This window comes from Carica papaya, chromosome 9 (genome assembly GCF_054855325.1).
Source record: "Carica papaya isolate Zhongbai chromosome 9, ASM5485532v1, whole genome shotgun sequence".
In the NCBI taxonomy this organism is placed as follows: domain Eukaryota; kingdom Viridiplantae; phylum Streptophyta; class Magnoliopsida; order Brassicales; family Caricaceae; genus Carica; species Carica papaya.
Genome location: NC_142317.1, coordinates 4,891,606 through 5,135,181, shown reverse-complemented (window position 1 = coordinate 5,135,181; position 243,576 = coordinate 4,891,606). Strand labels below are relative to the sequence as shown.

The window sequence follows — 243,576 nt, the reverse complement described above, 5'->3', positions numbered from 1 at the left end:
CACCGATGTTGGTGACGAAAAAAAACAGTAATGGTGTGTGTGTGGGTGGCCAGCTAGGGGTCGAGTGGTGGAAAGGTAAAGAATGGTCGCCGATACTGGTGACAAATGGGGGTAACAGTGTGGGTGAGTGGTCGACTCAGGGCCACACATAGTATTATTGCTAATTTATTACTGAGGAGACGTGGTAGTACAGTAGAGTTAGAAGAGTAGTAGTGGGGGTGGTGGGTGGGAAGAAAGCATGACCAAGGTAGCGAGAAGGGAAAACATATAAGAATGGGTTTTAATTGGGTTTCTATGCTATACTAGTGATTTAAATGTACTCATTCTCTATTATTTACAGATGAAGTAGGACTGGAGTCGGGATCGGAGTTGTCAATTTTCGAACCTAGCATATAGAGGAAACAGAGCAAGGTTTACTATTGGTAGAATTGGATACTTACATAGTTGGTAGTAATATAAATCGCATGTAAAACAAGGATTTATGAGATTCGTACTCTACTGTATTGATGCGTTTACGATTAAAAATTTCTATTAAAAATTGAGCAATTGGTTGCGGTATTTTTCTTTATGTGTGTGATTGATTTGAAATGAGATACGAGTATTCTGTATACTAATCTATTTGAGACTACGTTGTTGAAAAAAAAAATGGGACCTTACAAAAAAAAACAGGCGTTACACCTGGAGTGTGAGTCTCTTACTCATGTATATATTCATTCCAGAGTACTCTGTACATTATCTTAAAGTAAAGTTTATTTATTTATTGATTTTTCCCATATAGTAAAAGATTTTTCGTTAGGGATTCTACATACCACTCTCTTGTGGAAACAGTCTACATGAGCATGTTGTGCAGTAAACCAATCCATTCTCAGTATTACATCAAAGTCTTTAATGTCCAACAAAATTAAATCTACCTTTAATCTTCTCCCCTCTATTTCTATTCCACATGAATTAAACATTATATCAGTACATAAAGCGTCATTAGTTGGCATGAATATTACAAGTACACGATCTAGTACTCGGGATTCCACTCTTATTCTAGATGCAAACATAAGTGATATAAATGAATGTGTGGCACCAGGGTCAATTAATACTCTAGCAGAAATATCTTAAATGTAAAGTATACCTTGTATTACTTCTGAAATAGCAGCTGCCTTTGAAGCTATTATGGCAAATACTCATCCCTGAACTATCAGTCTACTAGGCTCTCTGGGCAGAGGGTAATCACGTATGAAGTGCTGAGTACTCTTGCACCGGTAGCAGTCCCGACTGCCACCCATACACGGCTGATCTCCATGGTTCTTACCACACTTCATGCAGCCTGTATTATTCGGAGGCATCTGGTGACTTTGTGTTAGATCTTGTACCATTCTCTGCCTCTTCTCTGTTTTGCCGGATGAGGGTGGTGGTCATTTATAACTGAAAAATCCCCTACTATTCTCAGGATATTCCTTATACAGTGTCTCTACCAGTTGCGCCTTCTCTAATACCATCTGATAAGTAGGTAGCGCAAACATAGCTACCTAGTGATATAGCTCTGGCCGCAATCCCTTTTCAAACCTTCTGGCTTTCCTCGCCTCATTCATCATAATTTCCGGCGCAAACCAACCCAAATCTATGTATCTTTTGGCATATTCAGCTACTGACAATCTTCTCTGTCTAAGTTATGTGAATTTCACTTCTTTTCGTTGTCCTAGAAAATCTGAAAAGTACTCCACATTAAAAGCTTCCAGGAACACCTCCCAAGGGATTGGGGGGATCAGAGCTCCTTTTTTCAATTTCTGCCAACGCTTTGTTGATCCTCTTAGCATGAATGTGGCCAGTTGCACCTTCTGTTCAATGGTCACGGTTATCACTTCAAATAATTTTTTCGTTTCTTTTATCCAATCTTCTACTACCAATGGATCAGATTGAAAGCTGAAGGGTTTAGTCTTTTGTATTTCTCAATGTTGCTTGTATCCACTATACCTTGGTGAACCCTGTTGTGGCACAAATGTTATCTCAGATTGTAGTTTCAACTACTCTGCATAGCCGGTTAAAGTCCTCCTGATGTGCCCAGGATTGTCCCGCATGGGTTGCAGGTGGAACAGTAGAGGGTCTTATTGGGGTTGGGGGGGAGGGGGGGGGGGGGCGCTGTTTGGTACGGGGGCGAGCCTCGAAATGCAGCGAGGGGCAGTTGGTGAAATGCAGGTGCTTGTCGTGGAACTTTCGGTGAGCCTTGCGCCCCCGGGGCGGATTCCTGACGAGGTCGGCCCCGTCCCTTCTTCATCATTTCCCTTAATCTACCTGCAGGATAAGACACACGTTAGTATTACTCTTAGTTTGCTCTGATACCAACTGTAACGCCCCGTTTTTTTTCTTTAGCATCATTATTTCAAATAGATTAGTATATAGAACACCTGTATCTTATTTCAAATCAATCATACACATAAAGAAAAGTACCGCAACCAATTACACAGTTTCTAATAAAAATTTTCAACTGTAAGCGCATCAATATAGTAGATTACGAATTTCATAAATCCTTGTTTTTACATATGATTTACATTACTACCAAATACATAATTATCCCATTCTACCAGTAGTAAATCCTGCTCCATTTCCTCTATATGCTAGGTTCGGAAACCTGCAACTCTGATCCTATCTCCAGTCCTACTTCATCTGTAAATAATAGAAAATGAGTACGTATAACTCAGTACAGTAAATTTAAATCACAAGTATAGCATAGAAACCCAATTAAAAGCCTATTCTTATACGTTTTCCCTTCATGTTACCTTGGTCATGCTTTCTTCTTACCCACCACCTCCACTACTACTCCTCTAACTCTATGGTACTACCACGTCTCCTCAGTGATCAATTGTCAATAATACTAGGTGTAGTCACCCCCTGACATCATCCCCTCGGCCCTGACTCGACCACTCATCCACACTGTTACCCCCATCCATCACCAATATTGGCGACCACTCTTTACTTTTCCACCACTCGATCCCTAACTAGTCACCCACACACACACCATTACTGTTTTTTTCCATCACTAATATCGGCGACTCAACCCGTTACCAATCTGGCAACCCCCAGGCATCACCACTATCGGCGATCAACTTATCCCTTCTAGGTGACGACAACTAATATTGGTGTCACTAACTCAACCACCACTAATGCTACCTCACCCCGTTCCTACTCAATATGTCCCGCATACACGCATAACTAACCCACACGCCAGTTATTCCAACATCAGTTATTTCCAAACAATCAACATTGCCATGCAATTCTCAAATTTACAAACATATTTACATAATATACACCAATACACACTCACACAAACACCCATCCGCACAAAACACAGTTGCACAAATACACATCTACACCAAATACTCACACACACAACCCCTACATGCATACACTCACTGTTCCCTAACCTTTATCCCAATTCCTTTTCTGTTCCACTCACTTCATCCCCCATTTCACCTACCTTCGCCTCTCTCTCTCTCTCTCTCCCTCTTAGCATTTCGCCTCTCATTCTCCCGTACTCGTTCTACTTTTCCCGACTCACCCTTCTTAAACCAATTCACCTCCCCTCCCCACAAATTCTCTTACACCTATTCACTCACCATCCTCCTTCCTCTAATCGTAACCAAAACCTTACCTTCAATCTCCCATTCCTCACTTCCTCTACTTCCTTTTCTAATTCCTCACACTGTCTAGATGACACCTCACCATACCTATCGATCTCTCCTCCCGCGGCTTCCTCCACTTCTCTTCACTCACAACTCCAACCGAACTGTTCCACCACTCACGATCTCTCTCTGCTTTTCTATTCCATCAATCACTATTTCCTAATTCCATTTCTTTAGCTGCTTAGATATTCCTTCAATATTTGCATAAACAAATCCACATTTCATCATCATCCTATACTCGGTATTTAAATTTATCATACCTCCAGTCCCCATCTTTTTTTCCGCACCTCCGTAGCTCGCACCGTCACCTTCCTCCTTCTCTCGCTCTGTCTTCTCGTTCCTTCCCTCTCTGACTTCCCTCTCTCTCGAATCTTCTATCACCCGTTTCCTCCTTCCCTTTCCTGCTCTCCCTTTTTCTTTCTTCTGTTTTTCTTTCCTTTCCTTTTTTCTTTTTTTTTTTCTTTTTCTTCCTCCTATTTATACTCTACTTACCACGCATCCTGGCCGTCCATCCCATCTCCCCATCTACACGCATCCTAGCCATTCATCCCATCTCACCATCTACACTCCTCCTAAACAACGTCGTTCACTCCTCTCCCTCTCATCTATATTTATATATATTATTACCATATATATATACATACAAACAAACAAATTTTTTTTTTTCACCAAAATCTAAGTTACTACAAAATTATTAATTTATTTTTTTAAAAAAATTATTAGATATTTTATAAAATTATAATTTTTTAAGGTCTTATACTTTCTGTTTCTTTACTTAGTTATAATATAATTTATTTAACATTAAACTATAATGATAAATATTTATAAGACCATAATTAAAATTAAAAAGAAAATGATAATATAAAATGTTTATTTACAAGTTGAACGTTGGATTTGAAATAATTAAAATTGCGATGGTGGTGGCTTTCAGTTGGTCGATTAGCCGAACCAAAAGCTGCGGAATACCCTTTTTTCCAGCCATTATTCATGATTTAATTTATTGGCAATTAAAAATACTCTATTTATTATTTATTTATGGTCACGTGTAAGACTATCCAAAACAAAAAAACACATGGTAATTAAAATAAGAAATATATGAAGAATATTTTTTCTTTAAAGCGCAGCTGGCGAGTTTCATACGATAAACCGGGGTCGCCAGCCACTCGCTCGAGCTGAGTTGGTTTTCCACTCACCACCTGAGTCCTCCTCTTTCACTCGCTCCGAGTTGAGTGAGTCCTTATAAAAACAAGCAAATTGCTAAAGCCGTCCAAACTGGGTTTCAGCCTAAGCAATCGCGGCGGCTTCACAAAGCGAAAGCTACTCTCTCTCTCTCTCTCGATCGACTCTAGCTTGTCTGTTTTTTTTTTTTTTTCCTTAAAAAAAATATATTAATTTTACCTCTCTTCCACTCGCTCGGCTCAGATCTGGCTCAGATCCAGCGCCGATTCCTCTTCGTCTTTCCCTCCATTTTTCTTTCCAGCCAAACAAAATTTCGCTCTATCTGTAATTTACTCTTTCTTCGCATACAAATTCGTACCGGCTCCGGCGTCGTACCCGATGCACCTCCGTTTGCGATGCGGAGGTCGGAAGCAGAGAGCAAGAGGAGCTTCATTTCACTAATCCATGGTCAGTCACTGTAACTACCTTTTTGTACCATAAATTAACATCATAATCTTGTCTGATTTAATTGATTTTCTTTTTCTTCTTCTTTTTTTTTTTTGTTTTGCTTTCTTTGTTACAGTTTAAGTTTATGTGGACTAAACATTGAAGGGAAGATTCACGTTCTCCCTGTTGCACTGTTGTTTTTATGAATTTTGGGGTAAGTTGGTTGGAGGACGAGGTTTTTCTGTAATGATTCTGACTCTTGTTTGGTTGGAGAGGAAATACGTCATAATTTGTTAATGCGATTGCGTATATAGCTATGAAAATCAGCCGATATTGTAATTTTGGAAGTTGGAACTGCCAATTCCTCTCCTGGTGGTCTGTCTTGTTATTTGATTACTGATATACTAATTAATAAGTATAAAACAAAAGTGAGCTTAACTAATTGTTGAACAGTTACATGCCTACACTATAGGATACGGGGTAATTCTCTTTCAAAGAAATATAGAGATGAACCTCTGAAACTTTTCTGTTTAATGGGGATATTTTGTTGAAACAATTAGAGATATTGATATACTAGACTAGAAACTATTCTTTTGTCTGTAAGTTCGTGTGCATATTTGTATTTATCTTGTGTAGGTGATGTTCGTGGATACATGTTTGTTGAAGTTAAACATGTCGTCTTTGATTAATTTCTGTAGTCTTTCTTGCTCACAGTCATTCTTTCAGACTGTCAGACAGGAACTTTGAGTGGAAAAGCTGGGAACTAAATGGACTGGACTGTAAACAATGCCTTCAAAACTTATAAAGGTTCCAGAGCTCTCTAATCAAACTTACTTTGTTTGCTATCCATGTGTTTGTTACGTGAATTTTTATTTTGCTTCTCTAACCTGTGCCTAGCTTCAAGGCATGCACTTTACGTCTTTGCATTTTGACGGGGCTTGAATCTTATTAGTGATGCATGCAACATTCTTTGTTTCTGCACTTGCTTCCTTTCAATTTGCATTACATCTGCACATTTATGTCTTTTTGCAATCTTTTTTCTATCAAATTCAATAATCTTGATCAAAATTCCAATGCCTCCTTCAACAAGCCTAGGATCATGCAACAATCTTCAATGTACCTAGTGGTGCTTAATTGCTGGAAATCATCAGGCTATTATTTCACTCTAACCTTATAAATTTTGGTTAGTAGCTTAGTAGGTTCCACTGCACTCGATTGAAGTTGTTTATATGGAATGATTATTTCTGTAGGTGATAATGTCGATAATGTTTTTACATAATCTATGAGGTTTGATTATGTAATCTTAACTTATCAATCAGAATGTTTTCTTAGACAGCTTAGGTAAGATCTTTTGTGTGCTCATAACGAAAAATAATTCGCTCTTACTTCCCCTATTCTGATCAAGGACTAGGATAAATGAAGCTAAGATCTTTTCAAAGCATATGCTCTATTGCTAAAGAAATTCTCCACAATAGAGTGGGCTTGGACTTGGGAGTAAAAGTTGATCGCATTGATATTAGTGGATGGTAGCAAAAAATAAACTAGATATGCATATATCATTGGGACTACACACAGATCAGACTACCGGGATGGATAGTACCATGGCCTTTTTAATATTAGCATTGCTGCATTTTGAGCTGAAATCAGACAAGAATCTGAAGATATGTGGAGTTAAACTTTGTTTTAAATAATAACAGTAATAAAGAGGTACTCATGGAGTTCAAACTGGTTCTTAGTTTTACTCTCTGATGGTGAAGATGCTATTTTTAACTGGGGTTTAGTGTGTCCTATGTCAGTACATTGAGCAGCAGACGAAATTGCCGGGTTCCAGAATTAACAGATAAGGGAGGAAAAGAACAAAGAAGAAGATAGGTCTGTGCTATGAAAAAATAATCTTCAATCTGTTCCCCGATCTTTCCAACTATTTGTCATGTTTATTCAGGCTTTGTTTCTAGCACCGTGGGAATACTAATCATTGGGAGACTAAGTTTTGAGGGCACTTGCTCTCCTTTTGCCAGAATTGAAGATTATTAGTTTCAATCCCTTAGTATTTTGTTGACATGCTTTACATCCTTGATGATGTAGATATGTGGAACCATAGAGACTTTTGAATGCTGATTGCTAAATATATATATATGGGCAATACCCCTTAATGATATTTCCCTTTTTATCTTTAAAAAATATCATTTAGAAACTATGAATCCTCATGTATTAAACAACTTTTCTAGTATTACATACTCAAATCTTTTCATATGAATCTTAAGTTACCTTTTTTGTGGCTGCATCCTGAAACAGATATGGAACCAAAATCAGTGATGGATATGGCGCTTATTCCATGCATTGATCCAGTAGATATTGGACTTGGTTCTTCAGATAAGGGAAATGTCATTCCTCCTCCAAAAAGGAAAAAGACCATGACATCAGTTTATCTGAAATATTTTGAAACAGCTCCTGATGGGAAAAGTCGGAGGTGCAAGTTTTGTGGACAAAGCTATTCTATAGCAACTGCCACAGGTAATCATATGCACTTGATTCTCGTTCCTTTTTTTTACTTTTTCCAAGGATCTGTTAGTTTGAAGCAAATTTACTTGGACAATATGGAGCCTGTTATGTCATGACTGCTAATTTGTCAATTAACATCCATCTTCCCCCTTTATCCATGAAGGCAATTTGGGAAGGCACCTTAGTAATCGACACCCAGGATATGAAAAGGCTGGGGAGGCTATCACAAGCTCAGCACCACAGGCAACAGTGGCAGTGAAGAAACCACAACCTCAAGGAAAAAACCAGCAGTTGGATTATGATCACCTGAACTGGTTACTTATAAAATGGCTGATTTTAGCGTCTCTCCCTCCTTCCACCTTAGAAGAAAAATGGTTAGCAAACTCCTTCAAATTTCTGAATCCATCAATACAACTCTGGCCCGGCGAGAAGTACAAAGCAGTATTTCGTGAAGTTTTCAGGAGCATGCAGGAAGATGTAAAAGCATCTTTGGAACAGGTCTCTTCTAAGGTCTCAATCACCCTCAATTTTTGGACTTCTTATGACAATATTTTCTATATGAGTGTAACAAGTCAATGGATTGATGAGAACTGGTCCTTCCAAAGAATGCTTCTGGATATATGCCGCGTCCCATACCCTTGTGGAGGTTCAGAGATCTATAATTCTCTGGTGAGGGTTCTTAAAATGTACAATATTGAAAATAAGATTCTATCCTGCACCCATGATAACAGCCAGGGTGCCATCCATGCGTGTCATACTCTAAAAGAGGAATTGGATGCTCAGAAAGTGGGGCCTTTCTGTTATATTCCTTGTGCTGCTCGGACTTTGAACTTAATTATCGATGATGGACTAAGAACCATAAAACCTATAATTTCTAAGACAAGAGAGTTTGTACAGGAGTTAAACACATCCTCAGAAATGTCAGAGGACTTTGTTAATCTAACAACAACGTTCCAAGAAGGCAGTTGGAAAATTCCACTTGATGGTTCAACTCGGTGGAGTGGCAACTACCAGATGCTTGATATTATATGCAAGGTATGCATTTTTTTTTTCTGTCTGAACTGTGCCTCTCTATATGTGGCGTAATGATGAATTGCATTTTTTTTTCATGAGACAGGCTGGTAAATCTGTAGATGCTGTTATCAGAAAGTACGAGGACACACTGGGCAGTAGGCTGCTGCTGAGTCCTGCAGAAAAGAACGCAGTGAGTATCACGCATGCGTACTTAGAACCTTTCTACAAAACCACGAATGACATATGTACAAACAAAGTTCCTACTGTTGGATTGGTTCTCTTCTTCATGGAACATGTATCGGATATGATTTGCTCTTGCAGAGAATCCCGTGTCAACCCAGATTGGCTCAAGAGTGCTGCTGAAGACATGGCCAAAAAGGCTAGAAATTACAACAGCCAGGTCTGCAACATATTCACCTACATGATGGCCATTCTCGATCCCCGAATCAAAAGTGAGCTTATACCTGAGAGTCTCAATTTAGAAAACTATTTGGAAGAAGCAAGGAGCCATTTCATGAGAAACTATTCCTCTGGCCATTTTCCATCCATGACAAGCGGATATGGTGCTCAAGAGATTGAAGATGGAGGGGGTGTCTCTTTTGCAGAAGAAATTGCACGAAAGAAACGAAGAGCAAGTATGAACAATGCCACTGACGAGCTTACTCAATATCTATCCGAGCCTTCTCCTCCAATACCAACAGACGTTTTGGAGTGGTGGAAACTCAACAGCACTCGCTACCCTCGGCTCTCTGCGATGGCTCGGGACTTCCTGGCTGTGCAGGCAACTTGCATGGCACCCCAAGAATTGTTTTGTATTATAGGCGATGAGATAGACAAGCAACGGGTCTGCATGCCACAGGACAGTACACAGGCTATCCTTTGCATCAGATCATGGACACAGGGTGGAATCAAGTTAAAATACAAGTCAACTGAGATAGACTATGACAGGTTGATGGAATTAGCAGCAGCTGCTGCAGCAGACAATAGTACTACCAGTGTCGATAAGAAACAGAATGATTTGCCAAGAGACGTGAAAAAATAGATCAAAGAAATGGTGCCTTGGCTGCGATAAATGATTTTAACAGATAACTTATCCCAACCAGTCCCCGGCGAGGGAATCCATTGTTCGGTAGTCCTTGTATGTAGGAAATGAAACTTATTCGTCGATATATAGCAACAAATTTGTAGGATGCTAACCATAAAACAGGACAAATGTGGTTAGTTTATATAGTAATTTAAGAACATTTTTCGTGTTACAAAGTTTTTTTCAAGTCAATTTGATGTTTCATTTCTCAAAACACGTCTTTGCAAAGTTGCTATCTGAAGATTGTAACTCGGCCTACATTGGGAAAATGGCAAGATCTCAGAAGCAATCACCAAGCATGAAGTGACGTATATACTAAGGGTAAAAAGTAATTTACTTAGAAAATATGAAAAAAAATATTTTCATTATTTTAACCCTGTAACAACATTTTTTTTTTTTATAATATTTTTATTATCATCTTGGGAGTACCATTTTTTCCAGCTAAAATTTGGATCACATTTGAGAAGGATAGAAATGACTTTTGGAATAACTTCGATCAAAATTAACATAAGAAATATAATGCACGTCACCTCTGCTTAGATCAACAAATGGGATTAGTGATCTTAGTTTGCAACGGATTAATTACTCCAAAAACTATTAATTGCAGTAAATTTTTTCTCCCACAAAAAAATTAACCCGGTTACCAGCCTTCAACCCCTTACCATGATAATAACATGAACGACCAGAATTATTTGGACTGCTCTGTCCTTACTCCAGTCATAATCATGAAGAAGAATATCGAATTCAAGCAAATTTGACAAATCAGAAAATCGTCAATTTGAAATTAAATGATGCCTAACAACCGTACATGCTCAAATTTTAAAAACTTTTTTTAAGAAAAAAGGCTTCTATCTTTTGCTATTCTAAGTTTTGCTTTCATCAGAGGATGACTTTCACCTCAGAAACTGAAGCACGAAAAAGCTTCCTTGATCTAGCCACCGCCAAACATTTCTATATTAACAAGTGTTCCTTCCGGTATTCACGCACAATGACAGGCACACTTGTTGTAGGGATCTATGAAACGAACAAAACAAGATACATGAAGCTTCAAGTTTGAGAAGTTTCAAGTTTGAGAAGGTTCTTTATTAGAAAAGAACTTACCATGCCATAATCGGTGATTATCATAGACACGTATTCCGATGGAGTAGCATCATACCTGTGACATTATGACATTTATAAGACATAAATTAGGCACTTCATCGGACTTATTTCTTCAGTTGCAAGGTTATACGAGTTCAATTTCTTCAGTTGCGAGGTTATAAGTTCATGAAGCTTAAAAATATGTTCTCCCATGAAGGTTTGATAAAAGAATACTTATATGCTGAAAGATATTAGAATATTAAAAAAAAAACATGAAAGACAAAATAGACTTTATACCCAAAAAGAGCCACTAAGCTGCTTCGACCAAAAAAATGCAAACCAAAGATCCTCAACTAACTCAGTTTAGAAAGGACTGAACACTTCCTTCTTTTCAAAGAGATAGAAAGCAAACAAAATGTTAAGAAGCTTACATTAAACTCAGGAGCTGGAAATTATCCTTTTCGGTCCATTTATCAAGATAATTTACATCCCTTCTGCCAGGGACCTTTCTTATGGAATCCGGATCACCTGCAAACAATTCAAGGATGCCCTCAACGTAAAGACATCCACAAACCAAACAATGGAGAATTGCAGTAAAGAAGACCAACATAAAAATCGATTTAGGTAGGCACCGACAAACCTAGTTCATTAGAGCAGATTGAGTCCAACTGAACCCTTTCGTGAAATTTATAGGCTTCACAGCAGATTATAACTGGAACCCTGAATGCATGAGCAACCATAGCAACACATGCAGTCCCAACTCTTGAATATACAGTTCCATTAGACAAGACTGCGGAGGCCCCAAGAAAAACTCGCGTTACTTCATGCATAATATAAGAAACTGCATTTATGTGAGTATATGTACAATTCAGACCCTTGGCCACCAGCCTATGAAGAAGCTTTTGGCCCTCAAGCCTCGGACGTGAGTCCACTACCACAGTACGAAACTGTTTCCCCTGCTCGTGAGCATATAACAACATCATCTCCACAACACAGGATGTTCCATACGTGAGAAGGACATCTCCATCTCTTATCTTTGAAGCAGCATGTCTAACAATCACCTTGTCTGCAACTATTATTTTCTCATTTATAAAACGATCGATATCTGAACAGAGGGAAGCTTTAGCTTCTGATTCAGAAAGAGTTAAAGGTAACTTGACAATACGGCTTTTCAGAAACCTGATTGCATTTCCCATGCTCATAGAAAGCGGTCGGCATTCGATCAAAAATGAGATATAGCTACTAATTTTGGCAGCCAAATCTCTAGCTAAAGTTTTTTCTGGCGGTGCAGAGTAGTCTTTGATGGCTTCCTGAAATGCCTGAAGCATTGCAATACAACGAGCATTGCCCCCAAATATATCTCCCGCCAAGAACTGCAATCCTACCTAATGATTTCATATAAACAACATCAAGCAACTTGTAAAACATGTTCGAAAAAAAAAGGAACTTGTAAATGATGTAGAAATACTAACACCCAAAGACAGACCATTAATTAACACATCATCAGAGCAGCAGGCAAGTGAATTTTGTCGATTTCCTTTTTTGGAAAAGGTGATTTTGTAGGAAAAGATATGCTGTTGATCAGAATAATGAAAAGGGTGCATGCCTACTTCAGATTATTAAAGCAATCCACGCTGCCAAGATATGAAGTTCACTGCCAATAGACTCCAAGAGTATTCATTAGTTAAGATGATGGCAAAATAACAAACTGAATAATGACAAAATTTTGAGAAATATTTAGAAGTAAGAAAATTGTTTTCCCACTGTGCTGATCTGATTTGGAGAATAATGGTCTAAAGAGGTCTTAGTTACCATGAAACAAGATCATTGTACAAACACATCTATGCGTCAGTTCAAAATAGTGGCACAGAGGAGGTGCATTCTAGATGCTATACATCTGATTAGGAATTCATAACATGTAACAAGAGACTTCTCGGACACTTCTTGAATGCCAAAAAATAATAATAATAACAAGAGCGCCATAGCATAGAAAGAACATAAAATGGATTCTTTTAAGTCCTTTTGATGTTAATTTTAAGTCTGTTGGCTGCTAAACTTTATGACCTAGATGCTGTACCCGGTACCCCTGTCAGCATACATGACCATGTTTATTACACAACCAAGAGACAAGGATGAAAGTCCTACGACACAAGCTCAAACAAAGAATAGCTCCTAGGTAGCTGAAGAAATAAACACCTTGTAAACAGCAGGATGCATAGGATCAAGTTGAAAAAACTTAGACTCCAGATCAGGAAGTTGAGTCCCGTGTTCATACTGAGGAAGATGGCGAAACAATTCAACTCTGTTCTTAGCCTCAGTTTGCTTGACTACAGCACGCTTTTTTGCCTTCTCAACTCGACTCTTGTCATCAAATTGCATGCGTGGGGGAAGAACATCTTTCTTCTTCTCTTTTTCTGGAGGACGTTCAACTCCCTTCTTTTCAGAAGCTGCAGCTGAAGAGGCCACAGACGGACTATCTTTCTTTTGTGGAGGCTGCTTCACAGGTTTGCCAAAAGTTGCCCCCTCAGATAAAGCTGGGGCTTTCTTTCCCTCAGCTACAAAGATGACATAAATGAGGAGCATGCAAAAATATAAAACTTTAAGTGATGCAAAATGAAGATATCATTTTGGAATAAATTTTTTATTTGAAAAGTTCTTATCATAATCATTATTATTATTTTGTATTTTTTAACTTTCTTTAGGTTTATTTAGATATTATTATCTTTTAGTTTCCTATTAACATGGACTTTAAGTATTATAGGTACTAGAATCTTTTAGATATTATTATCTTTTAGTTTCCTATTAACATGAACTTCAAGTATTATAGGTACTAGAATCTTTTAGATTTTCTGTTTTATATTTTTCCTTATTGGTTGTAACTAATGCTTATACGAAGGCTATTAGTTATCCAATGTTATCCAATGAAGACACATACATAATAACGAGGTAAGCATTCTTTTGCTAAGTTTCTATTCCTTGTTATCTCTTTATTTTGTTCTTCTAGTCATTGTTCTTTCTAACTTATCCAATTCAGTCTACTTCTTCCTATATTTCACCTTGACCTACAATTTCCTCTTACCCATCTACATATTTTTTTTCCTCACCTAAATTTCCTCAAGCTAGTACACATTAGTTTTCCCGCTACTCGCTTTACATTATTATGTTCCTTATTGCTGCAACATAGTTTAATGTTTTATCAAACAAAATAAAGGAAGAAGAAAAAGAGCAACACAAAAACACAATTAGACAAATAAAAATTCAGATGAAGCTCAGACCTTCTTTCCCTCATTTTCAAAGATACCATAAATGAGCAGCAAGCAAAAAGATAATGTTTATGTTCCTAACTGCTGAAAACATAATAAATGAAATCAGGCAAGAAAGAAAAATCATACACAAAAACACAATTTGCAAAGTAAAATATAGACCTAAGCAAAGAGCCAAGAAACATAAAGCACATACAAATGGACCACAACAGAAAAGCAACCCTACGGATTATTGTCCATTTAAATCCTAGGCAAAATTGTCATTGTTGCTAAAAAGGGACATCAGTTTCCATGAGAAAACAGCTAGTGCAACTTATACCAAGGAACTACATAATGAAACATCATAAGATTTACAACTCTAGGTGCAAGTAGAAGAATACTCTAACCTTTTGCAGCTCGTTGAGACTCTTGCAAGGCACGCCGTTCAGCTTTTGTGGTTTTAGCTTTCAGAGTTTTGGAACTTGATGGTGGCTCTTTTGCTGGTTCAGCAGGGCCCACATTTTTTTCTGCAAGTTATTTGCACATAGCATTTCAAAATACCAGTATATTCCAATTGACTAGAATGGTTCCAACATAGACACAGAAAACAATTTAACTTCCAGACAAAAAACATATGTACAGATTTTTTTTTTAAATAGGAAATAATATGGTAAAAAAAAATTGAACCACAAGTTGACAAAAATCGAGTCAGATAATAGGTAACTATTGAGCAGCACGGATAAGTTGTAAACCTTGAAAAGTATTCCAAAGCACAATGCCAAGATAGTTACGAAAAAGCAATTCCAAAGCATAATGCTAAGATAGTTACGACCAAGATCATGCAGACCCTCTTTTCTTTTCAAAAGCATAATGCTAACATAGTTACCAAGATCAAACACAACCCCTTCTTTCAAAAAAAAAAAAGTCCAAAACCCCGGCAGTCTATGTACCAAAATTTTTCGAACTGGTTCGTAGTATGGGTTTATTTTGGCTTATTTTGGTTGTAAATCTCTATCTCTAAAAATCAGCAACCTAGAATTAAACCTAGAATTAATAAGAATCACATGCAAGTTGTAGAGTGGCATTCCACAGATAGCGAGAGAAGAAAGGTACAGAAACAGACAGTGAAGTTTTTACATTCTAACTTTCTCTCTTTCAAAATTGAGATTAGTTATGGATTAAATGGAGGATTCAAGTGTCCAGGCAAAAAGAAAGAGGCCACCAAGGAATGATCTATTTCTTGAACTTAAAATATATGATTATCTTCTTTAAAAACTCATAATAAACTAAAATTCTTCGATAAATTCTATAAATGAGTCTTGATATTCTTTTCAGAAAAACTAACGAGTCTTGAAATTCTTGTCATAGTTATCGGAAAAGATAATCCTAAACCACTTTTCCTAGAAAAAAGAACACAAACAAATAAAATAAAATGTACCACTCAACTATTACTTATGATCCAAATAATGAACTCAATGAGACTGCAAATTAAAATAACATACCAACTAAGCCTAACCCCCTCAGAACCTAAATTTAGACTCTACCATATTTCATACCAATACCACGATCAGGATGTACTGTGTTTTAGGTTGCTATGGGTTATAACTGGTAAAGAAGTCTCTGTGCATGACTTTAAATAAGCAATTTCCCTTTTGGAGGAACTAAGCAATACTCTTACCATTAATTAATTCAAATCTATATACAAACTGATTGATTTATACTTAAATCCAATTCAATCAACAGGTAACCAAAATCAACATCCCATCAACGTCCGTTCCAAATTATAACAGCATTGATACACATGTACAACAAAGAAAAGGACAGAAACACAAGTCACATATACATACTCCACAAACACATGAATAAGTATAATATTAATTGACAATACCAGTCAATCCAATGCTCCTCGTCATTTCCGAATTCATTGGAACGGCATTTTCCGCCGGTAATTTCTCGGGAGCTTTAACCACTTGCGGTGTCAGATTGAAACCGCCGCTCGGAAAGCTCGAAGCGAACTTAGCGGAATTGCTTCTGCGGAACCACCCCAAGGAGCTCGAATCCTCCGAGAACTCTCCATCCACAAGCCTGCCACTGCTCGATGGCGGCGAGGCCCCCAGAAGCGATTCTGATGGGTTATAACTGCCTACCGGCAGCGCGTGCTCTCCAGAGCCATGCCGACGGAAGGCATGGTCAGGAACCGGAAGCGGCGCAGCGCGGGAGGCGAGGTTGTCAGAGAGGTGGCGCGGAGGCGGGATCATGACAGGGGAGAGCGAATTGCTGGCAGGAGAATCTGAGAGCGGCGGAGAGTTAGATTCTGGGGGACAGGATTGAGTCCTACTCGGCTGTGTCTGCGATGGCGCATTGGGCGTGAAGAAGCCCACTTGGCGGACCTTAGGCACCGTGACGGAGCCCCGACGCGCGTCCATGGAGCCGAATTTACCAGCCGCCTGAGCTGCTTGAAAGATACGAAGCAAATATGTATAGGTCTCTGAGACTCGTTTTTGTCTGATTGAATTGCAGATAAAGCTGAATAATAAGCATGAAATGTAGGGTTTGCAAGGGAGGGTTTACAGAGAAAACAGAGAGAAGAAACAACGGTTACCAAGAAGAGAAGATGGGAGACTACTTTTCCCCCAAGAAAAATTCTAGCTTTGGAGTCACGAGATTTCTCCACGTGGCTTATGGAATAAACTTTGTTTTTTGGTTTTTAAGTATAAAAATTTTGGATGTTTAATTACTTAATTATCAAATGATAAAAATAATAAAAATAATTTCTTAAAAAATATAAAATAATTTTTTATTTAATTTATATATTATTAAATGCATAAATAGAGCATTTTCAATTCTAAATCAATTAATTCAACATAATATATATATATATATATATAGTTTAAGTAAATTAATTTGATTATCTTTATTAAAATCAATTAAGTAATTATTATAACGTTAAAACAAAATATTCAAAACACCTATATCAAAATATTCATAATTTTATGAATAATTAAATACATTTTGAATTCATTATTAATTTTGAAAATCTAACTATGACCCGAAAAATTCAATTATAGGATATTGACTTTTATATATCTATATATGTATACATAATATCTTTTGTAACGCTCCGCTTTAAGTTTCAGCAGCGTTACGACTATCCTGTTATCATACGTGGCATAACATATATCATTCTGTAATAACTGAGTTAAATATATATAAATAAATAAAATAGATGATGGAATTGATAGTTGTGATGTTTAGCAGGGGAGTATAAATAGGAGGGAGAAAAGGGAAAAAAAAAAAAGAAAAAGGAAAAGAAGAGAAAAGGGACAGAAAAGGGGAGACGGTCGATAGAAATTGGAGAGGGTGCCCGAGAAGAGAGGGAAAGAGGCAGGCGGTCGAGGATTGAAAGAGAACGGAAGAAGGAGGAGACGATCAATGTGAGGGAGCAAGCCGTGGCTGTGGAGAACGATGGAGACAGGAGGTATCATAACTTAAATTTCAAATATTAAAACTGGCAGAGTACGGTTGAATGTCTATTTAGAAATACCTATGGATGAACTGGACTCTAGTCGATAAAAAGTGGATTTATGGAGAGGCTAGGGTGCGGTAACCGTAAGAACAAATCATAGGGAGTCGGGAGAGGAAGGAATAGGGAAGGAGAAATCTGGTAGGCGAGAAAATGATGGAACTATGAAGGAACTGAGAACGGGAGTGCGAAGCAAGACTGTCTAACTCTATGTTAGTAACTACATTTATCGTTACTTCCAGAAGTCGTGTGAATAGAGTTTGGGCTAGGGAAGGGCGGTTTAAGAGGAATCATTGGGGGAAATCGTGAGAGGGAGCTATCTGTGATAAGGAATAGTAAGAGATGAATATCAGGAAGAAAGAGAGAGATGACAGTGTGAGGAAGCAGGAAATACACTAGTATTAGGGAGTAGTTCGGGAGGGAACACTGGAAGGTATGGAAAGAAAGAGATGACAATGAGAGTGAGAGGGAATTCTATCAAGGTGAGGAGTAGTCGGGATGGACGTTTTGAGAGGGAAAAGAGGGAGAGATACAGTGAGATGAGATGAGTAGGTAGTTAAGTGAATGGTTTGAGATAATGAATGTCTATGTGAATACTGCAGAAATGAGTATGTGTGTGTGTGTTGGTATGAGTTAGCTTATGTTCTTTCTGGAACTTATATATATATATGAACTGTACTTTGTGTTTGCTGGTTATGCGTGCATGTGTGTTGTTGAACTATTATTATGGATATTATATAACTCTATTGGTGGTATTGTTGGTGACTGGATAGATTGATGTTGGTCATTGCTAGCTGGTTAGTGCTGGGGGGGAGGGGTGAGTGGGGTCGTCGATATTGATGACGGATGTAGGGGCTACTGGGATGGTAACGGTGTGAGTGTGTGGTCATCCCATGGTCGTGGGATTTATGAGTATGGAGATGAGTTGGGTCGCCAATATTGGTGACACATGTAGGGACTGTCGGGATGGTAATAGTATGAGTGTGTGGTCATTTCATGGTCGCAGGATTAATGAGTATGGGGATAAGTTGGGTCGTCGATATTGGTGGCAGATTTAGGGGCTGCCGGGAAGGTAACAATGTGAATGTGTGGTCATTTCATGGTCGCAGATTGATGAGTATTGAGATGAGTTGGGTCGCTGATATTGGTGACAGATTTAAGGGCTACCGGATAATAAGTGGGAAGGTTGATAATTCTTTCTCATTGAGGAGATGATATGTTTACCGTAGGGATAGGTGGACAAAGGGGGAAGGGTATGGGTAGAAAGTATGGCTTGACAAATAGAAATAGAGACCTAAGGGGAGGAAAGGAATTTAATTGGTTTGCCAGACTTTGTATTTGATTTAAGTTTACTTTACTGAGTTTCTGTATGCTCATTACCTACTATTTACAGATGATGTAACACTAGAAGTTGGACCAAAACTACATGCTTCCGAACTAAGTGTGTAGAGACGACGGAGTAAGGAGTATGGATAAGGAAATGAAATACTTGGATAATTAATAGCAAGTAGCTAATTTGGAATAAAAAATTGTAAAATTGTAGGCTACCATATTGATTGATGTACAATGGATTCAGTAACTTGAATGATTTACGTTGAACCTTTGTCTATATGGATAGTTAACATTGTTGATGAGACAATATATATTATGCCACGCATGTTGACAGAATCATCGTAATGCCGAGAAAAAAAAAATGAGGTGTTATACATCTTATAATTAATTTCGGTCATACACATAGAAAATGTTTAAATCAAATAATTTAAATTACTAAAATTGAATATTGATTGATGAATTGATGTATAAAATTGAATACCAAATTGTGTTGTTCATTTCATTATATATTCACACGTAGTAATGTTTTTTTTTTTCCTAAGGAAAGATTCGTATATTGCAATAATTACATTAATAATAGTAATATAGTTTCATAGTACGAAATACACAATTTAACTTGAATTTAATATTATAAAAAATGATAAATATATTTATTTATTAATCAAAATATAGTAATATAAATAAATAACATTCTTTTATATATATATATATATATACATAAAAACATTTTTAAAAAAATATTAGGAACGATGTATACTTAAATTCATGAAAATATTAATATGTGTTTATAAATTTTGATATTTCAAATTAGTACATATAGGATCTTCAATAAGAAACAATAAATAATTTATATCTCTATAATTAATGAAATTTTCCCAAGAGCACATGTTCATATATAACTTGGGATCATAATCATTATTAATTTCTCAAGTAATATATTATAAAATTAAAAATTAAACTTTTAATATTTACATATAATTAAAAGTTCATACTTTATTAGAGGTCATTAAGTTTACTTCATCATTTAATTAGGCTTAATCTTAATTATAGCATATAACATACAGTTTTATTAAATATATATGTATATAGGTCACTAATTTAATTGTAGATTATATCCAACACTGAATTTTATCAAGTTAAAATAAATTACTTTTATATATAAAAAAAATATATTGTATTACAAAAAACTTATTTTCCAGAATATAAATCTCTCTTATTACATAAGAATTATAAATATTTTATGAGTTTTTATCTTTTAAAAATTTATATACAGTTTAATATATATCATGTACTAATTGAAGACTAAACTTTTATTAAGCTGAAATAGTATATTGTCTCCTTTTTAACACATATACAACTAGTGTATGTGTGTGTGTGTATATATGGACCACCGGAAATAACATATCTAAATTCCCCATTAACGTCGCTATACATAATCAAATATCTTTCTTCCCTCATTGACATTTCTTAGTTAACCATTTCAGTATATGGTGATACTGAGCTATAAATTAGTTTAGCTACTTATAATATCTTATAAAGATTTTCTCTCCATTGTCTCCTTCCTTTTTATATCCCCTCCCGTCTGCTATTCCTAACAGGTTCGTCCAAAAAAGCGTTAAATGCCATTGTCTCTCTGGTTGAAGATCAGCCACTTCTTGATGATGAGACAGATAAATAGACCTTCTTCATCAGGGAAAGCATACTGACTGACTGATAAGAAGAATATTGTGATGGTGAAAACACATTCCACCATTATCATGCTTCTGACCTCTGATAACTGAGCTACATGATATTCAGAGTAAGCATTTTGGTTGTGGCTTCTGTGATAACCCTCTCTGTTTCTCATAAGAGAAAACATTTCATCAAACATCTTTCAGGTACTAATTTTACCGCTTAAATCCTCTTTGGTATATCTTTTCTTGACTGATTTTGCTGATGCTGTTCTTGGGTCTGGTAAAAAATGGTGTTACAGTTTTGATTTGCCAAGTTTTTGTGATACTTTTTGGTTTTTTTCACATGGGTAGAAAAGGATCATGGTAATGGCTGTCAGCAGATTCAAGAAGAGGCTGTTAAATTCTCTCTGATTTAACCTTTCCGTGATTGATTTTGTGCTACAGTTCTTGGGCCCGATTAAAATGGTTTTATCATTTTGATTTGGCACTTGTTATGGTAATTATTTGGTGTTTCTTTACATGGGTAGAAAAATATCATGGCCGTGGCTCTCAGCAGATTAGAGAAGATGAATCTAAATTCTCTCTGCTGTGGATTCTCTTGATTTTGTTAGATAAAGTTATTGGGTCTGGTTGAAAATGGTTTTATCGTTTTGATATGATATATTTTTATGGTTTTTTTGGTGTTATGCTACATGAGTAGAAAAGGATCATGGCCATGGCTGTCAGCAGATTGGAGAAGATGAGAAGAAGGTTGAAGATGACTTTACAGAGGAAGCTGAAGGTGTTGAGAGGAAAACGAAAAGAAATTTGATGAGAAAAACAGATTGTGATAACATAAAAGCATGCAGAAGCTTTGACAGATTAGTATATATGCAAGATTTTCAGAGACTTGAGAAGGAATTGAAACAGAGAAAAATGGCCATTGAAGGAAAAATGCTTCAGCTCTACAACCTAAAAGAGCAGCAGTCACAGATTTCCCATCTACAAAAACACTTGAAGGACAAGATGGAAGAGATCCAAACACTCACCATCACTATAAATTCGTTGAAATCTGAAACAAAGTGTCTTCAAGAAGAGATTAGACAAGGTACCATGACAGAGAAACAGTTAAGGATGGCTAAGCAGGTGATTGAAGAAATGCAGACAGAAAATGAAACAAAAGCTATTGAAGTGAAGATGCCTCTAATGATGCTTGAGAAACAAGTATCTGAATTTCAAAGAAATGATTCCTCTTCCATGGATGCCATAGTCAAGAAAAGGCTGAAAGCTGGCCAAGATATGGAGTTGCTGGTGTTGGAGATGAAAAGGAAGAAAAGAGAACTTGAATTTGAAAAGAGAGCATTGGCTATGAAGTTAGCCTCCGCTCATGCCAAAATTGCTGCTTTGGCAGAGGTAAATAGATTAGTCTTTTCTACTTTTTATTATGATTTATGTTGACGTGGCTTGATTATTAAAATATTTTGCAAATTTTTTGAGAATATTTTAAATAAAATTCTAATATTTTACGTATACAAGAATTTACCGTTTAATTGATTATATACTCACATTTTTTATTATAGTAAAAAAAAAAAATTTCAGTCTTATTGTGGATGAAGATATTTTTATTGAATCACGTAATTTTTGTATTTTTTTCTTTACTCCTTATATAATTGTGTGCTTATTTGAAATTAATTTTCACAACAATTTACTTATTAAGTTTTCGAATCATCCACTGATAAAATTGTTGCAAACCCAGAAAAGAAAAATGTTGAATTGCCCTGAATCCTCAACAAAATTTTATGGTACAATTTCTCAGTTTTGGTTATTGGGTGCAGAGCAAGCTCAATCATGCTAAGGTTGAGGAAGAAGCAAATAGACTGAGGCATGCCAATGAGGAACGCAGCGGAGAAGTTGAGAAGCTGCAGAAGAACAGATTTAACATGGTAGAAGAACTAGTATACCAACGCTGGCTTAATGCCTGCATGAGATTTGAGTCCAAGAATTACAAGTTACAATTAAGAACATTGGAATGTGATCATCCAAGACCAAAATCTCATAAAAGACCTTGTAAGCAACCTGTTTTAGATCCAATTTTTGACAATTCTTCTCGAACATCTCGAAGCTCCGAGAGCGAAGAAATTGACAGCTCCACCGTTTGGAGTTCTTCAAGTAGCCAAAGAAGTATAGAAAAGATATCTAGTGTCATTCATCGCATTAAAAGCTGGGGAAGAACAAGAATAAGAAGACGAAGTAAGGATTTGTCACATGATAACAAGTCTTCAACCCAAACTAGTCTAATTCGCCGGTTTTCGGATTCAATGGTACCATCAAAGCCATCAATATTGATCAGAAAACACAAAGAAGATTTGGAGAAACACAATCAGGTAAGAAGAGTTTCTTTCAAAGATGAAACTAAGACAGTCCCGAAAAAAGATCATCCACAGAGTATTGTCACAATGATGATGCGGGGACAGTCCAAAATTACACTTGAAAGATTGGGTGAAAGAGTAATTGGGTGTGAAGCAAATGGGTTTTTTGAAGAGCGTAAATTACAGGAATCCTCCATTGATTGACGCTTGGGAAAGAGTAGTAATGTGGATCATGGTGAGGATGGGAAAGTAGCCATTGAAGATACAGGCAAAAAGTAAGGTTCATATGGGAAGACTAGTTGCCGCTTTCTTCCTTTTGCTCCTTATATTTATTATTTATATAGTAAGTAATAAATTTAAATAATAAATAGTAAAAAAATATGAACGACCAATAATTACTGTAATTTTCTGTTTTTGACCCATCTGCTGTAAATATTCATGCAATGAAAGACAGCACTTGCCCATCACAGAATCTCTAACAAAACATCCCAACAAGAAAATTTATATATATATATATATATATTGTCTGAAATAATAATTAAACTTCATACAAAAAATATTTATTTTAGCAAAATTTTGTCTTTTTATTTTTTTCCTACTTTTATGAAGAGAGAAAAAGTCAGTATGAGCACCCATATCCAGGATTAGAATTTCACCATCTCCAACTCCACGTGTTCCCCTGCATGTCTCCACACCCTAACCCTCCTCCCTTCTCACACCTGTCCTTCCCCAACCCCTCCAACTTCTTAAGACACCATTCTCTTCTCCCATCTCACTTTCTTCCCTCAAGCTCTCAACAATGTCCGACCGAGGCACTCCTCCTCCTCCGCCGCAGCCCAGAACCGCACGAACACCACATTCCTCCACACAAACTACCACTGTCTTTCTCCACAGACTCCAATCTCACGCACCCACCTCGTCCCAGCTCCTCGGATTCCTCACCCTCGTCATCTCCGGCTCCATTCTTCTCTTCCTCGTCGGCCTCACCGTGACCGCCACCGTCCTCGGCCTCATCTTCTTCACGCCTCTTATTATTATCTCCAGCCCCATTTGGGTCCCCGTCGCCATTGTTATATTTCTTGTCAGTGTCGGATTCTTGTTCGTTTGCGGATTCGGCGTCGTTTCAGTCGCCGCTTTGTCGTGGATGTACCGGTACTTCCGGGGAATGAACCCGCCCGGATCGGACCAGGTTGATTATGCGAGGACTCGGATCTACGACACGGCTAGTCATGTGAAGGATTATGCAAGAGGGTATGGCGGGTACTTGCAGAGCAAGGTGAAGGATGCGGCTCCAGGTGCGTAAGGAGGTAATAGTGGTCGATCCGGTCCGGTTCGAGTAGTGAACCGGTGGAAAATGAGAACCGGGTTAATATTTTTTTTACTTGTTTGCTCTAGATAGTTTCTTTATAATCTTTTCTTGGGAAACCTTTTTTTCATGTCCTTCATGTTAGTTGAGTTGTTTGGAATTTTGTTGTTCCTTTTTTTTTTTTTTTAATTCGGTTGAATTTTTACTGTTTTTATGACATAATTAAGGGTTTCTTGAGTATAATTAATTAGATTTGCAGTTGATTAGATTTTTTATTAGTGTATTGTTAATTCACTTTAAACAATTAGGGTATGGAGAATTTATGTAGAAATTAAATTATTTATTTATACCCAAATTGAAATTTTTAAATTTTAGGGGTAAGATCATAAAGCTTCACAATTTTTTTATTTGAGAAAATTTATAATTGCATTTGGTTCAAACATTTTGACACGACAATAAAATAAAATAATTCAATGAAAATAGAAAGGCCCATAGTAATATAATGGGGCTCCAATCATGTTCTAAAAAGTATCAAGTCCATTTTGCTTCCCCAAAAAAATTAGTAGACTTGTATAGATTAGGTGGGTCGGTCCAAATGTCTTGTTATTTTTGAAAAATTATCAAAATATAATTTTTTTTCTTTCAATTTAATATAGTAAAAAACCATTTTCGAAGCTTACCAAAAATTTTAACGATTTAAATTAATTTATCCAATGAAAAGAAGGATAACCCATGAATGAAATGGGTTTGAATTAATTGGACCATAGTTGTTTTTGAACAATTATCATAGTAGTAATTAATAGACCCTCCACTTTATGGATTGGTGAAAAAAGGATGGTAAATTGTTTTATAGTTTTACCATTTTAGTTCTTGTTGTAATTTAATTTATGTTTTTGTAAAATTTGGGTATATGTCATATATATTTTGTCTTTTATATAAAATTATTACTTTTTAGGTTATAATTTCCCAAAATAAATGCATGATTTTGAACCAATTTAGGAAAATACATGAATATAAGTACATGATAATCAAAAGTCAAAACTCAAAAGGGCGAAAGACGACTCAAAGCAGTTAGCTCTTAGTTGATTAGACGGGCATTCATTGCTTGCTGGTCAACTCACAGGAAAGGAAACATAAAATTGGCCGTTTAGAAGTATTGACAAGGCCATTTTGACCTCACGTATTCTCTATTTTCCCAAAATCGCAAACCTAAAAATTAAGAAATTAAATTTGATTAATCTGATATTATTAGTATAATTAATTTGATGTTCCGCTGGCATGAATCTATCCCTCCTGAAACTAACATTTATTATCCTTATTTAAATGTGTTTAAATAAATTTCGTACTAAATTATTAGTGCTTCTTTTGTTATATAATAAATTAAAAATTATGAAATGATTAATACGTACATCGCAAATAATTAATAAAAAGATATGTATTTTATAAATATTTATTTTATAATTATATGCATAAGTGGTTTTTAAGATAATTGAAAAAAATAAATAAGATATGATTAGTTATAAACCGATCACACAAATATATGGAGGAATTTTTTAGTTAATTAAAAAAATTATTAATAAAAAACATTATGTTATACTTTGAAATTCCTCGTCCAAGACCATTTCCAATGGAATGTTCTCTTTCTTCATTATATATTATCATCTACAGCGCTTATTGCGGATATGTAACTAATTTTATTTTCTTATGGTCTGTTTGGATCAAGAGAAAATTAAATGAAAATCATAATTTTGTTATACACTGGGTGCTAACATATGCATTAAAAAAAATTATATTATATGTATCCAAGTATATCCCACTTTGAAAATACAAACATCTACAAGATTAAAAGTAAAAAATTCAAAATAAAGAGATTATTATAAACTAATAAAAATTAATCATATTCTAATTTGATAAATTGAAAGAAAATCCTGATTTACTTAGCCTGCACTTCTCATTAGAAAATTTGTATATATACAATAATTTTTGTTTTCCCAAGGAGAGTACCATATCCCATATTCTATATTCTATATTCTATATTCTATATTCAAAACAAGAAACTGACCAATACTTTTTAAACCCAGTTTTCCTATTCCATCACCCAAAAAAAAAAAAAAAAAAAAAAAAAAAAAACACTTTTTCCTAACTTTGTTCTGGGTTTTCCCGTTGACCCAGCTACCCGAAACTCACCTACTGTGACAGACCAATCATATCACAACACGTCATACAAAAACCCCACATCATAAACGAAAGCAAAATCACATACGTCGGTGACACAACCAACGGTCACCGTCAGGGTAGGCGACAATCCGCCATCAGCCCATTACTAGTTGGCACGTGCGACATACCCACGCATGGGACTGGCACGTGGAGACCGGAAAGGAAGCTCTTCAAGCTGCTTCCCGCGACTATCATAATAAATCACGCCGGAGAAATCCAGCGGCTGACATTTATCCCCCATCAAGATTGCCTTCTGCCATACTCCGCCATCACCGAATTCCTCGGACGCGGAATCGCTATCTGCGCCCGATTTTTTATTCCTACTCACCAAACTCATCGCCTTGTTGCTGATGTTCGTGAACAGCTGCTTCGGCCGCGCCCTCAGCGGCGACTTCGCCGTCCACGGTGACCTCGACGCGAACGCAGGACTTCTGCAAGGACTAAATCCTTCGTTCCAAGTACTTTCATCGCCGGAGTTTTTACTCGGCTCCAGCGCCTTGGCTCTGAGCTTTCTCGAAACTCGGCTGGCGTGTTTGGCACATATAGCCATGAGGGACGAAATAGACAAGAGAAAGCCGGTCCTGAGCCGGCTTGATGAGCTCAAGCTACGGTCCGGTGTTTTAACGTCCATGGCTCTGTTCCCCCTCTGTTGTTCTTCTTCTCCGAATCCAGAAATCGGCGGGGAGATTTTGTGCAAATAGGCTTCATTCAGTTGGGTGGGATTCTAAGGTGCATGCATTTATAGGTGAGGTTGGAGGATTTGGGTAACCGGCGATAGCCGGTGACTCTTTTTTCTTAATGCAGATGCGTTTTCCTCTTTTGGAAATATAAAAATATATGGAAAGAAATTAGTACCTTATCATAATAGGTTTTGAAAGTCATTATTTTGGTAATAAGTTATTGAATCCAATATTATTTTGGAAATTATTATCATATGATATGAAATTTATGTGCAAAATAATCTAAACTGATATGCAACTTCAATGTATTTTCACTTTGAATGAGATTATAATTAAATTTAATAAAAAAAAATTAGATTTTGACTTTGACTGTTTGAAAATTTAAGAAGATGAGTTATGTAGATTTGATTTCATATTTATTAGACTACTACTTTAAATTAAAATAAATTTTTTAAAAAATCTCAATATAACTCGATAACGAATCAAATTTGCAAAATTAAATCTCTGATTCTTGATATTTTTATTTATTAAAAAAAAATCAAGTTTATTTGGTGATAATATGAAACCGGATTCTTTTAAAATTATATTTTATTTTTATTAACAAATTTGCTAAATTCATGACCAACGAAGTAATTTTTTATAATTAAATTAAGTAATATAATTTATATTTTCAATCTAAATTCTTAAAATTATTTCATTTCTTCTAATTATATACTCAAACTAATCAGACATAAATACTTTGAAAGTTTTAAGTATTAAATAATTAAAAATTAAACCAATTTTTATACTTTAATTAAAAATAACCAACTACCAAAAAAAATTACAGCCTTAGTGTAAAAATATTAAATTATAAATTTAATTAAATCAGGTTGAATGATTATATTAATTTATTAAGAAATAAATTGGACGATTCATAAAATTATTAATCACTACCGAAACGCATAATTGTATTGTGAATGACAATCGTACACGTGTGAGGATTTTATTGGTGGGAAACAATTTGAGGAATCTACGTTGGCGCAGCAGGAGATCATGATTTACACGTGTCACGCAAAGGGATGAGGTATGCGTGCACGCTGGTTTGGAACTAGAATAATAACAAGCAAGGAAGGTTGGTGTTGAGTCAACGCAGGTAACCGACGAGAAACATGACAAGTCCAACTTCCAGATTGGAGAAATAAATAAATAAACAAGTGGGATAATTGTGGGTGTGTGGGTCCCACATGTAAGAATCAGACCTAAGAACTCACGACTGCTGGGATTTGTATATTTATGCGGCGCTCACTTCCCCCGGGCCCACCAACCTGTGTGGTAATGCCGACTCGGTCTCACCATTTATTTATTTATTTTAATTGCATAATAATAATATACTTTTGAATAAATGCGTATAAAATTATTATGTCTAAGTTTATTATTATTATTTTTTTCTAATAAAATTATACACCATGCAATAATTGAAATTTCTTTTAAAATCAATGCACTATTTTTATAAAATTCAATTGGAGATTCAACTTATTTTGACGTCATATAAAATAAATATAATTTTCCTAAAGAAAATTTTGAATAAGCATGCTTGATTGATATTGTACAATTAATTAATGTGATCTATAATATATATATATATATATATGTTATTGGGTTGGGCAATTATTAGTTAAATTTTCACTTGACATGCACGCATTGTGATATGGGTTATGACTTAAATCATGTCCATGGAATTAATTGATATTCATAGAATAATATTATACCTATCTATTACCAGTAGCACTTTTATTTCTTAACATATATATATATATATGTATATTAAAAAAAACATCCGGGCCTAGTCTTCTGATATTCCCCCATATATGTGTGTGTGTATATATATATATATATATATAGTGCATACACTATATCTATGCACACGGCACATAGGGTGATTTATGCCTTCTTCAAAGTTTTTAAAATGATTAAAAAAATTAAGCTAATTAGTACATGCAACTGACTTATTAACATGATAATTAAAATATTATTAGACAATTAATTAATTAATTAATTTGATTATAATTATTAATCTACCTCAAATGAATAAGAAGACACCCAGCAACTTTTACCGTCAAATCTGGCTTTATATTATTATTATTTAATATCATTATTAGTTTATGATTAACTTTCATTATATATACATTCTAATATAATTTTTTTTATTAATTACCTTTCGCCACATATATATGATTTTAAAACATAACCAGTAAGATAAAAAAATAGATAATAATTAACCATTTTTATATGTATATTTTTATTAGCATAAATTATCCGTATTTAAAAGATAACTATTGTTGCAGTTTATTAGAAAATATATTTTTTAATACAATATAATATATGTATATGTAACGGTTTCAGAAATTTAAAAAAAATGTATATATTAAAAATTGTAAGTGCGGAAGCGAAATAATTTTTTTTATTAATATCCCTTACACAATAACCAAAATATATTAAACATATGAAAGAATAAACTAATTGAAGTAAATACTAGTAATGAATGCTATAAATAAATCTATCAAATCTTTAGTCATATACTCGCCGTCTTCCTACGGGACGGTCTCGGGAATCAAGTCCTCCTGATCTGAAATGGTTAAGTAAGGAATGAGCTACACTACCCCAATAAAAACATCACATTATCTCACTGCCACTGGAGTAAAGGTTGATAGAAAACAAAAACGACCAATTGAGCATAATTTATAGCAAACTCATTTATCAATAATAAAAACCTTTATTGTCTACTTACCTTGGTGAAATTTATGAAAGACAACTTGTGAAACACAATAACATCATAAACATCATAAAATCATACACACTTTGTAACATAACACATATCAAACTCTCGTTTTTCAATCATCAGACAAAAATTTTCCTCTTTTATCAGCCTACTAGTATCCATAGAGATCCATAAGGGTCCCCGCTACACGTGAACCATTCACATTAATAACTTGATTCTAGGGCCGTTCCCATACCCTGTCTGGTATGGACGTCAAAACCATAAAGCTCAATACCCCGTCCGGTATGAAGATAAAACGGGCCGTTCCCATACCTCGTTCGGTATGGGCGCCAAAACACATAAGGTCTCTATACCCTGTCTGTTATGAGAGACCACGTTTCCGGTAGGATTTCCTATGGACCCGGTCCGTCTACCATATCCCAGGATATCTAGTGAGGCTGTAAACATTATCCATTATCAATTATCAATTCACATACCTTTTTATCATTTTTCTTAATCTCAATTATCCAATCAAATACAAACACCTAAACCAGTAATAGACACCAAATAAGATAACACAACATCGGGTTCACAATAATTCAAAGTATAATAAATAAAACCGTGATTCATGCATACGAAACCATAGAATAAACACATCAGGCATCATACTGCATTCAAAACTGCAAAATAAATCAAACAACACATGACCAAAAATATATCAGATTCGGCTGCATTGACAATCAATTATACATATTTATTAAGTCATAAAATACTGTTTTATCATTTATTAGGCTTTAATGTCATGATAGGAAATAGGATGAGAGATCATTACTTGTTTCGGGGTCTGAAATCGTGTTCTCACTGCGCCTATGGGCTGTCTCTAAATTTCCTAAATTTTTTTATGGGAAACTGAAACACACTTCCGGTACCTGCACGTGTCCCCAAAAAACCCCAAATCAGACTCAGGGCTCTTTCGACCAATATCAGAATTCCAGCACGGCGGCTCCGCCGCCCACAGCGGCGATCCGCCTCGGGTTGACCGTTTTCGGCCAGTTTCGACTGAATTCGGCCAAACTCGCATCGATTCCTACGATAAAACACCCCTAAGACCTTCGGTGGGCCAAAAAATCAAGAAAAATTAAGACATACTGGCGGCGGAGCTCTCGGGTACGGCGGCTTCTTTGGCACGAGTCGCAATTTGATGTTTTGCTCTAGTCAACCTGTAGAGAAAGGGACGATGATCACAGTGGTGTAAAAATTACATCAAATGGGAATCAGGAAGGGCCTAATCGGAGGAAAAAATCGAGGGAAGCCGCCGCGGCACCGCTGGAGTTCGGCTGTATTTTTCGGCCGATTGGCCGGTTGTTTGGCTCTGATTTAGCCACAGGTGGATTCAGCATCGAAAAACAAGCCCATAGGAGAAATTTTACCTCGTTTGGCGGTAGAAAAATCCTCCGGTGCGGCGACGGGTGGCGGTGATCGGCTCCTCCGGTGACTGGGTCGTCTTCTCCGGCGAGGGTACTGGCGGCTAGGGTTTGGGGTTGGGTGTGGGTGAGATTATTTATAACCTTCTCCTTTTAATTTCAGCCGTCCATCACGATTTAATCTGAACCGTCTGATCGCGATTAAAATGAGAATAAATCTGGGTCGTCCATCACGATGCGATCTGGGCTGTCCGTGCGTGATTCAATCTGGATCATCCGCACGCGTGAGATTTGGGCCGTCCGTGTGCGCGGGAACGGATCTGGGTCGTTCGATTGCGCGCACGCGGATTGCTCACGTGGCCCCATCCCGCGTGGCTTCCCGCATTAGCGTTCCTGCCACGCGGCGTGTCTTAGTTGGCTGGGGCTGCTGACGTGGCGGATCTTTTTTAAATTGCGTTTTGACCCTCCAGTTTTCGATTTTCTTTTCAAAAATACCTACATAATCTAAATTTTCACCCATTTTTTTCAAAATCGTTTTCAATTAATTCACAAAAATAATTTTACTCATTTTTATCTCCATAAAATAAAATAAAATTAAATTACAACCTTATAAATTAATTAATTAATAAAATAAAAATAAAATAAAAGTTTTTGGGTTGTTACAGTATATATATATATATATATATATATATATATATTATTACGTTAAGTAAGACAAAATTAAAATGTTAAATTTGAACGGAAGTGAGCCAATATTTTTTTTTTCTTGTTTATTCTGCTAAAAATTCCAAGATTCTAAGAAAGAGGTGGTGGCAGGTTACCGAATATTTATGGTGAATAAAACATATTATCCACACAAACCCATATATATATATATAGCATAAGAATTCATATTAATATATATATATATATATTTATAAGAAGAAAATGTGGTAGGTTAGCTTCCATTAGCTAATTAGCTAGATTGTTCAATCGTACTTGGCAGATTTTGATTAGGTCACTTACACACATACCCACACAGATGTATATATATATATTTATATATATGATATATTGATATACGTATCTGCTATATATAGATCATGACCCATCTGATAATCCTAATAATCAATATCATGTATTATTATGCACTCTAAGAATGAGATTTTTTTTTTTTAGAATAATTGATTTCATGTATTAAAGTCAATGTCGACTGAAAGTAACTCACAAACACATACCCTGCATGCAGTTGACCCTTGACTCTAGCTAATTACGAGAAGCCAGAAGGCCCCAATTTTACACACACAAACATATATATATATATATATATGTACACGTATATACATACACACACACGCACGCACACACACTCGAGAGAGAGAGAGAGAGAGAATAAGTCATAAAATACCATTTTTTATTAATTTAATTTATTGGGCAAATCAATATATATAAACCCAATATGTATAATTTGTTTATGACCCAAAGCCCAAAGCCTAAGGCCCAAATTGATGTAAAATATAAATCAGTCAGCAGCCCACATGGGATCATACAGACATATTGCACAATAATTTTTTTTTTAAATATATATATATATATATATATATATAGAGGGTCTACATATATGGTTAATTAAATAAAAAATATTAATTTTTAAGAAAAAAAATTATATGGGCTTGTGATAGCTTATAATATTTAATTTAATAGGATCAACTATCAGTGAGATAACTATTTTCTTTTAATTATGTAGTCAGGAGAAACAATTTCCCAATAAACCATAATATATATATATATATAATAGTCTGTATGTACTGATTTGTTTGAGAACTTTGAAGCTCTATGATATATACATGGGTGTGTGTATATATATATATATAAGGCCCACCAGTCTTTTACTTTTTTTTTTGGGTGGACAAGGCCCACCACTTGAAAAGCTTTTTGGAGTTGGGCTGATACTCATTGCAACAAGCCAGTTAGTTGCCATGCCTATCATGTCATATCTGACTCTATATTTTAATTTCTAAAAAATATATAATACCCTTTTTTTGTAGGTTCATTAATTGAAAAATTATACTTTTAGTAGATAGTAATATTGGTAAAAATTTATTTAATTAATTAATATGGTAAAAAATTATAAATTCAGTTTATGGGTTGCTCATAGTTATTAGTCTAATTAATAAGGAAAATAGTGCCTTTTTCTAATACTTATTGAAAAAAAAAAGAAATTTGATTTTTGTAATTAGTAATGCCAATCTAAACCCAATATGTTATGACCCAAAGCCCAAAGCCTAAGGCCCAAATTGATGTAAAATATAAATCAGTCAGCAGCCCACATGGGATCATACAGACATATTGCACAATAATTTTTTTTTTAAATATATATATATATATATATATATATAGAGGGTCTACATATATGGTTAATTAAATAAAAAATATTAATTTTTAAGAAAAAAAATTATATGGGCTTGTGATAGCTTATAATATTTAATTTAATAGGATCAACTATCAGTGAGATAACTATTTTCTTTTAATTATGTAGTCAGGAGAAACAATTTCCCAATAAACCATAATATATATATATATATATAATAGTCTGTATGTACTGATTTGTTTGAGAACTTTGAAGCTCTATGATATATACATGGGTGTGTGTATATATATATATATAAGGCCCACCAGTCTTTTACTTTTTTTTTTGGGTGGACAAGGCCCACCACTTGAAAAGCTTTTTGGAGTTGGGCTGATACTCATTGCAACAAGCCAGTTAGTTGCCATGCCTATCATGTCATATCTGACTCTATATTTTAATTTCTAAAAAATATATAATACCCTTTTTTTGTAGGTTCATTAATTGAAAAATTATACTTTTAGTAGATAGTAATATTGGTAAAAATTTATTTAATTAATTAATATGGTAAAAAATTATAAATTCAGTTTATGGGTTGCTCATAGTTATTAGTCTAATTAATAAGGAAAATAGTGCCTTTTTCTAATACTTATTGAAAAAAAAAAGAAATTTGATTTTTGTAATTAGTAATGCCAATCTAATACACGGTTCCTAAATTTGGCCCGGCATTAATTTTAAAATTAAAAAAATATATAAAAATACAAATTTTATTTAATGTAAAATTAAGAAAAAAAATAAGTGAATGATGAAATTAAAAATAATTTTAAAAAAATTAGATGAAAATTTAGGTTCGGATGGTATTTTTGAAAGAAAAATTAGAAACTGTGAGTCAAAATATAATTAAAGAAAGTTTTGCCACGTAGGACCACCCAGTCAGTAGTCCTGACGAACCTGAGCGCGCCGCGTGGTAAAGTACACTGACTCGGTGCCACGCGGGAGGCTACACTGGCAATCCGCGTGCTCGCAATCGAATGGTCCGGATATGTTCGCGCGCGCGTGGACAGTCCGGATCCGTTCATTCATTAGGCACGATCGGACAGTTGCGATTAAACGCGATGAATGATTCAGATTCGTTCTCTTTTTAAATGCGATCGTACGGTCGATATCAAATTATAATGAACGGTTCAGATTCATTTCCTTTTTAAACACGATCGGTCAGTCAAGATCAAATGTGATAAATAATTTAGATTTAAGAGAGACGGGTATAAATATTCTGCATCACACCGAACCTAAACCATAGCCGCCAGCCCCCCGCCGAAGAAGAAGAACCAGTCGCCAGAAAAGTGAGCCAATAGCCGTCGGTCGCCGTCCCGAAGCCACCTCCGACTGCCAAAAAAAGTAAGAATTCTCTTATATGCTCGGAATTTAATTTATCCATGGCCAAATCGGAGTAAAAGTAACAGTGGATGAACCGAAAATCGCAGGTAAAGCTTGGCAGCACCGCTGCGGGCAAAACTAAAAATTACCTCCGATGAGCCCCTTCTCATTTCCTTTTTTGTACAATTTTTCTACCATTGTGTTCAATATCTTGTTTTCTACAGGTTGACCGAAGAAAAATATTTAGTCGCAAAGATGAGTCGGCAGAGCCACTGAATCAAAAAATTTCGCCGCCGATAAATTTTTATTTTTTGACTTTTTTCGGCCAACTGAGACCCCATAACATATTTTTTTCTTAGAGATAAGTATAAAATAGGACAAAAAGGGCCAGGTCGAGGCAACCTGCCGTCGCAAGTGGCGATGCCGTCGTGCCGGAATTTTAAAATTGGTCGAAAAAAGTTTTTAACTCTGATTTTGAGTTTTTTTAGAGTATTTTTATGTATGTGAAGCGTGTCTTAACCTCCACAAGAAAATCAAGAAACCTGAGGATCACTTGTAGGTGCAGTTGAAAGTTCGGTATTTTGGATACCGATTCGGATAAGAATCCCTCATCTTATTTCATGTTATGGAATTGAAGTTTAATTATCAATAATACGGTATTTTACGTAATTTAAAAAATTTCAATAATCAATTATAGATTACTAATGGAGACATAATCGATTATTTATTATTGTTGTTCTGTTTAACCAATTGTTTGATTTTACAGCTTTAAATGTATGATAATTTACTGAAATTGGTAAAATGATTTAGTTATGTTTCCTCAATGCATGTGTTATTTGTCTTGCGTTGATTTATGATTAAATTGTAAAACTAAAAAAAATAAATATAAACGAAAAAAATTGATTGGTTAAGTGAATGAATGAATGAATGGTAGCCTTACTGGATATCATGGGAAATTGTAGACGTACCTGATACATAAGGAACCTTACCGTGAACGTCGTCTCATACCGGACAGATTGAAAATTGGTATTTTTGGCGCTCATACCGGACGAGGTATGAAAATGACCCGTTTCACTCTCATACCAGATGGGATATCGAGAATTGGTATTTTTGACGCTTATACTGGACAGGGTATTAAAGATGATATTTTTGGCGCTCATACCGGACGGGATATGGGGACGGCTGGTTAATTGACAAGGTTGGATGTTGGTTCACATATAGTGGAATATCCCTATGTACCCCCACGAATACCAGTAGACAAATAAAAAGAAAAAATTATTATTTTTGCTTACTTGAATATGAGATTATGATGTTATTGAACTATTGTCTCTATAGGTCGGTTTTGAAAATCTCGCAACGGAAAGTATGCAATAAATGATTTTACTTATGATAAATGAATTTACTTAAATTAAGAGCTCAATTGATTGTTTTATGATTTTCACCAACCTTCAGTTTCTATATCGGTGAGTAGTGTGATATTTTTACTGGGTAGTGTAGTTCACTCATTCATTAACTATTTCATATCAAAATGACCAATATCCAGATCTCGATCAATAAGGAGGTTGTGAATGGTTCACCACCCGAACTCTTTTAAAAGCTAGTGAATGTCGTTTTAGGATACTCAGTTATCTACTTTTCATTTATTTCTTTGATTTTCGTTTGTTTTTTTAGAATTGACATTCTCGTAATTCTATTGAGTATTTAAAATTATTGTATAAGGAATGCAAATCTTAACTCTATTATTCTACTTCCGCTTCTGCATTCAGTTTATGATTTTATTTCCTTTTAAGTTTCGAATTTTTACAGATAAAGCATAATATCATCTACACTTATACACTATATAGTTTATCATATACGGATGTTTGTACACAAATAAATATAAGGATACATGAGCACGGGCTTGTGTTTATTTGTGTAAGTACATATGTAAATAAGTTAAATAAATAAAATAATGATCACAAAAATTAAATGATTTAATTGGCCCATTTAACCAAAAAAGCTAGTTTAGTCAAGTTTAAATATGTTAAACAAAATTAACTTATTTAACTATTATATATCATTGTATAAATTTTTAAAGTTAATACGAGTTTTTTTTAGTATTGTAATCATTTAAATTAAAAAAATTTAGTTGTCGAATAATTTTTTTTAATTGAATAAATTATTATTCTAATTTAATTATTACAGTTTTATCAACATATTAATAAATTAACTTTTAAATTTTGTTGTATTAAATATTATAAACAATCTATCAAATTATAAACTTAAATCAAAATGCAAAATATTAGTGGTAAATCATTGCATAACTCTTTACATGTTGCATAAATATATTTCACATAACAGACATTAATATTGTGGTAGGTAATGCAGACACAAAAGATACCACAAATTACATAATGCTGAAATATATACATACATATATATATATATATATATATATATATATTATAGTAGTCTAAATGGGAGAAGGCCTGATAATGCTCACATCATCTCTTTCCAATCTTACTTCAAATAATAATAATAATATTATTTTTCTCTTAAGGTAGTCGTAACTCTTATTTATTTTTGCAAAATATTTCTACAATACACTTATGTATTTAAAAATATTGATAATTTCTTAGTTTTTATATCATGTATATATATATATATAATTTTTTAACAATCATTTATTAGTATCTCAAATATATAAAATTAATAACTATAAATCATAGTTGGAATAGTTAAAGAAGTACATGAAAATAATAATAATAATAATAATTGATTATTGGGAAGAAATAAACAGCCCACCGAGGTAACCTAAAGAGAAGAGAATCCTCTCCCATGAACCAAAGTGGTGGTGCCACTAAACCTCATAGAAAGTCAAAACCCAATGTGCCAAGTTACAGTTTCCCACACCAACATGATTGACACCATCCATTTTACACTCCTCCACAATAAGTATAAAGTTTTAAGATCCAATATCTTTCTTTATTCATCACACAAGACCAAACCCATCAAAAAATTAAAGTGGGAATTACTTATATATACGTATATATATGGATACATTAATTTCACTTGTTAACTATATTTATGTAGTAAAAATTACCCATTTTTTTAAAAAAGTAAATTTAAACGATGGATTTCGTACAAAATATATATATATATATATATATATATATATATAAGTTCGCTATATGAATTCCCCTTTTCAAACCTTTTAATTTATTAGAAAAAAAAAAAAAGGTTGTACCAACTCTATGTTGAAATAATTAGAAAAAAATGTAATACGTGTACATAAATCATTTGGGATGTGACCAAATTTTGAAGTTAATATTTAAATAATCAAAATTAATTTTCTTCCTTTGTTGAATAAAATTACCCATCTTGAGAATTCAAACACCCATGAAGTACTTCACGTAAGATTTGATTTATTTGTCATAATCTTACTTAATCCATACTTTTATAAACTAATATAAATAATAATATTAATGTTTTATCACTTTAAAAAAGTCAACCCAATTTGTATTGTACTACTTGCCTGGCTTTACATATTGTTTATTTATTTATTTATAAATATATATATATATATATATTTGGAAGGTCATATCATTAACTAACTAATTAATTAATTAATTGAAAATTCATATCATAACTAATCAAATTTTTAATTATTTCTTTGTTAATTTAATATTACTTTAATTTCTTCAAGCAGCATTGCAAGAATTCCGCTCTTCTTGTTGACGTGCCGTGCTACCACAGCTACTCACGTTCACGTCAAATTACTAAATAAAATAATCCGTATTTAATACTAATTAACTAGCAAATTAATTATGTACTAATCTACATACGTCATTTAATAAGTTATTAATTAATTTGCAATATATACATCTTACTTGATACAACTATGAATTTCCCTACGAAGAAATAGGCTAAATTCATACACATATGATTAATTAGTCAATTAATTTGCAATATATAATATAAATATATCTTAATTAGATGATACGATTATGAATGACCCAATTAAAAAAGGATATGTTTTATTAATTTTGAGTTGGCATATATATATATATATATATGTATATACACACACACACACACACACTATTTACACTAAGAAATAAATTTATTTTTCAAAAAAATTATTTTCTATTATTTTACATAACGAAAATTAAAGGTATATATGATCCAAATGGCTTCATTACGATTATATAATTACCTTTCTATGGATTCTGAATCCTAAAAAGTATATATATGATGGCATATAATCTCATACAGAATATATATTTTCTTTTTCACTACACAAATTTCTTCTCTTTTTTTTTTTTTTTGTTTCTGAAAATTTGAATAAAATAAATAAATTATAACAAATAAACGAGAACACAGAAGAGAGAGAAAGCATACAAGGTGGCTGTAATGGCGATCATCAAGAAAAAGATCTTCATATACGTATATCATTATCAATGGTGTAAAGGGTTTGGTCCGGTGGGGACGAGCCGTTTCTCCATGCCGTACCGCGGGTCGATCTCGTCCGGAACAGGTCTCCGGTGACGGCGGTGGCCGTGGCGGCGGTGGCCGTGGGGTAGAAATGGAGTGAAGTCAAACTTACTCGAAGACAGTGCTCGTCTGTGGCTGATCATGAGCGTTTGAAACCCAGAAGAAGGAGTGCTGCTGGAGAAGCTTAATAGAGAATTGTAACAATGGCGGCCATGGAAAAATATCAGAAGAGGGAGAGAGAAGAATAACAAGATCAGTAAACAGAGATTAATACGACTTAAAAGAAACTTGATTTTGGTGAGCATGGCGATGGAGACGATGAAGGAGAGAATGGAAGAGAAGAGAGTTTAACTGCATGGGAGAGAGAGAGAGAGAAGAGAGATCAGAAAGTGGGGTTTGATCAGGGGATCAAATTAATGAGATAGAGAGAGAGAGAGAGAGAGAGAAGATTAGCAGAAAAAAATGTTGACAGCTTGAAGAAGATGAACAGGGCTTGTGTTTGTGTGAAACTTGCTTGCTTCCATGAGAGACTTTTTGCTGCAGCTGGCTGGCTAAATTCTATGCTACTCTATACATATATTATGTAATATACGTATATTTATGTGTGTTTGTGTATATCTATATATATGTGTGTGTGTATTTGTTTAAGAGATTGTTGTTTCCCAATAAAAGTTCCTTTGCGTTCAAGGAAGATGGAAGCATTAAAAGCACAGATCGTCAAACCTTCAATATTTATATATTGGGATTGGCCGATCACCAAGAAGTAAGCGATACGTTTGTTAAAGTCAGATAATTCGGGTCGGTTTGATCGGATCGGGTCAAGTCAATTTGGGCGTCGTGTGCTTATGGATAGCTTGGCTAAACTCAAATAAAAAATTAATATTTTAATAGATATTTTATTAACTAAGTGATATATATATATATATATATTAATTATAATACAAAATCACATAATTTAATTTAAATTTAGAAAAAAAATAAAATATTAATTATACAGTGAAAAAATAATTTACAAAAAATTATTTAATTTATTTTATTCGTAACATGTGGTAATCAACTATTTATTCACAATTTAATTATTTTTAAATTAATTATTATTTTTTTTGGGGAAATGTAAGTTCAAATGTAACGTGTTCATCGATATGAAACCGGACTGAATTGGAGTAGTTACGAGAAGATAATTGGACAATTAATTACAGCATATAATTTGGACTGGTAATGAACCGGGTTCGGGTCATACCCATTTGTATAAATGGATCGGATTCGGGGTATGCCGGTGGGTTGATAATTTTCAAAGTATTATATATAGTTGGTTATTCTCGTAACCCATTCACATACAATTTTGGTTGAAAAAGAGAGTGAGCTTAAGCAATTAATTATAAAATAATATGTATGCTATTTTCTTTATTTTTTTTCATTGAAATATATATATTATATATATGATTATGATGGAGATTAGATGGGTCAAAAATCAAGAGCCATCCAAGTCCTGCTGTTTTTTTCATCAATTTCATCATCAGGGTATGCAATTAATCAAATATTAATTGACTACTAATTAATACAAATTAGCTACTCAATCAAATTATCTAACTGGTTTTGAAATGACTTATGAATTGACAATTAAATATATTTAAAAAAGATTAATAAAAATATATTGAACCAAAATTTTTACCTATAAATTTGAACATGATTTTTTCATTAGAGTTGAAAACAATTTGTAAATGGGTTTGTCTTTACAATGATAATATCATGATATATGAATTTTTAATATTACGTACGTGTGTGTGTGTGTGTGTATATATGTATATATATGCTTAAATCTTTTAAATTTAATTTAATTTAAATGATTCCTTATCGGATTATTTTTTAAAAAATGGGTTATTTGGTATTATTATTTTATCAAACAAATTAAAATTACGTCCTATGCTAAATTTCATCTTTAGATTCATGTTGATGGTTACAATTATATGTAAACCTCTTTATATTATTGTGGTGGTTCTCTCCTTGTGTTTTCCTTCATATCGTTTAGAAAGAAGAAGATCACGAAGACACAGCAAGAAGAAGAAGAAGAAGAAGAAGAAGATATCAACCACAGAAAGGAGAGAATAGATCTGAGGTAAGAATTGGTGAGCCAGAAAATTGCGAGTATGGTTGCCTGCGGAGCGTTAACGGAATCTGAAAGAGACGGAGCTGTGTTTGGGATTGCCGGGAGGTGGTGGTGGTGAAGTGAAAGCACCAAAGTTACAGAGTACGTATATATGTGTGTGTGTGTATGTATATCTATATATTATGTTTTTAATTATCTAAGTACATATAATTAGTAAAATTTTCTGAAAGTTTATATATATACATGGACCAAAAAGTTTAAACTGGGTCAAACACCATATCCTATTTTTTTGCTTTTGGGTTTAAATATGTAGATATCTGTATATAACATCTAATGTCGTATTTAATTAATACTTTAATAAATAAAAAATTATTAAATATCAAGAAATTTAATTGATAACACTTTAGATTAAAATATTTGAATAAATAAAAAAAAGTATTAAATGTCAAAAAATTTAATCCAAAACGCTTTAAAACAAGGATGTTAATTTGCATTAGCAGTAATGACTAACTAAATTTTTTTTGATAAATCGAGAGATTAATTTAACTTAAAACTGGATTAACAAGTAAATATCACAAACACTGAATGTACATACATACATACATATATATCATCCAACACGTCATACCGTGTTTTGCTTACGGTTCATCTTTTTCGGGGCTCATGGGTAGTCTGGTTTAACTTCAGAAATACACTAAAATTTCACAACTCATCACACGCATAAAATAAACTAAATTATTTATTGCCGACATACAAAAATAAAATATTTAGAAACATGCACTTGATATTAATTTGCATGCAGCATGCCCTTATTGTCCACACACACACACACATATATATATATCTATACACACGGCATGCATGTATGGTGTGAGTTGACCTTAATATTACATATATATACATACATACATATACTATAGAAACTCAAGAATATTCCAAATAGAAAACTAAGAGCCGACTCGTATAATTAGTAATTAATGCAGGAAAGTTTCAAAATTAATTAAAATGTGAAAAAATAAAACGTGTTTCGGAGCTACTTTACAGGCCTAGAAATTTGTTGAAACACGCCGAGCTGCATGGGAGGAAACAGTGCCTTTACTTACACTCTTCTTGAACAGTTTTTTAAACAATTCATATTTATTATTTTATGGGTTCTTTAGAGAAATTCATTCCAAATTCAAAACCAATATTAAAATTTAAAGACTAATTTATAGGTTGACCAAATTAAGACTCTGTACAAGATGGAATATTCTGAAATTTGTGTTATAAAAAATCATAATAACAGAAGGGTAGACTATGAAAATTAATTCAGAACTCGTACGCGAAAGAAATGAATGGATGAGAAGACAAAGATCCATCGTGGGTGTGTGCGTGCTTTCTCTCTCTCTCTCTTTTGAATTTGGTTTGTAAATAGTCTTTGTTCCTTTTTTTTTTTTTTTTTTTTTCTTCCATATCTTCCGCAAGAGGGAATGGGTTTTGAAAGTTGAAGAAGAGAGAGTTTTTGTTGCAAAAGGAGAGGGTTTTGTCGGGGAGACTTCATCTTTTCAATTCCTTATTTTAAACATTTCATTTCCATCCCACCTGCATGTGTGCCTACTTTATTGGGTTGACATTCACAATTTGTATACATATATATATATATATATATATATAGTTTTGGAATAGTTTTTAAACAAAAATTATATTTAATTCCGTTAGAAAATGGTCAAAGTTTTTTAGGGTTACTCTTACATAAATTTAAAAATTTTGTAAAATTTATATTTACGATAAATTAATGTAAAATCCTCCTTAGTTCGAATTAAATTAAGTATGAATTAATCAATGAATAATTTTTACATCTTTTTAGTAGAATTAAATGCAACCTAGCAAATAAATTCTATAAAAATATTGATTTTTTTTTTATAAAAAAATATACTTAACTATTTTCTGAAATTTTTTCATAAAGAACAAAAAAAAAAAAAAAAAAAAAAAAAAACTTTCATATTACCATGATATCTCTGATTACTTTGGGGTATTTGGTCTAAAATGTGAAGTCTCTTAAACTAATTACTCCACTATTATACTCAAAACTTTTTATTTTCACAGTTATATTTTTTGAGTAAAATATGAAAGAAAATTAAACTGGTCTTAATACGCTGTGGTTACATCAATTATGAGAATTTAGTTAATACAGAATGTTTCATTCGTCATATCTTGCTAAATTGACAGTTAAATTAATTACTACAATCTACCAACATACTAATAATTTAAAATTATAGATCATCATAAAATATATTTATAAAATAGTAAACTTTATAGTATTAATAGAATTTAAATTTATAATTTTTAAGTTAAATGTTAATAATTTTAATTACGAGATGACAGATAAAGATGATGTTTTAATATTACGTAATATGCATAATTTGATCATTACTTTATTAATAAAAAAATTAATAATTTTGGTCATTGTTATTACTACCAAAATAATAATAATAATAAAAAAGAACACAAAATGTCAAAGGAGTTGTTGGCCATCACAAAGAGGGGAAAAAAAAAAAAAAGAGCTCGTTAAGTCAAGCCACCCAACAAATGGAGTTACATTGGAACCACTGACACTTCCCCCACCAAACCCATATGTGTTGTTTTACGCCGGTGTATACCATTCAATGTAACTACACATTTTCAAACTTTAATAATAATAAAATAATACTAATAATAATAATGATTAGTAATTCTCAAATTAACTTGGGTAATCTTATAATAAATAAAGAAATTTCACTAAACTTATTTGGAAACCTATATTTAATTGATCTAAAAAACATTTAAGAAAGAACAAACTCAATTAAGTCCATAAATTAATTTAGCTAAATTGAAATAATGCTTATTTTCAAAATTTAGTAAAAGTAATTACATGTAAATCTATCCACTTTAAATTTTTGGCTTAAACTCAATTACAATAATAACCACTATGTTAATCCAAACTCATTGGTATCTCCATCAAAAATTACAAAACAAAAAAAAAAAAAAATGAAAATTTATAAAATATTCTAAAAAATTATTGCCATTAATTTATTCCTAATATAACCTTAAAGCCTTCCACGAAGATAAAAATGCAACGAACATCTTTACAAAAAGAAGCTTGGTGACTCTCAGCACCACCAATTAAAAGCACAATAAACTCTTCCAATTTCACGTACATTTAGTTCTTGACTATTTTAAGAGACATTGTTAAAATGAACCAGTCTGCCCAACTTACTCTAACAAGAAAGGTCACCATAATTTCTCCCATAATATTTTGGGGCATGCTTGCAACAAACACTTTTTTTTTTTTTGTTTTGTTATAATACATTTCAAAATGAATAGTTAGTTCACTCACAAGAAGATTGAAAATTCAAATTCAATAACTCTTTGAGTGAATGAAATAACATTTCAAATTGTAGTAATTTGATTAAATTTAAAACAAATTATTTTAGTTCTTGCTGAAATTCATTTGAAATTAAATTTTCATCCTGTCATAATTGAACTAACTAAATATTTCCAAATGAATTCCACAAAAAAACAGTTAATTTGTTCCAAACATACCCTTACTATTTTAGATGTTACTGAAGTCCCGGTCTGAGAATAAATGCCATCAATACAGGCATATTAGTTCCAGATGTACATTTAATATCTTCTTCTTAAGTCTATCAACATATCACACACACTGAGTTCAGCAGCCTAAAGATGACGTTGATAGATTCAAACCTAGTTTTAATCGAAATGTAATGGCAGACCCATAATACATTTTCAACATAGTCAGCTAAAATGGTAGCTCATCAAGAAGACCATCTTCCATCAAACAAATTTCAGTCACTCACATCACAGTTTGCGTGATTTAAAAAGTATATATGCATGGTCTATATGAGGAACCCTGAAAAAGATCAACCATATATAAGAAGTAAAACTGAAAGAAGAATCCCCAAAAAAAGCAGTAGAATTATAGAACTGACCCTGAATTTTCTCGAGCCTTGAAGGGTTAGATTCTTATCAGGCCTCCTCAACATTGTCTTCTTTCAACTTATGACTCACTTTCTTGATGTTAATCAAATGCCGGTGAATCTGTCACTTTTGCCATGTAAGAAAACAGTGTCAACCTTCCTCCCAGTCCACATCATCATCATCCTCTCCAGAAGCCTCTGCTTCAACATTCAAGTCGCCAACTTTGTAACCTTCATTTGTGTGGCCTGCAATTGTATATTAGAGATAACCAATGATCACTGTCCCAAACAAAATGGTTACGAAATATTAACAATAATTTTACTAATCCAATTATGCAATCATAGTGTAGTTTCCTGCCATTTAATAAGGTGTGTTTGTCTTGGCCTTTCAGTGACTGGCTAGGTTGCATTAGCTTAACTTAACCACTAAGTTAACCAAACATTTGCGCAGAATTAGTGAAACCGTACTCTCTTATCTTTCAAGTTTCCAGCCACCCTCAAACACCATCGCACTCAAGCACAACTATCACCAGGGACTACTGTTTCCAGACAATTAAAGTCATTTCAAGCAACCATCGAAGATGCAATTGCAACCACACAGATAAAATCTGGTTGGCAACTATACCACTGCACAAACAGGACCATCACTAGCTTCAATGGTAAGTGAAAAAAAATAATTCTTATACCCTTTAGCACATGGGTGGTGCCCCCTTGGTGTCTTCTAATGAACAGTCTTTTCTCTCCAAACAAAAGATAAATGGTACCTAAAAATTCAATTTTACATTCACAGAGTCACGTCTCGAAGACTTGAAACTCTAGGCAAGTCATTCAATTAAAGATCCAAAGCAACACTAGTATTTGTCGCATGGGTGAGAGGTCAGACACAACCTTGTTGAGACATGAAGACATTCAACAGCAGGTACTCAGACTTCTAATCCATGAAGACATTCCCAATATTAAGGGAAGTAGGCCAAAAAATTGATAACTAAGAGTATAAATACTTGATCAGTGTATGGGAATGATGTAAAATGGGTTAAATCTAGATTGTGCAAATAGATTAGAACTTGTAATTCTTTCAAATATAAAACTATAGTATTTAGGAGTCTGTTATTATAGTTTTAGAAATTTCAACATTTTATTCTTTTTACTATTTAGTTTTCCTATTTGTATTAGGAGTATAATTTCCTAATCCTATTAGAATTGGTATTAATAAGTTTAACCGGATTTAGAAAAGGTTATTAAGAAACATTTTTAATATTTTTGCAATCTCACTTTTAAGACCAAGTTTAGTTATTCAATAAAATATTTTAAATATTTCTTGATTTTCTGGTTATGCAATAAAGTCAAACTCTTAAATGTGATGCCTAAGACTTACTAAATGTGATGATGTCTTAAAAAGAGTGGGTGCAATCTCAAGGTTCTATCCCCAAATACCTAATGAAGGCAAATTAAACTTATCAGGAAATTACAATACCAACCTGCAATAGGAGCATCTTCCCAATCAACATCATCATCTGGTTCATCTCCATCACGTTTAGACTTCATACCAACTTGACGATTAGAAGATGTGCCAGAACCATCAGAGGTTATCATGCTTGATGACTCCGGCTGTTTGTTAGCAGCTTCAGCCATTTCTTGCTGCTTCTTAAGCAGAGCCGCATAATAAGCTTTCACATACTCATCCTGTTAAAACAATGAAGCCCGAGAAAAACTTTCCGTCAGTCAATGAAAATTGAGTAAAACAAAGTTGCACTCTCACATATGACAAACATCAAAATCAGGGAAAAAAAGGTTATCTTAGAACAAGCCTGTAAGTTCTTCTGATCATCACTTTCAACAGTTTTCTTGTCATCAGAAAATGGAACTGCTGCTGAACTGCCATCCACCTTTGTCTCTTGCTTGACCTCTCCACGTTGCTCCTTTGTAAGATTCATTCCTTGCTTGATCATCCATGGTGGCAAAACTTTCAGAGATGCGCTTGCATTTTCAGATTTGACATCTTCTTCCTTTCCTTCACCAGCAAATGCAACCTCAACCTACGATGTCCAGTAATAAACTTGTTGACTATAGTCCAGCAGGATGATAAATAGATTCTACATTTGATGACATGGAAGACTGTTAACCAAACACAAAAAGATGCTATATGTATCATTTGATAATAACCAACTGCTTGATAATGTCATTCACACCCTTTTTTCAGAACAAAAAGAGGCGGGACCAAGTCCAAATGAAAGGGGAATAGTAATAAAGTACAGCTAAATAACATTTTGCAGAACCATTTCAGGAGTTCAAAAATAAACCAATAAAAGGAAAAAGGAGAAAGCCCCAGAAGCCAGTTTAGACTACCATCTGAAAAGATAACTAATGAGAAAGACTATTCTCCACCTGAAACAATTTAACCATAACCAAATCTAAATCATACTGCACAGCACAACTGTTTCCACTGGGGTAAGCACATGACTGGATCATTAAAATGACATTGACCAACTAAAGAATCTTACTACCACCTCTTAAGGATATAACTGACCGCCATTCTTCAAATAATTTTCGTTCTTAAGAGTTAAAAGAGATCCCTAATGTCAAATGTTTGTTTACCGCATTTAAAAAGAAGTTAGTGAGAACTCCTTTAGGAAAGAAGTCTGTTTTGGAGAACAAATTTTGATGTTTTTATCACTTACATGTCACAACTAATTCTAAAGAATATAAAGAAGACATGTTTAAACATGAAGAACAAACATTTGCTTGCTGAAACATGATGATGTGGATATTTTTAGAACAAGGTTTATGATTTATACCAACCAAACATATGACCAAAGAATACCACTTTTTTTACTTTTTCTTAAGGGAAAAAGAATATCATAGAGTATAAAGGGGGTTCCACCTATATACTATTCTTGTTGTTCAGATAATTGTTCTCAGTCCTTTTCAAGCTGAAAACACAAAACAGATCCAAACATGACTAAGAATGTTTCAAGAAATTCTTTTGGAGAACAAGTCCGTTCTGGAGAACATACTTTGATGTTCTTATTACAAGCTATAAAATGTTTTAATATGAAGAATAACATTGGCTTGCTGAATATATCACAACATGGAAGACATTATACCAAAGTTTATGATTTACATCTACCTAACATAGAAAATAAATTCAGCTCTTGTTTGCTTTTTTTCTCCAGGAAAAAAGAAATCATAAAACATAAAGGGGGTGCCACCTGTGTCTATTCTTGTTTCTTAAGTTGTTGCTTTCATTCCTTTTCGAGCTGAAAACACACAACAAATCTAAACAGGACTAAGTAACTCCAATACATTATGTTTAAACATGTGCTCCAAAGAGTAGCTAATATTCCCACATCAAACCGAAAATTCAGGTGCTTAAGACAAATGTGAAATCCACACCCTAAAATTAATAAGCTTCAAAATCCTTCAAATGGACCTTAGACAAAGCTGCCCTTGATCCAAATTACAGTAGTTCAGTTCTTGAAAAGGAGCTCTTCTCAATACAACATCAAGCCTGCTGAACCAAGCCTGATACTGTGCCTACATTCAATATTATATTCAACAACCATAACTAAGGTTGAAGACAGAGGTGAGCAAATGTATGTATAAGATCAGTCAAAATTACCATATCAAAGAAAGATTATTATTTATCGGAACACATTATTTGACACTATTACACAACCAAGACAATGAATTTAGAGCCAAACTCAAGCCAAAAATAAAATGCAGCAGTAAATGCAGAACTCCTCCAACCTAAGGGCAGAAAAGGCTAGAAAGAAGATTGTGCCGAGTCTGATCCATCTCCTTGATATCAACCACAATAACCTATTAGTTGCTTAGTATTCCTAAATTGACAAAATTATACAGTACTAAGTTTCTAGAGATTAAACCAAAAAGAGTCTCCAAAGAACGAGAAATGAGGAGCATGCAAAAGTTTTAAGAAAAAGAGTTCAGTATGCAAAATATGGAAAATGCCACTGAGATGCATGGTATGCATAGAGCCTACAAAAAAAAGATGATAATTGGCACCCAATAGAACCACTGATCACTGCTATATTACAAATGATTAAAAAATTCCATGGCTCCCAACTAAGCATCTTAATGTAAAGAAAGAGGAAGAAGAAAAGGTGAGTGAACATTACTTTAGTCTCTCCAAGGAAAGGCAGTGGTGTTCCACCGTAGCCCAGGCCATGGGAAGATTTGCTGGGGTCATTGGAACCAGAATCACCATTTGCTGCACGCCCAGCGGCACTTGCTTGAGCCTCCCATGCTTGCAGGCTCCCAAATTCAGGAACCTTCAAATCTTTCACTCTGTTGAGTTGTTCCATCAATGGCTTCAGTTGTACCTGCAGCCATTTAGTTTCTCCACTTGTAACTACTTGATACATGAAGAGTAGATGGAGAACATAACTGTGATGGGGGCAGCACCATTTCCAAAAAGAAATATTTGAAAAGCTTAAACTGGTGACTTTAACTTAATTCATTATGAATGTAAGTACATAAAACAGCCAACAGTAGAAACCAAACAAATGAGAAAATAAAATAAGATAGAAGATCTAGGATATCTTATAAAATGCAATAATCATCTTCTTGACAAATACAAAAAAAGTCCTTTTGATAGGAAAAGAAAAATTATTTTTTTTGAAATACAGGAAAAGAAAAATTATAATTAGGAGCCAAATGAAATGAAAACATTTTAAGGACATCCTCCTCAAAATGTTAAATAGAGAAAATCGAACACAACAAAATGAAATAGATATAACAAGAAAAGAATTAACCCATAGGAACAATATAAGTGCCTCCAAATTCTGATGAAGCATGTAGATAGCTAGATTGGAATAATTCCATGAACTTTGGCCAACTTTCCTAAGCTATTCAAATGATGGCCATAAAAAATCCTACAATTCCACTCAAGCCAGAAAATCCATAATCCTGCAAAAGGAGACCCTTGCAGAGGGGTTTCGCCACCCCCAGGACCCCTCCCCATGAATACTAGAGCTCAACAGACATTCAATCATAGGAGTGACCCAATATAAACTAAACAGATCAAACAGTATGGTTCACATTTTCCAGGTCATCCCACAATGTATGAATAATAAGGAATGTGTCACCCCTTCTTTGTAGCATATGACACAAATATCTGGAGACAGAGCCCAGGTGGACTAACGGACTTGTAACATCCCATTAGTGTTCCATGCAAACGCTGTTATATCTGATGAAGCTGGAAAACCTTCTGAAATTCTTCTACCACAGGGAGCTGGTAACGGGTTGGTTATTGAGTGATGTGATTAAAAAAAAACTTGCAAATGTACAAACCAAAGTTCTAATTCTGGTGTCAAACGAAAAGGATTAGTAAATTGAGTATATCATGAGTCCACCTATTGGATAGGTTACATAGGAAATGAAAATTCCAAGCTACACTTCCCTCGGTATGGAATATTAAAACATGGAAAGGAACATTGTGTCTAAATGATAGATTAAACCACCAAGGGAAATGATTGGCCAAGCAACAACTGGTTTTATTGCGGGACAGCTCACGATGTTCATATCAATCTATTATGCGCCTCCGCATTTAGCATTGGGTAGACCTCATACAATAACTGTCCTAACTCTACCGTATCTGTTTTATTTCTTCTGAAACAATCACAAACACTTTTTTGATTATGGATCTACCACCAGAAATTCAATGCATAATCTTCGCATTCAATGTGTATTCCTGAATAATCTCATTTTTCAATTATTCAACCATTTCATTTTACAAAGTTCAATGCTAGCCAGATTAGTCAACATTTATATATTTCGATGCAACAACAAGATGTTATTTGTAACAAATAATTTTGTTGGTTGGTTATTTGGACTACAAGATTAAATCTACTATACGGGTATCCAGAGTACGAACGAGATGGATGTTCGTTGGCCCAACCATTTTTCTTAGTCCCGATCCCTATGAAGGAAAAGCAGTAACTTAGAACAAAGTTTTTGTGTTGTTGATTTCTAGGCATAGTGTTTCTTCCCTTATGTCGCCTATTAGTATTAGTGTAGTAGGGATTTTTGACTTGTAATCCAAAACCATACGTGTAACATTTCGCTCAATACTAGAATCAACAATTGAAGCATCTAAGGCTACATTAATCGTGGATACACGACAAAAGGGATTGTTTTATTTATATTATAAACTTCACATTCAAGAAGCATAGATTTATTTCAATAATCTTTTTTCTTTATACCCCGAATCATATGTCTTTTTCCTATTCCTAAGACGGGAAGTGGTAAATAAAGAAAAAAATAATAATGACAATCAAAATCAAATTGCACCATCTCTGTAATAGGTAAATGCCTCTTTTTCTCCTTACTCCACATATCTTCCCAAAACAACATTTGTGAACCATCTTCCACTCTTACTCGGGTTATAGGAATGAACAATGGTCAAACTCGAAGATGGCTTTCCAAGGACTTCTGTGAAATATGGATCATCTTGCTACACATTCGGTTCGTCCCAGTTGTCCCCATGAATACTGTTGATAAGCCTGTGCCACAGAGAGTCAAATTTTTGTGGGAAATGACAAAGTCATTTATCCAATAACAGTCATTGATTTTTAATCTAAGATTCCCAAATAACCAAACGCTCTAAAACTTGGACAGACAACACATACCTCCTAACTCAATAAATAACCTTGATTCACCTTTCCCATCACTGCCAACAAAATCTTTGCATATACCTCCCTATTCTATTAGCTATCCTGATGGGTATCCTAACAATGACAAAAGGTAGAAGAGTGGTATACTACAAACACAGTCTTGAATTAAAGTAATAAGAGAAAACGGCCAAAGGAATTAGATTGGCCAAGGGTCGATCCTCAATCCAAGTATCTTTCCAAAACAACATTTGTGAACCATCTTCCCACTTTCAGTCAAGTTAAAGGAATGAACAATAGTTGAACTTGGAGATGGCTTTCCAAGGACTTCTGTGAAATATGGACCATCCTGCTAAACATTCCATCCATCCCTGCTGTCCCCATGAATACTGTTGATAAGCCTATGCCACAGAGAGTCAAATCTTTAGGGGGAAATGAGAAAATCATTTATCTAATAATGGTCAATTGGTTTTTTATCTAAGATTCTCAAAAAACCCTACTTCTAGGGTTACGCCCCAATGAAACTACTAAATATGTGATGGGCCAAACTAATCAAGTACATCTTATCCGCTCTGCTATCTGCTCAGCAATTCCTTTCTCCACATAAATCCTAATAAGCTCACTCTTTGACAAATTGTTCTTAACCTCGATCTACCTTATCCACCACCAAGATAAAAAGAAAAGTGAGGGTCAATCCTTGTCTGCATCCACTCGATACCCAAAAGTATTCCTGCAATCTTCCATTAACGATCACTATAAATTGGAAAGATGATAAACATTCCTTAATCCACCTTCTCCACCATGACCCAAATTCCATACGCTCCACTACCCATATTGTATGCTTTTTAAAATCGAACTTGATTACCAACACTGACCCATAGATTTTTGGATGCCTACCTCATTGGCTACAAGAAGAGTATCCAGGATTTATCTACCTCCCATAAAGGCGCTTTGATTGAGTGAAAATTATATCATCTACAACCTTATTAAGTCCTTTCTAATAGAAACAACCTTATTAGTCTTTAAGAATATTCCTCACTAATTATCTATACACACTTGTATTAAAGTAATTGGTGATGGTCTGAGACCTTCATAAATCTGTTCTTTTTTTTTCATTTTTTTTAAAAAAATACGGCAATGAATGTTGAATCCATGCTTTTACATGTGATTTTCCCAACACTTTGACTAAGTCTATTTTTTGATAATGGCCCAACAACTTTGAGAAAACGCTTTGGAAAAGCTATCTGCTCTAGGATCATTGTCATACCTGATTCCTGCACATAGGCAGCTTTATTTCCTCCTCCTGAAATGGTCATTCCATCTTCTCTGCCTTATCTCTACTGATGGAAGCTCAACCAATCCTCTCTTAGAAACGACCTATATGCCTCTTCTTTTATATAAAATTTCCTACAATAATGGGTAAACTCCCTCCCTACAACATCGCCTCTCCTTTCGACTACCTCATTTTCAAGCTCTAGCTCCTTCATTGCACTCTTCTTCTACACTCATACACTCACCTAGAACTTTATGATATAATGTTATGGATGCAAATATGGAAGGCACAATAAGAATAGGAAATTGGCGTTCAATTAAATAGTTAAAATTTTAATCAGTATTAGATTTCTAAATAATATATATATTTTCCATTAGTACTTGATTTCTAAATAGTTTTAAGATTTTCAATATTTTAATAAAATATTTCAAATTAAATTTAGATTTCAAATTAAATTAACATTTTTAAATAAAAATTGTAACCTCTATATAAAGGTGTATGTTTGATATTAATAAAAATAAGTCAAAATATTATTTTAAACTATAAGATTGGAGCTCTCTTTAACAAGATCCAATATACTAGCTCTTTTTAATGAACTGTAATTTATTTTTACAAAATAGGTCGCTCTCGTAATAAAAACAAGGGTGTTAACCCTTTATTAAAAGATGACTTTGTTGTTAACCGCATGATGACTCAGTCATTAATCAGGAAATATAACAATTTGGTATCAAAACAAGGCATCATGGACAACCAAAGTTTATGCGAAGAGTTGCGGAATCTGGAATCTTGGATGACGGCTTCTGAAACTGCAACAAAAGAGAGTTTGTGCCAAATCATGCAGTAACTAGAACTTCTTCTCAGTCGAACTGCCCAAGTCCAAGAAAAAGAGGAAATTGATAGTGTGGAAACTGACAATGGTGGTTTAAATAAGAATCAGGGAGAGGAAAGGCGACACACTAGACCAAGGCGCGAAGAATCCAACATCAGTTCTCATAACAACGGATGGATTCCTCGTTATACAAAGCTTGATTTTCTCGCCTGCGATTGATTGAACGACCTATTGACTTAGCTCCATCATTGCGAACAATTTTTTATTAATCAACAAATGGCCAACAACGACAAGGTCGAATTGGCAATCTTTCACTCGTTAGGTGATGCTCAACTTTGTTACTACAAGCTGCAATAGGAGGATACAGGGATGTCATGGGGTCAGTTTGTTGGACTCTAAACATTGCGGTTTGGTCCGCCCCTGTAGAACAATTCATTAGAAGAACTAATCAACTTGAAATAAACAAACACAGTGGAGGACTATATATGATAATTTCAAATACTCTTGGCCCATGCCCATAAAGTGCGGCAAGACCAGCAAGTTGACATGTTTATTGTCGATCTAGTAGATTCAATCAGGCTAGAAGTCGAGATGCAACCACCCACCGCTCTTATGCACGCAATGAGTATGACTAGAACTTTTGAAAGAAAACAACAGTTGTGGAATATGAGCGAACACAATAATAGTGACAATTTTCAGTCCGTGACCAAGTTTAACAATTTAATTCAGAAAACACCACAGGACAGCAATGTCATGACACAATATGGTAACGCTTCCTCTCCATTTACAAAGAAACTAATAAGGGCAGAGATGCCAGAAAAGAGATTGAAGGGGTTGTGTTATAACTGCGATGCCTCATTTATTCTGAGTCACCAATGTAAGCGATTGTTTTTGCTCGAATTGAAAGCGACACTAGTCCTGAGTAATAAGAAAAAACCAATAAGCCAACTATATATACAATTCAAGCTTGAGGACAGGCTTAAAAACCAGGAGAAAGTAATATTATAGATGCAAATATAGAAGGCGCAGCAAGAATAGAAAATTGGTATTCAATTAAATATGAAATCCTAATTAATATTAAATTTCTAAATAATTAGAACCCCTAATTAGTATTATATTACTAAATAATATATATATTTTTCATTAATACTTGATTATTAAATAGTATAAAATTTTCAATATTTTAATATAGTATTTCTAACTAAATTTCGATTCCAAATTAGATTAACATTTATAAATAAAAAATATAATTTTTGTATAAAAAGTATACTTGATATTAATAAAGAGAAGTTCGAATATTATTTTAAACTACGAAATTGGAACTCCCTCTAAGAGATCCAAAGTAACAGCTCTTTTTGATGAACTGTAATTTATTTTTATAAAATAACTCGATCTCGTAATAAAAACAAGGGTGTTAATCCTTTACTAGAAGACGACTTTGTTGTTAACCGGCTGATGACTCGATCCTTAATCAGGGAACATAACATATAGATGTGTATTAGCATCCACTTCTTTCACCCATTTGATTCTCACCTTTCTCAACTTCTCTTTTCCAACAACATCACTTCATCGAGCTCATTCTTTAATCCTATTAATTGACTTCTCTAACTCATAGATATTGCTCTTTGATGTTATTCTATCTAACTATTTCATCTCATTAGGGATCGACATTTTGCTTAATATTTTCCAAACACCTCTTTGTTCGAATTTTTTATCTGTCTTTCAAATAGTTCATTTTTTTCATAAATTTATGTCCCCTCCACCCAACTGTTTTACCTTCCTGCCACCACTCCACACGTTTTTTTTTAAAAGAAAAAGTATAGAAATTATATTAATATGGTACCAAACAAAAGGGGATACCACCTATATACAAGAGATTTACAAATTTGTTAGTGTATTAAGGACCTCCTCAAAATCCTCATCCCTGATGATATCATGACCAAGTACAAGAAAGTCAAAATAATTGAACCATCTCTCTCTTAACTTATTTATATTATTCACAACTCTCTCAAAACCTCTCAAGTTCCTCTCTTTCCATAAAACCCAAAAAATGAATAAAGGTATAAGTTTCGCAATTTCTGTTTTTAATCCAACACCCTCCCAAGCCCGAATTTCATCCTCAATCAACCCAGCAGGAACAAATGTGAAGCAGACCATAAGCCAAACTCCATAATTCAGAAGCAAAATGACACCTAAGCAAAAGGTGGCAGCAGTTTTCCTCATCCCTAAGGCACATGAAACATCCATTTGCAAGAGTAATACCACTCGACTTTAGTTTATCCAAGGTTAATATGTTTTCCCTGCAAGCCTCCCAAGCGAAAAATGCCATTCTAGGTGGTGTAGATTTTTTCCAAATTGCTTTACTCGGAAAACATGAAGAGTTATTCCGCTTATACCCCATTAACATGCAGTAGTAAGAGCCAACAGAGAACTTGCCATTTTTACTCTCCCTCCACTGCACTTAATCTGGGTCATTACCCATTTTAACTTCAGAAATTTTCTTCAATAAATTCTCATGCTCCACTTTTCAATCATTCAAATTTCTGTTCACATTAATAGTCCAAACACATCTATTACACTCCCACAAATAAGCCTCTTCCACCATCATTTCTTTGTCTTGTGCAATCGCATAAATTCTAAGGTAACTCTGCTTTAAACAACCACCATCTAACCAAGAGTCATGCCAAAATCTAGTGTCATTCCCTCTTCCCACTTTCCAAAACATATTCTTTTCAAAACCAGGCCAACCCATCTTGATTTTCTTCCATAGACCCAGTCCATATCCTCTCCTATCCACCTTGCCCTCACCCGTGAGAGCACAGTTCTTCCATCTAGCCATTATCACCCTCCTCCACATTCTACCATCTTCTCTCAAGAAGCTCCACAACAATTTTCCTTGTAGAGCTTTATTGAAACCAATCAGTGATCGAATTCCCAATCCGCCCGCCTGTATGGGTTTCTTCACTTCTTCCCACTTAACATGATGAAACTTCTTACTTCCCTCGCCATCGCCCCACAAGAATCGACATTGGATGGATTCCAGCCCTTTTGCAATATTAACCAGGATAGTCAAAGTTGTGAGAAAGTAAACGGGTAAATTTGTCAAGGTGCTCCTTATTAAAGTGAGTTTGCCCCCTTTAGACAAGAAATTCCTCTTCCATCTTGCCAGTCTAGATTCAAACAACTCTATCACAGGTTCCCAAGTTTTCTTCACTTTATACTTAGCACCCAACGGGACCCCAAGGTATTTGATAGGAAGGTTTGCAGTTTTACACCCCAACACCCTTGCAAGAGAGCCAACATCACCCTTGTCTCCAAGATTGACAAGTTCAGATTTATCAAGGTTGATGTTCAACCTCGAGACACCCTGGAAGCATAGGAGAATGCACTTCAGATGCAGGAGGAATCTTTTTTCTGGATGGCAAAACAGCAAGGTGTCATCAACAAAGAATAAGTAAGAAACTTCCATCGCCCCTTCACCACTGCCAATCTCCACACCTCTCAGGAGCTGAAGTTGTTTCGCCCCAACTAACAATTCATTCAAAGCCTCCATAACAACAATGAATAACAACAGGGAGAATGGGTCCCCTTGTCTCAAACCTCTGGACCCCGAAAAAAATTTGGAAGGTCCTCCGTTTATTAAAACAGCAAATGAAGTAGTTCTCATGCAAGTGCTCATCCATCCTCTCCATTTGTCTCCAAACCCCATCCTACGCAACAAGTCATCCACAAAGTTCCAGCTCACGTGATTATACACCTTCTCCATGTCCAACTTACAGACCAATCCTTCTTTTTTGTTCGTTGAAATATCATCAACAATTTCATTGGCCATGAGGACAGCATCTTGTATTTGCCTTCCGGCTACAAAGGTGTGTTGGCATTCATCAATAATCTCACTCATAACTTTGGAAAGTCTATGAGCCAACACCTTTGCAATGATCTTATATATACACCCCACCAAACTTATAGGTCTGAATTCCCGCATATTGTTCGCCTCTTTCTTCTTAGCAATTAGCACCGAAAAGTTAGAATTCAACGTTCTAACAAACTTCCCCATTGCATGGAACTCGTAAAAAACATCCATGATATCCCCTTTTACAGCATACCAAAAGGTTTTAATGAAGTTTAGATTAAAATCATCCAGTCCCGGAGCTTTATCCCCGTCACACGATTTTAAAGCTGCATAAACCTCATCCTCTGAAAATCTGTCCTCCAAAAACTGCCTACTACTTTCCCCAATTTTCTTAAAATGCAATCCATCCAACTGCGGTCTGTCAGGTAACTCTTTCTCATACAGCCCCTTGAAATGTGTTTTAGCAGCCTCTCTCATACTATCATTGTCTCTGTGTTTAACCCCATCCACCCACATCTCCTCAACATAATTACATCTTCTGTGATGGCTTGCCAAGGAGTGGAAGTATCTAGAGTTTCTGTCTCCCTCTCTCAACCACCACTCCACATGTTCTAACCATAAAGAGTGAAACACTAGGATTGAAGAAGAATGGAGAAGTGATTTGATACAAGACATGAGAGATGTAATTTTTATATAAGTGTACTTACTTAAGTGTTACGTATGTATTACTGTACGGAATAAATCTATTATAAGACAAGGGCAGTTTAGATAATTATGGAAATTCGAAAATTACAGAATTACCTACCCTCTGTCTATATATCCTCTGCTGTGGGAGAAAACAGCATTATGTCTGAAATTATTCTTGAATCGAAAGTACTTTTTTACTCAAGAGATCATAGGGTTTTTTATCCAATGAGCCCAAAGTATTTTCTTAATTTCTAAAGATAGGTAAAAGGCCAAAAATCAAAGAAAAATGTCATTCGACCTACTGATTCCGTTATGAACGGTTCCATAACACGATCTACAAGTGGGGACTGCAACATTCCAGTTCATGATTGGGATCAACGGCTATACTAGTAGGCTTCAATGGTAATTTACCAGTTTCTTCAAAAGGTATATAACATATTTTTGCTGTGAGGTGAATATTCCGAACTTTTTTTTTGTAGAAAAGAAGATGAATATTCCAAACTTTGAGTAAGCTACCTTTGTCCAAGAAAATATTTTTATTTCACCAATTCTTTAATCTCGAACTCTCTAGCCAGACATTGCTTGACAACCACCTTTTCCCCTTCACCATTCCTATAACAATTACATCATTTATATATACCAGAAGAGTTATGAGTCCCCTTGACTCTGAGTGCTTAATGAACAAGGTGTGATCTTCCTAACTTTACTTGTACTCCATAGATAGCATCGCCTTTGTAAATATCTCAAACCACGTCCAAGAGGATTCTTTTAGCCCATACAATGTTTTTTCGGTCGGCATTCCTTGTCTGTTCCTATTCTCTCAGCAAAATTTCCATATAAATTTTTTCTTCCAATTTCTTATGCACGAAGACATTCTTTACATCAAACCGTAGCAATTGCCAATTATAGTTAGTTGCTTAAGACAGTAGAATACATGTTGTATTCATATTTGCTATAGATACAAATATCTCTTGATATTCAATCTCGTAGATCTATGTATACTTTTTTGCCACCAATCTTCCCTTGCATCTCTCCATGGTTCCTCGGGCTCGTACCTAATAGTGAACATCCATGTGAACCCAACAAGTCTCTTTCCCTTAAGTAAGTCTACCACTTCCCATGTTTGATTTTTTCAACTGTCTACATCTCAACACTTATAGCATTTGTCCATTCCTCACAGTTTAAAGTCTCAGATAATGTTTTAAGGATGGACACTGCATTTTTTTTTAATGTGTATTAGTATCGGTATCAATGGGGTACTACCCATTTACAAGTTATTTACAATTCAATTAGATCATCTAATATGTTCTCTAACTCCCCAAAAGATTGCATGGAGTAACTCAACAATAAAAAACAAAGGGTTTGGAACCATCTATTCTTAAGTAAGTCATATCCCTTTGTATTCCCTACCCCCTCAAAAGCCCTTCAATGATGGACATTGCATTTAAACTCATGAAATTCTTGTGCAATGAGGAACGTTTTTCAAAGAAGACAAAATTTGAGATTGCGGCATAATGGATGCTTAGTGCATTCCCTCATCGATTTTTTGAGAGTACCAAACATATCAATACCAAAAGGAAGGTGATCCTCAATGTTTACCTCATTTCTAGCCCCCAGTTCGGATCCTTAAACTTGCTTTGGATCAGAGTTCAAGTTTTTTCTTCTCGAATGCACTTAGAAGAAACAAGGGTCTCGTATAGGTTGAGGTTTAGGGTCATTTATAGGGCTTGAGGTTTAGGCTCATTTTGTGGGCTCTAGTTGTCTGGTGGGATGGTAGCTTTAGAGCATTTAGTATTCAAGGGTAAGGGGGGAATGTAAAAGAATGAGTCTTTTTTATACTCTAGTATAGTCTGTCCTCGAAAATAAAGAAGATGAAAAAAAACTAGGTCTCAAGTAAAGGTAACATCAGCGGATACATGAAACTTTTGGTAGATGGATAATAGTATTTGTATCCCTTCTATTTTGGCTAATATCCCACAAAAACACACTTGATTGCCCTAGGTCAAGTTTTTCTCTTTGAGACCTGTGTATATGAACATAGGCAACATACCAAAGTCACGAGGGACGAAGTTAACACAGAAGTCCAGTACTCTAGATGGTAATCAGTTGATAAATAGCGGTCAACACAGTCTTCCCCAATAGTGTTTGGATAGATGGTTTTGGAATAAGAAGACGTGTAACTGTGACCAAGTTGCTATTTTTCCTTTTTGCTACTCCGCCCTATCCTAGAGTATAAACACATAAAGACTCATGAACAATTCCTTGCTTTTGAAAAAATGGAGATAATATGTGGTTAAAGTAGTAACTAGCATTATCTGTTCGAAAACATTTTATTTTTACTCCAAATAGGATTTTGATTACGTTGCGAAATTGAGCAATAATGTGACTAATCTCATATTTTGAATTTTAGCGCAGTTGTTACTAAAAAAAACAAACTATGGATCCCATAAATATTAAGAATATTTGAGGTCACCAAATATCACTGTGAATTAAATATATTGCTTCTTTTATTATTAAGGAGAAAGATGACATGTTTGTGTTTTTCCAATTTACATACATCACAATGAAAAATTCTATTATTGGAATCCAAAAACAAAGAAGGAAGATAACCTTAAAGGTGGAGAATGAAGGGTGAACTAATCTTTATGACCTAACCTTCTATGATAAAGCCATATTTTATCAAGAGTGTTGGTGGAAAGGGCAGTTCATGGGGTCTTAGGTGCATTCAGCAAGTATAACCCGCTTCGAGCCTCAACATATTCAATTGTCCTTCCCGAGTTATGGTCCTCAAATTCACAAAGAGAAGAAAAAAATCACTTTGAATTTGAGATCCTCGAACAACATTAGTTATTGTTATTGGATTGATGCACAATTTAGGGACATGTAACAGATTAATAAGGATAAAGTGAGGGCCAAGTCTTATGGTCCCAACTCCTCCTACTATGTTTAGTGGACCATCAACAGTAACAATTTTCCTATTGCTGAGGCATGATCTGTAGGTGTTAAAAAATTGTGCTGAGTTGGATGTAGTCCACGACTCCTGAGTTTACAATCCATGATAATATAAAATATTTATCTAAGGTATTTAAACCATGGGAGATAAAGAAAACAGACCCGAATGGGCAGCTAGAGCTGGTTAGCAAACTGTTTGTTGGGCACAACAGAGGAGACCAATGGTTGGGGTAGACTGGAGCGGCTAGCTTCCAGCTAGTTGACCAAATGATTGGGGCAAACTGCAGAGCCGCTGCTTGCGGCTTGCAATTGGATGGCTAGGAGCGGCTAGGCACAGCTACTTGCAGCAAGGGAGCTGCAACTTGCTGCTTTGTTGTTGTTACTGCAACAAAGGTCGGTCTGGGTTAGATTAGTGGTTGGCAGCTGAGAGGTAGTGGCCAGTGACTAAGAGGTTGTGGCCAGCTATGAAAGTTGGTCCATCTCTTTTAGGATTTTTCTTATTTCAGCAATGAAAGTTTAATAGAGTTTATAAAAAAGTTTAAGGTTTTTTAACCTATCGCACTGATACCATGTAAAAGAATGAATTGTTATGTATTTCCTTACATATAGGGCTCTATATATACAAGTGAATAGTAACAATGTAAGAAAACAATATTAATTACCAATATACACTTTACCCTAATGTACCCTTACGTACACTTCTTGACAATATCCTGGCAACTAAACATCAGCATTTGGTGTAAGATATAAAAACAATTACTTAATGAAATTCAAACAAGAAACAACTCAATAAGAGAAGTAGGCATTATGTCACCCATTTATGCACACAAGTGGAATTCAAATTTAGATTAAAAGTTTAGACAAAGTAGATCCCGACCACCTCTATGGTTTAGGGATTCTCAAATATAGTATAATCAAAGAATGTAAAGGCTAGATGTAAGGAATTGTATCCCACTCAATAGATAAAGTACATTCGCACAAACAAGTAAAAGAATAACATCATTAATTTAAAACATCAGTTTATTTATTGATCAAAACATTTATTGGATACTGAGAATACTTTATGAGAGAGATGGACACTAAAGTCAATATAAGGAACTAATCCAGTCAACAAATATAATAGCCATAGTAAAAAAAGACCTCCATATTTTGAAGCATATCCTTCAATTTCTCACGCCGCCGCCTTCTTGCATTGTCATCTCCATCCCCTACTTCTTGTGAAGCTATCTTATCACTCTCTGCAACAAGTTCTCCATTGCAGTTTTCACAGTGAAAATATTCATCCTCCAAAGACACCAATCTCAAGGCATCCAAAGCATTATATCTGAACATAAGACAAAGGAAACTACTTACATTTCCAGGATAGCAGACCCAAAGGATAAAAACAAGGAGATATATGTTTGACCTCAAAGTTTTTAAAATAAAAAGGGGATTAGGTGATAGAAACCTTCTTCCACAGTTCGGACACACATATTCCTGAACTGTATTCTTGTCTTCCAGTTCGTCCTTCAGTTTTTTCTTCATTCTGTGCAGTCTGTATCGAACTACATCATATATCTGCAACAAATTTTCACTCACTGAGCTTCATATGACTGATAAAGGAAAATAAAGCTAACCTTAGGTCTATTCTACCTTCTGAAGCTCAAACTTATACAAGCCATTATTAGAAAGTTGGAAAAAAATTCAAAAGAAACAATATATTAAGGAGGAAATTGTAACAACCTGTGCATAATCCAAACAACAATAAGAATGGGTGTGCAGCTTAACTTTTTCATCCCCCTTCCCAGTATGTTGACCATCAGCTGTGGCAGCCACAGCAGCACTATACATCTTTGCACCCCTTGCAGTCTGTGATAACATCCAACATCACTAATCAGCAAATGAAGGCCACAAGAGATCAATGATTTTAATGATTACATAATTCCGTCATTAGTCAGAAAGTGAGAATGAAGAAGGACCAGTAAGGGGGCGGATGGGGAAGAGAAGATAGTGAGGTGATGGGGTGTGTACAATAAAGAACATGCAGATGTCACCTTTCCATAACCATCTGAAATTAAGCTACAAGGACAACTTAGAATATGGAAGAACTAAACGTGAAGAAAAGAATTTAATGGGGGTGTAATATGAATGGATTTTCATGTAATTGGCTGCACATGGCAGGTTTCATGCACATGTAGACAGTTGCTATAGTGCAAAAGTTTCACTCGGTGCTGACCTCTCTCCTATGATCGCGGGTTACAAGCTTTTCTTCTTCAAAAAATCTTAGAGTTCGACGGAGTTGTTTCGAGTGCAATTTCAAATCTTTGGCCAAATCTTCTTCTCTAACCCATTGTCGTCTGGATGTAAAACAAGAAATTGTATTAGATGCAACAACAGCTTCCCTAGCCCCATAGCTGAGAAAGTAAGAGAAAGCAATATCTCCCCATACCCATCAAATCAGATTACTTAGCACTGCCTTCATAAGTTATTAGCTTAACACAAGCCAATTATTATAATTTAAATCACAAATGCAAGATTACTTTCTTCTTGCTGAGTTACAAGCAAGATGCTGCCTGTTCAACTGAAAAAGGTTCTAAAACTTCACCCTTACAGCAATTAACTCTTTTAGCCATTGCATTACGCACCTCCTACAAAACCATGCAGCTTAGTTAAGACTGAATATGAAACTAGACAAAAATATTTTCCCAAATATGAACGGAAAAGAAAGATGATTGCATCCAATAGACACCATACCCGTTCTCAGTACAGGACAATCGATTCTGACCATTAATCAGATATCATGTAGCATACTTCTCTAAGATTCTACTTACTGTAGAGTATGATAGAGATAATACTCAAGTCCAATGCATCAGATGTGCAGATAATTCTCCAGATTACTCTCACTTATTTACAAAGCTCCAGTTAACAGAAAGCTATAATAAAAAACACAAAGTGGTTTGAGCTTGTTTTATAAATATTTCCGGGGCCAATCGGTCAGCCGCACCAAAGATTAGAATTAACCATCTAAATTCAAGATACAAGAAAGCAGCAATACGTTACACATGAACTTTGAAAGTAAATTATTAAATCCAAACACAAGCAAAACAGGGAGTTGTACAGAAAATGAGGATAAAAACAAACACCTTCTCTTTACGCCAATTTTATTGAATGTAGCAACCAGTACCTGGTAAGCGCATCAAGCACAACTACAGCAATCCCTCTGTTGTCACTCCTCCCAGTTTTGGGCTGATTGTCGCCCTTGGTTGTGATATCATCATAAAATGCCCTTGCAGCAAGCTTCACCAACCTGCTTTGCGAAAACACACCAAAATGAAATCAAATGCTTGATCTCGCCTTCAACTTTGCTTGAGATTGAAGATACTTATAAGGTGCAGATCGTGTCCTCTACCTGTTAAAAGGCTCAAGGCTTATGCTTCTATGCGGAGTATCGTTGAATGACATTTAGGGATCTGTTCGACTTCTCTTTATTATTAGGTTACGGTTCCCAGCTTTTTTAATACGTCCAAAGCCTACGAGCAACTTCTAGTCTAGCAGTCTATTAGCTGTAACTAAAACCAGAGAAGCTTTTTATCCTCTTTTGTTTTCTAATTGCCCTCAATCTTTCCCCAAAAGAAGAACCGATAATAATAATCAGCTCTTTGCAAAATCACCGAAAGTTTTCATCAAAACCCTCTATTTTCCCCCTAAATCACACATCATTCTCCTTTTTTCTCCCCTCCCAATCACTTTCCTTATAATCTCTTGGTTTGCTCCCTAAAAACCCTTTGATTTCACTTTTCTTTCACTCTCTTCCTTTCTCTCAGACGCTCCCCCCAATATTCCCCGTTAGTCTCGTGTCCAACCCCTTTTCTCCTCAACCTCCTCCCAGAGACCAAAGCTTTATCCTCTATATTTCTTAGTTATAGCTCCATCCATTGACTTACGCAGAACAGTCGCTGAATCCTCTATCCATAGTTGTGCTTCACTCCTCTAATTAATTGGAGCTTAGAAAACAAACAGAAGAAGTTTTATGATGTGGTAAATGAATGTTTTTTTCAGAATGGGCTATAATTTAAAAAGGGTTGGGTATAGCCTAACTAAACAATAAGAATAATAAAATTAATTATAAATTTATTCAAATTTAAATTAAAATTAGTTCAAACAAAATTAAAATATCATAAAAATAATTTTTGAGGCTCATTCTTATGAGGAATTTATGACGAAATTTAATTTAAGCAAAATATAAATTACTTGATGATAATTAGATGTCAAATATGTATTAAGCAGCTCACAATTCGAGTTTATTAAGTGATATTAAGGGTAATTTGGCATAACTAAATTAGCCACATCCATTTTAATATTAGTAATGAGTGGATGGTGAATTTTTAGGGAAATATATAGTGTAACACCTATATTTTTATTTTTATTTTTATTATTATTGAAATTATTTTAATTTTATTTTATCTTAATAATTAATTTATTAGGTAATAATTATATAGTTTTAATTTAATTTAATAGAAATAAAAATAATAATAATGATAAAAATGGATAAATTTATTTTTTTGATTTAATTGAAAATGATTTTGGAAAAAATGGGTGAAAATTTAGAATCTTAGGGTATTTTTGAAAAGAAAATCGAAAATCGGTGGTCAAAACGTAATTTAAAAAAATTGCGTCACGTTAGCAGCCGGTCAGCAGCCCCGGCCAACCAGGACACGCAACGTGGCAGGGACGCTGACGCGGGACGGAGCAACGTGGGCGATTCGCGTGCACACGATCGGACAGCCCAGATCCATTCCCGCGGGCACAGACGGCCCAGATCAAAAGCACGTGTGGATGGCCCAGATTAAATCACACACGGATAGCCCATATTGCATCGTGATGGACGGTCCATATTCATTTCTAATTTAATCGCGATCGGACGGCCCAGATAAAATCGTGATAAACGGCTCAAATTAAAAGGGAAAGGTTATAAATAATCTCATCCACACCCAACCACAAACCCTAGCCGCTAGAGTCCTCACCGGAGAAGACAACCCAGCCACCGAAGGAACCGACCGCCTCACCCGCCGCCGCATCGGAGCACCTTCTGGCCGCCAAACGAGGTAAAATTTCTCCCCTTGGCTCGGTTTTTGATGCTAAACCCACTTGTGGTCAAATAGGAGCCAAACCACAGGCCAATTGGCCGAAAAACACCGCCGAAGCCCAGCGGTGCCGCCGCGTGATTTCTCGATTTTTGCATATGATGAAGCCCTTCCCGATTCTCGTTCGATATAATTTTTACACCACTGTGACCATCGTCCTTTCCTCTACAGGTTGACCGGAACAAAACACCAAACCGCGACTCGCGCCGGAGAAGCCGCCGCACCTAAGAGCTCCGCCGCCGGTAAGTCTCGATTTTTTGGATTTTTTTTTGCCCACTAAGGGCCCTAGGGGTGTTTTATCATATGAACCAATGAGAGTTTGGCAGAATTCGGTCGAAAATGGCCAGAAACGGCCAACCCGAGGCGGATCGCCGTCGCCGAAGCACGGTGGAGCCGCTGTGCCAAAATTCTGAAATTGGCTGAATAGGCCCTGGGTCTGATTTGGGGTTTTTCGGGACATGTTCAGGCACCGGAAGTGTGTTTCAGTTTCTGAAAAAAAATTCAGGGAATCTAGAGACTGCTCGTAGGCGCAGTGAGAACCTGATTTCAGACTCCGAAACAAGTAAGGATCCCTCACCCTGATGTATTTGTCGATCTATTCTTCTTTGATGTATTTTACAGTTTAAATGCAGTATAGTATTTGATTGTCTATTCTGTAGTTTCGTATGAATGAATCACTGTTTAATCTATTATGGTTTGAATTATTGTGAACCTGATGTTGTGTTGCCTTGTTTGGTGTGCGTTACTGGTTTACATATTCATATTGATTGGGTAATTGAGATTAAGAAAAATAAAAATAGTATGTGAATTTATAAATGGATAAGTCGACAGCCTCACTAAATATCCTGAGAGATGGTGGACGGACCGGATCCATAGGAAACCCTACCGAGAACGTGGTCTCTCATATCGGACGGGGTATGGAGACTTTAAATGTTTTGGCGCCCATACCGGACGAGGTATGGGGACGACCCACTTCACCCTCATACCAGACGGGGTATTGAGATTTATGGTTTTATCGCTCATATCAGACGGGGTATGGGGACGGCCCTATAATTAAGGTCAATGGTTCACGTATAGCGGGGACCCCTATGGATCCCCATGGATACTAGTAGACTGATAAATAAGAAAATTTGTTGTCTGATGATTGAAATACAAAAGTATGATATGTGTTATGTTACAGAGTGTGCATAATCTTATGATGTTTATAATGTTATTATTTTCATAAGTTGTTTTCATGAATCTCACTGAGGTAAGTGGACAGTAAAGGATTTTATTATTGATAAATAATTTGTTATAAATTATGCTCCATTGGTCGTTTTTGTCTTCTATCAACCTTTACTTCTGTGATGGTGAGATAGTGTGATATCTTTACTGGGTTAGTATGGCTCATTCCTTACTTAACCATTTCAGATCAGGAGGACTTGGTTTCCGAGCCCGTTCCGCAGGAAGAAGGCGAGTAGAAGCCTAAAGATTTATTAGTTTTCCTTATAGTATTCATTCATAGTATTTCATTTAGTTAGTTTATTCTTTCATAACTTTAATACGTTTTGATTATTGTGTAAGGGATGATAATAATAATCTATTTTATTTCGCTTCCGCACTTAGAATAAATATATAAATTTCCTTTTAATTTTTGAGGCCGTTGTAGTTGGTATCAGAGTCGCGTTCCTCGGACTCGTCCCTTACACAATAATATTTAGAGAAATACCAACCAATTAATTGTTACTCAACCCTTCTTTGTGAAATGCAAGTGTAGAGAGATGAGGAGAAGAAGACCCCCACTAAACCGAATAACCCGTGATGATTCACTTCGGAAAGATGTGGACAGAATATTTGAGATGTTAGAAAGGATCATTGCTGCCCAGCAAGGCCGAGAGGAGAGAAGGGAGTTACCCGACCCTCCCCCATTACCACAGGTTGAGCCACCGCTACAACGAGCGGATCCCGAGCCACCCCGGTACGCGCCTGCTCCTCCACAGTACCCCCCAGCACCATCGCCGTAGTATAATCCAGTGTCTCAGCCACAGTACTACCCGACGCCGCCACAGTACAATCCAGTACCCTCATTATATCAGCAGGTGCCACCACAGGGGCCCCCAGTCTATCCTCAGCTCAGACCAGTCCCTCTTCCACGAGACCCAACTCCTTCCCTGATTGACCCGGGCTACGTAGAGAGGTACAGGAGACTGAACCCTTCCACTTTTGCAGGGGAATCCTCTTTCAAAGATTTCCAGTACTGGTTGGCGGAGACAGAGAAGGCCTTCAAGACATTAGTAGTGGTTCCTGAGCAGAGGGTTACCCTTGTTTCCTACATGCATTGTGGGGGAAGCAAGTCGTTGGTGGGAGCTCAAACAGACAACCCTGCCTATACCAGTCACTTGGGAGCAGTTCTTAGCAGCCTTTCATGCGGAGTACCTCCCCGAGCACATCCGACATCTAAAGAAAATGGAGTTCGTCCAGCTGGTCCAGGGAAACATGACGGTATCGAAATATGCTCGTAAGTTCCTAGAGCTGGGCTGATACTCCCCTGAGACATTGATAGATGAGGGCAGAAAGTGTAGGAGGTTCCAGTGGGGCCTCTGCCCAAAGATCAAGCAGCACTTATTTGTACTAGAGCTCAAGACATATTCAGCCGTTCTAGCAAAGGCGCAGATCGTGGAGAGGAGTTTCAACACCCTTTCTCAGTCAGTAGGAAGTCACAGACCCTCAGCTCCACCTCGCAGACCAGCACCCACTGCGCCTGTCAAACAAAATAAGAGGCCCAGACCGGTAATCCAGGCTCCCCCTCAGGCTCTAGGGGCAGCACGTGGCAAGAACTGTCAGCATTGCGGCAGGGATCACGGGGACCGACTATGCTATTGCCTCAACAACACCTATCGCATATATGGTAGTGCCCAGCACTATGCGAGAGAGTGCCCGAGGAACCAGAACCAGGGAAGACCTCCTTTTCAGGGCAGGATTTACAACCTCACACAGCAGGATGCCTATACTGACCCGGACGTGGTACAGGGTATGTACACTATCTGTAACCATATTATCCATGTTTTATTTGACACTGGTGCATCGCATTCATTTGTTTAACATGTTTTTACATTCAAACTTAATGTATCACCTGATAAACTTGATTCAATATTATTTGTGTCTACTATTGGGGGTGAAACACTATTAGGGGAAGTTGTCTACAGGGCTTGTGTCGTGGAGATAGCAAATAAGAAACTGAGTGTAGACTTAATAGGGTTAGACACGGGAGATTTTGATGTAATTTTAGGGATGAATTGGCTAGCGGCGTATCACGCCATCATAGATTGTTTTAACAAGAAGGTTGTATTTAATCCTCCTAATGAGGAGCAATTTACAAATTAATAAAATCATTTGGTACTTATTCCTTGATGGCAAGTTTCCTTAATTTTCATGTACTTTAACCCTGTTATTTTCTCTAACTAGGCAAACCCAAGAAGGAAATTTGTATCCAAGAGATTCCGGTAGTATGAGACTTTTCAGATGTGTTTCTGGACGAACTACCCAGACTGCCAGTGCACAGGGAAGTTGAGTTCACTATAGACCTACAACCAGACACCCAGCCCATTTCGGTTGCTCCTTATCGCATGAGCTGCGTTGAGATGGAAGAGCTAAGGAAACAGATCACTGAATTGCAAAACAGTGGTTTTATTAGACACAGTGTGTCTCCTTGGGGTGTCGGAGTCACTTTTGCCAAAAAGGGAGATGGAACGTTGAGATTGTGTATTGATTACAGAGGATTGAATAAGGTCACAATCAAGAACAAATATCCCATTCCCAGAATTGACGACCTCTTCGATCAGTTGTAGGGTGTGCAAGTCTTTTCCAAAATAAACCTGCGATCAGGTTACCATCAGGTGAAAATAAGAACAGAAGACATCCCCAAGACGGCCTTTCGAACCAGGTACGGACACTATGAGTTCTTGGTCATGCCATTTGGGCTAACCAACATCCCGGCCGTCTTTATGGATCTGATGAACAGGGTCTTCAGAGAATTCTTAGATCAATTTGTTATTGTGTTCATCGATGACATCTTGGTCTACTCAAAAAGCAGAAAAGAGGATGTTCACCATCTAGCCCAAGTTTTGCAGGTGCTCAGAAAAAAGAAGCTATATGCAAAGTTAAGTAAGTGTGGATTCTGGCTTGAGCAGACCGTCTTCCTATGACACATCATATCGAAGGAAGGAGTATCAGTGAATCTCGAAAAGGTCAAAGCTGTACTTGGCTGGGAGAAGTTGACATCAGTTAAGGAAATCCGTAACTTCCTGGGAATGACATGTTATTACCGCAGGTTCGTCGAATGATTCTCTAGTCTATTGGCTTCCCTAACCCGACTCACAAAAAAGAATGCCAAATTTGAGTGGAATGAGAACTGTGAGAGAAGTTTTTCAGAATTAAAGGAGCGGCTGACTACTGCACCTGTACTGGCTTTACCGAGTGAATTGGGGAGATATACAGTTTATAGTGATGCCTCCTATCTAGGCCTGGGTTGTGTCCTGATGCAGCATGGGAAGGTCATAGCTTATGAGTCCAGACAGTTAAATAATCGTAAGAAGAATTACCCCACCCATGACTTGGAACTTGCCGCAATCATACACGCCTTAAAAACCTGGTGCCATTATTTATACGGAGAGACCTTTCAGATATATACCGATCATAAGAGTTTGAAACACATATTCACTCAAAAGGATCTCAACATGAGTCAGAGAAGGTGGATAGAACTCCTTAAAGATTATGATTGTGATATCTTGTATCATCCAGGAAAGGGCAACGTGGTGGCAAATGCTTTCAGCAGGAAAAATGCAGGTATCTTAGCCCATTTGATGGTTTCAGAACGCAGGCAAATTGGGGCCACACAACAGATTCGGCTTCAGGACTTGAAGAGAGTCGCATGTTTGGGCCGTCTGACCGTCCAGCCCGAGTTAATACAGAGAATAAGGGAAGCCCAGTTAGTCGACCCCGCCCTAGTAGCCTACAAGAATGATGCAGAACATGGAGTGAGCTCAGAATTCCGAATCTCTGCCGATGGGTTACTCCGGTTACAGGATAGGGTGTGTGTCCCAGATGACAGTGAGTTAAAGAGAGACATCATAATAGAGTCTCATACCTCGAAGTTTGCCATGCATCTCGGAAGCACCAAAATATACCAAAGCATGCGACCCCAGTTTTAATGGAATGGGATGAAGAGGGACATAGCTGACTTTGTATCTAAATGCTTGGTATGTCAGCAGGTCAAAGCAGAGCATCAACGCCTAGGCAGGTTACTTCACCCTTTACCGATCCCGAAGTAAAAGTGGGAACATATCACCATGGACTTAGCAACGGAATTACCCAAGGCACGTTCAGGATATAACGCCATCTGGGTAATTGTTGACCGGCTTACCAAGTCTTCCCACTTCCTAGCCATCAGGATGACTGATCCCTTGGACAAGTTGGCAAGAATGTATATCCAGGAAATAGTCAGATTGCATGGAGTTTCAGTTATAGTGGTATCCGACAGGGACCTCAGGTTCACTTCTCGGTTTTAGAGTAGCTTTCAGCAGGCCATGGGAACAAAGCTGTTTCTCAGTACTGCCTTCCATCCTCAGACTGATGGACAATCAGAAAGGATAATCCGTACACTTGAGGATATGTTCCGAGCTTGTGTCCTTGACTCTGGGAGCCATTGGGACGACCATCTACCCCTGATAGAATTTTCCTACAACAACAACTATCAAACGAGCATTGGCATGGCTCCGTATGAGGCGTTATATGGGCGCCCATGCAGATCGTCGATTTATTGGAAAGAAGTGGGCGACAGAAAATTGTTCGGCCTGGAGTTGGTGGATGAGACCACGTCTAAAATAGTTAAAATTAGAAAGAATATTCAGACAGCTTAGAGCAGGCAGAAGAGTTATGCGGACACCCGGAGGAGAGATTTAACATTTGAGAAAGGCGACCGGGTGTTCTTTAAGGTCACTCATTTCAAGAGAATTAGTAGATTTGGCAAGAGAGAAAAACTTAACCCCTGATTTATTGGATTTTTTGAAGTCTTAGACAGAATTGGTACCGCCGCCTACAGAGTGGCATTGCCTCCAGAGCTCTCCAAGGTCCACAATGTGTTCCATGTATCCATGTTACGCAAGTATAACCCAGACCCCTCTTATGTCTTGACTCATGAACCGCTTCCACTCCAAGATGACTTGTCTTATGAGGAAGTACCAGTCGATATCACGGACCGAAAGAGCAGAATACTCCGCAACCGAAAAATATCATTTATAAAGGTCGTGTGCAGAACCACACGCCAAGGGAGGTTACCTAGGAGCTAGAATCAGACTTTAGAGCCTAGTATCTCTATTTGTTCGACCAAGAGTAAGAGGCAAATTTGGGGGACCAAATTTCTTTAAGGGGGGAGAGTTGTAACACCCAAATTTTTATTTTTATTATTATTGGAATTATTTTGATTTTATTTTATTTTAATAATTAATTTATTAGGTAATAATTATATAGTTTTAATTTAATAAAAATAAAAATAATAATAATGATAAAAGGGGTAAAATTATTTTTTGGATTTAATTGAAAATGATTTTGGGAAAAATAGGTAAAAATTTAGATTCTGGTGGTGTTTTTGAAAAAAAAAGTCAGAAACCGGATGTCAAAACGTAATTTAAAAAAATTGAGCCATGTCAGCAGCCGGTCAGCAATCTCGGCCAACCAGGACATGCTGCGTGGCAGGAACGCTGACACGGCAGGCCACGCGGGACGGAGCCGCGTTGGCGATCCGCGTGCACGCGGTCAGACGGCCCAGATCCGTTCCCACGCGAATGGACGGCCCAGATCAAAAGCGCGTGCGGACGACCATTATTGCACGCATGCGGACAACCTAGATTAAATCACGCACGGACGGTCCAGATTGAATCACGCACGGACGGCCCAGATCGCATCGCGATGGACGGTCCAGATTCATTTCTAATTTAATCATGATCGGATGGCTTAGATTAAATCGTGATGGACGACTCAGATTAAAAGGAGAATGTTATAAATAATCTCATCCACATCCAACCCCAAACCCTAGCCACCAGAGTCCTCGTCGGAGAAGACAACCCAACCACCGGAGGAACCGACCATCGCCACCCGCCGCCGCACCGAAACACCTTCCAGCTGCCAAACGAAGTAAAATTTCTTCTCTTGGCTCGGTTTTTGATGTTGAACCCACCTGTGGCCAAATCGGAGCCATACCATTGGCCAATTGGCCGAAAAACACCGCTGAAGTCCAGCGGCGGCGCCACAGGTTTCTTCGATTTTTGTCTCCGATGAGGCCCTTTCCGATTCTCGTTCGATGTAATTTTTACACCACTGTGACCACCATCCTTTCCTCTACTGGTTGACTGGAGCAAAACACCAAACCGCGACTCGCGCCGGAGAACCACCACACCCGAGAGCTCCGCTGCTGGTAAGTCTCGATTTTTTGGATTTTTTTGGCCCACTGAGGGCCCTATAAGTGTTTTATCACAGGAACCAATGCAAGTTTGACCGAATTTGGCCGAAAACGGCCAACTCAAGGCGAATCGACATCGTCATCAGAGCACGGCGGAGCCGCCGTGCCGAAATTTTAAAATTGGTCGAATAGGCCCTGGGTTTGATTTGGGGTTTTTGGGGACATGTGCAGGTACCGGAAGTGTGTTTCAGTTTCTAATAAAAAATTCAGGGAATCTAGAGACTGCTTGTAGACGCAGTGAGAACCTGATTTCAGACTCTGAAACAAGTAAGGATCCCTCACCCTAATATATTTGTCGATCTGTTCCTCTTTGATATATTTTACAGTCTAAATGCAGTATAGTATTTGATTGTTTATTCTGTAGTTTCGTATGCATGAATCATTGTTTAATCTATTATGGTTTGAATTATTGTGAACTCGATGTTGTGTTGCCTTGTTTGGTGTGCGTTACTGGTTTATGTATTCATGTTGATTGGGTAATTGAGACAAAAAAAAAATAAAAAGAGTATGTCAATTTATAAATGGATAAGTCGACATTCTCACTATATATCATGGGAGATGGTGGACGGACTGAGTCCATAGGGAACCCTATCGGAAACGTGGTCTCTCATATCGGACGGGATATGGAAACTTTAAATGTTTTGGCACCCATACCAGACGTGGTATAGGGACGACCCGCTTCACCCTCATACCGGACATGGTATTAAGGTTTATGGTTTTGTCGCTCATACTTGACGGGGTATGGGGACTGTCCTTAAATTATGGTGAATGATTCACGTATAGCGGATACCCCTATAGATCCCCATGGATACTAGTAGACTGATAAATGATGAAATTTATTGCCTGATGATTGAAATAAAAAAGTATGATTTGTGTTATGTTACAGAGTGTACATGATCTTATGATGTTTATAATATTATTGTTTTCATAAGTTGTTTTCATGAATCTCACCGAGGTAAGTGGACAGTAAAGGGTTTATTATTGATAAATGAATTTGTTATAAATTATTCTCTATTGGTCGTTTTTGTTTTCTACCAACCTTTACTTCTGTGATGGTGAAATAGTGTGACATCTTTACTGGGTTAGTGTAACTCATTCCTTACTTAACCATTTTAGATCAGTAGGACTTAGTTCCCGAGCCCGTTTTGTAGGAAGACGGCGAGTAGAAGCCTAAAGATTTATTAGTTTTTCTTATAGTTTTCATTAATAGTATTTCCTTTAGTTAGTTTATTCTTTCATTTCTTTAATATGTTTTGATTATTTGTAAAGGATATCAATCATAATCTATTTTATTTTGCTTCCGCATTTAGAATAAATATATACATTTCCTTTTAATTTTTAGGGTCGTTACATATAGTGTGATGAATTACTATAGAGGTGAATTTTTAAGAAAATATATAGTGGATAAATTACTATAGAAATTTTGTTAAACTGTTATTTATTGTATTGCCTCTTATTAAAATACAAATATTCGAAATTTTTTCACAAGCTTGTATAAAAGTCCCTCATAACATCAAGTGCTTTATAATGTTATTGATTGAATATTTATTTGCTCGCTTCTTGTAATTTAGACACTCATCTTTCTTCTTCAAACAATGATGACTAGCCACTACAAGAGTTCTTTGATAATGGTTATTTTTGCTATTTTGCTCTTACAAATCTTAACATAATTTTGATAATTTTCCTTAAAATGCCATGTGAAAATGTAACGCTTTCCTTGATGTGGTTTTTGTTTTTGTTTTGTTGGAAAACCTAGTTCCGTATTTACTTTTGATAGCAAAAAAAAATTGTATAATCACTATCAGAGATCTCTTGCTTATCATATAACAAATTTATTTAATTATATTATCTTATAGTGTATTGAGTGAATAAGGTTATACAATTACGTTTTCAGCTTGTTATGGATTTAACATGTGGTGATATTTATGTGAAAAATATTTTCCTCTATATGAAGGTTAGATTTATAAGACCAATGGAAAGGTTATTACACTTATTCTCTATCATAACAAGGGTTATGTGAAGTAAAAAACTACACACAAATAAAAATTTATTTAATATGTTGAAATTTTAGTATGTCACAATTTGTCTATTGGATGATGGTCATATGTTAATACGTATTGAACATAATTAAATATCTATATCTAAAATAATATATAATAGGAAGATGTGAGACACTATGATGTAGTATACTAATTAAATATAATTTGTTATATGTGCATTTTGTTTAATTTTTAAGTGTGCATTTAATATTGACAACCATTAGTTGTAAAATCTACTAGACTCTTAAACTAGTATATTTACAAGTCAACAAAAATAAATACAAAAGAAAAATAAAAAGGATCTTAATAAAGCTAAAAAAGGAGAAAATAACTTAATAAACGTTATGCAATTATCACTAGCTTTTTAATAATAATTAAAACGAGCTAATTAAAATGCCTACTTAGTGAAACATTATACCAATCTCACTATGCAAGAAAAACCATGAAACCAATAATCTTGCGCCACTTCAACATCATGAATTATACAAAAATCATCTATCAATTTTATTCATAAGTTTGAACCATTAACTAAATAAATAAAATAAAAAAATATTTCGTGCACTAGTTTGTTATTGTTGGGTTCCGAACATGAATATAATTAATTTATATAAATTAAAGTAACCCTAAATTAATTCGTAGAAACTAATAATAGTAATCTTAAGCTAAACTGATGCATAACCGAATAAAAATAATAAGTAGATAATAAGTGCAAAATTAAATAAACACATAATTTTATGTGAAAAATCCTTTAGTGTGAAGAAAAAAATCACGGGTCAAACTTTAAATTAAATCTACTATTAATATAAATAAATATAAGATAATCCACAATGAATTAAATCAAAAACAAAAAGAAACAACATTTCTTTGTGCATAATTATAAGATAAATATAAACAAAAATCAAATTTAAACTTTTCTAAAAAATGACGAAATTGCTTATAGAGAATGGCAACCCCTTTCTTTCTTTTTTTTTTCTCTTAGTTGCCACTCTACCACATATATATATATATACAATTTCTTTCTCTTTTCTCTTCATTCTCTCTTTTTTTTCTTCTTTCTCTCTTTCTTCCGCATAACCACTTTTTTTTTTTTTTAATTTTTATTCTTCTTTGCTTCATCTATTTTTTCAGCTCTACTTCTCTCATTTTATAAATAAGAGTTGTAGTTTAAACTAACTTCTCCACTCATAAAGATTTTTGGAATTTTATTTTTTCTTTATTTGTATATTTTTTTTAATTGATTGGATCTTAACAGTTATACCTTATATAATGCTCGTGTTACATTTGATAATCAAATAATTTAATGAGAAAATAATATATGAGTATGAAATCGGTCCGTAACACATGTTATGGACTCTTAACTAATAAAGTTTTATGCAATTAATGAAAATATTTAATTATATTGATATTTGATGATGATAAGAAGCTATTAAGCGTATTATAAGAATTTATTAATTGTTATAAGTAAAACCAAACTTTCTTATTTCGTTTGTTCAAATATATAATATTTAAATTGCAAAATAAGATTTCAACTCATCTTGAATTGCAATTAAAAAAACATGATTTGATTAGATATTATTATTTTTTTATTAATTCAAATTACTATAGGCGAATTATCTCTCAATATCATAAAATGAATGACAATATATGTGAGAATGTAGCATGTCATTAACATAAAAGATCATAATGGTTAAAAATGATTTATCTATTAAGCTTTATAATCAAAGTTTGTGTGTTCTAAAAATTTACATACTCCAGCATCATTCATTCAATAAAAATCAAACCCATAATTTAATAAACCAAAGAAAAAAAGTAATAAGTTTATGAAACATACACAAATTGTCATACATTTAAGATGAAGAATAATACATAACTAGATACAATATCTTATATGTTATAAATTTTTGTTTACTTTAATTCTTTTGCAGTTATTTTTTTTTATTTTCCACAAAAAACCTTTCATCTTTTCAAACTCTCATGACTCTCTGTCTCTCATGATTGATTTTTCGCGTCCTCTCTTAGGAAATTCAAAACTTTCAAATTTGTTATTTTTTTTTCTCTTCCTATGCTTTGAAATTCAAAAGCTTTAAATTCATTATTTTTTTCTCTTAATATATTTTTAAATCAAATGTCTTTTTTATACTTGTTTTTCGCATTTCAAAATAAAAAAAAGTATTCGATTCACTTTCTTTTTCCTTTTTAAAGCTTATTATCTCTGTACTGTTCACAATTTCCTTTTTTTTTTAAAATTTTTTATCTATTCTTATTTTTAAGAAGCCCCTACCACTCAAGTCAATTCATCTTTTCTCAATTTTTTTAAGTATTTATTTTTATTTATTTATTTATTTTGATTAAAAATTATGACAAACTTAAATAAATAGGTTCAAATATCTCAAATTGCGTATTTTTCTATCATTCATAACATATGAAGAGTAAATATATATTTAGAAATATGAAAAAAGTGCAATATAGATAAAACCAAGGGTGAAATTTGCAATTTACTATCTTAAAAACTAATTGTGAATTTTGTATATTTTCTTGAGTAGTGAATTTTGTAATTTAATAATTTAATAAGAAGTAAGATTACTCATCAACCGTCGGATCTCCATTACCCTGTGCGTACGGTGGAGAATTAAAACGGCGAACTTAGGGCACAAACGACATCTCAGGGTGACGCAAAAGGACCATGAGTCCCCGCCAGAGCTCGTGAGCTCGCTATAAATAAGATCCCTGGTCGACCCACTGCGCTGATAATACAGAGATAGAGATGCCATGGCGAAGCCTCGTAAGCCGAAGAACGAGGACGCGAAGCCTGAGAATTCAGGAGCCGTTGTACGTCATCAGAAGCTCTGTCTCTCCATTGACTTAAACGCCCGCCAAATCTATGGGTTCGCTCTCTCTTCTCTTCTCTCCTCTCAATCTGTCTCCATTTCTCTGCGGTTATTCGAAAATCGAGTCTGTTCAGTTAATGTTGCTTTTTTCATGTATTTCACTGATACTATAATGGCGTCAAGATTTACATATGCCGGCGACTAAATCGTAGTACTCTTGCTCTCTGCCTCTCTCTCTCTCTCTCTCTCTCTCTCTCTCTCTCTCTCTCCCGCTCTCTCCATCTTTTGGTTTTCCATGCTCTACTTCCTTCTCTGCAGTGGAATCTTTCGGATTCAATTTACTGGTGCAAACTTTGTTTTGTTAATTGAATTTCGAGCTAGACAGTGAAGTTTAGCATTATCCATTGACATCCTATCTGTAATTGCTTGAAACCTAATCATAAGATGAAGTGTGTATAATTCGCGGTAGGCTACTGTTGGTTCATTCATATATTTTATGCCATATTGGTCTGAGACGCAATTTTGGTCGATACCACTACTAAAATGGTTTCTCTTTTGGTCCTCTCTTACTCTTTAGGGAGACTATTTCTTGACCATAAGGTGAAATGTTTTATATTTGACTGTGAACTACTAGTGGTTCATTTCGTGTGAATCTATGCATGTTGGATTTCGACACGTTAGTTGCCTCAAGTACGAAATGGTTTCTTGGTTTGGAATTTCTTGGAGCGGGTGGAAATTATTTAAATACGAAATACTTCAAAGTAATTTTGCTCGTCCAACTAGGTCTCTGCATTCAAGTCAATCTAATAAATTTTTTTGTTTCTTTGTTTAGTTACACCGAGTTAGAGATTGCTGTACCAGATATCGGGTTTGTTGGGCTTCATGCCGAGAACTTGGGAATTGAGAGTGTTTTGGTTGATGGAGAACCTACAGAGTTCGAATACTATCCACACCATCAAAATCCTGAGAACGAGAACAGATGGAGCTCTGTCTCATCCCCTAGTGATGCTGCTGATGCTGCAGGCGTGGCTTATATATCATCTCTGGAGAGAGAGTTGGTGCCCAACTTACTTATCAATTGCTGCAAGCCTTTCAAGGGCTTGACTGAACAGCTGGACCAAATAACCCTAGAGGACGGCTTGCAATCATCCAGCGAAATCAAGCAGGTTACAGATAGCTATTCAAAAATTAATAATTAGTAGGAATTTATCTTCATTCTTTGTTTTCTAATTTTATCACGATGGCTTCTCCTTCCTAGCTATTGTAAATATGTAGCTAGATATATATCTAGCTATCTAGTGTCTTGTGGATTAAAATGGAACTGGATGACTAGATTAGATGTATGTTGATAATCAAGGTCTTTTTTTCTTCTAAGATATTGCACTTTCACTTTTTTTATTTCTTGATTTGATAAATTCTATGGTTGATGATGTATTTCAAAAAAGAATCTATGACAGATGTAAATACAGAAGAAAATTTATTTGTATTTACTAGCTAAAATTCTAAGAAATTTTAAGTGGTTTTCCTGGCACATGTGATGTCTCTATCTTTGGAATGTGAATATTATTTGTGATTCAGAATGTTCCGACAAATTCCATTTCTCCCTCTTTATTTGGTAGGATATGGTGGAAGTGCTCCAATTTACTAGTTATTTGGCCTAGTAGGGTATAATGATATGGTGACTCTTTGTAGAAATTCGTTAAAAAGAAGGGAATAAAGTATGAGGTGGAGGACGAGAAATCCCTCTAAAGAGAATAAGAGAAAGAGAAAAAGAAGTACATCAAAATGCAAAATATTTCAGTCTCTATGCAAAATAGCCAAAGAGAAGTCGATGAAGATGTGAATTTGCCCACATGATGTAGGATAAATTTAGACATCACATTTAGGATTTCTTAAACATTAAATCTAAGAAGTTCTAAGCATCATACTCGATTATTTGGTTGTTTCACATAACTAAAAAATTGAAAAATTATCTCAAAAGTATTTTACTGAATAAATGAAGTCTATCTTGAAAAGTGAAATGCTTCCTAAGTAACCTCTATTGATAAAATTGTGAGAATATACTACTATTATAAATAGGAAAATTGAATACTAATAAGTATAAAATCCTGAAGTTACTACAACTATAATAACAGACTCCTATCTAGTATAATAAATTTATATTTAGTAAAATTATTATTTTTGATATATTTAGGCAATTTGTACTTGGTCTATTCTTTATCATTTTTCCTTGGTTGGAGAAAACTTGTCCACAAGTTGTAAAATTGCAAGTAATGTAAACCATTGAACTTTGAGCTTCCCCATTAAAATTTTACAAACTCTGTGGTCAATCATTCTTTTTAGAAGCAAAGTAAACATTATGGAAAAAAAATTGTTTAGCAGTATAAAATCCTAGTTGTAGGAGAATCAACATATCGACTAATTGGTGCATCAAGTTTCTCCTTATATGAACTGTCTTTAGGGGAAAAATCTCGAGCAAATAGGAACATATGGGGGTTTCTTCTTGGTCCTCCACTTTCTATGCACCTTACTATAGGCAAAAGAGGTATCTGTTCACTAGGAGCTATATTGTTGTCCTCATAGGTCATTCTGTTTCATCCCAGCATGTAATTTATTCTTCATGGACAAATTTGTAACTGGCATTTCCACTTTGTCCAGACCTAAAGCAAATAATTTCTTTATCTTCAAGATGAGTTTTTGGAGATTGGTGTTGATCCATTAGCTCACCTTTTGATTCAAAATAGGAGTGAATTTCGTGATTAGAAACTGAATGTCTTGGAATTGGATGCTTCAAATATTCTTCCACTTCAACTTTTGGCTATGGTTTTAGGAGGTTGCCAAATGCCTCTCAAATATCAGCTTTTAGTCCTTTCTTGAATTGAGATGCTGCTTGATTATCATCTTCTACCAACTGACTCTAAATTTTTAATTCTTCAAATCTTCTTCTACTTCAACTTTTGGCTATGGTTTTAGGAGTTTACCAAATTGCTTCTCAAATATCAGCTTTTAATCCTTTCTTGGATTGAGATGTTGCTTGACTATCATCTTCCACCTACTGGCTCTGAATTTTTAATTCTTCAAACTTTTGTGTATACTTGATTGCGTATATGTTGCTTTCGTTTAAAGCATAAACTCAATCACAAAGTTTATCAAAGTACTTGGAATGTAAATATTTGCAAAGAGTAGTTTTCATCCTATTCTATGTGTCAAATGCCGCTTGTCTCCTTGTTATATGTGCATTAATGCTATATTATTCTATTTTTGCAAGTCCAACTAATTTCATTTTTTGCAGATCTAACTCTTCATGCATCTAACACATCATAGCAATTAAGTATTCTTCCATTGAGTTAAATTTATTGAGGAAGAAATTGAGATCTCTTTTTCAATCAAAATTAGGAGCTTCGGTCTCTATCTTCTTGCTACCTTTCCCATTCTCTTTAATATGTCTTATTAGTCGTTGGGACAATCTGTAAATTTCGAAGTTGTGGAGCTAATTCTTTCAAATTTGCGTTGGCTGTGTCTTGCATTGTTCTACTTGTATAATGGGCAAATGTCTTAATTCTCCCAAAATTGCATTTAATTGTGTTTTTCATTGTCTCGAATTTAGTATTAATGTCTATCTAATACCGGTTTTGCTTGATATATAATTAAGCATTAGTCACCATTTAAGAGCTTTCTTGAACGAGTGTTGGACTGATCTGTTGGGGCAGGAACCAATTTGGTCACGCTCAGAGCTTAGGAAAGTAAAAAAAGATTAGATTGAGTGAATCCTATTTGTGGTTGGGCACACATGTGGTTCACTTGCTGATTTCCAGTCATTGAACGGTGGCAAGCTTTGTCTCGACTTGACTAGAGGTGGGGGTTGCAGATTATATGTAATGTTAGATGTGATTGTGCGAAAAACGAGATTGCAAAAACAATGACTAGCGAGTAGTGGCGGTGGGTGGCGCCTTTTTTGACAGGTTTTTCGATGGGCCTTATATGGGTCGCCAAATCAGGCCCTTCTAAGGCTGGTGATGGTGACTGTTTAGATCACCTCTTAATTGTTAACCATGATTTAGGATGGCAGCAGGTAGATTGAGTTTGTTTTTGCAGTTTTTTGTTATTTTTTTCTTAATGTCTTTCTATGTTTTTTCCTTTTTTTTTAAGATAAAAAGTGTGAATATATATATAAACAGACCCACTTATGGGGTACTATTCGTATACAAATTTACAAAGTTTTTAGGGTGTCAATAACATCCTCAAAATTCTCATCTCTAATGATGTCATGACTCAATACAATGTTAACAAAATAATTAAACCATCAATCTCTTAGTCTATTAATCTCCCTCTCCATACTATCAAATGCTCTCTTATTCCTTTCTTTATAGATGACCCAAAAAAAGATTAAAAGGATAATTTTAACAATGTTCTTTTTCAGATCAATCATACTCCAAGCCCAAATCTCATCAAAAACCGAACTAGAGATAACCCAATTGATTCCCATCAGTCTATAAATCTGGCACCATAACTCGTGGACTACCTCGCAATGAAGAAGTAAGTGACAGCAGGATTCCTCAACCTTCTTGCACATGAAGCACCCATTAACCACAATCTAGCCTCTAGTCTTAAGCTTATCAAGTGTCAGTATACTTCCTTTACAAGCCTCCCACGCAAAAAAGAGATGACCTAATTCCAGATGGTTTTAGGGCTATTTTGGTGTAAGTTTTGAGATTTTAGTTGTATGATTCTTTTAGCTCTAATACAAACTGTTTTTGGACAAAGTAAGTTTAATTTGTTCTAATTTGGGATTTTAGAATAAAAATCTAAACATCACGCCTAAGATTCCTTAGACATTACGTATAAGAAGTCTTAAAAATCAAACTTAAGGGTTTGATTTGCATCACAAGACTATAAAATTGAGAAACTTATAAAGTATCTTATTGAACAAGTGAAATCTATCCAAAAAAATGAAATTAAAAAGATATATATATATATATATATATATATATATAAGACTTATAAGTAACATTTACTGAATGAAAATTTTCACATTTTTATTTTAAAAAAACATTTACAATGAAATTTAATTAGGAAATACTAATAGGATTAGGAAATAATACAATTAATACAAATAAGAAAACTAACTATTAATAAATGATGTAAACATTTATATGTCTGCAAGGAAATTTGGGCTCGGGATGAGTTATATGTAAAAAGAAATATTGTAAACATTATTCCATTAATTGTTTTTTGGGTTATCTGGAAAGAACGGAATTTGAGAGTTTTTGAGTACAAAGTTAGTTGTTCATATAACATTAGGGATAAATGGATGCATTCTTTTGGGATCATGTTGTTAGGTCATGACATTATCAGTGATGTGGATTTTGGAAATGTCATTGATATTTTAACTCTTTTGTTTTTATACATGTGTGGTACTCCTGTTTTGGTACACTGTTAATACAATATTTCACACTTTTTATTTAAAAAAAAAACTATTAATAAATGATAAATTCTACTGTTTTTTTTAAAAAAAGAAAAGTGTAACTGTTCTTTAATCGATAAAGACAATTTCAAAGAAAAATGTAAAACTCATTTAATCAATAAAGACAAGTTTCTAGATAAAAGGTTCACATGTCTAACTTGCCATCTTTTTGAGGAAGGCAACACGTATCCCACCATATCAAATTATCACTCAAAGGCTCTTGCAATCCAGAGCATAAGAAATCCCTCATAATCCTTTCTGTCTTGGCAACCATCCTTTTAGGGATCATAAATGAGAGATAATATAAGGAAATAATAGATCAATATTTTGAGCAAATGGTACCATATTTTTAGTTCCATTGTACTAGAACATAGCATCACCCATTATAATGATTTAGGGTCAATTGTAAATATGTTAATTGACTTGTAAATTTTTTGTACATGAGTTGGAACCCTCTTGGTGTCCCATTTCAATGTATTTCTACACTTTTACTCAAAAAAATATAAGGAGATACTAGATAGTGAAATCTTGGTAAGGATTACCCTATCACTAAGAGAGGTCAAACCACTCTTCCAACACTCAAATTTCGTTGACTGCTATGCACGACTGGATCACAAAAGGAGTTAGGCCAAGGTTACCACCTAGTAGGATGCCAAGGTAGGTAAAAGGCCAAGATAAGACATCACAACCATTGAGCTCACAAGCCATGAGTGTTGCCCTCTTGGCATAAGGGAATGCTATATGTGCCTTGTGCGCCACCTTTCAATAGATTAATACTAAGCCACGATATAGCCTTAAATATCTAAAGAAGGGTGAGAACTTTATCGATCACTTTGTCAGTTGTCATCTTCCAAGAAAAAGAGGACACTGCATCTTCTGTAAATTGTAAAGGAGAGATCTTAATGTTATCTTGTCCGCTTCCCAAGCTTTTCACGAAAGTTATATTACTTCCACAGGCAAGGATACGACTAAGTAAACCCACTAGGATGGTGAAATGAAACGGGGAAAGAGGGTAACCCAGCCTCACCTCCCTTTGATCTTGGAATCAAGATTAGGCTCCATTAATAATCCCAAGACTCCTTATAAATGTAAGGAAATTGTTTGCTTTTGGTTTGGAGAAAGTGGACATGAGTCACAGGTGCCTAAAAAAAAAATAACTTGCATACTGGAATAAAACAAAAGGTGTAGGAGCAAGAAGCCACCTTGTGTTCCTATTACTCTACATTTTTCCCAAAAGACCACTCTATAGAACTTCTGTGCAAGGAGAAACTGGACGCACGAATCGGTCCTACGACCCGAATTTTATGATCCTAAATAAATATTCATGTGTTTCCATTATGTTAGCTATTGAAGAGAATGGCCGAGCATAGATTTTATTAAGAGGGAGCTAATACATCATGCATCTGTTGCCTTCAAGATCACAAATCATGGAGGAATTCAAAATCACAAATCATCCCCCATTTTCCTGTATCAATTAGACAACAATGAGTTGGTGCAGATACATAGACTTAATCAATGTCTCTCTCCCAACATCTGTATACTCTGCTGAAGAGGAGGGAAAACACATAATCACTAGTTTCTTTAGTATGCTGTGGCTGGGAAGTTGTGGATACAACTATTTGACACATTTGGTCTAAACTGGATAGCTCCTCCTTCTTTGGACTGCTTTTTGAGCTCTAATATGCATGGGTTTGGGTTGAGGAAAAAAAGCCATCTCTATAAATGGGAGCTATACTTGCAGGTTTATGGACAATGTGGTTGGAAAGAATTCACAGGATCTTTGAAGATGATGACATTTTTGGAATTTTATGGGAGAAGATGACATTTTTGGTTTTCTTATAGACAAATGATGGCGTGTTCAACGGTCCAAAAGCGTACTGGTCCAGTTCTAGACCGAAACTAATATGAGAAAATTCCTAACCGATCTGGTTTTGGACCAAAACTGACATGGAGAAGATTCTGTACCAGAACAGACAGTTCTCCATTCGGTTCGGTTCAGTCCAGAAAAATTCTGGTTTGGTCTAGACTTAAATGGACCATTTTTTTTGAATACTTATATAAATTATTTTCAAACAAAATATCAATAAATTAAAAAATTAATTATGTTGTACTAACTAGAAATCAGATTGCAAAAAACTTTCTGGTTAACCACAAATTAAAAAAATAAAAGAATTCATTTAACAGTCTGTAATAGGACTGGACGGAAACATACCAGTTTCCTCGATTCTTAATTTCCTGTATGAGGACTGGGATGTATATCTATCAGTTAGGTTATCTAAAAAAAGTATCTCTTTCAGTTAGGTACTGAACTTGCCGGTTTGGTTTGGATAATGACAGCCCTATGCAAATGCTCATGGAATACTATCAGATGTATCTTTTTCTGTGCTTCATAGGAATTAGGAAGTGACAATCTTTTGATTGAGTTTGGGTTTTTTGCTTCGTTGTAATTAGTTTGTAATAGATCCTTTTTAGAATCCCTTGATGTAAAGGATTCAAGAGGGTATCTTATCCTCACATATTGTAATTCTTCTTCTCTTAATAATTTTTATTTTATAAGAAGTTTATTTTTTTACTTTTTGTAGCTTTAAGATTTTATTTTTTCATGATTTAGTTTTTCTATTTGTATTAAAAATTTTATATTCTAATTCTACTTTATTAATATTTCTTAGTTTAATCATATTGATGCAGAATAGGAAGATCCTAAAAGTGAACATATTTTGATAATAAAATTTGTTTATGTAATTATAATGTTTATGTATTAAGGTATCTAGCTCACTTAAGAACAAGTATTTATAGGTTTATTGATTTTATAAGTTCATTATTTCCTACTTAGGTAGGATGGAAGGGGTAAAGAATATTAAAAATTTCTGGCCTATTAACTTAGTGGGGTGCATCTACAAACTTATTTCAAAAGTGTTGGCCAGAAGTCTGTCTATGGTACTTGAGAAGGTGATTGGTGAGTTTCAACATACTTTTATTGAGGGTAGGCAAATCCTTGATGCAGTAATGGTGACTAGTAAAATTGCTGATGAGGTGGTGGGGAGTAGAAAGAAAAGTGTCTTATGTAAACTTGATATGGAGAAGGCTTATGACCATGTTAATTGGAAGTTTGTTGATTATATGTTAGGCTGGATGGGATTCGGATGAAAACGGAGAGAGTGGATGAAGGTGTGCATAATGACAACTTCTTTTGCTATAATGGTTAATGATACCCTTCTTCTTTCTTCAGGGTTTCTAGAGTGGTGATCAGCAGGTGGAGATTTCGCATCTTTTCTCTTCAGATGATACTTTGATCTTCTGTCAACCTGACGAGGAGATGATCTTGAATCTTAGATGTGTTCTTTTGTGTTTTCAAGCGGTATTAGGATCGAATATTAATTTGAACAAGTCTGAATTGGTTAAGTTGGGAAATAGGGGTGATGGGGATAGTCTTGTTGCAGTCCTGGGTTGCAAAGCTGCACAATTGCCGATTAAGTCTTTGGACTTCCTTTGGGAGGTAGATATAAAGATGTGAAAACTTGGGAACTGGTGATTGAGTTGTTCGAGAAGAGACTTGCGGGATGGAAGAAAAATTTCTTATCTAAGGGAGATAAGGGGGGAGGTTAACGCTAATAAAAAGTAACCTTACTAATCTTCCTATTTGTTTTTTATTTGCAGTGACCATTCTTGTGAAGGTGACAAAGAAGCTGGTGAATATTTAGTGCCGTTTTCTATAAGAGATGACCAGAAGAGTAGGAAATATAATTTGATGAAATGGGAAGACGAGAAAAATTATGCGAATAAGGAGGGATTGGGGATTAAATTGCTGGTTGAGGTGAATAAGACTTTGCAAGGGAAGTGGTTGTGGAGATATCGTATGAAGGAGAGGAGGTTATGGAGCATGGTCATTGAGGCTAGATGGGGGACTGAGATGGAGAGAAGGGACTTTAGGAAGGTGGTGAGGCCGTATGGAATGGGTCGATGGAGAAAAATAGGATCAGGGAGATAACAGTTCTTAGAGTGTGGTAAATGGGAGATTGGTAGGGCCAATAGAATTCACTTTTCGGATGATGTGTGGATTGAAAGGGGAGGCTCAATAACCTTTTATCAAGAATATATGCCATTGCACAAAGGAAGAATATGACGGTGGAGTGTTTTAAAGGGGAGGAAGGTAGGGGTGGATGGGATTTGTTCCTGACTGGAAATCTTAATGATTAGGAGATTGATGAGTTTGTGGCGCTTCATCAACTATTGTCTAAGGTGCAGTTGAATGATGCACGAGATAAATTGGTTTGGAAGCTGAAGAACAATGGAATGTTCACCGTCAACTCCTACTTAAGCTACTTAGCCAGAAGCAGTGGAGAAAATGTTAGTTTTCCGGCCCAACATATACGGAAAACAAGAGCTCCTCGAAGAATTGCGTTTTTTGCTTGGGAAGCGAGTTGGGAATGTATTTTAACTATTGATATACTGATGAGAAGGGGCAATATCATAGCTAACATTTGCTATATATGCATGAATACTGCAGAATTGTGCAACCATCTACTACCATGGTGTCTGGTGGCGTATAATATTTGGACTTTAGTCTATAGTTTGCTGGGCATCAACTGGGTAACTGTGGGGGACGGTTAGGGAGGAACTTGAGGCTTGGGGCGGGGTATGTAAGAAATCAAAAATTGTAAAGTTTATACCTCTAATCATTTTTGGGTTGTTTAGAAAGAAATGAACAATAGAGCGTTTGATGGCTGTATAGGAGATTTGTCTAGAATTTTAGATAGGAGGATACATACTCTATGAGTTCTAATGCTGGGTCATAATCTCTATTGGTGGGTTATTTACAAAAAAAAAATTCTCTATGGATGGGATGATTTTGGGAATGTTATTAATGTACTAACTGATCTGTAAATATTTTTGTACATGAACAGTACCCCCTTGATGTCATATACATAATATACACATTTGTTTATAAAATTTTTTTTTCCTACTCAATTAGGATCTTATTTACTTATTCTCTATTATAAAGTATTCCGATTAATGAACTTATTTTTTTACGTTGTACAATTACTTGATAAACTTAATAATTGTTATTTTGATTGCGTTCATGATTATCATACAAATGTTAAGTTATTGATTTGATGCTTGGGATTTAGGATGTCCCTCTATCTCTTGTTCTTCATACCTGCCCAATATTCTTCTAATTTTCCTCTAAGATCTCAACCTTTATTCCCTTATTTGCCTCTATCTAGTCTTCTATTTTTCCCTCCATATTTTCTTTCGATTTCTCTACATTGTAGGATAATTTTGGTTTTACCATCACTTGTCCTACATCACATATTTATTGAAGTTCAATTAGGAAGCATTATGACTATCTTTTTGAACAGATATTTAATAAAATACTTTCGGAGTTTCTTATTTTTTGATCATGTATTGCCATTACATCTTTAAGCATGATGCTTAAAGACATATTGAGAAGATCTTCTATTCTCTTCAGCTCCATATGAGTCTTTTTTCACTCCTAATGTATGTTCTCGGGGACAACATATATTTCCTTCCTTGAAGGATCCACCAATCAAAAATCTAGTTTCTCAAGAACTACTTTGGATTTTAAAATCTTTACTTGTTAAGATTGGTGGAGAAATGATAATTTCCATATTTACCTGGTTGATAGTATTACTTCTGGCTTTTAAGGAAGCTGGACCGCTTGGGGAGGAGGTAGGATCCTTTTGCTAGGAGTAGCTTTCTCATGAATCCCACCTGTAACATTGATATGAGTTAGTAGCTACTGTTATAAGCAGCTAGTTGTTTTGATGGAGTTTACTCGTCTGGTGGTTTACTAATGAATGTTAATGTTGGGTTGCAGAACGTCAAATTGGTTCGAATTAACTATTGGGTGGAGAAAGCTGAGACAGGTATTCATTTCGAGGACAATGTACTACATACTGATAATCAGATAAGGCGTGCACGGTGCTGGTTTCCTTGCATAGACGATGAATATCAGTGTTGCTGGTAACATGTTTCATCATGGTGTTTATATTTATTTAGAGTTGTTGCTTATACTAATTTGGTAATTTCTCCAGAGTCTCATTTAATGGTCAATTGTCTGTTCAGTTATGATTTGGAGTTCACAGTTGCCCAGAATCTTGTGGCTGTTAGTGCTGGAAACTTACTGTACCAGGTGAGCAAGTTGAAAATAATCTGTGGGGTCTCTACATGTTTATCGTTAAGAATGAATGAACGCATTGCATGTTTCCCTGGATATAAATGTTAGTAATAAGTAATGAAAAAATTCAAGTGTATGTAGAGACATATTTTGGGCTAATAAATTTGGTGAACTTAAAATTATGGGTGTGTTTGTGATTTTGAATATGAGGAATTTTTTTTTTAAATATTTTAATTTTCAGGAAGAAGAATATAGAATCTTGTTTTTTTTTTCCGAATAGGAATTCTGAGTAAAACTTGTTGCTATTATTTTTTTTTGAAATAAAAACTTGTTGCTATTAATATGGAAAGAGAAATCTAATTCATTGAGAAGCAGTTTCTTTTCGCACTTTTGAAAGAGAGTAATTCTATGACGAAGTACAAAAATTCTTGGATATTTATTTCTGGAAGCAGAAAAATTGAGATTTATCCGTTGCTGGTAAGGATTTTCATGAGAACTGAGTTTTGGGCTTGGTCTGGGATATTTTCTGAAACAAACACCAAGACAACTTTTAGCTTGGTCTCGTATCTTCCTCGTTTGGGACTATGAGGAGTAAAAAAATTAAGTGGGTTTATTCCTCTTTTGGGACAATGAGGGGTAAAAGAATTAAGAGGGTTTCTGATAGAGAAGTTTATTCTGTCTTGAAGATTGTTCGTTGCATGGTTTTTTGATTCAAGGACCATCATCTTTGAAGGCTGAGAAGAACCTCTACTTTTCACATAAACTTGTCATGTAAACAGCTTTAATGATTGAATGTGGAAGTGATGTTTGTATATTTTTTAAAATTAAATGATTTTAATTTCTTGAGAACAAAGTTACAGTAAGTTAGTTTTTCATGATTATCTTTGCTCAATATATGTTGAAGCTTAGACCTGTAGCTCGCTGCTTGTGATAATTTAAAGGGTTAGATTTTCATTTATGTTATGTAAAGGAGTAAACCTTATTGCCAAGCTCCTAACTCTTTCTAATTGTTTTGGTTCTAGCCTTACATGTTTAAGACCTAGGTTCCATTCCAATTGGTGCATGCATGATTTACGGGGATAACTCAGTTGGGAGAGTATCAGAATGAAGATCTGAAGGTCGGGTGTTTAATTCACACTCACAGTATGCATCTTTAAAATCAAGGCTTTGTCAATTGAGCTGTGGCATAGGAAGAGTTTTTCCCTTTCTGGTACGAGAAGAAGAAACTTTCAAGCTTCCCAATTTGCCAATGCAATTCTAAAACTTGCCCCTCCACTTCATTAGATTTAGTGTTGTTTAGCTCTCTTGATGTTTACCTTGTCTAATAGTTCATAGGTAAATCATTAGCAAATAGTGGTTGTCGAGATTGGGAGGGATCTTTGTTGGCTGGATAGGTGGTAGAAGATCCTTTGTGAAGGCTATGGTGGTTTTAGATGTAGAATTTGCCTTCTAGGAGGGAGATGGTATTACTAGTGTTGAGCCAATCTAGAATATGCAAAGGAGATGAGATGAAACAAACATAGAAATCTGAACTTTGTTATCAGGTCTCCTAGAAAAGTTTGTAATTTGGAGGATAAGCTAGCTGTTCTATCAAGGGAGTTGACTTTAATAAGATTGATGATGTTGAGTAGGATATCTTTTTTGAGAAGAAAAGTAGATCATGTGTAAAAAGATGTACCAAGGGGATGCAATCCGAGCACTAAAAGTGGATATCCTCCTCAACAAGCTAAATGCCCCATAAGAGAATATGGTTCACGCTCACAAAAAAGTCCGCTACACATTGGATTGGGAAGGTGCTTTATGATCAAGATTGCAATTTTTGCAAACTTCATCTTCAAGGATTTGATCTCACCAAAATTTTATTGGTTTTGATTTCTTGATGATTTCATGACATAAACTTACACATTATTTTGCAGGTTCTTAGCAAGGATGACCCTCCTCGCAAAACATATGTCTACAGGTTAAATTTTCCTGTTGCTGCACGATGGATATCTTTGGCAGTTGCACCATTTGAAATCCTTCCCGACCGCTATAATGCTATCATATCACATATGTGTTTGCCTACTAATTTGCCGAAGCTTTGTAATACTGTGGAATTTTTCCATGAAGCATTCAGGTTTGTCAAATTTAAATTCTTTTTAGTGCCAGTTGTATATCTATTTCAGCAATTGAGATTGTTAATTTTGTTTGTTGGACATCTTACGTCAACAGTTATTACGAGGACTATCTTAATGCAAAGTTCCCTTTTGGGTCATATAAGCAAGTATTTTTACCCCCTGAGATGGCTGTATCCTCGTCGACATTGGGAGCTTCTATAAGCATTTTCAGTTCTCAAGTTTTATTTGATGAGAGAGTTATTGATCAGGTTTGCCAACCTTACATAAAGACATGGTTCTTACAATGTATAGCAACATTTTGAGTTTGGTAATTATGCTATGTAAATAACTTGGAGAAATTTAGGGATCTCAATCATAAAACAGTTCTCTTGGATAACCACCCCAGCAGGCCCTCTCCATTTTTAAAGTAATTATAATTGTTTATCGCACATCTTTTTTCTTTATTTGAAGAAAATCAATCAAAGAGAAATTAGCTTTTGAAAGTTTAACTTGAAAGTAGTTCCAGAATTTACTGAAATAACCCAGCTAAATGAATAATTACTTCCTGGTGAAATATTGCATGTGAATATGAGCTAATTGTGTAGTCTGGATGCCCCCTTACTAGGTTAGATGTTTGTTGACTCTTGCTTAGTTGGCTTTGTGGAGATTGAGTATGTGTTTAGGAATTCCAAAATGCCAATTTCAACTGCAAAAAAGGAATTATGTCTGAGACTTGGATTCTAAAACTGCAATATATTTCTGTTGCTCAACAGTAATTCGAACTGCATGACATGTGTGCATACTACAAATTCTGTTCCAGCATTTTGCTGAAAGTTCCGTGTTTCTCTTAACAGATCATAGACACCCGCATTAAACTTGCTTTTGCTCTTGCAAGACAATGGTTTGGAGTCTATGTCACTCCTGAGTCACCAAATGATGGTAGGCTGGTGGCATATTGTCTTTTGTGCAATGTAAACCAAGACAGTGGTTATTCCTACTTTTTCGTTTCTCCTGCTTAAGTTCATAACAAAATATATTGTTTTGTTCCTCATGATTGCTTAATGCTTGGTATCAGAGTGGCTGCTCGATGGTCTTGCTGGTTTTTTGACAGATATGTTTATCAAGAAATTTTTAGGAAACAATGAGGCACGCTACCGCAGATACAAGGTTTGCTTCTTACTGGGGGCTTCATAAACAACATACTAATTTCTGGTGTAAAATTTTCAAGATCTTCCGTTACCTTGATAAATTGTTAGCACTGAGTTGACTTGTAAGCTAGGAGGGGCCACTTCTTTGAGAAGTCTTTGTTATGTTAGGATTTGTGTTGGTACTTCCATTAATTTTGACTTTTTGGTTACTCACTTTGTGCTTACATGGATTTCAGAATTTCATCTCCTTTTGTTTTTTCTGTTATATGGGGATTCTTGCAACTATTCCTTTTCCTTTATTCAAAGAGTATAAACTGGCGAAGCTCCAAAAAAAGGGAAAAAATGGGACATAAACTTGAGTAGGAAAAATTAGGGCTAATTTACCTACTTAAAGATTTGGGGATAAAGATCTAGACATTACATATAGAGTGTCTTAACATGATACTTAGGAGTTTGATTTCATTACATTAACTGTAAGTTGAGAGAATTCTAATATATTTTGTTGAAATAGCTGAATCTGTCTCAAAAGGTAAATTTCAAAAGCTTCCTACGTAACCTTTTACGAATATGATTAGATTAAGAAGACTAAGAAGACTCATTTTTTTTTCCTTGAAATAATATTAAGAAGACAAATATTTTTTTTAAAAATAAAATTAAGAAGACTAATATTTTTTTTTGAAATAAGATTAAGAAAACTAATATTAATAGGAGGAAATAATACTATTGATACAAATATAAAAATTAAATACTAAAAAGAATAAAATTGTAGTGTTACTTAAATTATAATCATACTCTTAAATGATATAGTAGTTTTATATTTAGAAAGAATTATAATTTTTGAACTATTTAGGCAATTTAAACTTGGCCCATTCTGTATCAGAATGGGCTTGTCTCACTGCAATCAAGGTGCCTCTTATCAGAGGCAAATTGGTTAACCAGGATTGCAAAATATGCTTTCGAGCAGATTGGCTAATTCAACTAACATGGTTTTTATCTTTTAGCATGAGTTGAAAGGTGCATTGTGCATTTTTTTCAGAAGTTGTCTTCTTGTTGGAATATTTATGGGTGTATCTAGAACTTTGCATCCAGAGTTTGATATTTTGCTCTCTTAATTAGTTAAATATTTTAAGGTGGGAAGATGTCCTCTCATTTGGCTTGCTGTTTTATTTATTTTTTCTTTTTGAACTTCAAAGATTGTTTTTTTATACGTTAAAGAAGATAAAATCTAGATGTCATTTGCATATGTTTCTATGTCCAGATTATCACTGTCTTGTCCATGGAACAGGCAAATTGTGCTGTGTGTAAAGCAGATGAGAGTGCTGCAACTACTTTGAGCTCCTCTACTTCTTGTAAGGATTTGTATGGGACCAATTGTATTGGTATATATGGAAAAATACGATCATGGAAGGCTGTAAGTTCACTCTAAACTTCTATATATTTCTTTTACTTAATTGTGTCTTTATGCATGTATATAGAATTTTCTTGTTTCTGTGTAATTGATTGCTTTGATTTTACTTAAGGTTGCTGTCATCCAGATGTTGGAAAAGCAAATGGGGCCTGAGTCCTTCTGTAAAGTAAGAGTTCTAGCTTGTTGAGACATTATTTCTTTTATATAGAATTGCTTGGGTAGGACATTATTTTTTATATAGAATTGCTTTGTTTCGTTTAGGTTTCCACATCAATGTTGTTTTATTTATTATAGGCTAGTTTCTAAAAATTTAGCCATTATAAGTACATGTTCCTACTTGTTTTATGCTATTTCCTTCTAGAGTAATTATGCTTTCTTTAGTTGGTCTTCTTTTCCCAAGGGGCTTAGTATTTGTGTATATGTCTGTGAGGCACATTATTGTTCACTACTCGAATCGATACGATCCTAATAAACTTTAATAGATGAATGAACTGGCACCGAGTGAAACACTGGAATGATGAACAATCCTTTCTTGGGCATTTCAGATTTAGGCTCTGGTACAGAGATTTAGGTATGACATATTTGATCAATGTGGTAATTTTAGGGTAAGTTATAAGCTGAAAGTTAGGGATTTTGTACTTGAGGATTGGAGCAAAAGAGTTTGGGGGTTTTTTATTTTAATTAAGGGAAAAGTTTGAAGCTGATTAAGGAAATAGGTACAAAGAATTTTTTGGATTCAAAAGATGACTAGAATGTGCTGTTAGAGAGTGAAAGAGAGAGAAGCAAAGAAAGACTGCTTGAATTTGCTGTTTGCATTTACTCACATTTCAAACATTGGATTACTGATGAGAAGATTGAGGAACCTGTTTAACAGTTGTTTTATGTCTAAACGAGTGTGAATTTCTGGGCCATCATTTGCTTTGGTTTTGGAAACTAGGAAGCTTAGGAATTTGGCTCTAAGTTTGCTCTCTTGAGTTGTGGCTCAAGAACAAAGAATTTGTTATTGACAATTTTTTGGGCCTCATGCGATGTTTAAGTCCTATTCTTCTAAAATGGTTTTCCTTTTTTTTGCTACATATAAGAAAAATATTAGTTGTAAGAGGTGGTTTTTCATATAGTGAAAAATTTTGCAATTGACTCCATGAAGTAGGCACATTATCGCCAGCCACCAAGTGATCTCTAGAGGAATCAGCCTCTCAATTCTCTCTGCAACATGTCTAGGTATTTTAAAGAGGGAAGCATAACAGAGTAGAATGGTAGACGAGCAAAACTGAACCAGAGTAGCTTGACTTACCATGAAAAAAGAGCATCATTCCAATGATCTAAGCACTTAGAGGTTTGTTCACATTAGGGTCCTAAAAAGAGAGAGCCCTGGGATTACCCCCTCCATTTGACTAGCTCTAAGATAAAGAAAAGGCCACTGTAAGACATGGTGAGATGAGTTTGCTAGATTTCTCAGATTCTGCATATCAATATTAAGACTTGGTAGAGCATGCAAATAACGCACTGCAAGGAAATGGGGCAAGATGATTTGGGAGGGTGATAACTTCAAACTAGTAAATTGCGTGCTTTGAAGATAGAGTGTAGCGGGTGTTTCTTCGTGGACTGTCGCCAGGTCTGGCAACAGTCGCTTCATATTACTATGGTGGTGGGCTTGAGGTGTTTTTTAGTGGTTGAACAAAAGTCTTTTGACGTGGTTGAAGAGGGTAGTGGAGTTAGGATTTTCGAAAACGGGAGGGGCTTTTGGAAATCAATTTTCTTCCAGAGGGGTGATATTGAATGGCTCATCCAGTATTTCAGAGAGTTCAAATGGAAGGAGGAAGGGGCGTGGGGGGAGGAGTAGAAGAAGCAATTGGAGAAACCTTTAGATGGCTTTGAGTGGTAACAAAAGAGGGAAGTTTCTGGTACTGTCGGAAGGCAGTGATGGATCCAAGGGGAGAATCAACAGGATCTTCCTTTCGGAGGGGGACAGAGTTGAGGGGTGGTGGCAGATGATGGAAGCAATCCATGAAGCGGTGGGAGTGAAGTTAATCCCCCTTGACTGGGTTACGAAGAGAGGAGCAAAAAGTGTACTGGTTATGAAGAATAAGAAGGATTAGGTGATTTTTATGTTCAGATGTTCGGGGTGTTGCTTGGAATCAGGCCTTCAAGAGGGGAAATGGTTCGGATAAACGTTTGCTGAGATCTTGCTGAAACCGACGACTGATTCTATTCGGGTAGGGCAGGAGGGTCTGTCGGATCAGAATGTGGTGATCTTGCTGAAAAGGGGGGCACGTGGGGGAGATTGAGTGAGAACTATATTGTGAAAGCGTAAAAAATTGGGCCGAGAAGGAAATTACTATGGGTTGAGAAAGGGAAGTGGGTTGATTAACCTGGACCTAGTAGGAGTTCGGGTAGGAAACGGGTCAAAGTCTGGAGACCGAAGCGGGTGAAATCCGGTTCTCCAAAAATTAGGTTTCCCGAGAGCCAACATTCGGCTCCCAATGGCTTAGAAAAGAAAGAGGAGGAAATAGTGAGGGTTTCCCAGGGTGTAGAGGCAGAAATGTCAAAAAGCGAAAGGTTGAATGGGGAGGTGTTTGTGAAGGGGAGGAAAAAAGTAAAGTTCGTCGATTCTTCGATTGGTGCCCATTCTGACGTTGAAGGAAAGCCAGATAATGATATTCTAGCCGAGACAAGAGGAGAGCTGTACTCTGATGAAGAGTGCCTAAAGCTGTACGAGATAATGGTCCGGAACAAGGAATGTGAAGAAGGCTTGAATGTGACACCCATCACTCGAGAGAATCAGTGGTTTCATGCACCGATGGATCAGACGGAAGGGAAGCTTGGAGAAACATTATTCTGACTGGGTCCAAAAGAATTTCTTAAAGGTTAGTAAAATGTTTGGTGTGTCTTTTCATGGTATGGAAAATAGAATACTCTATTTCCTTGAGGAAATTGAAACCAGATTCATGGAGGAAGGGAAGGGGAGGAAATCAGGGAAGAAAAGCAAAAAGAAGTAGGAGGAGGGAGGAAGCCGTGAATTAAAAAGATTGCAGTGGTCTGTTAATTATGAAAGAAAGAAGAAATGTGGGAAGGAGGAGGGGGTTCGTTTGTTGACATTGTCTCCATGATAGGAAAAACAATTTCTTGGAATATGAGGGGTTTAAATGATAGAAAAAAAAAGAGGGGTTATCAAAGGGTGTATTAGAAGATGAAAGCCTGATGTTATGTGCCTGCAAGAAACTAAGATGGAGGAAGTCAACTAGCAAGTGATTAACAACCTTTGGAAGGAAGGTAGAGTTGATTGGGTTCATCGTCCGGTAGTGGGGACCGCTGGGGGCATTCTGTTGATGTGGGGATGGTGATAAAATGAAATGCAAAGAGGTTGTGAGGGGTAGGGTCTCCATTTTGTGCCTTTTTGAATGGAGTGGCAGGGGGAATGATTGGGATTTTTCTGGAATATATTGTAGAGGTTCCAAGGAGGAGAGAAATTGTTTATGAGATGAGCTCATGAATTGCAAACTGAAGTGGGGTGACCGTTGGATGATTGGTGAGGATTTTAACATGATATTAAATAGGGGTGAGAGACTTGGGGAGAATGTTAATCAAAGGGAAATTGAGGAGTTTGAAGAGTGGGGTGATAAGCTTGAGTTAGTGGATATCCCATTGATGGGGGAAAATGGACGTGGTCTAGCAGTTCAGATAAGCTCTCTTGGTCGAGAATCGACCGGTTTTTGATTTCTAACAATTTGCTTGCGTAGCTTGCATGGTTAAGCCAAAAGGTTTTACAAAAACCTATTTCTGACCACTTTCCTATTTGCATTATCCCGGATGGTATCATATGGGGCTCGGGACCATTTAGGTTAGATAACAAATGGCTGAAATTAGAGGGTTTCAGGAAGCTGGTGGAGGATGTGTGGAGACGGGAAAATGAAAGAGGCATGACCAACTTCATGCTTGCTTCCAAATTGAAGAGGTTGAAGATAGAGATTAAAAAATAGGCTAAGGAGGAAGAGGACAGATCTGACAGAATACTCAATGACAATTTAGAGGAGCTGGACTAGTTTGACCGTTTGAAGATGGATGGGCTGTTGGGGGAAGGGGGTAGGCAGAGGAGAGGGGAATTAAAATTGGATATTGCTACCAAGATGAATCTGGAGGCAATTTCATAGAGGCAAAAGGCTAAAGAGAGGTGGATTAAGAAGAGTGATAGAAATACAACATATTTCCATAGTTTGACAAACTATATGAGGAAGAACAACTATGTTGAGGAGCTGGAGTTTGGTGGGAATACTGTTAGGGGTAATGCTGTCTTGAGGGAGAAAGCTAAAGATTACTTTACTAAACTTTATACAAAAGAGGAGGAGAGGAGACCGAGATTGGATGAGCTTCCTTTTAGGCAACTATCGGCTAGCAGTAAGTAGGAACTGGAGGTGCTGTTTACGGAGGAGGAAATTTTGGACTGTTTGAGGCAATGCAATGGCGACAAAGCCCCTGGACCAGATGGATTCTATATGAAGTTTTTCCAAGATTTTTAGGTTATCATTAAAGATGATATCATGACTGTTTTTCATGATTTTTACAGAATTAGGGCTTTTGTCAAATCTATTAACACAACTTTCTTGGTTATTATCCCAAAGATTGTTGGAGCTCGTAATATATAAGATTTCAGACCGATTAGCTTGATGGGTAGTATTTATAAATTGATCTCTAAAGTTCTGGCTAAAAGAATGTTCAAGGTTTTGGGCGAGATTATTGGGGAGAACCAAAATGCATTTGTGGAAGGAAGACAAATCCTTGATGCTGTTATGGTGGCTAATAAGGTAGTTGATGATATGATGGGGCAGAAAAAGGTATCATTTATAAAATTGATATGGAGAAGGCTTATGATCATGTTTGTTGAGATTTTGTTATTTATGTGCTTGAGAGGATGGATTTTGGGTGTAAATGGAGGAAATGGATAAAGAATTGTATATCTATGACCTCTTTTGCTGTGATGGTGAACAATGGTCCTTCTTCTTTCTTCAGGGCGTCGAGGGGCCTTCGCCAAGGGGACCCTATGTCACCTCTTCTTTTTGTTACTGTTATGGAAGCTTTTAGCAGGCTGATGGAGAGAGCTGGAGAGCTTGATCTGGTGAGAGACATTTCGGTGGGGAATGGCGATTTTAGGGTGAAAGTTTCTCATTTATTTTTTGTCGACGATGCACTTATCTTTTGTGAACCAGACTTGTTCTCTTTACTTCATTTGAGATGTATTTTAATTTATTTTTAAATGGTGTCCGGGCTGAGAATCAATATGAGAAAGACAGAAATGGTTAGGATGGGAGACAGGAGGGATGAGTTGGAGATGGCTAGGGTGTTGGGTTGTAAAACCACTTGGCTGCCCATTAAATATCTTGGGATTCTTCTTGGAGTGAAATTTAAAGATGCTAGAACTTGGGACCTGATTGTGGAGTTGGTTGCGAGGAGGCTTGCGGGTTGGAAGAGGAGTTTTTTATCTAAAGGGGGGAGGCTTACCTTAATCAAGAATACGTTAGCTAACCTCCCAATCTACTATCTTTCTATATTAATTATTCCGGTTAGTATTGCTTCAAAACTTGAAAAGATCCAATGCAAATTCCTTTGGAGTGATGATGATTGCTGTAGAAAATATCATTTGGTAAGGTGGGAGAAGGTGAAGAAACCTATGGATAGGGGCGGGCTTGGACTTAGATCCATTGTGGATTTGAATGTTGCACTTCATGGGAAATGGCTATGGAGGTATTGTAATGAGAATGACAAACTTTGGAGGAAGGTGGTGGAGGTGAGATGGTGGGGGACTGAGAGCGGGATGACGGGAGAAGAGGGAAATACAAACCGCATGGGATGAGTTTATGGAAGAAAATCAGTGGGGAAGAGTAGTTTTCGGGATTGCATAGGATGGAAGGTGGGGAATGGAGAAAGAGTGAGGTTCTGGCAGGATGAAAGGGCTGGGACTTTCAAAATGAAAGACAAATTCCCTAATATCTACAATATTGCTAGTGAGAGGGGCATTACAGTGGATAAAGTGTATGCGAATATTGATGGGGGAAGGGGGTGGAGTGTACAGGCTAGAAGGAACTTGCAGGATTGGGAAATTGATGAATATTGTAATTTACTTAATGTGCTGGCAGAAATTAACATGGATAATCAGAAGGATAGGAGGATATAAAAGTTGGATGAGAAGAATGGATTTTCGGCGAAGTCCTATTACAATTTTATAACTAAAAAGGACAACGAGAGTAATATGACAGCCCCATTTAGACAAATCTGGAAAATTGCTAACCCCCTCCCAAGATGACTTTTTTTGCTTGGGAAACCTTAGGAGGAAGTATTTTGACTATTGACATGTTAAAGAGGCGGGACAACATCCATATTAATCGATGTTTCTTATGCAAGGTTGATGAGGAAACAGGTGACCACATCTTATTATTTTGCCCGGTACTCATAGCTTATGGATGTCGATGTTCGGGTTGATGGGAATGAGGTGGATTATGGCAGGTAATATAAGTAAAGAATTATGGGCTTGGACAGGTATTTGGAAAAAGAAAAAATATTTATTTTTGATTCCATTTACATTTTTTTGGGTTGTGGAAGGGAATGAATGTTAGAGTTTTTGAGAAAATAGAAACGGACTTTGTAAACATTAAGGATAAATGGTTTCACGCTTTTGTATCCACTTTATTGGGTCATGACATATTATATTGGGATGATTTGGGGTGCGTCATTGATTATCTAATTGATATGTAACTATTATTAATTGGGTGGTACTTGCTTAATACCTTTTGTGAATAATAACACTTTATCTTTTATTTTTTAAAAAAATATTAAGACTTGGTAGACCACTTTCCCTAAGGTTAATTTTCAGGCTTGAGACTTTATGAAAGACGTAAAATAGTAGGGGCATTATAAAACTTCTAAATGATCATATGGAGGAAGAGGATAATATCTTCCCCAAGTTGGAGATGAGAAACTTTCCCCTATCCTAACTCACCCTAGTGCCCTCAATCAGGGCTCTGTCAGTACTTCTATGAAGCATACAACTCAAAACATCCGCAAAAATCGTGAAGGGAAAAGGAGATAAGTCATTCCTTTGTCTCAAACCACAATGCTTTAAATTTGCTTTTGACCACAACAGCACACGCAGTAGAAGAGAAAACCTTTAGATCCAGCCCTGCCATCATGCACCAAACCTTATCCTCTCTAAGATCTTATCTATGGTGCATATGACTCAAAACATCAAGAACAGTCGTAAAGAGAAAGGGAGATAAAGGGTCCCATTGACTCAAACACATTGCTCACAGAACCACTCTCTAGATTTGCCATTAATGAAAACAATAAAAAGCAATAAGAGAAACACCCCAAGGTCCAAGTCTTCCATGTCGCAATAAACCCTTTCCTCTCTAAGACCTTATGTAAAAAGCCTCAATTCACATGATAATAGGCTTTCGCAAAATCTAGTTTGAGCACCAAAGCATTATTTCTTAATCTTCTGAACTTCTTTACCATCTGGTTAACAATGAGAGTGGCATCCAAATTTGTCTTCCACCAACAAAAGCACTTTAGTTTGTAGAGATCATATCATCAAGTACCTCACTCAACCTCTAAGGAAGCACTTAATTTTTTTAATTTTTTTTATTTTGGGTAAAAGAAACTGTATTAAGATAAGAGGGAAACTGAATACAAAGGATGAAAGGTAGGACGTTCTCCTAGTCGTAACAAGCTATAATGAGCAAAAAAGTAAAAGGAAAATTTAATACACAGAAATATGAAATCCTAAGTGCCTAAAATCATGATCTCCTAATACTAATGGAGGTATGAAATAACTATATCTGATAATTTTCCATGTGCCTTAACCTATGATGTTGCCAAAGAAGTCATTCTCTCCTATAGCTTATGGAAAGGTGTATATAGATTGTCAAAGATTTTCTAGATTCTTGCAAGTCAAAGAGTCCATAGGCATGAAAAACTTGCCCCTTGTCACCATGACTTACCTTAGAAATAATCTTATAGATGCTCATGCTCAAACATATTGGGTGAATGTTAGAATCGCTCTCTTAATTTTGATCAAACCAAAAGCTCTCTGAATCCCCCTAACCTGATCTCATTGATCGGGCACCATTCCAAGTCCTCCAGATTGTAGAGATTTTTAAAGAAATTAATAATGAAGGTGCCAATCGTCTTTGGATCTTCTTTTATCTTTAAGACAAATCGTATAGTAGCTGAAAAGAAAGATCTTATCTTTTTGTTGGTGGTGTTAGTAAGAGCTACCTTAGTATCCCCCATTGACCTTCTTTTGTTGCTATAATCTTCAATGAGTGGAAACAATCAACCATACTAATAAAGGTGCTTGTTGAGTAAAGTTGGCTATAGAGTCCAATCCCTTTGTATAGGATTGGCCTTCAGTGCATCTTTGTCATATTAGGGAGGTTTTCCTTTATTTTTCATTAAAGGGCATGTTAGGTCAACCTTTTTTTTGGAGGAGTGCTAAAGCGCATTCTTATGTTCTTTTTGCTTGCTCTGCCTTATGGAGAATCTCATTGCTATTACTCAAACAAGTATACCAAGCCCCTTTTGTATGATGAGAAGAAAAAGGGCCACCTTTGTTTCTTTTCCTCACCAACCCTTGTTTATTAGTAAATCTTTTCTTTTCCTAAATATACAAGGAAGGAAACAACCTATTAAAGGTAATCAAAAAAGAAAGAAGATGAGTCCTTCTTTACTTCTATCACTTAGGAGCCGTGCGAGATGAAAATCTCATGCACGGTTTTGAATGAGAGAAAGAAGTGAGGAATCATCTTTTTGACTCTGACTCTCCCACTTTAGTTGTTGCTTTTCTTTCTGTTACTTCGAAAGTAACTGCTTCAGCTTCAACCACTCGAATTTTTGATATTCCTTTTTATTTCTCATCAAACGAATGACATATTCTTCTAGAAATTTTACCTATTCTTAGCATGATATTGGAGAATCTCATTGCTATTACTCAAACAAGTATGAAACGTATGCTTACATATTCGTCCATAGATCAAATCAGATATGTAATTATTGGAATAATTGTTGGAGACTCAAATGGTGGATATGCGAGCATGATAACTTATACAAATATGACGATCAAGTAGGACTAAAAGAACTCTTTTGGATGAAAAAGAAATATTGTTGGGAAGAGAATGAAGAAAAGTACAAGGGAAGATAAGAGATCCTCTTAAACAAAGAAAAAGAAAAGAAAAAAGAAAGAGAATCAGAGAACATAAAATCAGCATATAACCACTGTCTAGTCCCTTATTTTTACCTTTTATAAACAATTAACATAAACAAAAGCCTTGGATACGCACTTGAATCAACTAATTTTACTGGGATATCCTACTGTACAATCAGGGGTATTTTTCCCCAGTATAAAATGTGACCCCTAGTTGTTGAATTATTAATCTTAATTTAAATTGATTGAGAATAAATTGTGAACGGTTCGTGTACATTGAAAACAAGAGGCCAAGATGTCTTGGATGGTAAACATTGAAAAACAAGTAGGTTTGCTCTTGGATACGTTAATCTGCAAATATTGTGGTGGTTAAAGCTAAACTTTGCTATTGGTAGTTGTTCATCATAAACTTGCACAATTATTTTTGCTTTTTTAATAAAATATTGAGATATTATTAACGAGGTAACAAGGGTTGCCACCCTTCAAGAGTGTTGGTGGGGTTTTGACACTAAAGTGCAACGAGAAAAGGGAGGTCACAACCAACTTTTCATCTGTAACATGACCAGCCTTTTGATAGAATGCAAAAGTTTTACTTCGACCCATCTGGGCTGGTCTCGTGGTTCTTATGATTGATTTTGTTTGCTATTGCCAGTGGGGCTAATCTTGATCTAGCCAATTTTGAAACAATATTTAATTTTTACTTCTGTCATTGATTATTTTCAACTGCAATCTAGGATGTCCATATCAAGTTCCTGTTAGTTTCCTGAGCTTATTTTCTTTTTGATTTTTTTTTTTTAAACTTTGAGATACACAGATTTTGCAGAAAATAGTTTCTCGAGTCCAAGATTCATCCTGTCCTGTGAGATCTCTTAGTACCAAGGAGGTAATATTGTTTTCTAGCATACACTTGCACTTCATATGATTCATTTGTTTATCTCATAATTCCATTTTTGTGCCTGGTGGCGTTTGCTATGCGAGTTTTACTTTCCTACGTATGTGCCTTTCTTTGGTTTATTATAAGGTCTTCCTTGCAAACCTATGTTCTAGCTACATAGGCACAATTGAAATGTATTGGTTATTGTCTCAACGGTGCAAGACATGATGACTTATCCAGTTTCGTTTCACTAGGTCGGAAATATAGGATTATCAAATTCCAGCTTTATTTTTTTAAAAAAGGATTTATCAATTCCAACAAATTATGTCTCTAGTAACTGAAAAAAAAGTTATTTCATGATGCAATTAAAAAAATTATGCGCTTCAAATACTCTTTTATTTTTCAAAATACCAAACAAAATGTATTGCTTAAGAAACTGGCTTTAGTAGAACCAGACCTTGTGTGTAGTCTCCTGCCTGGAGTACTGTCTTTGGATGTAGGTTTGACTTAGCTCAGGGTCAGGTATCACCTAGCCTAGGGAGAAAGCTAGAGATGATCCAGCTTGAGGCACTGTTTGGCTTCCTATATGACTTTAACTTGGGGAGTAGTATTGGACCCAACCATGACATGGCTAGGGGTGCCGTCTTGAACTCTGTTACAACCTGGCTCGAGGCACAGCACTTCTTTTATGCATGATGTATTCTAGGAAATGGTCTCGAGTAAATGTCACTTAGTCCAAGAGACGGCCTTGGACAAAGTCCTGGCATAGCTTGACTTGGCATGCAGTAAGACATAGACTAGTTCAAATTGGGGTATCGCCTGGCTCATCCCATTTTTTCCTCCTCTCTCATGTTGTCCATTGTGTTTGTAGTCAAGTAAATCAAATGATTAACTCAGTAAATTGTCTTGTTCAATTCAGTCTCTGGCAAATAATATGTCGAGCAGTATTGTCCTTTTTGAAGTTGTCTTTGTATTGTCCCATAAAATCTAGTATATTTGTCCAATTATCTTGCCAAGTATTATACAAATGCAGGTGGACAGAGGTCTTGAATAAAATAACATGTAAATTTAGTATCCCAGGCAAAAAGTAACAAAGACTGATTAACAAAGATCTGATTTTATTATCCCAGCCATTTGAAGAAATATAAAGAAGGAAATGCTTTTTGAAAAAGATCACGCCTAAATTCAAGAAAAAGAAAAAGAGCCTTGGCCCACTAAAATAACTTTAGGTTAACCTGTAAATTTCTTTGACTTGCATCTTTAAGAAAGTTAATATGCAATATAAACAAAATATAAACTGTTTTCACATTTGGCATTTTGTTTCATAATGTGAAAGTAATGGATCTTATGAATTTATGTCCTGTTTGATTGACTGAATATGGCATGAACATAGACATAATGTAATAAATATTACATGTGTTACAATTACTTCACTGTTTGATAGGTAGATATCAAATAGCAATTTTATTGAATGGCTATTACTTGAGAAGTTGACTAATGGCTTTTCAAGGCTAGACTAAATTTACATGGACAAATTTATCCCCAGCATTCATATTAAAGAACCTTAACCATTTTACATTTTGTTTTTTACCAAACAATCTAAAATTGTTGCATCCAAAAGCTAAGCAAACTCACCACACCACTGCTGGTCACCTATTGTCCACTGTTAAAGATCACTTTGCATTGTCCAAAAGATAAAAACTAGTCCTCAGAGACAGTTTTGGACATATCTGACCTTGTTTTAACCATAAGGGAGATGTGAATGAAGCAAGATGTCTGGAGGAACTGGCAGCATGTCTATCCTCATGAGGTGATGTATGACCTCATAGCAAAAATGTTCTGCCTGATTGTCCTGGTACCATTTGGGGAAATTTTAAAATTTTTGCTATGAGATCATAGATCACCCATAACGATATTTATTCTAATGTTACAAAACAAATAGTGTAATATGATCACAATTTTACTAAAACCTTGTTCCATTAAAACCTTATACTAAGTGCAGAAGGGTATTTATCCTTTATTTTTGAAGTTTTTGAGAAGTGGTACCCATGGTTTCTTTTTTGTTATAGGAATGTAATTTTTATTTGTTCCAGAATGTGTTATTTTGTTTGACTGATTTAAAATGTGTGCTTTTTGAGGCTTTGTTTAGGTCACTTGAAAAGATAGGAGTTGTAGATCTTTTGGAAATTACTCTTCTATTTTGCTTAAAGCGAGGATAATTGGCTTATAACCATTTCTATTTTGTTTAAGGGCCAATCTATTTAGGATGGGGTTGATTTTGTTGATCTTATTAATCTATTCTTTTTGTGAGAATTGTATCTAGCTTGTAAATTGGTGGCACTCCTTGGCGTCTTTCAACGTCATTCTCTTTTTTCTAAAAAAAGGGTATGCCTTGTGAACTAATGATGCTTGCAAACTAAGTACTTGGAAATGACAGACGAGTGATGACCACGTAGTCCCCTTGTTCTTGATTATTATTGCAGGATTTAACTATGCTTCCCATAGATTTGTTGATTTATAATTTCATAACCATATATTAAACTTTGAGATGCAGTTCCGACATTTTGCTAATAAGATTGGAAATCTTGAGCGTCCATTTCTCAAGGAATTTTTTCATCGGTGGGTCGGGTCTTTTGGGTGTCCAGTTCTAAGGTATTATATGTTAACTAAACATTGTTCTTCTGTATTCCTGGAATATTCTATTGTTTAAGCTTAACTGTTTGCTTTTATCTTTTCCTGGCCCTTAAAATTTCAAGGATGGGGTTCTCATACAACAAACGGAAGAATATTGTTGAAATGGCAGTATTAAGGGGATGCACTGCTACACCTGATTCAAGTACATTGATTCTTAGTGCTAATCCTGATTCTGAAAATCGAGATGGTGATGTTGGATGGCCTGGGATTATGAGTATTAGGTTTTTTGAGATAGATGGGATGTCTGATCATCCAAAGCTGCCGATGTCTGGAGATACATGGCAACTACTGGAAATACAATGTCATTCTAAACTTGTTGCTAGGCGCTACCAGAAACCAAAAAAAGGTGCTAAACCTGATGGGTCTGATGATAATGGCGAGGTTGACACGCGTTCCAGGTATATTTCCTTCATAGCATTTTTGTGGTGATACGTTCCTCAATCAAAATCTAATAAATTATTGTTTGCAGCATGGACTCCCCCTTGTCATGGATTAGGGCGGACCCAGAAATGGAATATCTTGCTGAAATTCATCTTCATCAACCTGTACAGATGTGGGTAAGGAAAATATTGGCTAATTTACTTTTAAGCATATATTCGCTACTTAGTCAAGACCTTACTCATCATCATGTGGGGAGGTGCCTATAATTTTCTAAGATTGTTTCTGTCAGTCCTTCAGGAGAATCCCTAATTATCTACAGAGTCAGACTTAAGTTTTTTCTCTTTTGGGTGCTTGCAGGCTTGCATCTCTTCTTGCTATATCTTGGGTACTTGAGAACTTTCAAGAGGGAAATATGTTTTATGTGCAAAAGCTTCCGTGTATAGAGATATAGACTATTGCAATATAATACAAAACAATAAGTTGTGCTCTTTCTTATGAATTTAAATTTTCAGAAATTGGTCACTGCAACTTTATTTTTTCATAAAAAGTATCGTAGGATCTTCGAGTCTCACTCCTCTTCCTTTTGGCATATTAGGGTTTTGCCTTCAAGCTGCACAAAGTCCATTAATTTCCTTGGACTTGCACTCTTTTTCTTTTTTTGAGATAAAAGAGTAATAAATATATCGAGTGTAAGTACCAAGAGGGTGCTGCCCATGTACAAAAGATTTACAAATCTAAGAGCATATTTACAATAAAACTAAAATCATCAAGGTTACAAAGGTAACGTCTGAGTGAGGTGGACCCAAAAAAGTGAAACAATGTCCTTGATGTTTCCAAACTTATCCTCTTTGCCTTCAAAAGCACGGTTGTTTTTTTTCTTTCCATAAGATCCAAAATATTGTAAGAGGAATAAGTTGATAATTCTTGTTTCGTTTGCATAGAAATTCCCAAGCTTTTAATTCGCCTTGTATAGTGCCTGCAGTACTCCAGCTGGTGCCAAGTAACCCAAATACCACGAACCATAGTTTATGGGTGAAAGGACAATGAAGTAAGAGATGGTTACGAGACTCAGCATATTCTTTGCTGAGAAAGCATCTGTTAGCCAGAATAATACCTTTTTTTCATGAGGTTATCTAGGGTGAGAATCCTTTCTTTGGTTGCTTCCCATGTGAAAAAAGAAACCCGTGGAAGGGCAGTACTGTTTCAGTTCATTTTTGTTGGGAAATCTGGTCTACTTGTTCTGTCGTATGGGGCCAGATAATGGTAGAAAGTCTTGGTCGAGAATGTACCATTATTACCAATTGTCCAGTGAAGTTTATCATTGTTATCTGTGAGCTTAATTGCTGATAAGAGGGTTAATAAGCTTTCATATTCGTCGATTTCCCAATCATTCAAATTCCTAGAAACCACGATGTTCCAGCCACTACCATTAACAATGTCAAAATCATTCTCAACCAGCATATTCTTGTCCTTGGCTTTTGCAAAAATGAGAGGGAATTGATGTTGAAGCTTGGAAGAACTGTACCATTTATCGGTCCAGAATTTACTTTTATTTCCTCTGCCAACAGCACAAGATGAGCAATCAAAGACCAAGTTGTTAATGCTAGACTTGCCTCTCCATAGGCTTTTACCATAAGTATTAGAGCCGCCTCTGTAGTGTAAACATTTGCCACTGATATTCTACTTGCATTCAACAATTCTTTTCTACAAATTATCACCCTCATTCCAGAATCTCCAAATCCATTTGTCATGTAGGGCTTTATTCATAGTGGTTAGAGACCTAAGATCAAGTCCCCCTTGATTTTTGGGCAATTTTACATCCTCCCAATTTACAAGATGGAATTTGCTTCTATTGTCCTTGCTGCCCCACAGAAAATTGCATTGAATGTTTTCTAATCTGTTAGCGACACTGACCGGAATGGTGAGGACAGAAAGGTAGTATGTTGGGAGGTTGGCATGTGTACTTTTTATGAGGGTTAGTCTCCCTCCTTTGGAGAGGAAATTCCTCTTCCAATTTGCAAGCCTTTTTTCAGAAATATTGATGACCGTTTCCCAAGTAGCACCATCTTTATAGTTAGCACCAAGCAGGACTCCAAAATATTTGATAGGGAGCTGTGACACTTTGCAATTTAACACCTGGGCCAATAATTCAGTGTTAATATTTGAGCCCAAACTGACCAGCTCAGATTTTGCCAAATTGATGCGCGGTCCGGATACCGCTTGAAAGCAGAGGAGAATACACCTTAAGTGAAGAAGAGTGCTGATATCTGGTTGGCAGAAAAGTAAGGTATCATCGACAAAAAATAGGTGTGTGATCTCCATTTTCTCTGCATACTCGACAGTGATACATTTGATAAGATTGAGGGTTCTGGCCTGTAGTAGCATTTTATTCAAAGCTTCCATTATAAAAATAAAAACCAAAGGAGAAAGAGGATCACCCTGTCTTAAACTTTTAGAGGCAGTGAAAAACGTTGAAGGACCACCATTAACCATGGCTGCAAAGCGAGTAGAGAAAATGCAGGTTCTTATCCACCTCCTCCATTTGATTCCATATCCAGTTTGCTCGAGCATGTAGTCAATGAATTCCTAGTTGACATTATCAAAAGCTTGCTCCATATCTAGTTTACATAAGAGTCCACTATTCTTGTTGCGAGATAGATCATCAACCACTTCATTTGCAATCATAATGTGTCGGTGATTAGCCTCCCTTCAATAAAAGCATACTAGCATTCGCCGATAATGAACTTAAGTGATTTGGAGAACCTTCTGGCCAATACCTTTGATAGAAGTTTGTAAACAGATCTGATTAAACTGATCGGCCTGAAGTCAGTGATGCAGTTGGCCCCCTTTTTCTTGGGGATCGAAACAATGAAAGTGAAATTTATTGGTTTTACAAAGGAGCTATGCCTGTGGAAGTCATTGAAGAAATTAAGCACATCCAATTTTACGTCATGCCAAAATTTTCCTTGAGGAACACACAAGCCTTGGACTTGTGCATTGGTTTCACAAAGAGAGTCTCTTTGGACTTGTACTCTGTCTCTTTGAGTGAGGTCAACTTACTGTTTGTTAGGCAACATATTTAAGGAGTCTTAAGTATCAAATAGCTGAAGTTTGTCTCAAAAAGTAAAGCTACAAAAATGTTTGCAATGCTTCCTAAGTAATCTTTACTACATAGGATTAAAAAAAGCTAATAAATACTAGTAGTAATGGAATTAGGAAATAATACTACAAATACAAATAGGGAAAGTAAACATTAATGAGAATAAAATCATGAAGTTACTAAAATTATAATAATAGACTCTAAAGCAATATCATTTATATTTAGAATTCTGATTTACTTAGGCAATCTAGAACTACTCTATTTTGTATCTCGTTTATTCAGATGTTTGTACTTAAGTTGGTACTCTTTTAATGCCTTGTGAATAAGTTCCTTACTCTCAAGACGAAAAGAACAAAAAGGGAATTATATGCCCAAATGGGGATTGTGTATCTATTGACTCTTCCATGGATTTTTCAGTCCATAATGAACTTAGCATGTAAAAAAAATATAAATTAAGGAACAGTATGGTGATAATCATAGAAATTCTAATCCCAAAAGAAAGCTAAGCTGTTGATGTTAAGTCATAATCCTCTCAGGGGCTCTCTGGGGGGTCCTGGCATTAGATGACTAGGCCTTTCTTGGAAGATGGGCTTGCCATCAGTCCTTATTTTAGATGGGTAAGTACTAGGTTGACAAGTGGTTGTGCAGATCCATGACTTGCAGGGACTAGATGTGGTGGGATCCAGGCCAAGTTTGGTGCTAAAGGGTGGTTGTAGAACTAAAAGAATGGACAACCCTGTGGCACCAACTTATAAGTAGAGAAATGGAATATCATAACTGACGTGGGAGTAAACTACCATGATAGAAGATTAGACAAACATGTGGCAGTCACACAAATCTGCTATAACTGATATGTTATAGAAAACTATTCTGATAGAATACTAAACAAACATTTGGTAGTACATTAGACATTGCACCAAACTAACACTTAGCTTCTTTAATTGTTCTTTCTTCTTCCTTAACAAGTAGATTTTATGATCAACTAGGGTCATAACACAGGCTTCTCCCTAAAATTTATTTTTATGCTCGAAAGATGATGATCACAACACCAAATATTTTCTAGCTTTGGCGAGTCATAGAAGAAAATGCAACTTCATGGATGAGTTGTGGATTGGGGGATAAGAAAGTGGAGGGTAACATTGACATGAGAGAAGTGGCTAAGGAATTTTTTGCTGAGTTGTACTCAAACGAGTGTGCTGATTTTGTCCGAGATTGGATGAGTTATAGTTCAGAAACATTTCTAAGACTAGTAGACAGTTCCTTGAAGCAGAGTTCACTGAAAGTGAGGTGTTGAACAACCTTAAAATGTGCAATGGTGACAAGGCACGGGGCTCGGATGGGTTTAACTTGAAGTTCTTACAAGACTTTTGACTTTTAATCAAGGAGGAGGTTACGGTTTGGTTTAGGGACCTGGATGACGCTGGTAAACTTGTGAGGTCCCTCAATTCTACATTTCTAGTGCTAATTGCTAAAAAGAGAGGTGCAAAGGATATTAAAGATTTCATATCCATTAGTCTTGTGGGATGCATATACAAGTTAATTGCAAAAGTTTTGACTAATAGATTGTCAAAGATTTTAAGAAAAATTATTGGGGAATGTGAACATGCATTTGTGGGTGGAAGACATATTTTGGATGCGGTTATGGCTGCAAATGAAGTGGTTGATGAATTAATATCAAACAAAAAAGAAGGGGTCTTATGTAAAAGTTAGATATTGAGAAGGCCTATGATCATGTCAGCTGGGAATTTTTTGCATATATGATGAGAAGAATGGGTTTTGGACAAAAATGGATTAATTAGATGAACAGTTGTGTCACTACCACCTCTTTTGTGGTATTAGTTAATGGCGGACCATCCACTTTGTTTTCTACTTCTCGCGGACTGTGCCAGGGTGACCCCCTTTCTCCATTATTGTTTTTAGTTGTAATGGAGGCACTGAATGCTTTGATTGGCAGGGCTATTGATCTAAATTTGTTGAAAGGTATAACTGTTGGGAAATGTTCTAGAGCTGTTCAGGTGTCACATTTTTTCTTTGTCGATGATACCTTGATTTTTTGTTAGCCTGAGGTTAGAAGTCTCTTACACTTGAGATGTGTTTTGATGTGCTTTCAATTAGTTTCTGGTCTTAAAATCAACTTAAGGAAGACAAAATTGGTAAGGTTCGGCAACACAAGTAACGAGAACCACCTTGCTGGCATTATAGGGTGCAAAGCAGCTAAGCTACCTATCATTTATCTGGGTATCCCATTGGGCTCCAAATATAAAGATTCTTGTACGTGGGAACCGATGATAAACTCCATTGAGAGCCGACTTGCTGGATGGAAGAGAAAATTTCTATTGGAAGGGGGTAGGCTCAATCTTATTAAGAGCACACTCATCAACCTACCAATTTATTATCTATCCGCTCTTATTATGCCAGTGAAGGTTGCAAAGAGAATAAAATCAATTCAACGGCGCTTTCTTTGGGGGGATGATAATGAGAAGAGAAGATTTCACTTAGTCAAATGGGAAGAGGTGAAGAAACCGATATATAATGGTGGGCTGGGTATTAAGTCTCTTGTTGAGATGAATGTGACTCTTCAAGGGAAATAGGTGTGCCGGTATCTTAAAGAAGATGATGGGGGGATGCTAATGCTGTGCTCATTTTTGGTAAAACACTTCGACCACATGGATATGGTTTATGGAAAAAAAATTATGATGGGTTGGGCTAAGATTCAAAGAGTGTATTTAGTGGCGAGTTGGCAATGGTGACTGCATTAAATTTTGGGAGGATGTGTGTGTGGAGAATTTCTTTTTGAATAAAAAGTATGAATATATATTATCAGGATAGCAATGGGGGTACCACTCATTTACAAATTTACAAAGTTAGGATGTGTGGGTGGAGAATACCATCCTTACGAGCAATTTTTCCAGCATTTATGTGATTGCCGTTCCAAAAAATATCAAGATAGAAGAGCCCTACAAGATAATTAATGGGAAAGTGACTTGGATGGTCAATGTTAGTAGAAATTTAAATGATTGGGAGGTGACTGAATATGAATGTCCACTGAAAACCTTGGAGTCAAGAGAATTGTGTGGAAACTGGGCAAGAGGCAAGAGTTTTCTGTCAATATATATTATTTTCACATTTTGGGGGCTGACCAATGCAGGGGTGATTTCTTCCCGGCTTCCTAAATCTGGAAAAATATTGCTCCTCCTAGAGTGGCTTTCTTTCTGTGGGAAGCTTGCAGAGAAAGCATATTGACTATTGACAGTTTGATGAAGACGGAACTGATTATGGTTAACAGGTGCTACTTATGCACAGATGATGCGGAATCATGTAATCACATTTTGCTTTGGTGTCCTATAGCTCATAGCCTTTGGTGTATGATCTACAGATTATTGGGCATTAGTTGGGTCATGGCTGGTTCGGTAAGGGATGAGGTTTGTGCTTGGAATGGTTTTATGTAAAAAAAAGGGATTTTGTAAAGATTATTCGTTTAACTGTTTTTTGGGTTTTATAGAAGGAAATAAAGAGTAGAGCCTTTGGTAGTAAAGAAGTAGAAAATAGTAAGCTTAAAGATAGATGGTTGCATTATTTTGGATTTATCTTGTTAGAATATGATATTATTAGAATGAAAGATTTTGGGCATGTCATTTACACCCTAATACAACTGTAAATGTTTTGTATATGGGTGGTGCCCCCTTTGGCACTTTGTGAATAATAATTTTCTTAGCTTTTTATTTTAAAAAAAAAAAGTTCGAGAAGCTGTTTAGACGAGAATCCTTACCATGGACAACTTAAGTAGGAGATGGGAGATTTTTAGTTAATGGGTACATGAATTCCTCAATCATCTTCTCTTGTGGCGCTTAAAGGATAGAAGATTTTAGTAAGTGCTTTTTATGCCTTCTTTATTTGACTTGGGTAAAAGTTGGGTCGATCGAATAGGAGATTTGGGCTTGGTTGGGTGTTAAAGTGTGGTAAACACAGGATAAACCTTTGACTATTTTTATGGTGCCTTGTGGTTTATAATCTATGGTCAATGGTGTATGGTTTGTTAGGGATTAACTTGGTTATTGCAGGCTCAGTGAAGGAGGAGATTTGGACTTGAGAGGGAGTTTGTAAAAAGAAAATATATGTAAATATTATTTATTTGACTATTTTTTGGGTGGTGTAGAAAGAGAAAAATAGAAGAACTTTTTAGGGGTTCAGAGTGATATATCAAAAATTAAGGATAAATGATTACATTATTTTGTTTTTTTGCTTTTAGTTCATGACATTTATAGGGTGGAGTATTTTGGGCATGTCATTGATAGTCTAATAGAATTGTAAATATTTTGTAAATGAGTTGCACCCCTTGGTGCTGTAGATACAATGTACTAGTTATACTTTTTATTAAAAAAATAAAACTTCTCAATATCATTCATATCTTCATGTTATGGGTTATTTGGGAAAAAAAAAGAAAAGAACATATTTTTTAGTGGACTTGCTCCACCATCTAATAGATTTAGTTAGCATTTGACTTGAAAATTGTAGAGCTGAATATAATGACTTAGTCTAGTCCTTTGTTTAGTGGCAAAATATGTGAACTAAACAGTACAAAAGTCTCTAAAAATTAGAACCAATTTGTCAGAAGCTTACAGTTCATGATTCAAATCTTATGATTCAGTTTAGTTAACAAAATGGTTAGAATTGTGTGGGTAATAGAATTGAATCACAATATTTCCTGAGTTTTAGGTTAATAAATTTGATTTAACTTTTGCGATTTAGTCGATTTTTTTAAAAACTAAATCTAGTAAAAATATCTAAGTTACGTATTATATCTACTTACAAGCTATAATACTTCCAAAATTTGCTCTAAGAATGAATATATTTTTTGATTGTCTAAAATATTAATATAATTTCTTTAAAGTATTTTATTTTTCTATGTTTTGTCTTAAAAAAGAATATGTGCATGACAATATATTTCGATAAATGAATTATGTTTTGAATGTTACAACTTTGATTCTTGACTTGAAAGAAAAATGAACTTTTTAATTCATGGTCTGAATCTTGATTCGAAAACTATAATTAAAACAACTTTGTTTGTATAAAATGGTGGTATAAAGTTGTTCTCACCCAAATAGCTGTTACTTCCGAAAATACCCCTTTCTTTCCACTATTCCTATTTGACTTCAAATTCTTTTGTTTTCCCCCTTTTAATCCTAACTAACTCTTGTACTAGTTGGAGTTTTATTTTTCTAATTGAGCATACACATTTTTATGAAAATATTTGGAATCATTATAAAGAAGCAGATAACACTATTAATTTAAATCTCTTTATGTTGCGAAACACCAAGTTTGGAATGTTTTCTTTATAAACATAATGAAAATATGTTACGTTGGATATCAGATAAATCAATTAGAGAGGGATGAAGATGTTGTTGCTCAGGCACAAGCTATCATGGCACTGGAGTCTTTACCACAGCTTTCGTTTTCTACTGTCAATGCACTGAATAATTTCCTCAGTGATTCCAAGGTTAGTATCCTTTCGAGAGGTATACCTCATAGTGGTTCTTAAATGTTAGAGATAATTTGATTTTCTGAACTTTTTGTATGGAATAAAGGCCTTTTGGAGAGTCCGAATAGATGCAGCATTTGCATTGGCAAAAACAGCATCAGAGGTACTATAATACTATTTTATCTTATTACTGAGATTTCGTGAATTTATTTGTCTTACCCATTTCATTCACTTAGTACTTTTATATTTTATTAAAAAATTTCCCTGACCAATAGCAGTGAAAGCTATTTAGATAAAGTAATCTGATGGCAAATACCTTCTGACATCTTGTGAATGTTTGGACTAACTGAAACGTAAGTATTTTTGTATACGGGTTGCACCCCCTTTTTGGTGCTGATTTAATATATTTTTCTTGTTATTTAAAAAAAAAAACATGTTATGAATGTTTGGCTACTACACCAATGCTTGCTTTTGTAAGAATAATGTACTATATATCAGAATTGGGTAATTTGTCACAATTGCTCAATTCCATTGTAGTAGGTTAAGGTTTGCAAAGTTGGAATTTTAGCATTTGAAATTGCAGTTAAGAGTGCAAAGGAAGGTTTGAAAATGAGAAAGTACAGTTCCTGAAAAAAGAAAAGAAAGAAGAAAATTTTAGGACAGGAGTATGTCCATGTAAGTTTTCAGATTACCTGAGAATATTTTTACTTTTGAAGGGATTAGTGAACTGAGAATTGATATTATGTCTAGGTTTCCAAACTAACAATCTTATGCTAAGCCATTAAACTTTGTTGGGTTGTGAAATACATTTCATATTTGATTTATTTTATCTGTTTGCATTTCTAAATGAGAACACTCTGCTTCCCTACCTCACCTCCCTTTTTCTCATTTGCCATGAAAAAGTGAATGTTGATGTTTGGGATTTCTTATTTTGTTGGCTAGCAGGAAACTGATTGGGCTGGATTACTCCATTTGGTAAAATTTTATAAAGGTCGAAGATTTGATACAAACATTGGACTCCCCAAGTAAGGTTCTTGGCTTGAGGAGTATGATTTATGACCATCCTGTTTAAACACCCTTTAACCAAATGTATTTTTTCTTCTCTCTTGTTATATAGGCCAAATGACTTCCGTGATTTTCCAGAGTACTTTGTACTTGAGGTAATGCAAAGAGGTAGGATATGTGTTAATTTGTTATGTGTATGCTGTGTGGATTTAATGATATGGCATTTATATTCAGTGAAGTTGGTTCAACTAGTTATTGAGTAACTTATGTCAAATAAAGGCATTAATTCTCTTCAGAACCCCATTTTTTGACTGATCTGTTTTGAAATTGCCTTGATCATCAAGAGTTTCCATCTGATTCAGATAAATTATCTTTTTAACCTGCTTACTTTACTGAATAATTTAAAATTTTTTGGTATTATTTCTTGAAATTATTTTATTTCATATGCCACAGGTGTATTATTGAGCATGTTTTGCTGCTGGAAGAAGAAAAAGAGACATCTGAGGATTTTTATCCAAAAAAATAAACCAAGAAAATGCAAAGATCGTTAATAAATTTTTGGCACTAGAAGAATGAAGTACAAAGAAGAATTTTTCTGTACATCATGTAGTTGTATAACAACATGTACCAGCCTTACATTAATCCTTACTAAGATTTAAAGAAATGTGCTCGTGTTAGGGTCCTGTATTGGGATCTAGTTATGGATTGAGAGAGTAGGATTGGATTGGGTGAAAGCAGGTTTAGGGAATCTTTGGCTTTTGTGATCAATGATTAGGAGTAGGCTGGGCCTGTCTGAGAGAACTAAAACTCACAATTTTTAGGACAATTTTCTGTTTGATTATTTTTTCTTTCCAACAACTGCCTAAATACTAGAAATTAGATGATGACCATGGTAACTCTCCCCTAACTAGGAAAGAAACTAAGGCAAGTAGGCAGTAAGTTCCTAAAGAAAACCCAGCAGGTACAGCAATACCACCTATCTGCCTAATAGTCTGGAAGAAATCTGAAACAGAAAAACAGCAAGTAACTAGAGATCCTAGTTGAGATAACCATAAAGTTTCTATCTTCAAATCTTGAATTTTCCATGTGTGAAACATTGGTAGATCTTATGCTGACTTGGCACAGGCTTCTGACTTGGCAGGTGATTAGGTATGGAGACTGATATGTGCATAATATATCCTCCCCTTCTTTTGCACAATTGTCCATTATCGCAAGCACATATGAGGAAAGTGTTGGCAGATAACTTCTGCATCTTCCCAGGGGGTGTCAGTGGGGGGTGGTTCAGAATATTACAAAGATTTCAATCTTTGGACCATAGGGAGTGTGACTAGAAATTTGAATGACTAGAAAGTGGAGGAATATGAAGAATTATTCCAACTCTTAGCCAATGTTCATCTGAATCCGAGTGGTGATCAGCTCATATGGAAATTGAATAAGAATGGCTCCTTCTTGGTGAGATCGTTGTATAATTATCTGACTACTAGAGGGGAAATGGAAGGGCAGGTTTTCCCTGCCAAGCATGTTTGGAAATTGAAAGTAATACCTAGAATTGTGTTCTTTGCTTTGGAAGCTGGTAGAGAATGTATTTTAGCCATTGGTAAGTTAATGAGGAGAGGCAGAGTAAAGAGGGGTAAACAGATGTTATTTATGCAAGAAGGCAGCGGAAACATGCAACTATTTACTTCTTTTGTGCCCGGTGACTTTTATCTTGTGGTCTGTGGTCTATGGTCTATGGTTTGTTCGGGATTTTTCAGGTCATTGCGGGGCCAGTCAAGGATGGGTAATGGGCTTGGGGAAGCTTATGTAGAAAGGAAAAATGTACTAAAATAATTCATTTGACTATGTTTTGGGTCATTTGGAAAGAGAGAAATAGTAGGATTTTTGAGGGGGTGGAAAATAGTATTCATAAACTAAGGGATAAGTGGTTTCATTGTTTGGGTATAGTTTAATGGGTCATGATATAAATAGGATGGAGGATTTTGGATATATAGTTGATACATTGTGACACTACCTGGAAATTGGGGACAAATATTTTTAATTTATTCGGTGGTTATTGGGTGTCACCTCAATTGGTGGAAACTTTCCTCACTGTTACTATTAATGAGAGAGGAGTGACAAAAGAGGCTCTAACACTGTGGCAAGGAGTGCTCTTTGCTAATCATTGGTGCTTTTGGCTCGCTAGGAACTCTAAAATCTTTATCAGCAGGCACTTACCTTTGGGCCAAAGCGCATGGTCATTTCTGTTACATTAGCATCTCCATTCTCCATAGAAGTTGGGATGTTTTTATTAAAAGCACATAGCCTTGTTGTTTGTTTGTCTTTCTTTCTCCTTCCTTCTCTCTCTTCGGGTTTGGGTTCTCATTGTATCTTTTGGAGGATGTCTTATTCTCCGTTGTTGGAATTTTCTTTTTCTTTTTCTCTTTCTCAATAAAGTCTTCTTTGTTTATCTAAAACAAACTAGAGACTAAATAATGGGCGTGGTTACTGCCTCAGAAATTGGGAAGCCACTAGAGCAAGTGAACAGTAATACCCTGCAAAAATCTCCACTCAGTATAGTATGACCTGCTCGTCTGAAAATCTGGAAAAAAAAAATCTGAAGCAGAAAATTGGCAAGTAACTAGAGACCTAGGAATAGATAACCATTTGATTCACTGTTCGATTCTTGATTTTTCCATGCGTGAAATGTTGGTAGATGTGTCCAAATCAGCTTGTTATATAGACACAAAGAAAAAGATGATAACATTAAGTACGAAAAGTTTGGGAATGCAATGATCTGAGGAAGTGCTGAGTTTTCTAGCATGTCATCAGTGAGTCAGTGACAAATAGCTTTTATAATATAATTTGTTTGGTCTCTACTTCCCAATAGAAGCAGAATATTTTTTAGGAATGGGATGGTTTAAGAAAGTCTCTGAAGAAAAAGGAATTAATGGAAACAGAAAAATGGTCATATCTCTACCTTAAAGACAGCTATTGTGATGTTATGGAGCTGGGAATGGAATAATTGTTGCCCTGTGAGGGAACTTTGCGGTGCTTCATGACCTGTTTTTTCATGGGAAACAATCCTGTCTCTGGTGAATATGAGTTGGGCAATAGAGTGTTTTGTGGCAGCCAGCTGAAGTATGGGCTTGGATGGTATGCATATCTTGAAGAAACTAGGGGAAAATAGCCCTCTTCTTCAGCAATTTTTTCAGGTGATCTGGTGGGAAAGAAACAATAGGTCCTTTAAAGGGGTCCTTTTTGTCATAATTAGGGATAAAAGGAGATTTGTTGACTTTATATCATAACACTGCATTTAGGTGATGCTTCTGTACTCATTAATTAAAGCAATAAAATGGCTCCTAACCTGAAAACTTAAACTTTTTGGTCCAGAGCAGAGAAGTTGCTTTTGTATTTTATTTTATGAGAATAGTTCTTCACAGATTTTATTATAATTGATTTGTTTTTGTAGTAATTAATAATGTAATCATTAATAATGCTATAGACATACTCATTGATTTGTAAATAATTTTGTACATAGGTGGTATCTCCTTGGTGCTTGTGAATTAATGCATAGACCATATTTCTTTATTTTTTTTTATAAATATTTTGAGCTGAGTTTTTTATATTATAAAATAATAGTATTTATTAGTTACACAAAATAGTAAATAGAGGATAATGTTGTCTTTTGGTAACCTAGATCCAGAGTATGCTTCCATTTTTTCTGTGGTTATTTTCTCTTGAAGTGCACATACGGGTGTTTTACTTTTCACTCAACCTACTTATAGTATCATATCTTACAATCATGCTTTTCTTTTTGGGGTTATTTCAGGCGATTCCACATGCTGTTGCAATGGTAAGAGCTGCTGACAAGAAAAGCCCAAGGGAAGCTGTTGAATTTGTGTTACAACTTTTGAAGGTAGGCTTCCCCTTTCCACGGGGTGCTCCATATAATGTTAGTGACATATTTATCCATGTTATCGAGGGATTGGGATGCCATCTTGTGCTAATACAGCGTTTGCTTCTTTTCTGTTCCTTTTGGAGAATAGTTTGTCCTTTAATTGCATCTCTTTTCTTTCTTTAGTAATGTTTCTTCTTTTGTTTAAAAAGTTGAATTGAGTGACTTTATTCTAATCTTTACTATGATATGTCTTATTCATTTTTAATTACTTGCTTTTGTAAGTACTATAATATTCACCTTCTCTTGGTGACATCAAGGACTATAAGGAGTTATTGTGAAAGTACGAGACTTGGCATGTTTTAGTTGCATTTTTTAACTATGAATCATAGTTTCTTCCAGAGAAGTCCTCTAATGATAATTTAAATCTTGTGGATATGTATTATAGATCTTGCAGCATACTTAGGGGGGTAGTTTATTCCCAATAGTTTACTTCTTAAATTTGTAGGGATGGAAGTGAATTGTCCAGTGAGAGATGGGGGCATGGTAATGTAGGCCTGCTAGTACTGCTCTTTCCTGCAACCTTTAAAGGATATCTTCTCATGGACAAAAAGTGGTTTTTGTATGATAGCCATTGTTGAACTTCTGCTTTTAGTAATAACTCTGATTTTGTTATTGGTTTTGAATTTCCAAGTTTTCCTTCCTGTTTTTTCTTTTGTTCAGTATTTCATGCGGTTAAGCAAAGCATCTGCTGGAGATATATGTCACCTTATTTTGAATCAAACATTGACTCTTTTCTAGTGGGATTGATAGTAAGCTGGACTTTTCAAATCATTGTCTTTCTTATTGATTTTTTGTTTTTTTTTATAAAAGAGGAATTTATAGAACATAAGGAGAATATACAAGAGTGGATAAGATATCCTCTAGCCAGAATCCCTTTTTTTCAAGAAAAAAAAAGAAATAAGATTGGAGGTCACCAAGAAGTCGAAATGATATACGTAGTTACAAAGAGAAAATGTCCAAAAGATTGATGATCTGTACATAATCTTGCGAAGGGAGATCCTTATACAAGAGATTAAGAGTTACCAGTGATCCTTGATGGATGCGAAGGGGATGCCACCCATATACAAAAATATAAGTAAGTCAGTATGTTAATTAAATCCCCAAACTCCTCAAAAGGATGAATATGATGCCCCATAATAAAAAAACCCAATATCTGGAGCCATCTGTTTTTAATTCTAGCAAAATCCTCTTCCAACCCCTCAAAAACTTCATTTTATCTCTCCTTATACACCACCATGAAATGGTAAGAGGAATGAGTCCCATGTGTTTCCTCCCATTACTAATGTCCTTTTATCTCAGATCTCATCTCTTACCAAGTCAGTAATAGCCTAGCTAATCTCCAGTAATCAATAAATCATTGTCCGTAATTTGTGCACGAAGGGGCACCAAAGCATAAATGATTACCAGATCTTATAAAGAATACGATCATTCACTATAATATTTTCCCTCATCAATTTGTCAATTGTCAAAATACACAAGGTCCTGCCTCCCATGCAAAAAAAGGTAATTCTAGGAGGAGTATCCACCTTTAATATTTGCTGAAACGGAAACCTGGTTTTGCTACTTCATTCTTAACTAAGTGATTATAATATGACTTGATCGTGAAGAAACCATTGCTCATGAGGTTCGGTAATGGTTGATCATTGTTCTCGTTTTTAGACTAACAAGGGAAATTATATTTAATAGAAACTCATATTCATTTACTTCCCAATCATTTAGATTCCTCACAATGTACACAATCCATTGTGTATTCTCTCCATTATCTTTGTACAACTCATAAACTGTGATATCCTTATACCATGCTATAACATAAATCTAAGAGATTGGGAGCTGTCTGAGTATGATAATTTGATGAGGGTACTGTCCGGGTTCTGTTGGGTCATCATGATGATAAGCCTTGGTAGAATATCACAAAAAAGGCTTGTTTACTGTAAAATCTTGATGCAGAAAGACGGTACATCACAATAGCATGAGTGCATAAGGAAAGCATTCCCGTTTAAACAGATCTGGAAAGTTAAGGTGCCTCCATGAGTTTCTCTTTTTGCTTGGGAAGCTAACGCGGAGTGCATCTTGGCAATTGATAAACCAAATAGACGGGAATTAATTTTGGTTAATGCTTGCTACCTCTGTAAACAGGCTGAACAGAGTTGCAGCCACCTTTTGCTACACCGTCCTGCTGTTTATCTGCTGTGGTGGGAAGTGTACAGATGTCTAGGGATCAGCTGGGTTGTTTCGGGCTCGGTAAAGGTTGAGATTGGGGCATGGGAAAATCTTAAAGGTTGCTGTATTTTGGCAGTCATAATTCCTCTTAGTATAATGTTGATTGTATGGAAAGAAAGAAATAGTAGAGTTTTCGAGGGGATTGATGACACGAAGGAATATGATGTACTGAAAAATAGATGGCTTCGGACCCTAAATTTTTTGCTTTTGGGTCATCCTCCGGTTATTGTTGAGTCGCTTAGAAACGGATTTTGTATAGAGGATTAAGTTATAAATAACTGTACATGATTTGCACAATTTCGTGCACATTGCAATACAACTATATACTTTTATTTAAAAAAAAAGCATAAATCTAAGAGTCCTGCCAAAAATTAATTCTGTTCCCCTTGCCTACACTCTACCTGATGCATTTCTAGAATTTATGCTTACATCTTCTAATTTTCCTGTATATCCCCTTCTGTGCGGCCTTGTCGCAACCCTAGAAAACCAGCTCCTATTCATAGTGTCGAACTTTGCCTCAATCACTCTCCACCAAAGAGTACCATTCTCTTTCATGAATCCCCATAATCATTTTCCATGTAGAGTCATATTCATCTCCACAAAGGATCTCAACCTCAAGCCACCATGGGACATAGGTTTTTTTACTTTCTCCCAGTTCACCAAATAGTATTTCCTCCTATTCTCTAAATCATCCTAAAAGAATCTACATTGAATATATTCCAATTTCTTGGCCACTTTTATTGAGTTTGTCAAAAGGGACATGTAATAGGTAGATAGATTACCCAACGTGCATTTAACAAGTGTCAATCTCTCCTCCTTTGATAAAGATTTCTCTTCCACCTTGCCGACCTTCTTTCAAATTTCTCCATCATTGGATCCCATATCCTCTTACCTTTGTAGTTTAACCCCAAAGGTAATCCCAGATACTTGATCGTAAGTCCATTGTTTTACATCCCAGAACTCTTGCTGACCTTGTACCATCTTTTCCATCACACAATCTTACCAAGTCAGACTTGGTGAAGTTGATATTAAGTCTTGAAACTCTTTGGAAATAAAAAAATCAAAAATCTTTTTAAACATTGCTCTTTCTTCCGGTTCACAGAAGAATAAAGTATTGTCGACGGAAAATAGATGTGCTACCTCCTAGGTATTATCATCCCTACTTATTTTCAAACCTTAAACAACTCCAACTCCCTCACTCTCAACAATAATTTGTTCAATGCTTCCATCACAATAAAGAAAAGTAGAGAGAGTGGATCACCCGTCTGAGATCTCTAGAAGTCTTGAAAAAAGATGGACCCCCATACAATAATGACTGCAAAAGATAGGGTAGTAATACAAGATTTGATCCACTTTCACTACTTATCCCCAAAACCCATCGTCTTTAACATGTGATCGATAAAACTCTAATTAACATGATCATAAATGTTATCCATATCCAGTTTGCACAGAACAACCTCCTTTTTTCGGTGTAACAAGTCATCTACCACCTCAGTCACAAGCACTGCGTCCAGAATTTATCTGCCCTCAACAAAAGCATGTTGACATTTGCGAGTCACTTTATCTATCTTCTTGGACATTCTTTTGGCTAATACTTCTGAAATTGAGCTTGTAGCCGCTTCCAACCAAACATATAGATCTAAAGTCTTTCATGTTTGTTGCCCCTTCCACCTTGGCTATGAGAAACAGGAATGAGGAGTTTAAAGATTTGATAAAGGACCCCAAATCATGCAATTCCTTCAATCAGCTCTAGAATATCTTTCTTCGTTACATGGCAAAACTTTTGAATGAAGCCCGTATTGAAATTATCGGGACCTGGGGCTTTGTCTTGCTACAGTATATAAGTCCCTTAAAGATCTCCTCTTTAGTGAACTAACTTTCCAGTGATAGACGGCTCATTTGATCTAACATCCTGAATTGTAGACCATCCAATTTAGGCTTCCAACAAATTCCTCACTGTAAAAGCTTGTAGAAGAACTCTTTAGCCTCTTGTCTAATTTGTTTGTTTCTCTTAACTAGTCGATTATCAATCTCGATCTCCTCCACATGGTTAATCCTTCTATGGTAAGTGGCTATATTATGGAAATATTTTGTATTCTTGTCCCCCTCCTTAGTCCTTCTGGCTCTCAATCTAATTTTAATTCCATTTTCATAAGAAATCTAAAATTCTTTTCTGGTTTTAGATCCCTCAACAACAAACCCTTACCCCATAGACCTATTACAAACACCCTGCACATCTATTGGAAATTCATAAATCATTTCAGAGATTTTTTTTTATTATTTTCAAAATTTTTATTTATGCGAAATTTCCTCCATTTGTGTATTGTTTGCCAGTTCAAACTTGAGGGATTCCCTACAAACTAAGTCTTCAACAGACACATCACCTTCCGTCTCCCTCCTGTCAATTATCTCAATATTCTGAAGTAAAGATTGAATATGATATCTTCATTTCTTCCCTCCTCCTTGTGCCACTTTTTGACTTTAAGTTTTTACAGCCTTCATCTTTTGAGCAACCCTATAACTTGCCTTACCTCTCACTGCAGTCTCTCTTCACCAATCGTTAACTTTTTCACTGAATCCATCCACTTTTAATCACTTTTCCTCAAATATGAGTGGAATTGGTCCGCGTTTATCTCATCGGAAATAAGGGAAATAAGAAAATGATCAAATATGGGCCTCTATAATAGCTTTTGGCAAAGGCTCATTGTTTGTAAATGGCACGTCATTGACACAGGAATCTGTCTATCCTTAAACACGTCGGATTGAGTCTTTGGTTAGATTAGGTTCATTTACCTCCCATAAGAGGTAAGTCCATTAAATCAACTCCATCTGATGTCTTTTTGAACTCTTCGACACAAGACCTCGAAAAATGCTCCCTTCATATCTCTTTAAAACTATATTGAAATTCTCTTCCACTATTCATGGCTAGTGCAACTTTTGGTTGCAAGTCTCCATGTCCTTCCACAGCAAAACTCTCTCATTGCTTTTCCCTCTGTTATAAACTTCAGCCCAGTTTCATTCATTTATACAATCTTCAAAAAAGCACAAAGGAACATTTATCCAACATAACCCCCTTGCATCTAAGGGATCCCTCCTCCTATAGCACCATTATTCCTCCTGAAGCACCTCTAGCTGCAGATCTCTCCTCCCAAATCTTCTTAGTCTTCTAAAGACTCTGGATAACTCCATCAAAGTGTCTCCATCTTGGATTCCTGCAGGCAAATTACATCAGGTTTCCACCTGGTTATGCACCCTCTAATAACTTGCCTTTTCTTATAGTTGTTTATTCTCCTTATATTCCATGAAATAATTCAGCCAAACATAATCCAAGCCGCTTCCTGAGTTCCACTACTTTTCTTGTCTCCTTTCTTTGGTTGTCATAGTTAATACTAGATTATAATCTTCCTAGTTATCTAGATCCCTCCACCCCCCGCTTACTTTTAGCTTTAATCTGTGAATTTTCACATCTCATCTTCTCCATCATTCTTTTCTCTATTTCATTAAATAGCCCTAACGCCTGTTTCTCTGACCCGGCAAAGGTAATGCCAAGCATGATGCTGATCCTCTGACTGTTTTGTATGACCCATGTAGAATTCTTTTCTTTGCTCAAATACCTTGTCTTCTCTCCCTGATTCTCCCCCATCATCATTTCATGCCTCTACACCACATCATCAGTAACCACTACATCGGAAACCATTGCACCAGTATCTCTCGTTAGGATAGCACTGACCTCATCATCCTCCACCAGGACCATCGTCAGACTTTGATTAGGCCCTTCTGCAGCCTCCTAATTCATGACACACACCATTCGTGCAGCCTCTCATTCTCTTTCATACTCATTTATGTCAGCCCCTCACCTCTGCCACGCTCCCTGGCCTCAGCTTCCTTTTTTGACTTCCTTTTTCAGTGACACTTGCACCCTTCCCCCACCTCCACAGGGTGCAGATTGCAGTTTTTGTTTTTGGGACATTGGTCGCCAAGCCCATTTTAGACCCAGAACCTTTTTTTAACCCACTTACCCTGCTCAACCCCTTCTAGCCATTTCTCCTTTACAACCTACAAATATTTCGTACCTAGCCCACATTCTTCTTTGAGTTGGGTTCTCTTTGTTGTACCCGAGCCTATTTCTCCTTGACCCCAAAAAGATGCATGACTCGTGCGTTTTGATTGTTAGTAAAGCGACTCCCTTTGCTTGTGTTTTGATCCTTCTGTTTTTTAAGTTTAAAAACCATTCGACCTATTTCGTCGCGAAACCTCATCTGCCCTACACGACCCTCTGTGGCTTCCACGTGACTCATCTCCCTCTTAACTTCTAGACTCACCCCCAGTGTTGTCCTATAGATCGGGCAACAAAGCGATTTTTCTGGTGTTTGTCGGTCTCCTGGAACCTTCTTCATTTGTCTCTATATTGTTATTTCAGCGTTCCCACTGTCACCCCGCCAGATCAAACACCGTCACTATCATCCTCCACTATCTGCCAGCTTTCTTACCCTTTGATATGAAAATGCGTCTCACTGCCTCACCATTCTCCTCCACTATTTCCTATTTTTTCCCTTTGCCACCGACAAGTTATGATTTGTTCTTTTTGTTCTGGTACCATACACTCCCTTGCCTGGTCCAATAGAATTCCTATAATGCTTCCAAATGAGCAGTCCACTTCATCCTTCCTGAACGAGATTGAAATTCAAAATCTCCTCTCTTTCTCACTTATTCTTATTCCTTCCATTTTCTTTCCCTCACAAATCACATTAGAAGTCTCACTCTCACTGGCTAGAAGTATTCTAGCTTGATTAGCCATTTCCATCGCCCCACCGGGCGGCTAGGCTTGTCATTCAGCAACTAGTGGCCCAATCCTATTAGTTGTTAGTTCACATCTTCTTCAACAGCGTTTCTCAATTGCAGAAATTGGAAACTTCATAATCACCATCAAAGACTCTAGGCAACTCTAACCAGCAGCTCCCTGATCATAGTGGCAAAACTTCGTCGAAGAACACGATGCTCATTGCTGCAAGAATGCCAAGTAGTTCTTCCACCAAATTGCCACTGTCAAGGCAATAATGCCTCGCACCAAAAGCTAGAGACTCTCTCTCTAAGAATTAGTATTCCTCATTCTTTTTAGTAACTAGAGTGATCAAAGGCTATTAAAGAAAGAGGAATAGCATAAAAAGATTTTTTCACTTCTTGAAGGTGGGCATGCTGCTTCTTAAGATGCGCTAAGTTGATTCCCACAAATTTCCAACTCCTGGACACCAAAGAAGGAGGTGGAGAGGGGATTTTCACATGTTTAAGGCATAGGAAGAACTGGTCCTCCATGACTTTCACCCCTAAGTTTTGAAAAATGTTCAAATCTTACTTCTAATATTTTTTTGGGGTTTAAATCAACTCTTAATTTTTAAAAGTATTTCAATCGTCCCTTACGGTTACCACTCGATGACGTCGTTAGAAGTCAACAAATGTCATCAGTGACGTGTACAATTTTGATCCACGTAGACGTCACATTTGACCCACTTAAAATGATGGACTCCTTTCTCCATCTGTGCTCTAGAGGCACATTTGAGAGACAACACCTATTCCCTTTGCCATTGGAGCTTTACGATCCTCCATCATCTTCCCCGTTCCTCCACCATCAGCTTCATCGAGAAAGAGCGCTGCCACTGGCTTCATCAACGAAGTCTGAGGATATCCCACCCCCTTTATTGACGAACTCGTCGACTAGCTTCTTTTTTAATAAAAATTGTCTTCTTCCTCCTCCTACATCATTAATTCCTGTTTTGTTGATCAACTTACTGAGTTGACTCAATATTCATCAGTGGGTTCTCTACCTCCTTCTCCACCTCCTCAGGGTCTCATGGAGGAAGAATACAAGAAGCTCAAGTCACTAATCAAAACCTACCTCAAGTTGGAGCCTACACCAACCACATGAACATTGTTAATAACCCAACGACTTGATGTGCTGGTCGATGCAAAGTGGCTGCTACTTTGGAACTTCGACAACCCACAGAAGTACAAACACTTTGTGAAGAGCTGCAACATGCGAGGAGACAACGGCGTTGGAAGCATACAAGATATCACCATTGTTTTGGGTCTCCCAGCTTCAATCAACACCAAGTGATTGGAGATTCTGGACAATTACAAGGGCACATGCAAATTTTGGGCGGTTGGTGGGTGGAGGATCATGGAGTTTCATTTGCAAAGGGGAACGATGCTGTTTCTCAAATGTGCCTCTAGGACACAGATGGGAAAGTAGCCCATCAATTTTAAGTGGTTCTACAGACACTTAGTGTCGACGGGGATTAACATTGCATGTGTCATCAATGATGTGTGTTGACTTCTAATGATGTCATTGGGTGGTAATAGAAAGAAGGCGATTTGAAGAGTAGATTTGAACAAAAAAAATTTCAAGATGCAATGTGAACATTTTTCGAAACTTGAGGGTGGAAATAGTGTTTTAGCCCAAAAGAAAATGTTGGAATGAAAAACTGAATGGTTTAACTTGGGAGAATATCATTTCTGTTAATCCTATTTAGATAAAGAGAATTTTTTTAGCTTTGGCCCAAGAGTTTCATATTGCCCTTTATATGAAGAGAGTGTAAGTTAATGAAAGATATGGAGCTTTCTTGTAATTTGTTTACTAGGTTCAAGATTTATTTGAGTATTTTCACATTGTATGTAGTAGTTTTAGGTTGATGGTTATATTTCTATAGAGGTAGGCTGAAGAAACAAATGTTACTTTCCTATAGGTTCTTACTCGTTATATTTATATGATCTCTAATAAATTGAGCAATATCATATTAATATAATTCTATCATTCTATTTGGCATTGAAGTTAGAGATTAAAATCGGAATTTTAGATGCAACCAGTTTTGCTAACATTAATTTAAAATGTATTTTGTATTTTGTTAATGCATTTAGCCTAATAAACTTGCACAAGACTCCTGAAAGTATAAATAATAAGCTTAATCATATAACCATCCACATTTGCTACGACGGTTAGTGACAGTCACCTCTAGAGAGGTGATTGATCCAGATTCAAGCCCTATCTACAACAAGTTACATTAATTTTTTTTAGAAAAAAGCTCAATCATATTCTGTAACACTAAGCTTTTGGGATAATCGGTTTTCGAAACTTATCATTTTGCAATAATGTATTTGTAAATCCTGCAGTTCAAATTTTACAGGTTAGACAGAGAATTGTATTTAGTTCTGTCTGTATGATTTGTGTGCTTTTGTACTCATGTGCACACGTGAAATTTCAAGCAACATTTAATTTTTTTGTTCAAATTTTCTTTTACATCTTTGCGAGTAATAATTGTTTACCATTCTGTTTGTTTTATTGGTTTGCAGTATAATGATAACACTGGAAATCCTTACTCTGATGTATTCTGGCTTGCTGCATTTGTCGATTCAGTTGGTAATCTTGAATTTGGTCAGCAGGTTTGTTAACAATCTTTCTCTTTGGTATTACTGTGTGGAAACTTCAGCTACCATGATCATCTTAACCACACTTATGAGGGTGTTTAACCTAATATATGTTTGGGTCAAAGAGAACTTAGAAGTTTTTTCTTTTTTTTCTTTTTTTCTTCAACTTGTTTAGGATAAGATAAGATGAAGAGTTTACAAGTTAGCTAGCTTAGAAGCTCTTGTGACAGCTTCTTTCGTAAGCTAGTAAGCGGGAAACATCTTTCTTTCTTTGAAAAAATCTTGTAAGCTTTCTAAAATGACTTAGTACTAACCTAGTGAAAGACTATGATCTTAAGTTTGACCACAATATTTTTCTCTCTTTCAATTAACAGGCAAGACACTATGTTGCCTTCAAACTTAAATATCTTAAACTAAAACATTTTGACCACGATTTTTTTAGGTGCATTGAATTAAATGACAATTGAAGAAGGCAAAGTTAATAAAAAAAGAACCTAAATGCTCTCAAATCATATTCATTTATTATACAGGTCTACTAAAACTAAAAATATGATCTTGAAGTGAAATGCATGTAACATTGGAGCTGAATGAATCAAAGAAAGTATTCTGTTACAAGCATATTTCTATGATGTGATGTCTGTAAAATTCTTATTCAGTCCAGAGTTTAGCATTTCAATTTCTTTTCTGGATAAAAGAAGCATTATAAAAAAGCGAAAAGCAGCACATGGTGTCCCCCTACTAAAAACCTAAAAAGAGAAATAAATAAGAAAGAAGCTTAAAAAAAAAATCAACCCAGTGCTTCTGCAAAATGGACAAAGTGAATTAATCATCACAAATTCTAGCCTTTTATGGTATGTGGATTTCTTTTTTGTTTCCTGTGAGCTTTTTGTACAGACTGAACTTAGTTGAGTGAAATATATTAGGAAACTGAATTATGTAAAGAATTACATACAATAAGAAAAAATAGCAGCTTCAGCGTGGTTAATTGAAACTACAACCACGAGTGTGGACCTAGGGTGCATTTATAACTTGAGCCTCATAATGTGAAGGACGTGTTGGAAGATATTTGCTTCAATTTGAACATCTTCTATACCATTCTGTGCATATCCTCTTTTTCTTCTCTATTAATCCTCCTCTCTCCAATATATCTCTTCTTATATTCTTTTTTTTAAATGAAATTTATGCCATTCTGTTGGGGGGTTTAACAGTCAGTGTTGAGAAGTTGAAATTTTGTCTTTTTCTACCTAGTTATTTGTGTTCCTTTTGTTTCCTTAAACAGGTCAGTTTGTCTGTCATGGTCAACATGTAGCTAAAAAATTGGATTTGTCAAGGTTATTTATCTCAGAATCTTTTCAATTTTTAATTTTTCATTGTTTAGTCTTGTTAGAGCGTCTTCCTCGGCTGGTGTTATTAGATAAGTATTTATATGGAGGTGTTTTGAATTTTGGTTTTAGCATGCAGCTCCTTTTGACCAGAAAATATCCTGCAGGCCATTTTTGCACAACTGAACACGGGGTTGAACTAAATACAATTATCTTTTTATTCAGAATGCTTAACTATTTTTGGTGTTTCTTTGGACCTGTGGCAGAATATTTTCTTCTTGTCGTCTCTTCTCAAGCGCATTGATCGACTTTTGCAATTTGACAGGTTGCTTTGTTGTTAATGTTTAGGATAACTGGTTTATCAAATAATAGCTGTAATGAGTAATTAATCGAAAATGGATTTACCAGGCTGATGCCTAGCTACAATGGGATCTTGACAATCAGCTGCATTCGAACCTTGACGCAAATTGCACATAAGCTTTCTGCCCTGATCAATCTTGTGAGTATTTTTCTTCAGAAAAAAAAGAACAAGAAATCTTGAATATTTTGATTCTCTCTTTTCTTTCTTCTATACGGTAAATCTGGCGATAGATCATTTGGGATTTATTATTAAATACAGGATCATGTCTTTGAGCTTATTAAACCTTTTCGGGATTCGAAGGCATTATGGCTTGTTCGAGTAGAAGCAAACAGAGCACTTCTTGATATAGAATTTTATTGCAAAGGCCTTAATTCAGCATTGTTATTGTTTATAAAGTTTATAATGGAAGAGCCAACTCTGAGAGGTTTGCTGCTGATCCCCTTTTGCAAAACTGTCATTGTCTGGTCCCTTTCACTTTTGCCCCATTTTCGTGGTAACATTTTGTATATTTTACTTTCTTAAATTTTTCCTTAATGCAGGGCAGATTAAAATGGGTGTGCATGCTATGCGGTTGTGTCAGACAAGTGTTGGATCTGGTTCTAATGATGAGGTTGATAGTGTTACTCTTGTGGCTCTACTTCATTTGCTTGAGAGCCGTATAGCATTCAACAATGTGTTTCTTCGCCATTACTTATTCTGTATTTTACGGATACTTGGAGGAAGGTGGGTGTGCCTGGTTTTCTCCTCCTTTTGGGTTTAGAAAACCTTTGTGGTAGTGTTTTTTTTTTCCCAGTAGCTTCTGTTTTTAGAAAAGGATGAAATCATAACATTTGTTTCTTGTCACAAAGGATCTTTCCTTGACTTTATGGATTACATCTTTGATTGCAATTGATGTGGGCCAATGTGTTTGAATGGAGATGGTTTTAGATTATCAACTCAAATAGAGGCATATAGGGATCAGCTAAGACCTCTGTTGTTCCACTTTTATCCTGTTCCTTATTGTCTTATCATTTGCAATATTCTGGCCAATGATAGCAGTTGGGAATACTTCGTCTTCAATAGCAAGGACCAGATAGAATAGAGTACTATTCCTCCTATCTGAATTCCTTGCACCTCATTAATATTTCCAAACTGAATATTTAATCATATGGTACAAGAGTTCTTTTGGTTTAATGTCCAATTCAATGTCTTGTCAATTTTTAGTTCTTGATTCTCGTATCATCATATTATGCATAATTAGAGCATAACTTTTAGTATTTAGGTTATTATTATGTTCACATGGATTATTTAACGTGGGAATTCACCTCCTACCTTGGAAAGTAAGAATTGAATTTCCATTATTAAAGAATTCAAGGTGAAATACTAGTAACTTAAATATAATAAAATTATGTCCTAATTATACAATAATAGGACCAATATGAAAATTTAGAATTAGGGGTTGAATGAGAATTGAGCCAGACAAGGGATCGGCATTCTTCCTTTTGTTGTCCTACCATCCATTGCAACTTATACTATGTTTTCTTCTAGTGGAGGTTTATCGTCATGATGAACTTGGAATTTTCTTTTTTATTGTCTTTCATTTTGTTCAAAATAACAGTAATTATCGCATGGATAGTCTGATAAGAGGATGGACATTTGTTTTTGTTTAGCATTTCTATGCGGAAAATCTTTGTAGTTCTTTTTCTTTTCAACTCAATGTAATACTGAAACTGAAGTTGCTTCTCAATATCAGATCGCCAACACTTCTTGGAGTACCTAGGGATAAATCATTGCGTATGGGTGATATGGAGACCTGCAGTAAGCAGAAGAACATTTTTGCAGCTCTCATTGCAGAAACAAAGCCTCCAGAACCTTCTGCTCCTCTTTCCGTAGAAGGCCAGCCGGCAGAACCTTCCATGCCTCTTGTTATTGAAGACCAGCCTGCAGCTGTTCTTGATTCTGGAATAAGGCCTCCAGAACCTTCTTCTGCTATTGGTCCTGAGATAAAGATGTCAGACCCCATTAGTGATATTCATACGGAGAAACAGCTTCCAGAACGTCCTGCAGACATCCTAAACCAGAAGCATGATAATTCAGTCACTCGAGAAGCTTCCAAGGAAGTAGATGCTGTTTCCATTAGTCATGAGAAGAAGAAGCCGGTAGTTAAGATCAGGGTCAGACAATCTGCTGCAACCAGCAGAGCAGAGACTGATAATCGAACTGTTGAAAGATCACAGGGAGTTAATCATGATATTGACCGTGGCGCGACCAGTTCAGTCTCAGTTGATGCACCACAAAGACATTCAGTTGAGGCTGTAAGCATTAGTAATCAAAATCTTGAGGAAGTAAATTCATGTCATGATCGTGGGTCCCGGATGACTGCGAGCATAGGCAGTGCAAAAATTGCAAGTGAGGGAGATAATTTTGGAAAGGAACTCCAGTGCACTGCTGATTCTGGCAAGATATCTGCACATCCCCGGCTAGATGATCCATCATCACCTAGCATTGTGCAGGATAACAATGTTGACACTGACGTACAAAAATACACAAGTCTCAACACCCTGTCTGAATGCGGACGCAGCCATGATGGTGGTTCCCTGTCAGTCTCTCTCTTTCCCAGTAAAGAGAAGGAGAGAAAAAAAGATAAAGAAAAGAAAAGGAAGCGAGAGGGCCACCGCGAGGGTCATAGAGATGATCCGGAGAATTTGGAGAGAAAGCGTCTGAAGAAGGAGAAAAAACGAAAGGAGAAGGAAATGGCAAAGCTGCTTAGTGAAGATGCAAAGAAGGCTTCTTCCGTCGATTTGGTGCATAGGAAAGAGGAAGCAAATGTCAAGATGGCAGCCGTGCAATTAAAACAGAATGAACCTAGTGGATCTAAAGTCGTGGTCACGAAGGTTGAAACCAAGGCTGAGCCTTCGGAAAATGTATCGGTTCCCAAACTGAGAATCAAGATAAAAACTAGGACGCTTAACTAATCATAATGTAGGCATTGTACTTGCATATATTTTCTTTGAAGAAGTGAAATAGCAGACCTGAAAATTACCCGTGTGACTAGTTTGTTGACGGCGATAGGCGGAATCAGTGTGTTAAATATGAGGAAGCTCTTGTAAAACAAATTGGGATTTTAACTAATGGAATGCATAGTACTTTTTTGCCATATAAAACTACTTTGACTGTTAACCTTGCTTTTATTTTTCTTTCTATAAGTTTGGGATTTGTACCAAAACTTTTCCATCTTAATTGTTAGATACAATGAGAAGTTATTTAGAAATTGAAGGGTGTGGTAATTTTGAGGAATTATATGGTTGTACAATTAGATTAGTGAAGCACTAAAATCTTGCTGCTTACTTCTGTAATTTTAAATTTTTTTTTTTAAGTTTTTAAGTAAATTGAAATTTAGAAGAAACATTTAAAAAATAATATATTGTAATTAAAATAATAATTTCATGTACAATGATTTTAAAAAATTAAACATAATCTGTAGAAATAAATCATATTGGACGGTACTAATTATGTACCCTAAAACTTAATTAAAGAAATTTAGTTACCCACGTGCTCCATTTATACCTTATATAATCAAATATATACCACTTTTGCAAACAATAAACACACAGCTCAAAATTAAATATAGAATTTTCAAAACCCAAAAAGAAAGAAAAAAAGAGCTGCATAGGCTTTAGCTGTAATATTCGAGGATGAATCCTGAAATGGTACCAATCTATCTATCACTCAAATTAAATGTGATATGTTGACACTGTATATACACATACTGGTAGGTGTGTGTGGATGTACTTCGTATATTCTTGAAGATATTATTTATTTTATTATTTACTTAAATGTTTGTGTATAGAATTTATATTTGCCAAAAAGGGAAGGGGGGGAAACAGTTTCCATAAATTTACGGAGAGAATGGTGGCAACTGCTAAATATAGCAAGATCTCAGTACTGCAAAGTTAGATTTGGCCATGGTAGATACAAAGAAATAGAGCAGGCCCTACTCCATAAACAGTGCCCTATTTTCCCTATCTCCTCTTCACATGCACTTCTATATTATTTTTTATCAAAAATAAATCAATTAGAGTTCTTTAACCTACTATTATTATTATTCTAATTTAAAAAATTTTTCCACCTAAATATCTTCTTTTTTTTTTTTTTTGGGTACAGAAATATCATAATTTGTGAGAATGAAATTTAATATAGTTATAGTAATTTTATTAATATATTAATAAATTAAATACTAAACAAATTATCAGTCGGTATTATATATGCAATCCGTCGATAATAAATTAATAATTTTTAAATACGATATAAAATATCTTAATCATTAAATTACTATACGAATAATTTTTATAATATTTTTTTATGTTAAAGTTTGAGAGTAATTACATATTAATTTTTTAGGAATTCTTAAAATTATATATTTACATTTAAAATTTTTCTCCTTAAAATTTTACTTATATCAATCCAACTTAAATAATCAAAATAGTGAGAATAATAACTCATTGTTAATTAGGATTAACTCTTATAACAATTAAATGGAGATTTGGATTATAAGGCTAACAAAAGTTGCTTTGTCAAAGCAATTAACAGCATAATTATTAAATATTTAAATTTTAAAATATCTCAAGTTATTATAATTTTTTTTTTTTTTTTTTTTGTGATGGTTTGAGCTATTTAGATGTATCCACCTTTATATTTATAATTTTAACTATTACTACTCGCATGGTGTAATGTATGAGATATAACGCTGTAACATTTTGTAGTTTCATTTTTTTTTTTTTGCCAATTTATAAAATTAATTGGTTGAGTTTTGTAAGATGTTTGAATTTTTTAAAACAATTTTTAAATAATAAACATGTAATTATTATCGTGTATATATATATATATATATATATGTTTGTCTTATCGTATTTAAAATATGTATATGTATATATGTATGTATATGCAAACAGACGCACGCACAAAAAACCTAGCGTGTATGGAAAATATAGATTAGAGGGGACCCCCACATGCAGGAGCAACTCTCTTCCATAAACCTAACAAATCAACTCCTTCACGCAATTCCTCAAAAGAAAAAAAAAAAACAAAACAAAACAAAAACAAAAAAAATTCTGCCGCCGTTTTTATCTGTCAGTTTTCACATTTCTTTACGGTTTTACCTTTCGCGTTTTCACCTAATCTTAAATTTTTACAGCTCCGTAAAAAAAATATAAATTACATATATTTCGAAATTCAATTTAAACATAAAGATTTATAAATCAATTCATATTTAATAATTATTTTGTACTTTATTAGAATTTAGATTTTATAAAATAAAAAAAAAAATTTATTTTACGCTAAAATTAGATAGAAAGATAATATAAAAAAATAAAATTTTATTTTTATTTTTGTTTTTTTGATTGTAATTAATATATATATATGTTATTTAATTAATTAAATAGACGTATTTTCTCAACAACAAAAAAAAAAATTAAAAACTTCAAATCATGGGGGTAAAAGTGTAATTTAATCCAAGGAAGAAAAAGAAAAAAACAACCTGTTATTCTTTTTCATTTTTTTGGTAAATCAATGCAACGACTAGTATAGTACTACTGTTTTATATTTTGCTCTTTACACCCTTCCCTCACCCCCCCCCCCCCCCCGTTTCTTCCAGATTTGTCAGCCTTCTGGTTCGGCTTAAGTTTTTGCTTTTTGTCCTGTCCCTCTTCTTTTTCCCTTTTCCTTTTTGTAATTTGCAGTATTCATTGTGTTGTCCTCTTATCTTGTGATCCTTTGTTTTGTCTTCTTCCTATTTCTAAAATCGCCTTCTTCCATCCTCGATCAATTTCCATTTTCTAGGTCTGTTTTCAGCTTTCTTGTACGCGGAAATGGCGCCAAGCTATGTCAAGTGACAACAACAAGTCACAGAATAGTATACCAGGTTATAAGGTTTATTCTCTCTTCGATTCTCTCGTTTCTGAGATTTGGTGTTTGGTTTCAGAGTTATTCGTGCTTTTGTGTTTGCGTGCGTGTGTGTTAGAAAGAAACAGAACTGCGTAGTATGTGTTGAGTGTCTCCACGATCACGAAGATCATGAGTTCCAGCTTTTTTATATTTCCTCTCAGGATTTTGGAGCCGAATGAAAATAAGCGAGTGCAATGAAGGATTATTTGATCTGTCTACAGCTAGCTCGAAGGTCTTGATATCCAAATCATCAAGGTGAGAAGTTTTGTTTTAACTTTCTTTTAGAGGCTTGCGTTGTTGTTCTTCTTTTCTTGTGTGGCTGGTCTATGTGATTGCCATTCTTTTAGTCCTGCTTGAATAGACGCCCGAGAAGTTTATGGTGCTTCGGAGCCACTGTGATAATTTTTGTAATATTTGGTCGTATTCAGTAGCTTTATATGATAAACACATGAAGTTATATGATAAGGAAGGTTAAAATGATTATGTACAAAACTGCTAAATTATCATGAAATATTAAAATTTACTAAGAGGCATTCCCAAAGAAGTACTTAAGTAGCATTCATTCATTTTGGATTCTTTGGATCTAGCTAGCTCATTGTGTATTATGTGTGTGTGTGTATCTACACACTCAGACAAACACGCATATATACATATATATATATTTATATATCGGTAAATGGAACACACTCTTGACTCTTGAAGATAGAATTTGCCTTTTGATCATGGGATATTTTTTCCTCTCTTTCAAGTTGGTTAAATTATTCATGAGGAACAAGACAAGGGAAGAATTTTTCTACCGAGGATTTGAGTCAGTGGATGAAAGGCTGAGACGGAGGAGCAGTGTTTCTTCCAACTGTTGTTTTGATGGAAGCAGCATAATTTTTTGGCTTCCAATTAACCCCCAACCCCACAAAAACTATGGCTGACAGATAATGATTTTATGAATGAACTAATAGGGTTTTTAAAGACCTTTAGTCGGCCCAACCGTGAATCCCACTTGGGCCTTTGTTGTGTCACTGTATAAAGCTTTATCTTCTCTATATGGCTTATTCCTCCTTCTCGTGCCTTGGATACAAACTTTTCTGTATCTCTTTCCTTATATGTATACCCACTCAAAATTAAGTTTTCAAAGTGGAATAATATTCTATATACTCCATTACCAAAGTAAATCCAGTACTTTAAAAAGACAGAAAAATTATGTTGGTAGTTTACTCCAATAATTGTGTAGAATTTCTGTCATCTCTTTTTAAAGAAATTTACAATGCTTCGGAAATATGGTTCTTTCTTGATAATTTTCTCTAACATTTTATTATATTATTTAACATTATATAGTAACAAGTTACTATATAAAATTATTGGATTACTATAAAATGAGTTAAGAATGGTTGAATATGTATTTTATTCAATAGCACACAATTATATACATACAAATTTTTTAAAATAAAAAAATAGATAATTAATTATATAAAACATGATTTATCCTAAAGTACTCTAACCTAATTACATGTAGTGTACTCTTTCTCAAGTTGGAAAATAAATATTGTCTATTCCCAACTTGCTAATGATAGTTTCGAATGTTGAACTACTTAAGCATTTGGTTAACACATCTGCAAGTTGTGAACTAGTCGATATATATAGAGTACATGTTAAGCCACTATAGTTTTTCAAAGTATTTGTCAACGTGAATATGTTTGGTCCTATCATGTTGCACTGATTTATGAATAATATTTATAACTAATTTATTATCACATTATAAGTGCATGGAGTCATCCCACATAACTTTAGATCTAAAATTCTCTTTTTTAAAAAATAAAAGTAAGTTGTATTGAAGTAAAGGTGCCAAGGGGGCACTGCCCATTTATAAAAAAATTACAAATCGATTAAACAATCGACTATAGAGCCGATATCATCAAAATATTCGATATTATGTCCTAAAAAAATTCTCATTAATCATATAGCCCATATACCCCTTGAGTCATTACTTAGAACTCTAACTTTATAATCGACTTTGCAACTACATTTTTGTCCTTACTCATCCAAGTGACCAAGTTACTTCGAAGGAAGGTACAATAACATCTGATAAATCTTTTGTCAACCATTGATCGTGCATCTACATCTATATAATTTTTAAGAGCAACTTGTCATTCTTTCTAAACATGATTCATTTCTCAAGTGCCTTTTTTAGGCAATGTAACATTCTGTAGGGTTATTGTACATGCACTTCTTTAATGCGATGCATAAACTAACTTATAACAATCATTATATAGGTAATGTTCAGTCTTGTGTGTAACAGATATATTAATCTTTCAATTAATCTCTAGTATATTTCTTTATCTATTAATGTTTACTCTTTTCATAAGTCTCAATTTATATATGAAATCAGTAAGTACTAGCTGGTTTATACTAATCTGACAGTATCTCTTAATAGGTCATGAATATATTTCTACTGTAGGATGAAGATCCTGAACTTTGAGCAGACGACTTCAATTCTAAAAAAGTACTTCAACTTACCTTACTCGTTGACTTTAAACTCTTTTATCAAGCATTATTTGAGTATCAATTTTGTTTTCATGGTCTTCTGTTGCAATAATATCATCAACATATAACATAAGAGTTGTAACTCCCCTTAACTTTAAGTGCTTGACAAGCAGAGCGTTGTCTCCTTGACTCTGCTTAGATCCCAAGTCTATCATCATCCTTGTCAATCTGCTAGATAAAGCTCTAAGTGAGCTTGAGTCCGTAGAGCGTCTTCTTCAATTATATACTTTATTTGGTATTGCTCATTTGGCAAATTCTAATGAAATCTTTATATATATTTCTTCTTGCAAAATTTTATACAAAAAAATACCTTTCACATCGAATTACTACAGTTGTCTATCAAAATGAGCGGTTAAGAATAACAACATTCGTATTATGTTTATCTTGGTTACTAGTAAGAATGTTTCTTAAAAATCTATTCCACAGATCTAGGTATAACTTTTTACCACCAATTTGCTTTATACCTCTCAATTTCCCATTTTCCTCGTATTTTATTATGAACATCCAATTGCTATTGATACGTTTCTTCCCTTTGGGCAAGTCCATCATTTTCCTCGCCTAATTTTTCTCAAGTGCATGCATTTTGACATCCATGACATATTTCTATTTCTCACAGGATATCACCTCAAATACAGTGTTGGAGATAAACTCAATATCTAAACTTGTAATAAAATTTTTATGAATTTATCAAATAACACAAATTGTGATATAGGATAACTTTAGTGTATTCCCTAATCCGTTCACAAATTATAATGAGTATATCATTCAGGCTGTATTAGATTGTGGACTTACCTTAATCCCAAAACTTACATCTAATGTTTGGACCTACTTCAACTCAAAACTCAGATTCCCCACTTGATGTCTATAATAATACACGTTACACTTTATATTTTAGAAAACATTCTTCCTCCTTGTGTACAACTGAGTGAACCTGGGATCAAGTATAATTTCTTGAGTGGGTGGATTCTTTAGTGGTCTTTGAGGGTCTTTTTATGGTGTCGGTGTTTGAATATGTGGTAAGAGTGATAAGATAAGTTCAGTCAAGAAATTAGTATCCTTATATTCTAATATAAGTTCTCCCTAAAAACAAAGTTAGAAAAAATATGAGTCGTGTACAACAAAGGTGACATTTGCAAATATAGAATTTCCGTATAGGCAGATGGTAACATATTTACCTTGTTTGAGAAGACGAATATTCCATTAGAGCTTTGGGATCAAGTTTCCCTTGCTGATGTCAATGGATATGAACAAGGGTTGCACACTTAAATATTTACAAGACTAAATGGTTTGTGGCACATACTTCTTAACAGATGATTTGAGGCATTATTTTATGAAAAATGAAAAAATATTATGAATGCAGAAATGTCGGCACTAGAAACAAATCAAACATGGAAAGTGGTAAAATTGTCTAAAGGGAAGAAGTATGGGAGTTAAATATAGGTATTTACAATAAAATACAAAGTAGATAGGACAATTAAGAGTTATAAAATAAGACGACAAAAGGTTATAATCATATGTATAGGATAGATTATCAAAAGATATTCACACAAGTAATTAAGATGAATATAGTATTAATCTTGTTATCTATAAATGCTCATTTTGATTAGCAATTGCAATAATTTGATGCGAAGAATGATTTCCTGCATTGGGATTTACAAAAAAAAATTTATATAGAGACTTCATTAAGATTTGCCAAAGAGACAAAAACAAATAAAGTTTGTAAACTAAAGAATGCACTCCATAGACTAAAGTAATTGCCTAAAGCATAGTTTGACAAATTTATAAGGGTAATGATAAGCTTGGGATATAAGGAAACTTAGAGAGATCACACTCTATTTGCCGAACACTCACAGTCAAGGGATTTATAACCCTTTTAATATATGATGACATGATTATAAAAAGGGGCGATAAAAAAAAACAACTTGATACTCAACTAATGCTTGATAGAAGAGTTCAAACTTAAGAAGTTAGATAAGTTAAAGTACTTTTTTAGATTGAAGTCACATACTCAAAATTGAGAATCTTCATCTTACAACAAAAATACATTTATGACATGTTAAAAGGTACGGGCAAGCTAACATGTAAATTTGCTAGTCCTCTTATTGATCCTAGTCATAAATTAGGACTAGTTAAAGAGGAAACATCAGTAGATATAGAGATATATTAGAGATTGATTGAAAGACAAATATACATGTCACACCGAAAGATATTGTTTATATAGTTAGTGGTATAAGTCAGTTCATGTATAAACTCAAAAAAGTGCACTTACAGGCAGCTTACAGAGTGCTACATTACCTAAAAGAATCACCTGATAAAGGGATCATGTTAAGAGAGAAATATAGGTTGCTCCTAAAAACTTATATTAATGCAAATTATGCTGGATCAATAGTGAACAAAAGATCTACTACATGTTATTACACCTTTCTTAGAGGTAGCATGGTTATATTGAGGAATGAAAAGCAAAATGTAGTTGCAAGAATGAAAGCATAATCAGAATTCTAAGCAATGATGCAAGATGTATATGAACTATTATGACTAAATAAAATTTTAAAAGATCTAAAAATCAAATGGGATAGTCCCATGTACTTGTATTGTGATAATAAATCGATCATTAGTGTTACTTATAACCTGGTACAATATAACAGAACCAAACATATTGAGGTTGATCGGTATTTAATCAAAGAAAAGTTAGACATTGGTTTAATATATATCTATATATGTCAATCAGTTTACAGCTTGCAGATGTATTGACTAAAAAACTAAGCAATCCAATATTCTAGAGTGTTATTGGCAAACTGAAGTCGAACAATATCTAATTCCCTATCTTGAGGGTGAGTCTTAAAGAAAGTATTTTATATATAATTAGGTTAAAAGGCATTGGGATAAAATACACTCTATGTAATTAATGCAATTAATGATCTATTTTATTTTCTATTTTATAAAACTGATATATATAGTTTGATATTCAATAAAATATATACTCGGTCATTCTTAACAATTTTCCAACTTGACATTACAAGTTTGAATACAAAATGGGACATACTCGTGACATGCTACTTCAGTATACATTTGAAATTTCTACTATGTCAAATGCACACACACGTACTTGCAGAGAGATGATGATTGCTAAATCAAAAAGGTATATGATAATAGGCCCTATTATCGTAATTAGATTTTTCTTGATTTTCTTTTCTGAACTTTTATCACAATAACTTGTATATATTCTAAATTTGTACAGAACAGATGATTGGAAGAAAAGCACCAGTTTTATGATATTCTTTTTGCAAAGCTGATGATTCTAACACAAGAATGCCCCTTTTGTACTACTTTGATATTCTTTTAATTTTATTTTGTTCAAAATAGTGGTAGGTGCGCCATATATGGATAAACAATTATAATTGGAGATGACAAGACCAAATTTACAGCGTGGACCGCTTCTAGGTACTTCATTTCTTTTCTCTTTTAGTTGTTCTATAAGTTTTTATTTGCAACTAATCTTAAACATCTCATCTCATGGGGATTTCCAAGCTTGAATTGTTATAAGCAAGCTTGGTCCTGGATTTGGTTCACCATGTGTTAATTTTATAGTCGATAGTTTGCTTGATTTTTCTTTTCTTGTCTATTAATATTCTTTAAATCTCTTTGCTAGTTAAGATCACATATCTGGACATTGCAAAAGTATAGAATTGCACCTCTTTTGAACTTTCACTTTGTCTGTTATTCAGCAGGTACATATATAAATTAACTAACTAGCTCACCAGGTGATAATTTTATATGATTCTTAGCTATTTATTTTATGGAAAAATTGCCTGAGATAGGTATATATATATATATCCATTAATTGCTCATTTTGTATGTTTGCTATTGTGCGTGATTCTAGTCTATTGTCATATGATCTTAAGTACTTAAAATATAATCAAACTACAAATTAGCACAAAATGCCACCTAGAAAAGTGAAAAGCACTCGATGGACTCTATTTGCATACCCAAAAGCTTCTTTTACCAATGTTCTGCTTTATAATAGGAATATATTAGTGATTTAAAAAGATGTGCAAAGTCAATAACCAATTTACATGGAATATTCTATTTTTTACTAAAGATGTTATCAGATCTACATCTTTGTTGTAACTAGTATAGGAATATATTAGTCATATTTTAAAAAGTATTTTGGTCTTACATGCTATTATAAGTTTTTTCTACTAACTGAAAAACTCTGGACCTGATCATACAGTGAACAATGAATAGTACTTCATGATCAGAAATAATGTTTTCAACATCTTGTTCTCTGTCTTTTCTATCAAAATTAATGTGTATCACTCAAAAATCTATTGGCTCAGCTATTATTTGGTTTGAAGAATAGAATAGACTTCAATTGAGGTTCATGGATGCATTCTGTATAGAAAGTCAAATCCTTCAATTTGAATAACTTAGATTTGATTTTTTTTCTTAGCCTTATGTGGCCTAATAGGATTTTTAAACAAATCCACTGTATTCAACTTTTAAGTTCTCAGGGTTTAACAATACTCCAAACAAACCTCTAACTTTATTTTTATTGATTAGTATCTACTTTGTTAGTCTCTTTAGTTCATTATTGATAACCAAATCATAGACTACATTTCACTTATTTGGCTGTGCAAAAATTTTAAGATTCTTAATCTGTAAAGTAAAATGGAGGATAAATGGGATGCTAAAGTTTTTTTTAACCTATGTCTTTCAACAATCAAGTAAATCATGGGAAGGAGGAAAAGGGGAAAACAAAAGGACAACAATTATAGGAACAATAAGGATAATAAAGAAAAGGTCATCTTTGTTAGAGCATTTATTGGGACCAATAATGAGGGACATAATAGTGAACCTCAATTGGAGAATTTTTGTTTTGGGGGAAGGGGGGAGTTAATATAGAAATAAATGGGAGTAGTGATACAACAATGAACCCTTCCAATATGGAAACCATTTTGAAAGTGGTGGATTCCTTTGGTTGCAATATTTTGCTTGACCTTTTATGTATTGGGAGTTCCTTTTTTTTTCTAAAATAAACAAATCAAAAATATTATTAACAACGACACCAAAAGAGTATCAACCCATATATAGAATATTTGCAAATCTATTAATAAGTCAATAAAATTCCCTAAATCTTCGATAGAGTATAAGCATGACCCAATAACAAAAACTCAAGTGTTCAGAATTATCTATTCCTAACCAAATTAAAACCATTATTCTCTTCTATTCCTTCAAAAGCTCTTACATTCTTCTCCTTCCAAATCACCCAAAAAATTGTGATTGAAATGAGGTCCACATATCCTCTTCTACTCATTCAAAAGCTCTTACATTCTTCTTCTTTCATATCACCTAAAAAATTATGATTGAAATGAGGTCTGCGTATTTACTCCTCTCACTAATACCTTTGCATGCCCATAACTCATCTCTAATCGATTCTGTCATCACCTACTTAATAAAAACTCAAGGCTTCAAAACTGTCTATTCTTAACTAAATCAAAACCATTATCCTTTTCCATCCCTTCAAAAGCTCTTACATTCTTCTTCTAAATCACCCAAAAAATTGTGATTGAAATAAGGTCCGCATATGTCCTCTCACGAATACCTTTCCACAACCATAACTCATCTCTAACCGATTCTGCCATCACCACTTAAAACTTGTAAACTTCCGTATATTAAATGAGTAAATGATTGCATGTTTTTACAACCTTTTCACATAAATTACATTCATTCATCAAAAACTTGTCTCGTCTCATCAATTTATTAATAGTTAGAATATATACCCTGCTGGTCTCCCAAATAAAAAAAGATACTCTATGGGGGACTTGGACCTTTTAAATTTATCTAACCAAGAATTCAATGCCATTATCTTCACGTTTATCAAAAACTTATAATAAGATTTCACCGAAAAAACCTCATTCTTAGTCAAAAACCACGCTAGACAATTGTTACTAACATCCAAGCACATAAGAGATGTTATGAAGTTTCCCAATCATCGAGATTTCCCATCATAGTAATTTGCCACACCTTCTCTCCTCCCCCAAAGTCTCTAAAAGCATCACTAACTAGGATGTCTTTTTGTTGTGCATTGACAAAGATTTGAGGATATTAGTCTCTCAGGGATCTACCTTGTCTTGCCACAATCTAACTATATCCCCCTTACCAACTAATCATTTAATGCATTCCTAAAATTTGTCGTGATCCATGCAAATTTTTTCCACAAACTTTTACTATTTGGTCTCGTCATAACACCCGCATACCAACCTCTCATGGTTGTACCAAATTTTGCTTATATCACCTTTCTTTGTAACATTCATTATTCCTTTATAAATCTTCAAAGCCACTTTCCCTGTAGTGTACCATTCATCTCTACTAGAGATTATAATCTCAGGCCTCAATTGGAAAATGGCTTCTTAATCTCTTTTTAGACAATTAAATAAAATTTATTTCTGTCCTTCGAATTACCCCAAAGGAATCTATATTGTATATTCTTTAATTTCTTGGCCACACTAACCGACATAGTCAGAAGAGACATAATAAATGGGTAAATTACCCAGTGTGCTTTTGATTATATGTTTCTGAACCTTTGATAAGAGAGTTCTTGTCCATCCAATCAACTTATTTTTAAATTTTATTGCCACAAGATCCCATGTCTCTACCTTTTTAAAGTTGGCACTCAATAGTAGCCTAAGTACTTGATTTGAAATTTGACTACCTTACAACCCATTACTCTTATCAAGCTATCTCTATCTCTCTCGTCTCTGAATCTAACCATCTATGATTAAGTGAGATTAATGGTAAGACCCAACACCGTATGAAAACTCATCAATATATACCTGAGATTGAACATGGTTTTCTTGTCTTTTTCATAAAATATTGTGGCATAATCTGGTAAAAATAAATGAATTACTTCCTTAGTATTATCACCTCCTCCCACTTTAAGTCCTCTTGAAAGATATATCTCTCAGGCTCTAATCAATATTTTATTCAATGCTTCCATGGTCACAATGAAAAGAATGAGAGATAAAGGGTCTCCTTGTCTAAGTCCTCTAGATACTTAATAAAATGATGATGAACCACCATTAACCATAACTATAAAAGATGCAATGGTGACACAAGCTTCTACCTATTTACATCATCTCTCATCAAAATCCATATTTATACGCATGTTATCCAAGGGCGCTGCAAAAAGTTCCTTAATTTGGGGGGGTTGATCCCCAGGTGGTTTCTTTTTGAAATTTGATGATTTATTTGTCATAAGATCTCTAAGTTGGAGAGTTAAAAAGATTTTTGTTCTCTATGCATGGTAGAGTTACTTTTGTCCAAGTGTGTTTCTCTAGTACTTCGCTTTATTGTTTTTCTTTGTTTATCCTAAGGGTGTTGTAAAAAATTTAGAGAGGGTGACGGAGAATTTCTTTTGGTTGAGTTCAAATAAAAATTATGGAGATTACTTAGTTAATTAGAAGGTGCATTGTTTACCCAAAGTGGAAGGAGGCTTCAGATATTAGGAATTAATATTGTAAAAACTTGTTATTATTAACTAAGTAGTTATTGTGGTTTTCTCTAAATCTAACTCTTTGTATCACATGGTGGTTAAAAATAAGTTCAATCTGCAATAAAATGGTTGGCATGCGAAAGTTAGTATTTTAACTTATTGCTAGAGCCCTCTAGAAGGCCATTTCTAGTATGTAGGAGATATTTACTCACTCTCCTTCTCAATTTAAGAGTGGGAGATAATTCTCAATCTCTTTTAGGAAGATCGTTGGATAAAAAGATGTTATCTTAGTTAATTATTTATCTTATTTATATAATTTGTCTTAAAATCATTTAGCTTTCATTTCTTCTTTTTTTTTTAAATAAAAGCTTTTATTTCGTATTTTATGATATCTCAAATTATTTTCATTCTTGAAACATATATTTTTTCATAATTTAAGACTGTAAAGCCATTTAAATTATCTCTTAGCTATAACTTTTGAGTTTTGTCACCCTTTCTTAATTTTTAAGTTTGGGCTTTGAAGTCACCCAACTCCCTCTAAAGAAAAGTGTTTTTTGGACTTTTGTCTTAAATAGGCTAAATACTAAAACATTTAGATCACGTCTCGCTGTCTTCATGGGTATATCTCATGTGTTATCAAGCTACAAAAATATCAATGCCATATCTATTTGCACTGTAATATACCTTGGAAGTTGTAATCTCCACTTTTTAATATTTCTAAAATGGCTTGGGCTATTTTTAGCAATCTTGAGTGTTTTATTTCATCTACCTTTGGGGGATTTAGTAGGAGGAAAGAAAGTCTAATCCACATACAATTTCTATTGGTTTGTGAGTGATCTAGTTATAAAGAATTTCTAGAATATTAGAGATTAATCTTCCCTACTCTTGTATATTTGGGCAAAATTTCCTTTTTAGCTTTTTTTTGGGAAATGCATGAACATTTTAAAGATAACTCTTTATCTTCGTCATTATTGAAATTGAACAACATTCCTTATTCAAGAAGTATCTACCTCTTTTTTTTCGTTTATTGTTTTTTATATTTGATAAAAACTTTGAACTATCTCATTTTTTAAAAATAAAAGTATAGAATATAGTATGAACTTTGAACTATCTCATAATTGCTTTGTCCATTCATTCTACCTCGCATTCAACCATAAATCTGAAACTCTTTCTGATCCCAACCTTGTTGAGTAATAGTTAGGTATTATAAATAGTATAAAGTAATCCACGGTAATTGTACTCTATCCATTACAGAAAACTAACAAGAAGCCTCATTCACTCGTGGTGGTATAAGAAATCAAATACTCCTATAAAATATAGTGACATTAAAACCAATCTTTACAAATATTATGCAAAAAATCCTAATGTCTTTTTCAAGAAGTTTGGATTTTAGACTTATGGAAGAGCTGAGAAAGGAAATGAGAGTAGCAATTTCACAAAAGACATAAGTGCAAAGAAAGAAGAAATAACTTACAAAAATAGGAACATAGTGATAAGAATAAACTATTATTAGTTGGAACATAAATGGGTTAGGCTATGGGATGAAAATGAAGAAAACTAAAAAGGTCATTTCTAAGTTAAGCCTTGAAAGTCTTAATCCAATACAAGCGTGTTTAACTAGCATCCTACTTTATTATTTGTCAATGTTTAGGATACCAATAAGAGTAGAGGGAGCTATAAGGAAGTTTCTATGGATAAAAATAGAGAAGGAACATAGAGATCTAGTTAATTAGAAGTTGTGTTGTCAATCTAATATTTTTGGTGGTTTGGATATTGAAAACCTATGATTAAAAAAAAAATTGTCATTATTAGTTAAACGATTATGACACACAAAAACTTAATTCATTATGGCAAAAAGTGATTATAAGTGTTCATAGAAGTTAAACGAATAGATAAGATGTGATTGTTAGTAACTCTCTCTAACAAACAAGTCTACAGAAGACTATCTCTAGTTTGCTACAACTTTTTAACCTTTACTCGTTTTGGAGTGAGAGATAGCTCCAAAGTTTTATCATCTGAGGATCAATTAGGAACGATTGTTCACTCACTAATCAATTCTTCCATCTATTCCATGAAAACTCAAGTTAAAGTAAATGAGTTCAATGTACACTTCCATCAGTATGAGATAGAAATTAGAAACTATGTGAATTATGTTTGCACAAGAGCAAATGAATAAATGTGATAAAGAATAGGGAGAGGGTGATAAAGAATTTCCTGGTTGAGCTCAAGTTTAACTCCTAGGGATTATTTAGTTTAAGGAAGGTATATTGGTTTTTGAATTTTGAGGGGAATGATCTAGGTATTGAGAATCTTCATCGCAAGAACCTATCTTAGTGGCTAAATGATGATGGTGGTTTACTATGGAAGTCAATTCTTTATTGTATAGTATGATTAAAAGTCACATAACTTATATCGAGAATGACTTTTGAATATTAAATTAGTATTATTGATTTTGCACATTACATTAAAAGCTATTTTTAGTGTAATTTTTATCTGTTTGTATCTTGTGTACTTTGTTTAATTGTCATCCGTTTTTTAATTATGTGTACAAATGGATTAATAGGTGCATAGTTTTTCAAAAGTAATTCTCAGTATAATGTACACACATGTCTATCTCGTGTATTTCATCCAAAGGTCATCTGTTTTACAATATACATGTGGGATGAGATAATAATTAATTTTTTTTGTCTAATAATATTTTCTCTTCCATGAAAAAAGAAAGTAACTAAATTTATTAGCGAGTGAGCATAATATATATTAAATCACAAAATTCAGGAGATAATGATATAAGTTCCTGTAGTTTTGATTAGAAATACAAGAATTACTTGGTCTGAATTTTTTTTCAATTAGGTATATTTAGAATGGAATACTTTCTCCTATTTGATTTGCATGTGCCTGCACTGCACGAGATCTAGATCATACTGACATCGATTTGGACTATATATTACTAATTTATTGTATATTACTATTTAGTATTTAGATAGTTATGACTAATAAGAAATACTAACCATTAAAATTATTGTTATTCTAAAATCTGTCAAATATTTGCTCAAACGTAGAGGGATGTGCCTTTGTATACCAACAAAACTATGCAAAATATCTTCTATTTAGTTAGTAGTAGTCTGTCCCACTTAATTTACAAGTGAAACTTGAGTCGGTACTTAAATTTATTCATCAAGTTTTACCCATATTTTTTACGTCCCATCTGATGTTAATTTTTGTATGCTAATTGTTAGTAGAAAGACAAACTTTTCTTGAAACTATATATATTTCACTTGTTTTAGTGACACACTTATGAACATTACTAATCAGAACTACGACAACAAACAGTTTTTTATGAGAGTTTCAGATAATTTCTTTATCGAAAGGAGAAAATGTTAACCAGCCGCACAAGATCTAAAACTAAGAATCTTTAAATCTGAAATGATATTAGACTGCCAAGTACTATCCTATGCTTTTGTCTATCTATGGTCCAAAAATAGAAGACCTAAATTGAGATAGGAATATGATATGCATGGTTAGTTGGGGATAGATAACTAGATTATACCTAATGAGAGGATGCTCCTTCGGTAAAATACAAAAACTCTAAAATTAAAAATCAGTTAGTTTAGGAGTTTAGATACAAAATTCTCATAAACCTTCTTATTTCTTTCTCCGCCATATGATCAAAAAGAAAAAAATAAAAAAAATAAAAGGAATGCTTTCCTGATGCAAATAATACGGAACAAAAAAAAAGCTAGGGCCAAACAAAACCAAGAGAATTTGAAAGAGAAGAAGCAATAAATTTTCTATAATAGAAAATGAAAGTACGAGAAGAGGAAAAAATGAAAGAGGTAGAGAGTATAAGACTGGACTGATTAATAAAGAAAGAAACGAAAGTGCTGGGAACAATAATTTCTTTACACCAGTAATGGGTTGGTTAAGACTAGCTAGATACAGCCCCCCCAAAAGCAAAAGGTCACTGTCTTCTTTCTTTCCCTGTCTTGTGCAGAAAAAAAAAATGGTACAAAAAAAATTGCAGTAGCCTTGTAGTGCTCTCTTTAGTCATTCATCCTCTAGTTAGGTGTTTTCCACTTTTACAATATTAGTCCAACCACTCAAAGACAAACCAATTCACTTTGCCGGCCAGAAACTTCACCATCCGCCATTACTGCTGCCTTTTCAAGCTCTGTAATCTGCCCCACTTTACACTGTTTCCCTCTCTAGGGTTTTTCAGCCAGTAGTTTTGTGAAGACCCACCTTGATCCCCTTCTCTAGGGTTAATTCTTTTCTTCACCAAATATCTCAGTATGGTTTAACAGGTGGATATATCATGAAAAGAACTATCAGAAATCCAGAGTCTCAACCACTCTGCAGGTTATTTTTTTTCTTGGATCTCCCTCTTAGGGCACACAGTGGAGTAATGACATGTCAAGATCTCATTGCTATCTCATCATATAAACTTTTGAGGTGGGTAAACATTTTTCTGCATCTTTATAGGGTCAGGTTAACTTCACTTCTTCTCAAATATTTTTCACTTTTTTGCCCCTTCATTAGCCCTTTGGATGAAGAAAGAAAACCACCAATAATGTCCAATAGCTTTCAGGTTAAAAATAATACTGAGAGTGCTCACTATTCGTATATCCCAGTTTCTTGTTTTCTGGTGAGCTAGGGTTTCTTGTTCTTGTTCTTCTTATTTTTCTTTTTTAGTTTGGCCTTTTTACCCTCCACTTTCTCTCTCTTTATTCTTTCACTACTTAGCAGAAAACTCCTTGATTGCTTCTCTGAGCTTTAAAGATCACTCTTTCAGAAGAACCTAGATGATATCTGGGAGTTTAGAAGCCAAAATATGCCCTTAAGACATCCATTTTTCCTCTTCTTTTCCTCGTTTTCTTTAGCTTTCTGCTTGGATTTTCTTACAGATGGATAGAGAGGGAAAACAACAGCGAAACGGAGAAAAGCAAAGAATACCAGGATTTCACTGTTAAAAAATCCAGAAATCGAAAGAAGAGAATAATTAGAGGAGTGGCAAGAGAGCAGGTTCGCCCTTACGTCTCCCTTCCTGCCAGCCTCCCTGAATTTGTTTCTCATCCCAACTTGAAAAATGGGGAATCTCCATTTTCCCACGGGAATTCTTATTTGTCTATTTTATTCTAGAAGAAACAATTTAATTAAAAGTATGTTTTTTCTATACAAACAAAAAAAAAAAAAAAAACTATTTCAAAAAAATGAAAGAATCACACTTACCAAGTTATCCAACATGTTAAATATAAATTGTTAAAATGCTGAATCTTTTCATGCATCCATCTAAATTATTTAATTCAAAAACATTGCAACAGAAATAAAGTAGTCACACCAATATATCAGATTTGAACTTAATATATAAATTTTTACCATATAGTAACTCTATTTAATAAAAAAAAATGTCTTTGTCTCCGTCCTCCATGGGAATATTTTCGGTTCCCATATAATTTGGTAGTAAACAGTTCGTCTTCGTCGTGAATTTCCCACTTGAGGATAAAATTATCATGTCTCTCTTACATACATGAGAAAAAGAGGAGAGACATAAAACGACAAATTAGTTTTAGGCTTTTAGCTGGTTGGTGCATTGACTGTTTGGTAACAGTATTCTCTTATCCTTTCAGAATCATTTTATATAATTTTTATCATAATAATATAATTTGTGGTAAAAATAGTTTTTCGATTTGAACTTATTCATTTTTTGTGTTTATAATACTGTTATAATTTCTACTTGTGGTAACAATGTTGTTTCATATGAATCTGTAAAATCTTTTTTTTGTCTGAAGTTGAATTTCTTGTCTCAAAAATGTTTAAGTATTTATTTAGTTTAATGAAAAAACTAGAGTTTATTTGAATTAGTGCCTAACTCAGACAGAAAAAATTAGTAGAAAAATTCAACTTATATTATGTCAAAATTACATGTTCCACAGAGTTATATAACTTATAATGCATTTTTTTTATAAATATTATACCATGAAATTAAAATTCTCTATAAAGTGGTTAAATGTATTTTCAATACGTATCAAAAGTTGTCTTTGATACTAACTATTCTGGGAGTTAATTATATATAATAATTATTTGTATTTTTTAAATCTTTCATTAATTATTGATACACGTCATATATTATTTTAATCTATTTAATCTATGCAACTTTTAGTTTGGCAATATGCACAACTTTGTTTTTTTTTTTTTTTTTGCTAAATTTTTTCTCTACTTAACTTTTCCATCAAATAGAATTTCTCAAACATTACATAATAACAAATTTAACAAAATTTAAGGTAAATTTATAATTTAATATTTTGTAGTTTGTCCGTTTTTTCACTTTTAATTTTTGTGTCCTTTTTTAACAATTCTGTAAGTTAATAATTTTACATAATAGATATTCTTCATTTTTCAGAGAGCATTCACATGTCCTACCTTATGAAAACATTAAATGTAAATGTTAAATAAACCAAACTAAAATTAAGAACAAAAAAAAAAACTAAATTATTATTCTTTAAAAAGTTTAGAAAATAATAAATGAAAAATAATGAAAAACTAAACACAGAAGTACAGAATTGACAAAACAAACCAAGTATGAAGCTGAAAAAGAAGAAAAGCAGAATATATAAACTACACATACTTTGCCCCTTGTTATAAACCCTAAAATTTCAATAGTTGCAGGCAACATCAAATAAAAAAAATAAATAAATAAATAAAAGCAATAATGGTCCTACTTTTAGTTCATCTTAGATTCTTCTTTCTTTTTTTTTTTTTTTACCAATTTTCTTTTATTCAAATGAAAATGAAAACAGATTCATTACTAAGTATTCTTCTTTTTTTTTTTAATATTTCTTAATAAATATTAAACAAAAAAAGAAAGCTCTCCTCTATTTTTTTTTTTTTTTTTTTAAAAAAATCATCTTTTAGCAAAAATATTTTCTAATCTTTTTATTGAAAAAATTGTAAATAATCTTCTAAAACTAGATAAATCCATAATTCCTCAAACCTGAGGACAGCATAAGAACTCTGCTTTCATCATTTTGTCTACTAGTCACGTGCTAGTCAGTTGCTTTAAAAACAAAAAAAACAAGCTTTAGGAAACTAAATATAAAAATATTTAAACTTTTATATTATTTTATACATTTTAAAAAAGACCTGCTCCTACATTTAACACAATACACGTATCTCTCAAATTCCAAAATAGGTCATATATATATATATATCCAACAAAAACATAAATTTTTCTCCAAGACAGTTGGAAGCTCATGTGTTCTTTAGTTCATTAATCATTGAAAATCTTCTTTTAAAAAAAAAAAAAAACTAAACCAATTAATTAAATAACTTGAGCAGGAAACGACTGTATTCTGAGGAATATTGTCCCAGATATGAAAGTGTGGAAAATCCAAAGCATTTTTGGCCAGATTATGTGCCAACCTATTACGTTCCCTACCCACCCAATTCACTGCAATAACTGGTCTGCTATTTAATATTTCAATACAATCAGCAACATTGAAAATATTCTCTTAGTCTCTATATACTCGAGGACGACTGAAATTTTATTTTCTTCTACTAATATAGTATACCTAAATAGTAGAGTTATTTATTAATTTGCATGCTATACGGGATTATGTAAAGCAGAAAGAAGCATATAGGTTTTTTTTTCTTAAAAAAAGAAAAAAACCCTGGATATTTATTGAAGAAAAAAAATGTGGATATGCATATACATGTATATAATTTTACTTTCACTCGAAAGCACTTTTCATTGTAATTTATTTTTTGACACCACTGTTGAGTTTTGTGTTTATATACGAATTGGTTTATTCTAAGCAGTCTTAGATCTTCAAATTGAATTCTCTAAATTATCTTATTTCTATTTCTCAATCAACTTGGTAGTAAGAGTAGAAAAGTAAAAATCTTTGATATAATTACTATGGAACTTATAAGAGAGAAAGTTATTAGGTTTGAGATCCAGCCTAAAAGATGGTTGATATGCCAGAATTGATTGACCAATTTTGGTATTCAATGACCTAATAGATGATAATTATAAGGAACTACCCATTGAACCTATTGAAAGAAATTGTTGAAGAATATGGTGGTCCTGTCGAAGTTTTGCATATCCAATCAACTCATTACCAATCTGTGATAGTATCGTAAGATAGATTAGCTTGTAAGTGCAAATTATGATTACTACATAATTGAGAAGGCCAGTAGGGTATTTTATGACCTAACATTAACCATATATTATGGCACTTAATTTATCTATTGAAATTAGCAAAGCGTATTCCTGTATATATTTTTAAGTATATATATGCATAATTCTTGCTGAGACTTTTCCCCACTCCTTTTTAAAGCTGAAGCTTTCTAACCAGCACTTTATCATGATGGAAATAATATGCTTCATTACTTGTGCTATATGCATATTACAAGGCTTAGAAACATCTGAAAATGCAGATGTTTGGAAAGAAATTAAAACATTGAATTTGTTGCCATAATGTGGAGTTAATTAAAAGGGAATTAAGGAAACGGATAATGGAAATCTCTATCATCCATTATCAAACATAAAGCATGACAATGTCCTGCCAGTACAATAACTTGGAGCAGAATGCTGCATATCCCAAACTTTTCATATCATTAATTGGCATCAATCAAGCTGGAAAGAAAGGAAACATTGTTATCCCTTTTGTTTTTCTTTCTTGTAATTTGCTGCCTTTTCACTGCCCGGCTTCATCATCTAGACAATGACTATGTAACTGTAATAATTTATCGCAGATTCCGCCATTTGTGCACTTGTAGCCATTTGCAACTAACTCTTTAACTTTAAGGACAGCCTGCTCCCAATTCAAACTTGCATGATCAAGATGCTACACTCTATCTCTGACAAGTGATGATTGCAGCTCCATTAATAGTAAGTTAAGTTCCTTGCTCATTTTCTTAGACTTAATATATAAATGTATACATAGGTTAATACATTTCCTAAGACTTCAGACACATACATTTCCTAAGACAAATATTTTTGAGGTCGGCCTGTTTAGCACGCAAAAAGTATGAAAGATGGGGTAATATGTATTTATATATAACTGACGATAAGTAAGCTCATTAAAGGATTGGGTAGAATTTGGGAGGGTTGCTACAAAGTGTGATCTAGGTATTATCGAGCTTAATTAGGAGGAATTGTACTAGGCGCTAACTGGCATATATACACCTGTACATAACGCAACATGAAAGGACCAGAAAGCTAAATGGAGTCTTTGCAAACAGGTAGAACATGGCCATATGTTATCATGACAAGTATCACCTTCCATGTCTGACATGGGAGGCAACAAGCAATTTATGGTGGACCTCACGCTTTTTAACCTTGATCTTTGTTTGCCACAATGATTGGAGGATATATATATATATATATATATATTTTTTAATTCAGGCCACAATCTTGAGTAGCTCTAGCATTATATTATATATATGTATATATCTAAAAATATAATTCAAATTTTATGGAAGTGCAGCAAAGCCGACCTGGACTTCACATATATACATACGTACATAAATGCACATATGTCTATATCTATACTAGTACGGAACATCTTCAGCATATCTAAAGCAAAAATATCTATACTTGTGGTGGTTTTTAATTTCAGATTAAGAATAGATTATTAGTAGTAGCTTAACTTCAAACCATATTTAGATTTTATCCTCAAGTTCCTCTTGAATATTAGGTTTTTGCTTTGCATTTTTATTGTGGGCTAAAATTAGACATGACAAACTAAATTAGATGGCATCAAGTTGATCTTTGACTAACATATACCTTAGCATACTAGAAGAAATCTAACTTGATTCACAGATCGATGAAATGATTTAATTAGGCTCATCAAATTGTTTGATGATCTAGTGGCCTGCATTGTCTGTCAAGGTAGTTAAAATCACTTTTTGGCTGCCATATGCTGCACTGCATCTTGTTTTCATTGCTTATTGATGTAACCCCACGGAATATCGCCCCTTGGAGCTTAACTGCTTAGGCTGAAAATTTCTAGGTAAGAGCACAATAATCATTGCCAGTCACACCCAGCAACAAGCAAATTAACAAGATCAATAAACAAGTAGGTTTGCCACCAAGAATAGATGACTAGCCGGCAACTGAAAATGATGAATATTTATTTTTACTTTTATGATTTATTTTCGAATAAAAATACATACATTTCATAAATTAGATAATATTTACAAATTTATCATTATAACATAAATTTCTACGGAGAACATGTGGGTTCTAAATATCAGTTATAAGCTTAATTCAGAAAAGTAATTAATAAACTTATAACTGAATTGTTGGTACACTTTTTACTGTATAAGAAATTGTGGGTTCAATTTATTTTATATGTTTTTATATGTTATCGATAGAAATTTACTAACCAATATAACTAAAATTAAAAAGTAGCTTTTGTTCATGCATGCAACTCCAAATTAGTCTGCAGAGTTTTGTTAATATTAATTTTAGAGTAGAGCACTTAGGAAATAAAGCTCTATGAGCTTGTTACCGTGCAGATTACATTCTCTTTTGTCCTCAAATTAGATAACGTTGTAATGGTTCTTTATAATGTGTTTAATACCAACTCGCTTCTTATCTTATAGATAGACTCTAATGGCAATTAGAGCTTGATATGTAAGAGTTGGAATCTGGAAAGAAAAGGCAACGCAGAGAAAGGAAAAGATAGACATTAAAGAAAAGTAAATGAGGAGGAGATGAGGTCTGCAGTTAACTTTCTCCTTGTTTATGATGGTTTTAGAAAGGAATAATACACACACACACACACACACACACACACACGTGTGGCAAAAACATGGAAAATTTATTTTTCAAAAATGAATTTATCTAGTTATCTTGTTTTGTTAAAAAGAGAAAAAACATAAAAAAAAAATATTGGGATCAATTATTTTTTTTTTTTTCTGCTAAAAGGGACAATATTTTACAATAATATGTATCACATTCACAATTTTGAGAGAGAGAGAGAGAGATATATATATACACAGTTTTTTTAGCAATCTTCATTAAGATGCTCTAAAAATAGATATAAGCTAGAGAAACCCTTTGGAAAAGTATGAAGGATGTTACAAGCATATACAAGCAGGAAGCACTTAAGTATAATACACATAAAACATGTTCTATTAAAAAATACACATAAAATATACAATTAATATTCCTAGAACCAAACACTATTAATTTAATAAATTTAAAATTTAAATAATTTATTATTAATATAATTTAAATTTTTATATAAAACTCAACAATCATATATATTTTAATACAAGAGTAAATTATAAAATCTCATCCTCTCAAATTACTGATATTTTTATTCAAACTAGACAAATAACAATATTTTACAAATTATAATTATAAGTGTAAAATATGATCCATTATGGAGGCACCATGATAAAACTAACTCTATATCATTTATAATATCACAACTCTAATACCACTAATTTAATAATTTTCCAAACATAAATTACTAACTTTCAAAGATTAAAATTCAAATTATTTATAAAAAAAAAAAATCAACACTTGTTGAAGGAAGAACCCTCAAGGTATTATTAATATATGTGTGCTTGTCTCTTTAGGTCTTTGTTAGAGGATAATAATCATACGGTCTTCTTATCTTTATCAATGTCACATATTATTATTAAATTTTCACAAGTTCTAAGAATGAATTGGTGAAGTTTAGGAATGCATTAGTAGAGGATTATTGAATTAGCTTATACTCAATCATCAATTGCAATGCACTTGATCTAAGCACTACTGATCTTGAAACTTTTGATTTAAACAATTAATTCTCACAAATCCAAACTCAAGTAATTAGTAATTCAAAAATATAAGTTCAAATTTTTTTAATATATATGTATATATGGCAGTTAGGAACTTAAACTTTTATCTTTGGTTTTTAAATGTAACCATTTTATTTTATTTTTCATATGGAATTAGGTTATCACAAATTAAGAGGAGATTAACAAATGATCATTGTGCAATTCAAAGTTATGTTTGTTCTATATGAATTGTAGAATTTAAAATATATTTTCTTAAGCTTATTTAAAATTATCTTAAAATATATATTTTTTTAACACACAGCGTAAATATTTTGCTAGAAAGGTATATTTATGGAAGAAATATGTTCATTTTTCATCTAAATCAAAGAAGTGCTAAAGATGGCTAATTTTCAACTTTCAATATGCTATGTTACTTGATTTATAAGAAAATTAAGATCAACCCATTTCCAAGTTCTAACTGTAAATTCAATTCAAAGACTCAGAATTTCATGAACTCCCACTATAACAAAAGTTTCTAGTGAACTTTATGGCCTCAGAAGTTGCTAGTGAATTGTAGAGGACATGCTTGTGCTATAAGTAGATTTTGCATATATATACATAATTATAAAAGACAGAAATTAAAATTAAAATTGATATGTTGAAAACACTCATCTTGGGTTTCAATGCATGAACTTTGAAAACTTTATTTTGAAGGTGGAAAAACAAGACTTAAAAGAGGATAGTGGATCACTCAAGGGTCTATTCAATCACTTCTTAAAAGTTTTTTACGATGAATTTATCCACTCCAATGCACTTACTTGCGAAATCACCAAAACCCACTTTCAAGAATGATTAAACGTAATTAAGGTTATAATTCATTAAATTGAGTAAAATTAAGTAACCATAATTAGTCGCCAACTAAAAGAAAATTACATGAATTCACACCAAAAATGATATGTATGTGTGTGTTTTTTTTTTTTTTGTGTGTGTCAAACTGTTCGTATGCATACGTATGTTGAGTCAAGAAGAAATGAGATTATTGATAGAATTTGAATAATTAATATATATATATACTGTGGAAATCCATTGTACAGACAACTTTGGATTGTTCTAGCTATATAATGTGTTACCATAAATTAACATATTCTTATGACAGAAAATTAGACGAAATAATATAGAGTAATATTATCAATCTAATTGATGATAATTAATAACACACAATTAATTATTGAGAAAAAGAGCAAGAAGAATCTTCCACAATTGACATATACATACGTTACACTCCAAGAGTACTAAGAAAACATTCTCCTATATATATAGCCATAAATGTTTATATATATCCACTTGGCATATACAAGGAGTACATATATTTATGTTATAAGAGAATAATTACCATATATATATGTACTAATTAACATACAGATTTTGACTGTCATAGTTCTCCCATGATTTGCCAAAGAATTGAAAATCTCCAATTTGATGCTGCAGAAAACGATTATTTTGGGTGGTCAGAAATCTGTCTTTTATACTTAATTAAGTAATTGTCTTGCATATTGATTCTTGAAAAGTACTGTATACATATATTATATATACACACAGATATATACTTGTCTAGAACAACTACTGTATATGAACTAATTAGTAAATCTAAGCATGACAGCATTAATTTGAGCTTACCTCTTGGGAAATTCCATTGTGGTGCAGATAATTGAGATCGATGGAAGATGGACTCCAGTATTTGTCCATGATCACCAAAGATTCATCAACCATGGCAGCTTCTTGAATCCCTAAATGACCCTTTTGAGGGTTAATAATTTCTTCTTCAACTTCAGGCACTATCATCTTCGGAGAAAGATTCACATTGCTATGTCTTTGAGTACCAGATTCTTGATCACCTGCAACCTCAAAATGGTCACTCAAAGAACCTGCTGCTGCTAACTGGTTATTCATATAATTCTCTTTGGCCTGATCTTCACCACGAAGCTTCGATTCTTCGTCCAATTTTCGATTCCAAAACTTCTCCCTTGTCCTTGCCCTTGCTCTTTCCCTCGCCTTCGCCCTCAGATCCTTCGCAAGAGGGCAAAAGGCACGTTTCCGCAATTGTTTAATCTTCTTCTCTTTCGCCAAGAGACTAATATCAGTCTCTTTCGCCTTGTTTCTTTTGTGGGTGCCTGAGTTTAGGATCCCGGAGATTACTTCACACTCAGAAGTGGAAGATGCACCAGTACTGCAGCTGTAATTAGTCCTTCCAGGAAAGCTTTTCACTAGTTTCTTGATCTCGGTTCTTGCCTGAATTAGCAGCCATTCAACTGTTTTACTTGCTTTTTCGTAGCCCAACATGTCTTGGAGGCCAAAGAACTCTTTAGCAACTTCAAGGGAAAGTCTCATTCTTCGATCTCTAGGCCCTTTAGCTGTGTTGATCTTGCTGTGCCGGTCTCGCTTGCACGATCTCTTCCTGTCTGGAGTACTGATCACCTGCTTCGTGCTCTCGGTTCTGCAATCCTTGGAAGCTGAGAAGCTTCCATTGTTGAAGGAGTGATGAGTATTTTTGCTGGAATCAGCCATGTTTGAGACAGTTTCTGATGCAGTATGATCAGCCATCATTATTAAGCCGGATTGCCCATGTTGTTGCTGCTGGTTAAGTAAAATCTCATCATGGTTAGAATGACTTGGTTGAAGAAAATTGGGTTCTGGGTCTTGGAGTTCAAAATCAAAGTAGTGAATAAAAGGGGAAGGGAGCTGGAAGAAAGAAAGAAGAGGGTCATCTAATTGCTTGGAATTGGGGATGCTGATTTCACTGAGAAAAGGCTTTAAGAGAATTGACTGGTCAATTTCATAAGAGAATAGGTCAGTATTGTTAATGTCATTGTTAATGGAGATTGAGGGAAACATGATTATTTTTAAGGTAAATTGCACCAGAATTATAACCTAGAGAGCAAAGAGAGCTCTGAGAATGACACATGTAAATTTAGGCTAGCTAAAGCTCCATCTCCTGCAAGCAAAAAGATCATATATATCAACTGTTAGTGAGAAAGACATCCATGGACGGTATTTCTTTCCTCTTTACTACCAAAAACTACATACACAAACACATGGACAAGTCTATATATCTTTATAAGTCCTCGTGTGTACTACACTTGCTCAGTTATAATTAACAATATGTGCATATATATAGACGTCTGTACACTTGTTTACCTCTCTCAAAAGACTAGAGCTTGAGAAAGACAGCAGAGAGGCAACGTGTAGTGGTACTATGAGGTTTGATTAATGAACATGCATGAGAGAGGAAAAGGGAGAGAGATGATGAATATATACATATATAGATATATAAAGATATCTGAGAGGTGATCAGAAGGGTAAAGGGAAAATTTTGAGATGGAGGGGAGAGAAAGAAGGAGAATTTATTGGGAGACAAAGAGCCATCTTTGTCTTAATCTTTTGCAAGGAGCAAAAGTTGGCTCTTGTATTGATAAAAGGGAAAGACTATATAGAAGGGCATGAAATATATACGAGAGATATAGTTTGTGGGTAGTGATGAGTGGACAGGAAACACTCACTATTGTGCCACTTCACGTGATTGCAGGTGGAGAGAACATATATAGCTTTTCCCTGTCAACCTTATATCTCTTGCATGGACTCCACATATTTTATATATATATATATATATCTAAAAAAATATTCTAAATATATTCAGGAAAGGAGATTAAGAAATAGAGAATGCAGGGAAGTGGATTATATTCTGGTTTTGGGTTAGGGTTGGTTCTTGGTCCGACTTATTTTGGGAAGATTCTTACATTACCTATTTGAATATTGTGATATTTCTATTATATAAAAGATATATATTATAAATAATATATTCAACCGATCATCTCAAAAATTTAAATTAATAAATATAATTTAATAATTATTTATATTTTAACACCGCCTCACATATAAATTAATTAAATAAAAAATATGAATTATACATAAATTTATCAAATTTTGTGTGAAATTAATTTTACTAGAAACTATCAACTTTAGATTTCTAGTTCTAATACTTATTTCAAATATTAGATTTAACTGATTAAATCAAAAAGTTAAACTAATAGAAAAGGGATTAGTAATTATTTTAATATTAGTATAGTTAATTAAGTGATCTTATAGTAATTTATAAGATGTTCGCTATAAATATATGATTGTTTTATTTTAAACGTGAAAAAAAAAAAAAAAGTTACCCACTTATTAAGAAGTTCAATTTACATTTTGAAATCTAATGATTTGGATGAAAATTATTTCTAAGCTAGTAATATTAATTTGATTTTGAACTAAAGTTATCAATAATATCAAACTAGTTTGTTAGTGAGATAACTCTATATTCATTTGTTTAATTCATAATATGGAACAGCACAGTTTTATCTCTTGTGATTTAATTTTATTATCACACTCCAAAACTAAAGCACAACACTAAACTGTCAAAAATGAACTGCAAAGAACTCAAGTGATAAGGGTGAAATTGCAATTTGCACTTTAAAATAAATTATGAGCTATCTAATGAATAGAACTTCATACATGTATATGTATATATAAATACATGGGTATTTGGGTTTATATATGTAGATATATATGTATAATACATGTTATGTAGAGTTTAGAAACCTACAGGTGGCAGTGTCAAACCCTAGCAGAAAGTACAATAATTATTTCCTTCAAGGAGTGGGTGGGGGTGAGGCCTGTCATGAGAAGCAATGGCTTCTTTGACTGAAGGTGCATAATAAGGTCGCTTTCTCCAAAAAGAAAAAACCCATCACTCCCTCTCTCTCCTCCCTATCTTTATATCTATCAAAGTCTATTTCAGAAGAATGTTGTTGTTGTTGCCTTCCCATGCGTGCTTATCGGTTTAGCTTTTCTCTTAAAGCTCAAAAGAGAAAAAGCTATTTCTCTCTCTTTCTCTCTCTCTCTCTCTCTATATATATCTATCTCTCTACATATGTATGTGGGTATCTATGTAGAGAGAAAGTTGTATATATTGACACTCAAGAACACAGCATAATTGTCAAGAAAGGTTTTCTTTGCTGTTCCTATCTATATACATATAATATATATTTGTGTATGTATATATATGTACCAATAAGAGACCTATAATACCTGAAAGAACCCTACCCAATCACACCTTGTTATAACTCATAAAACCCATCTCCCTCACTTGCTATTACCAAGTAGCAAATAGTCCTTTCCACTACTTAAAAACCTACCCTTTACCCCTGCCATTTTTAGCCTCCCTTGTGCCATTTCCATTTATACATGCCGCCCCTTCTGACCCTCTCTCTTTCTCTCTCTCTCTCTTACTATCTCCAGACTTTTGTATGTATTTATGTATGTATATATTGTCTGTAGCCTGACCTCTTTAGACTGGCATAAGAAAAAGAGGACCACAAGATGATAAGGAGAGCTATGGCTAGGTTTTTCTTGGGTTGCTTTCAAGGAATAAGATAAGAGGCAATTATTTCAAAAAATAAAAAATAAAAAGAAGAAGATGATAAAATATGGATTGTTGATCAAGTGGCTTATAATTAGAGGAGCATAAACCCTAAGGCACCCACACAAAAAAAAAAAAAAAAAAAAAAAAAGGTATGGTTGTATTTAGTCTCTTCCTATAAGTGCTTTCATGTCCTTGTTAAATAACTTATTATGCTTTGTCCTAAAAAGTCCATTTGTGCTTGACGATGACCAGAATTCCTTCATTTCTCACATATATACTTTATTCTCTTTTGCTTAATTTTCTAATTTTTAGTAACCGATCATTTTTGGACCGACTTTTATGTGCTGATAAATAAATTTCTTCTCGAACAATCTTAAGAATGTATCCTCCTCCACTGTTACAACATATTCAGAATTTTATTCTTATATGGGTACTACTTTATTCTCTCTTATTTAACTTTAGTGTTGCTTTTCTTCATCAGCTTCAATATATATTGCATGTATATTTCAGTATTACTTCTTTACTGTATAAATTCCATTTTGGTCTCTTTCTTTCTTTTTCTCATATTCAGATTCAATATATTTTGGATAGAACCGTCTCTTAAGGTTAAGGGGAATGAACCATTTCCATATCAAGCAAAGAGTTTTTGTGGCTTCGTGTAAGTACCAAATTCTTTTGTTGTGGTTGGATTTGGTTATTTTTTGCTTTCTTCGTATGTACCACATTGAGATTTTTTGAGGCATTATTTCCCAGCTTGGATTGTCCTTATCTGTTTTATTTCTTTCAATTTTTTGTCCTAAATATTATCAACCTAATAGTGATAAGAAAGAAAGTCCATCTTGCAGCTTGCTTTTCATCTTTTTGCCATGGTATTATCTCTTAGGCTTATGTTTTCCAACTGTTTTTAGGGCCTACGCCAACGATACTAAGCAAATTAAGCTTAATTAATTAGGATTGTAGTTATTATGATATATAAATCACAATGAATCATGATTGAACTTCCAAGCGTCAAAGACGAAATAATATGTTGTAGTTTCACATGCTTCGTTGAGACCTATGGCCTTGTCGTTGAGGGTGTGATTCCAACATTTGAATCTCATGGGTCACAAGTGACAGATAAGTGCCCATGGAAACAACAAGTATGCTTCAACTCAATTTGCTAAGGGGATTCTAGCAATATTGTTTTCAACTCAATTCATAAATTGACTAAGAAGTTAAACATCCATATCTTTTAATAATATAAATAAAGAAAAAAAAATATTATTATAATCGCTCTAATAAAGATGGGAGAAAAAGAGTTATAACACATTAAAAAAGTTAATATTTGTTTTGTTATTCATTAGCATCTACTAATCAATGTCTTGTATTTTCTCACCCTGGTTTTGTTTTTCTTTGTGTTTTCTTGCCATTTAGACCATCTTTTTGTGTGTAAGGCTTGGGCTATGTTACGGGATCTCGATATTTTTCTTTTGCATGAATAATTATGTAATTTTTTTTATAATTAGTCTTCTTTGTTGTTCTTAACTTTTTATAGCATGCAATTCATTAATACAAACCTTGAATGTGTTTGTCTAAGGTGTGGTTATGGCACTTTGGACTGCAAATTCACACGAAATCTAGGTTGAGCTTATATGCAGGCTTACTCATCTTAGATTGAGGTCTATGTTTACAATAAGTTTTCTTGAATGATCGAAGATTCATATCAACAATCAACTTTCATCAGTCTAACCGATGACTATTTTAAGGGTAAGGCAAGTTAATGTGAGTTACTATGGTATTGACAAAAAAAAATATTTAGATATAGTCGAACTAATAGATTGTGATTTTTGATTGGGTGAAGAGTATCCTTTATAGATTTAATTTGCGTTTATGGACATCTTTAGAGGGCTTACTTTAGGGAGATCTTTTGAGCGCCTGAGGTTTGCTATGGTCTCCAGTGTTATTAAGTGGTACAATGTGTTGCTTTTGAATGGCCTACAACGGTTCTAAGTGCATGAAATATCTAGTTTGTTTAAAATCTGGTATAAAGTTCAATGGTATAGAGTATGTTTGAGGTGTTTGATTATTATTTATGTCGTTTCAAATATGATTCATGTGAGTGAAAAGAGTTCATAAAATAATTAAGAAGTTTTAATGGTTATATGTGTTTCCTTCATGTTGAATGGATATTATATACTTATTATTCTCAAGTGTCTTTCCAAAATTATGTTTAAATAAATCTTTGCATTAGTTCTATTAGTTTTTACTTTCCACTTTATGATTTTTGCCTAGCCTATGTACTACTAGAATTATTGTTTTATAATCTTTAATTTTTTATGCATATCGCTCTCAAATATTTTCATTAACTATCTTGCATATTTCTACCATTACATTGGGAAAAAAATTCATAAACATGCTATTATTTCTTTTAGCGATAGTGTCAGCTCTTCATGTGTTTTTATACTCCCACTTTGAGAGTTCCATACTTTAATTGAGTTTTAGCTTTAGGTATCTAGCATGATGTGCACTCAGTAACCTTATCATGAGTTTATTATTGCTCTTTTTTAAGTGAATGGTTCCTATATCTCCCATTGCAAATACAACACTTCTTTGTCATTAACAAGTAACTGGCAACCTAAGATAAGTAGTATGTTTTTTAAAAAAAAAATTCTAACAGAACAAGATAGTTAGTAGATCAACTACGAAAACTAGAAGTTAGTAATACCTTATATTTTATATTGGTGTTGAATATTATTGTTTTGACTTTCTTAAAATCCTTGGTGTCTTTTATCTTCATAAAGGTAAGACACTCTTATTATTCAAATGAGTCTCTCTTTTATATATATATATATTCATATTTGTTTAGCTTTTCATTAGTTCCTCTTATGTCTAAATATTTTACTTACATAAGTTTTTGTCTTATAATTTGTATGTCATTGATTAGTTTTTTTCTTTTAACTCAAATTAGTATGGTCTATTTGAGGTTCATTGTTTTTTTTTTTTGTTATTGTTAATATCCTCGATAAAATGTTATATAATATTAATTTTGAAAAGAATATTGTTGTCAACCAAATTTTCTTTTTCGATCATTAAGTTGATAATTTCGAGTCTCTTATCTATTCTTAAATGTAGCCTTTAAGTTGTGTAATATTCTCTCATTTGCAATTCGTTGATGACATTATAATTTTCTAAAAATTTATACTTGAATAAATTATGAATACTAAAAAAAAATTTAAATGTTTTGCTTATATGTCATAGTTGAACATAAACTTTCTAGAAATTGTATAATTGGGTAAAAGATCTCGGACGAGAAAGATAACGGGTAAGGATTGGCACTCAAAACCTAAATCTCTTCTTGTTTGTTGTTTGGATTGCATATCTAGCTAATTGGGAAAAGATTGATTCCATAGACAAGTTTATAAGTTTATTCTATTTATTCCGTTATATAATTTATATACATATATATTAATTTACTTTCAGTTATTCAATTATTAACCGAACCAATCAAATTTATTTGACAAATTTAATTTTGATTGGCCTATAGATTCGATGAGTTTATATTAATTTTCAAAATCTTTTAATCAAATTGAGCGAATATTTTTCTCTCTAACGTTGTATACTTTTCTTACTTATGCTCTCTTACATTTTTTCTTCAATTTTCTCAATTAAAATATTCTTTTCACTTGATTCCTATTTTATTTTATATACATTATGAGTGAAACTATATTTTTTTGTCATATTTAATTTCTATTTACTACATCTACACAATATATATATATATATATATATATTCTTATTTGTTTCCTTTTGACTGATATTATAATTCTTTTTGTTAATTATTGAAGTAGTTTTTTATAGAATTCAAATGCCTGCCTTGGCCATATTGAGAAAAGATGCATGTCTCCTTCTTATCTCGAATGAAAGGAATCCAAGAGGCTTGTCAATTCCACAAGTATACCCATTTTTAATTAGATTTCCCATCAAGCTTTTTTCTTTTTTTAAATATATATATATATATATATATTTAATTTTAACCATATTTTTATTTTTCAAAGTAAATTATAACCATATATTTATTTATTTTTTCTTTTTCTTTTTTGAGGTGACACCATATACATATACATACATTTATATATATACACACACACACACTAATTTTTTGTAATTGCTAAATTTGGGAGGGACCCAAGGCCATTATTCCATGCTCCATCTAATTAAAAGTCCCTAGCAATGGATGCCAATAGAACATCCACATAAATTAACAAACATGTACTAGAAAGACTCTCCGGGGTCGTCGTTTTGTGTTTGCAATACATTCAAAACGACAGCAACTTTTTTGCATCATCATTTCATTATGTCCCAGATATTTAACCACATACATATCTTCAACAGTACGTCACATGCCCCTTTGCTAAAGTACCCAATGATAACATACATATTATATATTACTTTTTTTTTTTTCAATAAAATATATGCATATCAATTATAATATAACTTTTTATATGTATATATAAATTTAAAAACATATAAATAACATTTAAGAAATGGGAAAATAATATGTAATTCTCTTGAACGCGAATTACATATATATATGTATATATATATATACATATATTAAAAGGTATCATTTCTGCCTAACAAATTGGCGGCTAATGGGAGCGCTCAAGAAAGACATATGGTCCATTTCCTTGCATTGTCTTTTCCTTTGTTCTTTCCTTGTGATGCAGTGATACTCATGGAATATACACATATATATATATATGTATGTTAATGTAACATATATGTTTTATATATACATATATGTTTATATACGCATATATATATATATATCTGTATATGTAGGACAAGTAATTCTAAGATAGGAACAACACTGTCAATAAGCATACTACTTGAAGAAGGTGTTCATTAAAGATTCAATGTCGTCTAGTGTGTGCATTTTTGTGTGTGTGTGTGTGTGTGTGTATATATATATATACATTCACTGATTCCATGGAACAAACCTACACCACCCAAAAACAAATTATGCATATTTTTTTGCTTAGGAGATTTAAACATCATTCTTGGAAGTATGTAAATAAAAATATAGTACAGTTTTGGTTTCTATATGTAATGTATGCTAATATTATAATATCGTACACGAGTGTCCAACAAGGCTTCAGAATAGTACAATACAAACAGACATATATGTATACATAAATAATATTTTTACAGGAGTAAATAAAATTAGAAGAGCTACCTTTTTAGCATGTACACATCTTGTAAGAAAATTATTTATTTATTTATTTATTTAAAAAAAAAACTTACATTTATAAAATGGGTAATTTTTATAATTATAATAAATATTATCTTATTATTTTAATTTAGATAATTATAATCTTATTTGAATAATTAAATTTTAATGGAAAAAACGTGAGTGTAATTAATAATCATAATTGGAAGAACATTTAAAGCTTTAATCTCATATTATATAAAAATTAGCCGTTGACCAAGTCTTGATAGATTTTTACAGTGGCTTGGTGTTATTTTGTTATTAAAAAATAAATAAATAAATGCTCCTTCCACAAGTTGTGATGATCACGGGGTAAAAAGTCTTCGAGTAGGGTACACTATTTTGTAAGGTACTTGAGCACATACATACATAGGGGGAGGGGTACCTTTCAATGGTTTTCACTTCAAAGTACAATTTTTTTTTTTATTTTTTTTGCTAAAATCATAATTTACTTTTTCTACTATTTATTTTAATTTTATATTAAATTAATTTTTATATTTAAAAAAATAATAATTTAATCATTCATTGTTATTAACTGTTAACACTATAGATTAAAGTTAATGATACATTACAATTTATAATTAGTGTAATTAAAAATTAAATGTCATGTCGGATATCACATAATATATAATATGATAAAAAAATTGTACATGTATTGTTTCAAATTGATAAAAAAATAAATCAATTATATATACACATACATATATCATATACCATTCGACCGTAATCTGCACCAAAACTAGGTACTCATCAATTGTAATTTGTGTTAGACCATAAATGCTCGAGGTTTATGTGTTGAATTTTTTCAACGTGTGGTCTTAATGTGGACTTTAGTATGTGTATCGAACTGTCAATTTAATGGACTCATTTAAAAAGTGATCAAATATAGTTAAACAATATTGAATCTTTATACATCGGGTTTAAGTATGGGCTTATAATGTGCAAATACTATTTTTATAATATTCTCATTTTATGATGGGTGAAATGGAAATTGCAAAAGTTAGTCGATATAAAATACGGTTATGATCTCCAAGTTAAAAGAGTGTCATTTTATTTTTCTGAAATTTCGTCACTAGAAAAAAGTAGTTTCAAGGCGTCATATTGATTTGGAATATCTTACCATCGGACGTGAACGAATCTTCTGCGATGGATTCAGTTTCGATTCCGATTATATTTTTTTTTAATTCAATATGAGAATGCATGTTTAATTTTTACAGATTTACGGATTGGAAAATAAATATTGTTCTAATAATTGGTATCAGAGCTATTTTTCATATTGAATTTTTTGATAAAGTTTTTTTATTTTTTGTTATATAATTTTGGATTTTAGATTCAAAACTTTAGATTTTGGATTCAAAATTTTAGAGTTTGGATTCGTTTTTTGTTTAGTTAAGCAAATATATATATAAGCAGAAAATTAAGAAATATATATTAAGAAATTAAGTATTGTACATGTATATATATATATATATAGATATGACTTTTTATAACCATTCGGCCAAATTTAGTATGTAAGCAAAAACGAGTGGATGATTAGGAACACCAAAATACACAAAGGATAATTAATTGAATGATGAGGCAGTACTCCCCATGATTTCGATCCAGAGTATGCTCCTATGCACCGATTAAAGCAATGACTATCAGAAACGAAATAATCCTTTATTATTTTAGGCCACCAACTTTTTCACTTTTCTCAGAAAGAAGAATAGGAACGAAAAAAAGAGATTTTTTTTTTTTATTTTAGTCTTTCTTACATATATTTCGAGAAATCAAATTTGTGTCATAAGCCATGAACTAATAGAATGTTTAATTCTTTTTCGTAATCAAAAACAATGAGCTGAAATACTTATCGATATTTCTACAATGAGTATTTTATTAAAGGATTAAGTTATTAATTAACAAATCAAAATGAAACTTTTAAAAGGATGAGATGAATTCAAAAGCACTTTTTTATTATAATTATAGTAGACAGAATTTCATTGGTATAATTAGGGATCTTTCTATAAATTTTAATTCCATATATTCTACAACCGTATCAAGATAAATAATACTAATCCGGTCCTTAGATTTATTTGTGGCCCTCGAGGAGCCGTATGAGGCTAAAACCCCATGTACGATTTTGTAATAGCGATGGTAATAATGATGTTATCACCGACTATGATTATCTAACAGTTCAAGTACAGTTGATATAATTGAGGCGAAGTCAAAATATGGTTTTTGGAGGTGGAATTTATGGCGACAACCCATATGATTTATCATTTTTCTAATTTCCTCCCTAGTAGAATGTGAGAGGTTACCTTTTAATTTACCATAAGCAGAAGAAGAATTAGTAGCATGTTATCAAACCGAATATTCAGGTATCAAATTTGGTTTATTTTACGTTGCATCCTATTTAAATCTATTAGTTTCTTCGTTATTTGTAACAATTCTATACTTGGGTGGTTGGAATATTTCTATTCCATACATATTTGTTCCTAAGTTATTTGAAATGGATGGAATCCTTGGAACAACAATCGGTATCTTTATTACATTAGCGAAAACTTTTTTATTCTTGTTCATTTCTATCGCAACAAGATGGACTTTACCTAGGCTAAGAATGGACCAACTATAAAATCTTGGATGGAAATTTATTTTACCTATTTCTCTGGGCAAATCTATTATTAACAACTTCGTCCCAACTCCTTTCACTCTAAAGCAAAAAGTAATATGACATTGATAACTTGGTTCAAACAAGAGAAAGAAACAAAGATAAAATTATTTTATTTATAGATATTTACGATATGTTCCCTATGGTAACTGGGTTCATGAATTATGGTCAACAAACAATACGAGCCACAAGGTACATTGGGCAGGGTTTCATAATTACCTTATCCCACACAAATCGTTTACATGTAAGTTTACCTGTAACTATTCAATATCCTTATGAAAATTTAATAACATCGGAGCGTTTCCGTGGTCGAATCCATTTTGAATTCGGTAAATGCATTGCTTATGAAGTATTTGTTCGGATATGCCCTATAAATCTGCCTGTTGTTGATTGGAAATTTGAAACTGATATTTGAAATAAACGATTGCTTAATTACAGTATTAATTTCAGAATTTGTATATTTTGTGGTAACTATGTTGAGTATTGTCCAACAAATTGTTTATCAATAATTGAAAAATATGAACTTTCCACTTATGATCGTCACAAATTGAATTATAATCAAATTGCTTTAGGTCGTTTACCAATGTCAGTAATTGACGATTATACAATTCGAACTATTTTGAATTCGCCTCAAAGAAAAAATGGGTTAATCTCTTAATTTCATTAAGGAGTCATTTTAAATTACTAAGGTTCGTTTTTGGTTTAAAAGAAAATAATGAGGTCTTTCTCTTTGCTTGGTCAATAACTAAAAATTCCAACTATAAATTGGTTGAGGAGACTTATGATTTAATTTTTATTGAAAAGTTATTCTATTAATATAATATATCTGTAATGTAATTATTTTGAAATAAATATGTTGAAAATACCCTTTTGAATAAAAAAAAGTGAATAAAAAAAAAAGGAAATAACGGCTAAATTAAATTTAGTTTTATAACATTTAAAAGACAGCAATTACAGATTGCATGAATTTAATTTACTACTTAATTTTCTGTTTAAAATTAAAAGGGTAAGGGTTTTCGGTTTGATGGGTTGTTTATATTTAAGTTTTAAAAATTATAATTATGTGGGCTTGGTCCACAAGAAGAGAAAATGTCCAATCGGCTGGCCCAAAACCCATACTCGTTTAGGACGGGCCAACCCAGTCCAGATTCAACCCAGCCCGAACCCGACGGGTGTTGACCCAACTCGATCAAGGTCAACAGCCAACGTTTGACCGGTCAACGGTCAATGCTTTGAATGATCAACGACCAACGTTTTGATTGATCAACGATCAAACTGACTTTGACCGGTCAACGGTCAACCTAAAAATATATATATATTAAAGGGTTTTTTTTTGTCATTTTATGGTTATTTTTTTTTTAATTCAGTTTAAATTTAGTTTTAATTTTGAATTTTAATATTGGTATGTGCATATACATATTAAAATAACTTAATTTACATATGTCACCAAAGTGACATCTCTTTTAGATAATTTATTTATTTTATAATATAACAGTTGTATGAATATAATTTATGTTAATGTTAATCGACCCAATGAATGTTAATATTTAACATTATTACATTCTATTTTTGTGATAATGAATATGTGACAGTTATTCAATATGATATTTGAACTTTAAATTAGCTCAAATGAATGTTTATTGTTTGATGTGTTTCTACTGTTTGTATTTAATTACTGTTACAGAGTAGCACTTACAAGTTAATATTTTGTCCAAAGATATAGTGTTAATAGAGTGTTTGGTATCTTGATATGGGAATATATCTTTATTTAAAATTTACTATTAAATTTTATAATTTATAATTTTATGTGAGTATTAATTAATTTATTTTTGTATGTTCTCTGTTCAGCTTCCTTTTTTACTGGAAGTATCACTGCAAATGTTATTCCGTCCCGATGTTGAACGACATAAATTTCAAGCAATGAAAGAATAGTGTTCGACTTGTGCTTGGAGTTATGAATCTGGATTGGGCTTTACGGGTTGAACAACCTGATTCGATTACTCTTGACATCACCCTTGAGAAAAAAAAAAGAGTTTGAAAGATGAGATCGGTCAAACTGTATGAGTATGTTGGTTGTGAAATATGTCATTCCAGAGATTTTTTGGGGCATTATGTTCGATGAAATCGCAACAACTATAGATTTCTTTCATTATCTAGAACAACATTTCGCCAAAAGTGATAAGGCCAAAGTATGTACACTTCTATCGACTCTTGTTTCCATAAGGTATAAGGAAAATAGAAACATTAGAGAGCACATAATAGAGATGTCACATGTGCATGCAAAGCTCAAATCATGTAGAGTGGAATTGTTAGAAGAAGTACTTATGTACTTTGTTTTGATTTCTCTTCCACCACAATTTAATCATTTCAATGTGACATACAACTGTCATAAAGAATTCTGGAATCTAAATGAATTCATTTCACATTGTGTTCAAGATGAGAAAATGCTCAAATTTAAGAGGACAGAGAGTGCTCATTTAGCAGTGATCTCAAAGAATAAAAAGAACAAGAAAAATCAAACATGTAAATCTGTTATGGTTCCATTACAACAGAAGAAGCAACAAAAAACTCAAACGAAAAATGTTTGTTTTTTCTGTAAAACTCTGGGACACCAGAAGAAGTAATGCGTTAACTATCATGTGTGGCGCGTAAAGAAATGTATGTTTTTTAGTTTTGTTTGTTCTGAGATTAATTTAACCTTTATACCCACACACACCTGGTGGATAGATTCTAGTGTCACAACTAACATCAGTAAGTCTATGCAAGATTGCCTCCATTGCCGCAAGCCAAGTGGTGGTGTCAGATTCGTTTATGTGGGCGATGGCAAGCCAGTCAAGGTGGAAGCAATTGTCAAATTTATATTGTTATTAAGGACTGGATTTTATTTAGATTTAGAAGAAACTTTTATTGTACTGTCATTTAGACGAAATGGTATTTCTGTTTCTATATTTGACAAATTTAGTTATATTGTTCATTTGAAAATGAAAAATTTAGTATTTTTCTTAATTCAAATTTGGTTGGTTCTAGTTTTTTATCAGTGCATGATAATTTTTATTTGCTTGATACAATTGTTTCTTATAATGAATCCTTACATTTTGGTACCAAAGTTATAAAGAGAAAATTAACCAAGGATGATTGTGCTTCTATATAGCACAAGAGATTAGGTCACATCTCCCAAATGAGAATTGAAAGACTTGTGTCAAACGGAATTCTAGCTCCCCTTGATTTTTCATATTTTGATAGATGAGTTCATTGTATCATGCAAAAATAAACAAATATTAAGAGATTATGTACCAACAGAGTTATGGATGTATTAAAACTTATTTATACATATATTTGTGGATTGTTTTCTACGGTTTCTTGGAATGGTCAGCAATATTTCATAACGTTCTTAAATGATTATTTAAGATATGGCTAGCTATATATCATTCATGAAAAGTCCCAATCTCTAGATGTGTTCAAAAGTTTCAAAGTAGAAGTTGAAAATCAACTCAATAAAAGGATTAAGGCTGCTAGATCTAACCATGTGGTGAATACTATGGTAGATCTTACAGATTAAATGAACAATGTCTATGGCTATTTGCTCGATTCCTAGAGGAATATGGTATCGTCCCATAGTACACCATACCAGGTTTTCCTAGCATGAATGGTATTGCTGAACGGTGAAACAAAATACTTAAGGATATGGTAAAGAGTATGATTAATCATTCTACCTTACCTGAATTACTTTGAGGAGAAGCATTAAAGACTGCAACATATTTACTCAAAAGATTTTCAACTAAAACAACTACAAAGACATCTTATGAGATTTGGATGGGCAAGAAACCTAGTTTGAGACATTTGCACATTTGAAGATGTCCAACTGAGGCCACAGAAAAAGAAACTAGATTTCAAGACTGTTAGTTGTTATTTTGTTGGTTATTCTGAGCGATTCAAGGGTTACAAATTTTATAATTCCACTATTAAGATAATTTTTTAGACGGAAAATGCCCAGTTCTTTGAGGATGTTGAGTTTGCAGGGGGAGAAAGAGTTTGCGATCTTATTTTTAAAGAGAAATAGGTCAATATTCCTATTCTTTCAAGTGCTCTTAACAATAATCAAAATCATGTTCTTATACCAACAATGTCAAAATATCTCTCGTTTCTGTTCACGAAACTATTCCTGAAGCACAAACTTCACACCCTCAAGAACTTATGTCATTAAAAAGATCTACAAGAGAGAGGAGAAGTGCAATACCAAATAATTATATTGTATATATCCAAGAACATGAATTTGACATTGGCACGATGGAAGATGATCTTATCAACTTCCGTAAAGCCATAGAAAGTTCTAACTCTCGCAGGTGGATTAATGTCATGAATGAAGAGATAAAATCGATGAAAGATAATAACGTTTGGGATCTTGTCCCATTGCTTAGGGATGTAAAACTTATTGGTTGCAAATAGATTTAAGACCAAGAGGGATTCGAAAGGAAATGTGGAGAGGTACAAGACTCATCTTGTCACTAAGGGCTTTACACAAAAAGAATAATAAATTAATTATAAAGAGACTTTCTCTACAATTTCGTCAAAAGACTCTTTCAGGACTAATAGTTTTAGTGGCACATTTTGATCTTGAGTTACATCAGATGGATATCAAGACAGCATTTCTCAATTGTGATATTGATGAGCCAATTTATATGGTGCAACCAGAAAATTTTATATCCAGATATGCACAGCAAATGGTTTGTAAACTAAAAAAATTTATCTATGAACTTAAATAGATTTTCCGTCAATAGTACTACAAATTTCATCAAGTTGTCATCTCGTTTAGTTTTGAGATGAATTTAGTGAAAGATTGTGTATACTATAAGTTTAGTGAAAGTAAATATATTTTTTTGATTTTATTTGTCGATGACATACTACTTGCTAGTAGTGATATAGGTTTATTGTACAAAACCGAGAGATTTTTTACAACGAAATTTGATATGAAAGATCTTGGGGATACATTTTTTGTATTAGGGATCTATATATAACTGGATCACTCTCGGGGTATTCTTTGATTATCACATAAGAGCAGTATTGAAAAGGTTCTTAAAATGTTTGGCATGTAGGATTGTAAACTAAGAAATATCCTTGTGTCTAAAGGAGATAAGTTTACTCTAAGTCAATGCCCCAAGAATAATTTAGAGATTACAGAGATGCAAAAAATTTCTTATGCTTCTGTTATAGGGAGTCTTATGTATGCACAGGTTTGTACGTGTCTAGATATTGCGTATATTATTGAGATGTTAAGTAGATATTTAAGCAATCCAAGTATGAATCATTAGAAAACAGTCAAACGTGTCATGTGGTATCTATAGAGAACAAATGATCATATGCTCATATACAAGAGGTTATATTAGTTGGAGATCATTGGTTATTCTGATTCTAATTTTTTCGGATGTCAAGATAACAAAAAATCTATATCATGCTATATTTACTTACTTGCTAGAGGAGCTAATTCCTGAAAGAATGCTAAACAAACACTTATAGCATCTTCTATTATGGCAACAAAGTTTGTAACTTGTTATGAAGCATCCAATTATAAAATATGGCTGCGAAATTTTGTCACTAGGTTGCGTATTATAAATGATATAGAAAGACCATTAAAATTATTTTGTGATAATAAATCTGCAGTTATATATTCCAATAACAACAAAAGTTTGACAAATTCAAAACATTTAGATATTAAGTTTCTTATTGTTAAAGAAAGAGTTCAGAGCAAGCAGATATCGATAGAGTATATTGAAACAAACTCCATGATTGTGGATTTACTCATTAAGGGATTACCACCTAAGGTCTTTCATGAGTACACTGCTCATATGAGTGTTGTATCCCTAAATGATGTGTAGTTTTAGTGGGAATCTTGTACTATAGTTACATTTATTTTATAAGACACGTCATAAAGTATGTACTTTGGTTTAGTTTATAAATATATGGTTTCATTTAAGTTTTTATTTTTTGCATTTATGTTTATATATATTATTATCTCTAAATTTTCATATAATTAATCTCACTAAGGTTAAGGCATAACCAATTAGAAATAGGTATGTTTAGATCACATAACATGTAATTTTCATGCTGCACATTCAAGCTTGATCCATATTGTTCGATTATACTGATATACATGACCATTGATGGATTTAGCTTCATTAACTACAGTAAAGGCTGTTTTGATCCTATGTCTTTATGATTAATGGACGGAATTGTTTGGTGATGCATTCAAGTGTTGATAGCACAATTCTGAGTACTACTACAGTTATTAATGCATAGTTAATGTGTTGCATTAAACTTAAGTGGGAGATTGTTGGATTTTTCTAGCGTGTGGGCTTAATGTAGACCTTAGTATACGTATTAGGTTATCAATTCAATGAACGCGTTTAAAAGTGATCAAATATGGTTAAACAATATTGAGCTTTAATGCATCAGGTTTAAGTATGAATTTTTAATGTGTAAATACTATTTTTTTTTAATATTCTCATTTTATGATGGACTAAATAGAAATTGTAAAAGTTAATCGATATAAAAGATGATTATGGTCCCCGAGTCAAAAGGTTATCATTTTATTTTTCTAAAATTCCGTCACCAGAAAAAACTAGTTTCAATGCGTCATATTGATTCAGAAGATCCTACCATTGGACATGAATAATTTTCTGCAATGAATTCAGGTACGCTTTTGATTATATTTTTCTTTAATTCTGTACGATGATGTATGTTTAATTTTCACAGATTTACGGATTTGAAAAGAAATATTGTTCTAACATTATAAAGAAAAGCTTCTTCAATTACAATGTCAAAAAATTAGGCTCAATTAATTCTTTTTTTTTTGCTTCCGCTTTTCTTAAATTTCTATTTATAGCAAATTGAGTTTGCTAATGCTCACGAAAAAACATAGAGACGTTAGATAAAGGCAAATTAAAAATGAATAAGGAAAGTTTCCAATATCACATAAATCACTTGAAAATCTTGTGTTTGGTTAGTTGGAAACATTTTGAAATTAATGATGTGAAGCAAAACAAGGGAAAGCTTGAAAAATGGTGGAGGGAATTCAAGGGAAAGTTTGAGAAGTGATGTTAGATGATCAACTTGAGGCAGGGCAAAACAAGAACACCGGGGAAGGAGGTACTTGAGAGTAGAGGAAGATTAGCAGTAAATGGTGAGGGGGGTTGTAGAAGGAAATGTGAACTTAAGATAAAAGGAAAAAAAATTAAAAGATCAGAGGAGGGAGATGAGAGTATATAGTAGCCCCCAAGGAAAATAACAAAGGGAAATAACTAAGAATAAAAAAGAGGTCATGTGTGTTTCCCTACAACATGAAATAATGGTCCAAATGCGTATATTTGTAGTCATCTTTTTTATAAACCGATTTGAATGGATTTATATACAATTTATTTGATATCATATTAGATGTCATATAACATATTATATAATATTTAATTTTTAATTAGACTAATAAAATTTTTTTACATATCAATAAATTTAATAAGTAACGTTTAAATTAATAATATTAATAATTAATAATTATGAAAAAGTAAATAAAAAATTTTTAAAGTATAAGGACTCGAGTTAAGTAAAATTGAAGAGACAACTAAATTGAACAAAAGCTTTGACTAAGCTATCCAATAAAAATATAATGATAAGGGTTGTGTTTGTATGTAAGCATGTATATGTTTAGGGATAAACTATGGTACTCCAAGAGTATAATATTATGTCCCCCTACATATTAAAACTTTTAAAATTTATTGTCCAATCTTTATAAATTTTAAGTAAAATATTGAGCAGCCGAAATTTCGAATTACAAAAATTATTTTATTTTGATGTAGAGTTATCTATTTTAATTTTTTAAATATAAAAATAAATTTTAATTTTTTAGTTAATTACAAACTATATACTAAATAATTTATAAATATAAAAATAAAAATAATATATTGATATTAATATGTGATTAATTTTTAATTGATTATAAATTATAATTTATACACTATATAAACTACTAAGCGCCTATTTTTTCTAACACCTTCCATATTCATTTTTAAATTAGTCTAAAAAATTGAAAGTATACTAATTCTTTTATATTTTTATTATAAGTATTTTTAATTCTATATAATTCTTATTCACATACAATTATATATTTTTTATATAATTAAAAAAATTGAATTATATTTTCTACCTAATACATTGTACAAGTCTTAATAAAACTCTCTCTAAAAAGAAGACCCAAAACTTTAGGCCCATTTGATTTGTACAGAAACTTGCTATTTACAAACTGTGCTGTTATGGATATGTCGGCCCAAATCGAGGAAACCCATAAGTCCGTACCCGACCCGAGCTATTTGGATCAACCCGAATTTCACCTTAATTCTTAAATAAATGCAGTCGCGTGGTTCACGCTCCCCCATCTCCAAAACCCGCCAATTTCTTTCCCGCCATTTATCGAACACTGTCTCATGACTTCACTTTATACAATAAAAACTTTATCATCTTCCCTAGTAAGCTGAAAATCTCCTGTGTTTATTTTGTTTTATTTTTCTGTACATTAATGGAGGACAATTTTGAGGAGCAAAACAAGCTCCCCGAGCTCAAGCTAGGTAACAGAACGAAAACCCTAGTTTTGTGTTCTTTTTTTTTGGGTCATTGATATTTTGATGGTTGAAAGTAAGAAGGTATAGTCTTGATTCTATATAATCATTGCAGATGCTAAGCAGGCTCAAGGGTTCATTTCATTCTTTAAAACCCTACCGAATGTACGACTCTCATCTCTGTTTTTCTGGCTGTGCTATTTAATTTATTGAAAAGTGATTGTTTGAAACCCTAATTGATTGCTGGTTCATTGGAATATTAAGGGGAAAGGAAGAAAAATATTGAGTTTTGCTTGTCTTCTAACTTTTTGTTTGGACGAGGAGAGAAGGGATTGTGTGTGATAATGGAACAAAATTATACTCAACTGAGCATAGTAAGTATTTGAAACATGTTTAAAGGAGCTTTGCTGAATATCTGAATTTGAAACGAAAAAATGTTATGCTTATATTTTGAGTGAGGACAGAAAGAACTAGAAGTTTGATAATAAGAACTTTGTCTTTTTGTGGCCACTGGTTGGTTGATGATTTAGACCCCAAAAAAAAAAATATATATATTTTGAAGGCCAATGGGAATGGATTAATATTTTGACTTTCACTTGTTATTTAGAAACTTTTTTTATCTGATTTTTCCTTTTTGCTTCTCTGTGTTGCAGGACCCTAGGGCTGTTCGCTTCTTTGATCGGCGGGTAAGTTCTTTCTTTTTCCGTAGTTTGTTAATTGCTTCATATCTTAAGTCTCTAACGATATATTTGTCTTCTGAATTGAGAAAGGATTATTTATTGATGTGGTGAAATAATCTTCTTGAATTGGTTCTTAAAAAAAACACATTTTTAATATAACTTTTTAAAACTGACTGCTACTTTTGTTCTGATGGGTGCTTATTCATGTGGATAAATGTGAACTGCTTTTTTTGAAGTTGCGCTGCAATGGATGGGTTATCTGCTAATCTTCATATGTGAACAAACTTGTCATTTGTGCACCAACTGCAATTTCCTTGAATATTTTACCCTCTTGTTATAATGAGTATCAATCTGAGATTTATGGTACTAGTAATTCAGCATTCATTTTTTTGAAAAACTTCTCGCTTAAACTATGCAGGATTATTATACTGCTCACGGTGAAAATGCCACTTTTATTGCAAAAACATACTATCATACAACCACTGCTTTGAGGCAACTTGGTGGCAGATCTGATGGCCTCTCCAGCGTAAGTGTTAGTAGAAACATGTTTGAAACTATTGCCCGTGATCTTCTTCTAGAGAGAATGGACCATACTCTTGAACTCTATGAAGGTAGTGGCTCCAATTGGAGATTAGTGAAAAGTGGAACTCCTGGAAATCTTAGCGGTTTTGAAGATGTCTTATTTGCCAACAATGAGATGGAGGATACACCTGTGGTTGTGGCCTTACTTCCAAACTTCCGTGACAATGGCTGCACAGTTGGCTTGGGGTATCTTGATTTAACTAAGAAAATACTTGGATTAACTGAATTTCTTGATGATAGCCACTTTACAAATGTTGAATCAGCTTTGGTCGCTCTTGGTTGTAAGGAATGTCTTTTGCCTACTGAGAGTGGAAAATCAAATGAATTTAGAACTCTGAATGATGCTTTCTCCAGATGTGGTGTGATGGTAACAGAAAGAAAAAAAAGTGAGTTTAAAGCGAGAGATTTGGTGCAGGATCTGGGTCGGCTTGTTAAGGGCTCAATTGAGCCAGTTAAAGATTTAGTTTCTGGATTTGAAATTGCACCTGCTGCTTTAGGTGCACTACTAAACTATGCAGAATTACTCTCAAATGAGAGCAATTATGGAAATTATACCATCCGAAGGTACAGTCTTAACAGCTATATGAGATTAGATTCGGCTGCTATGAGGGCGCTTAATATCATGGAAAGCAAAACTGACGCAAATAAAAATTTTAGTTTGTTTGGTCTCATGAATAGAACCTGCACTGCTGGTATGGGGAAACGATTACTTCATATGTGGCTAAAACAGCCTTTATTAGATTGTACTGAAATCAACTGCAGGCTAGATATGGTGCAAGCATTTGTTGAAGATACTGCTCTTCGCCAAAATCTGAGGCAGCATCTCAAAAGAATCTCTGATATAGAAAGACTGATCCACAATCTTCAGAAGAAAAGAGCTGGTTTGCAGCATATTGTAAAACTTTATCAGGTCATCCCTTTAACTTTATCTTTACTAATTAATCCTTGCATCAACAGACTTATGTTTGCTAGAGAATCAGCAAAAAGAATCAATTGTTTCGTGTCTACCAAACTGATTGATCTACTACTCATTTACCAATTTTGTTTCCTTTCTTTCTTTAGTTGGAAACTTGATAGAGGCATTATTATAGGGGAATGTCCTTTTATAATGTAATTATAATGTTATCTGATATTTCAGAGATGTAACTTTTAGTGTTATAACATTCTTTGGTAACAGTTTTTCTGATAAAAGAAAAAATCTTCTGCCCTGACCTTCTTTTTAAATGCCTTACCTCTATTCTTTTCTGAAGTCACTGGAACTAAGGTCAGGCTACTTGCATACTTTTCCATTAGCATGTATCACAAGCTTATCTAGTAAACTGCAGATTATTTGTCTTTTCAGACATTATTTTTTTATTACTAAATTTTTCATTGTTTCAAATTTGATATTCATCTTTATGCAGTCAAGTATAAGGCTTCCCTACATTCGGAGTGCTATAGAACAGTATGATGGAGAATTTTCAGCATTGATCAAGGAGAGATATTTGGACCCCCTTGAGTTGTTGACTGATGATGATCACTTGAATAAGTTCATTGCTCTTGTAGAAACATCTGTTGATCTTGATCAACTTGATAATGGGGAGTATATGATTTCATCTAGTTATGACTCTGCACTATCTGCACTGAAAGAGGAGCAAGAGTCACTCGAGCAGCAAATACACAATTTGCATAAGCAAACTGCTCTTGAGCTTGATCTACCGTTGGATAAGGCACTAAAGTTGGATAAGGGCACACAGTTTGGGCATGTATTTAGAATTACAAAGAAGGAAGAGCCAAAAATAAGAAAAAAGCTCACAACCCAATTTATTGTCCTCGAAACACGGAAAGATGGTGTAAAATTTACAAATACGAAACTTAAAAAATTAGGTGATCGGTACCAAAAGATTCTTGATGATTACAAGAATTGTCAAAAAGAGCTGGTTAACCAGGTGGTCCAAACTGCAGGAACTTTTTCTGAGGTATAAATGCTTTGTAATATCTTGTTTCTCTATGTCTCTTGTTCTTCTCAAAAGAAACAAAATACTGCAGGTTTTCGAATCATTGGCTGGATTGCTCTCCGAATTGGATGTCTTGCTTAGTTTTGCTGAGTTGGCATCCAGTTGTCCTACTCCATACACTAGACCCAACATCACCTCATCAGTAACTACTTTCTTTTTTTTTTTTTACTACATTTTGTTTCTTGTCTTCATGCTTTTCGCTTTGTTTTTTAAATATCTTCATCCTATGGTAACAGTTTCTTCTTTTTTTTTTTCTTTGTAGGATGTGGGTGATATTATATTAGAAGGAAGTCGACATCCATGTGTAGAGGCTCAAGACTGGGTGAATTTTATACCAAATGATTGTAAACTCGTGAGTACTAGAATGTCAAGGTCAACATGTGTATTCTGACCCTCTTGAATTGAACTCAAATTTCTTTTCGCTCTTTCTTACAAATCAGGTGCAGGGAAAGAGTTGGTTCCAAATCATAACAGGGCCTAACATGGGTGGAAAATCTACTTTCATTCGTCAGGTATGGATTCTGTTATATTTTCATATTTATCATCATTTAGCAGGAGTACATAACTTAAATTCCTTTGTGAGAGACTTTAGCATTATCCTAATATGCTCTTCTATCGCACATGATAACAATTTAAGGGTGATCTTCTTGATGCAGTTGATGCTATTTAATTTTCATGCTTTCACCTCATGTCAGTAATTTATATCTATTTTGTTTGCATTGTCCCGTTTCCTTATTGACTTAACAGTTTTGCTTGATTGCGCCTTTTCTCTTGGTATATTTGCAGGTTGGTGTGAACATTCTGATGGCTCAAGTTGGTTCCTTTGTTCCTTGTGATAAAGCTAGTATTTCTGTAAGGGACTGTATCTTTGCTCGTGTTGGTGCTGGCGACTGCCAAGTGAGTTACATGGCATATTCTCTTAAGTCTTCGAAATGCTGAAAATAACCGTTGATCTGCAATGAAGAGTTGTTGTGCTGCTACAGGCTTTCTTTATTTATACTGCTAAACTCCTGTTTGAGTTAAATGCTATACTGCAAAGTAGTTCAGACATGTGCTTAGTCATACTGCACACACATGCTATAGGACCTTCTAATTTTTCGTTTTCACTTTTGGTTTGTACAAGTTACTTGTCTAGCTTGATCTTATCACGAGTTTATTATAAAATCAACATCAAATGTCCATCCAGAGTGATTGAACTTGAATCGTACATGACTTTATGGATCACGCATCATGTATCATGGCTACTGTTATAGAAATAGGAGACAAGTACCCCCGCTATTTTTCCGTTTTCTTCACTATTTCACCAAGAATAGCATAAGTTGCACAGTTGTTAAAATGAAAGGGACTGCTCAATTTGTGCTCTTCCTTGCTACAAAAATTTATTTGTGGGTTGTTTTTGTCTTTTTCTTATAGTTGCGTGGAGTTTCTACCTTTATGCAAGAAATGCTTGAAACTGCATCAATATTGAAAGGAGCTACCAATAAGTCATTGATAATCATTGATGAGCTGGGAAGAGGGACGTCAACATATGATGGATTTGGTTAGTTTAACACCTTCAAGTTCATAAAACAATATTATACTTTCTCATACTCCCCCAATTTGGAAGTATATTTGTGAAATTAAGTGCTTCATATATGTGCTTGTACCTTCTCCTCATTCTTGCCAGAGATGATAATTATGTGGTATGTGTTGCATCTAATGCATGACTTGATTTAATATCATTCAAACCTTTCCTAAAGCCCAGCTGACTTTTTCCTTGGCATGTTCTGTCTGCAGAGACAAAAGCATTTTGTTGTTATTTTAGCCTTTTTCAGTCAATATTTTCTACAGGCAGCTACCGGACTCAGTTTCAGATTGATTCTTTTAACAAAACAATTTTATAACTAATACAAAGTAATACACGTTAAGGCACTTGTATTTTTAGAATGAAAAAAGTAATCATTTATGAAGAAAGACATTCTCATATTTCCTTCAACTAAAATGCAAATTTGTTAATAGAGAAGTAGGAAATCAAATTTAGAGTTGCAGTGGGTGCAATGGAAACCGATGAGATGGATGGACAATGATTTCACTTTCTTTAATATCTTTGAAATTCCATCTTGTTTTCTCCTTTCAGCCACCTGTCACGTGCAGGTGTGGTTGTGAATTTGTTTACCTTTTAGTACATAACCTCACTGCATGTTGTGTTGCAGATAATGACCTCTATATTCTGTTCAATCTCCGGATTAACTGTGTGTTCTGAATTCTGTGTTTAGTTTACTATGTTATTGACATGTTATGAGGTGTTCCTGTGGTTATCAGGTTTAGCTTGGGCTATATGTGAGCACCTGGTTCAAGTGATTAAAGCACCCACTTTATTTGCAACCCACTTCCACGAGTTGACTGCCTTAGCCCATGAAAATGCTGATCCTGAGTCCAATGAGCAGCAAATTGTTGGTGTTGCAAACTATCATGTCAGTGCTCATATTGACTCATCAAGTCGCAAGCTGACCATGCTTTATAAGGTTGGTGCACGCATTGATTCATCATATTATGCCTTTCAGGCTCATAAAAAGAACCAGTAGAGTGGGAAAAGTTTCGTTCTTGTGAAATAGTCTTTGAGGCTCATGTTTTTCCCCCCCGCCAGTTTATGATGCTTCCCAATTTATTATTATTTTGCATCAACACTTACAGATTTTCAAAAGTAAAGGTGGTTAACTTTAGCAACTATTTGAGTATACTGACACTTCTGATAAATTAGGAAAAGCCAGGTGGAATATCACATAAAATTACTGACCACCAACTATAGAAAACTAATCCTGTTCTGTTGTAGTTAAGTCGAGTCCATGATAAGTTGACTTAATTACTGAAATTAAAATGTCTGTCACAGTTGTGTACCAAACTAACCCATTCGTATTAGCTTTTCTCTCTCTTTCTGTACTTTTAACACTTTGTTTCCTTCTACATTCTGAAGCAACAAACCTTGTCCATGATTTCACTGGCAGTATTATCCTTTTTCTCTAATCTTCCATTTTTTGGAGAGTGAGAAGGATAGGTATCCTATTAACTTCCTGTATAGGAGGGGAGCGAGAGAGAAGGATGAGCTGGCTAGTTGACCAAGCCAGCAAAGACATTCACTTGAGAAGAGTATTTTTGTAATTTGCATATAGAAAACAGGGAAGAAAGAGAAACAAAAGTTAGTTAGGCTAGAGGGAAATATATGAGGAAAATAAGAAAAAGAAAAGGAAGAAAACAGGGAGTAGAGGAGCAACAGTAGCACTCTCAAATTTGCTTCCACCATCAGCTTCCTTTATTGTAACCTGCAGTAACTTTAATAGAAAATCTCCCAAAATTTATTTCTTTAAATTTGAAACTTGTCAGAAAGATGGTGGAGGAGGAGTTGAGCAAGCTAAAGTATACACCACAGATATTTCCCACTTTTTGACACGTACTCTATTGTTCTATCTCTGAGCATATTGCACACCGCATTGGTTTAGATTGGATTTCCAATGCAAATCTGTCCTTGTTATTGAAAAAGAAATGAACCAAATCAGCCCACACAGAGGATAGGCATGAATACTAAAGTGAAGAGGTTGTATGTAGAAGGAACCCTTTTTAGAGGAAAAAGGAAATTATATAAATAGAGGCACCAAGGAAGTTCCACCCCTATACACATAAGTGATCTGGTACTGCTTTGGAGGCCTGGATATAACAAATACTGAAAATGTTTTGGAATAGGCCTTGGTAATAGGTGTTATTTAGCATAGCCCTTAGTTCAGATGTCACATGTAAAATAAAATCAGCCTTGAATTGGTCATTCTAACTTCTAGGCCTGAGTGAGTCAGGTGAGGTGCAACAATTGAAGGCAAATGATAACAGTGTCCAGCTAAGCTATTCTATAATTTATTTTGTCTCATGTATATAGTGAAACCTACATACTTTGGGAAATTTTGCATTTGCTTATCCCTCCACAATGTGATGAATTTTTCAGGTTCTGCCAGGGTCTTGTGATCAAAGTTTTGGTATTCATGTTGCAGAATTTGCCAACTTTCCTGAAAGTGTTGTGGCCCTTGCTCGGGAAAAAGCTGCTGAATTGGAAGATTTTTCACCATCTTCAATCATTTCGAACGATACCAGAGACGAGGTCTGTTGTTATCTTAAGATGTCCATGAGTAGCAAATTGTGTTGATAGTTGGTTCTACTTTAGGTTCATTTAAATCTATAAATTTTAATTACCTATTGTTTGTTCTTAGTAGACATGACTTTCGACCAATCACGATTTTACTATTGTTATTCCTTAGTTACTTTTCTTTCTGGACATCAGTAATTTTTGTGAAGTCAACTATGCTTTGCGAAAATGCCATGGAAAAAGCAACTAGTTATTTTCGTTGTTGGAAAATGCCATAGAAAAAGCAAAAAGAAAAGGAAAAGAAAATGAAAAAGAAAAATTATGAAAGTCCTATGAAATTGTTGTACAATGTGGCTAGTTTTCTTTTTCTGTTTTGTGAAATTTGGTCAATTGGTCAGAACAGTTAGTGTGTTTCAGTATGAAATCTTGGAACAAAGCTTGCTACTAGAGAAGAAAATTTCACTACTGGCAAAGGCTATTAGTCCTAAAAAGCGTATTTTATTGGGATGCATGTTTGATTTATTTGATAATATTACTTGCAGGTTGGATCCAAAAGAAAGAGAGAGTGCAATGATGATGATGATATGTCTAGAGGTGCTGCCCGGGCTCACCAGTTTCTAAAGGCATTTGCAGATTTGCCATTGGAGAATATGGACTTGAGGCAGGCTTTAAAGCAAGTAAGCAAGCTAAAGGATGACTTGGAGAAGGATGCGGTGAACAATAGCTGGCTTCAGAAATTCCTCTAGGTGCACAAGAAGTCAGGTAGAAATTCATTTGTGGAATCTTTGTATAGTCTCTTCATGTGAATAGGGCGTGTTCAATCTAATATCATTTCTGAGTAATCTTAATCCTCTCTGTTTTTGTTTCTTTCTGGAGTCCTAAATGGAACTGTAGCCAGTTAACCTCAATCCCACTGTCAATAGTTTTCCTTTTATTCAAGTGGGTATAATTAAGCTTGGCCTTTGGAACTGTCTGTCATTTTCCGTTTTTAGGCCTGACGACTAGAGAAGTTATTGTGTATCGGGTATATGGTAGAGTAGTAACTCTTCTGTTGTTACTAGGAAAAAGAGCTAGCAAATAGAAATTTTAATTTGAGTTTATTAACCATAGCGGGGGGGACTATAACATAACATGTATCTATTGAACAAAGTAATTCCTGATATGACTCGGAGAACCACTGTCATCTTTTGTTAGCTGATTTATTTCGTAGAGGGAACATGTAGTTTTCAGTACTCGACATAAGTCGTTTCTTAGATAAAAATAGGGTACAGTTTGTGAGTAGCCTGCGGAATTATTATATGTTCTTTCATCTCCCTTTAGGAAAACATGTTCTTTTTTATATGACTCAAATTATATGCTCGTTTTGCTCTTTTTGCATGTCCTCTTGTACCTTCTGCTTCTCTTTGAAGTAAACATTATTATTGGTTTAGATGTTGGGGTAAAAAAGCTCTTTGTGCCCAAACGCAATGTGCATGCAGGATATAACGAGTCGAATCCAACCCAACTTTAAATACATAAAATTCAAACTGTTTTGAATCTGGGTGGATATACTGAATTTATCTTGTTCGAGTTCTAGTAGGGTTTTCAATGGAACATGGATCACTACGACCTGATTTATTATGAACATATATGTTTGTGTATATTAAATTAAAAAATTATGTTATATATATTTGGATCAAGTTTTTGGTTTCTAAACCCGAATCAGTTCAAATTTAGTTAGTTAAAATTTTATCCAATCAGACACAATTTGATTGTTCATTTTTAGTAATAAAAAAAAAAGGGGGGTGGGGAGGGGAAGTGAAATTATGTCTATAAAGTAAATATTAAGAGAAAAGAAGAGAAAAATTAACTATAATTTAAAGTTAATTAGTTGCAGTTTTATTAATATATTAATAAAATGAATTTTTTTTTTAATAAAATTAATCATTATTAATTTATAATACAGTCGTAATTTTATATTTTACTCAATATTTTGTAAAATGGGTTACTTTTTAACTTAAATAATTCAGTACAACTTTACAGATAATGAAGTGAAATATCTACTTTTTTTACGGTACAATATTTAAAAAATTAAAAAGGTGGTTCATTTTTTAATCAATTAATTGTCTTACGTGTAATTTTGATGTCATTCATGCACGGTAAATTATTTGTTACCATTCATGACGATGCAAATCAAAATAAATTTTAATTTCATTAAATATGATTAGTAATTTAATATAAACATGATGAAGAATGAAATTCTAAATTAACTTTACAAAATCCATTGATTATGATGTGAAATTAGAGAGAAGGATTTTAATTGATTTACTTCTCTTCCCCTTTATATCAAGAAGACCGTCCAGATAACAAGTAAAAAATTAAATACGCATATAATATTCAATAATTAAGTCAAAGATAATCACCCATTATATTAGTTTATTTTAATTTATTATTATTTTTTTAAATCATGTGATGTGGATGTGGTGGGCTCCACCACCATGACGATTTCGAAAAGGATAAAATTTTGTGCCTCGGGTGTAAAATCCATTCCTACTCTACACATTGACGTGTTCTTCAACTCACCGCTCCTCCTCCCTATAAACACACACACCCACACACACGTATATATATATATATATATATATGTATATATATCTTTGGCACGGAAGTAGAATATTTATTATTCTATATTTGTTAATTTTGGATGAGTTGAAATCGTTACACGTGGCATCACGTAAACCTTTTAGATTATGTTCAGTAATCTTGATCGGGTAGTGTAACGGGTTAGGATGAAAATTTAATTTGTCTTTTCCTATATATATTTTTTAATATAAATTCATGTATTTATACATATAATAAAAAATACATAGAAATACATATCTCATAACTCAAATATCTAATTTAATAAAAAATAGTGAAATTACTTACCATCAAAATATAAAACAATAATAATAATAATAATTGTATATCCAACGTAAATATATCAAATATCACAACACCTCGTATTTATTTAATTGGTATTCCTCCACATTTAATAAATTTTAAATTAAATATTAAAGATTTGACTCTTACTAATAGAAATAAATATATACGTTATATTTTATGTTAAAAAAAAAACCCATAATTCTATCAACACTAATATAAATATTTATTGAATAGATACTAAAAATTAAATATTGAAAATGTTAATGGAAATAATAAAAAAAATAACAATACAAGAAATTTGTTGAATAACTCAAAAAATATTTAAATTTAAATGGTTGAAAATAAAGTATATGGGTAATTGAAATTGTGCACTAACACACCATGTATGTAAATAATTTTTTTTTTTAAAAAAAAAAACAAATAAACTTATATAAAATTACTCTATAGTTTAATGTTATTTCATTCTACCAATTAAACTAGAAGAAGGAAACAAATTCATTTGCGACTACAATAAATAAATAATATTAGAGAATTTTATTGGTTAACATATCTTATTCGTATTTGTCCCACCATTTGCAATAATTTCATCTCATAATTTAAATTAATAATTTAAAATTCATTACACTAATTATTTTTTGTTTTCTTCAACACATCATGTTACATTTGTTTATTATTTGTATCTTTTTCTAATCATTGCGAGAGGTTTGTGGAGAAGTTACCTATAAAAATATTTTCAATCCTTAGAGTTTTATTCAATTCTTATTAGTTTAACTTATCATGATTGAGACTATATATTAAAATTTTTTATATAATTTTAATTGAATTTAAATTAATAAATAAAATATATTATAATTTCTATATTAATATTCAATAGTATTAATAGATCTATATTAATTAAATTATTAATTTAAATAAATTTATTACATTAATATAATTAGTAAATATTTTTAAATAATTAAATTTCTTTAGTTTGAAAATACATCCTAATATTTTTCTCTTAATATATATATATATATATATATGAACAAGTGGGTTGAGAAGATTTCAGCCAACCGACTCAATTTGACATACTCTGTGTCCTTTGAAAAATAGCTACATAGATGTTGTCAATTATACAATCAATTACATAAACATGCATTATAAAGTTAATTACATTACACTGCGTTACAATATTATTAATAAAAATGCTTATTTCAATTATTTTTTTTAACAATCTTAAGCACCTCTTAAATTCAACCCAACCCATTCAAACTTAAAAAAAAAAAAAAAAAAAAAAACTAAATAATTAATAAATTATTTATAATATTTTATAAATATAATCATTTAATTATACTTTTTTTTTTTAAATTAAAAGTTAAAGATAAATTATTAAATAGTGGTGCAAATTTGAGGTGTATTGAATGGTTGCCCCACTTCCTTTCTTTTTGCTACCCGTTCTGAAAACATAAACAAAACTCCTAAACTACACTAACCCATTAATAAATCTCCTTGTCCCATCATTACCCACTTACTCTTTAACTTATACTTTTAAAAACTATTCCACTATTGTTCTAAATTAATTTGTAAAAAGTCAACTGAATTAAAATTATTACGTTATATGAAACCTATGCATGTACAAAAACATGTAAAAGTACAAATGTTATTTCAAGCAATTTTGTTTTTGCCTAAAAGTTTTGAAATTTATGTTCATATTATGTTGGGGTTTAATAGGATTTTTAGATGCATTTATTGAATTTCAAAATGAGAATTTTATTTCGAGGTAAGCATACAAAAATTATTAATAATTTTTATTTTTATTAAGTTTATAGTTTAAAACTCTAGTTTTGCTAAATACTTTGTAATTTTAATTGAATATATTTTCTAAACTTCTTATATCTTTTTATAAAAAAAATTAATTCATTTTTTCGTTAAAAAAAGAATATTGTGATTTGGCCAACCAACTTTTTATATTTGCACTATAATCCTTTTCACTCCGTCGGTGGCAACTGCCGTTACCTTCCGTTTTTTTGTTTTTTTTTGTTTGAATAGTCGTTACCTTCCGTTTAAATGCCATTACCTCGCTTCGGAGTCACACTTTCCGTGCTTCGCCATTATTAACTGTTTATTATAGTTGTGTATATTAATAATTATTAATTGATCCGAATCTTTTAAAAAATAGGATAATAAATTTTCGTACTTTAATTAAAAATAATTACTTCACTCTATTATATATTAAAAATGTACTATAAAAATAAAATATATTTAAACTATACGTATGAGAATAAATATGTATACGTTTAAATTGATTAAAAAACTGTGTTATTAAATTTATAACAATAAATACTATCTTTATCTTAGCTAATAAAGTGGAGAAAGGTTAATAAAAATTAAATAATAATTAATTATTTATATTTTAAAATTATTGTTAAATGAATAAAAAACAATTAAAAAAAATGAAATAAACTTTTGCTATATATTATTTGTCGCACTAAGTTTATTCAATTATTCATGTGATACTATAATCATAAAGAGTAATAGGGTGTATAATCCTTGATTGTAATATATATTATACGTACATACATATATATACATAAAATTGTTTGTTGTTGTATTCTAGTTCAGAGTTCTTACAAGTGTTTTAGTTATACGAATAAAATAATTTAATTTTTAAATATCGAGTTAGTCTATTATTAAAGTAATATCATGCATGTCAAGTTACAATTTAATGCTACGTGTATTAGATTATCTTATATGACATAATTGTATGTTTATAATATTTAATTAATTGTGATTTAATTGCTAATTTATTATTTAATTATTAAATTATCAAAATTTAATATAATATTTTACATAACATTTAATGTAATACATACAAATTTTTCATTCTAAAATTGACAACGTTATTTTGAATTTTATTTTTATGTATTAAAAAAAGACTTATAATAATATATTTGATTTGATTGTAAAATTATTGTAATCTAAACGAAAAATATATTTTGTTTATATATAAAATATTTTATTAATTGTTTTATTTTTTTATTTATTTAATTTACGTATATATTTGTTTAATAGTTATATTATCACTTTCATTTATATATATTTTTATCATTATTAATTTATATAATTTTATAATGATATAAATTTATTATTGTTAATGTTTTTAAGTATAAAATTTTATTTTAGTAAGTTAATAGCATGCTTTAAGAAAACAATATTTTTTAAGTGAAAAAGAGTAATTAAATAGTAAAAAAAGGAAAATTTAATTCCAATAAATTAAATAGTAAATAAAAATCAGAGCCATTGATTACAGCATCAGAAGAACTCATTATAAAAAAAAAATCAAGATTTCGTCGATCTAAGGTGGAAGAAAGATTTAATGCAGATATATTTACAATTTTTTTGATTTTTTATTTTTAAAATTAATAACAAAGGAATGGCCGAATGAGGCGTGCCCGAATCAATAAATACAGAGAACAGAGTGCCGCAATCAATTACACAGACGGGGGGAGAGTGCCCGAATCAATAAAGGACGAGCAATGGCGTTACTTTGACGTGAAAGCAAAGTTAGAGAGAGAGAGAAAAGAATGACTTTTTGGTGTATAGAGGGAGAAAGGCGTGTAATATGTGTTTTGTTTTTATATTCATAAAACCGGTGGGAAAAAACACAGTCAAGAGAGAGAGAGGGATAGAAAGGCGAGAAGGGGGTTTATTATCTTCAATGGCGCCCACTGAAAGCTTCCTGTAAATTGTAATCCCTTGACTGGTATTCTATTTATACATATATTGGTATAATATATATTGTAGAGAGAGAGACTGATAGTATCTGTATTTACGAGGTTCACACTATATATATTGTAGAGAGAGAGAGAGAGAGAGAGAGAGAGAGAGAGAGAGACAGTTTTGTTTCGTCTTCTTTGTGTGGTATTATTATATACATATTCTCTCTATGCGTTTCTTTGTCTAAAAGGAGAGAGGGAAAGAGGGAGAAGACACATAGAGAAGGGAAGAGATGATGAGCTGGAGAAGAGTATTGAAGTCTGTACAGGCACTAGCAGCGCATAGCCTTCTCTTCTCATTCACGCTCTTGCTCGTTCTCAAGCTCGACCATATCGTGTCCTATTCTTGGTGGTAAGCCTCTATTCTCTGCGTGTAGATTAGATTGGTACACTCACGCATGGGATAAAGGATTATAAGGACATCTTTTCCTTTTATTTTGGGGGTTGAGATCGCTTCGATGTTGATTATTTTTGCCTTTAAATTGTTAGGTTTTTGTTACATGTAGTTTTACCTGGGAATTCATATTGTTTCCTTGTCGATGTTTGTTTTTAGGTCTTATTGATTCAATTGGAAGGATGAGGTTGAGTTAGGTTTGGTTTGCTCTAAATTGTTTTAGGTTAGTTTGTGTCAGTTTCTCAAAACTATCAGTTCCTTAGCGATTGTTCGTAGACTTCGGGAAATTTGCGTCCATGTATACCTAAATGCATGTGTTAGAAGTATTGTTTGCTATTGAATTATGAAACGTTTAGGGTCTACAGTGTTGAAAAATAATTTCTGAAGTTAGCCATATGGTAAAGCATGTGGTTTCTGTCATGAATTAATTAGGGTTTTTCTTTTATTATCAGAATAAAATGTATCAACTTTATTCCTAAGCAGATACTTGGGGAGTGCGATATTGTGGGACTGAGCCAGTTGGTTTCCAAATTGAAGATTTGTTTTTATAAGGAGTTCAGAGACAACTTGTCCAAGAAAATGACGAATCTTGAGACGTAGTTTTAACACCTGAAACAGCATGCATTTTTGTTTTGGTTTTGAATTTGTAATGTCTGATTATACCGTTAAAAATGGTTCATTCATATCTTTGATTAAGTATAATTTCCACAATTGCAATATGTTGAATTAATCGGAGTCATTTTGTGACTTGGGATAGCGCTTGTAGACTTGGATTGTTCTTTAACTGTGGTTAGATGGTTGAAAGAAGCCTGAAATTTTGAGGGAATGAAATTGAGGTTCTCAGCTTTGTTTAAAGAGATTGGCAGGATTATTATAATGGATAGAATTAGTTGATGATATCAGAGTAGTTCAGCTATTAGACTTAGCGCAATGTAGCAATTTTAGCAGTGACCGAATTAAGATAGCGGATATTGGTGTGTTAAGAGAATCCAAAGGGAGGGTGTAGATGGCGGTTGCCTTTTTGAATTGAAAGAAGATCAGAATTCATACAATAAGTGCCAACTGGGTACAGGGATCCACAGGCAGTTTTTCTTATATGTATGCTATGGAGATTCATTGGCACGATGTATTCTTCTCCCAATCATGACTACTAGAGGTTTTGTATCCTTATTGTCACTCCAAAAGGTACTTGACTTTGAAGGTCATGAATTAGCCTCATAAAAGGAGCAAAAGACACACATTGAACTGATACGGGCTAATTACTGTAAATATGGAAAATGTAGTGTGCTATCACTAAGATGTATGTAGTATAATATTCTGGTTGTTTCCTAGTGTTTTTTTTGTATGTATTTTTCAGTTCATAAGAAATGTCAGTTTTAGATAACACCTAGTGTTGGGCATTCCTCTTCTTTTTCTTCAATAAGATACTGAAACTTTATTGATTGATTACCACATTACTTAAATGCTGAAAGAATGTGAAATTCGTTTGCTTAAAAATCCTCTAATGTCTTCCCTCTGTCCTTGAGATAATTAAGTTTAATTTTTGCTTATTGATGTTGCAGGCTAATATTTTTCCCACTTTGGATGTTTCACGCTGTTGTTGCCCGCGGGAGATTCTCTTTGCCTGCTCCATCTGTTCCTCATAATCGTCATGTAAAAGATGTTTTTCTTCTCCTATACTTCTGGATAACATCAAAAGGACTTAGCTTCTTTCTGTTTTTGTTGAACTTTACCTTTTCATAAATAGACACCTATATTGTGAAATTAGACATATAAAGTCATATTTTGTTGATTGCACTATCGATGTCTCTGTTTCTTGTACAGTGGGCACCTTGCCATGCCGTTGTGGCGACACCACTGCTTATTGCATTTGAACTGCTACTTTGTATATATCTTGAGAGCATATACGGTATATAGTCACCTCACTACTTTCCTTTTCGTATTTCAGGTGTTTGGCAATATTTTTTCATGCCTATGATTTAATTTATTTAAACAAAACGTCAAGATGGATGGATTAGCTTGTATAAGGGTGCATGGTTAGATCCTGCTTTATTAATGCTTTCCTACCATTACTTTGTTACAGTTTATGATTTTGCTGCTGTGACCTTGAAGATTGTCTTTCTTCCCCTCTTGGCACTTGAAATCATTATTCTGATTGATAATTTCAGGTACGTTATATAGGGTTATTGATTTTTATCCAAGGGAATGTCATAATAGTATTAATTTTAGGTTTTAACTCTTGCTTCTTGCATCCCAAAAATAGGCTGCAAAGCTTATTAGTTAATTTAAGACAAATGTTTCTGAGCTAAAGAGGAATGTTTTTTCTACTGAATACTTGAAACTAAATTACATAAACTTTTATAGCTTCACTCCATTAAGAAGGCGAGACTATGGGAAGGATGGGAACACTGAGAACTGTATATCATGATGAATAGACAAGTCCTTAACTTTTCTGTTAAAAGAAATATTTGGAAGAAACACAGATTCTGCTTTGAATATGTTTGCTTTAAGGTGTAATTCTATATTGGGGGATTTGGATACCTTTGGTGGCCTTGTAATAGTGGTGTTGTTTCTACAAAAATTTTGCACATTCTGGTCCTTTTCTGTTTATATTAGCAAGATTAATAAGAGAAGAAAGTGGGTGTAGTTTTGTCAAATGTGGGAATTGGGATTGAGACTTTTGTTTTATGTATGTGATTTAAAAGGCAGGCCAAATGATATTTTCTTTAATAGGATGAAAAAAGAGCAATCTTTGTTTCTTGAACTTAAAGTTTTTAATCTTCAGTTTTAATATTATGAAACAAATACTTAAGTACCGTCGGATGTAGGTCCTAGAGTAAACATGTGATAGATCATTAGATAGTCCCTCTTCCTCTCCCTTTTGCTCTCTCCAAAATTGGTAAATTGGTTTGCTTATCCATAAACAGAAGCCCATTCTTTCTAACCTCTTTGGACCTAGTAACTGATGTTCACCTGTTCTACAGAATGTGCCGGGCTTTAATGCCTGGTGATGAAGAAAGCATGAGTGATGAAGCAATATGGGAGACACTGCCTGTAAGTATGCATGTCTTTTACTTCATTGTTGGCTTTATGCACATGTAATCTGATATTTATGGCATTTTTCCTAGTTATTGTTTAAGGGTTTCTAATAAATGGAAATGTAAATGTTGACAGAGGAATATAACACTGTTGTGAACTGCCCCAGAGACAATTAGCTCTGGTTTGTTCTCTTTAATGTATGGCTTTAATGAACTTGATACTATTGATAATAGTCAATGAGGGTTTGCTAATTGATAATAGTTGGTGAGAAATGAGCTTTTAGCTTGGGAGGGGATTTGTAAGGATAAGGGCATGCCTTGTGTCATATCCTTGTCTATCATGTGGGTCACTTAGAAAGAAAGAAATAATAGGGTTTTTGAGGGTAAGGAAGAACTTCTTTTTAAGGTTAGAGACAAATGGCTACATTATTTTGGTTCCATGGTTTTGGAACATGACATTTACAGCTTAGATTTTGCGGTCATTGTAGATATTTTCACTAATTAGTAAATTTTTTGTATATGAGTGGCACCCTTTAGTGTCTTCACTTAATACACTTCTCACATTTTTTTATCTAAAAAAAAAAAGTAAATGACTTGAGCAAGTGAAAGATAATTTTCTTAAGTTTCAAAATTTGCTGATAATATCACTACCTAGTTTGAACAGAAGGTATGATATTTTCGTGGTTTTAGTGACATACACGATCCACGGATATGTTTTGTAAATTTTCATTTTTCTTCTCTATCTACTAAGGATATTTTGTAATCCAGCTTTTCTTATTTAATTCATTTGCTTCCTGGTTTCTTTGTTTGTTTGATTTTTATTCTTTTCTTGTTAGTGTAAGTCTTGAAACATGTGCTTTGACTATTGGTGCGGGTTTGCAAGAAGGGAAAGGTTATTGGTGGTGTTGTTAACTTAATATAATCTTATCAAGCACACATGATTTGCTTTGAGCTATATTCTTACATGTTAATTTTATCAATTAATTTTGTTCTGCCTCTAAACAAAATTATTCAACATAATTATTTGAAAAAAAGTGCACAATATAAAACAAGATACTAAGAAGAGAAAAAATCTGAGGTCAACTGGCTTGACTTCCAATAGAGAGAGCATGATAGCTAATAACTTCAATATAATTGTTCAATAGTGAGGGACTGACTAATGTAAATACAATAGCTTAAGATGTTACCATAATGTATTTTGCTTATATTTCCCATGCTTGAACTTTTTATACTCTTATCTCAATTTGTATATCACCTTTGACTGAACAAGGAAAACACATTTTAATTACGATGATCCTTTGTCTCAGCTAGTACATCTCCCCCCAGACAGACCATGTGGCATGTCTTAGTAGGTTCTTACTCATTTCAATTGAGTCTGAATTCTTGACCCAACCATCTTGCAATTTTTTTGAAATGTTAAAGTAAATGAAACAAAAGTGTAAATTTTTATTATTTCTTCAATTAATGGAGTTTTCTATCAGTATCACTAATTTAGGACATGCCAAAATAGAAAGGGTAATAGATGAAATGGGTGGATTATGTTTATTTGCATAATCTCTGAATATATTTATCAGCTTTAATAATGCATAATCTCTGAATATATTTATCAGCTTTAATAATCGTACGATTCTCCTTTTTGGTCCTCAATATAATCCTGAAAGCTCATTAGTTGATCTTCTCATGATTCTGATAGTGATAGCTATGCTTGGAAATTTTATAATTTAGAATAAGGCTAGTAGGCATTAGCCTTCTACTGCAGTTGGTTTGTCCCTTCAAGGCGTAATTAATGGGGCCTCTGCTCGATCTTGAAGCAGAGGTAGGTGGTGCTGAAACAAGCAGGTTATGGATTATGGGCTTTTAGGATTCTGGTGAATAATTAGGAATCATCAGTGACATTCACTCTTGATGTAACTGGCGACAGATTTTTGCCTTGTGATCTCCTTTCCTTGATGTCTTTATTTGATTTTTCTGTCTGTCGTGCTTAACTGCCTTCTCCTTGAACGTGTATGCATACATTTTCTGTTCGGGGACAAGATTTTTTTTTTAAGATTACTAAATATGACATTTTTAGGAATATTATAATTTTTATGCTAATACTCTGTGTCAGTTTCTTTTTTGTTCTTCTTCTTGAGGTAATACTATATTTTGTTCTTGCTGACACTGTAGCATCAGGTACCAGTACCATGATCATACACGGCACATTTTTCAGGATTTTAGATTTTAATATTATAGTTTTAATGCAAATTTTCTAAGTAACAACGAGAAGAGTTCCATTTATACTTAAGATGGGAACAGTAAGTGAAATGCTTGTTTACTGTTTGTAGCACTTTTGGGTTGCAATTTCCATGGTCTTCTTTGTGGCTGCCACAGTCTTCACCTTCCTAAAACTATGCGGTAATTTTTCTTTTCCCCCTTGATCTCTAATAAACTTTCAATTCGGAACAGTTCAAGGCATTAAAAACACTATTTTTGAAATAAGTTTGTTAAGTGAGTGATTGGCTCATCAAGTCATTTTGATATGTGATGGAGCATTTACCATGCATTTTTCTTCTAAAGATGGGAAATCTTGATTCTTTCATGAGGTCAATGTTACCGATATGATATAGGAGCTGTAGATTTCACCTCTCGGATTTGTTATGATTTAGATAATATCCATTAGTCCCAGATGCAAATGCGCATCTGCATATATTGGGTGGAGAGATTTGGAGACCATGTCTCGTTCAACATAGGGATATTGGGGTTGTCGGGTGGGCTACACGGGTTCAAGCCTGAAGTGCTAGCTTTAGTGAAATAGGAACTTGGGGTTGCCCTTGTTATCCTAATAGCAGCTGACACTTGTTATTTACCTTTTTGTTTTAGTTCAATAGTGGGCTGACCAACCATTGAACTGATCTAAGTCCTTGGCCTGACATTTATTTTGGTCTTCTTTTTTGTTTAATTCAACTGCTGTAAAAAAAGAGTTTCACTTTTTTCTTTTTTCTGTTGGAAGTTTTCCTAGTTAGGTTCAATGAAATCTGGCTTAAGTGGGTAGTAATCTTGATATTCTGTATATGCCATTACAGAAGATGGGACCCTAGTGGCATGTCTTTGATTTTCAAGTTGGTGTAGTTCTTAGTTTCTATGGCAATGTAAGGAATTCACATTAGATGATTGACCTAATGCAAATGTAAGTTGTCAAATGAAAAAGAGAGGTTCGATATTATGAGATAAAAAAAAGAAATTAATACTTTTCTTTTATGTGTAATACGTAGCAGAAGATATTGCTTTAATTAATTTGGAATGTTGTAGAAGAATTGATAATCTCATTGCTGATATCATTTTCTTTGGCTTCAGCTCAGATTCGTATAGGCTTCTTAGGTTCACTTTTGGCTTCATGTTTTGGATGTTTCTCTTGCATGTAAATGTTCTGCTGTGTCTAGTCATATGGTGATAGTAATGTAAATAATAGTAAAAGAGCCTACCAAAAATTTCCCCATATAAAATGTTTCATATTTAGTATGATGCCACTCATTCTGCATGATAGCTAACCTTGCTACTTCTATCCTGACTACTGTTTGATGTTTTCTCATCTTTATAATATCAGGTGATGTAGGTGCTCTTGGTTGGTGGGACTTATTCATAAACTTTGGGTACATTTCATTTGCTTCATGTTTCTTAGTTTTGAATTTCTGAGGTATTTGTTTCTTTTTCATGATGTTGATGACTGAAAGAGAGTTAAAACATCTTCTCCAGTATTGCAGAGTGCTTTGCTTTTCTTGTTTGTACAAAGTGGTCAAATCCGGTGATTCACAGAAATTCTCGTACAAGAGAAGCTAGTTCATCCTCTACAACTGTTAGATATCTGGACTGGAACAGTGGCTTAATAGTCTCACCAGAGGAGCATCAACACCAGGACAGGTTGTGTGGTTTGCAAGATATTGGTGGGCATATTATGAAAATTCCTGTGATTGCATTCCAAGTCCTCCTTTGTATGCGTCTAGAGGTACACATGTAAATGCTTTATGAACATAGCTGCTGATTGAACTATTATCAACAAATTATAGTGCTCTGTAATTTCAGGGAACACCTCCTCGCGCTAGAGATATACCAATTCCTGTTCTCTTCTCGCCTCTTTTCCTGTTGCAAAGTGCTGGTGTACTATTTGCTGCATCTAAGTTAATAGAGAAAATAGTACTTCTGCTTCGGAGTGAAGCTGGTACAGGAATGTATTTTAGGTTTTCTTCGAGAGTTCATGATTGCTTGGGTTTCTTGCATCATGGTTCTAGGTAACAAACTTTGTTTTTCTCCCTTCATTTACATCCTGAATTGAATTTAACGGTGGACAAAATTTAAGGGCTACTTAATGCCTTCTGCATTTGACTTCATGAAAGCAGATTACTGGGTTGGTGGTCAATTGATGAAGGAAGTAGGGAGGAGCAAGCCAGGCTTTTCCATGAGGGCTCTTCTGGGTTAGTACATTCTTTCTTCTACTTTTAAATCTTTGTTTGGAATAAATGAATCCCACATAAACATATGGTATTTTTTTTAACATATTCACATCTTCATTGTTAACATAAAAATATAAATTTGCAAATGAGTTCCAGCACTTTTGTGTGGAATTCATTTGTTCCTAAAATAGTGTTAACGGAAAATTTACTACTGAATAAGAAGTTAATAGTCCTTTTTGGAGCAGCAGAATTATGGAAAAAAAATTGCTTACACTAAAAAGAAACAAGGACCTGGAAAGACAATGTATTTTGCTTTGCAGCTTACCTTTGTGAAATATTATGTTCCTTAATGTTAATGTCATTCAAAGTCATGATTATTTGATATTTTAATGGCTTCATTTTTCCTTACATGTATGTATCATTCGGTTTCTGAACAGTTATAACACATTTTGCGGGTATCCACCTGAGATAGTAAAGAAGATGCCTAAAAAGGATCTCGCAGAGGAGGTTATTACTAATACTGTTACTTCATATTTTACCTTTCATCGTCTATATTCTTTTCCCCAGTGTGTTTTTGGGTTTTCTTCTCCCCATTTTAGTATTTTCTGCAGTTATATTTGCTACACTTGTAATGCAAATCCCAAACTTTTATATACCGCTGCCTGCATCAAATCTTTGATTGTTGGTTCTCTTGTATCTCTCAGGTGTGGAGACTTCAGGCAGCTCTGGGTGAGCAAACTGAAATCACGAAATTTAGCCAGCAGGAGTTTGAAAGACTTCAAAATGTAATATTCTCATTTTATACTTGTTTTGAGAACAAAGGATGTTTACTGAATATGGTTATATAGCTTTTTTTTTTAAATAACTTTCAATTGTATCTTGTTTTGGGACTCTGTGCTTGTCATGTGTTTGACCAATAGAATAGATGTTACTGCTGTGATAACCTTTGTTTTGTATGTGTCCTGTAGTTAGCGTAATATTTTAGTTTTAGACGGTCTTGTGTTTCCAGTTGTCCTTGTTTGGTACCAGCCTGTTTAGCCTAACCTGGAGGTTTGTGGATGATAAATTGCCAATTCTTTGAAGTCTTGTGTTTCCAGTTTGTTTGGTACCAGCCTATTCAGCCCAACCTGGTGATTTGTGGATGATAAATTGCCAATTCTTTGAAGCCTTGTGTCAGACATTGATTGGTTGAAACCTAAATCTGACATAGATCTGTGAAATAATGTGTTATTCCTAATAAATTTCTAGTCTTGGCCAAATTTTCATAGGTTGTAATTTGAATTCCAGGCTTTTTGGCTTATACTGTGCTTTTGATTGCTTTGTCCTGTATAACTTGTCCCAGCTTCCATGAAGGATCGTTATATATTTAGGTCCTGCTAGAGTCAAACCAGCTAAAGATAAATTTTTATGTACTTGACTCGGACCTTTGTCTCAACAGAAAGCCACGACAAGCATGATGTGGTAGTTCTAGGTATTTGATTATCATGATGGTTTTCATATAACAAGATTATCATGATAGTTGGTGGGTTTATCTGTTGAGACCTTCAATTGTCTATCAAATTGCATTTCGTTAATGTGGTGATGAAGTTGTTACTGTCTGATTTGAAGTATACTCATGAACTTTGTTGAAGTTTTGTATCCTGGGTTTGTATTTGCTGATTATTATTTTAATGTACTGTCCAGGAGAAAGTGCTATGTAGGGTTTGTTTTGAGGGAGAGATCAGTGTTGTCCTTCTTCCGTGTAGGCATCGAATTCTTTGCAGGTATGATCATTTACATCAATGCTACTAAATTAATTTGCTAGTACTGAAGTTCAATTGTTTTTAAATTGTCAGCATATGGGTTGTATTGATTCTCAAATAAACTTTCCCGACTTTTTTATTATTATTATTTTCCTTTGCAGCAAATGCTGTGAGAAGTGTAAAAAATGCCCAATCTGCCGTGTCTCGATTGAGGAGAGATTACCTGTATTTGATGTTTAATGTATTGCCCTTTGCCGTTTTTGTAAGAAATGAAGTTCAGAGAAGAGTCAAAGTAACTTCTTAGGTATATAGGTTTTGCCCATACTGTTAAGCTAATGGTGTTTGGTGGTTCCAACTGACGGACAACATAGCACTGGAGAGAGAGAGAGAGAGCGAGTACAGCTGCTAAAGTTCTTACTATAACTGGTTAGCCTTTTACTTTCACTAGTTAGAAACTGTAAATATACAAGCTTTTATATCTATAGAAAGAAAAAAGGTGCCTTTTTTGCTCTGGGATTTTAAGTTGTCTCTCTGTTTCCTTGCATTGGCATTGTGTGAGGTTGTGTTAAAACTGACACAAAAATTTAGCTTTGTAAAGATTTAATTAGATGTACGAAGGTAATACCCTCGTTCTGGTCCCAACTAGCCCTTTTTTCGGCTTAGTTGTTGCTTTCACAATTTGCCAGTGAAAATAATTTGTTCAAATCTTTGTTTGCAGGGCTATTTACATCTTTCTTACTGTTAGTTTGTACTTGATATGTTTGAATAATGGCGTGGATACAAATGGAGGTGCTGAATCCTAGAAGTTTAGATTTTTGAGTATCTGAATTATTGGTCATTAAGAATACGTTTTAACAAAATTATCAGGGAGAAATTATTGCATTTGCAACTTCAGATATCTTTTGACGGAGTAGTCGAGTATTTATAGAAAGAAAAAAACAAAAAGAGACTAGTCCATAACGAGTAAATTGTACAGTTTCATATGAATCGCGCACGTACACACACGCATAAATCTGCGAAAGAAAGGAAGAGATGATATATATATATATATATATGTATATATATTTGTGCTGGAATCAAAGCAAAAAATGCAAAACTAAATAACGTTTTGTCAAGGGAATCCTCTTTCATCTAATGGAAATTTCTTACTAAAATTATTCCCAGTTAACCAAAACTATATAGTTTAATTCCTAACTTTGTTTTTGTCTTCTTGAACAGAATTTCTCCTTTACCCACAGGTTATACATACCTTTTTTTAGGAGACGCCTGCGCAAGAATGCTTGATAGAAAGTAGTTGAGCTTAAAAAGTTCATATATATATATACATATATATATTTACACGCACAAAAACACACATCTATAAGCTATAATCATGCAAATCTTGCTAAGCAATTCAACTCACTTCAAATTCTCCCCTTTATGGGTAAACAACAAGACCCACCTACCTATGTCTATTTTCTCGCAAACTCTTCATTTTAGTTCAACTTCTACCTACCATACAACTTCACCTCTCTCTTCATTCCCCCCTTACTTAACTCCACCCAAACGCCATTTTATCTCATACCCACATCAAATTCCTAATCAAAATCGTTTACTAGTTACTATTTCTACATCTAAAATGGCTAGCACTAAACTGGTGGCAGGAGACGAGCGTGCGGGTGCTGAAATCGTGTACGGGGCAGAAGAATGCTACCGCCACTCCATAGAGCTCTTGGAGGAATTGGGTTTCCCCAAGGGAGTTCTCCCTCTTCAAGACCTTGAAGAATGCGGGAGAGTTAGAGAGACGGGATTCGTGTGGATGAAGCAAAAACAGCCTTACGAGCACTTTTTTGTCGATACCAACACACGAGTGAGCTATTCTAGAGAGGTAACTGCGTATGTGGAGAAGAGGAAGATGAAGAAAATGACGGGTGTGAAGAGCAAACAGTTGTTGTTATGGGTGCCAATTACAGAGATGAGCATTGATGATCCAGCAAGCAAAAAGATTCATTTCAAGACTCCCATGGGGATTGGCAAGTCATTTCCCATCATTGCTTTCATGACTGATGAGGAGAAACACAAGTATTTGGAGAATGCCAATGAATGAATCATTCACTACATTTATATATATATATATATATATATATATATACTCGCACACTCGTTGCATTTGCTTATTTACATCATGAATTTATGTGATCATCTCTCTTATCTTTATTTATCTTATAAGAATATGAATGAAAAACCATCCTTCTTTTCTTATAACTATCTTGCTTTAAAGTTGTGTGAGTTGGTTTTTATTTTTATAAATATGATATTTTAATATATTAGATTGATACAAATAATGTATTACTTTGAATTAAACACTATAAATTTTATAAAATTCAATTTTTATTAGTTACTAATGAAAATTAAACATAACAATATATTATTGGCGTATTATTCATATCAGATTTGAGTTAAATACTATAAACTTTACAAAATCAGATTTTTATTAGTTATTAATAAAAATTAAATATAATATGAATATCAACATTTAATTGTATTAATTAGTATTTTTATTATATATAAAAAATAAAACTGTATTACTGGTGTTAATGATATTAATTACAAATTTTTTACAAAATTTTTTATAAATAGTTATGATGTCCATACTTTACCCAAAAAAAAAGGAATGTCCGTATTAACATTAGAAGCGAATTATTATTTTCATTTGTAATGTTTTGGTTCGATTGTAGTCTAAATATTGTAATTTTTTTTCTCACAACTTAGTTTTCAGTAAGCAACTTTTTCTTATTATATATAAAGTATGTTTAAAAATAAATTTTATATAGATGATAAAACATCAAACGACCAAATAATATAGTATAAAAATATAAAAACATTAAACTATAAAAGGGTAAACCATAACAAATACATTAGTTAACAATGAAGATAATGATGGTGAAATAAAAATAAAGTTAAAAGTTTTGAAAATATTGTTTACTTTTTAAAAATTGTTTATCAATTAGATGATACATAAATTTTAATATTCAACTATAATAAATACATTTATTGTTTAAATTTAATTTAACATTCAACGTTTTAAACTGTTCAAATTACTCATTTATTATTATTGTCCGTTGACACGGTTAGAAGTCAACTATAACATGTGTAACTATAATCTATATGGATGTCATACGTCATCATGTGACAGCCACGTAGACACATTTAAAATGATGAAGTCCTTCCCCATTTGTTCCCTAGAGGCTCACCGAAAAACAATACCCCTTTACTAAAAAGCTTGATGAGCACCTCCACCATCTTCCTCGTTCATCTGGAGTCACCTTCATCAAGAGAAAGCATTGTTTGGCTTCATCTAAGAAGTCTTAGAAAGTCCCATCCCCTTGCCTCTGACATTAAAAGGAGTTCACAGATACATACTAAATTAATTTTTTCAACGAACTCACCACTAACTTTATCAGTGCCAATGAGTACTCCAACACTTTTATTGTTTGTTGAAGGATTTGAGCTATTGTATCTTCTGAAAATAGGAGTTGACATAAAAGTTTTGCAAAGAGATTATTATGATTGTGATGTTAATCAAATTGGAGCAATCACCAACATCCATTGAGGTATATACATATATAGATACATTGAGATATTTTTTTTTGTTTCTTTTCTTTTGTATACATATGTAATACACTATTCCTAAATTTAGTTCGGAACTAATTTTAAAATTAAAAAAATATATAAAAATATAATTTTTAAATTTTTATTTAATGTAAAATTAGAAAAAAAAAATAGATGGATGATAAAATTGAAAATAATTTTAAGAAAAAGAGGTAAAAATTTGGGTTCGGGGGTATATTCGAAAAAAATATCGAAAATTGGGGGTTAAATATAATTAAAAAAAATTGTGCCATGTAGGATGCCCAGCTAGCAGTCTCGACGAATCGGAGCGCATCGTGTGGTAAGGCACGTTGATTTAGTGCCACGCGGGAGATCATTCTGGCAATCCACGTGCCCGCGATCAGACAGCCCGGATACGTTCCCGCGCGCGTGGACGGTGCGGATCCGTACCCTCCTCAGGTATGATTGGACCGTCACAATTAAACGCAATGAATGGTCCAGATTCGTTTCCTCTTTAAATGTAATCGTACGGTTCAGATCAAATCGTGATGAACAATTTAAATTCATTTTTTCTTTAAATGCGATCGGACGGTCGCGATCAAATGCGATGAACGGAGCAAATTTAAGGGAGATTGGTATAAATATATCACATCACACCGAACCCAAACCCTAGCTGGTAGCCCCTCGTCAGAGAAGAAGAACCAGTCGTCGGCGAAGGGAGCCGACCGCCGCTCGCCGCCATGCTGGAGCTACCGAAGGACTGCTAAAAAAGGTAAAAAATTCTTCTATTCACTTGGAATTTGATTTTGAACACCCCCATGGCCAAATCGAAGAAAAAGAAATGGTGGATGAGTCGAAAATCGTGAGTAAAGCCTGGCAGCGACGCCGCAGAAAAAATAAAAAATTACCTCCGATGAGCCCTTTCCTGTTTCCATTTCGTGCGATTTTTTTACCATTGTATTTACCATTCTGTTTTCTATAGGTTGATCGAAGAAAAATGCCCAACCGTAAAGATAAGCCGGCAGAGTCTTCGCACCAAAAAATTTCGTTGCTGGTAAGTTTTTATTTTCAACTTTTTTTGGCCAACCAACACCCTTTAACGTGTTTTCTCGCAGGGATGAGTATAAAATCGGTCGAAATCGGCCAAAATTGGCCGAAAATAGCCAGTCCGATGCAAACTGCCACTGCAGACGACAGTGCCATCGCCGAAGCACGGTGGTGCCGTTGTGCTGGAATTCCGAAATTGGCCGAAAAAATTTTTTAACACCGATTTTAGGTTCTTCAGAGTATTTTTATGTACATGAAGCGTGTTTTTACCTCTGTAGGAAAATTCAAGAAATCTATGGACCGCCAGTAGATACAGTAGAAAGTTCAGTATTTCGGACACCGATTCGGATAATAATCTTTCACCTTATTTTCTGTTATGGAATTGAAGTTTAATTATCAATAATTCGTTATTTTGCATAATTTAAAAAATTTCGAGAATTAATTACAGGTTACTAATGGAGCAAGAACCAGTTATTTATTATTGTTTGTCATGTTTAACCGATTGTTCAATTTTACGGTTTTAAATGCATGATAATATATTGGAATTGTTAAAATGATTCAGTTGTGTTTCTTTGATGCATGTATTGTTTGCTTTGCATTAATTTACGATTAAATTGTAAAACTGAAAATTAAATGTAAACAGAAAATTGATTGGTTAAGTGAATGAATGAGTGATAACCTTACAGGATATCTTGGGAGATGGTGGATGGACCGGGTACATAGGAAACCCTACCGTGAAAGTCGCCTCATACCGGACGGGGTATGAGGACAACCCATTTCACCCTCATACCGGACGAGATTTCGAAAATTAGTATTTTGGTGCTCATACTAGACTGAGTATGAGAACGACTTATTTCATCATCATACTGGACAGAGTATTGAGGGATAGTATTTTGACGCTCATACCGGACAAGGTATGAGGACGACCGGTTAGTTGACAAGGTTAGATGTTGGTTTACGCATAGTGAGATATTCCTATGGACTCCTATGGATACCAGTACATAAATAAAAAGGGAAAGTTATTATTTTTCTTACTTGAATATGAGATTATGATGTTGTTGAGTTATTGTCTCTATAGATCGGTTTTGGAAATCTCGCAAACGGTAAGTATGCAATAAATGGTTTTACATATGATAAATGAATTTAGTTAAATTAAGAGTTCCAGTGACTATTTTTATGATTTTTACCAACTTTTATTTTCTGTATCTGTGAATAGTGTGATATTCTTACTGAGTTAGTGTATCTCACCCCTTCATTTACTATTTCACATCAAGAGAATTAAGACTCAAATTTCGATCAACAAGAGAGTTGTGAATAGTTTATCATTCGGACTCATTCAAAAGGTAGTGAAGGTCGTCCTAAGATGCTTGATTGTCTACTTTTTATTTATTTTTTTGATTTTCGTTTGTTTTTTTAGAATGGACATTCCGGTAGCTCTATTGAATATTTAAAACTATTGTGTAAGGAATGTAAACTTTAACTCTATTATTTCGCTTCTGTATTTAATTTATAATTTATTTCTTTTTAATTTCCTGGTCATTACAACATATATACGTAGAAATGTATATAATTTTTAATATAAAATTTATTAACTGAAAGAATATTTTTATTAAGTTAAGTGAATCTACGTAGATGATACGTATATAATATATGACATTCACGTAGACTAAAATTATATATATTACTTTGAAGTATGCTAAGAGCATCAACAGATAGTAACAACAAGGGGATGATTTAAACATTTTGAAAAATTGAATGTAAAATTTAAAAAAAAAAAATGTGAGGATGGCATTTTAAATTTTTTGAGGATGAAAATAGGTATTTTGGCCCATATTTATTTAAGCAAAGAGAGAAAGACGTAATTCATTTATAGATCAATAAATAAACCACAATAAATTCTTTACTCGAATGAGTCAGATCGGAAAATAATTGTGAGAGACACTCAAATTGACAAATTTAAGAACAAGCAAATAAGATGATTACTAAATAAAATCTTCATCACCTTTTTTCTTTTGAGATTAAAATCTTCCTCACATGATCATACAATGAAAAACTATTTATTTATGTAGTTTACAGTTTACAATATACATATTATTTTTTTCGGAAAGCGATCTAATCATAGGAAAAAATGTGGAAGAGATAAATCTACAAATAATCAGATATGGAGATGGCGACATGACCATTAATTCTCTTCTTTAGCAATTCGAGAGGGAAAAAAAGAGGATTTTACGAGACAAATTTATTGATCGCACCCGTTTAGGTTAGATATGTATATATATTAACAATTACCTGAAAAAGAGGACCTGTGTTTTGCCCAGTTGCCGAGGGAAGGTTCACATTTTTGTTTATTTCTTGGGATCTTTTGCCGGGACCCATTTCCTTTTTGGTCAATTTGGTGCGTATTTCTCTACGATCCGGACTCCTTGCGCGAAAATCTTGTCTGCGGTATATAATTTAGGTAAGTTCATAAATACCCATTAGCAGATCCTCTTTGAATTTCCATTCTCAGCGTATTTGTTTGTTTTTTTCCCCCATTTTCTTTTATTGCTTTTGTTGATGATTGTTTGTTTGGTAGCTGAGAAAATACATGAAACGGGAGAGAGAGTTGATTTAGGTTGTGGTGGTCGCTAGAGAATGTAATCCTTACTGAAGTTAGCTAAATTGTATTCTACTTAGTTGGGTGAATCCGAAGTTTAAAATATTTGAACTTCTTCTCTTTTCCTTCAAAACCCTCTGTAAGTTGTTTTCTTTGTTATCCACCAGATGTTTATTTTGCTTTCTCAGGTTTGTTAATGACACCTTTTGCCTTCGAAATGAAGAAACCTCTGAAGAATTAGAGTAGGAAAGTAGCTAAATTTGCTAGGAAATTTGTTATTTCTCCACGAGTTGAATCCCAAATCCATGAAAGTTTCAGTGGAAATTCTTGGGGAAAGTGATGATGAGAAATCTTTTTGATGGATAGAAGAGTTCGTTGCATATCTGGGAAATGAGTCGATCGCCTTCCTTCTCTGTGAAGCCAGAGCTTAGTTTAAAGCCTGATCCGGAGTCTTTACAGCGATGGGTTCTTGCATTTTGCACCATTAGATTTGACCTTGAGCAGGGTCAGCTAATAGAAGAGTGCTACCCACCAGGTTGTCTCTCGCAAGATGAAGAGCTTGAGGTTGCTTTCAGTTCATTTCCAGATTCTGTGTCACAAAACCATAACCGTTCGAGCATACATGATTGCATATTTTTTTTCCGCTTCAGGAGGCGGAAAAATCCTCAAGAGGGCAATGTGACTTCACCTGATATTCCAGAAATTGATGATAGAGAACTACCTGCAAAGTCATTAGAGGGGGAAATCGAGAAAAGATTGAAGAGTAGCAGCTGTGGAATAGGTTCAGAATATTTGTATGGTTATGTTTTTAATAGGCAAAGACATGATGAGAGGTTAAAGCGAGGTGGGGAACAAAAATCTGTGGTAATACTGTCTCATACTCCTTACTCAAGTGTGTTTAGACCTTTGTTGCAGATTATGGGTCCTTTGTATTTTGATATTGGAAAGAAGGCTATAGAGCATATTGCTGCTTATGTATCAATCTGGCCATCTCCTGTACCTGGTAAGCTAATGGAGCTCCCAATTGGGAATGCAGTGCTTAAAGTGAGCTTGCCACCTGCTTACAGCTTACCCTTGGGAACTGGAATGTTATTTGAAGAGACTTCATCCTCAATGGCTCCTTTACTCCCAAGTAATCAGTCTGCCCCACAAGGCCTTTTTCATGATTCAGATATTTTTGGCACGTTCCGAGGGCTTTTATTGCAGCTATGGGTTCTGTGGGAGTTGTTGCTTATTGGAGAGCCCCTTCTTATCATAGCATCAACACCATCACAGTGCTGTGAGGCTGTTGCCAGTCTTGTAAGTTTGGTTGCACCGCTACTTTGTAGTGTTGATTTTAGGCCATATTTTACAATCCATGATCCCGAATTCAAACAATTGAATTCTCTTCAAGAAAGAGATATTTTTCCTTCAATGGTTTTGGGCGTGACAAACCTTTTTTTCCTGAAAGCTCTTCGAAACATCCCTCACATTGTATCAGTTGGAAGTCCTGCTCCTAATTCAAATCGGGTCACCCTTACAAGTAGGTCTTCTACTGGCAGATTTTCTGGTACACCAGAAGGACTGCAGCTTTCCTTGAAGAAGTTCTCTCCTTCAACCTTGTTGAATGCTGTGAAGTTGAGGAGAGAAGGTCCTCTCTGTCTCATGACTGAACATAAGGAGGCCATTTGGAGCAGTTATGTCGCAACTACTAAGCCAGACACCTCTATCTTGAATAGGCTCGTTGATGCTGGAATTTCACCTAGAGTTGAGGAATCAATGTCAGTTGTTAACAATGAAATATTGCGCCGGCATTTCTTGGAGCTCACTACTAATTTTTTGGCTCCTTTTGGTCCATATTTTCGGATTACCACCCCTTCTGAAGGATCTTCTCCATTTCTTGACCCTCCTCCTCTTCCTCCATTTAGAGTTGACGAATTCCTGTCAAACTTATCAGCAAGAGGTGTGGGAAAGTTTCTATCAAAGCGGATGAAATCTAACTGGTTGGATTTGTATAGGTAATGAAAATTCCATCTGTCATTTTGATTGTTTTCCACTAACCATCTTCTGCCAGTTGCTTTATTTTGTTTGCATTTGGTTTTCCAGGCAGGAAATTTTTTTAATCTTTTGTCACCCGACTTGAATAGATGTTTTGCATTTTCTTCAGGCGGTTTCTAAAAGGATCAAACTTTACACCTTGGTTTCAACGAAGACGTGCAGTTGCTGAAAGAGAGCAACATAGATTATGGAGACAGGCAAGAATGAAGACTGACATACAACAGTTAATATCTAAAATGTCTGAATTGGAGATTGTTGATTCCTTCAATGCCATTGAGAAATATATCCTAGCAGAAGGAGAGGTAACTTATTTTCTCTGGACTATGTAATCTTTCATTCTTCCTTTTCAGCTACCTCGTTATTGGACATGTTGTCTGTATGAAATGTTTGGAAGATTATTTCAAAAAAAATGAAATGTTTGGAAGAATTAACACATTCAGGATTTTTGAAATAAAAACACTTTTTAGCAATGCCTAGAAATTCCTGAATAACATGAAACGCTATAAATAATTTCTTCTTGGGGGAGGTATGAAGGGGATGAAAGAAAGTAGCACAATTTAATTGTTAAATTATTATATTGAGTACATGCTAGAGGCAATTGAGTTGTCAAATGAAGCTGATTTTACTTGAGGGCCTGGCTGTGGAGGATTGTAGATTTTTCTTCTCAATCGCATATGAGTTATAAATGTGAACTCAGCTATGCTTATTCAACAATGTCCTCCAAGCTTAGCTTGAACCAGATCTGGAGCATGTTAAGACAGGACTGATACAGTTCATTTTTTCCAAAAAGATGATCTTGTGACCAAATTTCCTGAAAAAATTCAAGTTATCTAGTGAAAGTTATGGTTATTATTTTCAGTGCCCAAATATGATTATGAATTAGGTATCCCAAAATTACTCCAATCTCCAAGGTTCGAGCCAAGATATACTTATTCCCATGTCTGTTGGAACATTTTTGCCCTCTTGCTTTTTTAAAGGCTAATTCACTCCAGGCATGACCATTCAATTAGTCAACTAGTGGTGACCTTCTGCTTTAAACAGTCACATCAGCATATTTTCTGTGAAATCTTTAGAATACTCTTTTTGAATATCATCCTACTATAATTATTGAAAAAACTAAAATATTTAATAGATAAAAGAAATTTTAAGACTATCGTAATTACTAATAGTTATTTTGAAGTATATTTTTAATTTATATTTAATATTATAAAAATTAAAAAAATTGAATTGAAGTTAAACAAAAAACTAAACTTTCTTGTTCTTATTTAAGTTGGTTCATATGAAAAATGGAATTTTAATTTTGATTATAGAAATAGAGTTGATGCTGGATTTAGCAAATGCCCAGGCGAGGTCCTGGCTGATGCCAATGGGTCGTCTCTAACGATCGGTCATAAATGAGCAGAACAAAATTCTTTCTCACCCCTCCCTGAAACCACCAAAGAGTCAGCCATCTGTCCTGACCAAGGTCATTCCCATCTTCAAATTCTCCTAAAACTTCTTTTCTACAACCGATCCATAAAGCTCTCTCTGGATAAAACACCCCAACTCATTTTGCTTTCCTTCTCCTGAAACTCATCTGCTGGGCACAAAGAGAGCAGAGACAGAGTAACAATTGCAGCATAGCTTGCACACCCTTGATACTCAGTTCCTCTGCAGATTAAAATTTACCTTCCTCATTCTTGTCTCAACCCACCCACAGGGATAGCTTGTTTCAGTCCCAAATCAGTTGAATCAATTCATAGCTCTGACTACTACTGCATATGGGGAACATATTTATTTCTAAGCTGTCCTTTCTCGTCGCTCAACTAAAAAAAAGCGCACCCTGGTTCTTTTTCCCTAAAGAACTTCTCTCGAGCCAATAGGATAGTACAGAGAGAGCTTCCTGGCCTACCTTAATGATGGAATGGATTAGAGGGTTGTAGGGCCTATCTTTTATAGTAGTGAGTGTAGCATCTCTTTCCGTAGTGAGCTATTGATCTATGACCTTCTGGTCTCCTGGGAGCTCAGGTAAGCATAGAGAAGTAGGAACTTTTCCACGTTGTATACTCTGAAGGAAGTAGAACTGCTGAAGCTATCTAGTAACCCTAGAGGAAGATCGACCAAGGGCAAGGAGCGCTATGAGGTGCTTATTGGAGCTAGGTACAGCTATCCTAGGGAAAAATTATACCAGAGATAACCATGCTTTTTTCACTTTTCATGGCACGGAACTCAAAACCCGATACATAATTCTATAAACATCTATTAAAAAGAGTGTTCGACACATTGGCTGCCTTAGAGGTGTGGTGGTATCAATTTTTTTTTTCTGCTATTTAGAACATGGAGGTATGCAATCTTAAATTTGATGAAAGCATAATCTGTGTTTCGTGACTTTATGATGTTGCTTAATCCTATGCTTTGATTTAACAGTGTCCTTAATCTTCCTCTCCTACTTTTTCTTCAAGTATCTATCTTCCTTGCAACGTTCCCATAATGGTTGTCATGATTAATACTTTCTGTTTCTAAGGGCTAGTTCAGTTATTTTACTGATTATGTAGGACAATGAAAATGCTAAAAATTATGAAAAACGGAGAGTAAAAAAATTGATCTTAGAAAATTTTCAACTTTCATAGATCATCAGGAAGCTGTCTCAACATAGTGATCTGCTCAGGTATGCATAGACAGCAATTCTTAAACTTAGAAGCAGACTAGGACTACGTTTGTAACGTACCCAGAAATTTTATGGAATTTACTCACAATGTACATTTAGTTCAGCTAGGACAGGATGTAAAGATGACAAAAATTGATTTCATATGGGATTCTGTAAGGTCAATTTTTGTCAATTTTCACTATATTTTAATGAAATTAAGTGTGAATTTACAAATAAATTCCACAGTTTCTGGATTCCAAACATGCCTAAATAAAGTTCTGAATTAAAAAAAGTCTAAGATTATAGGATATTTTGCTTCTTTAATTTTATGACTGCAAATACTGTCTAAAATCCTTGGCTAGACGTATACACTTAGTAACTCGGTGAACCTAAACGAAATAGAAGGGACACATTTTTCCTGTTTGAATGACACTAGTACATTCATTTGTATCGACTCCACTAATATATGCTTTGCAAATTGCAATGCTAGTAAATTTCGAGAATGAAAAGAACTCATCGCGGTGTATATCTTGAATTTTTAACATTTTATACCATCCATGACCCTTTGGACAATGTATGCATTTTTATATTCATGGATTGCTCAACTTGCGAGTTTAACATTTTCTTTGCTTTGTATTCCCCATAGATAATTATGAATGTACATTCATGACAAGTAAACTCAAGCAATATATTCACATTTACATTAAATGTATTCTCAGTTGCAGCAATCTGGAGAGGTCCCTTCGGATTCTATTGCAACTTGCCAGAAACTCAAAGGAGATCTGCAAGTGGTGTTCAATGTTCTTCCCAAGGACATGCAGCAGCTTTTGGTTTTCAACCCGGAAAGAGCAGCTCTTCTACAACCTGGAACCTCGCCTTCTACTTCATCAGTGTGACATGCACAGAGTGGTTAGGGTTCTGAATCAGATTCTATGCGGCATTAACAGTCTTCTTCTCATGATATCAAAGACCTGCCCCCGAATGTATTTATTTTGTAGCATCTCTGTCACTGGATTGGATAAATTAACACAAATGTGGGATTGAACGTTCCTCTAGGTGAGATCAATATCCTCTGATGAACATTCATTTCCTTCTCAATCAGGGGCACTCAGGGAAATTAATGATGTTTTTCTTTCGTACTCCCAGCAGTTTCTTTTTCCCCAGATGCATGAGATTTTCCTTTGAATCACCTTTTGCCCTCAAGCAATTCTAGTTATAAAGTCCTCTGGAAAAATCTCCACAGGTTGGGTTATTATGGATGGTTAGTAGCTGTTTGTGTTATGGGAAAATTGAATATTTTTGTTGGATAATGAGATGGGTTTGTCCGTAAGCTATGTACATAAATGAATTGCCAAGGCTTGCATTTTTTTGGGGGGTTATGTTCTATAATTCTTATTCCAATACTTGGCGTATGAAGGAAGAAAAGCTTCATTCTAATCGGAGATATTGCAAGAATGTCAAGCATCAATCTAACACTTCTTGTGGTTTGGTTTTCTTCCTTTACATTTAAAATTATTTGTTCTTTATATCTGTTTTTTTTTTTTTAATTTCTTTTCTTAAATTTTTGAGTAAAATTCTTAAATTATACCCGAGGAAAATTAATCTTTCGTGTTTTGCGGTTTAATTTATATGAAAAGAAATACCAAATTAAAAATTAAGAGGTAACGTACAAAAAAAACACAATTCCACTTTTATTTTTATATTAAATTTTAAAAATATATTTTAATTATAATAGTTCATATTACGTATCATGATCATGTATTAAATTATTCATTTTCTGGAACAGTCCGAACCCCAATGTTGGTGGATACAGACGTTAACACAACATTTTCAACTAATGGAACATATAAATATTAAATATGTAACAGAAATACACTTTAATACACATTCCTCGTGACTGGATAATTTTTTTATTTACACATAATTGAAACATCTAAATTAATTTATAAATTTAAAATAGAAACTAACAAGGTTTTCTTCGTCATCTTTCTTTGATTTTTGACTTCCTCTGACCTGGATGAGGGTGAATTGAGGTGAGCTTCATGAACTCAGTAAGAAAAATGATTCTATAACGGATACTTACGTACATCCACTCACTCAATATGTAAAATATAATAATATTTATAATAAAAAAATATCACAATCAAAATATATAACAAAACAGAATTCATCACATGAAATATATTTTAATCTTCACTCTTATAACATAATTCTTGTTCTTATTTCAAATCAAACTTACACTCGGAATATCACATTTAAGGTTTTATCGTGCGATACCGTTTATATCGTTATCGAGAAAAGGCAAAATGGATCCCTGCATTGCATAGATAACACATACACACAAATCATACAATGACCATAACAAGTACGTTTGCTAGGTGACTCACACTCATACATACCTATCCACGTTTAGATTAGGTTTCAAACTCTATCCATGTACAGGTTCACCATTCTCGTTGAACTTCAACCATGCCCGCTGAACTTTAACCACATATGTACCATCCCCTCATCAATTCATACTAAACGAGTAGATATTCAGGGTTCTTACACTCTACACTCTTTCTAAATCTCTCTAATTTTTAATTCACTTATTTTGTACATAAGATCTTAATTTTTATGCATAATCAAACACAAAGATACACACACAAAATACACGATATTATCATACACATCAAAACTATACATTTCAAACAATTTTCTGAATCATTCTGTACTAAATCACACAACAAGCACATGATACTCAGATTTCTCGTGCAACTGTACCAGATAACACAACAAGTATAGTGCACCGTACATCTGCAGTAGATCACACAACCAGTGCAGGATACCTAAATTTCACACGTACACACACTGGTTATACATTTCACATGCATAACATATGTACACACATTTTAATATACATGGATATATATATATATTAAAATGTAGACATGTATCTTCACTATATGTCTCAAACAAAATATATATTTATATTCACACACACAGACACATACACAATTTCTATAGATACACATGCACACATTCATATTTAAATACATACACATAATCACACACAACATATCATATATATATATATATATATATTTATTCACGCATTTGTTCTTATCAGTTCTGTTCTTATTAATTTATATCACATTCATCGTATATATATATATATATATATATATATATATACACTACATAAATAGAAACAAATACAAATTAGACATACTAATTATATTCCTATTATACTACACATACATTTAAACATTTACATACAATGCATTATATATATACACATTTACATAAATATATAATTTATGTGTACGTACAGAATACACATGATTCTTATCTATGGTGTGATCGTGAAAGTTTTAGAGATCCTTTTTACCTCGATCTATGAATTTTTCAAAAATTCGAATACTATTTGAATAGTTTTTTTTATTTATAATAAAAAACATATATATTAAATTATTAATAATTTTAAAAATTATATTACGCGAAATGAGTAATAAATTTTACCTTAGGACACGCGGTTCTAGTCGTCAACGTCATCATGCACTATTACATACGTGTCGCCGAAAATACTAAGCGCTAATGATTAAATCAGCGTGCGTTGTCACGTACGGCGCACTAACATCATTTTTATACGCCACCTTTTCATTTTTCTTTCTTAATTAATTGTTTTTTTCTCCTTTTTTCTTTCTTTCTTTTTTTTTTCTTTTCTTCTTCCTTTTTCCTTCCTTCTTCTTCCTCTTTTTCCGTAGCATCTTCTTTTTTTTTTCTTTCTTCCTTCTTTTTCCTTTTTTCTTCTTCTTCCTTTTTCTTCTCTCTCTCCTCTTTCTCTCTCTACCCCACCATGATTCTTCTCCTTCTTCTTCTCTTCTTCTTCTTTCTTTTTCTTTTCTTCTTCCTCTTCTTCCCGCTACGTCTCCCCTTTCACCGCATCCCACCTTCGCGACTGCCGCTCACTCCTCCTCCTCAGGCGGCTTAGGCTCCTTCCCTCACTACATTCTCTCGGCCCGATGTCGTTTCGCCCTCTCTCTTCTCTATCTATTTTTTCTTCTTTATCCCTTTTTTTTATGCTATTTTCTTACATATATATACATATACATCTATATATTTGACGTTTTAAGTCTCCCGCAGCCTTGTTTTCTTTTCTTTTTTTTTTCATTTATAATTAATTATGTATATAATTTCTTTTTATTTTTTCTTTTCTTTTCTACTCAATTATGTATATTACATTTTCTTTCTGAAAATCATTAGATTAAATCTTTTTTTAGCATATGATACATTTGAGGTTATTTTTATTTTAAAAAAAATTATAAAAGTATTCTTAGTTTTTAATTGTCAGCTTTAAATTTTTTTATTTAAAAATATTATTCAATTAAATGATTAAAATAAAAATAATAATTATTATTTTTAACAACCGGAAAATGATTAAAAAAAATACCTTAAAAATTAAATAGCATTGAATTACTGCTCGTTTAAAAATCTGCATGGAAATAACCAACTTTTACGTGAAGCAGAAAGTTGATACACTGACAGTTAATCCGTACACCTAATTATTTTCAAACACTTTAAAAAGAAAAATTAAAAAATACAATAAAACATTTTTATTTATTTATTTATTTTGGAAAAATGTGAGGCAAGATTTATTTATAAAGTAGTAAAGGAGAATTAGCCACGTATAATTAGGAAAATAAATAATAATAAAAATAAAAAATACAAATAAGAAGAAAAGGTTCCTTCACGTCCTTCGAAAGTGCGTGCATCTCACTCCCCATAAAAATGCAGAAACGACGCAGTTTTAGAAAAGGGGGTAGGCAAGACTCCATTTTCTGTTGAAAGGTCCATTTTTTGCAGGAGTTGTTTTCAACTTATAAATAATAAGAAAATTTCTAATATATATTATATTATATTTTAACGCCTTTTAAATTTATTTAAAATCAGTCATGATTTGAGAGTACTTTTTTAACTTCTTAAAACATTATAATATTTTTAAAAGACTCACATAATAATCTAATTTTAAAAAAATGGGAAACACAAATGAATTATATGTTCAAGTAAAAATGTTAGTTTAAAGTTAAATCTATCATTGTAAATTTAAATATAAAAATAAATTTTTATATATTAAATAAACTATAACCTAAAAGTAAATATAGATAAAATAAATTTTAACCAAATAAAATATAAAAATAAATATTTATGACGGAATATTTAATTTAAGATGGTTCAGTTATTATAGTCTCACTAAATATTATTATTACGTTAATTCTAAGAACCAACGACTTAAGACTAATTTGTTGAATGAGATTATACACACGCATATATATATATGTGAGTGAGCGGGTATAGATAGTAAAAGTTTGATATATTCTCACTAAATATTAGTATTATATTAATTTTAAGAACCAATAAATTAAGATTAATTAGTCAAATGAGATTATATATACATGAGTGAGATATATATATATATATATATATATGAGTGAGTGGGCATAGATGGTAAAAGTTTCAAGATTCTCTGGGCCTCATATCCCATCACTTGCATCCTCTATGATTTTAAAAAATCAATGAGAAAAAAAAAAAAGAACCTTCAAGTCCCTTTCCAAACTTTTTGTATCTACATGCTACATATTTGCCCATCCCTAACCCTGTGGTCCTCCTTCATTACCCATATTCACCCAATACTTCACTATAACAAGCTCATGCTCTGTGTTATAATATAGAAAGTTTCTATTTTAACTGTTTCTCAGAACCAGCAACAAGAAAATCTAGACCATGGCAAGTGCTGTTTCTTGGAGCAGAGAAGAAGAGAAAGCTTTCGAGAATGCCATTGCCATGCACTGGACCGAAGAAGAAGACGACTCGAAAGACGAAACATGGGAAAAAATAGCTGCCATAGTTCCAACCAAGAACATCCAAGAGTTGAAGCAACACTTCCAGGCTTTAGTAGAGGATGTGAATGCAATAGAAGTTGGTCAAGTTCCAGTTCCCAGCTATGTTGGAGATCATCAAGATTTACCATCATCTTCAACCAAGGATTTTCACGGTGTACAGGCTCTTGGTTCTGATAAGAGAGTGAATTGTGGCTATGGAAGTGGGTTTTCAGGAGTGAGTAGTAGTGGTCATGAGTCAAGTAGTAGTGGACATGGAGGGAAAGGAGGTTCAAGGTCTGACCAGGAGAGGAGGAAAGGGATTCCATGGACGGAAGAAGAGCATAGGTTCATTTTTTCTACTTTATTTTGTGATTCAGAAAACATAAAACTTCCTTTTTATCTTATACTCACACACATATGTATATATACATGAGTTAGAAACTGAGTTGTGATGGTAAAGGAATAGATTCTTGTATGTTATTACAAAAGAAGCCATTTTTAAGTCTCCACCCAACTAAAAGCCAAGGCTTAAAATTTTGAATTTAGCAATTGGGTTTTTTTTTTTTTTTTTTTTTTTTTTTCAAATTTTGAAAATAAGAATTGGGTTTTTTTTTATTTAAAAATTTGAAACTAAGAAATGGGTTTTTTTTTTTTTTTTAATTACTTTAAGCAACTAACAAAGAAATTTGCAGGTTATTTCTTCTGGGTCTGGACAAATTTGGGAAAGGAGATTGGAGAAGCATATCAAGGAACTTTGTTATATCAAGAACTCCAACCCAAGTAGCCAGCCATGCACAAAAGTACTTCATTCGCTTAAACTCAATGAACAGAGATAGGAGGAGGTCCAGCATCCATGACATTACCAGTGTCAATAATGAAGATGCTCCTCGAGCTCCAATTACAGGTCAACAGGTCAACGCAGCTACGCCAGCCATGGGGTCAGTGGCCGGAGTGAAGCACCGGGCTCAGCCGCACATGGCTGGTTTAGGCATGTACGGGGCGGCGGCGCCTGTGGGTCATCCGGTTGCAGCTCCACCTCACATGGCTTCGGCTGTTGGGACTCCTGTTATGCTTCCTCCTCCTCACCACCGTCACCATCACCATCACCATCGTCCTCCATACTTGCTCCCTGTTGCTTATCCAATGCCACCCCCCACAATGCACCAATAATTGTGTTTCTTTTTTTAGTTCATGTGATTTTTTTTCTTTTTTTTTTTGGGTCTGAATAAATTTTGAGATAATGTAAATGTTAATAGACTAATTTATTCATGATCGTGGATAATTTAAACCTAATTCGTAATTTATGTTTTTATTTATTTATTCTTAAACTTAATTACAATGAAAGCTAAACAAACTTAAAGAGTTAAATTTTATTACCTCATAAAGAGTGGTTTTGTGCTCCTTTTTGATATTTTATATCAAACCAGTAGTTTTTTCAAGTTTGGACCTTGTAGTTTTTGCCTTTAAATTTTAAATTATTTCACCTTACATCTTTTTTATGTGTTCATATTGAAAAAAAAGATGCGCAGAATTTCCACAAAACTAACAGTCAATAAAACTACCAAAAAAAGAAACCCTCAAATTTTAAATCGTAATAGAATCAAAACAGTGACCCTGTTCTTTTTCTTCCCTAAAATAGATATATAATTCAACTACAAAAATACGAACTCAAATCACTATATATCTCTTTATATATTAGCCCAAGCTGTGGCCTCTAAATTCTGTAAACCAATGCTGTAAACCAAGAACAAGAGGAGAAAAATTTGTGCCATCAATGCTGTAAACCAGAAACAAGAGGATATTAGCATTTCATTTTCAAGCCTCCTCAAGTCAAAATATGCAAAAGCCTATTCTACCACCCAGGAGTCAGGTGAGGAGAAACTACACAGCCTAGATCCATGTCTGTTGCACCATTATACACGATGCCATTTAAACATCAGACCGTGGTGGGAAAATGCAGTCATCGCAGTGACCAGAATATAAGGGTGAGGGTGAGCAAAATTGAAGATCGGATAAGATCAAAAGAAAATACAGTTCCTCAGATATTCAAAACTGCCTTTTCACACTAAGACGGCCACAAAGAAACTGATACAAAAATCTTTTCCTTCCCCATTTCCACCATATTGGTGCCCATATGGGAGCCTCAAGTCGCAGCCTCTTTTTGATTTGTTTCTCTGCCAAAAAAAAGAGGGGCCAAAACAAATATTATAAGAAAGCATCCAGAGAAAGAGCCTTCGAGGAGAAAAAATAGAAGAGGGTAAAGCAGAAGGGAAAAATATTATCAGATTTTCTTATTGCAAATTTACCCATCCCACCCTCTAACAAAATTCTCTTCCCCAGAATTTGATAAAGAAAACAAGAGGATGAATCAAATTTGAACCATCAACATTTCAAGGAGAGAAGTTGGCAAACAAGTTCCTCACTTTTGTATTCAGTAGAATATGCTCCCCATTCTGATTGCAACCTCGTTAAGCTTGATTCCAGAGTAGGCCAGAAGCTAATCTGAATTTTGAGGACATCCATAACAGCTTGGAAGCCAGCTTTGGATGGCGGATTATTCTGAACTTCATATCCAGGACTTTCACCAAGCAGTACCTTTTTTGCCAAATAGATATCAGAAAGTGAATTTACAAACCAGATGCAAGACAACACAGAATGGAATCTTAGGAGCTAAATGCCCAACAACATTATTTTTAATGGAAAAAAAAGAAACAGAAAAGAAAATGATAGAAAAAATACAATGCGGACTAGGCACCCACCAACTAAAATCTAACAAATGATATTAGAATTCAATAGAAGAATTTAACTTGTGTATATAAATAAGGCAGCTAAATCATAAATTTGACAAGTGGAAACCCCTAGTAACAAGCATAGCCAATATGAAGTCAAAACAACACTAACCTTAATCACCGCTGCAGCAGAAGATGATATTGAACGGAGGTTGTAGCTGCAAAAGAATAAGTTATTAATGTGATAATTGAATTTCAAGATAAGGTCAATGGTAAAGTCCAAACACCAAAACAGCAAATCACAGACCCGCCCTCAAGAATAACAAGTAATTTTCCACCAGATAGAGCCGTTAACATTTGTGTCATCTGTGCATAACCAGCAGGAGTTACCTACATGAGCACCAGGAAAGGAAATGGAGATGAAATCAAGAATCAAAATTCTAATATCTATCTCGAACAAGAAAGTGCCACTAAACCATCACAAAACACAAGTTACCAGACATAATAAGCGAAAAAACTATACAAGTTCTTTATGTAGTCAGAAAATGTTGCACATTTTGATAGTCAAAAGTAATGCCACTGGAGGGACTAGCTCCAGCAATAATGTTTATGTCCCTTGATCAACAAAGAAATGTTAACAAAGTTTTCTAGATTACTGAAAACATACTTACATCACAGCATCCCAAAGGGTCACCCCTTGCAGCATCAAACCCTGCTGATATGATGGTAAAGTCAGGAGCAAACTCTGAAGCTGCATTCAGATGTAGAGAAATGATCACCAACTAGATGTAAACATATAATCAGATAAAGAATATTGCACTAACAATGTGACAATGCATTTGTGCTATATAATTTAATTAAGATATTAGAAAGCTACTACCAACAAGAAACCAAAAAATATGGTTTACAGCTAGAATTACCGGACTCCGGTCAGTAACTATGCTATCATAGTTCTGAATACTGCCAAGTATTCCTTCCTACCATCACTGGAAGTATCAGAAAAGGTGTGTGATAAAATAATTATAGCATTCTTAAATACCCATCATTCAACAACAAAACTACAAAACACTATCTAAGTTAACAAAAAAGTACATGCATAATGGCAGATATAATAAAATATGGCACAAATGATATTTGAAATCAGTTTATGTGTTTGCTTAACCATTTAAGTTGATAACAACTTGAAAATTGTGCAACTAATTAACCTTAAAATTGCTTAAAGGTTTCTTGTAAATGCCAACAAATAAATTTAGGGGGTTGGCATATAAGAGAACACATCACCGGTTCAGAAAGAAGGGATTGGTTGTCCCAGCAGGTGATGTTGATGGCATAAGGGAGAGGAAAATGGAGGAGATTGGCGGTGAGGATAGAGAAATGGTAAGTTATTACAGTGTGGAGGGGGAGGAATGTGAGGAAAATAAAATAAATGAATCCTTAACCATTCATAGAAGATTAGTTAGATTCTGGGAATGAGTTTTGACAGTGAGATAAACTCCTGGAATTATTCAATACCATAGTGAGGAGGGAAAAAGAAAATTCAGTGAATAATACAGAAAATCAACTTTGAAAAGAAGAGTAGGGTAGGGATGGACAGAGAATTAAAGAGACTCCAATCCTCTGTCAACTACAATAGGGGAGAAAAGGGGGAGAAGGGCAGGAAAAGGGAAGTCAAATTTGATGCCATGTTTAATAAAATCATTTTTTGGAATGTGAAGGGACAGAACGGGGAAACAAGAAAGAATAAGTATTAAGGGATGCATGGGCAGACAAAAGTCAGATGTTATTCGTCTCCAAAAAACTAAAATGGAGAGTCTTTCAGTTTTAGCGGTCCGCTGATATTTTTTTCGAAATTATGAGTAGATTGAACTTGATGGATCTACCTCTTTGTGGAGGAAGATGGACCCGGTCTAATTCTAGGGGGATTCCCCTTCTTTTTCTAGAATTGACAGGTTCATTGTTTCCACGTGTTTTCAAGCTCAAGCATTTGGCTTATCTCAAAAGCTCCTTCAACGTAAAGTTTTAGACCATTTCCCAATAAGTCTGGAGATCAATTGTATCCAATGAGGCCCCCACCCGTTCTGATTTGACAATAGGCAGTTGAAAGTCCTGGGTTTCAACGATAAAATTAGAAGCTGGTAGGAGGGGTTTGAGGTTCAAGGCAATGCAAGCTACAGGATGCTAAGAAATTAGCTGTGATTGAGGATAGATTAAAGGAGTGGGGTAAGGAGATAAGGGAAACAAAGAGGAAATGTAGCAAGCAATTCTCTGAGTTGAAGAGACTAGATAGTTCGGAGCGTGAGTGGGGCCTGTGGAGGGAGGAGTTAAAGAGAAGGGAGAGTATCTGGCTGGAACTGACCAATGTATTGATCATGGAGGAAGTGGAATGGAAACAGAATGCCAGAGCAAAATGGACCAAGGAATGGGACAAAAACACAAAATTCTTCCATGGTATGACTAGTTATTACAGAAGAGTAAATTACTTGGAGGAGCTGGAGGTGATGAATAGGGTGGTTAAAGGGAATAAGGAGTTGAGGGGGGGGGGGAGATTATGTCGCATTTTAAGGCTTTGTACACTGAGAATTCCTCGTAGAGGCCCTCAAGAATCTCCTCCTATGTAAAGCTCCTCGTTAATAATATTCTATTTTGATCATCCAAGCTATTAAAGGTAATAAAGCCTGGGGTCCAGATGGATTCAATATGAGTTTTCTCAAAACAATTGGAAGACCATAAAAGGAGAGTTGATTGAATTATTCAATGAATTCCATAATACAGGTTCCTTTGTTAAGAGTCTAAAATCCACTTTCTTGGTACGTACTCCAAATATTGAAGGCGCAACAAATATCAAAGATTTCAGGCCGATAAGTTTGGTTAGTGGGTGTATAAGATCATTGCAAAAGTCTTGGCTAAGAGAATATCTCAAGTAATAGGATGAGGAGTTGGCACTTAGCATGCTTTTTAGGTGGAAGATAGATTCTGGATGCAGTCCTCATTTGCTAACAAGGTCGTTGATGGACTTTTGAAGAATGGGATGAGCAGCGTCCTAGACATGGAGAAGGCTTATGATCATGTAACCTGGAATTTCCTCTTCTATATGTTGGACAGCTTGGGTTTCAGTGAAAAGTAGTGTAGGATCGTTGGCTTTTTTTTAAAGCTTCTAGAGGACTCAGACAAGGTGATATTCATAGTGGTTATGGAGGCCATAAACAAACTCCTTTCCAAAGCTAGGGAGGTAGACTTATTCAAGGGTTGGTGTGTCAAGAGGGGAGAGGAGAGGTAGAAGTGATTTATCTTCTCTTTGCTGATGATATTGTTATTCTGTAAATCGAAAGAGAACCCTGCGCAATGTCACATGTGTACTGATATGCTTTGCAGTTGTGTTGGGTCTCAAAATCAACATGACGAGATCTGAATTGGTGATGATTGGGGGATGATAATGAGGTAGAGAACAAAACTAGAATCCTAGGATGCAAGAGGATCTTCCTAATAAGTAATTGTAACTGCCTTTAGGTGCAAAGTTTAAGGAGATATCAACTTAGGATCCAATGGGGAACAAGTTCGAATCTAGATTGGCTGGTTGGAGAGGGCTTACTTTTTAAAGGTGGGAGGTTGATGCTAATAAAAAGCACACTTGCAAATATTCCTATTCATATGGTGTCCCTATCAACAATGCTTCCTAGTGTGGCTAAAAGATTGGAAAGAATCTAATGTAATTTCCTTTGGGGTGACACAGTTGACAAGAGAAGATATCACTTGGTGGCATGGAACAGGGTGAAACAAGCATTAAGGAAGGGTGGTTTGGGTTTGCGATCTTTGACAGTATTAAATAACCTGCAAGGAAATGACTTTGGAGGTTCATGATGGAACAGTGAATCCTTTGGAGGAGAATTATTGAGATAAGGCATACGATGAATGGCCATGGCTGGTTTTCCAACACTCTTAAGGGGTTCGCATGGGATTGGCCTGTTGATGAGTATTAGCCTGAAGAAGGGAGAGTTCCACGAATGCATTAGCTGGAGAGTGGGGTTTGGAGATAGAGTGAGTTTTTAGAGAGACGATTGGATGGAGAGGGGTGTTTTATGCATCCATTCCCAAATATTTATGTTGCTGCCCTAGACAGGGATGCCAACAGTAAAGGATTATATGGTAGGCAAGGAGATAACGGGGATTGGTGGATAGGCTTGAAGAGAAATTCAAATGATTGAGAGGTTTTGGAGGTATATGAATTTATTAGAGATAGGTCGTGTTAGAAATTAAATCCCTCTTGTGTTTTCTTGATGAAATGTTATTATGATTATATTGATAGGGATGAGCCTAAGGATGGAAATTTTCCTACTAGGCTGATTTGGAAAGAAAGCACCTCCAAGAATTGTTTTCTTTGCGTGAGAGGTGATTCTGGAGTGCATTCTGACATTAGACGATCTTATTAAAAGGGGGAAGATTCTTGCGAATGCATTACCTATGGAAGAGAGAAGCAGAATTCAGTAATCATATTCTCTTATGGTGCCCATTTGCTCAGAGATTGTGGAGATTCGCTTATGGTCCTCTGGGATTGGATTGGGTCATAACAGGATTTGTAAAAGAGGAGTTATGTGCTTGGAGTGCTATTCACAGGGATGAGAGAGTGAGACTCATTCTGCTGGCTACTTTCTAGGTGATGTGGAAAGAGAGGAATCGAAGGGCGTTCGATGGCGTTGAATCTAACTTTGACAACTGAGTTTTTTGTTAAGGGGTCATCCCTTGTATTCTAGCGAGGATTTTGGGGACCTTATAAATGTTTTGATTGATTTGTAAAATATTGTATATGGGTTGCACGCTGTTGCTGCCAGTGAATATATACACTTTTTATTTAAAAAATGATAAACGATGTAAGAATAACTTTTTTGAAATAAATAAAAGATGTAAGGATGACACAGTGGGAAAGATATTAACCTATAGGAAGCACAACATGCTGAAAAGCAAAAATATAATCGTTATCCCCAATTCCTCCCCGACTCCACGGAACATTCACACAGTACCCTTCGGCACCTTTTGTACCAACCTACATAAATGAAGACACATTAATGAGGAATACCAGAAAACCATAGACACTGCTTGTCCACATATAAACCAATCTGAAAAGATCTAGCAAAATCACCAATGACAGAGGGCATATATGGAATGCAGTTGCATATCGCATACCAGTACCAACTAAAATTAGTTAATAAGAAATAAATCACAACTAAATAACATGTGGAGTAAAGGTAGGTATACTTCTGATACTGATAGTGTGACATGCTTGCATACTGACCAATAATACAGATCCATATATCCCAAGTATCAATTTCGGTCTAATAGAGGGTTGAACAAACATCAGTTGACAAAACCATGTTAATATTTTTCATCTTAAAGCTTCCCACATATATATTTACAGATGAAATTAAATCTGCTCTTGGCCACATAGAGAAGGCTGTACTTACAGACAGTATACAACCCTGACAGTCATTCATTGGAAACACATGATCTTTCAGGAGCGCAGCCACAACCATCAGTGCCTTTTATAATTATACTTCCAGGATAATTAACTTAGATGCCCCTGACCATGCAACTAACTTTGCATTACCAATAATATGGTAAAAAGACCTTGTAGCAGCTGCAAGAGCATTTCTACTGGCATCTAGAAATGTTTATGTGCTTAACTAAATTATAGTTTTTATTTGTCTACATTTACTGTCCATCGCATTGCTAGTAACAAGCTCTCCCTTATTAACACCAAAAAGAAACTTGTGTGAAACATCAATTTTGGTCCAGTCTATTTTAACTTTTTCAATAATTGCATTAAATATGTAGAGGTACCAAAACGGGGGCTCATCCATATCTTAGTTTTCCATTTTTTAATTTGCTGTTATGTTGCAATATTCAGTTAATTAACGAAAAAACTTGAAGAATAAATTTGTGTCATGTATCCTGATGAAAGAAGACCATACAAAGAGACAAATACACATCTTTGAAGCCAATCATCTACAGCTCTAAGGCAGAGAAACAAGAACTGGCACATTGACCAAGTTAAGTTGGCTAAAAGCATCAGCTCATTCAATTACTAAAAAAAGGACAGAATTAATCAACTACCTCATCAACAGCTCCAGTACCAGGATAGAACCTTCCATGCTCATGTCTATGCAAGGATATATACAACACCTACGTATGTATATCCATATCAGTGCTAAAGATTTGGAACTGGTCCATAAACAACATATTCTCTGACCATAATGCAACAAAGCAAACCAACAAATAACATATTTTCTGATAAAAATGCAAGAAAGAGGGAAGGATATACTTAATGCATAATTAAAATGCTAATATTTCTTCTTTATCCAATTCATGACTTGATTTAAGACACCCAAAAATATTTTGCCAAGCAGTTATCACATCAAATGCTTAGCATTTCTAGTTGTCACAGTGCATAGCAACGGGTCTCAGTTTCTCTTTCAAATGCCAATTATAGTAAAAACACATCCATAGCCATTCCATCATCTCCTATGAAACATCTCGCAGAAATGGGTAATCATCAGTGGCCACTTTGTTCATTTCCCATTCATTTTTTAATCAATCGCTCATTTTTATTTCCATATTAGTCTTGATATACATAAATGCAACATAATTTCTCGTGTTTAAGTTATCCCACCCCACCTTTAATTCCTTGATGTTGGAACTTCAGCTCCTACTTCTCAGATTGGAATTTGAATTCCCACCTCAAGGATCTCAATGGGAAGTGAGGTAACAAACACAAAATATTGTAATTACACATATAAAGACTAATATGAAAACCAAAGCTATAAATTAATGACAAGTGAACCAGTGAGTCCTAGAAATTCATGCACATAAGAAATCAATAATGCATTCGCTCACCGATTTGTTCTGCTCAAAAATTTCTTGAGTGCCATTTCCATGATGAACATCCTGCAATAACAAAAGAAGAAGAGATATATGATCTTAAAGCACTGCAAAGATATGTGCATCACTATGGCACAGATACCAATCATCCTCTGTACAGTTGCGCAGACAAGTGTAAGCACCAAGAGATGTGAATGAAAACATACCCAGTCAACAATGAGCACCTTCTTTGCCCCAGCAATCTGAGCTGCTAATGCCGCAATTGCTGCATTATTGTGGAGGCAAAAACCCATAGCTTGTCTGACACCAGCATGATGACCAGGCGGCCGTACCTGATTATTCCAATTGTAAACACCAACATCAAAGGAGAAAAGAAGAAAATGAAAATCATATCCATAAAGAATACCCTGTTACTCTGAAAAATTGTAAGCATGCTAATTTCCCTTTTTTTTATTAAAAAAAAGTCATTACCAAAGCAAAACCATTTTTGGCACGTCCTGAGAAAATTTCTGAAGCAAGCTCAGCACACAAGCCCGCTGCAAGTCTAGCAGCACGTGCTGAATGCTCATTAGCATATGTGTCAGGAGTGAAATAGCTGCCAATTGAAAGTAACCAATCAAACATAATCTACAATCGCAAATTAAGATCCAGCAACTTAGACTAATAAGTTCTTCAGAGTTGTTGTGCCTAGTTGGTAAGTTGAGATTTGACCCTGCCTCCAAATTGAATTAAAACAAACAGGAACAAAACTTCTATTTTAACATACATATGAAAGCAGTTGGTATCATACAGAAGCATCAAAATTACGTTTGGTTCATTCGCACCTTGCAAGTAAATGCAACAACATATGACCACTTCCAGTAGAGAACTAAACCCCTCTAGCCACAAAGGAACTAGTGAAATTAGTAAGATACTTCATACATAAAGATCTAGTTCTGTCTTCAGATTCTCGTTTCTTCTCATGATGAGATATAGAATGTGTAATTTTCATCTTCATTAATTCTTTTACCTTTCCTCTTTCTCTTTCTGTTCATGTCTCCTACTATTTGACTGGAAAGAAGCAATCTCGACAACAAGAGACTAGAATCCATTACTGTGACAACGAATCTCTTAAGATGGTTGTATGCACTAGTGACAAGATCCTCAGGACCCTCCTCACTATTAACCATCCAGGCTCCCCCTTCCCCATTCCCTGCTCGGTGGCTTTGCCTTCTAAAATTCCTAGCCCTTCAAATCTACCAAAATGTCTGAAAAAGAAACACCATATAAGGGCCTCTGCAAAAGTTCTGCTACTTTAGGTCCATAGGTGATGGGTGATGGCATGGGTGAATAAAACTTCCAGCTCCCCCACCCCACAAAAAAGCATAATGCTCTGGAAGAAATTTCCTTAATAATACTGCTTCACCGAGAGGATTCCAGCTGTAAATGCCTGATTTAGGCAACAACAGCGGGTGACAAAGAGAGGGGTAGATTTTTTTTATAAATAAAAAGTATAATATATTGATATGCACCAAGGGGGTGCCAACCTGTATACAAAATATTTAAACTTCTAACAAAATGTCAACAAGATTCACAAAATCCTCCATAGAATAGAGAGGATGACCCATAATCAGAAGACCAAAAGTCAGAAACCATCTATCTCTAAGTCTGTCAAAATCCTCATAGTATAGAGAAGGGTAGATTTATACCTAGAATGAAGTTGACCTGTGATTTCTACAGCTTCAACATGCTCTACAGAATGAACCTGAAAATTTTGGAAAAATGACTTTTTGAATGAACCTGAAAATGACTATTTAAATTTTCTTATTAACTACAAAATAACTTTTTGATCAAAATATTTTGAAGCATAAAAAGGCTCGGGGAGACACAAGTCAATAATTAATCTCTTAAAAAGTGCGAGAGATAACATTGCTACAGCATAATAGCAGTCTTAAATATTAAAGAGTAGTCATGCACCATCCTAAGCTCTTCTTGTGTGATTTCCCTAGCAGAAACAGGATAGCATCTTCCTGGAAATATACCTGCCAAGATTCCATAATGCCAAATGCATAAGTAGTCTATCAAAAAATAAAGTGCATTATTCAATGGGCAAAGGATAAATACCAGCAGTAGCAAGGCTAGCAGCAATAACTCGAAGGCGATCAGGTCTTTCTGGATGTGGTCGTGACTTCATTTCAACCTGCTCCAGCATGCAAACATCAGTATTATTTGAGTCCTAGACAGCAATTCCTACAAGCCCTCTCCAAAATAACATTACAAAACAAGACAGATAGAAACAATACAAGCTGAAATTTGAAAAACATTTACAGCAAATCAAAAATCAAATTGTGAATGTGCTGCATATTAAAGAAGCTACAGAGGTTTATAACAGAACTATTGCTTTGGCTGTTACAATCAATAAATTTTAGAATCTGATTGAAAAAGAATTGAGAGCATGCCAACATCCACGCTATATCATGAGCATACCTACAGAATTAGTATGGAATTACTAAAATTATATGCAAAATGGTGACGTGGCATATGCTTTTAGAATTACAAAAAGAGTAAAGTTCAGTTATTTCTTATAAGCTTAAGCTTTCAGGAAAGTTTGGTGGTGGGCAGATAGATTTTTGAGGACTCACTTCAGCTTGTGGTTTTTTGAGAAACAAGTGAAAGTTTATGACTGAGTGGAATTTGACTCTGCAAACCCCGTTGCTTGGAATATTCAGCTCTCTAGAACCTCAATTGATTGAGAGGTTGTTGAGTTTGTGGATTTGATGGCTTTTCTTATCCAAATGTGGGTTGGCCCTTTTAGAATAATCAGTTAATTATTTCAAATTGTACGGTGATCAATGTCTTGGTCCTTGAGAGCCTCACCCTCTATTATTCAACCATTAATTTGTGTCCATAATTACAATGGACCTTCTTCACGGGATTGTGTTTACATGCTCAGGACATATCCAGCTTATTGATCGGCACCTCAAAAATATATAATATAGAGCCCTAACCATGCCCTATAAAGTAAAGCTTTTACCACAGTCACTCAATTAAACTATTTCTCAGATGTTAATGATAACCAAAAATGTAAGTCAGATAATCAGAATAATCCTGTATGCCTTTTTCTATGGCTATTTCATCAATTCTACATCATGGATAACCCATGAATCATGAAGCCTGATGCATCTAATTTGCATTGACAAAAGTGGTAATATTTACTGTCTACCAGTAATCAACTAATGGATAACAAATTGGCTGACCAAAAAAGTAAAGGATTCAAATGTAAATTTCCATAGCATGTTGACAAGCCTTTGGTCACAATAACTTACTATTACTTAGAAACACTTAGTGTCCACAGAAAACCATTCCATGTGCAACAGTAGAACTACAAATAAATAAATTTCCGAAAACATGGGTAGAAAAACCCCAACTCAGAAGCAAAAATTCTAAGAAACTATGAAGAAAAGACATACTTCTGAGTGTAGTAACATTCTCTCATCAAAACCTATTGCAGTGGAACAGCCTGAAGCTGAATTTCTTGAGTGAAATTCTACATAGCGAAAAAGAAAATTGTAAGGAACATAATACAAATGAAGATAAGAGGCAAACTGCTTCTGCAGGTACCATGGAGAATGCGCTTTACCATCACCACACAACACATGACAAAGCAAAAAATGTTACCACCACCAACACTTCATTCAAAATGTTGGAACTGCATTGTCAATGTATGGTCTAGGGGTACAACGGACCATACAAACCAAAGCTGGAGACCAAAATTCCAGTGGTCAGAGGAGCCTCTAAAACATATTGCAAATTTTAGGTATTAAAATTAAATTACTAAGTAATTAGAGTAAAATACTGTTTCTTTTCAACGATTGAAAAGAATTTGGGACCTCAGCAATTTAATTGAAAATGTTACCCAAATCATTTCATATTCTTTTTCTTAAAGAAGAAAAAAGTTTATTAATATAGGACCAATGTGGTGCAACCCATATACAAAAATGTTTACATTTTTAGTAAATTATCTATAAGCTCCCTAGGATCCTCACTAGAATACACTGGTTGACTCTTTAACAAAAGATTTAGAGCCTGGAACCAATAAATCTATTAAAAGAAAATTCAATCCCTTCAAAAGCCCTCCCATTTCTCTCCTTCCAATTTGCCCAAAAGGTAGGCAAAGGGATAAGACTTAAGGATTGGTTATCCCCTTGAATGCTTCCATGCTCACATCTCATCCTTCAGAGTGCTAACAATAACCCAACCCAAATCATTTCATAGTCTAGAATTCTTTGATATCCTTCAAGGATTGTAGTTTACTGGTGGAAGCCTAGACGCCATGAGTTTCAAGAAAGCACTCCAAATATCATGCTAAATTTCATTTAAACTTAACACACAATGGAAAGAGTAATAGTTTGAGTACTAGCAAGGATGCAGTTGATGGTAAGAGTGATCTTTCAGGAAAAGGAGAAAAATAACAAAGAGAGAATTCCTAAGTATGACTGTGATCATTGTCCAAGGATAATTGATTTGCTAAAGTTACGTAAAGGTTGCTTGACAGTGATACTACAGCAACTATTTTACAATTTTGTAATCTCTCCATTACAGCATTATTTTATTGGAAAAAATACATAATGGTAAATCCTAATAGGTTTCAACTTTGATTCTACATCCATTTTTAACCTAACAGTAATAAACTTGATGAAATTTTGGTTTCATCAGTTATTATCACCCTGCGAAAAGAAAAGTGAAATTAGAAGAGAGAGAGAGAGAGAGAACCAACACAAGGTATTCAGGTTTGGCAATGAAACGAAGAACCTTACACAAAATATATTCTAACAGAAGGTTTTGTAAGCCAAGGGCAATCATGCCCAACAAAAACACCCGCTAATCAGATTTAATCACCTTTGTATTTCCCGTCAAGTTCCAATTCAACCTGACTAAGTTGTGCATCTTGTAAAAATGGTGATGCAAAATATCCATGCCTCAGGATACCAGATTCTTTATGTTCCCCACAAATCTGCATGAATACAAATCCAGAAAATCGTCGAGAGTGTAAAGAAATTGTTTTAAATAGACATGACTGCAAGCCCAGAATTATGCTAGAAAGCATACAATAGGAAAAAACCAAAGGAAAAAGTAACGGGTTAGTTACTTGAAGTCAGACAGCATCACAAAATTATATAAACATACATCACAATGTACAACATCATCAAGGTTGAGCATTGTACAATTGGTGCAAAACCACTTTGCAATTTCCACATGCTTCTGAACAGGCTCCCAGTCACTGTCATTGTCATCGTCATCATCATCATCGTAAAAGGGGTCTTCATCATGGTTGGAATCTTGAAAAATAATTTCTCTTGAAATCCTTGCCTTTTTCTGCAAAGAGGAAACAGAATAAATGCAATTTCAGATTTCATAAATTGCAATCTTGAGTTTGGTAACTCATCAAAGTGTTAAGCTTACAGGAAAAAAATCATGCTGCTCGTTAGGTTCCTCATGATCACTCATATCCCTGCTAGATATTCCTGGTCTACATTCTTCACTAGAATTTCCATTACACGAATGAGTGGCCCTGGTTTCATTGGACATCAACTTTCCCCGTCTTCTTTTAAATCCTTGGCATGAGATTTCATGACTCTGTTTCTGAAGATTGTTTTCAGCCTCTCCATTTGTCACACCACTCACTTCAAGGGTTTCAGAAACCATATTTTGTTCAAAATTCACATATACTCTGCCAAAACAATTCCTTGTTCAGCATTCAAATGATCAGTAAATGATGTCTAAGTAAAGGCGAAAACAACCAAAAAAAAAAAAAAAACAAACGAACGAACAAAATTGTTAGTGTCACTATAACACTTCATTCACTTTTCGGATGTAATCTCTCTAGCAGTATCCTTAGTCAACAAATTTTAAGAACCAATATATCCTTTTTTGCCTTTTAAACCTGATCATTTTCAACATTACAAAAAGGTTTCTTTCTTTCTTTCTTTCTTTTCCACGCTATTCTGTTTTGAACAAATTATAATAGAAGTTCTGTGCAAATAAACTCCTGTTCATTTTCAAGGTTCCTTCAGAGCACGTGCCTACCACGTCAACAAAATTAACATGAATATTAACGTACAAAATTAATTTGATGGCAATGTTCAAACCTAATGTCCAAGAATCAAAAGGTTGTTGCTAACCATAAACCCACAAACTTCATGATGTCTGAGGAAACTAAGAATCTCACCCATGGGTAAATAAGATTTTAGACTTCATCATTTTCAACAACACTGGAAGTTTTTTTTTTTTTCTTTCTTTCCCATGCTGTTCTGTTTTGAGCAAATTATAATGTAAGTTCTCTTCAAATAAAACTCCTGTTCACTTTCAAGGTTTCTTTAGAACACATGCCTACCACATAAATAAGGTTTCATAAAGCTAACATAACTCGGAATAGCCACCTATAAAATTTACAGTTCAACGATACTCTTCAAACCAAATGTCCAAGAACCGAACGCTTGTTACCAACCATAACCGACAAACTTTTGTGACGTCTGAAAACTTGGAATCACTTAAAGGGGGAAGTAAAACTTTAAAGTTCCACTACAGTCTATAGCTCTCGCTAGGTCATTAGCTCACTCCCGTAATTCGATTTGATCGACAAAACCCTAGCATGCATAGAAATTCATGTTTCTACTTGTATACACGCATGAACATTGTTTCCGTGAGAACAAAATGAAGAAATTTCGGAGATGAATCGGGAGAAAATGGAGATGTATAAGGTCGAAAATGAAAATAAGTAAAAATTTTAGATTGTGATTATCTTACCTGGATAGGGAAAATCGGAGGGTCAGGCGAAGAAAACTTGGTAAAATTGAGGGAGAACCAAAATCTGTAAATTGTTATTATAGTAATGGAGTTGCGAAAGTCTGGTTTCTTTTTTGCATTTACATCCTTTTACTTTTACGTATGTTTTATTGTTACCCTTAAATTTCTCGGAAACTGCAAATACATCCTACATTGACGCATTGAAATTATGTTTAGAATATCTATATATATATATATATATTCATCCAATGTAATTTACATTTATTTATAAATTAACGAATTGTATTTATAAAATGGTAAACATTAATATTATATAGAATTTGATATAAATGTAGTTTTTAATATAATATAACATTGACATTATATAATTTTTAAAATAATATTGTAATCTTTTATTCGAATATAAAATACATTATTTTAATGCTACATGATATTATGTATGAGATTAATATTTTATTTTCTTCTAACATAATTTGTAGAATATTTTAGTTTAACTAATACCGAATTTGATAATAAATTTTACATTTTTTGGTATTTATTCTAAACATGTGAAATGAAATTCACATATTATAGTTACTCTATTGTTATTTAAAAAATTCATTAATTCTTATACTTTCATTGTGATGAACCACTTTTTTGTCATACGAAACGAGAATAATATATTCTACTATCCTACATCAATGCATTGTATCGAAAAAAATTCAATCAATGCTGTTAAAATTCTTGCTATAAGGCAGATACAATTCTTTATAAGATATACAACATTTAGTCAAAATCAATCTAACGAATACAAGAAAACACATGAGAGTCAACTATCATTTTAGCGCAGTTAATTGTAACACTTCATATCAATTTTAATACTACTATTCTATCTCCCTTAAGTATGAAGTTCTGTGGCTAAGTATTCTGGTTTTGATTCTTGTTGTACTGCATCTGAAAATGAAGGTAATGAGTATACATAACTCAATAAGAATAATTTAGAATTTAAAACTAAAGTATGACAATTAGTTAGACTCATTTCCTAACATTTTATTCTACGATCCCTTTTTCTTCCTTCTTACTCACTACACGTCCTCTCCACCCATGCTTCTCTCACATTCACACTTATTCCCATTTGCTACCTATTGTCTTTGACCTTGTCTCTTGCAACTGGTCGACATAACCCAACACCCCTCTTATTCTAACCTAATACTCCACTATGGGGCCTATCGACTCTTAAATATAGAACACAAACCCATCTAACATATTTGGCAATATTGCCACACCAAATATTATAACAACCCAAACAACTAACAACCCCACAAGTACCACCACTCAACATGACCAAACTCAACCGTATCTTTCTTTTTTCCCACATTCAAACCACTCGCTTTACATTGCACCTCTTTGTGAAAATAATGACCCTTGAAGGCCACCCACACACACCTATGCCGCATCCATTGTTTCACCACAATAATAGACGCCTTCACCCAAACACATATCGGCCCCTTAAGGGCCACACTCACACAGCCGTGCTTTTTCACTCTACTGGCACCTCCACACACCAGCACCTGCTTCACCCTAACCACATCTCGACCACTGAGTGGCCACATGCATATGACGTGCCTCTTCACCCTATCGGAACCCTGTGCACCAACAAACGCCCAGGCACCCATCGACCACGTAGTGGCCTCAAACACACACACACACACATAGACGTGCATTCTCATCACATTGGCACCACCCCAAAATCCCTAAGTATCGACCAAAGGCCTCCTAAAAACACACACTTGAACTAGTAAGTGTCGGCCAACATATGACTTTATCTCTGTCTGTCTCCCTCACCTTTCAATTTGCTCAGTCTTGCTCATTCTTAGCAGTCTTCTCTCCCCATACAGCCTAGCTGACTCCACCTCTAACCTTTTCTAATCCTCCTCCTTATGTACTCACTGAAATCCCTAAGTATTGGCCTACTAGAACTCCTCTATCTCTCTACGGCTCACGAATGTATCGCCTTCTTCCCTGTTTATTACTTCCGAACACAATTCCACCTCAAAACATCTATTTAATCCATATTCCTTATACCTGTAACCATAGGTTAACCTGCAATACAAAAATTCAAGATACCTTGCCATAAATCAGTTTTGAAACTCTAAATTCTTTTTACCTTTTGCTTCCATACTCTTCTCTCTCACTAAATCTACTGCAACCTCACCTATTTTAGAAACTTCCGATCACTCGCCTCTCGCAATTGTCTCCCTTTTCACTCTCCTCCACTATCTGTTTTCCTATATTCCCTTCTTTCCCTCTTTCTTTCCTCTCTCTCCCTGATGCCCTTTTTGTACCCCACCCAACTTCCCATCCTAATCGTTGATTATACCCATCCCATCCCAACTGTCCATCCTACTCCCTTACATATCTAGGCTATTACAATATCCACCACTTTTTAAAGAAATTTGGTCCCTCAAATTTCGTTATACTGCATCACTTAGACAAATTTGTAGATAGTTGGTTCTCATCTCATC

The 243,576-nt window shown here is 34.1% G+C and overlaps 14 protein-coding genes, 2 long non-coding RNA genes and 1 pseudogene across 34 annotated transcripts; 11 read left to right on the top strand and 6 right to left on the bottom strand.

Annotated features, from left to right (window-relative positions):
• The first annotated feature begins 4,958 nt into the window (after window positions 1-4,958).
• On the top strand, window positions 4,959-10,090 carry LOC110820403 (BED zinc finger and hAT dimerization domain-containing protein). Of its 3 annotated transcripts, XM_088211961.1 has the most exons (7): window positions 4,959-5,297; window positions 5,413-5,490; window positions 5,991-6,083; window positions 7,073-7,148; window positions 7,572-7,790; window positions 7,942-8,813; window positions 8,896-10,090. In XM_088211961.1, exons 5-7 carry the CDS (start codon window positions 7,574-7,576, stop codon window positions 9,832-9,834), a joined length of 2,028 nt encoding a protein of 675 aa, XP_088068087.1. In that variant the 5' UTR covers window positions 4,959-5,297; window positions 5,413-5,490; window positions 5,991-6,083; window positions 7,073-7,148; window positions 7,572-7,573; the 3' UTR covers window positions 9,835-10,090. The 3 variants fall into 3 exon arrangements, with proteins under 3 accessions (XP_088068087.1, XP_088068085.1, XP_088068086.1); XM_088211959.1 differs by lacking the exon at window positions 7,073-7,148 and having other exon boundaries at window positions 6,003-6,083; XM_088211960.1 differs by lacking the exon at window positions 7,073-7,148.
• Window positions 10,091-10,516: 426 nt separating this feature from the next.
• LOC110820404 (NagB/RpiA/CoA transferase-like superfamily protein) lies at window positions 10,517-16,830 on the bottom strand. Of its 2 annotated transcripts, XM_088211962.1 has the most exons (8): window positions 16,087-16,830; window positions 14,606-14,725; window positions 13,153-13,511; window positions 11,831-12,341; window positions 11,597-11,746; window positions 11,388-11,484; window positions 10,978-11,032; window positions 10,517-10,890 (listed from the first exon to the last, which is right to left on the bottom strand). In XM_088211962.1, the coding sequence occupies exons 1-8, from the start codon at window positions 16,622-16,624 to the stop codon at window positions 10,828-10,830; spliced, it is 1,893 nt and encodes a 630-aa protein (XP_088068088.1). In that variant the 5' UTR covers window positions 16,625-16,830; the 3' UTR covers window positions 10,517-10,827. The 2 variants fall into 2 exon arrangements, with proteins under 2 accessions (XP_088068088.1, XP_021905547.1); XM_022049855.2 differs by having other exon boundaries at window positions 11,597-12,341.
• A 3,715-nt stretch (window positions 16,831-20,545) lies between these two features.
• LOC110820344 (protein CHUP1, chloroplastic-like) lies at window positions 20,546-23,546 on the top strand. The gene is made up of 3 exons (XM_088211729.1): window positions 20,546-20,930; window positions 21,427-22,118; window positions 22,541-23,546. Exons 1-3 carry the CDS (start codon window positions 20,840-20,842, stop codon window positions 23,276-23,278), a joined length of 1,521 nt encoding a protein of 506 aa, XP_088067855.1. The 5' UTR covers window positions 20,546-20,839; the 3' UTR covers window positions 23,279-23,546.
• Window positions 23,547-23,710: 164 nt separating this feature from the next.
• On the top strand, window positions 23,711-24,648 carry LOC110820532 (Oleosin family protein). Its single transcript, XM_022050021.2, has one exon. It carries the CDS (start codon window positions 23,874-23,876, stop codon window positions 24,375-24,377), a length of 504 nt encoding a protein of 167 aa, XP_021905713.1. The 5' UTR covers window positions 23,711-23,873; the 3' UTR covers window positions 24,378-24,648.
• Window positions 24,649-26,295: 1,647 nt separating this feature from the next.
• LOC110820343 (uncharacterized) lies at window positions 26,296-27,338 on the bottom strand. Its single transcript, XM_022049792.2, has one exon. It carries the CDS (start codon window positions 27,226-27,228, stop codon window positions 26,704-26,706), a length of 525 nt encoding a protein of 174 aa, XP_021905484.1. The 5' UTR covers window positions 27,229-27,338; the 3' UTR covers window positions 26,296-26,703.
• An 11,959-nt stretch (window positions 27,339-39,297) lies between these two features.
• On the bottom strand, window positions 39,298-45,743 carry LOC148239748 (uncharacterized; annotated as a pseudogene).
• LOC110820863 (uncharacterized) lies at window positions 45,267-65,927 on the bottom strand. 2 transcript variants are annotated; one of them, XR_015816062.1, is made up of 11 exons: window positions 65,289-65,927; window positions 65,064-65,186; window positions 64,116-64,236; window positions 63,623-63,748; window positions 63,348-63,457; window positions 63,041-63,224; window positions 49,814-50,017; window positions 47,486-47,713; window positions 47,156-47,360; window positions 45,690-45,923; window positions 45,267-45,610 (listed from the first exon to the last, which is right to left on the bottom strand). XR_015816062.1 is itself a non-coding variant. In XM_088210649.1 (10 exons), the coding sequence occupies exons 1-10, from the start codon at window positions 65,339-65,341 to the stop codon at window positions 45,829-45,831; spliced, it is 1,449 nt and encodes a 482-aa protein (XP_088066775.1). In that variant the 5' UTR covers window positions 65,342-65,927; the 3' UTR covers window positions 45,267-45,828. The 2 variants fall into 2 exon arrangements, 1 of the variants encoding a protein (XP_088066775.1); XM_088210649.1 differs by having other exon boundaries at window positions 45,267-45,923.
• A 13,299-nt stretch (window positions 65,928-79,226) lies between these two features.
• TAF2 (TBP-associated factor 2) lies at window positions 79,227-136,768 on the top strand. Of its 2 annotated transcripts, none has more exons than XM_088211069.1 (25): window positions 79,227-79,442; window positions 80,218-80,551; window positions 90,689-90,834; window positions 90,937-91,003; window positions 92,905-93,104; window positions 93,200-93,353; window positions 93,939-94,023; window positions 94,160-94,251; window positions 95,518-95,643; window positions 95,753-95,806; window positions 105,648-105,716; window positions 108,262-108,359; window positions 108,464-108,799; window positions 108,871-108,958; window positions 117,254-117,379; window positions 117,468-117,524; window positions 118,307-118,386; window positions 118,479-118,521; window positions 122,175-122,261; window positions 131,868-131,957; window positions 133,531-133,589; window positions 133,673-133,763; window positions 133,884-134,049; window positions 134,165-134,348; window positions 135,358-136,768. In XM_088211069.1, the coding sequence occupies exons 1-25, from the start codon at window positions 79,327-79,329 to the stop codon at window positions 136,577-136,579; spliced, it is 4,170 nt and encodes a 1,389-aa protein (XP_088067195.1). In that variant the 5' UTR covers window positions 79,227-79,326; the 3' UTR covers window positions 136,580-136,768. The 2 variants fall into 2 exon arrangements, with proteins under 2 accessions (XP_088067195.1, XP_088067196.1); XM_088211070.1 differs by lacking the exon at window positions 79,227-79,442 and adding an exon at window positions 79,459-79,593.
• A 2,476-nt stretch (window positions 136,769-139,244) lies between these two features.
• LOC148239747 (uncharacterized) lies at window positions 139,245-164,110 on the top strand. Of its 7 annotated transcripts, XR_015816076.1 has the most exons (7): window positions 139,245-139,532; window positions 139,709-139,802; window positions 141,976-142,044; window positions 145,449-145,526; window positions 158,329-158,464; window positions 160,183-160,298; window positions 163,054-164,110. It is a non-coding gene; the product is annotated as an uncharacterized LOC148239747 (long non-coding RNA). The 7 variants fall into 7 exon arrangements; XR_015816077.1 differs by lacking the exon at window positions 160,183-160,298; XR_015816079.1 differs by lacking the exon at window positions 163,054-164,110 and having other exon boundaries at window positions 158,818-160,260.
• LOC110820520 (uncharacterized) lies at window positions 145,853-155,432 on the top strand. The gene is made up of 2 exons (XR_002540914.2): window positions 145,853-154,026; window positions 154,479-155,432. It is a non-coding gene; the product is annotated as an uncharacterized LOC110820520 (long non-coding RNA).
• Window positions 162,525-164,241, bottom strand: BRC1 (TCP family transcription factor). Its single transcript, XM_022049766.2, has 2 exons — window positions 163,027-164,241; window positions 162,525-162,831 (listed from the first exon to the last, which is right to left on the bottom strand). The coding sequence occupies exons 1-2, from the start codon at window positions 164,239-164,241 to the stop codon at window positions 162,757-162,759; spliced, it is 1,290 nt and encodes a 429-aa protein (XP_021905458.1). The 3' UTR covers window positions 162,525-162,756.
• An 18,868-nt stretch (window positions 164,242-183,109) lies between these two features.
• On the top strand, window positions 183,110-192,046 carry MSH2 (MUTS homolog 2). 2 transcript variants are annotated; one of them, XM_088211501.1, is made up of 13 exons: window positions 183,110-183,311; window positions 183,418-183,467; window positions 183,956-183,988; window positions 184,401-185,474; window positions 185,968-186,522; window positions 186,593-186,703; window positions 186,824-186,913; window positions 187,002-187,073; window positions 187,348-187,458; window positions 187,975-188,101; window positions 188,863-189,065; window positions 190,578-190,684; window positions 191,212-192,046. In XM_088211501.1, exons 1-13 carry the CDS (start codon window positions 183,263-183,265, stop codon window positions 191,288-191,290), a joined length of 2,661 nt encoding a protein of 886 aa, XP_088067627.1. In that variant the 5' UTR covers window positions 183,110-183,262; the 3' UTR covers window positions 191,291-192,046. The 2 variants fall into 2 exon arrangements, with proteins under 2 accessions (XP_088067627.1, XP_088067628.1); XM_088211502.1 differs by having other exon boundaries at window positions 183,111-183,311; window positions 190,532-190,684.
• Window positions 192,047-197,202: 5,156 nt separating this feature from the next.
• LOC110820399 (Transmembrane Fragile-X-F-associated protein) lies at window positions 197,203-207,445 on the top strand. Of its 2 annotated transcripts, XM_088210890.1 has the most exons (14): window positions 197,203-197,680; window positions 199,285-199,375; window positions 199,547-199,631; window positions 199,806-199,890; window positions 200,707-200,776; window positions 203,085-203,154; window positions 204,344-204,389; window positions 204,493-204,742; window positions 204,820-205,025; window positions 205,134-205,208; window positions 205,625-205,694; window positions 205,892-205,972; window positions 206,871-206,950; window positions 207,091-207,445. In XM_088210890.1, exons 1-14 carry the CDS (start codon window positions 197,562-197,564, stop codon window positions 207,167-207,169), a joined length of 1,407 nt encoding a protein of 468 aa, XP_088067016.1. In that variant the 5' UTR covers window positions 197,203-197,561; the 3' UTR covers window positions 207,170-207,445. The 2 variants fall into 2 exon arrangements, with proteins under 2 accessions (XP_088067016.1, XP_088067017.1); XM_088210891.1 differs by lacking the exon at window positions 199,547-199,631 and having other exon boundaries at window positions 197,662-197,680; window positions 199,671-199,890.
• Window positions 207,446-208,303: 858 nt separating this feature from the next.
• Window positions 208,304-209,173, top strand: LOC110820427 (DUF538 family protein (Protein of unknown function, DUF538)). The gene has a single exon (XM_022049886.2). It carries the CDS (start codon window positions 208,377-208,379, stop codon window positions 209,013-209,015), a length of 639 nt encoding a protein of 212 aa, XP_021905578.1. The 5' UTR covers window positions 208,304-208,376; the 3' UTR covers window positions 209,016-209,173.
• Window positions 209,174-213,581: 4,408 nt separating this feature from the next.
• On the top strand, window positions 213,582-220,193 carry LOC110820419 (polarity axis stabilization protein). Of its 3 annotated transcripts, none has more exons than XM_088211425.1 (4): window positions 213,582-214,025; window positions 214,352-216,160; window positions 216,310-216,502; window positions 219,546-220,193. In XM_088211425.1, exons 2-4 carry the CDS (start codon window positions 214,554-214,556, stop codon window positions 219,720-219,722), a joined length of 1,977 nt encoding a protein of 658 aa, XP_088067551.1. In that variant the 5' UTR covers window positions 213,582-214,025; window positions 214,352-214,553; the 3' UTR covers window positions 219,723-220,193. The 3 variants fall into 3 exon arrangements, with proteins under 3 accessions (XP_088067551.1, XP_021905565.2, XP_088067552.1); XM_022049873.2 differs by having other exon boundaries at window positions 214,331-216,160; XM_088211426.1 differs by lacking the exon at window positions 213,582-214,025 and having other exon boundaries at window positions 214,040-216,160.
• Window positions 220,194-224,459: 4,266 nt separating this feature from the next.
• Window positions 224,460-225,987, top strand: LOC110820529 (Duplicated homeodomain-like superfamily protein). The gene is made up of 2 exons (XM_088210648.1): window positions 224,460-225,032; window positions 225,380-225,987. The coding sequence occupies exons 1-2, from the start codon at window positions 224,590-224,592 to the stop codon at window positions 225,855-225,857; spliced, it is 921 nt and encodes a 306-aa protein (XP_088066774.1). The 5' UTR covers window positions 224,460-224,589; the 3' UTR covers window positions 225,858-225,987.
• A 480-nt stretch (window positions 225,988-226,467) lies between these two features.
• HDA15 (histone deacetylase 15) lies at window positions 226,468-241,188 on the bottom strand. Of its 4 annotated transcripts, XM_088210646.1 has the most exons (18): window positions 241,073-241,188; window positions 239,729-239,996; window positions 239,453-239,641; window positions 239,165-239,279; window positions 237,736-237,812; window positions 236,390-236,465; window positions 236,243-236,307; window positions 235,975-236,030; window positions 234,758-234,881; window positions 234,493-234,618; window positions 234,302-234,352; window positions 233,522-233,590; window positions 232,346-232,454; window positions 228,088-228,167; window positions 227,724-227,806; window positions 227,589-227,634; window positions 227,111-227,282; window positions 226,468-226,861 (listed from the first exon to the last, which is right to left on the bottom strand). In XM_088210646.1, exons 2-18 carry the CDS (start codon window positions 239,969-239,971, stop codon window positions 226,734-226,736), a joined length of 1,809 nt encoding a protein of 602 aa, XP_088066772.1. In that variant the 5' UTR covers window positions 239,972-239,996; window positions 241,073-241,188; the 3' UTR covers window positions 226,468-226,733. The 4 variants fall into 4 exon arrangements, 3 of the variants coding, with proteins under 3 accessions (XP_088066772.1, XP_088066773.1, XP_021905585.2); XM_088210647.1 differs by lacking the exon at window positions 233,522-233,590; XM_022049893.2 differs by lacking the exon at window positions 241,073-241,188 and having other exon boundaries at window positions 239,491-239,641; window positions 239,729-239,907.
• Window positions 241,189-243,576: the final 2,388 nt, after the last annotated feature.

Bases quoted from the DNA above. Each gene is read 5' to 3' on its own strand.
- LOC110820403 (XM_088211959.1), top strand. From the start codon at position 6,044: ATGGACTGGACTGTAAACAATGCCTTCAAAACTTATAAAG. The intron at 6,084-7,571 runs GTTCCAGAGCTC...ATCCTGAAACAG, and splicing joins TGCCTTCAAAACTTATAAAG to ATATGGAACCAAAATCAGTG. The intron at 8,814-8,895 runs GTATGCATTTTT...TTCATGAGACAG, and splicing joins TGCTTGATATTATATGCAAG to GCTGGTAAATCTGTAGATGC.
- LOC110820404 (XM_022049855.2), bottom strand. From the start codon at position 16,624: ATGGACGCGCGTCGGGGCTCCGTCACGGTGCCTAAGGTCCGCCAAGTG. The intron at 11,485-11,596 runs GTTTGTCGGTGC...AATTGTTTGCAG, and splicing joins AATCTGCTCTAATGAACTAG to GTGATCCGGATTCCATAAGA. The intron at 11,033-11,387 runs GTAAGCTTCTTA...ATAATGTCACAG, and splicing joins TTCCAGCTCCTGAGTTTAAT to GTATGATGCTACTCCATCGG.
- LOC110820344 (XM_088211729.1), top strand. From the start codon at position 20,840: ATGATATTCAGAGTAAGCATTTTGGTTGTGGCTTCTGTGATAACCCTC. The intron at 20,931-21,426 runs GTACTAATTTTA...CTACATGAGTAG, and splicing joins TTTCATCAAACATCTTTCAG to AAAAGGATCATGGCCATGGC. The intron at 22,119-22,540 runs GTAAATAGATTA...TATTGGGTGCAG, and splicing joins AAATTGCTGCTTTGGCAGAG to AGCAAGCTCAATCATGCTAA.
- LOC110820532 (XM_022050021.2), top strand. From the start codon at position 23,874: ATGTCCGACCGAGGCACTCCTCCTCCTCCGCCGCAGCCCAGAACCGCA.
- LOC110820343 (XM_022049792.2), bottom strand. From the start codon at position 27,228: ATGGACGTTAAAACACCGGACCGTAGCTTGAGCTCATCAAGCCGGCTC.
- LOC110820863 (XM_088210649.1), bottom strand. From the start codon at position 65,341: ATGTCATTCAACGATACTCCGCATAGAAGCATAAGCCTTGAGCCTTTT. The intron at 63,225-63,347 runs GTTTCTATCACC...TCTTATGTTCAG, and splicing joins TGTCCGAACTGTGGAAGAAG to ATATAATGCTTTGGATGCCT. The intron at 47,714-49,813 runs GTAATGTTCACT...TGGACATCGTAG, and splicing joins CTTTCCTTGGAGAGACTAAA to GTTGAGGTTGCATTTGCTGG.
- TAF2 (XM_088211069.1), top strand. From the start codon at position 79,327: ATGGCGAAGCCTCGTAAGCCGAAGAACGAGGACGCGAAGCCTGAGAAT. The intron at 108,959-117,253 runs GTAAGGAAAATA...GTTGGATATCAG, and splicing joins ATCAACCTGTACAGATGTGG to ATAAATCAATTAGAGAGGGA. The intron at 117,525-118,306 runs GTACTATAATAC...GTTGGCTAGCAG, and splicing joins TGGCAAAAACAGCATCAGAG to GAAACTGATTGGGCTGGATT.
- BRC1 (XM_022049766.2), bottom strand. From the start codon at position 164,241: ATGTTTCCCTCAATCTCCATTAACAATGACATTAACAATACTGACCTA. The intron at 162,832-163,026 runs GTAAGCTCAAAT...CGTTTTCTGCAG, and splicing joins ACAATGGAATTTCCCAAGAG to CATCAAATTGGAGATTTTCA.
- MSH2 (XM_088211502.1), top strand. From the start codon at position 183,263: ATGGAGGACAATTTTGAGGAGCAAAACAAGCTCCCCGAGCTCAAGCTA. The intron at 187,459-187,974 runs GTGAGTTACATG...TTTTTCTTATAG, and splicing joins TTGGTGCTGGCGACTGCCAA to TTGCGTGGAGTTTCTACCTT. The intron at 189,066-190,531 runs GTTGGTGCACGC...TGAATTTTTCAG, and splicing joins AGCTGACCATGCTTTATAAG to GTTCTGCCAGGGTCTTGTGA.
- LOC110820399 (XM_088210890.1), top strand. From the start codon at position 197,562: ATGATGAGCTGGAGAAGAGTATTGAAGTCTGTACAGGCACTAGCAGCG. The intron at 205,695-205,891 runs GTTATTACTAAT...TGTATCTCTCAG, and splicing joins AAAAGGATCTCGCAGAGGAG to GTGTGGAGACTTCAGGCAGC. The intron at 206,951-207,090 runs GTATGATCATTT...TTTCCTTTGCAG, and splicing joins AGGCATCGAATTCTTTGCAG to CAAATGCTGTGAGAAGTGTA.
- LOC110820427 (XM_022049886.2), top strand. From the start codon at position 208,377: ATGTCTATTTTCTCGCAAACTCTTCATTTTAGTTCAACTTCTACCTAC.
- LOC110820419 (XM_088211425.1), top strand. From the start codon at position 214,554: ATGAGTCGATCGCCTTCCTTCTCTGTGAAGCCAGAGCTTAGTTTAAAG. The intron at 216,161-216,309 runs GTAATGAAAATT...CATTTTCTTCAG, and splicing joins AACTGGTTGGATTTGTATAG to GCGGTTTCTAAAAGGATCAA. The intron at 216,503-219,545 runs GTAACTTATTTT...ATGTATTCTCAG, and splicing joins ATATCCTAGCAGAAGGAGAG to TTGCAGCAATCTGGAGAGGT.
- LOC110820529 (XM_088210648.1), top strand. From the start codon at position 224,590: ATGGCAAGTGCTGTTTCTTGGAGCAGAGAAGAAGAGAAAGCTTTCGAG. The intron at 225,033-225,379 runs GTTCATTTTTTC...AGAAATTTGCAG, and splicing joins TGGACGGAAGAAGAGCATAG to GTTATTTCTTCTGGGTCTGG.
- HDA15 (XM_088210646.1), bottom strand. From the start codon at position 239,971: ATGGTTTCTGAAACCCTTGAAGTGAGTGGTGTGACAAATGGAGAGGCT. The intron at 228,168-232,345 runs GTTAATATCTTT...ATCTGAATGCAG, and splicing joins GCATGTTGTGCTTCCTATAG to CTTCAGAGTTTGCTCCTGAC. The intron at 227,807-228,087 runs GTAAGTATGTTT...GTGCTCATGTAG, and splicing joins ACCCTTTGGGATGCTGTGAT to GTAACTCCTGCTGGTTATGC.